The sequence below is a fragment of the Dryas octopetala genome, chromosome 3, assembly GCF_963921425.1.
Source record: "Dryas octopetala chromosome 3, drDryOcto1.1, whole genome shotgun sequence".
Classification (NCBI taxonomy): Eukaryota; Viridiplantae; Streptophyta; class Magnoliopsida; order Rosales; family Rosaceae; genus Dryas; species Dryas octopetala.
In genome coordinates, this window is record NC_141368.1 from 20,079,116 (window position 1) to 20,367,473 (window position 288,358).

Below are 288,358 nucleotides of genomic sequence, written 5' to 3' on the forward strand. Positions count from 1 at the left end.
CTAAAAAAAGTAACATTTCAAAATAAAAAATAAATGTTTTTTTTTTTTTAAGGTGCATCAGATTTGGGATTGCACTAACCCAACTCAGATCCGGCGCGACCCCAACCTCCCCCTTCTCTCTCTTCATCTTCCCCACCCAACCTGCTCCACCACCAGTGGCGGCTTATGAAAAGTGAGGCCTAAGGCAAAAGTACACAGAGACTTTCCAAATATATTATTCAAAAATATTTTTTTTAAAAAAATCATTGAAAAATCAATCTTCTTGCTTTTTAAGATGCAAAATTAGTGATTAAATTTTTATATTCAAGTTGTTTTACCAAAAAATTTTCAATAGATAACATTGCTAACTCATTTAATCTTTCTTGTGACATAGTTGACCGTAAATAAGTTTTTATTAGTTTTAATTTTGAAAAGTTTCGCTCTGTAGAAGCGACAGTTACAGGTATTGTCATAAAAAATCTTAGCTTAGTATAAAATTAAAATCATATCATTACACATTTACACACTAATTTTGAACAATTCGAATTCAAAAATTGAATAACAAATTGACAATTATCAAAAATTAAGAGAAACTTACCAGTTATGAGTTATCCTAATGAGTCTTTGACTATTGAGTTTGAAGATTGAGACTATTAGAGACTAGATAGACTGAAAGACAGAGAGTCAAGAATAGAGAAGAGATTCAAGAGAATAGAGAGAGAGAGAGAGAGAGAGAGAGAGAGAGACGAGAGACGAGAGTTTGAAAGTCCAATGGCTAGAAATAAGGAATAGACAACAAATGTAGAGTATGATCACTGATGGCTTAATTGTAGGCGTGCAGGTGCAGCAATTAGCATTAATTGTATGTGTGCAACGTTAATTGTAGGTTGTAGCTAGGTATGTAGGCTACTAGGCTTCCACAATAGCATTAGGCCTAAAATTATTATTTTTTTCATAGAGAAAAAGATGGAGGCTTTTAGGCTTCCATTACAAAAATTTTTATGTCATTATAAATTTGTTTTTTTCAATAGTAAAGTAGTAGACTGATGGATATGTGAGGCCTTTCCCAATTTGTGGCCCTAGGCCTGTGCCTTGGTCCCCTTAGGCCTTAGCCGGCACTGCCCACCACCTCCCCAACTCAGCAACATCGCACCCCCTCCAACCCAGCCCTGGCCCCGTCGCAACCCCCTTCACCCAGTCCCGTCCCAGTCGCAACCCCCCTCCTATTCGATATGATCGACTCTGTTTTTCTCTTTGCTTACTTGTCATCTTAGAGTCACCATCCGAGAGAGAGAGAGAGAGCAAAAAAAAAAAAAGACACATATAGATAGAGAGAGTTTAATTCTTTTTGTGTTTTTTTTTTTCAATTTTAATCTTTTTTTATTTAAATTTTAATATTTTCAGTTTTAATCTTTTGTAATTCTAAAAAAAATTAGTTTTAAATATTTTGATTTATTTTTAGTATTAATCTTTTTAGGTTTTTAGTAGTAGCCTTTTTGCTTTTTAGTTTTTTTTAGTTTTTATTTGTTTTTAAATATAAAATGACCAAATTATCTTTCATTTTAATGGAATACTTAACGGAGTTGACGGATTACCTCACACTAACAAAAATCTTAAATATGTGTCCTACACTAACACAAACTCAAACTGGTGTCTTAAATTAATATTGACCCCAAAGTAGATGTTATTTTTTAAAAAAATTCCCAAATGGAGCTGCCATCTTTAACTTTATGCTGAGGTTGAATTATAACATATAATGCATAACCATATTCATGCATTTTCTTAATTCAACCATTTGGTGGAGTTTTATTATATTTTGTTCTGAATTTGATGGAGATGAATGAGGAAAAGAGACGGGCTAGTTTTTTCTAGCTTTGGCAGATAGCTCCGCTACGAGAGGTGTTGGAGATAGAGCCTTATAGCCTAAAAGATAATTAAACAATTTTAAGATAATATAACCATTTAAGAGAATTCAACCATTTAAGAGAATGCTACTCCACTATTTTGAGGTATGCATGAACAACAAAAAAAGAAAGAATTAGAATTGGACAAACCAGGACATGCATTTCATATTTTGAGCTACGATGAGCTATATATGCAATTAAGATAAACCAGCCACCTGAACCATAAAGTCAAATAAACCATATTTTTTAGGCTACCATCAAATAAGCCTCCATCAAATTCAACCATATAAATTGAACATCATTACATTGAGACTACCATGAATTGGAGACTTTAATGTGTGTAATTAAATACATCAAACATGTTGGACAAACCCTTGTAGTCATAAAAATACACAATTATTTTTTTGCTAGTAATAAAATACAATTTAACATGTTTGTAAGGCCATCAAAATACACAAATCAGCAAGGATAAAATTCAAAGGCCTGCAAGATACACATCTACATCAAAGATACCTGCAAGATACACATCCACTCCAAAATACACAAAATGCACTTCATCTCCAAGTTCCAACCTTCATGAAGCCCTAATCCTTCTAGACTCTACCCTTGTGGCAGGAGATTTGAACCTCTTTCCAAGGCTCACTGTCATAGAGAAAGAAGCATGTGATGACTCAACACCTCTAGATCTTCCCATCCTTCTTCCCTTAAGTCTACCTCTCCCTCTCTCTCTCCCTCTCCCTCTTGTCATCTGTCAAAATAAACCAATTTTCACAAAACTGGTGTCATGTTCAACATCAACTACCATTCATTATTACTACATAATGAGTTAAGTAATTAGCATTGCATTCTGAGGTTGATGTTGGACCTGGGGCTGTGGAGCCTGGCCTTGGGCATGTTGAGGTTGGTCTTAGGCTTGAGGAGCTTGGTCTTGGGCCTGTTCAAGTGCCACACAAAAACACATCACAGTTTGGACCATTTTTTAAACAAACAAACAAAAATTTGATAGGGTGCGAAAGTACATGATTTGTAGAGCTACCAATGTCTCTTCCACAAGTTTTGGTGTTATGACCCTTCTGCCCATATTTACTGCACTTAATTGTTACCCACTGCCTAAGATCCACACATATAGTGGTCTCATGCATGGTTTGAACCTCTTAGAGTCTATCTCCTGCAATTTCAGGGCTGCACATGCTTGTATCAATTTTTCTCTTCTCCATTATCTTGAGTATTCTTAGACTAATAGGATGCTTCTAATTCCTACAAGTAGCCTAATAGGAGGCATCTATGTCTTCCACCATGGTTCACTAGTTGCCCTGTCTTCCATCTCTGCCTACAAGACATTCTTCAATGCAAGCCTGAGATACTTAAGTTTGAAGTTATTATGCAAATGTCTGACACACATCATGTGTTCAACTGTGGGTAAAAGGGTTTCTATGGCTGAAACCAAACCCTTTTGTTTATCACTCATAAAAACCTAGTGAGATCCATTTTCAATCTTCAAGTCTTCCATTATAAGCTCTAGAAACCACATTCATGGGCTCTTGTTTTCAATTTCCACAATAGCATATGCAACATGGAATAAACCATTGTTGGGATCTACACCAACTGCTGTCAATATCTGACCTGGATATGGGCCTACATGACATTCATCTTATCCATTGTTGTGAACCGTCATCCTTAACGTCAGTTACTGTCTAATTTCTTCAAGCAGCCTAATAGGAGGCATCTTTGTCTTTCACCATGGTTCACAAGTTGCCATGTCTTCCATCTCTGCCTACAAGAAATTCTTCAATGCAAGCCCGAAATACTTAAGTTTGAAGTTATTATGCAAATGTCTGACACACATCCTGTGTTCAACTGTGGGTAAAAGGGTAAAAGGGTTTTTATGGCTGGAACCAAACCCTTTTGTTTATCACTCATAAAAACCCAATGAGGTCCATTTTAAATCTTCAAGTCTTCTATTAGAAGCTTTAGAAACCACATTCATGAGCTATTGTTTTCAATATCTACAATAGCATATGCAACAGGGAATAAACCATTGTTGGGATCTACACCAACTACTGTCAATATCTGACCTAGATATGGGCCTTTGATGTGGCACTCATCAACCTGGTATGCCTGCATTTAAGAACTTATCCCTACGTGTATCCAAACAATTTGAAATACCCTTTTGCCACCCTCCTCCCTTGAACTTATTTTGACTGTGGACCCTTTATTGGTTCTCAACAACTCAACTGCATAGTCATTGAGCCTAGCATACTGCTCCACATAATAGCTTGCATTCACAACATGACCCTTCCTCTTAGCTCTGTACACCTTGTTCCTTGAGACATTTATATCATAATCCTTCCTAACTTGGCTTTGAAAGCTTGATAAAGACTAGTTTGAATCTAATCTTAGTCTCTCGATCAACATATCTATCAACAACCCAATTTGCATCTGCATGCCTCACCATTCCTACTTTGGTACATTGATGCTCCAACTGCAATTTCTTGATAACCTATGTATCAGAACCACCACATTTGAGATTGCACCGATCTAACCTGGAATGACAACCTTAGTGCTTATACATACAGCATTCAACCTTATATTATCATTCTTTACAAACTTTAACATCATATCATTCACAATCACCCATTTTTTAATGAATTCAATAGCATTACCCTTGTTAGGGAATTGCTGCCCTATTTCCATAACATGATTTTTTAAATCTATACGTCTCTCTATTGAATACCTTGAACTTTGGCAGCTTTCTTTTAATCCTCCTTTCACATTCATTGTCGGATGAAGACTCACTCAGACTCTCTAGGTAATCAGAGTCATTACAATCAACTGAAATTTCCCGTGCATCATTAGTAGCAGTCACATGATCAATTTCAGGTTCAACATTGGCAGAAAACATAGCATCATCATCACCAGAATACTCATATTCATTACCACAAACTCTTCATCATCAACCTACTCATCACCATGCTCATCAACATGCACATCACCCTGCTCATCACCATGCTCATTAGCCTCATCATCACCATGCTCGTCAGACTGCCCATCAGCCTGCTCATCACCACTGCACATCAATCTGCTCATCACTATGCTCATCATCCCCTTCATATGCATGGTCATCACCCTGTTCTAAACACCCTAACTTGGTTTGTTCATCATTTCCCTCATATTCACCACCATCACCCTTACCACCATTTGCATTGTCAACATCTTCATCATCTTTACCACCATCTTCTATAACCTGCATAGCTGCATGTTGATCAACCTTGTTCTCAGACACAAAGACCTGTGTTAATAAGTTGAGAGTGTCAACCTCATCTATCTGTAAACTATACTTTGGACCATGCAAAATAGGCCACACAGTAGATAACTGACTCTCATGCTCATTTCTTACTGGATTTGGATCTGTTAAGTACACAACTACAATCCTGTTGGCTGGTACACTAACAACCATTCTAAGTACCTCTCTGTTAGATCCAACATAAACTAGGCCTTCTGGCCCATTGAGGTTATGAACCTTATAGTATATACTACACTTCTCGGGCTCAATCTTTTTCATGTTTACTTGATATCCAAACTCATCACCAATTTTCATAAGGTCTAATAAATACAAAAGTTTTGCTGAAAGATAGTCTAGGAAACACACATCCCCCCCCCCCCTTTATAAACCCTATCAGTAATGTCACCCCCATTGTGAGTTTCCATTGTAAGCTCATCAGGATCACCTACAAATAATAACTAGCTGTTTAAGTAACACATTCTTCACCACAACATGTATTTGAAATCAATCACACAATTAAGTACCAACATAAGTAGCATAAGTATAAAGATATCAATTTCAATAACATAAAGATATTAGGAAATAAAATAAAGTACTATAAAACAACATAAGTACCAAATTTCAACAACATAAAGGTAAACTAAAAATACCCTTCAAAATGTTAAATTAAGTACCAAATTAATGACCATATGGCAATTTAAGACAAACAAAAATGTAAATCGATCAAAAGTTTATTCAGTACCAACCTTGAATGTTCAACTACCAATGCTCAAAATACATTAATTTGGAGTACAGCAGACCCATGTGTTCAAAAAATCAAAATAAATGTAACTCCAGCATATAATATATATTCTCATCAATTTAGTGGTAGACCATCGAGAGCAACCAAGAAACAAACAAACATTGAGGATCACATAATAGTAAAAAACCCTAAAGGTGGTAGGCCATGGAGAATAAAGAATGATCGATGTACCCCATAGAAAACACTACCATCATTTTCAGACAAAAGATTCTCAACAAGCAAGCAAACAAACAAAACATAAGCATAATGCCTTGAAACAACATAAAAAATGCCGAAATACACACTTACTGTATATGGGATTATCTTCATCCCATCGAAAATCAAAAACCATCCTTGCAAAATTCCAAAATTCCAAATTAACCCATTGTTTAACCTTCTCTGATTAGCTTGATCCAATTAATTTCAAGCATAGATCGAAATTTCTCACAAAAAAACCCTTACCCACTCCTAGCCTCTTTGTTTGAATATACTGAATATGTAACAATGTTGACATCGTTTGGACCTTTCAATATCCCAGTGAAATTATATTGTTGCTCTCAAAAAGCCCACGTGTGCGGCACATGACGAAAATAGACGAGCGTTAGCCCAAAAGTGACGAAATAGACTACATTGAGACACGTTAATTAAAAACTAGATTGGAGTGAGACAAAAGAATAAAACTTGCATGTGCCTGTGATGGGGGACGTGGCATCCCTCCCAAGAGAGAGACAGAGACAGAAATGAGAGAAGGAGAAATAGGAGAGAGGGAGAAATGGAAGAGAGATGACAGAGACAAAGATAAGAGGGAGAGATGCCATCTCTCCTATCCATGTGATAGACAAGTTCTTCTCGAGACAAAAATCAGATTGTGGATCAACATGAGAAAATGTTAAAAGTAAGAAAATTAATGGTGCATTTTACTCAAATAAATATATATGATGTTAAATTTTTAAATTTTTAGCCTTAGGTGGCAGGTGGAGAAAGAAAGTCTAGCAGATCCTAGGATTAGCAGAGGATCCATACAACCATTTTTCAAATTCCTAAAATACCCCATTTATCTAAAACCCTATTTCAGACAAATTGTTTTGGCCAAAGTACAATTTTTGTCCTTTTACTTTAACAAAGTTTTCACTTTGGTTCTCGTTCTTTCAATTTTGACAATTTTAGTCTCATACTTTTATTATATTTGCAATTATGTTCAAACTGTTAACTTAATTTATTTTTCAGACGAAAATATGACGTGACAACAGATACAAATAGATATTTGAGACATTTCATGATTAATACGGTCTAAATAAATAATTTAAAAGGTTAAATAAAATATAATTAAGGAATAAAGAAAAACAAAAACTTAAATAATTAAGAAAAAAAACATGTGTCCAAATGTGATTGGAAAAAGTCACTTGGTTAAATGAGTTTCACTTATAGGTTATTAAAATATTTAAAATATCTCTGTTACGTCATATTTTTACCAATAATTTAATTCTAATTAATAATTTAGATTCAATTACAAATATAGTAAAAATACGTTACTAAAATTTTCAAAATTGAAAGAAGCTAACAAAGTGGAAACTTCGTTAAATTACAAGACCAAAAATACACTTTGGCCAAATCTTTTCCAATACACTTTGGCCAAATCTTTTCCAACTCTATTTCAGACAAAATCTTTTTCAACCCTAAACCCTCCACGAAGTGTCGACGACAACCCACTGGAGTCGCCGTCGCTGTAGGACTGAGCTGTGTCCGCTGCCGGAGCGAGTCGTCACCGAAGTCAAACACCCGTCTCGGTTGACTGCCCCGCACCGATCAACCTTTGAACCTTGAAGGTATTTGAAAATCAAATCAATGGGTTCTAATTTTACGTTACAAATTTTATGTTGTTTTTAGTTATTTAATTGTTTTGGTGAAATATAATGAGATTGGAGTGGTTTGGGACTGGTATTGGAGGTTTTACATAGAAAATGGGGAATGTGAATCGGTTTTTCGTTAGGTACTGGTAATAAACATCGATTTAATTAGGGTCTAAAAGTTATGTTGTCATTTTTTCAGTGTGAAGATTGAGGAAGCTGATCTGTGGATGTAAATGACCATTTGAATATAATTTTGCTGAGTCTTTACCAGTGTATTTTGGAGTATGGCTTTGTCGGTATCCCGAAGGCTTTTACGTTCGTTTGGTTCTGTATTGTCATCGGGCCGCTGCAACTCTCCAAGTATTTTGTGTCCAGCATTTCCTACTTCTCATGGTAGGGATGTGTATGTTTTGGTTGTGAGCTGTTTGTTATTTACTTGCATGATTGGAACATTTTTGTGGCATTGCAAATACTATTTTCTCTACCTTTATTTTTCGTCCTTTTAACAGATTTGTGCGGCCGTGTCCAAGGGGGTATCGTATTTTCCGAAGAATCCTCAGCCGTTTCCAAGGTATTCCTGCATCTTATATATTTTTATTTCTCCATATCCAATTAAAAAAAGCAATATAATAGGATTCAATACAACATGTTGATATATGGAATGTGGTCATTTATTTGCATGCTTTTTTTTTGTATACCTGGCAACTTAGTAATGAACTCATATTATATTGTATCTCAATGTAGGGTGGATCATCTTTTCCTGCTTATCGAAGGCTTTCAACTTCCATACCATCTGATTTATTGTCTGCAAAGCCTGTGGTAGCATCAGAGCGTAGTATAGGTATGAGAACATTGCATGCATGGAGTTTCAGTTTAGGTTACTTAGGAAAAGCTTTATAGGTATTAAAAGTACCTGCATTAATTGTTTTACCGTGATTTTAAGCTGAAATTTTTAGCCTATCTTTGGGCAGAAATTTAAAAAGTGTTGTCCCCTGATCTTGAAAATGGATATAAAAGAGAATCGCTGCATGCTGATATGCTTGTAAGTTGTATTTTCTTTTTGTTGATGGCGCATTTTATACTTAAACATGAATTTAGTTAAGCCTACTTCAACATAACTTGATCCATTGTAATCCATACTTATCCCACAAAACTGTTCTATTTAATAGTTTATATTACAATGCATGCATTTCTTGGTTACAATCAGAATTGGATATCTTTATTATACCTATAATGTATACTGTGCTTATACATGCAATGTATTCTATGCAAATCCAGAACAAACCTTATTTGTTCCAATAGGTTGTCCCTCACATTTACTAGGTGGCTTAAGAGTGTATATATTATTCATGTATAATAATAATAATAATTCTCATTTGTTATATGTGGTTAGCAGGACACATTTTACGTTGTCATTTTCTTGCATTGCATGTAGAAAATTGTTCACTTGTGAAATTTATATGTTGCTTTACTGTGTTGTTATAAAAACAAGTTGTACACTGTTTATTAATGTTATCTATCCAAAAAGAAAGAAACTGGCCAAACTGTTTTATTGATGTTGTGCATCTGAATGTAGGACTTTATCAAGACCTTGTAATTCCAGTGACAAATTTTCATAATGAAGACAAAGGCTTCACTGTTTTGGCTGGTGATGTTTTTGATGTACCTATTAGAAAGGATATTGTTCATCGGGTTGTTCTATGGCAACTAGCAAAACGGCAACAGGTACTGATTTATCATTATAGTGAGTCATTAACACCTGAAGCATGTAATCATGGTAGTAATGATGGCCTGAGCCATATCAGATGCATTCTGTCCTTGAACATTTCAATAAGAAAGAAGCTTATGCTGATTGAGTGGTCTACAGGGAACACATTCAACAAAAACTATTAGTGAGGTTAGTGGGACTGGGAGAAAGCCATGGAATCAGAAGGGTACTGGTCGAGCAAGGCATGGAACATTGCGTGGTCCCCAGGTATTGAATTATCATGTTTATTGGTTTTCAACCCAACTCTTATCTTCAAGATGCTTTTGTATGGACCTTATTGAATTTAATGGATGTTAACAGTTCAGAGGAGGCTGCAGAATGCATGGTCCAAAGCCTCGGAGTCATGCCTTTAAGCTGAATAAGAAGGTTCGGCGTCTAGGGCTAAAGATTGCTCTGACAGCTCGAGCAGCTGAGGGAAAGGCAACTCTCTCTTTCCCTTCCTCTCTCCCAGAATTTCATTTTCTGGCTTTCACCATATTAAAATATGTTTGGAATCCTTGCTTTGTGTGCTTTGTTTTGATTTAGTTGTAAAGATGAGGGTTTTTTTTTTTTTAAGGGAGGTTGTGTTATCTTAAGTAATTACATAATTAGACTCTTATGTTTTATATGGAACCTAACTAGAGAAGATTGTACAAAATTACAGCTTCTGGTTTTTGAGGATTTGGAGGTCCCCACACATAAAACCAAAAATATTGTGAACTGCGTCGCACAAATGGAGAACACCAAGAAACTTCTGGTGGTGGATGGTGGTCCCATAAGTGAAAAGCTCAAGTTGGCTACACAAAATTTACATTATGTGAATGTGCTGCCCTCAATTGTAAGTTGCACTTTCTGCTCCTTAATAAGTGTTGTGTTATAGTTAGAAAATTATATGTAGGCTTAATCTGAGATGCCTTTTCAGCATTGACACATGGTTCCAAGTATCAATGGGGTATATTCTTCATTAGCAATGTCTTAGAATAGAGCTTTGTGAGAATTTTAAACTGTGCAAAATGTTTGATCCTCGTCATATACCTTTTTGTAACCTATTGTTTAATTCTGTTGATATTCATGAATCTGACATGACAAAAAATTGTAAATTGAGGTAACATTTATCTTTTGTACTTCTGCTTTAGCACTAGAACTCACTCTCAACAAAGTAATGATTTTAAGTTTTCTAGATAAATGAATCAGCTTCCATGGAAATTGGGTTTGAACTCAGTGCTTATGTGTATTTCACATGTTTTGCAGGGTTTGAACGTCTATAGCATCCTGCAGCATGATACACTGGTGATGTCCCGTGATGCTGTAAATAAAATTGTTGAGCGGATGCACACTCCGATTAACCGATGAAGTAGTATCTATATATCAGCTCCACTCCATTAGTGTTATGGTGACTCCCTCCTTTGGGAAATTGCCGACCTCAAACTCAACCCCTGAGATGCCATAGACTTTTTTAATTTTTAATTTTACTTTTCGAGCCCCCTAGGAGGAAAAGGAGGGATGGGTAGTAGCATGAGGCACAAAGTTTTCAAGTAGTATTTTTAGTGATGATATGTTTGGGTCTTTTGGTGAAGGTGGAGGAGGGGGCTCAATGAACCAAGGTGCTCCACATAAACCTCCTCCAATTGAGAATAGGTTGCCTTGTAGCGTTGAAGAGCTTTACAAAGGGACTTCTGTGAAGGTTCCAGAGAAATTTGCTGACATCAGCTGTTTTCAATTTGATTAGTAGTATCTCTTTTTTTTTTTTTTTTGTCCTACAAGATCATCCGTATCTTTTATGTCCAATCAGATTTTGGTTCACCGAATTTAATTTGGAAGTTGACTTGTGGGCATTTTCTGCCTTATCAAAGTGAGGAGGGACATGTTTTTTATGGTAATTTTTTTTTTTTTAAAAAAAATTGGTTTTTGTTGGTTTATCAACAGTCTACAGAAGAGGTAACATTTTGGTTTAATTTATAGGACTTACTGTTTATATTTGTATAGTCAATTTATTATTAAAGTAAGTTGTTTTTGTCTTTTTTCTCGCTGTATTCAAAATAACAGTGGAATGTGTTGTTTGTGAAAAGTGGATTTGGGCCTGTTTGGGAGTGCTTCTATAAGAAGCGCTTTTACTCAGTATCGCTTTCGTTCGTAGCGCTTTCGAATACATTAGAAAAACAGAGAAGACCGTAGCGCTTTCGAATACATTAGAAAAACAGAGAAGACGGTGAGGAAAAACAGAGAAGACGTTTAGGGTTTGGGGGTTTCGGTTTTAGAGACAAGATAATTGGAGAATTTTATTAAAAGAATAGGAATAATTTGCAAAAGAAAAGTTTCATTAAAGGCCCAAGTACTTCCTGGTTTTTCATTGTGCGGCGCTTCTAAGAGGAAGCACCTACTAGGTCTGATTATGAAAAAATCACTTCAAGTGCTTCTAGTTCTAGCCTACTTAAAGCACTTTTCCAAAAATAGCCAAACATCAATTTTAAAAAGCAAACGTGCTTCCACCAATTTGGAAGCACTTTTAGCACAACTAAAAGCACTCCCAAACAGGCATTTACACTCTTTAGAATTTAAATTACTCAATTATTTAGCTAAAAGAGTAAAAATTACACCTATAGTTTGTTGGCTTTCATGTATATCTGCAAACTGTAATAAATTTAAGAGCAAATTACACGTATGTACCTCAAATATACACCCTTATTCACTTGAGTACCCCAATAAAAAAAAGTTGCTCAGAGGTACCTTAATTATTGATTTTGCACACCCAGGTACCTCTGTCAACTATTCCGTCAGATCTGACGTTAACTGCCTATGTGGCACACTCACATACCTATAAAAAATGCCACGTGGACAAAAAAAAAATAAAAAATGAAATAATTATTTAAAAAACTAAAAAAAAATAAAAAATAAAAAACAAAAAAATAAAGAAAAAAATGGAGTTGCAGGCTTTGCAGCCTCCCACCTCTCCCTCCGAAACCCACCTACCCTTCCGACCCCAACCACCACGCCGCCGACCCACTCGGCCACCCACCTCCTCTCTTTCCCTGCCTCTCTCTCTCTCTCTCTCTCTCTCTCTCTCTCTCTCTCTCTCTCTCTCTCTCTCTCTCCCCCAGCCCAAGCCTAGCCCCGAGCCCTCCTCCCTCCGCCTCCCCCGCGTCGGCAACCCAACCCAATGACCCACCCACCTCCCTCCCCTCTCCGACCACCAGCTTTATCTCTCTCTCTCTATCTCTCTCTCTCTCTCTTTTTCTCTCTCTCAGATCTGAACGAGGGTAGAGCTCGGGGCGGGGCGGGTCGAGGCTGGGGTTTCGGGGAGACAGAGAGTAAGGCATAGAGAGAATAGAGGGGAGGGAGAGAGAGGGGAGAGAGAGAGAGAGAGAGAGCGAGGCAGAGAGAGAAAGTAAAGGGCGGGGAGAGAGAGAAAGTGAGGCAGAGAGAGGAGAGGGGGGAGAGAGAAGGGGTGGGTGGCCAATGTTAAATTCCTAGTTTATATGGGTTTTCTTGTAATTATAGGAATAGATGTATTTGCTATTTAGACCCTCACTTGTACAGGTATAAATACCTCTTTTATATGATTAATGAAATATGCTGAAATTATTAAACCCTAAACACATTGTTTGATATGGTATCAGAGCCACCCAAACTCCTATTCATCAGATTTAGGTTTTTGGTGGTGTGTTAGGGTTGATCTTGATCTGTTTTATTGTTCCTTGCGTGCCCAGTTAGTTGAATTGTTACTGAGTGCTGGGATTATTTTTTGGTCTTACGTGACTTTCTGCCCGCCGCTGCTGAGATGACGCAGAGGTTGATCAGCCCAGGTTGACGAAGCTGCTGCCGGCTGCTGCCCAGACGACGACGACGCCGCCGCTGCTGCCCGCCGTTGTTGTCGCCGGCCGTCGTTCTGCTTGCATCCAGAGGGTGACGACGTGTGCAGAGACGACGCCGACTTCCTGTGTGCAACGCCGCTGCCCAGACGCCGTTCCTCTTCCCTTGCATCCAGATCTTCCCTTGCTGCGCCGCGACGACGACGCACTGCCCAGACGACGACGACGCCGCCGCCATCCAGGAACGCCGTTCCTCTTCCCTTGCTGCGCCGCCGTTCTCTTTTGCTGCGCCGCCGTTTTTTCTGACGCCGATCCTTTGTGCTACTGCTGTGTGCGTTTTTTCTCTTGCTGCTGCGTGACACCTTGTTGCTTGACACCTTGTTGCTGCGTGTCAATCTTCCTACTTGCAGCACTAACTGGTCCTTCACATCACTTTGCTGCGTGACATGGTGTGGCTGCATGGTGTGGCTGCTGGGATGAATTGACACCTGCTTTGTGTGCTTTGTGCTGCTGCGTGACACCTGCTCTCTGACTTGTTCCGCTGCTACAAATCCGTTTCTTGGTCTAAGTTTTTTTGTTTTTGGGTATCATGGCCGACTCTTCCAAGACTGATGGCAAGAAGTCTGAATTGAGTACACCTCCTACACTTCCTCCGGTTACTTTTAATGACTCAGTAATCACACCAGAAAAGCTTGATGGCACAAATTATGGTGAGTGGGCTTTAAATGCACAGAATAAGATCCGAGGCCGGAAGCGCTGGGGTTTAGTTTCAGGTTCACATCCTATGCCTACGGATCGTGATTCACCTGAATTTGAGGCCTGGGAAGATGAAAATTGCATGGTTAAGTCTTGGCTCTTGGATGCAATGACCAAAGATGTGCGTTCATTGTTTATTCGTATGGCGACAGCCAAGGAGATATGGGACGCTCTCAAGAGGCAGTATTCTGTGAGTCAGGATGGTTCCAAGGCTTATTCACTCCATTGTCAGGTTATTTCCACTCGTCAAAATGGTCGAACTATTATTGAATATTATGGTATATTGCAGAAACTTTGGCAGGAGGTGGATGCAATTCAAGCTTGTCCTATGGAATGTTCGCGAGATATTGGGTTGTATAATGATATTGTTAGTGCTAATCGGCTATATGTTTTTCTGGCTGGACTTGATTCGCATTTGGATAGTGTTAGAGGAAGGATTCTTGCTACCTCTCCTCTGCCTGATCTTCGTACTGCTTATGCTATAGTGTGTGCTGAAGCTAATCGCCAGGATGTCATGCTTGGTGGTCCTACTAATACTAGTATGGCCATGGTGGCCAGACCCTCGAGTGGTAACCGGTTCGGTTCTAGAAAGAATGAGACTCGGAAATGTACTCATTGTCATGGTACCAATCATGTGGTGGAGAAGTGTTTTCAACTTCATGGGTATCCGGAATGGCATCCGAAAGGCATGAAGGCATCTCCAGGGGACTCTCCTTTTAAGGCTACCCAACCGGCTCCTAAGGGAAATTTGGTCAATACTTCTGTTTTTGCTGCTAAGTCAGGTATATCTTATTGTGCTTTGCGTACTCCTGCTAATTCTTGTACAAATACATGGATAATTGACACAGGTGCCACCGATCATATGACTTGTGATAGATATGCATTCCAATCCTTGTCATCTAGTAGTCCCAAACCATTCATCACTAATGCCAATGGTGTGTCTTCTCCAGTCCTTGGCATTGGCACTGTGTCTGTTTCGTCTCTTACCTTGTTTAATACCTTGTTTGTTCCGTCCTTAAACTGCAATTTATTGTCTGTTAGTCAACTAACTGCTTCTCGTGGTTGCGTTGTTGTTTTCTTTCCTACTCACTGTATTTTTCAGGATATTCATACCAAGGAGAGGATTGGCAGTGGTAGAAGAGATGGGGACTTGTACTATCTGGATGGTGATACTTTGGGTCTGGATGGTGTCAGTCAGGCTCATCATGTTAGTGGTACTCAGTTAGTTGCAAATAAGAAGAAGATCTGGCTCTGGCATCAGCGGTTGGGTCATCCTTCATTTAGTTATCTAAGGCGGTTATTTCCCTCATTGTTTCGTGGTTGTAATTTCCAGGATTTCCAATGTGAAACTTGTGTGTTGGCTAAGAGTCACCGAATAGTGTTTTCTTCTAATGATAATAAATGTGGAATTCCTTTTGGTTTGGTTCACTCTGATGTTTGGGGACCTGCCCCTCTTTCTACTTGTAATGGTGTTCGATGGTTTGTCACATTCATCGATGATTGCACGCGTATGACCTGGGTTTATTTTCTTCATAATAAAAGTGATGTATGTGGAGTATTCCAATTGTTTCATAAGATGGTGAGAACTCAGTTCAATCATTCGATTCGTATTCTCCGCTCTGATAATGGCGGCGAATATGTTAACAAAGGATTGACAGATTACTTTGGTTTACATGGCATTATCCATCAGACATCTTGTTCTTATTCTCCCCAACAGAATGGGGTGGCTGAACGGAAGAATAGACACTTATTAGAGGTTGCTCGATCATTGTTGATTGGCGGTCGGGTACCGACTTTCTTATGGGGTGATGCCCTTAGCTCAGCCGTGTACTTAATTAACCGCACTCCATCTAGTGTTCTCGATTTTCGGCGCCCATTGGATGTCCTTGCTGCTTCTTGTGAGCTTCCGTCTATTTTGCATTTGGAACCTCGAGTGTTTGGCTGCGTTGTGTATGTCCATTTACATGGGCATCAACGTACCAAATTGGAGCCCCGAGCTTTGAAATGTGTATTTGTTGGTTATGGTCGTGCTACTAAAGGATACAAGTGCTATCATCCTCCGTCTCGACGGTTCTATGTATCTATGGATGTTACATTTCATGAGGAACAATTTTTTTATGAGTCTTCTGCATCTTCCCTTCAGGGGGAGAACGTTGGTGAAGGGTCGAATGCCATAGATATGGAGTTTTTCAATGTTTTCAGGTTACAGGAAGAAAAGGACGAGCAAGGTAGTATCGAGCGCTCAGTGGGTACGGTGGGTGACATACCTCCTCTGGTAGATCAATCCTGCTTACCTACAGACTCGGTGGTGCAGTGTGACAGCAGTGATTGTTCTGACTCCTCAGTGGTTGGAGGTTTGTTTGATGATAGTACAACTCTCAGTCCTCATACTTCACCACTGATACAATCTTCTCCAGAGATGTCTCATGAGGTACATCCTATTTCCCCTTCTTTTTCTGATGATTTGAGTATCCAATCTGAGTCTGAGCCTGACACCTCTAGGTATAAGCTTCCACATAGGTCAACCCGAGGTATTCCACCTACATCTTATGAACCAGATCCTAACGCCAAAGCCAAATACTCTATAAATAGTCATATGTCTTCGCATAGGCTATCCGAGTCATATAAGTCATTTGTGCATCAATTATCTTCTGTATCTGTCCCAAGAAATTTGCAGGATGCTTTAGCAGATTCAAGATGGACTAAGGCAATGGCAGAAGAAATGGAGGCATTGATGAAAAATAGAACTTGGGAGTTGGTTCAGTTACCTAAAGGGAAGAAACCTGTGGGATGCAGATGGGTCTATGCGGTTAAACATAGAGCTGATGGTTCCATAGAGAGGTATAAAGCTCGTTTGGTTGCCAAGGGGTACACTCAGTCTTATGGAGTTGACTATCAGGAGACATTTGCTCCAGTAGCAAAGCTGAATACTGTGAGGGTGTTGCTGTCTCTAGCTGTTAATCTGGAGTGGCCTCTTCTTCAGTTTGATGTCAAGAATGCATTCTTGCATGGCGATCTTGAAGAAGAGGTCTATATGGATCCTCCTCCTGGAATTCCTGAACTAGAACAGTCTGGTATGGTGTGCAGACTAAGAAAGGCATTGTATGGCCTGAAGCAATCACCAAGAGCCTGGTTTGGACGGTTCTCCAAGTCTATGAAGGCTGCAGGCTATAAACAAAGTAATTCAGACCATACACTATTCATTAAACGAAGAGGTAACAAGCGTACTGTACTCATTATATATGTGGATGATATGGTTTTGACAGGAGATGATCAGGAGGAGATGGCCTCGCTACAAACGTACCTGGCTTCTGAGTTTGAGATGAAAGAATTAGGTAACCTGAAGTATTTCCTTGGGATTGAAGTAGCGAGATCTTCACATGGTATTTTTTTGTCCCAGAGAAAGTATGTTCTTGATCTCTTAACAGAAACATGTATGCTTGCTTGTAAGCCTGCTGCAACTCCTATTGAGCAGAACCATAAGTTGTTTGAAAGCTACAATTCTGCTCCGACTGACAGAGGAAGATATCAGAGACTTGTGGGGAGATTAATTTATCTAGCTCACACTCGACCGGACATTGCCTATGCTGTTAATGTGGTGAGTCAGTTCATGCATGACCCACGAAAATTACATATGGATGGAGTTGAGCGTATCTTGAGGTATCTGAAATCCGCACCAGGTAAAGTGTTGTTATTTAGTAAACATGACCATTTGGATGTTATTGGATTTACAGATGCTGATTGGGCAGGATCAGCAGATGATAGAAGGTCTACAGCTGGGTATTTCACCTTTGTTGGTGGTAATTTAGTTACTTGGCGAAGTAAGAAACAACAGGTGGTGTCTAGATCCAGTGCAGAAGCGGAGTATCGAGGTATGGCAAATGGTATTTGTGAGCTCCTATGGCTGAGGAGGTTGTTGATAGATTTGGGGTATAAACCCAAGGTCGCTATGAAGTTATTTTGTGATAATAAATCTGCGATTGAGATTGCTCATAATCCGGTTCAACACGATCGTACGAAGCATGTGGAAATTGATCGTCATTTCATTAAGGAGAAATTAGAGGCTAAGATTGTTGATTTCCCTTTTGTGAAATCTGAAGACCAGCTGGCAGATGTTCTTACCAAGGCTGTGTCGAGTAGGATATTTGATTGTTCACTTATCAAGTTGGGCATGTGTGATGTTTATGCACCAACTTGAGGGGGAGTGTTAAATTCCTAGTTTATATGGGTTTTCTTGTAATTATAGGAATAGATGTATTTGCTATTTAGACCCTCACTTGTACAGGTATAAATACCTCTTTTATATGATTAATGAAATATGCTGAAATTATTAAACCCTAAACACATTGTTTGATAGCCAAGTGGGTCGGCGGCGTGGTGGGTGGGTTGGCGGCAGGGTGGCTGGGGTCGGAGGGGTGGGTGCCTGGGTTGGGTGGGTCTCGGAGGGAGGGGTGGGAGGCGGAGGGAGGTTGCAAGCCTGCAACTCCATTTTTTTGTTTTTAATTTTTTTAAATAATTATTTCATTTTTTATTATTTTTTGTCCACGTGGCATTTTTTTAAAGGTATATAAGTGTGCCACGTAGGCAATTAACGGCAGGCCTGACAGAATAGTTGACGGAGGTACTTGGGTGTGCAAAATCAGTAGTTGAGGTACCTCTGAACAACTTTTTTTTATTGAGGTACTCAAGTGAACAAAGGTGTATAATTGAGGTACCTGTGTGTAATTTGCCCTAAATTTAATCAAGTGTAAGCATTCATTTATTTCCTAATTCCCTTTTATCCACCTTGCAAAGCATTTTCGTCTGTCTGAATGTTAATGTAAGCCCAGGCTTCCTACAACATAAAGTCAAAAATTGCTTGAAATGATTTATTAAAAAAGAAGAAAGAAAATAATGTTAATGTAAGCCCAAGCTAGCTTCCTACAACATAAAGTCAAAAATTGCTTGAAACGATTTATTTAAAAAGAAGAAAGAAAAGTTTCTATTTGAGCAAATGATTTAGGTTTACACCATTTTTCACTTGGTATCCCAATTTTAAAAAATTGCATAGACGTACTTCAACTACTATTTTTTGACATTTAGGTACCTCCGTCAACTTTTCCATCCGGAAAGCCGCTAAGTGTCAACGTGGCACTCTGACATGGCTTTAAAAAATGTCACGTGGACAAAAAAATCAAAAAAACTTTAACAAATGAAATAAGTATTAAAAAAACTAAAAAATTTAAAAACCTAATAATTAAATTATAAAAAAAAAACACTTTCTTGCCTCTCTCTCTCTCTCTCTCTATCTCTCTCTCTCTCCCCGAAACCCCAACCTAACCCTAGCCCCAAGCCATCCTCCCTCCGCCTCCCCCGCGTCGGCCACCCAACCCACCCACCTCTCTCCCCTTCTCCAGCCACCAGCTTCATCTCTTTCTTTCACTATTTCTCTCTCTATTTCTGTCACTCTCTCTCACTTTGTCTCTCTCCCTCTCTCTCTTTCAGATCTGAACAAGGAGGGTGGAGCTCGGGGCGGGGCGAGGAAGAGCTGGTTTTGGATTAAGTTGGGTTTGGGTTGCGTTTCAGTGGTGATGTAGGGTCGGGGCTAGGGTTGGGTAGGGGTTTCGGGGAGAAAGAGAGATAGTGAGGTAGAGAGAGGAGAAGGAGTGGGTGGCTAGGTGGGTTCGACGGCGGGGTGGGTGGTTGGGTCGGGGAGAGAGAGAGTGAGTGAGGCAGAAAGAGAAAGTGAGGGGCGGGGAAAGAGAGAGAGAGAGAGAGAGAGAGAGAGAGAGAGAGAGAGGGTGGGTGGCTAGGTGGGGTCGGCAGCGGGGTGGGTGACTGGGTTGGGGTGGGTCTCGGGTGGTATCTAGGTTCTTTTTGTTTTTTTATAATTTAATTAGTTGGGTTTTTAATTTTTTTTGTTTTGTTTTTATAATTATTTCATTTTTATAAGTTTATTGATTTTTTTATTATTTTTTTGGTCTATGTGGTTTTTTTTAAAGCCATGTCAAAGTGCCACGTCAATACTTAACAGCTTCCCGAACGGAAAAGTTGACGACGGTATCTAAGTGTCAAAAAATGGTAGTTGAGGTACGTTTATGCAACTTTTTTTAATTGGGGTACCCAAGTGAAAAACAGTGTAAACCTAAGGTACCTACGTATAATTTGCTATTTCTATTTCGTGTTAGTCTTTCTCGATTGCATTTAAATAAAATAAATAAAGGGTTAATTACAAATATATACCTCAACTATACATCACTTGTCAACTGGGTACCTAATGTTCAAAAACTTTCATTCGGGTACATCAACTTCAATATTTCGTCAACTTAGTACCTCCGTTACTTTGACCGTTAGAAGGACCGTTAACTGCCTAAGTGGCGCTGACGTGGCACAAGCAGACACACCACTAAACGTTGACTTGTCTTTTAAAAAAAGCCACGTGGACAAAAATTTATAAAAAAATCAATAAAACCCTTAAAATTATATAAAATTGAAAAAAAAAAAAAAAAAAAACGAAGCCAGGCCCAGCTTCCCCTGCTCGGCCTCACCTCCCCACCTAGCCCCCTTCCTCCCCTACCCTTCCCCCACCCAGGCCACCCCCTCCACATCCCCCGTCCTTCCCCCCACCACCCCACCCCACCCCACCCCGACCAAACCCGACCCACCTCCCTCCTCTCACTTTCTCTTTCTCTTTCTCTCTGCCTCCCCTCCCCTCTGCAACACCTCCTTCTTCCACCAATCCCTGCCCCTCCCTCTGCCACCCAGCCCCAGCCAGCTCCATCGCACCCCCCACCCCAGCCCGCCCCTATCCTGCCCAACCCAGCCTCTTCCTTTCCTCTCCTATCACTTTCTCTTCCCCGACTCTCTGCAACTCTCTCTTACAGATTATTCTCTCTCTCTCTCTCTCTCTTCGACGAGTTTGGCCTCCTCCTCTCTCTGCAACTCTCTCTAGAATTTTTTCAGCCTCCTCCCCTTCTAACATTCTAGACCAGCACAACTACCACAAAACAACACAAAGTTCACAAACAGAACAAAACGTCGTTGGCTTATCAGCTTTGATTCACGAGCTATGGTGGTCCGATGATCGATCCAAAGGCACCAACATGCTCAAAACAACGAAAGGATTCAATTGGGGGTGGTCTGACCTTGCATTGCTGCCGGGAACATAAAGTCAACGGTGGAGCCCAACGACCTTTCCCTTCGAATCGCCGTTGTCGCAGCTCAGATGACCAAATTGAAGGTGCTAAGGGACTCGCCGTGCCGAGGGGGTGAGAACCCAGTGGTGTTGCTGGGAGAGGGGGCGCCGAGGGGGGGGTGAGGGGTGTCAGGGAAGAGGAAGAGGAAGAGGCTGGCCGGGTTGGGCAGGATAGGGGCGGGCTGGGGTGAGGGTGTGCGATAGAGCTAGCTGGGGCTGGGTGGCAGAGGGAGGGGCGAGGATTGGTAGGGGAGGAAGAGGGAGGGAGGGAGGGGGCTGGGTAGGGAGGTGAAGTCGGGCAGGGGGGCTGGTTTTTTTTTTTTTTTTATATAATTTTAATGGGTTTTTTTATTTTTTTATTAATTTTTGTACATGTGGCTATTTTTAAATGCTAAGTCAATATTTAATGGTGGGGTCCACATATGCCACGTCAGCGCCAACTCAGCAGATAACGGTCAGACTAACGGAAGTACTTAGTTGACGAAATATTGAAGTTGATGTACCCAAATGAAAGTTTTTGAACATGAGGTACTCAATTGACAAGTGATGTATAGTTGAGGTATATATATGTAATTAACCCATAAATAAATTAAAAATTGAGGGGGTTGGTGCCTGTTCTTAGAGTATTGGGTGGAGTTTCTTATAAGCTTGTAAGATTGGAGCACAAACTTGAGTACTTTTCCGCTTAAGGGTCTGATTTGCTGCTTGGAAACTCAAATATTAGTCATGGATTGGGTTGCTTGTTAAAGTATAATTATCCCTAGATTATAAACAAATATAGTCCATAATGTTAAATTAAAAATCATGGTAATAAGGCACACTAATGACCCTTTGGATGGAGGAAAATCCTCATGTTCGGCTTCTATTTAAAAGAAGGGATTTGGATTTAGGCTAAATCCATGGTGGATTTTAGAGACCCAAATTCATGGATATATTTGAAATCACTCCTACACAACTAGGTATTTGAAATCTCACCACCACTCTCCTTCTCACCACCACCACTACCACCACCATCAGAGAAATTATTGTGTATGACATGGTATTATGGTCACATACAATAATTTTCCCGCTATCACCTCTGCCTCCGGCCACAGCCGACCACCACCCCCACCCCGCTTGATCTCCTCCATCCTCCATGATTTGTTTTCTGAAAAATAAAGACAATGAGTGGTTGTTGGGGGTTTGAACCCCCAACCGTAAACACACAAGTAAAATTCTCAACCAACTAAGCTAAACTTATATTTGTATTTAATTGTCTATTTTTATCTATTTATCCTAAATTTCTAAATATTTGAAAATAAAAATATGGAAAAAAATGAAATTCTTAATGAAATCCTCGCATTTAAATTTTTTATCCAAACAACAAAATTTCAAATTTATATATAGAAGGAAATCGAACTCTAGACCTACCCTAATTCTAACCCTTATTCTACCCACCCTCATCACTTGGGCTAATCCCTAGCCTATATATGAATCAAATTGTGTTAGATTGTCTAAAATTATTCAACCCAAAGATTAGTGCTTGAATTTGTAAATGAGATAATGATGATTTTTTTTTTAGAAAATTAGGATTAAATATCAAATTCCAATAATTTTTTGTTATATCATGAAAACCATATAATATTTCAATTGAATTACTAAATTTAAATATTGTTTTTTAGATAAAGTTACAAATATGTTAGCCATTTTGATTTGAGCCTTTTTTCATTTAACATTTTTGTCATTTGGTCCACATATGATGGGTGTTAGTTAAAATTTATAAGGTTTTGACAAAATTGCCCTTGAGACTTTTATGTTATCTTGAAAATTTGCTAATGTAGTCTCAACTTCACATTTAGTTGTGACTGTACAACACTCACAACTTTAAATTTAGTTGTGACTGAACGACAGTCACATTTAAGTTGTGAGACAGTCGCAGTTAAGTTGAGACTTAATTGATTTTTTTTAGAGAAATTATACTACAATATAGTATAAATAGAGGTCAAAACAATATTTTTACTCAAAATAATACATAGTATAGTGGTGTGAGTTCTTTTTTTCAATTTACCAAGACAATCACAGTTAAATTGTGACTGAATTGATTTTTTTTTTTAATACAATATAGTATAAATTAATGTAATATTTGTGATGTAATATTATTTTTATTTTTTTATTGTAGTGCCATATGATGTAATATTTGTAAATTCTAATACCTTTTACTTTATTATTTTGTTTGACTTTTCAACTAGTACCTAATATAAAATACTATTTAATCTTGGTACCTAAACTAAAAAGTTATTAAAATTTAGTAGTTAAAACCAATGGACCCTTTTTTTTTACATTTCTTATTCTTCTTTGTATGTAGAATAATTTCTTGGTTTGTATTACGTGCATTTTCCCTTGTGTGTCTTTGATATTCTCAATAAAATCTAACATTAATCAAAATTTACACAGAAGCCTCAAACCTTGAGAAGCAATTTAAAGCAAGACAGCGGCTATTTCGACCACCCTAATTTTAATTTAGTAAAAAACATATATACCCTATAGCAAATTGACCGTAAAGGACATCTTATATTTTTAGAACATATTTTCTCCCTACACCCCCTACCATCTTCAACCACCAGCTGACTCCACCATCTTCAACCTTCCACCACTACCATCTTCCACCTTCCACCCTAGATATAGATTGTTGCTTTAAACAACCCCACCAGCTGGCTCCACCCACGTATACCACCATCATCAAACAACACTCCACTTTCTTCTACCACCACCACCAACATCTTCAACCAAACCCTAGACATAGATTGTTTCCGTAAACAATCTCATTGTATGCAAATCACCTACTTTTGACAAATGGACACTCATAACGACAATTTGAAGTCATCAAATGAAGTAAGTTTGAGTTTGTTTTTTAGTTTTCATGAGTTTTTTCGCGGCTGAAGAACAATCAGTTCACGTTTTTATTCGGTAAACCAGTACCAAAATATATTACATATTTCGGTAGATGGTCACCGAATAAATGTATATATTTCGGTGGATATCCACCATTTATATGTAATTATAATTTTCTAACTAGTTGTTCGGTTGATGCCCGTCGAAAAATGGCAACCTAGTCGGTGGTTTGTCATTGAAGTTTATACAACCGTTCGGTAGATAGCCACCGAATGGCCAACGTATAGCTTTTTTTATTGTTCATTCGGTAGGTAATTGTAGAACTATGTTACTATATTCGGTACTTATCCACCGAATATATATATGATATATTCGGTGGTTTCCCGTCGAATACTGGGACACAAATAATTTTTTTAATTTCCTAAATGGCCAACGTCTAGGTTTTTTTAATTGTTTCATTAAGTAGTTAATTGTCGAATTATGTTAGTATATTCGGTACTTATCCACCGAATATATATGATATATTTGGTGGTTTCTCGTCAGATACTGGGACCCAAATAATTTTTTTTATTTTTATTTTTTTTGCCGAATAGGAGCAGCAAGTGGGTGCTTCCACTGAACTCAATATAGTTGAAGGAAAATGTAATTTTGACTATACCAATGAATTCACAATAGTGTAGGTAAACATTTTTTATATGGTCGGGAATTATGAGTTATGCATACCTAAATTTGAATTGTAAATAATATAATTGTCATGTGTAGGTGTTTCAAAGTAAGGATTCAATGGTTAATTGGATTCGTTCACAAGGAAAAATGAACAATATGGTAATTGTCATTAGAAGGTTTGATGCAGGCGGGGTTCGTGGTAAGAGAGCTTGGATCAAATTTGCTTGTGAGAGAAATGGTCAATATGAGCCAAATAGGTCAAGAAAGTCAACAAAGTCAAATTCAGGCGACCAAACATCCGATACTGCTAACCATAAGCAACCAGTTTCTGATGACTCTAAGGACAACCGTTCGAAGAAATGTGGATGTTCATTCTCATTGAAGGCGGTGAACACTGGATGTGGTGATCAATGGGAGTTGGAGGTTGCATGTGAAGTGCATAACCATGTACTTTCAGAGTATATTGAAGGGCATTCATTTGCAAGCAGATTAACTGAAGAAGAGAATTCGTTGTTAGTGACTTTGTCTAAGACTTTGGTGAAACCGAAAGATATATTGAAAACCAACAAAAGCAAGAATCCACAGAATACATCAATAATCAAAACAGTATACAATGTCAGGCAAAGACATAGGGTCATCGAGAGTGCCGATAGATCAAAGATGTAAGTATTGCTAACTAAGCTGAGAGAACATAATTATGTTGAGTGACATAGAAGTTCCCGTGATGTTGTGACTAACCTGTTTTGGACTCATCCTGAGAGTGTTGATATATTACGTGTATTTCCGCATGTATTGATAATAGATTGCACTTATAAGACTAATAGGTACCGTTGGCCACTTTTTGAGATTGTGGGTGTGACTTCCACTAGCATGACATTCTCTGTTGCATTCGCTTATATATGTTCTGAGAAGGAGGATAATTATACATGGGCTTTGGGTAGAGTACGGTCTTTATTGAATGATGACTGTCTTCCTAGCGTGATTGTCACGGATCGGGAGTCATATCTGCAATCCCTAAAGTGTTTCCTAGTGCCAGACATTTATTGTGTAGATGGTACATTATCAATAATGTGTTGAAAAATTGCAGAAAGTTGTTTGGTACGGTTGATCATTGGGAGAAGTAGTTTAATGGTGCTTGGTTGGATCGAAGAGCAATGATGAGTATGTGAGTCGTTTGCGTGACATATAAACCAACTTTTGTTCATACGTGGGAGCAATTAAGTACATTAAGGATAGTTGGTTGATACCTTATAAGGAGAAGTTTGTGACTGCATGGACAGATACTTGTATGCACCTTGGTAACACCACTTCGAACAGGTAGTCTATTTTGTTATCATTAACTTGTTATATGCTTAGACGCATATACAAACTTCTTGTTACGAATAGGGCTGAAAGTGCACATTCAAGGCTAAAGAAGGAATTTGGCACTAGTCAGCTTAGTTTTGAGTTATCATGGCAGCATATTCATACATTCATAGAGTTGCAGCATACACACATTAAGGCATTATTTGAGAAAAGCCGTTGTTTTATCTAACATAGTGTCAGGAAACATGAGGAGATGAAGGAATTGTTAGGCTATGTATCAAATACAGTATTGAATATAATTGGTTGTGAGATAAAGAGGTACCTCACTAACTAACCTTAATTCTACGCATTAAACACTTATTTAGTTCGTACCAATAATTTATTCATTTTTTTTATATTCTACAGGGCTAAATGGATTGGAGGTGTCTTACCATGTGATTGCACCATTCGTCGGACATACGAGTTGCCGTGTGCACATGAGATTTTGTCGTATAGACAACGTAATCGGCCTATTCCACTTGACTCCCTTCATCCCTATTGGAGAAAGTTGGATTACAATGGGAACCGGAGGTCACAAAACTCTCGGATCCTCCAGTTAATGCCACAGTAGATAGACTAATAAAATGGATGGAAGATCAAGATGCAGACACCCAAAAGAACATAAGTTTGAAGTTTGAAGAGCTCATGAATCCAGATTCCACTACTCTTAAGAGAACCACAAGTGAAGACCAAGACTAGGGGCCGCCCAAGTAAAGCTGAAACCTCTACCCGACGTTTGTCATCCGCATTTGAGTACGTACTTTCTAGTTGTGACAGTCATTCACCCTTACAGTCCATTGGAAACATTGGCTCTAGCTCGCCAAAAAAGAAACTAACAAAACAGGCCAACAAAGTGAAGAAGAGTTCGCCCATTCCATTTGCTCAGCCACATTAGTATATAGACCAATTTCAACCCATCATGAGACCGTATATTTCTGATGTAACTGATGTCTTACCAAATGGTAATTATGGATATAAAGTTGTAGCTGTAGCTGTAGCTATGGGCTTTGGGGCGGATGCTTGGCGAAAGGTACGCACAGACTTATCTAAGACACTACTACATACACCAACTTTGTTTGAGTCAGTTTTCTATGTGCGCGAGCGAGTTATTGAGTTTCAGAGAGCACTTGATTATTTTGATGACACCCCTGCACCCAAAGATCATTGGATGACCATGTCCGAGATGAGATATATTATCGCCACATGTTATGGTGTAACCGTGATCCATTTATGTAGATCGTTATGCCTTACGTGTCTCCCACTATATGCACACTCAAAAGCACATCAAGATGTTGAGTTCCGTGAGATTTGCATTGATTTTGTCAACCGTAATCATTTTGTACAGGTACGGCTATAGATTGTGTAATTGTAAATTTATAGTTGAAAAACTTTCATTACTAAGATGTTCACTTAATTAATATGTGTAGGTACACTTGTTCATGGGTCATCCTATGCCACCTATTGCAGATGATTGACATAAAAATGCCAACGCGTATGCCGCACGTGGTTGGTACATTGGATATCAAAATTGCATTGAGGAGTTTAAGCGAATTAAGGGTGACGTGCTTACGCAGAAAATTGTGTCTCTTGATAATGATTGAATTTCAACTTAATTAAACCAAATGATTTGTTTTTAACCTTTATGGCGTACGTACCATGCATGTGTTTATGAAGTTTTTGTCCCTTTCAATCTTAGGAAAAAAAAAAAAACATAAATTAAAGTGCTCCAATTTTTGTTGTGATTGTTTTTATGTAATTTGAAAGTCACTAAATTAAGGTGCTCCAATCTTAGCCAAAATAAAAAACATAAGGTCCTAAATTTGAACTTAATACAAATAACCCTCATAATTAGTCATTAGCCTTTGGCCCTTGTGCTTGATGCATGCTACCTAAAAATTACTGCTGCATTCATTAAATAACTGCACGAACAGAAACTAACAAAAGAACCTAGTCTAATGAACAATATGGACAAATCCATTAAAATTTGAATCAACACCTGCCATTTTCTTACATTTAAGCAAAATCAACTTGCATCAAAGATCCAATCTGGTCTAGACTTTTTGAGTGTTACCAATATACACAAAAAACTAAACTCTCATAACAAAACATGGAAGAAGAGATATTTGTCTCTACAGTTAACCAAAATGTCCATTTCATAATATTATACTTTGTCCATAATCTATGTCTGTCAACCAGTTATAATTCATATCCATAAAATGGCAGCCATATCAAAATAAATTAACATGGAAGCCAGTGATCACTGCCGAGAGCGGCGCTGGTATGCCAAAGTGTTGCTCAAGTGTGTGCCCTCCAAGATATGTTGTAGACTGTCAATCGCTTTGTAAAGGTGAGAGGGACGCCTTGTGGCCTCATCCTCGCCCAATGCCACAATAGGGCAAGTGATATGCAACATACAATCAACACAATCCTATAAGTCAAAAAATCATATATAAGCAACAAGTTATATACTATGCCAAAATATAAGCCAATTTGAGCCTAAATAAACCAATTTTGATAGCAATTTCAAAATTTAAGCCAATATATCTATACCTTGCCAAATCCTGGTGCCACGGTTCTATAGGGGTCAAATGCAGTCCTAAGTGCCAGATTTTGGATGTACGGATGAGATATATAATGGAACCGTACCACTGGAGGTAGTCGTCAATGGTGTCGGATGAAGCTTTCACTGTTACACTGCGACTATCTTGAGACAATAAGTGGTCCGACCACCTCTCCCACGTACTATCAAAGTACTCATAAAAGGGATTGTACTATTGCGCATAAGCAGCTCGTCCACCACGTTGAGGAGCACGTGGTGCAGGGGGTCGTTTGTACTTGTCCAAATTGCCTCAAGACTTTTCGGGATAATACAGCTCCACAATATCGAAACACTTGATCAATCATGTGTAGAATGTCACATCTAGTAATGGATGTTGTCGTCTACTGGATTTGTAGGGTTCCCATATAATCTAAAGAAAAAAATAGGGGAGTTAGTATCAAATAATTCATCCAAGAGCAACAAATGCTAAATTAAGTTTAATTTTTCATTATGACTATAATATATACCTCATCCGCCTTCAAATCGTCAAGTCGTTGTCTCAGTTTTTGCACATCTTCACAAGTTGTCCTACTATCCCTCCTCGGAGTCCATCGGAGCGCACGAGGGTTACTCTCTAAGTAATTTATGTCATAACCCAGACTAACAATATGGTGCATATGCTCGTACACTCATGCCTACAACAAGGTCATATATCCACACATTTGCTTAACCTTAGACCTAGAAGCAACACCTAACTACCGATACAGAAAAGATAAGGCCTCTACACCCCATGCATAATGGCTAGCGGTGTCAAGATTAGTAAGTAATCTTAGATACTGGACTTGTACCCTTATGCCAGTCTTATCGGCAAAAAGAGTACATCCCAATAAGAACAATAAATAGGCTCTAGCAGCACACCTCACTAGCTCATCATCATCTGTATCACACACATGGCTAAACCTTGACCGTAACCACTCGAGACGCACATACTCACCAGAATAGTCATCCAACTCCAATGTGGCATCTGCCTCACTCACCCCTAAGTATGTTCTCAATAACAACTTTGATGCAATATGATCATGAGGGGGTGTAGAAAGTGATAAACCCACAATTGAAATTCCCAAAATGTTTGACACATCATCTAGTGTGATGGTCATCTCACCGAATGACATATGCAAAGTATTAGTCTCAGGCTACCACCTCTCAACAAAGGCTGAGACCACTACCTTATCAACAGTACGGTAAGAGCATGACACCAGGGGTTTGAGCCCAGATCCTCTCACATACCCCTTCACATTGTTATTATCATTTCTACTCCACAAGTCTCATGTACGCAGCTTTGTTGTTTTGGACATGCATCTTAGGGGCTCACGTTCCTATTTGCAAAAATAAGTCACAAGTCAATTACAATATTCCAAACTATATAGTTTAAAAATTTTAAATTATATAAGTGATTATGTATAATCTCTAATACCTCATTTTTCCAAATGGAAGTAGTAATGTGACTTTTGAAGCTCCTAAGTAATGACATATCAGTAGGACCTTCAGGGAAAGGCCTATCTGAATCATTGTTGTTATCTTCTATTACATTTTCTTCCGACTGGACATCATCCCCCATCTCTGGGTAAATAGTTTTGGCTGCTTTCCTACGCCTCTCTGAAGCTGTAGGACGTGTTCGATCTTCATTTGCAGCACCACCTCTAAAAGATCTACCTCAAGAAGTTTCACCTCGAGAAGATTTACCTCTAGATGCCCCTTTTTTATCCATACCTACATTCAAAAATTGAAATCATGTTTAGAATACAGAACATATAAGTTATCATCAAATATAGAATAAGAGAAAAGTGCATGTAAAAATATCTTATATTCATGTCATTCGGCAGATGTCTACCGAAAATTTCAGATACATTCAGTAGATGTCCACCGAAATATGCAGATTCATTCGACAGACACCCACCGAACATATATCAAAGTTTCGACAGATGTCCGTCGAATGGAACCAACAACAGTTAAATCAATATCAAAATTTCGACAGATGTCCACCGAAATATTAAGATTCATTCGACAGACACCCACCGAACATATATCAAAGTTTCGACAGATGTCCACCGAAATATTAAGATTCATTCGACAGACACCCACCGAACATATATCAAATTTTCGATAGATGCACGTCGAATGAAACCAACAACAGTTAAATCAATATCTTCATTCGACAGAGACCCACCGAATAACATTTGATATTTCAGAGGATAACTACCGAAGGAATGTAAATAATTCGGAACTGAACTGTCGAATGAATTTGTAAACACATTTCCACCAAATTTTATTCGGAAGTATATTGTCGAATATTTGGAAATAATTCGGCAGGTAGATGTCGAACAAATTAAGAAATTTCGACATACCAGTACCGAATGAAATTCGAAATCTCATTCTAATTTGCAGACACCCACTTTCAAAATCTCATTATATTTCTCTAAAATATCAAATATATGTGTAATTGGTAGACCAAATATATATATATATATATTAATGCATTACACAATTATGACACCGAAAATTTGAGATCCATAAAAGCCTAAACATGGCTGACACCGAGAGTGAGTAAGGGAGAGTGAGAGGGAGAAAGCAACAACCTGAAATTGCAGAGAGAAAGAGCAAAGAAGGAATCGGCGGTGGAGAGGAGGACCGGCGATGTCGGAGGAAGTGGCGGAGGAGAGTGGAGGAAGAGGTGGCATTGTAGTGTTTCAGATGGGGTCTGCGGGTAGGCCGTGGGGTATGTGTGTGAGTGTGTTTGTTTGTTTGGGTGGGGTAGGTGGGTTTAGATAGTAAAAATGATGTTTTTTGTGAAATTAGAAGTATTTATGTCATATTAGGGTGGTTAACTCAGCTGAATTTAAAAAATTTAAATTTGTAGATGGTGAACTAAGTAAGGGTGGTCGGCATAGCTGCCCTCTTAAATCAATCCTTTATTGCTATTTCATTTTAGGTAATAAACGCAGAGACTTTTAAGCTGAATTAATTCATTGTGGTTTGGGCCTGAGCTCTACTTTTTTTTATTATTTATTTCCTTTCTTTAATATATTTAAAACTAATTTTTGTCACTACCTAATAGCATTTAAAAGAAACAGGCAAATAATTGAAGAAGTAATCATTGATTCATTTCAATTGTTGACGGTATTTTAAAAATGAAATTCTAAGTAGAATATTGAGCTAATTACAAAGTGCCCCTCCTAGGTTTGCTGCAATTTTCAATCCCCCCATAAGGTTTTAATTTTTTCAATGTAATACATATAGTTTTCAATTTAAGTCAATGTCACCCATTGTCAAACTTCCGTCAGAAAATCTGTTTTGTTAACCATTAAGCAGTGACATGGCATGCATGAGGCCTTTTTTTTATTTTTTTTATGTGGAAACCCAGTTGGCACTATGTAACCAATATATAATAACCATTTTTTGAGAAATGTTATCTTTTAAAAATGTAAAAAGGAAATAAAATAAAAAATGGCTAATTACAAAGTACTCCCAAGTTTGCTTCCATTTTCAATCCCCCCATATGGTTTCAATTTTTTTTAATGTAATACATATAGTTATCAATTTAAGTCAATGTCATGCACCCATTGCCAAACTTCATATAGGTTGATCGTTTGGTCAACTTTTAAGTAGTGACATGACATGCATGATGTCTTTTTTTCTTATGGGAAAACCCAGTTGACACTATGTGAACAATAACAACATATAAATAGAATCAAAAGGAGGGTTTGGGCGGGTGGATTTGCAGAAGAATGAGAGAACTAGAGAGAGAGAGAGAAAGAAGAAGGGTTTGGTGGGGTGGATCAGGATCAGGAGAAGAAGAATGGGAGAATTGGGAGAGAGAGAGAGTAAAAAGGCACGGAGTTTAATGGGGAGTGGATTTGCAGAAGTAGAGGGGGGAGAGAAATTCAATTCTCTGTGTTGAGTCCATATCAGCATAGAGGCGAGCCAAAAAAAAAGCCACACATATTAACGGTTGACTAACTAGTCAAACTTAACGGAAGGGTTGCATTGGTCACATTGACTTAAATTGAAAACTACATGTAGTACATTGAAAAAAATTGAAACCTTATAGGGGAATTGAAAGTGAAAACAAACTTGGGAGTGATACTTTGTAATTAGCCCTAAAAAAAACTAAGGAAACTAAAATACCCAAAAGTTTCCCACTCCAGACACCCACACCACCCCTGTGCCCATTCCCCTCCTCCCCCTTGCTCCTTATTCTTCTCCACCCACCCACACCCCCTCAAGAGCCTCTTCACTTCTCATCCACCCACCTTATATGAATGGAATCGTCCAACCCACCGAGAACGGCTCCACCAGGGCTCTTGAACTCAACCCACCACCACCCACTCCGAAACCTCCACCTCCAATGACACCGCCACAACTGCCGCACCAAAGTCCAACAAAGGGCTACATTGACTTAAATTGAAAACTACATGTAGTACATTAAAAAAATTGAAATCTTATGGTGAGGAATTGAAATAGAGGCAAACTTGGGAGGGATACTTTGTAATTAGCCCTAGAATATTTGTATTATGTTATATGAATAGACCATGCATATATGGGCAATGACAAATTAAGTAGATATTTTTTTATATTTCTTTTAAGTTTTACTTTTTTTGTTTGGAAATTTGAAATGACGGTGAACTGTATGTAAGTGTATTTTCCCTTTCATTATTCAATGATTCTACATACAAGTTTTTATTTTGCTTTGTTTTTTTTTTTCAACATTGGACGACTCTTACTTACATGGGCAATTTGTCTTTATCCAGTGGGCATCGGTCGGCTGGGACCCAAACCGCCGGTCTCACCTAGGGGCTCGATTTGAGGTGTCGCCAGCCTGTAACCGCCCATAATCCTTTCGATCGACTCGGTTTGAAATACAGTCGGGTTGCGGGTAGCAATGGTTGGTTTCAGGTTTTTCCGACAGTAACAGATCGCGACATCTGATGAGTTAAAGAAGCATAAGCAGTGACGCGAACGACGTTGTCCAACGAGTTTGGAGAAATTCCGATAATGAGTGATGTCAGATGTGTGAGAGAAATATGATATGAGATCTCATATCAAAGGGAAATCGTGAGAGAGATAAGAGATAGAGTGAGAGAGATGAGAGATCTGATAGATGAGATCGACAAAACAACTGATAATAAGAGGAGGGATATGACAGAGAGATCAAAGATGTTTTGAGTTTGATTAGATTAATATAAAAAAAGAATAAGATAAGGATAATAATAAAAGATAAAAAGAGATAAAGGATAAAAATAAAATATAGATATATATATATATATTGGCCCAGGCTATTCCGACAACCCTAAATTGCTGAGTTGACCACCTTATTTTTATTCGTCGGGTCATTCAACACTTGTCTGTTGAAATGTTTGTGATTATTCGGCACCTAACTGCCGAATATTGGCGGAGTTTTCAATAAGTAACCACTGAATGGAAAAGAAAAAGGCATCACTAGAACAAAAAGAGTTATTAATAGCATTTGATGATAGCGTTTTTTTTCTTTTGCTATAGAATGTAACATTTTAATAGTCCTCTCTCCTAGAAATGCTATGAAATGACGCGAGCATTAAAAATTAAAATTATGAGATGCACTGAATACAACCTCTCACAACCTCACGAGCAAAAAGAACCAGGTGCCTCTCTCGATCTCATTTTCTCCTCTCTCTCTCTCTCACACACAATACCTAGGAAGAGGCTGGACCTCTCTTCCTCTTCCTCTTCCTCTTCCTCTTCCTTGCGTTGCGAACAGAGGACACGGAGCACTTCTCATCCTCCTTGCCTCAGTAAGTTTCGCCACTCTATCATCTTCTTCCTCTTCCTATACTTTGTATGACTTATGGGTAAACTGATTTGGTTTTAGTGTTTGGGTATTTGAATTTAGGGTTAAATAAAGTGCTTTTGATCAATCAATTTCTTTGCCTTCAATTTAATTGGGTTAATTGATTTTAGGGTTAATGAGTGTTAAGTTGTCGATCAGATCCTAATTAGTTTTCTTGGTAAATATTTGAAAATTTCTCGGTTATAATGTTCATGGATCCTTTGAAAATCATTGTAAAAAAGATGGGAGTTAGACTGTTAGTTCCCTTTATTTGGTCCATCTATCGATTTTTCTAACATTAGAATCTCTCCCTAATCGGCTAATCCCCATATATGATATGATATGGTTTGGTTCGGTATTGGGTTTTCGTCGACAGCAGCTGCAATTTCTCAGCTAGTTTGAAAAGATCTTATTGTTGACTGTTACGTTCTTTCCTCTGAGGTAACCACACAAACCCAACAACTCATTCTCTCTGTTTTCTTTGTTTCTTTCCCTTTTCAATTTTTTTTTGTGGGTGAAGCAAAAGTTTGATGCTCTTGAAGGTAGAATTGTGAACCTCGAGCATTCTTATCTAAATCTGAATCATGCTCAAATATTATTTTTGGGTTTTTTCTATTGTTGTTTCCTTGGTTTTAATATTGGACTGTTTTTATAAAAAATAATATAAGTTTGCTGAGTAACTGTTCAAAAAGGAACTACCTTTCCCACTCCCAGACCCAGTTCCTATATAATCAAATACTCGGTTTCATCTTCAAGCAAATCTGCAAATGTTGTAGTTCCCATTTTGTACCCATCAGGTATTTCTTCTTTATACTATGCATTCTTGATTACTGGACTACATTTTGTTGGGTATCAAATACCATGAATGTTCTAAGTTTTATTCGATTCTAGTGCATCTTGGGTTTGTTACTTTACTTCTTTTAATTGTTTTTTCTTTGTAGAGATGGGTTTTGTTTTGTATTACTAGTGGGAATGACATTTTGCAGGCTTGGTTGCTGGTTTCTTAGTGTTATTCTGGACACAAACAGACCCATGCGGCTTTGGTATATGGGTACTATAATGTCAGTTGGGAAAGTTGAATTCTTGAATTTGTTTCTGTTTAATTATTTCCTAAAATTATCAACCACATGAAGAATGCTTGAACTCACTAGCTAGCAACTTATTGTTTGAACTTTGGGATGACAAGCAGGATTGAATTATTCGGACTCTTTTTGAATCATGTACCAAGTTGCTTGATTTAAGTAACTCAAACATGGTACTAGTATTTTGGTGCTTGGTAGAAGCTTGAATTATTCAATCTTTGCATTCGTGTGATCAATTATTTCCTTAATTTATAGGGAACATTCCCCTTTCTTAAACTAAATTAAATGTTTTAGTTTATGGACTGTGCTTGCCAGAGATAAAGCTGTAAAGGATTTAACACCTTTCCAGAGGTTTGTGGAAATCATGATATCTTGATATCATTTGTCAAATTCTATATGGGGGAGACTATTTTATTCCAAATAAAATTTTTTAGTTGGTCTTTTTGTTTAGCTGGTATATTTGTGAAGTTTGACCATGTTTCTTATAGGTGTCGATTATAATTATGTCTTTGAAAGTAGCTAGTCTTGGTCTCAACATGCATGGTTGCATTCAATTATTTCTTTGACTTAATTCCTTCTGTAATGGTTGCTGAAAATTGCCATAGGTTGTATGTTATTGCATTTTTACATGTACAAATAACTCAGGGCATTTCCTCAAATTTGATTTACAATGAAACAAACATAAGTAACCAAGTAGCTGAAGAACTTCTTGTTGTTAATCACAGAGAAACAAGTGAAGTAGGTGAGCCTTTGCTATAGTGGAAGAAGAAACTCAAGTCAGTTCAGAAATTCCAGTGAAGTCTTTTGAGGATGCTGAGACTACTAATGCCAACCCAATCAAGGTAACTGCAATCTATGTTATGTAAATTTAAGATTTTTTTTTCTTTGCTAATTTTGTCATTCCACTCTGCCATTACAGCAATTTAAGTCTCTCCAAACTTATAGTCCTGCATGGTTTCATGTGCAATCAAACTAGAAAAATGTTTTATGAAGGTTCTAGAGTTGTAATTGACTTTGTTCTGTTTGATCTATTTGCAGGGCTTGGCAAGAATTCCAATTATGGATTTTACTAACAAACCATTTATGCTCGAGTGTTTTTCTTTTGTTTTTTGGGTTTGGGAGCTGCCTCTCATGAAATTTAATACTACTTATTCTATGAAATCTTTTTGATAAACTTTAAAATTCTTGGCATATTTTCTTTTTTTGCAGTTCATGGAAGATGCGAGGATGGGATGAGGAGAACCAACATATGGATTAGTCATGCAACCTTATTATTAGAACCTAAGTATTTTACATTTATGTAGTTGTGACATTAGTGCAGTATTACTAATGAATATGTGAGTTTGTAATTTCGATTAATCTAATAAGATGTGAGTTCTAATTGCATGTTCATTTGCTTAGTGTTATATATATATATATATATACTTGTAATCAATATCCAATATCCAATTTATAATTTACTTTGAAAATGCTACCAAAATCACTCTCAGTTGAGACATGCTGTTGTCACTACACAAATGCTATAGAAAATACTTATAATAGCGTTTAGTCTTCAATAGCATTTTAAAAAAGCTATTGTATATATTTCTATAGCATTTCAAAACGCTATTATATAGATCTTTTATCGCGTTTTAAAAACGCTATAGAAAGAATTTTTTTTATAGTGTTCCAAAAACGCTATAATAAACCTTAGGTCTATTATAACGTCGGCTGTCATAGCGTTTTCAATAACGCTATAAAATGGCTTTTATAGCGTTTTTTGAGTGCTATAATAGCCCTTTTGTGTTCTAGTGCATTCAGTAGTATTTTGCCAAATATTGTCATTATATTCGGCCGTAAGCTGCCAAACTTCTTAGTATATTTCGGTGGCATGCTGCTAAATAAGTCTGGATGATTCCATACTTTTTTGCAAAAAAGGGTAAAATAGAAAAAAATTGTCCAAAATATATTAGGGTGGTCAACTCAGCAATGGAGAGTGGTCGGAATAGCCTTTACCATATATATTTTTTAAAACGGGCGGGTCAGTTTATACTGGCGGCCTAGAAGCCAAACTCATCATCGACCCATTTATTTTCAGTTAATTAGGCCCATTATGGCCAGCGTACTGTGTTGTGTGATGTGGACCCGACCCAACTCGACCCTAGTGAAACAGGTTGGGTGGGCTGATGCCGACCCCTAATCCACTTGGTCTCAACACTCAAGTATATGACTAGAAGATAAATTAAGCAAAGAAGAATGAAGAGTTTATATTTTGTGTTAATCTTTCTTAACTAGTGTAAAGAAAAAATTTAATTAAAAATTGAAGGCGTGTCTGTTCTTAGAGTACTGGGTGCAATGATCTTACAAGTTGGTAAGTGCGATTTCAAACTTGGTGAGTATGATATCATATTTGGTAACTTATATATAGTAAGTTCAATTTCTGCATTGATTGAAATTTCGTATTTGGTAAGTTTAATTTCTATTTGGTAAGTACGATTCCATATTTGATAAGCGTGATTTCATATTTGGAAATTGTAAGTTTGTATTTAAAATTTTATGTGGTTTTTTTTTTTCTGCAACTTTTTTTATCTTACTTTCTGTCATTTGCTTACAGGTAACATGAGACTTTTGTGGAGGAAGGACAATACTACAAGGTCATTTAATTTAATAAAAAAAATAGACAAAATAGACGGTAGGTGTTTACACGGAGTTTAAAAACAGGGTGCTGCTATTTGGACCAAACTTTTTTATCTGTAGCTCCAACATACTCTTTATACCTAATTTCAATTTAAAAATTTTTTAAACTTTAAAGTTTAAAAACTTCTTAGTACACCCAACATTTTTTTAAAACATACCCTTACTAAAACCCAACAAACAAACTTAACCTATATCTACTCTTTATACCTAACAACACACCTAACACCCTCACCTGGTAACACTCAACGACAATACCTCACCACTCACCACTCACCACCTATTGCCCTCTACATAAAAAAATTTATTTTTGGACTACAATAGTTTGAATTCTAGTTGTTTAATGTTGAATTTGAACACAAAGGAAAGAGTTTTGAATTTTATTTTATTTTTTATTTTGTTTGACACTGATTAACCGAACAAGTATAAGAATGTTTGGCGGCAAACAACTGAACGGGTAGAAAGATGTTCAGTGGCGCACAACCGAGCGGGTGGAAGGATGTTCGGTTGGCAACTATCGAACACCTTTTTTTGTTTTTTCTAATTTTAGAGGTTAACGATAATCTACGGCCGAACGAAGAACATTATGTTCGGTGCTTTATTGCTGAATGACTCATAACATGTTTGGCTTAAATTTGCCGAATATATTGTGATTTCAGTTTTTGAAAATAAGCACTTAGTCTATTAAAATTCAAAGGAATGATGAAAATATTTTATTTAAAGATTTTCAAACCACAATTTAACCATCTATTTGTCAATATTAAACTTGTTTGCATTAATATGAAGAGTGATATAATATGTTTAGGGTTTTGATAAAAAGTTGAGTGACGATGTGAATGGAAATTTACGTTGAGTATTGAGAAAGACGTTGAGTATTGAGAAATGTTGGATATAGCCGTATAGGTTCAAGTTAATTTAATTAAACTTTTAAGTCTTTAAAGGTTAATTTACATAAAATTAAAAATTTTATTTTTATTAAAGTGTCAGAGATAAAAATAAAAAAATTGAGTCCGAATTGTGGACCAAAACAAATGGGATGGTACGTTGAGTAATTTATGTGGGTACAGATAGATCCTCCCTAGACATTTCGGAACGACAATTACGACACAGCTCCTCTCCCGCCTCTTTTTCTCTGTTCAGTCACTCTGCCAGCCGCCGCTTGCCTACCACAACATTCTTTACAGCCGCTGCCGCACTCACTCCAGTCTCCGGCCTCTAAGACTGCTCACTCCCGTAACTCCGCCAGCCGCCGCCGAACTCGCTCGCCGCAATAAGGTACTAATTTTTATGTTTAATTTCTTTTTTATGTTGAAGTTTAATTTAAATCTGCAATATGTTGTGTTGTTTGTCTATTAAGCTTTGATTTTCAATAGGAAATTAGGCTATGGTATTAGTAAATAATAATGTTTATCTTTTTTTTTTGTTTTTTTTTTACTCCTTTCCTTTGTCTTATAGGCTAAATTCACATGCTTCATCTCGCCCCGTGAGGAAAAATTTCTGGACTCGCCACTGACTACGAACGCAGCATTTCAAGAAGCCCTAGTGATTGGCCATGGGCGTGCCTCAGGATTCCTTGGCTGACCCTCCTAACAACAATAAGCAACAGTACGCTCCTAGTGTTTGTTATTTACAGATTATCAGTACCAGTTTCAGGTCAGGGTGTAGGGTTTTAAGGTTTGATTTCAATTATTTCAATTTTCTATCTTTTATTACTCAAATTAGGGTTAATAATGGCAAGCAAATTCCTCACTCGGACATTGATATGGAGTTCCTCGCCGCTCCTATCAAATCTGCCAAGGACAAATTCCAACTTATCCCAGAGTTTCTAAAGGTCTGAATATTATAACATATTTATTTATTTTTTAAAATATTGTTATTGTGGTTCTTGTCATTGTTATTGTTGTTATTATTTTCATTGTTGTTTAAAAATAAATTATATATAGGTGAGAGGGCTGGTAAAGCAGCATTTGGACTCGTTTAATTACTTTGTGAACACCGGAATCAAGAAAATTGTTCGTGCCAATGATCGGATAGTGTCTGGCGTTGATCCAAGTATTTATCTCAGGTTGAGTATTTTATTAGTGAATTTGTTCTTGTTTTTGTTTTTGTTTTTTTTTGTTTTTTTTGGGTTCAATTTGCATGCTTTAGTAGAAATAAAGTTGCCCTGATTATGTTGAGCTTGCTAGTAAGTAATGTCCAATGTTATTGCTCAAATTTTAGTGATGAACTTTCATCAGGAAAATGCTTACAAATGAAACAATGAAAGTTTGATATTCATAATATCAAAACATCTATGGGGAAGTTTCTTGCAGCTTATTTTTCTTTAATTCTTTTATAAGAAGCATAAAGAATTGGACAAGCCGATCACTAGATCAAACCAACCAGCATCGAGAACATGTACTGTTAAAAAAAAAAATGGAATATGTCACAAAACAGGTCAGCTAATCACAGTGAGATATGATAAGACCACTGCCTTCCAATCCACATGAATAAGAAAAAAGTGTTTGTCCTAAATATAGATGAAATTGAAGTCCACTGATGCTCAAATCAAATTCGATCCCACAATCCCTCCACTTCATCCCTTTTAGAATTTTTTGAAACCTTTTGTTTCTTTCCATCCATAACACCTACACAATAGCCATCACACAGAAATTCCACAATGTTATTTGCTCTCTCTCTCTCTCCCCCCCCCCCCCCCCCGCCCTCTTCAATAAACAGAATGCTTTTCCAAAAACAAAGAAATGCACAATTCGTGAATCACCCTCAACACATCATTTGCTTCCAAAAAAGTTTATGCCAAAGTTTTTGGGTAATAGGGCAGTGAAGAACCAATTGGTCTATATTTTCAGCTTCCTTTTTCAATATACCAGTGAAGTGTAAACTAACATTAGCCTTCCTCGTTTGAATAAGATCACAAGTATTGGCCCTACCTTGAGCGATAATCCAACACAAAATTTGTACCTTACTTGGTACATGATTTGGCCCTTCTAAATCATTTGATGAGGATTGAAAATGAGGAGATGATTCTTCTAACAATGTACTAAAAAAATTTACATGTAAAGTTCCCGACGATTCAAGTTTCCAAGATCTTCTATTCATGCTGCTGATTTGTGAGGACACATTCTCAAGTAGAGAAGAAAGCTCCTCAGCCTCCAAACCACTCAAATTCATTTAAAGATTAAAATTCCAGCTTATTTGAAACGAGGAATCCCCAAACATATTGGCAATTGGAACATTATGAGTGTTGTAAAGTCTACAAAGTCATGGGAAAGTTGTGTGAAGAGGAGACTGCCCTATCCCCATGAAGCTGGATCTATATCCCATTCCCCACCATTAAATGGAGAAAGTACAGAAAGAATTAAAACCCCGAGAAATGTCTTTCCAGGTAGATTTGTGCTGCAAAATTGACATTTTGGCAACATAACGTGCCATATATTTGGCAAGTGAATATTAGCCTATAAATATGTTCTTCAAAGGGTTTGAACAGTTCAAGCAATTTAAATTATACCTGTCCTTTGTGCAGGTTTAAAGATATCTCTATTGGTGAGCCCTCGCTGACAATGGATGGTGTTACTGAAAAAATTGCTCCCCATACATGCCGCTTATCTGATATGACGTAAGATCTGTTTGATACATCTCTCATTTAATTTGTACTGTATTGCACTTTACTAATCACAATGGTGCAATTTGTGAGGATGTACTTTTTTCTTATTTGCAGAGACTTCGTATCCCTCTTTTTTTTACTTGCTTTTCAATGACATCAGATTAGTCAAGACTTGATTTTTGTGTCAAATTCTCAAATCATATCTCCAGCTTTCATAACAAAAGGGGACGTAGCTCACAGTTTCTAGACATATTGGTTTAGTGTTTTTATAGGAAATTCCTTGAGCAAATTTTTTGTTTTATTTTTTATTTTTTTTTTTATAGTTATGACAGTTTCTTAAGTAGGGAACAACATGATCCCTGCAGCTTTAAGTTGGTTTCTCAGTTGAACTTTGAAACTCATGGCTTTCTGAGGTGCTTCTCAATGACTATTTTATTATGTTTGGTTTTTTTGGCCATAAATGTTGGTGGGGCTGCTGTATAATATCGCTGAACTTTATATTTCAGACTTTAGATGTATTGTACATATGCTTTAGGATTGTTGCAGTGGACTCTTGTCCTCTGTTTGTTTTGTTCTAATGATAACATTCCTGTTTTTCTCTTTTAAAAAATTATGTTATTGCATTTGTTGGCTTGGATTCTCTAGGCCTCCATCATGGATCAAGTCTTCCTTTATTTGCCAGGGGTATCATTGTATGTAGACCTGTAAGTGCGCACTCCATGGTCTTGAACAATATTTTATCCTTTCAATATGCAATTTTAGATTCAGGGAGATATTCCTCATTGTCAGTATGGGTCTTTTCCTTGAAAATTCAGAGTGCTTGCGAGTTTATAGTATTTTCTTGCTACTGTGTGGTAAATATTTTCCTCTTATTATTGCAGTTCAGACAAATGCCATTGGAAACACGGATTTCATGTCTATTTGTCACTTCTGTGCTTTATATTCTGAATTGTATTGAATTTGATTTCTGTATATTTTAGGTATTCTGCTCCTATAAAAGTCGATGTTGAGTACATTCAAGGAAGTCATGATCAAAAGACCAGAGTGGAGAAGGTATTAGAAATTGTTGCCAGACAGATTTTGTTGAAAAATATGCATTTGGGTATAATATAATGTTTGTTTCGCAGAAAGGTGTCGTAATTGGAAGAATGCCTATTATGCTACGGAGTTGCTGCTGTACCTTATATGGAAAAACTGAATCTGAACTTGCAAAACTTGGTTTGTGCATAAATATCATCTTGTTTCTTGCCCCTTACTTCATGTTCATGCTTCTTTGTTCTCCTATAACATGAATATGTACATCTTTAGGTGAGTGCCCCCTTGATCCTGGAGGATATTTTATCATCAAAGGAAATGAGAAGGTACCATTCTGTCTGCCATAATCTTTTGCTATTTAACATATGGGTAAGAGTTTATGAAAAAGCTGAGATCCATATATTTTCTTCCTTTTCCATTGTTGAGGTATTTTGCTAGCATATATTTGGAGTCACCATACTATTTGCATTCATTTAGGCATTTGAGTTTTCTTTTGTACTGCATGAATTAGCTATTTGCACATGTCTTTAGCTATTGAAACTTGTGAAGTGTGCTAACTTGTTTAAGATTCTTTGGCACTCATATTTGGCTTTGTTTCCATTTATGCGCTTTCTTTTTTGATAAGAAACACAATAATTTTATTAATATAATATGAACATAGATACAAACACAGTGAACAAATTCTCCACTTTTTTTTTTTTTTTTTTTAGATGAGAAACACAATTTTCTTTTGATGAACAAACTTTCCACAGTGAACAAACTGTCTGCTGAAAATACATAAAAGCTCTCTAAAGAACCAGCTGCAAGAAACATCATACAATTTTTGGTGGTATCTCAAGTTAACGATTTAATTATTTTATTTTTTATAAATTCTGAAAGGAAATATAATTAATTCAGAAACAACTTACAATCTGTGGGCTAGAAGTCCACATCTATAACATCACATCAGAGTACATCACTAATAGCTATAAGTACAACATAATTCCCACAAGCACAAAGAAAACCACAGAAAAACTCTAGAGAGAACCAGTCTATATAAATGGCAGAAAAAGAAAGATCCTTGAGTTCCCCAGCCATCAAAGCCCAAAAGGAAACCCAAGATCGAATTCTCTCCCATAGTTCATCCACTCCCACCCCTTCGTACTCTTCAAAGATCCTTCTACTTTGCTCCCGTAGTATCTCAAATTAACATAACAAAATGTCTAAACTAAAAAAGATCTTATGAAACAGATGCCTGCCAATCTGGATGAATGAAAAGGTATATCCCGAAATTCAAAGGAAATCGAAGCCCAAAGTGATGCCTAAGAGTTAATTTGATCCTGGTAACACTCCCACTTCTTCCTCTCTATAACATTCAGAAGTCCTTTTATTTCGCTCCAACCACACAACCCATAATATAGCTATAACATTACAATTCCACAAGAATTTTATTTTCTTTCCCTCTCCAAAAGCAAAATGATTCTGGAGAAGTATAGAAATGCGTGATTCCAAAATCTCCCACAAGAAATTAGCTTCCATGAACAATTTGTCAAAGCTTTAATACAATAGTGCAATAGAGGAAAAGATGGTCAATACTTTCAGCCTCCTATTTGCAGTAATACACCGATGGGGAGATAACATATATCAGGCCTCCTCCTTTGAATAATGTCACAAGTATTTACTCTGCTATGAGCAATAATCCAAACTAATATTTATACCTTGGATGGTACTTTAGTCTTCCAAAACATGTAATAAGGATTAGAATTTGGGAGATAGAACTTATCAACCAACCTACAATATAAGATGTAACAAAAAGATCGTCGAAGACTTGAGTTTCCAACATCTTCTATCTGGTCTAACAACTAATTATGAAACAGTTTCAGTCAAAGAGAATAAATAAGAAAGCTTCTCTCTCACACACTTTGACTAAACAGGACCAAAAATTTTGTTTTATGTATTTTTTTCTTGATAGTTTTTTGTTATTGCTGATTTAGCATTTAATGACATTGCTATCCGTTCCAGGTGCTTTTGATCCAGGAGCAACTTTCGAAAAACAGGATTATCATTGATATGGACAAGAAGGGAAAGTGAGTGGTTCCTTTTCTGTTCAGTGTATTGTGTCAAGCTTTTGTAATTTTTTTAAATCTAAATTTTTTGAACTTGTAGTTATGCCCCCTTTCATTTTGTTTCAGCGTAAATGCATCTGTTACAAGCAGCTCAGAGACAATAAAAAGCAAAACTATTATTCAGATGGAAAATCAGAAGATCTATTTGATACTTAACCAATTTGTCAAAAAGGTTTTCATGTCACACATTTCATCTCTACATAATTTAAGATTTTGCTTCACTGTATTCATAACTGTCTTATCCGACTTCAATTCATTTTTCTTTTCATTATTTTCTATAGATTCCTATTATGGTCGTCATGAAGGCTATGGGCATGGAGAGTGATCAAGAAGTAGTACAGATGGTTGGAAGAGATCCTCGATATGGTGCCCTGCTAATGCCATCAATTGAGGTATTAATACGGTCAAGAGTTTAATGTAAATTTGTATAGAAATATTGAATGGACTCAGTAAATGAACTTCCGACCCAACCTGACCCAGTTTTTACTGCATTGGGTTGGCTCGGTTTTATAATGGGCTCAGTAGGTTTCTGATCTCTGGTAGTTGTGGGATTGGACCCCAATCCAATCCAACCACAGATGAGCCCCACCCCACCTTTTTTTGCAACTATTGTAGTCTAGACCTAAGCACACTGTTATGAGGCCGCATGCATTTTCTTTTTTACTTTGTTTTGTCTCCTAGCGTGGTTGCATTTTAGTTGCATTCATCCCAAAATTGGTGTCATCCTTTAAGTATGTGTTTCCTATTCTCATATGATACCAATGAGAAGAAAGTTGAAAAATCAAAAAGCATATGGTGAGGCCAAGGGGGTGATTTGGGAAGTGAAGGTGCTTCCCAAAGTTCCAGTTTTGGTTTGGATTGATCCTCATGAAAAGCTGAACACTTGTGAGATGTTGCAAAGAAGGTCATCATCTTTGTGTGTCTCTTCGCATTGGTGCATTATGTGTAAAGAAAAGGGGGAAACTGTGACCATGTGCGTCTTCATTGTTCAGTTGCTTCAATTTGTAGTGGAGGTTATTTTAGGAAGCTATGGTAAGTTGGGTAATCTCACAAGACTGTTTTGTTTTGTTAAGTGAAAGGCACAAGGGCTTCGGTGGTGGGAAGAAGGCAAAAATCCTTTGGGGCTGCAGTGTGATGACTGTTATTTAGGTTATTTGAATGGTATGAGGGAGCTGGGTTGGAGGAGTTCTGGGTAGGAGAAACTTAAATGATTCAGAAGTTGGGGGGGGGGGGCTGGGAAGCTGGCTGCCACGCTGGTTCTTTTGGAGGGGGTGTTTGGCTGCAACTATACCAGATTCATGACGTTGGTGGTTGGAATCCTTAGGAAGTTTTCACGCAAGTCCGGTTTTAGGTATTTGTGCGTTACTGAGGATGTTCCTTTTTTTCATCTAGCAGGTCTGATTTGGAAAGCCAAGGTCCATCCTAAAGTTAAGGTGTATGCTTGGGTTGCTGCTTATGCAGAACTTAACACCTGTTTTCTTGGTCTCAATTTGCTTTGTTGGGATGGTTCTTCGTTTGGCTCTCTTTTTCCTTATTAGATGTATATTCGGAGATTGGATTCCTTATCTACTGATGTGTATTTTTGGTTGGTTTTAATAAATTGTTCGTTTCTGCTTGAAAAAGAAAATGTACAATGCAGTGGACCAGAAGTCCACCCCTTCAAATGGACTAATCTACAAGACAGAAAGCCAAAGAAAATCACATTCAGCCTAATTAATCATCAATGTACAGCTGCCTTCAAGTCGAAAGAAATAGCATGAAAGGAAAGATCCATATATTTGGCCAGGACCGTTGTCCATAGTGAAGCCAAAAAGCTAACTTTCTCCCAAAGTTCTTTCAACTTAGCCCCCATAATCTTCAAAGATTTTCTGAAGATTAGATCTCCAAAGATTCTCTGAAGATTGTATTGGCTGCTTTTAATAAAAAGGTTCTTTTCTTTTTAAAGAATAATATTTTCTGAAGATTAGATCTCCAAAGATTCCCTGAAGATTAGATCTCCAAAGATTCTCTGAAGATTGTATTGGCTGCTTTTAATAAAAAGGTTCTTTTCTTTTTAAAGAATAATAAAAATCTGGGAAAATATTACTCTAGTTTAGATACTCGATATACATTGTAAATTTGAGATTGCATGAATAATTAGTCAAGAAGGAAAGGTGGAAGAGTTGGTAATGATTTTGGGATGTGAGGTGGGAGGATGGCCTTTGAATTATCTAGGGTTGCTGCTTGGGGGAAACCCAAGGGTAATCAGATTTTGGGACCTTGTTGTGGAAGGTGGAGAGGAGGTTAGAAGGATGGAATAAAGCTTTTTTATCTAGAGGGGGAAGGTTGCCTCTTATAAATCAGTTTTCAGAAGCATGTCAATCTACTATCTTTCACTTTTTCGAATACCTATTAATGTGACTACAAGGATTGAAAGTTTAATGAGATATTTTCTATTGGAAGGTGTGATAGAAAGGATCGTTGTCAAGTTGGAATTAGTGGTGCAAACAAAGGATTAGGGGGTATTTGGAGTTAGGACTTTGTTAAGTAGGAATGAGGTGTTACTTGGGAATTGGCTGTGGTGATTCTAACAAGAGAGAGTTGATCTTTGGTATACTGTCATTAAAAGTAAATACGGGCTGCATGAAATGGTTGGGATTCCAACAATGTGACAAGGTGTTCAAGTTGTTGCTATTGGAAAGGTATCTCTCAGGCCTTGACACTTTCGTTTCTTTCTGTCAGTTTGGGGTGGGAAATGGGGAGGTGGTGAGGTTTTGGGAAGAGTGCTGTGTGGGGGAGACAACTTTTTGTTTTCTTCTCCCTCATTTATACATATTGTCCCTTTATCATAATGCTTCCATTGCATCATTTTGGGTAAATCCTTCTTATCCTTTGTTTTGGAATTTTTTGTTTCGAAGGAATATAAATGAACAGGAGGCAACGGAGTTAACTGAATTATTGGCTTATTTGAAAAATATTGTGCTGGTTCCATCTAGATTGGATAGGAGATTATGGAAGTTGGAGTCGTTAGGAGTTTTTTCATGCAAATCTTATTCAAAGCAACTAAGGACAACTCTTTGCTTTCTCTTTTTGGTCCCTCTCTTGACATTTGGTAGACGAATGTGTCTCCTAAGGTACGAACTTTAGTGTTAATTATTGGTCATGGAGGATAATACTTTTGATATGGTAAAGTGGAGAAGGCCTTCTTGGTGTCTATCACCCCATTGGTGTGTGATGTGTAAAAATGCAGGTGAAAGTTTGAATCACTTGTTTCACTATCCTATTGCACTGTCATTGTGGCAGAAATTATTTAGGAAGTCAAATGTGGAATGGGAGATCCTAGGAACATGTAATGCCTTACTGTGTGAGAGGTATAAGTTATCTGGAAGCAGAAAAGGGGATTGGGTTTTGGGAGATCGCTGTGATGGCAATTTTTTTGGTTGGTTTTGAAAAGAAACATGAGGGTTTCTGAGGGAGTTAGGGGTGAGGAGGTAGATCAGCTGTTGAAATGGTTCTCTTTGTGCATCAGTATCCCCAGAATTTAGAGACAGTTCTTTTCTGGCCAATTTTTATTATTGGAGGGCAGTTGTGCTTTAGATTTTGATGTTACTGTTTTTGTTATTTGTTAAGGTCATGATTGTAGTCAGTTTTGTTTATTAGATCGCTGGACATCTTGTCCTCTGTGTTGTAGCTTTTTTTTTTTTTTTTCATTAATAAACATTTCTCTCATAAAAAAGAAAATATACATTGTAAATTTGTAACATAGTATTTGCTTCAGTGAATTGGTAATTTCTACGTGGTATACTCCCTTTGTTAATAACATTATTTTAATTATTCTACTTTTTAGTTGTTATTTCTACACTTTAGGCCAGCAAACACTTTTTTGTTTCCCTTGTCTTCTTCTGTATTAATCTATTCCTTTGTATATGGTACTCTAATTTCAGGATTGTGCAAAGGAACGTATATACACACAAGAGCAAGCCTTGGAATACCTTGAAACAAAGGTGTGATACCCTGATTTCCAGTGGTGGTGATTTTCATTTAATTATCTGCAAGCAGACTCTAGATGTTCAAGCATCAGAATTTAATTCATAGGGATGCGCATTGTTTTTATAGGGACAAAAAATGATCCTAAAATGGCAATCATCGCTTATTTAAATTAGTTGTTTGTTGCTTGTTGTTGCAGGTGAAGAGGTTCACTTTTGCTGGTGCTTCATCCGAGAAGGTAGGTCCTCTCTTTGTTTGCTTATATGTATGAATGTTCATTTGAATTTATCGTTTCTATGTAATATTTTTTCTTTAGACTTCTTAATTGTGACTTCAATTGTTTTTATTATTCCAATAGGATGGTAGAGTAATGACAGTTCTTCAAGATGTGTTTATTGCTAATGTTCGGGTAAGGAATTTGATTTTCCTTCCCCCTCCCCCCCCCCCCCCCCCCCCTCTCTCTCTCTCTCTCTCTCTCTTAAAATATCTTTTAATATGCTTCATCTGTTTGATCTTCACAATTCTTATTTTATTTTGGGTTCCTTTTGTTTCCTTAGGTGTGCCAGAACAATTTTCGTCCAAAATGCATATATGTTGCTGTAATGTTGAGACGCATAATGGATGCGATTTTAAACAAGGATGCAATGGATGACAAGGTAGTTAGCTCATTCCAAGTCCTCTTGTATTCCTTTTGTTAAGAAATGAGATATGATCATTGAAAACCTAGTACAGGTCATTATATATTAACAACATCTTAAAATGAAAGCAAAGAAATTTATCTTGTAACTTTAGTCATCTCGAACATTGTGAAGAAAGCAACAGGACATATGTTTTAGGTGAAAGCCAAACAAAAAAAGTTCTTCGGGAAGAAGCTTTCTCTCTAGGTGGTATGATCATTCCAAATCCATGTTAAAAAGTGTGTTAGTCACAATGTTTAAGTTTAATTAACTTGAGATCTCCATTGTAAACTCTTGCTAAAAGTTGGTTTCTTATAGAACTTGATAATGAGTGTCTATACTGATTGTTATTGTAAAGGGTGCTTGTGTATGTGGGTATGCGCATTTCTTGGAGAGGAGTATTGTGCCTGCTTGTTGTGTATGTGTTGATTTCAAATAAGAGATTTTCCATTCTGATTTTAGGATTACGTTGGAAACAAGCGGCTTGAGCTATCTGGTCAATTAATTTCTCTTTTGTTTGAGGTATGTGTGGTTCTATGCTCTCTATCCTGAACTTATTGGCTTTAAAAGTTTGTTATTTACTCTTTCACCCCCTGAAAGTAACTTCTAGTCTAACTTCACCTCCTAAGGTTTATTTTGTATCACATTACCCCTCTGAAACTAATTCCCGTGTTCCACTTTGCCCACTTCCGTCAATTCTAGCAAACCCATCGTTTGAAATGTTTAGCTGTCATGGGCAAAATTGTAATTCCAGTCACTCAGCACCCAGTTCTTTTATTTTTTTTTTTCAAAAAATTCCCTTCCCCTTCCCCCTTCGAGGCCCTCTTCCCGAGCCCCAGCACCCAGCCTCGCCACCCACCCAGCCCAGCCACCAAACCAGAGCCGGCGCTGCCCCCACCCAGTTTCATCTCACCCAGCGCTGCCCCCCACCCCACCCCACCCCACCCCAGCCCCGACCCGCCCCCTCCCCCTCAGCAAGCCCCGCCCCACCTCCCACCCACCCAACCCAGCCCCGACTTCCCTCCCACCCACCCAACCCCTCCCCACCTCCCTCCCCCAACCCCAGCCCCGCCCCACCCCTTCAGCCTGAATTCACCATTGACAGCCCACCCACCCAACTTCTCTCCGCCACCATAACAAGAACTGTTCATCCATGGCTTCACTCACTCCCTTGGAAACTCAAACCATGAAAAGGGTTGGTTTCTTCACTTGTTCTGCAATTGCTTGAAACAAAACCTAAGAGGCTGAATTGAAATGGGAATCTGAAGAAGCAATTTTTAGTTTTGACTTTGAACTTTGGAGACAATTAGATTATGGGTTACAATTTGACTTCTGAAGACCAGTGAGTTTGAACAAGATGTATATTCTCTCCACCATCGCCAACCCACCCACCCACCCCCGTCCCCTCCCTCTCATTACCATCTACACCGGCCGGCAGCTCTCTCTTCCCCCTCCCCTCTTCTTTTTTTTTTTTTTTTTCCCTCTTTATCTTTGTCTATCCCTCTATTTCTTCCCCCTTCTCTCTCTCTATTCCTCTCTCTCTCTAGATCTGCACCTGCCGACCCGACACCATCAAAGGCAACCCCTTCTTCCCCCTCCTCTCTCTCTCTCTCTCTCTCTCTCTCTCTCTCTCTCTCTCTTTGCCCTCTCTCTTCCTTCTCTGCAAATCCAATTCAAAAACAAAAAAAATCCAGCAAGCGAAAAAACAGGGGTTGCTGGAGAGAGGTTTGAGACTTTGCTAGAGAGGGTTGCAGTTATAAGTGATAGATGAAAAAAAAAGAGGGGAGGGGGAACAGAGGGTCGCCAGCCGGCGATGGTGGTGGGGCTGGCCAGTGCAGATGGTGGTGGGAGGGTGGGGAGAATGGTGGGTGGGTGGGTTGCTGGAGAGAGGTTTGAGACTGAGTTTTTTGTAATTTTTTATTGAATTTTGAATTTTATTTTAATATTTAAATATATCAAAAGCTTAAAATAATATTTAATTAATTTTGAAGCACATGTGGATGCCATATCAGCACTTCTAACGGTGGATATTGACGGACTTAATGGAATCGGGTTAAGAGAGACACGAGATATTTTTTTTTTTTGAGAAGAGACAAGAAATTTTATTAAAACTACAAAGATTAAAAAACAAAGAGCGGATAAGGAATCCACAAACTTAGAATGAGAGAAAAAATAATAAAAAAAAAACACATTACAAACTGATCACAGAGAGTAAAAAAACCCAAGACATCACACTACAACTTGTGTCACTGCACAACGGCTAACAAGTTCAGCATAATAAAAGATATAGAGTGTGCCCAAAAATCAGCCGTAACTGATGCCCATAAAGTAGCCCAGAATTTCGCTCGCTCCCAAAGAACCTCCACTTCAACCCCCTTATAATCATTGAAAATTATTCTGTTGCGCTCCATCCATAAAACCCAAAAAACTGCCAGCAACAAGCAGCTCCACAGGGTTTTAGCTTTTTTCCCCTTCCCTAAGGCTTGAAAGCGGATACTCAAAAGCTCAGAACATTTTTTTTGGTATTACCCATGAAGCACCAACCTCCTAAACAACTTCCACCACAATTGTAAAGAGTAAGAGCAATGGAGGAAAACATGATCCACACTCTCCTCCCCCGCTTTACATAGAATGCACCACTGAGGTGACATGAGACAAAACAAACATGAGATATAACATCAGGGGTAACATTAGACAAAACAAATATGAGGGGGTGATGTGAGAATTCGAAATACTTTCAGGGGGCAAACCAAATAATAAGCCAAGTTTATTTTTCCCCAGGGGATTCTCCCCTCATTTCTATTGGCTTTTTTATCTTTGGGGTTCTTCCATCATTCTTTATTTTTTAGGATCTGTTCAAGACAATGATTGATGAAGTTAGGAAGGCAGTGGACAATATATTAACAAAGCCTAGCAGGTCTAGCCGTTTTGACTTTGCACAGGTATCTGCTGAGAACTGTTACTATAATCCATAAATTTTCATTGTGTATTTTTTACAATATATATTACATCCATTGTTAATTAGGCATCATGATTTTTCATTATGAAGAAGTAGATGAAATTAAAATATGAAAGACTTGATCAATAAAAATGAGCAGTTTTAACTGAGCAGTTTTAACATTTAAAATTTAAACATCTCATTTTCACAAGATTGGAATGCTGCTGTGTATTAGTTTCTCTTGTATTGCATTAGGTGCTGATATTTTTGACATGATTCTGGTATAGTTGCTGTTTTTAGGGCTTCAGGTTTTTTAGCTCAGTGGATTTCTTATCCACTGTGCTGTACAATTTTGTTCATATTAATAAAAATTCGTTTCTTATAAAAAAAAGAAAAGAAAGGACTTCTCATTTTCTTATGTTTTTTTTTTTTAATGTTTTTATTACCACAGTGCATAATTAAAGATAATATTACACATGGCCTAGAGAGAACCCTGTCTACCGGAAACTTTGAAATCAAGCGGTTTAGGATGCGCAGACCAGGCATGACACAGGTTTGATTCCATCATCTCAATTGTTTTCATATGTGCTGTCTCCTATAAACCATACTCTCTCTCTCTCTCTCTCTCTGTATATATGTATATCTCTATCTCTCTTGTTGGATTTTCCTCGAATAGCCAACGAAAGGACATTGCCCACCCCCTGTCCCTGTTTTAGAATTGCTCACCCGCAAACCTGGCTTAATTGAGCCACTTTCAGCTGAAACTTCAGACCAAGAACCATGAGGCACTAGAAGCGGAGAGTGGACAGAAAAAATATCTACATGTTTCATGCCCAAATTTAAAGAATCTTGCTGCTCAGATAAAAGCTGACCCACATTGATTGTTGATTCTGCCACATTTAACCACCACTAGTAGAGCTTAAGGACTCCGTCAAATCGCACTCATTTTCAGTCCCTGAATTCACTTGGGCTAACTTCGGGGAGAGCTCACTGCCTACCTCTCCCTCTATATCATTATTTCCTTTATCTTCCGTTTTCTGCATTTTTGCCACCAGATGAACTGATTCTCTATGTTGTGATCGGATCTACCTAATCCCCTTTCAACTGCAGTTCCGCTTCTTTTATACTTTAATAATTCCTTCCCCAAGTTTTGTAGATCTGCCGCCACCATCCTGCTTCTCAGGCCCCTCCTTAGACGTCTTAATCTGTGCTTCTTAGGCTCTCTCAGCTTTTTATTTGTAAAGAATAAACTGATGGAAGATCCTCTTGTGGCAGGTGCTGGCTAGGCAACCCCCCTTAGACATCTCAATCTGTGCTTCTTAGGCTCTCTCACCTTTTTATTTGTAATGAATGGACTGATGGAAGATCCTCTTGTGGCAGGTGCTAGCTAGGTTATCTTTCATAGGGTCTCTGGGCCATATGACCAGAATCTCGCCACAATTTGAGAAGTCACGGAAAGTAAGTGGACCTAGAGCCTTGCAACCCAGCCAGGTAAGGCTGATGCCTCTACAGTGCTTTGAAATTGTTTGTTAGCTTTTACATGATTGATATGTAAATATATCTATCTATGTACTTAGATTATTGTGTTTGTGCTGTATCACTTTTGATGTAGTGGGGCATGCTTTGCCCTTGTGACACTCCAGAAGGTGAGGCTTGTGGACTGGTAAAAAATTTGGCCCTGATGACTCATGTGACAACTGATGAAGAGGAGGGCCCATTAATTTCTTTGGTAAGTCGTCATCACAAAATTTGATATATCCATGGAGCTGTAAATATCATACAATGAGGAAGTGATGGCACATTTAATAATTGCATTAGCCTGTGCTTTTGTATGTGTAAATGGTAATTCTTATGCTTACCAAAAAAAAATGTTAATATTTATATGGTTGAATGCTGCTTCATCGCGTAGGGGTATGTACGAATATCAATTTATTGATTTCAGTTAATTTTTTGAATATATGTGGTAAGAAACTCTTATATAAAACATCTTTTTATGGTGTTTCTATATCGAAAGACTTTGTATTTATGTCTTGATAATGAAGGATCTTAGTGTGGTTCCTGATTTATGGATACATATTGTACACCCAATGCTCGGATGTCATAAAGTTTAGTATAGAAAGTGATTGTAAGCTGTGTTCTGTCTAATTTAATGTGTGCACAGTGTGGTTGAGACATACATTAGATTGACTTTACTGTTTGGATGATTCGCAGGTACTAATTAGTGAAATTTTCATTCCTTATCAGTTAATATAAAAATGTTAATGGGTTCTGGGCATCCTTGTGGACTTAGGTTTCTTCTGAGTTTAGGGATTGGTCTTTTCTTGCAATTCTTCTGATTGGAAAGTTGTAACCATGTAGTTCTGTTTTGGTGGTTATTCTTTCTTAGCTGTAGTCTAAATAGTGGTTGTTAAGGGGGCACCTTGTCCCCTGTGTTGTAAATTTCAATTATAGAAATGTTAATTCTCTGTAATAGATAATATATCAATTTATGGTCATTATTGGTAGTGAACAATAAAATTATAGAAGTTTAATTTATTCATTAGATATTTAATTCTCGTCCTGATCAATTAGTATATTATTGTTATAATGTTGGTACTCTAATTCGTCGCAATTTCTCAGATACATATGGTATTGTTTGGATTATGGGGCTCTGCTTGTTGCACCTGTTTGTATGTTAAAAGAAAAACGACTAAAAATTAAAATTTTGGTCCTTTATAGTTTGGACTGTTTTACATTTAGGTTTCAATACTTCTAAAGTTTTCTATAAACGGTTGCAATTAAGGTCAAATCAAGATTTTCATCCATTAAATTGACAAAATGTGCACGTGTTGCTCGCATATATTTGCATACATGTGCAACTAAACCACACAGAATTACCGATAATATGTTCTTTTTTGGCTTTATTTTCAGAATGACCGGTAATAACTTTGCATGCAGTAACACATGCAGCATCTAAGTGGAAAACAGCCTAAAACTACAGCAACCAGAAATGTAATTTAGCCAAAAAAAAAAAAAAAAGCTTTTGAACAGAAAATAAAATGTCCGTATGTTTTGCTGACTTCCTGAAAATAACACGTGCCTCTTTTGTAGTGCCTTTTTTCAAATAAATTTGTCCGTATGTTTTGCTGACTTCCTGAAAATAAAATGTCCATGTTGTTTGTAGTGCCTTTTTTCAAATAAATTTGTGTTTCTTATAAAAAAAATAAGTACTCAGGGACAATATCTAACTGCTGCAGATGTTCACTATATGTTGGAAAGTTATTCAGAAGTAACTGAACATACATCATGCATCTTGAATGCATATGAGCGATTCTGTTGGCCATATTCATGCTTTTATTTTTTGTTGTTTTTTGGTGCCAAAGGCTTACATTTTGTATTATTTAATTTCTGTTGCAATAGTGTTACTGTTTGGGAGTTGAAGACTTGGAACTACTATCAGGAGAGGAGCTTCACACACCATATTCTTTTCTAGTTTTTTTCAACGGACATATTCTTGGAAAGCATAGGAAGCCACAGGTAATAATAGAGTTCCATACAAATATAATGCTTATTATCAAAAAAATACAAATATAAATGAATACACATATATAGTTCCATCACGGCTGTTCATTTTGTTTACCGGTCACAAAAAGGACCGGCTGTGATGGCAGTCCCAGAATAAAAGGTTGCGGAACATCCTGCAACTGAAAAAAGCCCAGTTATATCATATTATGTTTACTCATCTTTGGCGATACTTACTTATTTCATTTGAAAATCTCATTTCAATATTAGAATTTTGCCACTGCAATGAGAATTTTGCGTAGAGCTGGAAAAATTGGGGAGTTTGTCAGTGTCTTTGTCAATGAGAAGCAGGTAAATTCTTCTTTCACTGCCACGTTACTTTGTTTTTTCCCTATCATAATTCATTTTTTCTATGTGTATTTTGTGCTGTAAAATATTAATTGTCATTTCTTTCCCCTTAGATGACATGTTTCTAGGGCAATGGCCTTTAGTGAGCCTGTAGATGCATATATTACATTGAAACGTAGGAAGAGCTTGATTTTCTTGACATAGAGGGCTTTCCCACAAGGATGATGGATGGTGTAATTAAAGGGCAACACTAGGATATAATTCTGTAAGTTAGGTTTATCTGTTTCTCTTAAGAAAATTGTAATTTCAATAATGAGATTAAAGATTGTAATTTACTAATTAAATTCTGTGTAATACACCACAGCACACCACATTTAAAAAAAAAAAAATCTATAGTGTGAATTTTGTTTTTTTGTTGAAAGGAAACATAAAGTTTATTTCTTTGACAAATAAACAATTCAAAATGGTGAACAAGAAGTTCACATGAACAATACAACAAGATTACAGAACAAGTACAAGCAAAAAGCCTAGCTAACACAGATATTAACTCACAGTCATGGGGCCTACATGTGTGCCAAAGCCAAACCTTATCTCGATTTTGAGATAGAATTTGACAATATTTTGACATAGCACGCTAGAAGTCTGGTGCATTGGAGTTAAAATTAGGGAAATATATGTTAAATTTTAAGATAGCACAGAGCATCTCCGGTGCATTGAGATGCTGTAAGCTAGAGGAAGGGGTTTTTTATCCCGGGGTGGGGATTGACCTTAATTGAAGCAGTGCTGGTATACACTATTACTCGTCCCTCTTTAAAATCCTTGTGGAGTGGCTAATAAATTGGAGGACTTAGGTGTTTCAAAGTAAAGAGATTGGGGGGCTGGAAATCAATAATTTAGTGGTAAAACACAGATCTCTGTTTGGTAAATGGCTTTGGATATTTCCTTTGGGAAGAGGGTCTTTGTGGCATTATGTGATAAAAAGTAAGTATGGATTGTCCATTAACGGATAGGTTGCAAGAGTAGCTATTAGGGGTTCTAGTAGAAGCCCGCGGAAGGATATTTTTCAACACTTTGACCTGTTCATAAGGTTCTTTAATTTTTCTGTGGGGAATGGGGAGAAGGGGAAGTTTTGGATGATGCTTGTATTTTTTACTAATTTTTATTTTGATAAGAAACATTCTTTCATTAATTAAAAATGAAAGTTAAAATACAGGGACAAGGAGTCCACTGAGTACTAGTGTAAAACTAATACCAGCAAAACATCGCAAGAGTTCCACTGAGTGCTAGTGTAAAACTAATACCAGCAAAACATTGTAAGAGTTACAATATTAGAGTAAGTAAGCATAGGGTATAGTTTATGACCCAAAAAAAGAAAAGACATGTAGCCTACACCACAGCAGCGCTCCAATCATAAAAATTAGCCTGAAAGGAACAATCCCTAAGCTCAGCAGATATTGATGCTCAAAGAGATGTCCAAAGTCTAATTTTGAAATTTCCCTAATAGATCAGTAAATAAGCCTCAAAAGGGGTGGGGGGGGGAGGGGTGAAATCACAAATTTAATCCAATTCAAAATTTAACAAGTTGATTAAATATGCAATGGAGTGAATTATTACGAACTAATCAACTAAGCAAAACAAACACAATCAATAATAGTAGCATGAAAATTGTTGACGTGGAAAACCCTCCTCAGGAAAAACCCCAGGACCTAGTCTAGACGAATCAATCCACAATGAATTCAAAGGAATACATAAAAGACTTGATTCTACTCACGTTATTAGACTTTCTAAAAGCCAGCCGAACCTCCACGCCTCGTGCTACACCTCAATTTAGCAAACGATCCACATTCATCTACACAAACTCCATGTGTCCGTCAATCACTTGGAGGCATGAACCCACGCACAATCTCGGCTTCATTCTTGAGGCACGACCAAATGAACAACAATGATGAATGAATAATCTTGAATTTTTTAGTAGATTTGAGAAGGAACAATTTACTCAATCTATTGATGTTTATGCAAAATGAACTATCCCATAAATCTCACGTATGCATTCTAATCTCAAAGGTGTAATTTGTGTGAGCTAGCATAAAACCCTAAAAGAAAGGTATTTATAGAGTTATAAAGTCCTAATCCAACTCAAAAACGTATTTAGGAAAGTTTGAAAACGGTTGGAAACACTTGAAAAACCAATGTGCTGTGGGATCAATTGCCCTATGAGTGCGATCGACTGCCCTTACAAACATCTCGCTATGCGTTCGATCGCACCAAAGCTTGGTCGTGTGCGATTGATTGCCATCAGGGTGTAATCAATTTCCATCCGGGTGCAATCGATCGCTGAGACCTGGATTCGACTTAAATGACCTTCCAAACACCTATTTAGTCTCCAACCTTCTTCCCACACTCAAACAGCAAACCTTAAATGAAACCATTTTATCAAACATGAGAGAACATATGATGAAAAATATATGAATGATTATGGAAATGATTCTAACCACCTAAAACATGAAAGATCGGTCTTTAAGTCAACTTACCATTCCTAAGAGTGAAATGGACTTAGATTCCTGAATGAACCACGAACTAAAGACTTCCCCTTCAAACTCCAACCTCGAACACACCAAGAACCCTTGAACTTAGCTCAACAACATAACCTTGACTTAAGTTATTATAATGCTTACAAAGGATAGGTTTTGGACTTGGTAATAGCCAACACACAAAATATTGCACTTACAAATTCTCCCATAACTGATCCACCTCTTCACCCCGCTCCTTGAAAGATCCTCCTATTCATTCCATCACACTACCCAAAACAACTGCTAGCATAGCTACATATCCCCAACACCATGCCCCTCTTTCATCCTCCAAAGAACGTGTACCTCTAACACAATAAGTCCTCACGTGAAGCTGGAATGTCCCATTTCACTTTAGTCTCCCCGAACATTCTCTTTAAGTGCTATGGGACAGTGAAACAGCAGATGATTCGAACTTTTAGAATCCTTCTTACACATCACACACAAATGGGGAGACACACCAAGAAGGCTGTCTCCTTTGAACCATATCACAAGTGTTCATCCTCCCATGAGCTTGAATCCAAGCTAACACCCGTACTTTATGAGGTACTTTATCTTTCCAAATTGCATTAGATGGGCTGAAAAGAGATAAAATTTGTCCATCAATTGCTTTGAATAGTGTTGGCATAGGAATACTCCTGACGACTCCAACTTCCATATTCTTCTATCCGATGTAGATGGAACTAACAATACATTTTCTAAGACAGCCAGCAACTCTGTTAACTCCCCTATCTCCTGATCATTGTAACACACAAATTTGCAATGGAAATATTATGGAAAATCTGTTTCCCAGATTGTATTTTCTGTCCAGATTTCATAATGATGTCAAGATTGGTGGATTCATCCTTGTTCTTGGGATAAGGGTTTAGTAGAAATTTGAATGAGTTGGAAATTGGGGAGCTGTCAGCGTTTTTACTTAAGCTAGAAAATGTGTGTTTGTATCCAAAAAAGATTGATGTAAGAAAGTTGAGATTGGAATCCTCAGCGGAGTTCTCATGCAATTCTTATGGCAGATTTTGAGTGACAATGTAGGCACCATTTCATCCAATTTTACAATCAGATTTGGAAATTGAAATCCCCATTGAAGGTGAAGGTTCTGGCTTGGATTCTAGTACATGCAAGAGCTAACACCAGTGATTTAATTCAAAGGAGAAGCCATATGTGCCTTTCTCCAAACTGGTGTTTATTGTAAAAAAGAAAAAGAAAAAAAAAAAAAGAGGGGAAAGTGCTGATCATGTGTTTCTCTTTGGGTCCCATTGCTCTAAAGTTTTTCCAGAAATTATTTTTGGAGGTTGGGGCAAGTTGGTTAGCAGTCTTTTGGGTTATTGTTTGGAAAAAAATCAGTGAATCTTTGAGGATTATAGTGGGGGGTTGGAGTGGAGGAGCTTTTGGAGAAATTTTAGTGGGGGGTTGGAGTAATTTTTTTTTTTTGTATTTTGTTATTAGTTTTATAACTTCCAACAACTATCTGATATCTCCATGTTTTAAGGTAGTGGGCTGTTTTTCTTTTTTATTTTTTAAATTTTATTTTAATGGTTGTATTTTACAACTATGTCCTCATTTATTGGTTTTTTTTTTTTTTTTTTATGGTATTGTTTGTTGAATGAAGGGTAATTTAGGTAATCTCATTTTTGGTGAAGCCTGTAACACCAAACCCTTCTTCTGGCTTTATAATAGTAAAGATTAAATGTCATTTTATTTAATTTTCTGCAATTAGTCTACTTGGGAGGCAGTTATGTGTTAGGGTTTCATTGTTGCTGTTTTACTAGGGTCTTGAGCTTATTTGTTTTCCAGGGATGCTTTACTATACTGTAGTTTTCTGCTTTTTTTTTTTTTGGGTTTTTATAACTTCCTAGAGCTTGTTATCTTGGAACTTTTAAGAAGGTGGCATCTTGTCCACTGGATTGCACTATGTACTTGATTTTCATTTAATGAAAGCATGTTTCTCATAAACAAAAAATGTCATTTTATCATTGCTGTCTCTGTACCCTTCATGTTTCTGCTTTTTTTTTTTTTTTTTTTTTTTCCCATTTAATTTGTTTCCACAATCAAACACTTGACCTAGATTAGGATTTTATCAGGGTTGTGTTTACATTGCTTCTGATGGTGGTCGAGTTTGTCGTCCACTGGTTATTGTGGACAAGGGCATATCAAGGGTCAAAGAACATCATATGCAGGAGCTGAAGGTAAGTATACTTTTTGCTGCTTATCCTGAAGAAACGGTTATTTCTAAAGCTGATATTTTCTTTTTCTGCTTTTTAAGGATGGAGTTCGCACTTTTGATGATTTTTTAAGTGACGGGTTGATTGAGTATCTTGATGTAAATGAGGAGAACAATGCTCTGGTTTGCTCATACCTAATTACTTCTGAAGGTTTTTTATTTTTATTTTATTTTGAGATGTACTTAGACATTTACTTAAATTTCATAATTATCATTTTATAGATTTCACTATATGAAAACGAGGCAACAACAGAAACAACCCATATAGAAATAGAGCCTTTCACCATCTTAGGTGTTTGCGCTGGGCTAATTCCGTATCCTCATCACAACCAGTCACCAAGAAATACATACCAGGTTTTCTTCTCTTTCTCTGAAATAATTTATGTTTTTCAGTTTACTCAAATTTCTAATTGTCTGATTTCAAAAGACTCCTTTTGTCTTTATAATAGTGTGCAATGGGAAAGCAAGCAATGGGAAATATTGCATATAACCAGGCAAGTTGTTTATTTGTACATGGCCCTTTTTCCCCTTCTCTATTTAAGCTCTTTTAGAAAAACTATTTTCTGTTTCCATGGTGGTATAAAGCTTATTTTATGCATGTTTTTTCCCTATCTATTCAAAGTTACCATAATTTTGTAGATCAATGTATTTCCATGTAGACTGGTTTAGTGTGTGGACCGTAGGTTGTTTCTATGTTGTCCCTTGTAACATCTGTTCATAGAACTCTTTTTGTAAGTTATGTTTCCATCACATTATTTAAGCATGCATAATCTTGACTTCTTTTTTTTCATTTGTGTAGCTACATCGGATGGACACATTGCTTTACCTACTGGTGTATCCTCAACGCCCATTATTGACAACAAGGACAATTGAGCTGGTTGGTATGCTCTTTTAAAGGAGGCTGTTGCAACTATAGTCCGTGAATTAATGGATTTCTTTCAGGTGGGCTATGATAAACTTGGAGCCGGGCAGAATGCAACTGTTGCTGTGATGAGTTATAGTGGCTATGATATTGAGGATGCAATAGTCATGAACAAGTCATCTCTAGATCGTGGTTTTGGTCGTTGTATTCTTATGAAAAGGTGGCCAACTTCTTTGTCATTGGTGATTTTATTTCTTGTCTGATTGCCCTACATTATTGTTTGCTGTAGTATTTAGATATTTATGGTTGCTTACTGAAGATGTTTTCTATTAGGTTTTCTGCCACCAATCAAAAATATGACAATAACACACAAGACAGAATACTGAGGCCCAATAGAGATGGACCTGATTCTGTACAGATGCGGGTAATGCTGGACATCTTCCCTTCCTTTCCTTAAACCCTGTACCTCTACCTACAAGGGGCAGTGGTGCAATTAATACTTACCGTCTTACTGTAGTTCAATTGCACATTAGTCATCTTATCTCTTCAAAAAAAAAAAAAAAAAAAGTACATTCTGCACTTTGGTCTCTTTTCCAGTTCGATTTTCTTTAATCCTTTATTATTTTGTTGTTAAGTGTCCTCTGAATTGCTGTCTTACATGTTCTTATGTAGGTGCTGGATGATGATGGACTTGCTGCACCTGGGGAAAGTATTAGACAAAATGACATCTATATAAATAAACAGGTCCCTGTTGTCACAAGGGGGCCAATTAGATCTGGATTAAACGATAGGTTGGCTTTTTCCATTTTGCTGCATATTTGAATTAGGGATATGATTGCATTGTTTGCTTACACTCAATTCCATATGCAGTGAGTATATGTCTATTCCACAAAGATACAAAGGACCTGCAGGGGAGTCTTGTGTGGTAGATAAAGTGTCTCTTTGTTCTGATAAACATAATAATTTGTGTTTTAAATTCTTAATTCGCCATACTCGTAGACCGGAGGTAAGAGATATTTTTGTCATTTCACTTGTTCTTAACTTCTAGGATCCTCTGAAATATAATTTCATTCATGCAGGTTGGTGACAAGTTCAGTAGCAGACATGGGCAGAAAGGTGTTTGTGGTACCATTGTCCAACAGGAAGATTTCCCATTTTCTGAACGTGGCATTTGCCCTGATTTAATTATGAACCCTCATGGATTTCCAAGGTTATTTCTTTTTTGTTCTTATTTATTTTCTTTCAGAACTACTTATTGTAAATCTCATTGTTTTATCAATCTTGTGTGATTTGAGTGGAAGATTCTTTGAATATAGGATCACATATTAATAGATAAAATTATGATCTGCAAGTCAAGTTTCATTTTCAAGACAGAGTTGAGGTAATCATTTGAAACTGTTGTTAGGTATGAATCGTATGATATTTATTGGATCAATGCATGTAGGAGTTGTGTTTTTTTTTTTTTTTTTTTTTGTCTTGGATTGTAGTGCATGGAAGGGCTCACACTTGTGAGTTAATTCAAAGGAGCAGACCAAATGTGTATTTGTCTCCTCATTGGTGCATTCTCTGTAAATAGGAGGGAGAAAGTGTGAACCATGTTTTTATTCACTGTCCTGTAGCCTTGAACTTGGGGGGAATTTATTTAGGGAGGAGGATAAGTTGGATTAGTTTCGAGGACTGTTATTCTTTGCTTAGTGAACTACATGAAGTGCTGGGTGGAGGCAAGGTTGAAAATATCGGCCGTGCAGATATTATCGAGACTCCAAAATAAGGAAATATCGTTATCGTTATTGATATCAGCCATCGTCCACAAAAACAGCAGATATTGGCTTCAAAACATATAATTTTTAAATGAAACTTCAGGAAATGTTAAATCAATCATCATTGCATGAATTAAACATATAAGTCTCATAAATTAGGGTCTATATTATATGATATTTAGAGGATATAATACACATAAGTGACAAGTTTAGATAAAAAAAACTAGTAGATTTAGAGCCTAAACTCCTATATTATTTTAAACCCAATATTTGTGGTAAAAGTTTGAACCCAAACCCAATACTTGTTTTGCCCGTATAAATCAGTTTACCTAACACCCATATGAATCAGTATAATGAGATCCTAAGCCCAAACCCATATAAATCAGCCCAAACCAAACCTAGTATAACTTGTTTTTCCCATTCAAACAAACAGAGAAGCTAAATCTGTCGTTCTTGAGCACAGACCAGACGCGGGAGAGAGAGAGAGAGAGAGAGAGAGAGAGAGAGAGAGAGAGAGAGAGAGAGAGAGTGAGAGAGAGGAGACTCACCTTCACAAAGCAGACAGCTGTTGATTGATGTTCCTGCTCAAACAAAGTGTGGGTAACGAAACTCTCATAAAGCTGTATTGGTATTCAATCATTTTTTTAGTCATTTTGGGGTTGAATGGTAGATGGGATTCCTTTTGATATTCTAATGTTAATTCTTTGATTAAGGTTCTTAATTAGGACATGGGTATGGAAATTGAGGGTTAATTTGGCTTAAATTCTCATTCTTTCCCCCCTTTTTAATTCAATTTTTTCCTCTGAATTTTGGTGAATGTCGGTATAATATCAGGAATTTTGATATTTAGCGAAAATATTGCCGACATCAGGGAAATATCGGGGATGCAGGTGAAGATTTTGCTTCACCCCCCCTATCGGTGTCACCGACTCCAAAAATCGACATTTCGGGTTGTCGGCCGATATTTTGAACTCTGGGTGGGGAGGGTAGAAAGCCAAGGTCTTATGGGGATGCATGGTTTTAGAAGCGGTTTGTGTAATCTGGACGGAAAGAAACAAAAAGATTTTTGAATATTACAATGGGGTGCAATTGGTGGAACTTTGTTTAAAAGTCAAATTTTGGTCTCTTTGGCTTCACTGATGGCGGAATTAAGGGATTTTCCTTTTCATCTATTTAATTAGACTGGAAAGCATCTGTGTTTGGGGCTTTTTTTTGGTGGTCTTGTGCTTGATGGAGAATTTTACTGTGTTTCATTTTCTGCCTTGTTTAAGGTGGGCTTGTGGTCCACAACTTGTACTTTATTTTCTTTAATAATTTTTTTTTCCTTTCAGAAAAATGGATATCTGAGTTGTGTGTTTATATCCTCACTAGATATGATTTTCAATTTCATAACCAATTTTGTTTCTGAATGATAGTTAAAACCTCAGCATCATACTTTGTGTATTGTTTTCTAATAGTTTTGGTTGCTACCGTCTCTTTTGTTTGTAAGATTTGAATCTAAAATACATCTTAATTTGTTTATTTCTTGAACCAAGGTCGAGGGATAATAGCGGATTAGATTTTTCATTTCATGAAGGTTATTGTGTATTTTGTATGATCATAATAAGAGCGAGCCAAGAGACACCCTCCTAACTGCTACACCTAGAATGTTACTTCAAATGGCTATAGTGTAACTGATCTATGTTATGGTTTTTTTATTTTTTATTAAAGGAACAGTTTTTATTGATCATCTTTATTTTTTTGGCCCTTTTTTATTGATCATCTTAAACATGATAAAATAACTTTGGTCAAGGAATGCAAAACTGGGCTATTTTGTGTAAGTGTCTCAAATTTATATGGTCCCAAACGTAGGTGACTATTGGTGTAAATATTTTCCTAGTCACATCCTATGCGCTGGAGTTATTTGGAAAAATAAAATAGGGGGATCTTTGTTGACGACACAGTTAGACTGGAGTCCTAGTGCAGTGATAAAGGAGTAAGGATTGGTTTGGGAGTTCCTTGACGAGGTATTGCCTCCAGGGGTAGGATGTAGTCAGTAGTAGACAATGGTGTTCACACTTTCTTGATTAGATGGGTGTGGATAAAGAACGTGATGATGTTGTAAAATTCATTTCACCTTTTGGAATAATATACATGTGCTGGATGTTTGGGGATAATAGTTGAGATGAATGGATGGGCGATAATTTTAGCTACTGTATAAGAGGCTGAGTGGCCAGAGGTGGTTGACTACTCTTTTTTCATTAAGTTCCAAACCAACTAAGATATTGCCCACTAAATGTGCTGTGAAAGTGACTACTATAATGGGTGGGAAAATGTAAGCAAATAAAATGAGAGAACACAAGGATTTATGTGGTTTGGCAACATTGCCTATGTCCACGGGAGAACGGACCAAATCCACTAGTGTAGTGTTTCAACAACTCTCTCAACCTCACTTCTCATTACCCAAGTTCTCTCTTATTTTCTCAGGCACTCAATATTTTCTCTCAAGCAATGAAGCTTTCTATATTTCTTGGAATGTAATAAATTTGGATTGAGCATAGTTGCTCCTTTATATAGCTGAATATCTGAACTTATTGAAATCACTTGAGGTATTTCTTTGTACTGTCAAATGTTACATTCCTATCACTTATTTAGTGTTAGTGATCTTCCAGGTGTTCTAAAAAGTTCTGACTATATCAGTTGTTGAAATCATTGGAATCTTCCTATGTGTAAATTATTAATGTGTTCTCTTGTTTTTGTTCGGATTTCTGGTGTTGTCATCAGTCGAATGACTGTAGGCAAGATGATAGAGCTTCTTGGGGGTAAAGCAGGAGTTTCATGTGGAAGATTTCATTATGGCAGTGCCTTTGGTGAACCAAGTGGTCATGCAGACAAGGTTGAAGATATAAGGTTCTTAAAGCATCTATGGTTTGTCATTCTTTTCTAATTCTTTCCAGATTTCATTTCTCTAAAATCATTTCTTGCTTTTATGATAGTGAAACCCTCGTGAGGATGGGATTTAGCTACAACGGAAAAGACTTTATTTACTCAGGTTTTGTGAATTTCTTCCAAAATTCATATCATGGCACATGAAAATGCTCTAAAATGTCTCTTATTTACATCATTTTCGGAGTTAGCAGAAGTGTGTGGTATGATATTCTACTAGGAGGTGTATTTTCTTGCTGTTTCTTGGATTTTGCTTCTACTTTTTGAATAAAAATATCTGCTTTAAATTTATAGTACGCATCTTGCTTACCTTAACCTTGGCGATAGAGTTTGTGCATCTGTAGGTTGTATATCAGTACAGTTTTGTAAAACAGTACCCTAAAATGATCTGTTCACCCTTCTTTTTGTTATAAGAAACACAAAATTCAATATGAATGATCTGCTCCTTTCATTTTCTGCCATGGTAAATGTTGAAAATGTGCAGGTTTCCATTGTAGGAACAAACACTTTAATTATTAATATTGCATCAGTCCGAGCTGGGAATAAGTTGTGGTTATCCATACAATTCTCAAGTTCCATAGTCCTAAATTTTAGGGAGTCCTTTTTAATATTTAAGACATGAGGCTACAAGTTAATAACCAGTGATGTTCTTGCTGCTGAAGAAATTCTGGAAAAATACTGGATATAGATGTGGCACTATTTCTCTCTTACTGGCTCAAATTCCTTAGTTCTTGATTTTCAAAAGGGGCTACTATGTACTATGTAGTATAACTAAAATTTTACATATTTATTGGATATCTGAAACATTAGATCACTGGCAGTACATGTATGTTTCTGAAAGGAATAGAAGTATTTGATTTTATATACATCAAACAGCAGTCATATCTGGTGCTTTCATAATGTCATGAGTCAAGACTTTATGGTATCTTATATTTCTTTTCAAGGGGAGATCCTTAACAGGGTTCTCTCTGCTTACGAATATGCATGACATATGAAACAAACCATCCTGATGTATGTTTATCGTCCAGGTATCACAGGTTGTCCATTACAAGCGTATATTTTCATGGGACCAATTTACTACCAGAAGTTAAAACATATGGTGAGATTTCAATTCAGTCTCTACTATGTCATGCCATTTTCAACAATCAGCCAGGAAACTGCAAGTGCACATAAGTTGTGCGTAAGAACAGATAAAATGGCCTTGATGTTCATGCTTTTCAGATTGAACGCATTAAGCTTTGCGGACTGAACATTTTAAAGCTTACTTATAACCTAAACTGCATCTGCATAATATGTATTGTAGCATTCTCCAACTTAAGGAAATGGAAACCAGCATCTCTCTCTCTCTCTCTCTCTCTCTCTCTCTCAATCACACACAAACTAACAGTTTCAGGAATAGAGGCATGTATGTATGCATGTTCAATCTGGTTGTGTTTCTTCATCCCTTTCTTCATTGAGAATGAAATGATTTGAACTTTTTTTATTATAAAAGATTTTAGAGTTGGGTTTCTATTATGGAAATTTATTATTTATTGCTTACATACAGTAATTACCAAACCTTCCAAAGGATTGGTATTTTTGTTATATGATTTGGATTTGTTTATTATATTTATACCATACCATCCTCCCCATAGATTATTGTACAAACTAAAATGCCTTTGCTTTTAGATTCACACAAGAACAAGAAGAATTTACTTGAAATTATCATCTTTTCCTTTTTCACATGCATGTGTGGATTCCAATATTTTCTATTAGTTGAAAATGAAACATTAGAATGGGAGAAGTAGATCATTGTATTGATAACTAAAGGAGTACACCGATTTATTTAGGATCCCAGGCCTACAAATTGCTCAACTAATCAGTTGTAGAAGTTGGACCTTAATCTAAGCTACGAGCTTAATAAGCCATTAAGTTAAAAGCGTAATAATCAGTAGGGCTGGGAAAAAAACCGAAAAAGCGACCGAAAAAAACCGAAGTGGCAGAAAACCGAACCAACGCTTGTCAGTGGCGTTTTGGAAATCCCAAACTGCCGGTTACCAATACCGAACCGACACCTCCTTCTTTCTATTTTCTTCTTCTCTTCTCTCTTCCTTCCTTGTGAGGAAGATGAAGCCACTTGGGGTCTGGCTGCAGAGTCTTCTTCTCTTCTCCAGTGTGGTTGCAACACCGCCGTCCTCCCACCAGTCGTCAGCGCCGAGTTCCCACCTTTTCGCCGCAGCCAAGCCCACGCCCCCAGAGCTTCTTTGCCTCTGCTCAACGACGCCTCTGTCACCAGTCACCGACACCGACCTCACAAGCCCCGAGCTTCACCTACAGCTGCTTCTGCCGCAGCCCTCCTCGAGCTTACCTTCGCTGCCAAGACTCCCAGACACCAAAACCGATCGACAACTACCGAAACCGAAGCAGTCGATAACCAAACTTGGTGGCGGTTCCGAATCTGGCCATACCGCCGGTGGCAGTTCGGTAGTCGGTGGTGGGATATCGGTTTGGTCACTGAACGGATTCCACCCCTAATAATCGGTGTATATCAACGATGCTCCCCCTCAAACTTGAGAGTTGATATCTACCACTCCTAGCTTGATGCAGATATAATCAAAAGTTTGTTTACAAGCTTTCAGAAAAAAACTTCGAAAGCTCGAGCCCATTAAAGTAATTAGGGCCCTTTAATATTATACTAGTCATAAAGCAAATGAAGATGGAGTCCTGGTTGTTTGTTCTCACCCATTGGGGATTTAGGACTGAAGTACATCAAGCCAAGACTTGAGATGAGATCCGAGTGAGATAAAAATTGGGATGTGATGATAATCGCGATAAGATTGAAGCTAGAAGATGTAATGGAACCTTTGACACAATAGTGGGAGAAGTTGTCAATTTAATTTTTTTTTTTTTTTCGGTGCAGTGTTGAGAGAAAGATCCTACATTGAAAATGTGAGGCCTTGTATAGTGTCTTGTAAGGGTTTTGAGCTATTCCTTCCATTGCCAATTGGTTTTCGGATGGATGCCTAGATTTCTTTAGAGTATCAGAGCACGTTATCCACGTGTTTGTGCCAAACGGCCATACGTGGTCTCACGTCACCCAATATAAATTGTCACGTGTTAGGCTTGAGTGACGCCATAAGTGCGGAGGCGTGTTGAGAGAAAGATCTCACATTGAAAATGTGAGGCCTTGTATAGTGGTTTATAAGGGTTTTGGGCTACTCCTCTCATTGCCAATTGGTTTTGGGATGGATACGTAGATTCCTTCACTAAGCCTCTCCACCGATTTACAATTTGTTTTATGTTAGATGCTTTAACTTCTACTGTTCTACAAGGCTGAATACCTAATAATTATCCATTAATCTAAATGCCTAATAATCATCCTATATCATCCCATGTTAGTCTTCTTTGGTCACTTATTTTCTATTCTAACTAGTTTTCACTTGGTTATGGGTGCATCTACTTTGATCTTCTCCCTCACCACCTCCAACTCTGTCAAAAATTTGTAATCCTCCCAGCCTGCCTCCACCCATCCACCACTCCTTGAAACACTTCGAACCATCTCTTATTTTCTATTCTAACTAGTTTCTTCACATTATTTCGTATTGCATGCCATAATTTTATTTCAAGTATTACACACTTTGATTATTGCATAATGCAGTTATATCTGTACAGCTAGTTAAAATTGTCCCAGATCATATTGATGATATTATATAAAAACATTATGTTCAGGTCTTAGATAAAATGCATGCACGAGGTAGTGGTCCCCGAGTCAGTCTTACTCGGCAACCTACTGAAGGAAAAGCTCGAAATGGAGGTTGTAATTTTATCTTTGTTATATTGAGTTAATTACTCTTTAAGCAGTTTTGTTTGTCTAAATATTAGTTATCTCCCAGGACTACGAGTTGGAGAAATGGAGCGTGATTGTTTGATTGCTTATGGTGCTAGTATGTTGCTTTATGAGCGCCTAATGGTCTCTAGCGATCCTTTTGAAGTTCAGGTATTTGCTGACGCTTGTGCTTCTTTATTAAATCCACCTTCCTGATTCTAACATTGCATGCTTATAAGCCATTTTATGAAGTGATTCCTACTTTTGCATCTCATATGTTGAACTTGCCACTGCCTACTTGTGGACATTCAGAATTCTTTCTGTTCTCATCTGACTGGTTAATACTTTTTTTATTTGGCCTAAAATACTTGTTATTCATATCAAATATTTAAATACATATTGCTTTCCTTTTTGAAATCCTTCCCCAAACTAATCAATTCAATGTAACCATTTTGGTTTTGTCTCATGCTATAAATAATGTCCTCATCCCTCAGCATATGGTCAACTGTGTCGTACTTGAATTATGATGATGAGTTGATATAGAATGTTCCTTAAATCAACTTTAGAAATGAAAGTTGTGGTGAACTTGGTTCCTCTTAATGAAATTACTTAATGTTGGCCACATCCCTCTTAAGTGAATGCCTGTATTAAGCTCATATATCACATAGTATGGTGATGTAGGACAACACAGGGTGGATGTCCATGAATATGTTGGGCCTTAGATGATATAAACTGTGGTAATTAGAAGCGGTGTAGAGAAAGGAGAGATTTAGGGAGAAATAGAGACCAACAAGGAGGCAAAGATGGGAGAAAGTAGAGGAGAATAATGAGGTTGTACCATTTGAGGTGTTGTGTCCTAGATTGTATTCACTCTCTAGATTGCATTGTGTGAGTATCTCAAGGTCTTGGATGCTACTTCATTTCCTTATAACTGGGATTATGGTTTTCGGAGGAATCTGAATGACCTGGAGGGGGGAGTTTGCTTTGCTGTTAGGAAGGTTGGAAGGGGCTCACTTGTTTCCTTCAAGGGCAGATGTTATAAGATGGAAGCTGGAACGGTGTGGTAGCTAGGTTCTCTTACAAATCTTACAGTATCTTTTTATGCAACAGTATAGATTCCTCCTTTTTCCCATCTTCTGCCCAGATTTGGAAACTGAAGGCTCTCCCGAAATTTAAAGCTTTGGCTTGGTTGGTGGCTCTTGGGAGGGTCAATACTTGCATCAAATTCCAAAAGAAGCCATATGTCTGTTTTTTCCTCCACAATGGTGCATTCTTTGAAAAGTGGAGGGTGTGGATCATGTATTCTGCCTTGCCCTTATTCCCTAGAAGTGTGGTGGATGTTGTTTAAGGAAGTTAATGCGTTTTGGGTTATTCCAAAGGGGTGTTTTGAATTGTTTAGCATTCAGGTCTAGGCTTTGGTGAAGGAGAGGATAGCCAAAACCTTGTGGAGTTGTGCAATATTAGTGATTTTTGTCATTTGGATGGGAGAGTAGTTTTGCTCACCCCCTTTAACTAAGGTGTATGCTTACCTCCCATCTAAAATACTACCATGTGTTTAAAAAGCAACATGAGTTAACCCATAATTTTTTTTTTCTTTTTTTTTTCCCCAAAAACCTGGTTCTCCCTTTCTCTGTTTTTTTTTTTTTTTTTCTTATTCTCCTTTCTCTCCATCCCCCGTGCTTCTCTCTCTCTCTCTCTCTTTCTCCCATCCCAAGAAGAAAATGAACCAAAATATCTCCACCAGCAAAGAGAGAAAGTAGAGAAAGAAAAATCAATAGGAAAACAAAAAACCCAAATGGAAAAATCTAGCTGCAAGCTAGATATAGATAAGAAAAGACCCGGATCAGAAAATTGAGAGAAAGATTGTTTCTTGCCAGCAAGAAGACCACCACGTGTAAAAAAAGAACAAGGGATGCTACAAAATCCCAAGGCAACCTCAGCCTTAACCCCTTTTGGACCAAAAAAGTCTTCAACCCAGTAACAGATTTTAAATGGTGGAAGTCATTGTTTATAGTAAAAAAAACAAAACCAAAAAATCAGATAAATTATTATTGTTATGGAGAGAAAGGAGAAGAAGAAAAAAAAAAAAAAAAGAAAGAGAAATTGGGGAACGGATTTTGGGGAAAAAAAGAACAATAAATGATAAAATATTTATCAGTTAACTCATAGTTAGCTTTTTAAACACATGTCAGTATTTTAGATGGGAAGTGAGCATACACCTTAGTTAAAGGGGGTGAGTAAAACTGCTCTCTTTGGATGGAGCATAATAGGAGAAACTTAGAGAATCACCTAGGGGTTGGGTGGAAGAACTTTGTGATTGAGTTAAATTTTGGTCAGCTTGGGTTTCAGCACATTTTAGGGGATTTCCTACTCAACTATTTTGCTGGACTTGAAAGCAGTGGAGTTGGTGCTTATTGTTTGGGGTGGTTCTGCTTGTTGTATTTCAATTTGGTCTTTTGTTGTCTTGTTCTTTTGCTGTTTGATCAATGTGTTTGGTCCTATTGTTTCTTAATGTAATTTGGGTGGGGATTTCTCATCCATTTGTACTTATTTTTGAAAGTTAATAAAATTTTGTTCCTCCCCAACACCAAAGGGATCCTTGACATTATTATGGGTCTTTCATAGAACAAATTTATCTTATGTCAAACCATAACCTTGTTTCTCAAGGTGTGGAAGAAGTGGTGCCGCGAATACTGCATATAACTTCTAATATTAACTTTTGTCACAGGTTTGCGGAGTGTGTGGTTTGTTGGGCTATTACAACCATAAGCTGAAAACTGGAATATGTTCCTCATGTAAAAATGGGGATAATATTTCTACCATGAAGCTTCCCTATGCTTGCAAGCTCTTGATCCAGGTAAAGGCAATTTATTGGTTCTTTTTTTAATCAAAGCTGAGACATGCTATTTTTGAGAAATGTCTTTTAAATTCTGCACAGTTAAATATCCGAATAACTGATATTCTCAGGAAACGTGATTATGATGTATCATGTATTATTGGGGTTAGAGAGCTTTTTAAAAAGAAGGAACTTAGTGTATGGTAATTGTAATCTAAATATGTAATAAGACCCACAATAGGACAAGCGGATCGGGAGAAGCATCTAAATTTAACCATAATACTACATGGTTCCTCATTCTGATATCTTGTCCATGGTGGTCAGATGTTAGGGGAAAGTAGACATTAATTTTATTGGAAGTATTTTCTTCTTGTTTTTTTTTTTTTTTTGTGTGCCTATTATTAGCTTATTAATAGTTGCCCTACATTTCACAGCTTCATGCTTAATTAGTAATATTTCAACTGTTTAATGCGCTTTCAGGAACTCCAATCGATGAACATTGTTCCTCGCTTAAAACTAGCTGAGACATATTAAGTCTACAAACTGAGAGTGAAGGATTTGATATTTCGGTTTTGCGTACTGTATGCAGCATACTATTGATTCCATTCTAAAGTCAGCTAGCCCTCAGATATTGAAACACACATAAAGGGGTACAAATATTCAACAATCATGGCATCAGGAAGTTTGGGTCATACACTTTGTTCTCTTCTAAAGTTGGAATGGCAACTTGTCTTTCTATGTGTGTATATATGTATACTAGCCTCTGCGTGTCAATAGGCCTTTTTTAAAAATAAGAATAATAAGAAATTAACAAATTGGAGAGAGATGAAAAGATATAAAGGAGATGGGGTGAGAGAGTAGTGGGAAAAAAACAAAACTACAGTTAGTGGAGTGAATTAGTTTTTTTTATTTAAATAATTTGTTACTGTTTTAATCTATTTAATAAAGTTTATTTCTTTCAATCCTTTCTTTTTTAACTCAGAAGATAATGCGTCTCTTTTTTTGTCCATTCTTCACTTACCAACCAAATTGACAATTGCACTTCAGAATTAAAATTGAAACACATCCTGAAGTAATAAGCATTTCCACTCTTATTGTCTAGTTTTTAACCCACGATGGTAACTTAATGCCATTTTATACCATATTATGTATCTCGGAATTCACGATTCAACTTCAAAGTATTGATTTGTATTTCTTCTATTTGTTTGATTCCTACGATGACTTCATTGGGATTGCCTAGTATGGGTTTTCCTCCTGGTATATATCTATTTCTACTCTTTGCAAAGATTGTGATTATGATCTTTGCAAAGATTATGTGTTATGGGATGCTTGGTTTTATGTTTATTTTATTAGTTTTCACTCTTATGATAGTCATGGTTTTTCGGTCTTCTCCTAACCAATCTTATCTTCATCTTATTCCATTTTCCAAAAAAGGCTATAAGGCAAAGAGATTTTGGTACTTTCTCGCTTAAAAAGTTTATTGAGAAAAAGGTCAAAGTTGAGAGGTTTAATAATAGAGATAAATGTCATTTTGTTCCACATACTATTTCATTTGTATCAGTTTGCTCTTCAGGTTCTAATTTGGAAAATTAAGGTACTTGACTTTTCAATTTTGTCAATTGAGGTAATTTCGTCAAGTTGCTCGCTTTCCTTCCAAAGCTCTATTTACATAAAGTCAATTTTTCATCATGAAGGTCTTTATTGATGTGAAAATAGTGATCATGTGCTCATCACTTATAACAATTTACTGATTAAATTGGTGGAATTACCTCAATTGAAAAAATTAAAAAGTCAAATACATTAATTTTCCAAATTGAAAGTTTAGATGGTAATCTGATACAAGTGCAATAGTGTGGGAAACAAAATGATATTTATTTCTTAATAATATCATCTCCAAAAGACTAGTCATTGTCAAAATATCTTCTAGACTTGATGTTCTCCTTCTACTTAAGAAATTTAACGAAATATTCTTTGACATTCAATTGGGTCAGCAAATTTTTCCATAGGGAATTCTATGACTTGTCCTCTAGGATAGAAAGTGCCTATTGTTTTTAATTTATTTATACAAATTTATATACTATAGATGACACAAACTAGGTCGATCCACAAGGACCTATTCAATCTAGAGTTAAGCTTTAATTAATTTAAAGCCCACTTAGCTTAGAAGTTTGATGGTTGATAAAGATAAAATAAAAAGAAAAGAGAATGCAAGAAAATAAAGTAATATAAAACAAAATGCAAGAGACTTGGAAAAAATAAATATATCTAAAGAAATAGAAGAGGAAAAACTAGAAATGTAACACTTTTGAGAGTTGGAATTAAAACAATGGTATTAAAGTGCCACAAATTCTCTCCGCAGGACGTTCATTTTTTAATTAAAGAACGGACATGGATATTTCTATGACATTATGTCAATTTTTAGGCCATTTTTTATGGGGTTCAACATGTGAAAATATAGGGTTCTATATTTTAGGTTATAGAATTATTGTTTGAGGCTATATTTTAAGTTTTAACTCTCGAGTTTTGAGCAGTAACCTAAAACTTGGGAGTTAAAACCTAAATTATAACCGAGAAACGGAAACTCAAAATCATGAGAGTTAAAACCAAGAAATAGGTCTTGATTGATGATTTATACCCTAAATAATTATATATTGCCAAGTTTAAGATCAAATGGTGAAAAAAAAATATATAAAACATATGCGTCCGTCCTTTAGTTAAAAAATAGACGTCCTACAGAGAGAATTTCTGATTAAAGTACTAAGGCTTTGGATTCCACACCACCACTTGACAACCCTAAATAAAATCTAACAATTTCCCTAAATAGAGAACACCAAAAATCAATAATGTTCTCTTCTAAAGATATTTCCCTTTGAAGCACTAAAGATATTTTTGTTTATGGTAAAATTCTTGTTTTTCTTAAGAATGAACAAATTCTAAGCATCCTAAGTGAACCAAATCTACAGAACTACTAGGAATAAAAAATATTTGCTTTGAGAGTTACTAACCCAAGCATAAAATGAAGAGATGTGTACTCCTAACTATTAAAAATACATGACATTAGAGGTGAAAAGAAAATCTTTTTAAGAATAAACAAGAATTTCTAAATAAATTAAAGAACATGTAGGAAAATTGCTAAATAATAAATAAAGGGGTCATCTCATGGTGGTGTATCCCTTCTCTACCTTGGTGAGGAGGTTTGGAACCCGATAAAAAATGAGATTCATCCCGCAAAAATTAAAAGAAAATAAAAGGAGAGGAAAATAAAAACTTAGAATTAAAGAGACAAGAGAGAAATTTAAACTAACTTTATATTAAAAATAAAAGGGAATATTTACAAAAATAAAGCACTCTCAATTAGTCTCAAAATACTCTTGTATATTTATTTAAGAGATAATTAGACTTAGACCTTTTAGAAAAACAGTTTTTAGATGAAGACCGAGAGTGTTTTAAAATTTATAAGAAAATCCTTTCAATTCATAATAATTTATAAAAAAAATCATTTTAATTCATAATAAAGTCCTTTTAATTTATAAGAAAATTATTTTAATTCATAATAAAGTCCTTCCTCGATTTGAAGGGTATTTACCCCTCTAGAATGTAGAGTGGGCTTTATAGAAGCTGCATGTTAGGTTTTAACTCCAAAATTTTTCAAAATTTTGGAATTAAAACCTAACATAAAGTCGTCACAAAAGAAAAATAAAAGGACTTAATTAAAAATCCAAAATCACTATCGGTCTTAGTCTAAGAAAAACTCATAAAATAGATTGGACTCTAAATCTCCTTTTATTAATATATATATATATTATAAATTCTAAAGAATTTACTTAAAATTCAGAAAATAAAACTAAAGATCCTCAAATATGGGCTAAAGCCTAAAGGGTGCCTTTTATAGGCAAAAATTAGGGCTGTCCATCGGTCGGATCGAATCGGTAAATGCCCTTGCCGATTCGATTTCCGAAAATTTCGGTAATCCAGTTTTGATGCCGATTTCCGAATCGATTTTTTCGGATTTCGGCATTTTTCGGATCCTTCGGATTTCGGTATATTTCGGTATTTTCGATCCTTAGATATTTGCAGGCCTTCTCATTTCTCTCCCCTTATTATGCATTTTCCCAAATACCTACACACAGATTCACACCAAAACCCAGGATCGAAACAACACACAGAAACCATGGGGAGGGAGAACAGACAAAACATAAAGCATCAAACATTCACATCAGCTTCGATTCACAGACTCACAGAGTTTCTAGGGTTTGATTTGGGAGTTTTCAGCTCGATCAAAATTGGACCCATGCGTTTACACCAATTGACAGAGCTCGGAGTGAGGAGAAGAATGGGACCGGAATCGCCGCAATCAGCCGTCGGAGTCGCCGGAATCGAGCTGGGGAAGCCACAGACTTCCCGGCTTCAAAGCACCATGTACGGCGGTCGTTGGGGCTGTTGGTGATCACCGAAGGAAAAAGCATGCCCAGAGGAACCTTGTGGGACTATCCCGACAACGAGAAGTCGCCGGAGTGAAAAAATCCGGCTAAGGGGGGTTTCGGGTCTGGTGTGTTCGATTGGGTTTTTGGCTGGGATTTTGGATGATCAGAATCTAGAGGGAGAGAAGGGAGGAGAAGACGAGCAAGAAATGCCCGGCCACGTCGCCAGCCACCGTCGGACGGCGGCCGATCATAGAGAAAGGGAAATCAGGAAGGGAGGAGAGATGAGAGAGGAGAGAGGAGAGAGAAGAGAGAGTTGGGGGATGCGGCTGGTTTAGGAGGGAAGGAAAAAAATTCTAAGTTTAGGTTTTTATACTAAAACCCTACTGTATGAAAAGACCAAATTGCCCCTTATAACTTCGAGCGTCCCTAATTTCACCATCGTAAGTCTGATTCGGTTCCGTTGACGTCTACACGATCGTAGGCTCGAACTCTACCTATCTAGACTATAATTAAATTATAAATCCTAATAAAATTTATTGTTCCTCAATAATTCACTTAAATCAGTAAAATTCAAAATAAACCCTATTAAATACCATATACCCTAAACATAATCAATACCCTATCCTAGATCCTATACATATACCCTATACTAGTATCTCTATATATACCCTATACCATATCCTAGCTAGTAATGGTGTAGGAACAACCAATAATAATTTGATTAGTTTTGGGGTTTAGTCAGATTAAGGTTTGGCCAATTGGGGGTTTATAAATATACATATATATATATATATGAGAACATCTCTGATCGAAACCGTCTATGTTTTAGGAAATCATTCAAATATCATCTATGCAAAAAATCATTCAAATCGAAAATTGTTTAGCCATTTGATTAGTATTAACAATATTGAAATCTAATTGATGAATTGTGTTTGCATGTCTACATAGTTTAGATGAACAATAATGACTGATTTGACTAATTTTTTGCGATGATAATCTTTAAGGAGAGACCTAAAAAATGAATGGTTTCGATCATTAAAATACAATGGAGAATGGATTCCACAAAGAATCTCTTAAGTATTCTTAAGAAAAACTGAGAAAGTGAGGAAGAGAGAGTCACCGGGGGGGGGGGGGGAATAGGGGTGGGTGGGCGCAAAAAAAAAAAAAGAAAGGAAAGAAAAAAATGAAAAAAAAGAAAGGAAAGAAAAAAAATTGGAGTTTGGGCAATTGGGGTTTCGATTGCGGTTTTGTTTGGGGTTTCAATTGAGATTTTGTTTGGGGTTTTTTAGTTGTTTTAATTCATGTAATACATTTCTATATAAATAAATAATTAAAAATATCTTAAACCCTAATATAAACTATAGTATAAGACTATAATACCATAATACTAAACCCTAATATAAGACTATAATACTATATGTTATATGTTATATACTTATATATGTTACATATATAAATTATAGTATTATAAACTATGTAGTATATACTATCAATATATAAACTATAGTCCTATAGTATTATAAACTTTATAAACTATATACTATCAAATATATAAATTATAGTCTTATAGTATTATAAACTATATACTATATTATATACTATTAATTATATAAACTATAGTCTTATAGTATTATAAACTATATACTATCAAATTATAGTAACTACTAAGAACTAATTAGTTTATAACTTTATATATAACTATATATTATATACATAAACAATGTTAGGTATATAAACATTATAGAGTAATTAATAAATAATAATAGACTTAGTGTATAGAGTTTAGTGTTTAGAAATTAAAATTGTATGCTTAATTGGGTTTTAAGTTTTAAGTTTTAAGTTTTAACTTTTAATTATAGTGTATGGGATATTAATAGAGTTTAGTGTATTTAACTTTTAACTTTTAAGTTTATGATATAAGATAAAGTGTATAGACTATAGAGAATATATAATATATAAGGTAAAGTGTCTAAAACTATAAGTTATAACTAAAAGTCTAAAACTATATACTAATTAGTAATTTTATTATATAGGGTATAAGTATAACTAAAATTATATATTAAAACATTATTATATAAGTAGTTTATACTTTGTACTATATACTATATAGAGTTATAAATTATATAATATATAAAGTTAGTAAAGTTATAAACTATATATTTATATAAACTATATGACATTATAAACTATATACTATATAAACTATAAACTATATAAACTATATACTAAGCATATTAATGTAATAATAATACATATAAATATATATAATCATATACTAACCATATTAAATTATTAATGTAATAATATTACATATAAATATATATAACTAAATTTCGGTAATTGTTTCGGATTTTTCGGTATATATTTCGGTTTTTTCGGTAATAATCGATTCAGTTGCTTTCGGTCATAATTTTCGGTAATCGGTCGGTTTACCAATTTTTTTCGGTTTTTACCAAAACCAAACCAATTTTTTCGGTAATTTTTTGGTTTCGGATATTCGATTTTCGGTATGTTAAAATCGATTTACCAAACCAAAAAATTTTGATCGGTAGTCGGTCGGTTCGGTAAATACCAAACCAATGGGCAGCCCTAGCAAAAATACAAGAGGGTGGAGGAAATTGCTAGGAAAGTGCTTCTATATATATCTAGAGTGGTTGGACATGTGTCACGTTCAGAGAGGAGAGAGAAACCAGCAGAAAAGTGGCTGGAGATAGCTACTAAACTACTCATCTTCGACCATGTGGTTCCACCCACCAACCCACCCACCCAATTTAAAGTCCACCGACAGTTGTGACTTGTAATACACTTGGTTCAACTAATATTCAACTAGTGCTTTGAAATTAATTATTGCATGATATATATAATATATATATTTGTTTTGTGACATATTGCATGATATTTCACTCAATCAAGAAGGGGCCTCCCATAATCCTGATTACAAAAGCATTTCTATTGGTCTCACACAATGACTCACTGTCAATATAATTGAGCATTGCTGAAGCAGCAAGAGTGGCTAAAAGGTCATTACTTCATCTTTAGAGGATTGTGAAGATGAAGCATCTGATGAGTACTGTTTCAACTTTCAACTTTTTTTTTTTCTCCTTAAGACTTGTTGCTCAGACCAAAGGAAAATTCCTAATAGACTACTATATATATATATTTGAACTTTCTTTTTTCTCCTTAAGACTTGTTGTTACTGTGTGAAAACAATAATAGAGATGGCTGTTTAGGCATCTTTCCAAAAGAAAAAGCATAAATCCTTGGACATAGACAATTTGGACATGATATGGTTAGCCGTGTGGACCCACTGCATTACAAAAGCAATAGCTATAATCTTAAAACACTTCTGATTTCCTAGTTATTCTCCTACTTCATTGAAATCCTATCGACCCTTAGCAAAGAAGTGAAGAACCGAAGAGAAAAATGGCTCTGGTGGGAGAGGCTCTGCTCACTGCTTACAAATATAGTTGTCGGGATCTTCTACCCAGTTTTATAAAAGAAGAAACGTTTGTTTCAGTTAAAGATAAGTCAATTTTATCAATGAAAAGAGGCCATTTGCTTTACTATGCTTATCATCAGTGGATTATTCGGCACGTGTATTACTAGTTAGAACCCTAGCTAACAAAAAAGTGAACTTTGGCTTCCTTTTATAAATTCACATTACCTAACGTAATGCAATTCAGGATAGACAATTAAATTTTGGTTACTGCAGTTTATAGTTTTTTGTTATATTTAATTGGGTTTTTATCACAAATAGTCTCTCAACTTTCACAAAAATATCAATTTGATCCTTAAAGTGTATTTTTACTCAATAGCATCCCTCATCTTTACTATTGAACATCATTTTGGCTCCGGATACGAAAAAATTTTCCGAAAATTTCTACGGACTCATCTTGATTACTACTATTTTTATATAGGGTCAAATTATCAAATTGACGTTTAGTATTTTTTAGAAAATTCGGGAAACTAGTTTGAGAATTTCGAATTTTCTGGAAAATCAATTTGATAATTTGACCCATATAAAAATAATAGTAGTCAAGACGGGTCTGTAGGAATTTTCGAGGAATTTTTTCGTATCTCGAGCTATTTTTGACGAATTTTCAAAGTGTTTCTAGGGACCAAATTGATATTTGATGGTAAAGATGAGGGATAAAATTGATTGAAAATGCACTTTAGGGACCAATTTGATGTTTGAGTGAAAGTAGAAGGACTATTGGTGATAAAAAACCTATTTAATTTGCAAACAGATATTTATGTAATAATTAGTTATATAAGCATCATCTGTATGGTCTAAATATATTTCAGAAGATTTATATTGGAAGAGTACTTTGGAAATAACTATATTAGCTAGGCCTTCTATTTGATGAAAAAAAATGAATGAATTATGAATAATGCTTAGCATGAAAGCATCTAATATCATATATAGTGGATATACAGACAGGTGGCCATAGAAAAATGGACCAAACGTTTCATCACGGTTTGTACTGCTTTTTGTATCACCTGTAGACAATGTGGACATGATATGCTTAGCCGTGTGGACCCACTGCATTACAAAATGCATTACAAAAGCAATCGCTAAAGACACTGAGCTATAATCTCAGGACACTTCTATTTTACCAAGTTGTTCACTTACTTCATTGAAATCTTATCGATCCTTTGTCAAGAATTGAAGAGATAAATCGCCTGACAAATTAAGTACAAGAATATATGAAAAAAACCAAACATGAACAACTTCCAAAAGCCTTTTATCTTACTACCACTAAACGTCGACAAGAGGAAGCTTCCTAGCAGCACCCACACCATGTTTACGCTTAACCGAGTGGGACCTACTGCATTACCGAGGCAATTGCTATATATTCAATTGTAATCTTAAAAGACTTCTGTATTTCCAAGTTGATCAGCCATTTGCAAAATTAGTTTAGAATACTACTTCATTGAAAACCAAGTTGAGCTATTATATTGCTCGGTCAGTAATGGCCAGCTGCAAGAGGTCTTGGTTTAAGTGTTAGTCAAACAAGAAAAGACTGAAAGTAATTAAAAATTAGGCCAATAAGCTTCCTAGAACACGCACATAACCACATATAAAACATTTTTTAGTCATCTACAACTAACAGCCCAAGTCAGTGTACTTGATCGAGCTATATAATCCTAAAACACTTTCACAAACTCCCCCCTTCTGCTATTTGCAAAAGTTAGAGAATACTTCTTGGAAATCATTTGCAAATTAAGAAGACAAAAATGGCTGGAGCTTTTGTTGGAGAGGCTCTGCTCACTGCTTCCATCCAGGTGTTGTGTGACAGGATTGCTTCACGCGACTTCATCGACTTATTTCGGAGGAAGAAGCTCGACGATTCACTCCTGATGAAACTGAAGATGAAACTGTTGGTCCTTTCTGTTGTGCTCAATGATGCAGAGGAGAAGCAAATTGTGAAGCCTGCTGTGAGAGAGTGGCTTGATGAGCTCAAACATGCTGTCTTAGATGCAGAGGACTTGGTGGATGAGATCAACACTGAGGCTTTGAGATGCAAGGTGGAAGCTGAATATGATCAAACCCACAAATTCTCCAAGGTGTGGAACTTTCTCCCTACTTTTAATCCTTCTTGTCAAGGCATGAATACTAAGATATCAATGTTATTGGAAAGATTAGAAACCCTTGCATACCAAAAAACTGTCCTCGGTCTCACTGAAGTTGTTGGAGGGAATCAGGTTTCACAAAGAACTCCAACAACTTACTTGGTCGATGAATCTTCTGTATGTGGTAGGGATGGAGATAAAAAAGAGTTAGAAAGACTGTTGTTTTCTGACCATGCAAGCTGTGATGTATCTGTCATTGCCATAGTTGGTATGGGCGGGGTTGGTAAGACAACCCTTGCTCGACTTCTTTACAACGATGACAAGGTGAAAGAGTATTTTACTCTTAAATCTTGGGCTTGTGTTTCTGAAGATTATGATGCTATTAGGGTAACTAAAACCCTTCTTGAGTCGATCACTAGAAAGCCTTGTGATATTACAAACTGGGATTTTCTTCAAGGTGAACTAACAGAACAAGTTAGGGGAAAAAAAATTTTATTTGTATTGGATGACCTTTGGAATGAGAATTCTATTGACTGGAAGTGCCTCCAGGCACCTTTAGCTTTTGGGGCAAGGGGAAGCAAGGTCATTGTAACTACACGGAATGAAAAAGTTGCATCAATCATGAATAATGTTCATATACAGTACTTGGAACCGTTGTCACTTGAAGATTGCTGGTTGTTACTTGCGAAACAGGCATTTGCAAATGAAAACCCCAGTGCACATCCCCACTTGCAAGAAATTGGCAAACAAATTGCACGTAAGTGTAATGGTTTGCCTCTGGCTGCAGAAGCACTTGGGGGTTTGTTACGTTGCAACAAAGATTATGGGGAATGGAATAGCATATTGAAAAGCAATATTTGGCAGCTATCGTACGATGATAAACGCTATATTCTCCCCGCTCTAGGATTGAGCTACCATTATCTCCCGGCCCATTTAAAACGATGTTTTGTTTATTGTTCAATTTTTCCGAAGGACTATGAATTCAAGACGGAAGACGTAGTTTTACTTTGGATGGCAGAAGGTTTAATTCCACAAAATGAGAATGGCAATAGAATGGAAGAGGTGGCTAAGAGATACTTTGATCAGATAGTGTCACGATCACTATTTAAAAAGTCAAAAGAATCAAGTTTCACAATGCATGATCTCATTAATGACTTGGCTGTATTCATGGCTAGGGGATTCTGTTGCAGGTTAGAAGGTACGGAATCACATGAAGTTTCTAGAACAAGTCGTCATTTATCATATATTCAAAAACTACTCGATACAGCTCCAAAATTTGAGCCATTATACGGGATTAAGTTTTTGCGGACATTCCTACCCTTAGCTTTGGGAATATATCGGCCATATTATGTAAGCAAAAGAGTTTCACATGATTTCTTGCCAGCACAAAGATGTTTGCGGGTGCTGTCATTATCAAACTATACCAATATCACCGAGTTACCTAATTCTATTGGTAATCTCATTCATTTGCGCTATTTAAATCTTTCCTCTACTGCAATAAAAAAGTTACCTGATATAGTGTGTTCTCTATGCAATTTAGAGACATTACTATTGTCAAATTGTACCTCTCTCATTGAATTGCCTGCGGATATGAGGAAATTGATTAACTTGCGTCATCTTGATCTTCGTGGAACTAACATAAAAGAGATGCCATTGCAAATGGGTAGACTAAAAAGTTTGAGAACATTGACTGCATTTGTTGTTGGAAAGTCAAGTGGGTCAAGCCTTACAGAATTGAGGGAGTTACCGCATCTTGGAGGAAACCTTTCTATTCGAAACCTGCAAAATGTAGTTGATGCTATGGATGCCTTGCAGACCAATTTGAAGGAAAAGAAAGATCTCAAGGAGTTGGTGTTGGAATGGGGTGAGGACACCAATGATCCCCAAAATGAGAGAGATGTACTTGAGAGGCTCCAACCTCCCATAAATTTAGAGAAGTTGACCATCAGATTTTATGGTGGAACTTGCTTCCCAAATTGGTTGGGAGACTCTTCCTATTCTCAAATACAATTCATGTGTCTCAGTGATTGTAGTTACTGTTTGTCCTTGCCACCACTTGGGAAGCTACCCGCTCTTAAAGAGCTTTCTATAAAAAGGATGAAATTTCTTACGACTATCGGTGCTGAGTTCTATGGCAATGGGTCTTCTCTAATATTTCAGCCGTTTCAATCTCTGGAGAAGCTAGAGTTTGAGGAGATGCTTGAATGGGAGGAATGGCAGCCAAGTGGAGGTGAATATCCAGATTTTCCTCGTCTCCAGGAGCTAACATTAAGGAAGTGTCCGAAGCTGAGAGGAAACTTGCCTAATCATCTTCCTTGCTTGAAAAAACTTTTTGTGGAGGAGTGTGTGGTTCTATACGAAAGGGCCACTACAATCGTTAACATGGACTACTTACAACAATATTCTTTTCAACAATTGAGCTTGGTTGGATGCCCGCATCTGTTATCATTACTTGGTCAGAGAACAGAGTACATGTCATCTCTTGGGAACCTTAACATTCAAAATTTTGTTGATATAGAGTGCTTGCCCAAGCAACTGGTGCATAGCAGCAATTGTCTTCATCGTTTGTGGCTCTCTGATTGTCCATCCCTGTTGTCGTTCCCTAGAGATGGTCTACCTACTACGTTGACACAACTTAATATAACAAGTTGTAGGAGATTAGAATTCCTACCTCATGAGATGATGGCCAAATTGACATCGCTTCGGTTTTTGCGGATAAAGAATAGCTGTGATTCACTGAGGTCCTTCCCGTTGGGCATTTTTCCCAAACTTAGCAGTCTTGTAATAAGGGGCTGTGTGAATCTGGAATCCCTTTCCATTGAAGGAGTTGATGAAAATCTCAACGACTTGGATATCAGGGAGTGTCCAAATCTGGTCTCTTTTTCCCACGGAGGATTGCCTACTCCCAACCTGAAAGCATTTGTAGTCAGTGGATGCGAGAATTTGAAGTCATTGCCCGAACGAATTCACACCCTCACCGCCCTTCAAGATTTGTACATATGGAATCTTCCAAATGTTGTGTCAATTGCAGAAGGGGGTTTGCCTCCCAACCTACGAACATTTGGTATCTCTGGAACTGAGCATCTGTTGGAGACGTTGCTCAAGGAACAGCTGCTCCCTACCACTCTCAACAGTCTTCTGATCTATAAACAGAGTCTGAAATCTTTGAACGGAAAGGGACTTCAACACCTCACTTCTCTTCAAAGGCTAGAAATCTTTGACTGTCCGAATCTCGAACGCCTGCCAGAAGAGGGTTTGCCAGCGTCTCTTTCTTTTCTGAATATCCAGAAATGTTCTTCAATTCTGAAAAAAAGATACTGTGAAAATAAGACAGGAGAAGATTGGGCCAAGATAGCTCGCATTCCTTGCATAAAGATAGATGAGGAAGTGATCATATGAGCACTCACAAAACCAGAGTCAGGTATGTACCTACCACCCCACCACTTGTTTTTTATCTGTTAAATCAGAGCATCGGCTTATTGTTTTCTGAGCTTTTGGGCTTCACTTCTGTAGAGAGCTTTTGGACAATTGATGGCCTTTGAATGGTGCTCTGACATGAATATGGTCTTTGAAAGGAGAGAATTGACCCAAGATTGCTCACATCCCCTGCATTGGCATTGATGGACCTTTAATTTCATGGGCCAAGACAATATCTAATTTTCATTCAGGTACCTCTTCTATTGTTAATGCTGCTACTTAGTTACTTTGCTCCAGAAGTTTCAGTAGACAAATATATCTTTTGAATTCTTCCCTTACTCTATATTTATCACTCTCCAACAGTTGTGCTGTTTATACCTGTAACAATTTTGCTTGTAATTCCTCCTTCGTTACTTGATATGTGTGAAAATACTTGTAATGAGATATCCTATGCATGAAAAGGAAAACTTAATATTGTTATTTTCAATAATATAATTTTAAATAAGGTTAAACAAAACCAAGTTAAAAAACTGAACTGTGTGCTTGTGTTCTTGTGTTCTTGGCCACCCAAAATCACCAATATGCTTAGCAGAAGCTGGTGATCAGTGTTTTTGAATTTTTCTAACCTGTATATAACTATTTAATTTTTGAAAAAATTAATTAATTTATCATTAAACAGCTCTGTGGTTCCTTTTGTGATGCTTATTATTTGAAGCTATTGGCTAATATATTTGAAAGAATTTGGATTTCTTAATTTTAACTACTCTGATACTGATGTTTTTCTTTTTCTCTTTTTGCTTGGGTTGTACTTGGTCAGTCATGGTGCCAACTGATATGTGCAAAGAGAGATGAAGTTAGGAAGAAGGTACTTGGATTGGATTTGTCTGATTTGTGGCATCCATTTCTTTAATTTTTTTTTTGTTTTTGTTTTTTGTTTTTGGCTAGCATTCACATTTTTATAATTGGTTAATAGCATTCTTCTTTGAATGATGCAGAGACCACGAGAATTGAAGGCCATGGGAAGAATGGAAAGTGACTCCGAATGGAAGATATAATTCATACAGAATTTTGCAGAAGCAAAAGACAGTTTCTCTAGGAAAATGATTTTAAGAAAAATATCAAAAATCAGTTGCAACCCCCTCGGATCTGATCACTTACAACCCGCTCAGTTACAGCTCACAACCCTTCTTATTCCTTATGAAAAAAAGATTAATTTTGTTTACATATTATTACTTTTCTCTTTATAGTTTTTGTTTGTCACCTTATTTCTCACTGGCATTGAAGAGGATGCTGATCACAACATGCCTTCTCTTGCAGAGCTTTTCATTTGCAAGCTAGGATTCTTTACATGTCATTGCCAGAGGAGGGTTTACCACTGTACATAGCTTTTTGAAACAATTGTCGCAAGGAGGAGAAAGGGAAATTAAGGTAGAACTAAATTGACACATTCATACATATTGAAAATTTTGGATGTATTACAGCATTATAAATTTATAAGTACCAAATGTCCATTCATATTTAGGGAGTCTTCAATTCTTCGTCAACTATTTCGCAATTAGGCCAGCCTATATTTGTCTCCTATCTGTTTTAGACAGTTTGCTATATAGTTGAAAAGCATAGACTCGTTTTGGTTGAAATTGAACTTTTCAAATTGACTGATAGTGGATGCATGCCTCCTTATTATATTGTTTTTGATCAGAACGGAAAGTTTTTTGTTTATGCTGCAATTTGTGGTTTAGTTGCCTTTTAGTGATCAACTGATGCACTATTCAAGTATTCATCTAATTTTCTGCAGCATTCTATATTATCCATTCCTTTTTTGTTTGGATCATTGGACAGTGTTGTGTTTAAACAGAAAGAGAAAAAAAAAAATTTCACATCTTGAAGTTTAAACTTCAATAAGCGAAAACAAAACAGAGACACATATTGGGTTGCCCAAGTTATATGTTCAAATAAATCTATGTAATTAATTACTTTGATTTCCACGAAATATGCAACCAAGCTATTAAGCTATCCAAGCTATTCTGAGAGTTTTATTTCCATGAAAAAATGCGAAAAGGAAAGGGAAAAAAAAAAATGGAAGAAGGGATGAGTGTGTAGGTATGACATTGTTTTCCTCAAGTTGGTGCACATACACAACAGTTGATGAGTGTAATTAAAGTGAAATTTAGTTGAACATTGTAGATGAGCTTTAATCTGTTTTATTTTTTCATTTCTCTTTCATCATCAATATTTCTAAATAACTGAAAGAAGGGATTACTATTTCCTATATTGAGAGAGAGAGAGAGAGAGAGAGAGAGAGAGAGAGAGAGAGAGAGAGAGAGAGAGAGAGAGAGAGAGTATTGATAATATAAAGAACAGGCTCAGGTTGTCAAACTTGCATGCACAATGAAATGAATAGCTTCATATCAATTAATTGTTAAAGCTTTTATTTAAGTCCCTTTAATTGTTCCATTTGTCTTCTTGTACAACCTAGGACTTGTTAATGGGAATTAATTTGAAGAAGTTGCAACAATTTGGTTTCATTAATTAAATCTATTCAAATAAGTTTGCTTGTTTTCTAAGATCAATCTATCAATTCTAATTTCGTCAACTTTGATTTTAGGAGTATCTTGATATAGAAGGAAAGAACTCCAGTTTACATCCACACTGAGTATCTTTGGGAAGAAACAGACATTTTCACAATTTGGTGTGGCACACAAGTGTCAGAAAACACATGAAGGTTCTCTATGCATAATTTCTTAACAACTCTGAAATTTTTCCTTTAGCGAGAATTGCAGTTTCCATTTACTATTGTTATATAAGATTTGCTCATGACATTCTTTGAATTCTTGGTTGTGTTTTATGGGCAGATATCAATGTTGGGGACCTCTAAACGTGCTACTACTTGCAAATATTACACTTTGAGGCTAGAACAGTACATTATTTGAGGTGCTAGTTCTGAAATCGTGATATACAGTCTTTTAAAATTTTAAAAAGACTTTGAGTAATACTTTTGAGTACCTTATTTAATGAACTTTATGTCATGCATTAGGTCTAACAAGAAGGAAGCTCCAAATTTTCTTGCCATATGTCCATATGAGGTTTTTGCAAAGAAATGCAGGTTTCATGTCAGCAAAAACCAATTTAGATTGTATCAGCTTATTGGATATCTTTGTTCACTTGAGAACCAACTTAAATAGGAGCTTGAAAACTTCTTTGTATTGTTCTATGTACTTCCAAGTTGTTTATTAATGACAGTTTCTATGTTTTTTCTGGACATCATGTTCAAGGGCTTGTACTTTAGTCGTAATATAACAGGAACCATGTAAATGCATAGTGCATTCGTAATTCTACCTGTTAGAACTGATTCTAGACATCTGGTTACACCTTGCATCAAATAACAAAGTTAAGGTCTGAGTGAATTCTTTTCCATTTCAAGTGGACTTTTGTTATGGTCTTTCTTCGTTGATGTAAGCATGTTGCCAATATGTTGAACCATGTAGTCTTTTATTCTCTTCTGCCTTTTTTTTTTTTTTTTTTTTTTTGTACTTTTAATTATTTATCTTTAATTTTTCATTATGTGATTGACTAAGCGATTGACATCCAAGAGGACGTTGATCACAACTTATGCCTTTTCTAAAATCTCAAATTGTTAATTAGTAGTCTTTTTACAGGACATAATGTCTTCTCTCATAGATCTTTTAATTTGCAAACTTGTGCACAAAATGATGCAATCGTCCAAGCAAAATAAAGAAAATATGAACAATAAAGATATAATAAAATTCAATGTGAACTTCTCCGACTAGACTAACTTCAAGATTAAAAGCAACTATGAATATAATACACGGAGATTGAAAGAAATGGAAACGAAAATGCATTAATACGAGAAACAAGAACGTGGCATAAAAAATAAAGAACAAAAACAAATCAATACCACAAATCTGTCGTTTCAAAATTACTGATTAATTCCTTGTCTCATCTGTGCTTCTAAAGCTGCTGTACCATTGGCCATCATCAGATTACAAATATAGTTGTTGGGGTCTTCTAATCAGTTTTATAAAAGAAGAAACGTTTGTTTCAGTTAAAAGATTGGTCAGGTTTCCCAGTTCAGGGACAGAAAGAACAAGAGAAAAGAGGCCATTTGCTTTGCTATGCTTATCATCAGTGGATTATTCGGCACGTGTATTACTAGTTAGCACCCTAGCTAACAAAAGCAGAATGACAAACAAAAATAGCAGTAAACGCAAACTTGTTCCTGTAAGAGAGAATAAAAAAACATAAGAATAATGTCCATCAATGCTTTTTTTCCATTGCTGAAAACCAAAGCATGCCTCCTTGGCCCTGTTAATCTTGTTTAGAGAACTGCCACATGATTTCACTTTTTAGATGTACACGGCTACAAGAAATAACTTACAAATTAACAAAATGAAACCAATAACTATAAGGGCATCACGTTGCCCCACCGAGCTAAGAATTATATAGAGGAAATTGCTGGAATATTAAGTTCTAACCCTGCTCTGCTCACCTAATTTTCTCAAATTATAGCCTAATTTTCTCAAACTTTCCTACTTAGTGCATTTAATTTAACATTGGTTAGTTGCGGTGGCTTTATTTAACTCTGCAGTGTGGCCTTCATCAAGAACTGATCGGTGTTTTTTCTGCTATTGAACCAGCAATGCATCTCTCGCCCTCACCTTAGGCCTTGGGATACCTTGAACGACACCCCCAACCCCAAAAAAAAAAAAAAGAAAAAAAAAAAGAAAGAAACAGTGATACTTCACTTGAGTCAGTGTCACCTATATTAGGCGACTCCTTTCCTGGCAGTGTAGTTAGTTGAGAGTCTTCTGGCCCATGGGCTTTGATTAGGTGACCAAGAAATTGGGAAGCCAAGCACGGCGCACCATCTTAAATTCAAAAGGGCAACAGCAAGGTTTTCTTTAGAATCTTTAAAAAGCTGTACTATTTGTGATTCAGCTTCCATTTCTTCTGCAAAGATAAAGTCATTCTCAAATTCTGTCTTTTTGGGAAAGCTACCATCTTCATCACATATCATACGCATACTCAGAACCTGCAATGCTTCCATGGCTGTGTTGTGAAAACCATAGTTGGCATAAGCAGAGAAAACAAAATGGCAGGTAGCTGGATCAGGCTGAATTTTTGCTTGGTGCATCCACTCAACGACAAATTCAACTAAGTCAATCACTTCCTGGCATTTATTTCAGGGAAGAAAAGAATCGATATTACTAATCAATCAAGCAACAAATACGGATTTTGGGGTTGATCTCAATAAAATAATGTTATATCAAGAACCACACTTATTTTTTGATCTTACTGTTACTTCAAACCTCTATGGAAAAAGCGTAAGGGGTAGATATAAGATACCTTTTCACAGGCTTTTTGAAGAATGGTATTAAATAACAAAGCATCAAGTTTATTCCCTTCTGAGCTGGCTTGATCCAAGAGATTCAATGCTTCATCAATATCATCATCTTCCAACAGAATCTGAAACAAAAATAGGCTCACAACATAATCACCCACACACACTACATACGAAGTAGGAATGCCCTAAACAGGATAAAAATACCCTTATTAAAACTACGTCATTTTAAAGAATGTATCTCTATTTTATTTTTCATATTAAAATTACATCATTTTAAGGACTTTTTTCTTTAACACTATAGTCCTCTCCCTCATCATCAGTTTTAGATTACTTATTCATGTTATGGTCATCTTCATAATTGAAACTTACTTTCAATTTCTTATTTAAATGTGTGTGTGTAAAAGAAAAAAACTTACTTTCAAAGTTATACTTTTAGTTAAGAAAAATATGCATCTTTCATTACCCAGTTTTTTTTATTTTTTTAAATGACCTTTATATAAATATCTTAACCTTCTATTAATGGTGCTTATAAGGCAAGGAAGAATTTTCTCAGGGTGTGGTCACATATTGGCCCCAATTAGATCACAATGAGATATAAAAGAATTTCTATAGCTTATCGAATCAAATTAAAATGAAATGCATTCTCAGACAAAAAGTAGAAACAAACTGAAGTGCATTCATATATTGCAAACACTTACTTGGGAAAAAAAAAAAAAAAAAAAAAAAAGAAAGAAAGATGTAGAGAGGTGATTTTTATGTGAATCATGCAGAACTTAAATGCAACTACTTTGCACATCAGGAGCTGGACAAATTACACTTTTGATCACCTACATAACTGGCAGCAGTATCCTAAGAAGGATAAGAATTCAGACTGAGCAATTAAAATACAATAAAGCTACCTTTATGAGAGCAGTGTAAGTCACTGTTAATGGATAAAAGCCATCTCGCAACATCATGGAAACCAATGCACTAGCAGATCTGTAACATCTTAGAATGCTACAACAATCAATCATTATATGATAAGTCGCAGCATCTGCTGGGAAACCAAATGACTTCATATTTTTAAATATCTTAATTGCCATTCGACTCTGCATGTAAACAGAAACACACAAAGTAGATAAACACTAGTCAAATACTCCAGATGTCATTAAGTTGCAAATGAAAGAAAAAACAATGGTGTTGGAAGCACCTACTTCCTTAGCCTCAACAAGTGAATGCAACACTGTATTGTAGATAGGTGTTCCCAGATAAATGTTATTACGACCAAAAAGATTCTCCGCCACATGTAAATACTGGATCAGCTCTCTTATCATCCCCTCTGCTCCCAGGGCTTTCAACTGGAAAAAAGAAAAAAGGATGAATGCCATAGATAAGGCTGGTGGGACAGAGAAAAAAAGAAAAAAAAAAAAAAAAAAAAAAAAAGGAATGAATGCTAGAGTAGGATTTTATAAAAGGAAAAAAAAATGTAGTCTCTGTGGTGGAAATTGCAGAAAGAAGGCTGGTGCAAAGAAAATGAGTTTAACTGTTTTTCAATTAAACATTGCACAATGAACATTTTTTAGTACTACAATTTCTCTGCCTTCTGTGGGTGATGTCCTTTCTCTTTGTAAATCTTGTTCCACAAACTTTGATATGTGAGTTCAAGGAGAGAACTACAGATACCAGGCCTAAGCGGCATGGAGACAATAGGCCCAAAAAAAATAATGATGCATATGCTGCACTTTGTTAAATAATAGGGCACCTAGTGTTGTATGTACACTACTACAAGATTTGACTATAGCAAATAAATTTTATCACAAAATTCATAGTTCCTTTTCTCCTTAGCTGCAAGCGACTCACTAACAGCTTCAATAGATGAAAGATCAAGTATCAAGCTCCTTATACCTTCGTGATGCAATAGAGAAGCTGTAGTATCTTACCTATATTATTTGATAAAATTACATAATTATGTTGTTCAGTTATCAGATGCTGATGTTCTTAAGATTTCCAAGAATAAAACTATGTACCATGTTTAATTAAGATTCAAGCTTATTCATTGGTCTAATGCAGTGTTGAAATAAAACATCTAGAATGTACCAGACACTAAGGAGCCACTCAATGTCAAAAAATCGGTAACTCAAAAACAAACTCGATTTTGTTTTTCCAAAAAAAAAAACAGAAGAAAAGAAAAAGAGAATGCTAACACATTCTTATATCAAATAGTAGAGGCAGAACACAAATTCCATTTGCCCTCACCATGTACATACCCAAACCCTTGTCAATCAAGGGCGGCTATTCCACTTATCAATATTGGTGTATACAAGTTCACTTAGTAAATGCTTTGTTCTATCATCAGATTATTAGAATATAGAAGAAATGCAAACTCAAGTGGTTAAAGGTAAAACTTAAGTCTCTGCTTCAAAAATTAATTCCCTTTCATTCTCCATTAAAAGGAAGGAGATACATGAGGCTAGGAGTTACCAAGTTCTGCATTGATAAATAACTGTGCTGAATACCATATTTCGCCATATCCATTTCAATAGCATTAATCCGTTTAGCAGAATCCACCTGTGACAACATGTTGCCCTCTTCATATGGGGCATTTACGTTACCAAATAACGAAAACAGCAGCTCGTACGTCTTGATATTTGGCATCACTTTTATTTGTTTCATTTTAGCCAACATCCGCACCGCTCGTTCTGGTTGATCCTGCATAGTTCATGCAACAATATTTGAATTGATAGGAAAAAAAGTAATAATAAAAAATGAAAAAAGCTTGCAAGTGCCGGAGAATTTCAACTGAGCACAGAACAGATGAAAATTTTATAACGAGATCAAAATATAGAAAATAGAAAAACAAATCCTCATTGATACTTCTATCATGCTGCCCTCTCTGCTAGCATAAATACGTTTTGATATGCTCATGTCACGTAATCCTATTATTAGAGCCAAATAAACCCATTAACTATCACAGCAAGTATAAAAGATAACTTGCACAAAGTTCTTCCTACCATCTACAATATTCAAAAAGTTTAGGGACCAGGGTTTGAATGCTCAGTATCCTACATCATAGACTACCCATGTGTGATGGAATTCAGTTTTATAATTTTATAAGTCCTAATTAATGAGGCCACAGAAAAGAAAATAATTCTGATATGAGAATGCAGTTCTATAAAATATCAACTCACCAGTGTGTCACATGCTGCAAGAAAAGCATTAAAAGGATATGGAGATGAACATTGAGATATTTGATCCAGCAGAGCCTCAGCTAAATCCAATTCTAGAACATTGCTGCAACCTATAGAAAGGGATGCAAGAGTGGAATCATATGGCTTCAAATTTCTCTGCTGCATAATTTTTAACTGCAGAAGGATAACAAATTTTCCAAACATCTCCACATTAAAAAAAAAAAAAATGAACAAAATACATTTCCAGCAAATAAAAGATCAGTTCTGCAAAGATGATTGGCATATACAATAAACTAATATAACTTACAATTTCCATGCCACTACTGAAACCTCTCTGAGGAACAACTGCTCTGACAAAGCCATCATATGTATGGCTTGATGGTTGCAACCCAAAATTTTGCATCTAGACGAAAATGGGCCCCTTTAGTATGTCATAAGATGATATCTGAACCAAGTACATATCAAAAAAAAAAAAGGGAAGGATATAGAATCACATAATTATAATGGATAATAGAAATCTATGAAATCATGACCAAAAGAAACATAAATGGCATAAATGATTCCAAAAACTGAAATCGAACTTCTGAAGCCTATAATTACATAGTTCTCCAAACAAGAATCACATTTAACATAACCTTCATCACATTTAAGATTGGCTTATAAAGAGAGAAATTCCAGACATTATATCATTTTTGTATCATATGATATACACAGAACCAACACATGATTAAATAGACAGGTTATCATACCTGGAGGACTAACTGCTCTGCCAGGCCATCATTTCTTAATTTTGCACAAGCATGAATCACATCACTGAATGACCATCTCAAAACCTTCATGATGGGCTTGCTCATATGTGCATTAAACAAATTTATTTGAACTTTCTCAACTTCTCCATCTCCCAAGCCAAAAGTAGTGCATTGATCTGAACTAACAGCATGGCCATCCAAAATCTTAGAGCATATGGAAGGAGCAGAATGTTCATTCTCCTCTAAATCAAGTTTCTTCAAGCTTAATTCACAGTTTGAAGGTATTGGAATGTCCAATCTTGAAGAATACAACTTTCCTTCAGTATTTGCATTAACACAAGTGTTTCCCCTGATGGCTAAAGCCACCATATATTGCAATGTCTCATATGCAGATTTTAAATCTCCCAACCTAGTAAAGGACCAAATAAACTTTCGTAGAGGGATAATGCTCAGACTATAGTGTTTGACATAGTCCTTCCAAATTTCATGGGCTGCAGACAGGTTTTGCTGCCAAACTGCAAGCTAAAAGCAATGAAAATACCAAATAACTATCATTTGAAACAATTGAGTTTAGAATAACTAGGTTCCACTGTCAATATTTCACAAATGCATGGTGAACTACAAGGAAAACTAGTCATATCACCATATATGGTCAGGGAAAAATGATAAAGCCTGTGGCTAAATCATCCAGAAACATAACCTATGCAATCAAACAGTACAAACATCATCAATTCAATCACTTCCAACCCTGAAATTTGATGTGAAAAATACCCTTCTTATGTTAAATCTTGGCATTGCAAAAATTCAAGAGAGCATCACATCATCATCATCAAAAACAAAATTGTCAATAAAACAGGATAGTTCTCAGTATCTAGGGAAACTAGGGCATTATATTCACAATTACTGATCAATTAAAAAGTTATAAATAGGGCTTCCATTAGAAATTGAAACTGATATTTTTATCCCCTTACAAACACTTTGAAACATCGCAACACGGATCATTTGAAGCAACAGAGCAGGAGATTAATAGTAATCTGAACATGTTATTTTTCTTACAGAGATTATAGCAAAAGTGAAGCCCAAACATTTTTTCATTATAAAAGAAAAGAAAAAAATGCAACAGTGATAAGTCAAACGCTTTGTGTGCTTGAAAAGAGGTACACAAAGATATTTAAACAGCGCAATACAAAAATATTTGCTTTACACACCTTGAGCAGCTCTGAATATGTAATTTCATTCTTCCCCACCATTTGACGCTCCATCAAGTCCAAACACTTATTCGCATTTATTATACTTCGCATTTTGGCACAAGCCCTCAAGAAATTGTTGTAGATAGGTAGAACAGGATAGATGTCATGACTTTCTCCAAGGAAATTTATCAAGTTAAGGGACTGATCAAAGAATAGGAAGACATAAGAATATATTAAGTTAAGGGCCTGATCAAAGAACAGAAAGAAGAATATTTTAAGCTAATCCTAACAGCAGCTAACAAAATATTACAGTACAAATATGATTTCATCTTAAGGGTGGTTCTGAGAGTTCAATAACTACAGTTATAATACCACGGTAATCCTAACAAGATAATCATACTATTACAAACTGACTAAGCTAGCTAGATAATACTGTTTTAAGTATATAGTATGAATCGTACCTCCTCCAAGTATCCTCCTTTACATAGAGCTCGCATCATAAGCAAGGAGCATATGTTATTCAGGCTAATCTCTTTTTCATCCATTATTCTCCAAGTCTCCATGACAAACTGCATGAAAAAGAAACAACTACCATAAATGTTACAATCCATATAAGACACTTGGAATGTTGAAAACAGAGTACCTATAAGAGCAACTATTGCATCTCGAAAAATAGGAGGATGCCATCTTTACCTCCAGAATGGCCTAACTGAAGCAAATCAAGGGGCAGGATGGAACAATTACAAGCATTGCATTTTCACAAAGTTAACAATGTGATCCTACCTATGAATATAACAAGAATTATGTATACATAAGTTGGCAAGTTTTCCTATGATACACTTCAGATTATCTTAATCAGGCATAAATATCAACTACTCAAACGCATTAATTGTCATTTTCTAAGCTAAATAACACATATGTGAGATTTGACCCTATGTATGTCAAACATTTAGATTAAATGACATGTGATTAATAAACAAATAATAAATCAAGTCATCCTTCCTAGATAATGTAACCAATATTTAGTAGAATCAGACAATATAAACACACACGTGTGTCTCAACTAAATTTCATGTTCTTCAGCTTACCAATGGATCAGGTGACCTCGCACAGTAATTAAGAATATAAATGAAATCATCAGCTCTTAATGAGTGGTTCCCATGGCTAAGATTCAAAAGCAGATTGGAAGCTTTGCTTCTGTCACCCAAACGTAGTGCATCAACAATTTGCATCTGCATGGACCTTGTAGTTGATTCTGCTCCGTGCCACAAAACATCATGACCTGCATTTATAACCTTGCACTCAAATTCAGAAAATGGACTTCCATATTGATCATCCACATTGTTAAGCTCATTCGAAAGCAGCTAAATTCTTCTGCATAGGTATATTTCCATGAACACAGAACATGCAAACATGCACGTGCACACCTGACGACTAACCAAAGATTCATTCTTTCAGACACTTTAGAAACATAAAGCAGTCGGTATGCACATGTATCCTACTTCACGATAAACCAGGGTTAAAAAAAGGCGAAGAAAGATATGTGATGCCAACTTAAAAAAATTTCCGTTCTTTTTCCAAGAACTTTAAATAATTGCAATTGAAGCTTTGATTTGACTATGGAAATAATAAAAGTCACGTGCAGCCTAGTAACTTACATATCTATAACACAGTAGATGGGTTGTGAAATATTACCATTTGAGGTTGTAAGAGTTCGAGAATAGTCCAGTTTGTCAGAAACAATTCTTCGTCCCTATAACAAAAACACTAATGAGTAGAAATAATAAGAAAATAAGAGAAGAAAATTATAATTCTAATTCTAATTCCATTCTTTTGCTTAGTTACGAACTAAAATTCGAATTATAACTACCTTTTTTCGGAAAGGAACTTATAAATTAACTTGCTAGCAAAATTTCCACAACAACAAAACAGACAAGGAAAAAATAGCTATATATGTGTGTGTGAACTACATACATACATACATACATGGTATTGTGGTTTTGATTGGCAAAAGGAGTCTGCAATTGAACGCAATGGAAGCCTCGCTCTGTAAAACAAGTAGCAATGTGATGAAGGCCATGTTAGTGAGCCAAACATGAGGACGTTGTGTATATATATATATATATATACATATATTTGTTGGACTACAGTGGACTTACAGAGGTCTGTGCATGATTTTAGAACTCCCTCAAGTGCAAACCCTAGCGTTCATTGTCAGTGGCGAAGACACAGTGGGAATGACGTTACCGTCCGGCAATATCTGGAGGTGGGCAGTGACGGCGTGACGTGGTTCTTTGGGTGATGGGATGATGGGATGATTTTGGGGATTGTGGGGTCTGTGGGTGGTGGTGGGTTCAGATAATAGAGGAAGAACCTGCATCCTCTACCAATTTGGTTGCCACATCTACAAACCTTGCATTTTCCCTCAAATAATATTTATAAAAATTCATTTGGGGGTTTTGGCTTTGGAATTGAGGTGGGTCTGATTGCAACTTTGGAAGGGGGTATGTGTAATCTGGGTCTTTTAAAGATGAGAGTTGTTTGGGCTTAAATTTGTCACCAACCGGAGTAATTTTTTGTATTAAAGTGAATGTATCATTATTGATCGGGCTGCCTAAATGTTGGGTGACATTTGAGACAACTCACTTGGTTGGAGCATTTCATCAAACACGTGTAGTGCCTGTTATTTGGGTGGAGGTGGCTGAATGCTAGTTGATCAAACACACCCAAAATAATCAGTCCAAGCTGTGTGTATAGAGTTCACGCCAATTGGTTGTCAAGATTGAAGTGTCGACTGAGATTGGTCGGAGCAATTGGGTTGGTTCTAAGGATATTGGCTTAGGCTGACTTCGAGCTTTAAGCTAGTTGATCGCAGGTGGGAAGGTTGCAGGGTGTTTGGGTTTGACTAACCAAGTAAATGATGTTGGGTTTTGGTTTGTTTCAGTTAGGAAGTCAAATTGAACAGGTGGCTGGGTATTGGTCTGTAATAGAAAATATAAATAAAGAAGAAGAAAAGAGGGTGATGGCTGTTGTCGGCTATGGAGTAGAGATGGGTTTTGGTGGTGAAGAAAAGAAAACGAAGGGATTGAATGGTAAGGTGCCGACCTGGAAGAGAGAATGAGTTTTTTTGGAAAATATAAAATAGTTGGCTTGTAATGTTGAGAGGAAGAAAAGATGGGAAAAGTTAGGAAAAGTTTTGCTGGGTGCTTTTTCTAAGCATTGATAGCCAAACATATGGCTAATTGGTTGTTTTACATATACATATTTATATATTAGTTAACTTTAGGAGTTAACTGGAAGTGAACAAAATAAAAAGAAGAAAGACACGTTGATGTTGGCGAGGGGCTGCAATAGAGATTTATATATTGTGGCTCCTAGATATCAATTTGCTGTTCAGACTTTTTAATTTGGAATTGTAAGTACTTTGTCTTTTTTAATTTTGTAAATTGAGGTTATTCCGTCGATTTACACATATTTCATTTAAATTTCCATTAGCATAGCACCATATGTTAATCACGTAGGGTCCTTTTTAAGGGCAAAATTGTTTATTCCATTTAGATTTATGCACCATTTTTTCCTCCTTCATTTCTCGCTAAATTTAGGTTGATTATCCCTCAATAAATAGAGCTTTGGATGAAAAATGTGTAAATTGACGGAATAACTTCAATTGACAAAATTGAAAAAGTTAGTGTTACACCTCAAAGTGGAGTCTATCACTTTGAGCATGTGGCAAGCCACATTGGTTATCAACCTTGAGATAATATCATCTCAAAGCCAATAATCAATGTAAAGCAAATTAGCAAACAAATACCTTGTAATCAGAGTGAAAATTTTTCTTTTTATAATATAAGTAAGAGTAGATGCAGTCATGAAAGCTTTACCAAAATGGTGAGCTCCTTAGGTTTAGTCAAGGAATGAAATTTCGAAAATTTCGCCGAAATTTTCGTTTTTTTTGGATACCGAAATTTTATCACATATCCCTTATTTTTCGTAAAAATTTCGGCGAAATTTCGCTTAAATTTCGCCCGAAATTTCGATGATAGAGCCAGTATGTTTTTGTAAAATTTCTCCAAATTTCGTCGAAATTTGGGCGAAATTTGGCGAAATTTCGGTGTAACTTACCGAAGTCACAAAGCCCACCTATATCTTTCTCTTCCCCGACTCTCTGCAACTCTCTTTCTCCGGTGAGTTTGGCTGGCGATCTCCACTGCAAAGGGAGCGCCTTCCTCCCCTCTCCCTTCTCCTGGTCTTCATCAGCTTCAAAAGCCAGCCACGCCGGCGTTTTTGGGCAGATTGCAGTGGAGGATCGCGGTGGCGTTGAGTCGTTTGCGGCCATGCATGTCTCGGCGCCGAACCCTCTGGGTTCTCACCCCCTCGGCACAGCGAGTCCCTTGGCACCTTCAATTTGGTCATCCGATCTGCAACGACGGCGATTCGAAGGGAAAGGCTCCGCCATTCACTTTTTGTTCCCAGCGGAGATGCAAGGTCAGCAGAGATGCAACTATGCAAGTAAATAAAATAAAATAAAAAAATAGAGGAGAGTGCACTCAGTGCAGGATGTGTTTTGGGGAGTAGGGGAGTGCAAATAGGCTGCTGCTTTGCCAAATTTGATTTAAATATTTAAATATGTTTTTTTGTCAGACATTAGGGTATTAAAAATGTAATAAAACCTAATTAAAAGTTTTAAACAATATAAACTATAATATGATTTTTTTCTCTTTTTTTTTTTTTAAGAAAAACTATAATATGGGTTTAGTAATTTTATATAAGTTTATAAACTAAATATCACTATGGAGTATTTAAGTTTATAATTTTATATAAGTTTGTAAGTATATAAGTTTAATATAATTTAGGGTTTAGAGAGTGCTTTATTGTTGATGGTTTATGGTTTAGAAGGTAAGGTTGAGTAAATTTAATAATATATGGTATAGGGTATATAGAGAGTATAGCCTTATAGGGTATATAGAGGGTATAGCCTTACATGGTATAGGGTATATGGAGGGTTATAACCTTACATGATATATGGTATATAGAGGGTATATAGTTTAGGGTTTAGAGTATGAGGTGTTATTTATATAATTATTAATCAGTGACCCATTTTTCTAATAGTATTTGCATCCAGCGCGCATTATATTCACCTTTTATCACATAAAACCTACTATATAATTTGGTTTCTTCAATATTTTTTATCTATATAGTAAATAATATATTAAATAAACATATGGTCAAGTTTCATTCAAAATTTCCGTATTTTGATAGTAATTTCCGTCGTTTTTGTCTAATTTTATCGAAATCGAAATTTTAATCGAAATTTCCACGAAAATTTCCGTCGAAATTTCCATCGAAAATTTCCTCGAAATCGAAATTACACTCCTTGGGTTTAGTAGTTGAAATATAATTGATAAAAATGAAAAGCAGACCCTTGCTTTGAAATGTTCAAAGTTAGACAACTTTTATAAATGGAAATCCAAAGTAAGGTTATTAAAAAAAACCTATTAATGTACCAAAAACCAAATTATAAGATTCAAAACAAATGAAGTAAATAATGAGTCATTCTATTCTTTAGTGTAACACCCCAAATTTTAATAATTTTGGGTTAAGAATGTTACTAGGTTAACTACATTAGTTTAGAACTAATTGGTATCTTTTGGAACACAAAGAATGGATTTACTCCACATTATGGTTTTATAATAGCTTTCTTTATAATTTAATGTTTATGCATGAAAAATGATATTTTTAAGTTATAAGTATGCTTGCACTTATATAACTAAATATTTTCCTAAATTGCTATGCAAACCCCTATTTGTTGGATTACTCAGTTTGATCAGGATTAAGGAGATACTCAAGTGATATTTTCATATTACATGAGTACTCAAGTGTGTTTTGACAATGTGAAGTTGATTAGTTTAATAAACGTGCACACCTCTTTAGATTTTGGAACCAAACAAATTTGTTTAAGTTTCTTGAGTATCAATTTCGGATTACATGCATGGATATGCATGTGCCACCATGTGATCTATTCTCCTAGTTAATTTGGGATAGATTTACCGACTATGAATATCAAAGGGTTGAGGTTTGACTTTGAAACCCTAAAGTTGACCAACCTAGACCACAAAGGGCTAGAACTCTAGGTTACTTGAGTAAGAGATAAAATAGATAACCAAGCATGGATTAGTGATCATAACTAGGGCTGGAGGAGGAGTGTGATTGTGGATTAGATGAAATAAAAGAAGAAAAATGCAATGATGGCTTTTATTTTAAAAGGGCTAAGCAAGTAATGGTCATAGATATGGTAATGGGCTGTTAAGTCTAGTCCATTAGGCTAATCACTCATTTAAAAAGACCTCAAGGGATTGGCCAGTCAACCAAAGCCCTCTTGGGAAACTAAAAGCCTTGACAACCAGCCTTAAATTCATTTTCACGTAAAAACTAAGACTTGAAGATGTGACTCTTCAGTTTTCCCTCTAAACGGCTATAACATCTTTTATAAGAACCAAACCTATTTTAGACAACTCTCCTACAGTTAATTCTGAGTTTAAAAAGAGAAAGAGAGGGAGAGAGAGAGAGAGAGAGAGAGAGAGAGAGAGAGAGAGAGAGAGGAACTTGAAGTATTCAAAAGAAGAAGGGGAACAAAGGTGCAATCACTAGTTTCGAGGGCAAATCTTGGTAAGAAACCTCATACCCCATATTTTAAGTCTTTGAATGTTATTTTCTAGGTTTAGGATGATGAATGTTTGGCTAGGGTTAAGTGCATCTCAAAAAGACCATAGGGTTTTATGTTTTAAACTTTGTTTGGTCATCTTTCTTCCTACTGACATTGATGCCTTGTTTTCAAATTTTGTACCACTCTATAATGATCTATAATGATTTTGATAAAACTGTTTTAGTATGTAAAAATAAGGGATAAGTTTTCAAACAGGACACTTATTTTGGGGTCAATCTTAGTTTAGGACACCAGTTTGAGTTTGTCTTAGTGTAGGACACATATTTAGGGTTTGTGTTAGTTTAGGACAATCCGTCAACTCCGTTAACTTTTCCGTCAAAAAAGAGATAATTTGATTATTTTATATTTTTAAAACAAATAAAAATTAAAGAAAAAAGAAAAAAAAACTAAAAAAATCATTAAAAAGTTTAAAACTAAAAATTAATTTAAAATAGATTAAAACTAATAACAAAAAAAAAAAAAGCAAAAAAAAAAAAAAAAAAAAAGATGCAATAGATCTGGTTCACCCCCCTCCCCCCAGCCTCCGCCCCCGCCCCGGCCCCGTCACACCCTCCACCCCTAGCCCCCATCGCACCCCCTCCCCCCAGCCCCGGCCCCCGTCGCACCCCTCACCCAGCACCAGCCCCCCCCCCCTGCCCGCTTTCTTCTTCCCCACCCAAAACCACCCCTTCCTGTCTCTCCCCAACTCAACCCGGTTCGCCCCCTCCCCCCAGCCCCCGCCCCGTCACACTCCCCACCCCCAGCCCCATCACACTTCCTAGCCCCAGCCCCCATCGCACCCCCTCCCCCCATCCCCAGCCCTCGTTGCACCCCCCACCGAGCACCAGGCCCCCCCCCTCCCCGCCCGCCCGCCCGCCCGCCCGCCCGCTTGCTCGCTTTCTTCTTCCCCACCCAGAACCACCCCTGCCTCTCTCTCCCCAACCCAACCTAGCCCCTCCCCGACCACCCCCCTTCACCCCAACCCAGCCTGCCCCGCCCCTTCGCAAGCCCCCCCACCCAGCCCCGAGAGAGAGAGAGAGAGAGAGAGAGAGAGAGAGAGAGAGAGAGTTTAATTCTTTTGTTTTTTTTTCAATTTTAATCTTTTTAGTTTTTTAGTTGTAATTTTTTTGTTTTTTTTCAGTTTTTATTTGTTTTAAAAATATAAAATGACCAAATTATCCCTTTTTGGACGGAAAAGTTAACGGAGTTGACGGATTGTCCCAAACTAACACAAACCCTAAATATGTGTCCTACACTAAGACAAACCCAAACTGGTGTCCTAAACTAAGATTGACCCCAAATCCTAAACTAAGATTGACCCCAAAGTAGGTGTCCTGTTTGAAAATTTTTCCCTAAAAATAAATTCATGCAAATCTCATATGTTTTGAGTCACTTATGATTTTTTAAAGATGCACAAAGAATCTGCAACTTTATGCAGAATTTTCAATATAGGAACCTTAGGTTTTTGTGCACGAATTTTACTACACTTGGAATTTTGATTTGAAATTGTTACAGTAGGTTGTAGGGTTGTGTTCAAAACTATTCCAACTAGTCTTACTTGATTTGATTCAATATACACAAAGATAGCATTTTGACTGTATGAATAGTAAATATGCAGAAATCAGTTTTCTGGTGTGAGTTTTCTCTTCGAAAAGCCTACTTGCATAACTCCAAATGCTTTGAAATATTTTATGCATGAGTGTCAATGTATCTCTTAACTGCTTGTGAAAAATCTTGTTCAAATTATTTTGTTATAATTTTATAAGATTGGTAGAGCATATACTACTCATTTGATCTTTTTAAAACCCCAATTTTGCATAAAACTATCATTTTCAATTTTAATGCTTTTTTGCCTAAGTTTTCAGTTTGCACAAGTCACAAACCACCCCTAGGATTGTTCTAGGAGCATGAGGGAGTCCATTTACCTCTAGATCGAAATTTGGGTTGTCAAACCCCAAGTTTTTTAACAAAATCCAATCTGCAGCATACCCTTTTTCTGGTATGGCTTTTGTAATGCCTTTAAAACTTCCAAATATGTTTGAGTACATAATTTAGAACTTTTATAGGGTCATAGGATGATTGTTTATGGATTAGAGGTCTTGAATGTCACTTAACTTACCCAATACGATATTAAAACCCTAAATTGAGTTTGTGAGTGTAAAATTTGATTTCCATTGTACTTTGGATTTGGTTTTCAGTTTATTGGATTACAGCAGTGACAAGAGGCTTCATTTGAGGTAGGAGAGCTAGTCCTTTCAAATTCTTTGTTTCTTTATACTTGAATTCACAGTTAAATGTATGGTTGTATTTGATTTCTTGTGTATGGCTCGAATTGGATAGTAATTTGATGTGGTGATATGTTTCCTTAACTACCATAATTATTAAGGAATCAAATAACTAATTTAAAAGTGAACTGTGATCTATTACATGCTAGCCATATGATATTTTAACTTAGATGTTCACTATAAATAGGAAAGTCAACATGTATAGCATGTTAATGACTACAACTTGCTTTATTAGGTTTGGGAAGTAACTTGCTACCGAAAATGAATTAGAAGCCTATTTTTTTTTTTGTAAACATTTTTGCTTAAACAACATGCTTTAATGGTAGGAACTAAACTAAAAAGTAGATTTTAATAACTTTATTTTTACCTTGTTTTAAGACTTGAAATGTTCTTAGGGAGTAAGAACTAGTTTAATAAGTAAATGAGGATCAAAACAATAAAGAAAATGTATTATTAATAATCTCATTGTTTTGGATTCGAACCTAAGTTAAACACAAGTCTGATTTCTTACCTATTTGCTCATAATGCAATATACTTGTTTAAATTGAGAAGCATGTACTTATGACTTGTGTAATAAACTTAATTAAATACCTAGCTATATGGATTGTCATCACATGATTATATATATATATATATCTATCTATCTATCTATCTATCTATATTTGGTTCACTAAGGGTAGCCACCCCTTCTATGGGGGCTATCAAAGCATTTCATTAGTATTCATAGTTATTGAATCAAAAATGATTACACTAATGTGGTCTAAGTGTTTGGACTTCCTAATTAGAGATGAAGGGGTACAGTTCTTACTCTATCATTGGGTTCAATTCCCTAAAAGGTATGCATACAAGTTTTTATCTAGAGTTAGTTATAAGAGTTAAAAATATGCTAGATGAGAGGTAGGTAAACTTATCTACTTAGATGAAAAAACATCTCACTATGTAGACCTACTTATTAGTAGGGTATGAAGATAGAGATAATTAAATTTACAAATTAAAGGATAAGTGCACTGTTTACAACTTTGACAGGTATGCTTTGTCACGGAGAAAAAGATACGCATTGCATTGTTATTTAAATTGACATGCATTTGCATTTCATAAACTTAGACATAGCTGATTATGAAAAATGTTATTGTATGTTACATTTTCAAACTCAACCCGAGAGTTATGTGTACAATTAATGTTGCTTTGTAATACAATATGTGCTCATATGTGTATGAGTATGATCTCTTGAAATTGAGTATGTTTATACCTCAAAGTAATATGTTTTGGTACCCTTTTAATTACACATAGGCTGCCAAATGCTTGTCTGATTGATTGTTTGTTCTTGTGTCATTTTGGCAAAGACCAATGACATTGATAAAACCTACATTGCTATTGAATAACTACTGAGATGCTTGAGTTGTCTTGGACTAGTTGAGTATGTGATAAGTTGTTCACCCCTACACAGTTTGTTAAGTTGCAAGAAACCCTTAAGAAAGAAACATAGTTTTGTGGAGATAACTGACAGTGAAAGATGGAGATGTGATAGCAGGGAGACGTCCACAAGGATTAGTTTACCTTCACTACCCACATCAGAGTACTCAAGTGATGAAGAAGAGGATGTGTTACTAACCCAATCTTTTTATTTTATTGCTTTTAGTGTGAAATATGTGGATTTGAATGCTTAAGGATTAGAATGGCTCACATACTATTTTCTTTTCAACTGGATTATTAATTTGGTTTTGGTACATTAAGGATTTCTAATTTTAAAGTAAGTAATGGAATTATACTTATCAAAGCATCTTGACTTAATTATTTTCAAGAAATTAAAGGTATACTCTTTAAATTCTGAACTTATTTTTACTTACCAAATACCAAAAAGTTAGGGGTGGGAATGTGTTAGTTTTTACCTGACAACCGACCCATTTCTGGGGCCGATATGCAATTGACAGCCGACCCACAAAGGTCGGGTCGGTTGTTCACACCCGAATCAGTATAGGCGGGTCGGTTGGTAGTTGTGAAAAAAGCCAAAGTCGGTTACCCAACAACCGACTTAAGGTTCATTTTTTGGGCCTTTGGGCTGTGTGTGTGTGTGTTTGGGCTGTGTGTTTGGGAGTTGGTCGACCCAAATCAAGTGCACAAGTCTGAATCACTCTCTCAGTCTCTCTTCAGTCTTCGTGGCTTCTTCTCTCTCATCACTCTCTCAGCCTCAGACTCTCTCTTCTTCGATCTCACTACTCATAGCTCACCTGCTCATTCTCTCACTCTCATTGCTCAGCGCTCACTGATCACTCTCTCACTCTCTCTTCGTGACACCGTCTGTCTGCTCACTCTCTCAGACTCTCTATTCTTCGATCTCATTTCTCATAGCTCACTGCTCTAGTAAAGTCGCGCAATTTCCGGTAGCTTTCTGGCGATTCTTGCGGTAGTTGGTCGAATCAGGTATCCAACTCGATCCCCTTCCTCTGCTCTTGCTATTGATTGTGTTGATTTGGGTTGAAATTGATTGAAAATAAAAACCCTAAAATTCCTAAATCGAGTTTGCCACAAAGGAAAGAAAAAGGGGAAGTTAGTATTGTCAATTTGTCATGATTAAAAATTCTGATGGAAATTTCGTATCTCTGTATCTGTATCAGAGTATCTTTGTATCTGTGTTGTATTGTATCTCTGTAGCTTGTTTGTTGAAGCTGAGTATCTCACATTCTCACTATCTCTGTATCTGTGTATCTTTGTAGCTTGTTTCGTATCTCTATACTAGTGTACTGCATGTATACTACTATACTTAATACAAGCCTATTTAAATTTTAAAACTAGGTAGAAAATTAGAAAAATGCAACAAAAAATTAAACTTGCAGCAACTATGCACTCTGTGCTACACTGCTACACAGTGAATCATGAAGCAAATGAAAGCACTACCTTTCACGTTCGATGCTTTCAAGGTAAATGAGAAAGGACTGTTGAATTTCTGCAGCTATACGAACTGCATATATATGGAGAATGGTTTTACTTGTTTAATTTTCCTCACAAGGAATACCTCCTCAAGTATAAATGGGAACCATGAAATAATTATGTCAAAGATGCATGTATATACCTAGCTCCAAAAAATAAGATAATATGTTTGTTCGATCTCACTACCTCTTGTTTGCTTTATCATTTTTATTTTGGTTTGATGAATGATTTTAGTTTGGTTTTATGAATGATTTTAGCTTGCTTCCATATAGCATCGTCCATTAGCTTGCTTCCAGCTTTGTTGAAGCTGAGAGCTAGTTTGTTAGATCTATCTTTTTTATTTTGATTTGATGAATGATTTTAGTTTGCTGGACAAATCTTCCATCTCAATATCTGATTTTATTTTGGTTTGATGAATTATTATAGAATGACGAAAAGACGAGGTAAAGCTTCTACTTCAACCTCACAACCTTAAGCCTCTCAAGAACAACCTCAAGCTTCTCAAGGACAACCTCAAGTTAGTGTGACAGCTAGCAATGGACCTAAAACATCACAAACAACCTTTAAGCCGGGAAAGAAGAAGTCTGAAGTGTAGAAACATTTTCATTACAAGATGAATGATGATGGTTCCTACTTCTTGCCTGTTATGGCAGTGTGCAATTATTGCAAGCTGACAGAGTATCTTTGTGGGTCAAAGAGCTATGGAACCACCAACATGAGGCATCACGTGCTCAATGTTTGTTCAGAATCTCTGGTTAGGGTGGACAAGCGTGACCTTAAGCAACCATTGTTGGCAAATAACCTCAAAGGTGAGCTTGTTCCTTTACACTATGACAAAGATTTTGCTAGAAAAAAGTTGATAGAGATGATCATTATAGATGAGCTCCCATTCAATATGGTAGAGGCAGCCAGGTTTAGAGCTTTTTGTCAAGTTCTAAACCCTCAATTTCTTGTGCCTTGTCGCAAGACGGTTGCTATAGGTTTGATGAGTTGTTTTCTTGAAGAGAAAACAAAGCTTAAAAGTATTTGAGTATTGGTACAAGAGTGTCTCTCACTACTAGGGATGGCAACGGGGCGGGTTAAGGGCTGGTTTGCCAATACCATACCCGCCCCGCCGGGTAATCTGGTCCCCATCGGGGGTATTCAGGGCCCCTATTATTTTCTAAAAAATAATTTTTTTTATTAATAACATACCAAATTAATATAAATATATAATATAACAAATGAAATACATTAAAATTCATCATATTATATTACAATAACACTAAATCATAAAGAGAACACTATTAAATTTTAAAGAAATGCAATAAAAATTAAGAAAATAAATTAAAATATAATTATATAATATAATATTTTTATTAAACGGGTATACGGCGCGGGGCAGGGACGGGGATGGAATTACCATACCCGCTTAATCGAGGCGGGTCCCCACGGGGATTTTCGGGAGCGGGGAATTTTCTCATCCCTACTCACTACGAACACTTGGACCTCCATTCAAAATATTAATTACATGGTGCTCACCGCCCATTTTATTGATGATGATTGGATTCTGAACAAAATGATTCTCTCATTTTATCAAATTGTCAACCATAAGGGTGACATCATTGCCAAAGCTTTGGAGAAGTGTTTGTTGGGGGATTGGGGAATAGAGAAGGTTTTTACGATTGCGGTTGATAATGTCATGGCCAATGACAAGGCCATTGAAATTTTCAAGGGAAGGTTTGCTAGAAGTAAGGGGCTTGTGTATAATGGAGCTCATTTGCACATGAGATGTTGCTACCATGTGCTTAATTTGATTGTACAAGATGAGATGAATGCTTTAAATGACTCAATTTAACCCATTAGGTTGGCAGTTAAGTGGGTAAGATTATCACCTCAAAGGCTAGAAAAGTTTAGAGAATTTGTCCATGGTGAAGGCATATGAGGGTTGCCAATTGTATGCATGGATGTGTGTACTAGGTGGAACTCCACCTATCTTATGTTGGAGCAAGCTTTGAAGTTTTCTAAGGTGTTTGATAGGTTAAGCCTCTTGGACTCGGGGTTCCAAGACTACTTTGAGGATCATAACAACTCTAGGTGCCAGGATACAATGGATTGAGATAATTCAAAGGATTTTGTCTCCTATTTGAAGGTGTTTTATGAAGCCACCCTCAAACTAAGTGCTTCTAAAACACCCACCGCCCACTTGGTATTCAAACAATTGTTGGCTATCTAAGTGTTGGTGGAAAATGAGATGAAGAAATCATGTTATGAAACATTGCATAAGGTGGCAACAAGCATGAAGAAAAAATTTGATAAATATTGGGGGAAATGGGAGAATGTAAACCGTTTTCTTTATCTTGCGGTTATTCTTGATCCAAGATACAAGTTGCCTTATGTGGGTTTTCACCTTAGTGACATAGGGATGGATAAAGAGATGGTGCAAAGGCTACAAGGGAGGTAAAACAAATATTCATTGATATGTTTAAAGAGTATGAGGAGATGGTGCCTAGAAGACAAGCAAGAGATGATGGTGGTGACTCGAATGAGGAGGATAGTAGCGATGATGAAAATGAGGATGAGGATGAGGATGATATTAGATATCATCAATCTCTAAGGCAAAACCAAGTGGTTGCCTTAAGTGATGAGGTTGATAGGTCACTTGCTTGAACCTCATTTAGAGGTGAAGAAGAACAAGTTTAAGCTTTTGCTTTATTGGAAAGCAGAGTCAGCTAGATTTCCAATCTTGGCTAAGATTGCCAAGGACATCTTTGCAATATCGGTTTCTAGTGTGGCTTCCGAATGTGCATTTAGCTCGGGGTCAAGGGTTGTGGATCCTTTTAGGAGTTCTTTGACTCCTAGGATGGTGGAGGCATTGATATGCACAAACGATTGTCTCAAGACGGATGTGTTTAGCTACTACAAGAAGCCAACCTAAGATGAATTGGAGCTTTATTCAACCTTGGAGGAAGTTGAAAATGGTAAACCCTTTGATCTTTACTTAATTATGCTTGAATTTGATTAGTAACCTCACTTAATTGTTCACTTATTTACTAATTTGGTTGAGTAAGTTTATGTATTTTTTTGGTTGCTACTTGCTAATAATTTGGTTGTTGATAAATCTGGTTTTATAATGTCTATTTTACTATTTGATGAATCTGTTATATGGGTTGTTCTTGTATTGTATATGCTGCCTATTAAAAGATTGCAACTTTGCAAGCATGGTTAAGAGATTTTGGTTGTTGATAAATTGAATGGAAGATAATATGGTTGTTGATAAACTGCTGCATGCCTCCATTTTCTAATGATTAAGCTAGTTTAGTGTGATTTTACAAAGGTCCTAACATTGCAAAGTGTCCAATTCGATCCTCCAACGGCAGCACCAACTACAACAAGTACAAGCGGTGAAGTTACCCATTCTTCTGTCCAAAATTCCACCACCACCTAATCTGATCAAGCTTACCTTATGTCCTTCAAATTTCCAAACTGCAATTTTCTCAAACAATTGTTAATTTGTTAATTTTGTTATGTAACTTATGTAGTTAACTAGTTATGTTTTGGCGTTTGGAAGTTTGCATATGTAACTCACTCACTCTGAACTTGTGAAGTTTTTTAGGATTGACTGTTTGAACTTTGGTAATTGATTATTGATTAAATGATTAGGAATTTAGGAATGTGCTAATCAGCCAGCCAATGTGTGAAAAAAAAAAAAAAAAGTCGGGCAAAACCTTTACCAACCTGACCTCAACCGACTTTGGTGGACACCCGACTTGCAACCGACCCACCATATTGGGTGTTGATAAATTGAATGGAAGATAATATGGTTGTTGATAAACTGCTGCCTGCCTTTATTTTCTAATGATTAAGCTAGTTTGGTGTGATTTTACAGAGGTCCTAACATTGCAAAGTGTCCAATTCGATCCTCCAACGGCAGCACCAACTACAACATGTACAAGCGGTGAAGTCACCCATTCTTCCGTCCAAAATTCCACCACCACGTAATTTGATCAAGCTTACCTTATGTCCTTCCAATTTCCAAATTGCAATTTTCTCAAACAATTGTTAATTTGTTAATTTTGTTATGTACTTATGTAGTTAACTAGTTATGTTTTGGCATTTGGAAGTTTGCATATGTAACTCATTCACTTTGAACTTGTGAAGTTTTTGAGGATTGACTGTTTGAACTTTAGTAATTGATTATTGATTAAGTGATTAGGAATTTAGGAATGTGCCAATCAGTCAATGTGTGAAAAAAAAAAAAAAAAAAAAAGTCGGGCAAAACCTTTATCGACCTGACCTCAACCAACTTTGGTGGACACCCGACTTGCAACCGACCCACCATATTGGGTCGGATATTGGTTTTGAGATATAGCTCAAGTCAGTTGTCAGGTCGAGTCGGTTGTTTGGCCAATATGGGCCCGACCCTATTCGACCCATTCCCAGCCCTACAAAAAGCTCATCATTTTTGCATAGCTTCCTTTACTGAATTTATTTTGATTGTCCGGTATCAAAAATGAAAAAAAAATTCCCACTCTTTGAAACTGGTTGTTGTATTTTAAATGTCTTATACATTGATTATTGGTCTTGGCATATTCTCATTAAGGTTTTAATGAGTGTGTCGAGGTTAAAAACCAATATGGCACTACCATATGCTCAAAATGTCAGACCCCACTTTGGGGTGTGACACTTAGTAACTGTGTTATCAAATTTTGTCAACTAATAAGTAAAAGTAAAAGGGGTTTGTTACACACTCATTCATAGAGGGATCCTCCTCTTCACTGGTATCTACTGATGTTGGGGGTGTTGGGATGTCAATGTTTGGTGTCCTATTCCACCAGCTATCTTTCCCCTCAGAATTCGAAAACTCCACCATGCTAACCATTTGTCCTAAGGGTTTCATGCACTACCAAACTGTGTAGGGGTGAGCATGAGCAAAACAGCTAATCCTATGCTCAACCAGTCCACAACAATTGCATGCATTTCAAACTAATTTTTGAATAGCAAAATAGATTTCAACAAAACATATATTTTTGCTAAAGTGGCTCAATCACAATCAATCATTAACAACTAGCTAGGCAGTTCCACCATGTATCAGTTAAAGCCACATGACTAGAAACTAAGTATGTTCATAATCTAGTTTTAAAGAAGTCATAAATATAAACGCATGCGTGCCATTTATAGATAACAACTCAATAGTCTCGGATCAATATAACAATTTCTTCCACAGATTATTAGTTTTCACAATTAGTCTTGAATAAAATTATGAAATGCAGATGCATGTTAAAAATAAATAACCATGCAGTGCGTACCTTTTTTCCATGATAAAGAATAACATGTATGCATACTTTTAGGGAATTGAATCTAAGAATAAAGAAATATTTATCCTACCATCTCTAATTAGGAAGTCCAAATACTTAAAACACATTAGAGTATACATTCTTGATTCAATCACTATGAATGTCAATGTAATGCATAGGAAGACCCTACGAAAGGGAAACCTACCATTAATGAACCAATTATATAATATGCTTATGAAATTATGTCATGACATAAATTCCTTATATGCATGTTCAATTCATAGTACAAGTCATAAAGAAAAACATGTTTCATAATTCAACTAGTGCAAGCAGGAGAATCACATTATGAGCAATAAATTAAACTAGCAGACTTACATCAATCCTGCAAACTCAAATTGAGACAAAAAGGGATAACTGATAGTTTCCTTATTAGTGCAGTTCTTAGTTTTTAATCAACTCAGTTTATACCCCTAAAATCATGCAAGCTTATAACAAAGTAAAGAAACCAGTTCACATTATTCTTAGAGTAGTTACAATTATGCAAGTCCTATTAGTTTATTCTAGGTGTACTTTTATTCCAAATTGTGACCAAACCAGTGTATAGTCCATTTGTCTTTAGAGCAAGTTGAGATTATCAATATGCTTTCACATGTTGATTTATTTTATGAAGTATGCATACTGTCAAAGAAAGCAGTTTTGCAAGCATTATTCAATAAGCCTTTAATCTCATTTTATCTAATAAGTTATTTTCCCAACCTTGTGAAGCAAGTTGAAATCATCAACATGCTACACCATGTTGAATTTCTTAAACACAACGAGTAGCCAATTCATTTTAACCTATAACTAGCAGACATTCAAGTAACAAAGCAAATCTTTAATCTCAAGCTCAACTACTTGGGTTATTTACACATTGCAGATAAGAAGAATAATCAAAGCAGTTGATCACACTTCGATTCTCAGTCTTGACACAAGAAATCACACACACAAGCACATATAGCTATAGATATAGGTATAATCGAAACATAAGGTTTAAGTGGACTATCTCTCTCTACCTGATATGTAGTCCTTGTCCTTACTGCACTTACAAGCAAGTTGATGTCCTAGTTTAGGGTATAATTAAATCAAAACTAGCCTTTACAAAATGGTTATAGGGTTTCCTATAGTTAAGTGGCTTATGGGCTAAGTTAAGTAGCATCCAAGTTCCTAAATCCATTAATGACTATCAGTTGACTTCACACAAGTTTTAAATCATGTAACAAAAACTTTTCAAGTTTAAAACTCAAAACAAATGTCAAAAGAACAAAAGAGGTGTTCTGTAGAAATTGTTTTTAAGCTTTTAGTTTAAAAACAAGAGGTTTGATGATCCGAATTTTAATTTCCCTGCAAATAGGCTCCCCTTTGTTTCCAGAACATCCTTGAGGATCAAAAATATGACTTGCTCAGCCTAAGAGTATAGGTCAAAAAACTTTAAAACAAAATATTGCAGTTTTATGCTAAATTAATGTTTCAAAATGGCCAAAAGAGCAGTGTTTGTTCTACTATTTTTATAAAATTGTACAAAACTCATTTGAACAATATTTTCACAGAAAGATAGTTGACATGTTAACATACATGTATGAAAATTTTCAAAGCAATTGGAGTTGTGCAAGTAGGGTTTTTGAAGAGTTGAAACTCACACCAGAAAACTGAATTTGACAGAACACTGTTAATATGGTAAAAAATGCTATTTTTTTGTATACAGTTCCAAATTGAGTGAAACCAATTGGAAAAGTTTTGAAATCATGCCTATAAACTACTGTAACAATTTCAGATCTAAATTTCGAGCATAGAGAAATTCGTACACAAAACCTTAACACTTTTTCAATGAAAAATATGCAGAAACTGGCAGCATTTAAGTGTAACTTGCAAAATCTATTATAAATTCATAACAGGTTGGATTTAAATGTTTCTTGACTCAAAATAAAGATTAAGATGTCTAGTTTCAAATCCTAAAAAATCAAAATCAAAGCTTTTCTAAATCAATACAGAATTTGAAAACAAGCAGTCAAGGTCAAAAGAAATAAAATTGCCAAACAAGGATTAAAACATGTAAACCTTTGGATTTTCTAGGAGCCACTATCCCTAGCCACTTAACAAATACCTAAATCCCAGAAACTCAACCTTTCAAGAATTTAAGGAACAAAATTGAAGTTCTTACCAAAGTTTCCTTCGAAAGGTAGTGCAGGCTGCACTTTTCATCTTTCCTTTAGCAAGTTAGTTCATTATCTCTCTCTCTCTCTCTCTCTCTCTCTCTCTCTCTCTCTCTCTCTCGTTAGTTTCTGAATGAATGTGGGAAAAGTTTGTTTGAAAGGGTTTGATTTATAACGAGAAGGTTATACCCGTTTGGAGGGAAAACGAAGAGTTACCTCTTTAGTTTTTTGTTTTGGCGTGGGGAGGGGTTTATGAGGTGGCTGTCAAGCTTTGAGTCTTCCAAGAGGGCTTTTTATTGGCACCAATCCCTTAAGGCCTATTTAAATGGATAATTACCCTATTGGACTAGGCTTAACAGCCCATTATTCAATCCAAGGCTTTTCCTTACTTAATCCTTTTAATTAAAATCCATCACTTCATTTTCTTTTCCTTCAAAACCTGAAACCACACTCAATCATGATCATCATCCTATGCTAAAGTCACTTTTCTTATCTCTTCTCCAAGTAATCCTAGGGTTCTAGTCCTAGTCAACTTAGCCAAGTATCTCTAGGGTTCATAGGATCAAACATTTAGTCATTTGGTTTTCCTTTTCATGCATAAGTAACAAGCACATAGGCATACAAGTATAAGCATGCATGTGATCCGAGAACATGAAGTGTACAAACAAAATGTGTAACTAAATAAATTAAAATAGGTGCATAATCATAAGGTGAGAATATCATTCTATAGATTGGAACGTGTGGATTAAATCAACACTTTGAGTTTCAAGATATCAAAAATTTAATATATACTAAAGCTGAATCCAAAACTTACTGTTCCTAAGCATGTTCATGACTCTTGTGCCCCTGCTTTTTGTGGTTTCAGTCTTCTTTGCCCTTATGATTTCTATTTCTTTTCTTGGGATTTCTTATGTTTTTTGGCCCATTGTTTTGTGGGATGTAAACAGCCCAGGCAGGTGTTCTTCCCTCTTCGATAAAACATACAATTATTGACTAGATTGGTTTGAGGTTTTTGCTGCGGGTGATTTGGTTTACTAAGGATCGCTTTGGTCTGGTGAAGATCTAACTAAACTTGCCAAGGATTTTCACCTACTCCTCATTAGTGGGTTGTGTGTCAAAATGAAGTGTACGCACTTTGGAGATATTTTCATCTCATGTCTAAGTTTTTTTTTTTAAATTGATTGATTGATTTTTTCGTATCAGGCTCCTTTCACCATGGAGAGTTTACTGTTCGGTGTTGATCTGTCCTCTTCTACACCGTCGATTTGTTTTGCTGATTCAAAGATCACCTTTTTTTGTTTAGATAAGTCTCCCTCTCTCATTTCTGGTTTTTCTTTGGTTTTTTTTTCTACTGGGTTGGTGCGATTTTAGCTTATCTTTCTTCTAGGTAACTGTCAGCTTCTCATTTCTTATGCTTTCTTATGTTTTCATCTTTTCCGTTTTAGGTTTTTGCTGGATGATTGGTTGTTTTTTATCTTTGTTGTGTTTGTCCTGCTTTTAGTTGAAGCATGTTGCTTGTTTCTGGGTTTTTTATGGTTTTTCAGAGAGGCCAATTAAATTGTGCATGTTCATCGGTTTCATTTGTTTGTGTTTGTTAAGTTTGTCTTTTTTTTTTTTCATAATTTTTTGCTTAATGTGTCACAATTTCTTTATTATATGTGTTCATTTAATGTTTTTCCTTGGTCTGTTTTGCATTTTATAGAGCTTTATAAGATGAGATTGAATTTTGGTGGTTGTTCTGTGTTTTTTTTTTTGGTCCCCAAATGGGTTGTTGGTGGCTGTCTTAAGCATGTGTTCAGTCAGTTAAGCATGGTTTAACATGTGCATGATTTTGGGTTACTGTGGGTTAGAGTTTGTGGAAATGATCTGGGTTCAAGGTAGTTTGGTTTCCTTTGGAGAGTGTGTTCAGGTGCATGGGGTCCATTTTTTTTTTTTCTGTTGCTGGTTTTACTTGATTTTTGGTGAGGTCTTTTGTTTGTATTGTGTAATTTTATTGGTCTTTTTAGTTTTTTGTTAGGCTATGTTTTCCCTTTGGATTTTCTTTTGGTTATGCCATTGGAATAGACACATTTGTCATTTTTAATTAAAACACTATTGTGGTTTGTAGGTGATGCTATTTTTCTTTTGAAACAATTGTGCATGAATTGTATTAAGAGGTAAATTTTTTTCCAATCTTTTTCAGTATCTTATATTTTGTTCTTTTAAATTTGTAATATAATTTCAATATGCATTTGCTCTTTTTCACAAATAATGTATACAATTTTATTGTATAACTGACTACAATTTGATTGTCAGACCATCATTAGGTATCAGTTTATTAGTTGGTTGAGGTATTTTTCTATAAATTTTATCAGTTTATTCTGCTTAAAGAACTTTGGTAAATCCCTTGCTTAAGGATATTTTGTAAATTTCTTGCTTAAACAAGTTTTGTAAATTAGGTATTAGTTTATTATTTGGTTGGGGTACCTATCAGTTTTCATTTGTATTGTCTAACCACCCAAATAAACAGTTTTCCCTCTTTTAATGACAAAAAAATTTGTTTGGGTCATTTTTAAGTTATAATTGGCTTTTTATTTTTGTGTTCATGGGTCACTAATGATTCTAAGATTTCATGCAATTCTATAAGTTGTATGTGTTGCCTCTTTCTTTTCTGAATCTGTGCATGATGTCTTCATGCCTGTAAAGTTTTTCTATGATGTAAGCAATCATACTTTAATCCATTTTAACCTTTCTAAATAAAAAAAATTATGCTTTGAATGTGGTGTGAAATTCATGCAGCTATGAAAGGTCTAGGTGGGAATCAAACTTTCGATTAAACAAGTTTTTAATAAATTAATTACAAATAGAGAAAGGTTGAGAGTGAATGGATCAAATTTCCAATTGTCTTATGTCTATTTTCATCAAAAACTGGTTGTGTTAAATCAAAAGGCATTTAGTTAAAGAGCTAAACAAATGTTTCAAATCATCACAATTTCAAATATGTAACTACCTTACCTTTGTGTATGAATGTGAAAACATTTTATAATTTGACTATCAACTTTCTGCACAAATTATGTGCATTAAACATTTTAATTTTATGAAGAAAAAAAAAAAAGGCAAATGACATGCGCTTTTCATAACCGCATACACTTTTTTACAATTGATGATTTAGTGGACAACTTTAAATGTGCAATACTTATTTAGTAGGGTAGCAAGCCTATATCCAAGGGTACATTGACCCTGGCCAGTATTTTTAATTTTCAACTTTGAAGCTTTATCTTTTAATTAAGATACATACATGGCTTGGTCAGTTGGAACTGTTGACTGTGTAATCACTGAAGGGAATTGAAAAAATCATGGAGCTCATGATTGCAAAAATGACGTGAAGTTAAATTTTATCTTTTCGCGAGAAGTTGTTACGGTGCCCAGCTTTCCTTGATCATCCAAATATTTTTGTTTGTTCATATGTTTTTAATTAAATCAAGTCAATCATCTCATCTTCCTTTTGGTTTTAATAATCTTTATTTTTGCCTTTTGGTTAGTGTTGGGCCATTTACTGGTTGTTCATTGTTGAGATCTACCTTTTTTTCAGTATAATTTGTTGTGTTCCAGCATGAGTGCACACATGTCTGTTTTACTTTCTTAATTTTAGTTGGTCTTTCTTTGTTTTTTTGAAATTCAAAAGCAGAGTTGGACTTTATGTGCCAACAATTGTAGTTCGGTTTGGTCATGGATGATCAATATGCTTGATTAAATACTGCAGAGTTTTGGCTCAATGACGTCTGAGGCACTTTCCTGCCCATTACTGATGCATGTAGAAAATATTATGTTGAAAAGACCTATTAACATCTTCAATGATATTTTGCACAATTGATATATATATATATAATTTTTTTGTTTAATGACTATTAAATTTTTAAGTCGGATATGGTTGAGATATGTTGTCTGATTGTCTATGATTGATTGTTTATCAAAATAAATCCGGTTGGTTGTCATCCATTTATTGTTGAAGCATAGAGATTATAGTTGCTTAGAATTTTTCAAGAATTGCTGGCAAAGATTGGACAACTTTAGACGAAAAGAGATCTCCAAGGACAACCGAAAAAGGTTTACCCTCTATTCCTTATGTCACTCTTATACTTTAGGAGATCATAGTCATTTACAATACTGTTTAATTGCTTTGTGATCATTATTTTCTTAAAAATTGAATATCTGATTTTTTAATTTGATTAAGGTTGAAATCTTTGCCTTAGTTTGTGATGGTTATTTTCTTAAATGTTTATGCAATTGAATATTTGATCACAATATTGTATTGGTTTGTGTTAATGCTATAATGCTTTCAGTGAAATAACTAGCTGTTGTAGTTCGAACAAAAAAATGCATGTTTTGCAAGTACTGTTTTCCTCATTTTGGATCTGTTAGCTTCAAACGGGTGCAAAATGGTCTGCGTTCGACTATGAGAAATCTCTATTTACATGTTTAGGTGAGGTAGGAAAAGATTATAATTATCTAAAAATAAGCACCGCAACACACTACTTGATGAGCAATGCGTTGTTTTATATTAATTGTAAATTCTAGAGAATGTATCAAACAACTAAGTGAGCACGTCTAATTAAAGAACTCTTTTGCACAAATATATCATAAGTTATGAACAAGGTTTGGTCATTCATTTTTTCTTTGGTTTTTGCTATTTGGGGCTAGCTCATAGAAATGGTTGGTGTATTTAGATCTATTTTTTATATTCTGCTTTTGAGAATTCACCTTATCGTGTAAGCATTGCTCATAGTCACATGTCCCAATTTATTTTGATGCTTTAATAAATACTGCAGAGTTTTAACTTTACGATAGTTAGGGAATTTTCTTATCCATTGCTGATACATACATAAAATATTTTGTTAAAAACACCTAAATAATATATGAATTTATTTTTGTTTGATGAATGTTAAATTCTTACGTTGGATATTTTTCAGAAATTGGTGGTGGAGTTTGGACAAGTTAAGAGGAAAAGAGAGAATCTCCAAGAACAACTGAAAAAGGTTCACCCTATATTCCTTATGTCATTTTTACACTTGAGGAGATTATATTCATATAGATTTGATTTCAAAATTTCCAATACAACTCGATCTTTATTCTTTTCAGTGCCTTTTATCTTTTGTGCTAAAGCAGCTCCCTAAATTTATTAGACTTTAGAATTCCCCAAGTAAATGCTAATGAATCTGCACCATCCTTTTTTTTCCCTTTTATATAATTTCAATTTTGTGTCAGCGTTAACTCAAATGGATTATTGATTGACATCATTAACATATAAGTTCAGTTCATGAGTCACCGTAAGATACCTCTCCAAATATTTTGTTTAAACCACTTATTAGCATCTATAATAACATTTTAGAAAATTTATATATAATTATTTTTTTTGTTTAATGGCTGTTAATATATATATAGTGGATGGTTTATCAAAATAAATTTGTTTAGTTGTGATCCATTTATTGTTGAGGTTCACAAATTATAGTTACTTAGAATTTTTCAGGAATTGGCGACAGAGATTAGACAACTTGAGAGGAAAAAAGGAGATGTTTAAGAAGAACTAAAAAAGGTTCATCTTCCATTTCTTATGTCGCTCTTACACGTTAGGAGATTATAGTTAACGTACTAAGTAATTAATTCAAAATTTTTAATACAACTCGATCTTTATTCTTTTCGGCACCTTTTAATCTTTCATGCTAAAACAGCCACATAGCTTTATTAAACTTTAGACCTACCTAAGAAGATATTAGCATGGCCTACAACTCTACAGGATGATCCAACTGGTGCACAAAGTGAGGAAGGCAAGAATACCACTCCATCTGCTGCAAAACTAGTTGAAGACCCCATTGACAGTCTGGACGACGGCGTTTTCTGACCTCCATGTAACACCTGTCCCAAAATGTTTTGAACAATTAGCAACCAGGTTCTACAAGTCTTTTCGTTATGAACACAAACAAATCTATTACTAAGTCGTTTAATCCTTTTTATTGTTTAACCCTCTTTTGAATGCTGCTTGGTATATTAAAATATCAACAATATCTTAACATTCCAATCAACATAAAAATTGCCTCATCAGTTTGGCTTTTATAACTAAACCATGGCTAGAAATGTTCATGCATCTAAGATATGTACAAAAAACTACTATGTCAGTGGGTAAGTTATGTATGAACATATTGACAATGGGTAAGTCATGTATATGTACAAAAAACTATTATGTCTAAAATTTTTGCTTTTGTCTTCAAGTTCTGCTAACACTTGCACTTACATATCTTAATTGTTCACTCAATTTCAATAATTATTTATGTCTGCGGCATCGTGTGGGCAATTTACTAGTTAGAACTAAACTAGCTAGTTAATCAATTTAGTAGCCCCCTTAACCTAAAACCAATAAAATCTGGGGTGCTATAGTCGGAGTCCTTAATTTTCCAAATTAGAAGTCTTTGGAGCAAACTGATATAAGTATGCAATAGTCTGGGAAGCAAAATGACATTAATCTTTATACATATATAAATTAAGTCTAGCCATTTATTTTAAGTGGGCAGGCAAAAGCAATTGTAGGTAGGGCGATTTCTACACATGATGTCGGCCTAAATTGAGGTTTTCTCATCAATGGATCCTGCCAGGACTTGGTTTTTAGACAAGAAAAGTGGGTTGAAGTCCGATTGAAATATGAAGCTTAAGAGAAGGCCAATAAAAGCATTTTGATCGACTTCACCAATTTTAGTTCGATAGAATAAATTCCGATCAACTTGGTAAAATTTTCTTCCACTCAAATTTATTTCAATCAATGTCCTAGGTATCAAATAAATTATGATCGACAATTAAAAGAGACAAGCGGCCCAATAAAAATAAATTTCGATCGATTTTAAGTTGATCGACTTTGTCTTAGTCCGATCAATTTTTAGAAAAGTTGGCCGACATCACGGCCATGTTCCAATTGACTTTTTATAATTTCGATTGGATTGGTTAAAATCTCTTCCAATCAACTTTAGATCAAATAAATTTCGATCGACTTTTGAGATAGGGATGGAAAATTTCTTCCAAGAAATGGCTCATCGCCTAGGATTTTATCCTAACCCCAATAAATAGATGCATTCGAATTTCGAGAGAGAAGAAACACACATTCAGCATTAAACACACAAGCTCCCAAGTCTCAAGAATATATTACTCAAAGTTCTTTTGCTTTCATATTTTCTTTGGTGCTTCCGTTCGAAGTACTTTTAGGTTTTCAATAGTTCTTAGTTTTAAGTTTCATTAGGTTTGTAGCTTTGTCATCATCCTTTCAAATAGACCTGACAAACGAGTTGTGTTTTACGGTTCGGGTCAAAATCGATATGGCTCATTAGTGCTAACAGGTTCACCCGACACAACCCGACAACGTTTGGGTGGTAAAAACCCCAACTTTATATGAACGAAAATTATAGGGTATAACTGACTCGACCCGTTTCACCCGAAAAAAACCTAATATATTTTTTAAGCAAAACTATAATTATTTTAATAAGATTTCATTAAACAAAAGAAGAACAGAAAGACGATTGATGGAGAGGAGAGACCGAGAGACACGATGAAGAGGAGAGACCGAGAGTGGTGATGTAGAGGAGAGACATGATGGAGTAGAGAGAGACAATCGATGGAGAGGAGAGACCGAGAGAGACAATTCATGGAGATGGTAGCCCAAGAGAGAGCCAGAGAGGTGGAGGCGCATTTTTGGTTTTGAGAGTGAAATGAAGCTCAGTTTTTTATTAGGTTAGGGTGTGGGTGTGTGGAATGTGATTACATTCGGTACCACCTCCCCGTCACCCAGCAGCACCACCTCCCCGACACCACTCTCTCTTTTCCCTCAACACAGCACTGGTTCGCCGAAACCGTTAGTTTCGTTCTGCAAACAGTCACTGAACAACCGGAAAACGTTATGCGGATTACTGCCGAACAAAACTGACCGTTGCGGAAGACCAGTGTCGAATGACCTATGACGGGGAATGGGGTGTTGCGCTGAGAAAAGAGAGAGAGAGAGAGAGAGAGAGAGAGAGAGAGAGAGAGAGAGAGAGAGAGAGAGAGAGAGAGAGAGAGAGAGAGAGAGAGAGAGAGAGAGAGAGAGAGGAGGGTGGTGCTGCATGCGGGGAGGAGATAGAGAGAGAGAAGGGTGGCGCTGAATACGGGGAGGAGAGAGAGGGAGATGAGGGTGGTGTTGCGGGGAGAAGAGATAAAGAGTGAGGGTGGTGCTGCGCTGGGAGGAGAGAGAGAAGGAGGGAGGTGGTCGGGTGAAGGGGGAGAGGTTGAGTGGGTCGGGTGAAAGGAGGGGAGGGTGGGAGGTGGTCCGGTGAAGGGGTGTGGGTCACGTGAAGGGGTGTGTTTTTTTTTTTTGGTTTGTCAAAGTTGATAGGGTGTATAAGAATTGTCCTTTAATATCTTTTCCGTTTGTATCAATTAAGTAAATTCAAAATTTAAATTTTGGAAGTGTGAAAAAAAAAAAGTATGCAAATAAATAGAGCACTCAAAATCAATCACTCCAAACCTCCAAGCTATAGTGTCGTTTTGGCGCCAAGGATCCCCTTTTTATATAAAGCTTGGTCAAGGTAGTGGCGCGGGAGCACAGGCGCAAGCAGAGCAACAATCATGTCTCATCCCATCGACAACTTAGGGTTTCGTCCTCCTCAGTTCTCCGAGGTGCCTCTTTCAACCTCTCTTTTGCTAGTATTATTATATACTTCACCATTTGTTGGGTTGCTGAGAAAGGTGGAAGAAAATAATGGAGTAATCCTTCCCCTCTTCTTTATTGTTTTTTTATAAATTATTTTTGAAAAAGGTAGAGAGGAAAGGGGAAAATTTTGAAATCGATTAGTTGATTTAGGGTCGTTTAAGTGGAGCCTTTTAGGTCTTCCGTGAACTAAGTAATGGAAAATCTGACATTTATACTTTGATTCGTTTCTTTTTCTTGGTTTTCCCGTCAATCAAATGAATTGGGTACAATTTGATTTTTGATTTTAGAACAAATGAGATAAATTTTTGGCTTAATTGAGATGAAAAATGTTGTACAACGTCAAAACCCAATATGAGGATAACTTTTAATTACTATTTCTCTAATTATTTATTCTTTTTGATGAATGAGTGGTCTTACTGAGTTTTCCCATTTTTGTGATTTCTCTGCTGATTTATAATGTGAAAAGAGTTTTTTTTTTTTGGTATGTTGTTTAAGGTGTTGTGACTTGTGAGTAGGGATTTTGTGCTTAAAGTTTTTCTTTTTCTTTATTTCTTTTATGTGAATAAAGCTGTTTGTATAAAGTATATTACAATTAAAGAGAATTAGATTGATGGCCTGACTAGGTCATTGGAATTGGGAGTCATTCCATGCCACTAAGCTTCCACCTTGCTCTGTATTTTGAAGGGGTAGTTGTATTTGCATCAACCCTTGTACTCATCACACATCTCCAATTATATAATACTTAGTTTGCCTTATTTATCTAATTTAAATAAAAATAAAAAAGAAGTTTTCCTCTCTTCCCTCCGAAAAAGTCTTCCCTACAAATGTTGTATACAATTTGTCTCTCAAATCCAATCTCTCACATGGTAGTCACATGAACACTTCTATATGCATCCCTCACATGCTACTGAGGGGGTGTGATGAACAAAAACAGGATGCAAATAGAAGCACCAAATTTGAAGGCAGATAAAAGAGATAGAAGGATGAAAAAAATGCTTCCTAGTGAAGTTCCTTCTATGTGCATGATACTAAAATGAGAATGTCTAAATTGCATAATAGAAATGTCAAATGTTATTGTGTATAATGATAACATTAATCAATTGTGATGTTTAATTATCTGCTAATTGCAGGATTTAGCTTGGATGCCTGGTTGGCTTCAGCAGCATCAAATAGAACAATTTGATGAGTGTATAAACAAACTTAAGGTTACAAACTTAGAGGTAGCATCCAAGGTTGAAACTAGGCCTATCCCAACCACATTCTAACATTTTACTGTTTTTCCTAAAGCAAAGAGGCAGGTGGTTAAACTGTTTGCTAATGTGTCTTCTTTATTGCGTTGGGTAGGATTTGAAATTTCTTCAAGGAAACACTACTGAAGGAAAAGATGCTAATCTTTTGTCAAGTGAAGAAGGTAGATACAACAGATATAATTTATTCTTATCTGGGGAAGACAGTTCACCAGTTGGTTTTGCTTCGTCTCCTGGAAATGTAAGCTCTTAAGCATGCTAGCCAAAACATGATTTTAGTTTTTTTCCTATTCAAACGAATGAAACTTTTGATTTAAATTTTTCTTTTTATCTTATTGATCAATAGATGATATTACTTTATGATATTACTTATGTTTAATAGATGCTCAATAGAATAACTGTCGATGATATTTTTGATCAATAAGTTATTTGGGAAAAATATCATCTCTTGGTAGGTTTTTGTGCTAAATAGTCTTAAAGTAATATAGAAATTTTGGAACTATTTTATTTTTCTTATGTTGCTTACTGATTGTGAAATATATTAGAGTACTGCTAGGGATCCCAAATTTGTGTTCCAAAATTGGATCCCAAATTATGTGACGGTGTTTCACTGATTCATATTTGGGCCCACTTTGGGGCTCATTTATTTACAACAAATAAAATATCAACACGCATAATGACACATCATTTAGGATCCAAATGTGGTGCACAAATTTGGGATCCCTAACCATGTGCTACCAAATTACAAGTTGGTCTGTCTTTCTTTCAAGAAGTTAATGCTAATATTCTGATCTATTGACATATGCTTTGAAATCTGATGCGGACATCGTTGACAAGACATTTAAGGTTTACCAATGAAGAAGAGGAAAGAAAAGATCATCTAATTCAACTCTATCTTTGTGGTTGGATTAGTTTTCTGAACTGCTTGTTTCATGTGTTGTTTTTTTAGTTTTCTTATTTCAAGAAGGATTTGGTTTGATTTCCTATTTTATTTGGGATTGACTTTATTTTCCTATTTCTAGTTGGATTAGGATTTCTATCCTAGAATAGGTTTGCTTTCCTATTTTCAGTAGGGTTTGTAGTCTTTATAAGACCTCTTTGTACCTCTTGGAGGGCAGATTATTGAGTAATAAAGTTTTTCAGAATTAAATTTCCTGCGATGGGACTGTTTTTGGTGTGAAGCCAATCTTTGGTGTGAAACCAAGGCTGGGTGTGAAACCCCTGGAGTGATTCCAGTTATCTTTTGTTTCTGTTTGCTGTGTTTTGTTTCCTCTAGTTTATCTAAACCCTGCTGCCCAACCCCATTCTACATCAAAATCATTTTCTGGAAAATGTAATACAAAATTCATTGTTCTATTTCAATATACATAGAATTGAAAATAAAATCTCGCAATGAATAGGAAAGAATAAAATTTATTAAACCCAATAAAAACAAAATAGAAAGTAAATAAAATGGCCTAATTATTATTTTCTGTGCCTATGCCTAAAATAGGTACATAAGACACCACAATTCCTATCATATGCACTAATCTATAATCCTATCTCTATTATTGAATAGGTGGTTCATTTCCATCTTCATCTATCATCTAATGGATCTTCACAATGTAGCCCAACTCAACCTCTGGATGCTTCTCAAAATCATCTTGAATCCAATATAGTTGTGCCTGTGCAACTAATTGACATGTCAGTGGGTTCCAAAGTGAAGACTTGTTCTGAAATGGGCCTTAATGTTGGTGGGATAAATTTGCTACCTCTAAATTCCACTCAGAAACTGGTGGAGAATACTAGTCAACAATGTCTGTCCAATAAAAAGATATCAGTGAGGCCTTTTGGAGAAAGATATAACACCAGGTACCTCAAAGCTACTGATATCGCCGATGCAATTGAACTCTCCATTGCAGCATCTGAAGCATTGGTTATACATGAAGTAGTGAGGAGTGGGTTGGCTTCAGAAGCATTGCCAACAGAAGTGGTACTTGAAGCTGCCCTTCGGGTAAAGAAAGCACGGATGGAGTGGTTAGAAGGTGCTTTAAATAGCCCAGCTGAGGAAATTGACCAAAGTGATTCTCTTTCAGACTTGGATGATTTCACCATGGCTGATGTGTGTGAAGATGTAGGACTGACTCAGAGTATTCCTCCTCATGAGTGTGCTTGTGACTCAGATATTTCTCTAGTGAAAGAGACTCCTGTCTCTGAAAATCAGTACGAGTGTGTAAATCTATCTGATGCTGTAGAGTTCAGGGCTCAACAAAATGAATTTGACGATATGTCTGTGCAGAAACAGCTAGGAGAGAATTTGATAATGGATATCAGATCAAGAGAGGACTTGCCTCCAGAATCTGTCAATTGTGAGAGGGAAGAGTTTGATAAGCCTGTTCTGGGTTCAAATATTTGCAGTGTGGCCAGATATGATTCCTTAGCTCTGAAATATTCAGATGTTTTAACTAAGAAACAGGTAAAAGTCATATTCACCTTCTCTCCCATACTCACCTTACCTATTATAGCAAAAAGGGCATATAATGGAAATTTCTTTTGCCTCACAATTAGTTTGTGATATGATTCTTTAATATGGTAAAGATTAACTGCGGCCTACATGTAGGACTTCTTATACCTGTCCAGTTGGTACTTAATTCTGAATTAATTGTGCAAGTTTGACTTCCAGACAGTTGGCCCTAGTATGGTGGATATAACTTCATCTCAGCCTCGAAATAAATTAAAATTTCCTCCACCTGCTTGGAATTCAGGTAAAGATTAACTACAACATATCTTTTCCCATGCTCCTCCTTTCTCTTACTCTTAATTATGCATGCTTGTGTATTATTTATTTCTTATTTTTTTATTTGTTTGTATTCTTACTTAGTTTTTTTACGTCCTGTAGAAGGAGAAGATAGGGTAACTTACATAGCTTCAGACAGATTCAGGAGCCGATGGTTAGGTGGTTGGACAGGTCAAGTGTGTGCTCTATTCTGATTTATCTCACTTTGGTTTTAATTTTTCCATCTACCCTTAACCCAATATTAAGCTATTCTTCATAGAATTATGCTATGTCTTGGAAACATTCTTATGTAACCTATAAGATACAGAAAAACTTCAGAATACCTCAGAGAAAGCTTTAAATTTTGTCTCAGCCAGCATAATGGCATTTTTTAAAATTATAGGTCCATAAAATAAAGCCTAGAAAGCTAACCAGGATAATTTTCTAAGATCCTTTTTAAGTTGAAAGCCAGCTAAATTAATTTCATTGCTTTTGAGGCATCTAATTCTAAACGCTTGTGTAGTTGGAGAGGTCTGGTCTACCGCCTACTCTTGTTCAATGATTACATGAAATAGATAGTTAAATACCTTCTTATGAAATAGGTTTCCTTGACCTTATATCTACTTTTCCACTCTCCCCATCATCAATGTACATTCTGAATGTGCCATCTATTTTACATGCTTTTCTCTGGATCAAATATTTTTTAGCAGTTAAACCTCCTTTAGTTATGAGGCTTCCCTTCACCACTTTTTCTTCTTTTACATGTCCAACTTCTTTTAAATTTTTTTTTTTTTTTTTTTTTTTTTTTTTTTTTTTTTTTTAACATGAATAGCTTTTGTGTGCGTTGTGCCCTGCCTGATATTAACACTATTAAACTTACCACTATTAAACCACTACAGAAATCCCCTATAAGCATTCATCCAGGTTGCAACCTAACTATTTAATGTTATCTTCCTTGGTGAGGTTTTACATTATATCAGAGCATACTTACTATTTCAGTGCAACATTTATACGATCATTAACATCATTGTTATTGTAGTTTCCTTCTCTTGTTTTTGATGATCCTTTTTTTTTTTTTGTCTTTTCCTCTCCAAATTTCTATTTTGGAAGGAAGTATCTGCTTCTGTACAGTTGAAACAAAATACTAAATGTATCCTGAAGTGTTTTGCTGGTGAGACAAGCTTTCTCTCAGAATCTGCAGATATTGCTCCAGACATGAACTCTTTTGTGCAAGTGCATGAAACCGAGTCACATAGAGCATCTGAGTCAAGCATACCCTTTGGTATTTTACATGACGAAGCTAATAAGGGGATATTGGTTTCTCAAGAGTTGGTGATATCTTCTAGCGTATCTTTGGTTGATCCCCTTTGTTCCGTTGTCCCGTGCAGTATTTCTTCCGAAAATGCCGGTCTTACATCAGCTCAGAATCAGAAGGATAATAAAAGTGATACTGAAGAATGCTTTAGATCCACGCCAGAACTTGGGGTGGAGAGTTCACGCAAATCCGCAGATCGAATTATTGAATTTCATCATGAGGATGGGCAAGCTATGCCAGAAATTAATGATGAGCGTTATCCAGTCACAGTTCGAAGGCAGTTGATTTCACTAAAGACATATAGTACGCTTCCCCCAAACAATGTTTCCATTTTGGATGGGGCAAGCCTTTACCATAATCAGCCATTTGAACTAGAATGTGATCAGAGGCTGGTTCAGAATGCAGGCTACACCAGATCTTCTGAGAAAAGGTGTTTTAAAGAGTCCTTCCCTTTCAAGCCTGTATCCATGTCTTCTGCTGGAAGAGATAATGAGGTAAATGGTGAAACTACTACCTTAAATGGGAATCCAGTCGCAAAAATGGGAACTCAGAAGAGATATTATCATGAGACTGCAGGAGATGGGAATGAGTTAGAAGTTCAGGCATCGAAAAAGTGGAGGCAGCCTCTTAATTTAAATCATAGGGCATGCGGCCATATTCAGGCTTCTAAACCTATTTTGAACGATTCCACTTGGGATAAACATCCCAAACTGGCTTTGGTAACAGAAAATGTTGTGATAATTCAACAAAACAAGGACCTCCAAAGTATACAATCTGAATGCAAGGATTTCCATGACAGAGATGTTCCAGTGAAAAAGAGAGTTCGTTTCTCTGAAACAGAGATTCCAGTTCAGCAGAACAAGAACCTCCAAAAGCGAGATTCTTCAACCAAAAATTGTAAGCCATGGCTATTTATTCTCTATCATCCAATCTAAATTGCTAAACCTTATAAGTTGTTTTAATATATTATTTTGCTAAAACTTTAAATGTAGGCTCAACTGTTAGAGCAAGTAAAAAGCGGAAATATTCTAAGTTTCAAAGTCATGAGAAAAGTTGTCTTACAAATATTCACCTTAAGGCTGGGAAGAGATTGCTATTTCAAGGTATAGAGTTCCTGCTTACAGGATTTTCTAGTCAGAAGGAAAAGTCCATTGAAGGACAAATATGGAAACATGGTGGTATTGTTCTTTTTGACATTCCTTCTCCATATTCAAGGGCGAAGAGAAGCTTAAGATCTAATTGCTACCAGCTTCCTATTATTCTATGTTCGAAAAAGGTTGTTTTTATTTTATTTTATTATCCTATTATTCTATTATTCTGAAGTTTGACCAAAGTTATTGATATGTCTGAAAACAACCCTATTTGTTTTAGATCAATTGGGGTGACTGAAGAGTTACTTTGAACTTTTTGTTTTAATCTTGTCCAGTTTCTTTTCTGGTTTATATCTTCATGTTCTGCTTTAGTGTTTAAAATATATATATATATATATATATATATATATACATCTAAAATGGTATGGTTTTTCATGTTACTGTCACCATGTGTTATAATTTATAATACAAATACTTTTTTTTTGTCATCTTTGTTCTTCTTTAATCTTCCCATTTCATTGTTTTGCTCTTTTGGAACTTCTAGGTACATAGTATTGCTAATTATAATATGTCAGAATCCTTTATCTTTGTTTTATAGAGATTCTTAGGCAGTACTTAGATTCACTTCATACATTTTCTTACAAGTCTGAATTTCAGTATCCACTGCATCAAAATATGTAGGTGACAAACCGATGATCATGAATTGTTATTATAGGTCCCAAGTTTCTTATATTATCTCTTTTAGCGGATACAGATGAACAAAATTTCAAGTGGATATTCTCTCTGTCTCTGTCTCTGTCTCTGCCTCTCTCTCTCTCTCTCTCTCTCTCTCTCTTTGTCTCTGTCTCTCTCTGCGTGCTTGATATGTCAGTCGGTTTCTGACTTGCTTTTGGTTTGATTGGTGAGGTTATTGTCATAGTTATCTCTCAAATAACTCATTCATTGATCTATCTAGGGAGAAATTTCTAAGATATTGGGATAACGAGCCAGATAACATTAATTATCTGTCTTCCTACTCGTAAATTCTACCAATACCAAGAAATAGTCAGAAATGACCCAGTCTCTTGCTTAACCACTTTAAGTACTACCTTCAGATTAGGTGGTAGTCTGGTACCTTCGTCATGGAGCTTTTTTAGTGAACTGAAAAAAATTCTTACATTTAAATAATCTTGTGAGGTAGTCATTTTATGATATATGCTCTACTTCCAGAATTTTTGTCTAGGAGGCATTATATTAATTGCTTCTTGTAGTTTATTACATCATGTTTATATTAGCCACTTCTAGATGCCATATATGGTAATCTTTAGGCTTGCTGACTGCAACTTTAGGCTGTACAATCGTGACCAAGAAAAAGATATTTGATTCAAATAAATAAACGTACGGTATTCGAAATTGGTGTAGCTTATGCATGTCCGGTTTCTGATCCTGAAGATGTGGAAACCTTTTTTTTTTTTTTCCTTCATTTTTATTTAAGCTACGATCCGTTGAACATGGAAACTAATGAGATGATGACATTTTAGATTTGAAGATAATATATGAAGGGATTCCAATTTTATGTGGTTTCTGGGTGTGATTTTCATAAGGATGATAGGATAATACTTTGAATGAATAATTTCATGTTACATTATCTTATATGACATAAATTGTAACATTTAACTAATATATTATTGCAGCAATGCATTTTGTAGTGCTCTGGAACCATCTTACCTATTTTGCATCATAAGCTATAATAATGATAATAATAATGATTAAGTATGATCCCTCTAAAATGGGAATGCACAAAGGATATTGTTGCAAATTTTGAGTTTGCCAATTAGTGAAATTTAATGTTGTTTAATTCAATTTTTGCAAATATTTTATTGTTTTAGTAAATTTTATTTTGTGATAAGTGGTATGGCTTTCTCCAAAAGATTCAGTGGTTGTGGGTGAGTTATGGAAATAGTGTCCAGGAAACACTGCACTGTACCACCCTGTTTATGTATTGTTTTGTGATAACCGCAACAAGGTTTTATGTTGGGATGCAGTTTTCTACTCTAACATGTCATTTCTTGTTCATTGCAGCTACAAACCACCAAGTTTTTGTATGGGTGTGCAGTGAATGCTTTAACGTTAAAAGTTGATTGGCTTTATAATTCAATTTCAGCGGGTTATATTGTACAACCTGAGAAGTAAGTGGTGAATTTTGCTTGGACTTTTACCTTCTGTTCAGTGGTTGGGATGGGTTACAGTTTAGATCCTTGAAGGATTGGTGGATATATCCTTTGTGTGCATTTTCACACTACTATGGTTCATGATTTCTAACCAGTGTATTTGTCATGTTAAAGACGCACACAATCCTCCAAACCTCCCGGAACCTGAGCTCTAGCCCATACTTATTTTCTAATTCCTCTGAAGTTTTTACAACAAATTTGGTTTTATTGTGGTTAATAATAAGTTTATCACAACTGATTGTACCCATGCGATACTGATTTTTGTTCTACTTATTCTTAGTATAATGCATTATACATGCACATGCAATAAGATTTGCTAGGAGCCTTGTTCTTTTATGATATAACAATATATTCCATAGGCACTCTTTTGTCAGGGGATTAACCTTTTTTGCTCATTTTTTATGTACCTGAATGTGTTTCTCTTCTATGGTTCATGATTCTAAATCAATATCTTTGTTAGATACTTGATTCTATCAAATCGAGTAAATGCAGAGCATATTAGCATTGGGAAGCCATTTCGTCACAACCGTAATTATGTCTTTGAGAGAGTGGGAATCATGCTTCATGGGAAGCACAATTTCTGCAGCAAATTGGCAAAAATAGTTAAGGTACAGATCACCGCCTGCTGTTATAACCTTATTTTGTCCTGAAAACTTGAATATCTCATCTTGGTTAGTTTAGTTTCATTAATAAGTTCTCTCTCGCCAGTTGTCATCTGCTCCTGCTAGTTCATTTATGCTTACAGCGAATTATTTTGGTCACTCATTAATACGGGTTTGTAAGTGATCATATGATAAAAAAATTTAACCCCCCCTCTCTCTCTCTCTCTCTCAAACACACACACTTTAATGTAGAATGAATGCCATATCTCCTGCTGTCAAAATAATGTTGTCATTCTTGGCAGAAACTAAATTCGTTATCATACCATGAATTTTGGTCATGGCACCCACCTCACTCCATAGTCTCACTAAATCATTAATAATTTTTTATGAGTCTCCAATTGGACCATAATCACTGGTTGTATGTTTTTATTTTTCTTTTCCTCGGAAACAATTCACATGTAGACTTTTGTGATCTTATCTCTTGCCACTTGACCTCTTACGAAGAATGATTTACTGTAGCCCAATTTATTCTGTTTTTGTTTCTGGGTTGTGCAGCATGGAGGTGGGAAGGTCTTCAAAACCCTCCAGTGGTTAGTCCACAGTTTGGACAAAGAGAAGATTTCTTTGGGAGCTATTGTTGCTGAGGATGTAAGTAGGACATCACGTCACTTGAGGCACTGTGCTTCTGAGCAAAAGATACCAATGATGGTCAGTAATTCTTAATTTCTTTAGAATTAAATTGCATTACTGGTTAGGACTTGTATATCAAGCTCAAGAGTGATCAACATCTTAAAAGAGAAGATGAGACAAGTCTCTTGCTTTCACAAGAACATGCTCAGATGTTCTCCATCCTATAATTTTGAACTTCAACCCTTTCTGAAATGAGTTGATCACTTGTTGCAGCCAGCAAGCTGGATCATAAAAAGCTTGCATTTAGGAAAGCTCCTTCCAGTTTCAGATAGAGGTGGTTCCTCTTTTCCAGCATTTAAGATTCCAGCGGTCCCAGTTTCCACAGAAATGAATGAAGATGCATAAAATCAACTGCTTCTGCAACAGCATAGCTGGTAAATCTGTTGTATGCAATGGTTATATATTGGTTACTTATGGTGAGTTAAATCTGCTTTTGGCCAATTCGATTTAATTTAGGATACTACAGCTAAAAATGAATATAAATTGGGTAATTTTATTTGCACCCAAAATTTTACTCATCACATCAAGAAGATTCTATTTTTTTTTTTTTTTGTTAAGGAGAAACCAAATGTTGTCTAATGTATTACATGCAGTATCAATACTTAAAGATAACATACATGAGCCACAACATAAAGCTATCAATTAATGCATCAATGATAACAAAAGTTGAATATATAAATTTCCAAAAGACTCATCAATCCAATACAACAGCAACAAACAAGTAGATATTAATTCATTAGTGACATTTAGGCGAGGCAAAAGCACAAAGTTCTCAAAAGATTTTTCATATTTACATGTTCAAAATAATGTCATCAAAATCTTAAAGAGTGTAAAAAAACAAAGGGAAAAAAATAAATTAAACATATAACCTTGCTAGTAATATTAGTAAAATAATCATAAGGATGTATATATTTAAGGAAAGAAGAATTCATGTATGTGCAATACCATTATTCATATGTTCAACCACTAGCAAGTTTATATACAAAAATATTGTGTTTAAATACTGAAGAACATAAATAAACCACTTCAAAATAGAAACCTAATGAACACCTTTAATTAATTAATTCCTAAACCATAGCCATGGCATTTCAGCGAAGAATTTTTGTATGTGGCTCACATGGGACTTTCCTCTCACAACACACGATATAAAAGTGAGTCTTGCATACATATTGCAAGAAACAAGTTATATGCAACAATCACATACAATAACTTTTTTATTTTAGAGACTACCACAGTCATACCGAGTGTGACCATGTGAGTCATTAAATAGGATCACCATGAACACAATGCATATGAATTTCACAAACCCTGATGAAGTCTCAAGCACTTTTCCAATTAGGTATGTCTGAAAACACAGCCAAAAAGCTCTCATCTTTCGCTCTTTCAAGTACTCATCAATTGCTCCCTCTGCCATATTCATTTTGATTATTCTTCTTCCACTCGAATCAATGAGAGTGAGCTTTTGGGCTAAGCATCTGGCAAGCACCACTGCGTCTTCCAGAGCGGCCGAGCCACCTTGAGCAAGGAATGGTGCCATTGCATGCATGGCATCTCCGGCCAGTGTCACTGTCCCTACACGACAACGATGTCGTAGTATGTCCCAAGGTGAATGATACCTTAAGTACTCTGTGAGATGTAAAGAATCTAGATTGCAATTCTTTATCATCTCTGTGGTGCTTGTAGGGAAGCCCGTCACTGATTCCGCTACTAAGTTCCCAATTAACTTTTGACTCTTGGAGACCACTGAATCTAATAGGCAGAAGGAAGGATAGAGAAGATAAATTTAAAAAAAAAAAAAAAAAGCACAATTTTACTATGAATAAATTCACATATATAATATATACTAGATTCATCTACACACACGATGCGTGGGAGATAAGCTGGAAGTTATATGTAAGGAAGTTTATTATAGCATAAAGAATGTGAGTTTTATGGGATGAAACTGGATAAGTTAGGAGTGGGATATGGGTGTAAATGAGCCGAGTCAAGTTGAATACCAAGATGCTCAAACTCGGCTCGTATAATATTGATCGAATGAAGCTTGAAGAGCTATGTTAGCTTGTCTCGTTTGTGCTTTTTTTTCAAGCTCAAACTCGGCTCGGCTCGACTCGACTCGTTTGTGGAACGAGCTTGTCGAGTTTATGCTTAACTAAGCTCAACTTGTTTTTAATTGAGCTTGAGCTTATATATGTTTGACTTAGCTTGGCTTGTTTTTTAAACAATCTCGAGCTTATATAAAGAAGTTTCAACTCGATAAGAGATGTGGTCAAAATGTAATATGTAGGTTAAATTAAACTCGTTTAATTTTGTTCAATAAATTATGTGATTAATAAATGTGATAAGTTTTTATTATACAATCTTTTTGGTCCAAATATTCTTGTTTGTATATAAATTAACTAGACTTGAACAACCATGTTAGATAGTAGTGGCCCTATATGCATTGTGTTGACAGAATGAGACACTGAAATTACCTCGAGAAGTAAATTTTCGAGTCATGAACCAATAAACCCGATTGTTGGTCATCGGCAGTCGTCCCACTTGAACATCATCCTTTGCTATTAAACTGAACACACTGCCGAATTCGTGACCATTTGGATAGTTTGTGAACCCTCTTACAACACTTATGCTGAAAATATTTGTAGCCTTCACCCCCATGATATTTGATATGACAGAGTTCACTCCATCGCATCCAATCACAACCTGTAGCCACATTCATTTTGCAACAATTGCCAAAAAATTGTAGTTCATAATGGTTAGTTTGAGGATAATTTTCTTGCACTGTTAAATGCAATTCATGATTAAAAAAAAAAAAACAAATTCATTCTACATTGTTGACACGAATTGAGTGACAATGAAAAAGGTTGTTTTAAAAAATAAAAAAGCTTGCGAATTTGTATGAGACTTCATTCTAATATTTAGTATGCACACTTTTGGAAAGTCTCATGTTTAGAATATGAAATGGATGAGCTCCTATAGGTTTTGCATCCTCATTCCATGTAGAAAGGCATTAATTATGATCTTTTATGATCGAATTATCCCAGTTATAAATTTAAAAGACCAGCTCTAAATTGCAGAGGCCGCCTTTGGTATAGAGTCGAAATGTGAAAGGAATGCAGCATGTGAGTGAGTGTTCAAAACTCACTAACATCCCTATTGGAGAAAAATTCTTAAATTGCAAGCATGAATAGTATTTAAATGTGATGTAATTTTTTTAAATTTAATGAATTAGAGTACTATTTGAAAATAAAATTATATATATATATATATAATGATTCTTGTTATTACACAAACCACAAGCTGGTATGAGAGCTGTACTAAAAAAAAGTTGGTATGAGAGAAAAAGTTATTTCCTCATATGATTTTCAACAGCTAGTACATGTCCAAACAATGTACTCAAAATCATTCATTTAATTTTCATCTCCTGGAATGTGCATATGAATGAAATTTCCAAAGAACTCATACCGCGAAACAAAGGTTATCTACAATTGAAGATGGTAAGCAAAATTGCTTTAAGTGTTTTCAAGAAAATAAAAGGTGCTACTCAGTACGAATTAATAATTCACTATTATTAAAATCATTCTTTTTATCCCCCATCAAAATAAGCTTAATTAATTGGTTTTCTTGCCTTACAAAAAAATAAAAATAAAAATCAACTTAAGAAATTGGGAAATCACAACAATAGGGTACTGTACCTTGGGGTTCAAAACGCTTCCATCTTGAAGTTGAAGGAGTGGGGAAGAAGTTATGGGATCCAACTTAATAGAGAGTACTTCGCACCCAAGACGTATAGTGTTTTGTGGTAAATTATCAGCCAATGCATCAACGAGATCTGTCCTTTTCAGACATCTTAATTCTTCTTTCCTGTAAAAGAGCTTACTGTTTGAGATGTCACGATTTCACAAAATTGTCATCATCTAGCTGCAATATGTCAATCTTTGTGTTCATAATTGCACTATATAAGTTTTTTAGGTTTGAGCTTTGTTCCAACATCTAGGGTTGAGTATTCATAATTGTTCAGACTCTTAACAATTATCATATCATGTTTATTTGACCTTAGTTGGCTAAAAAAAGTTCGAACAAAAATATCAAGAACACTTATACCGGCACATAGTTTACATTTTTTTTTTTTTTCACATTTTAATCGTTCAGCTTTTTCTTGCATTGGAATAAAACAAATAAATTTAAACAAATTAATCATATAATTTTTACTTGGTATCAAAGAAAATAATTCACATGTAAGATCTAATAATCACACATACTCTAATTTCAATTAATATAATTAAGTTGTCTACGTATATTCAAGTCATGTCATATGTGAAGAGACATGTTGAGAGTTTTACACATATAATGTAATAAATTTCTCCATCTATATTGCCAAATGAAATTGGATGCTTTAACTAACCAACTTAACAAATTGTACGTACATGAGATCAAGTTTATAGGAAAAGTGGAAAATCCCCCTAACAGAGTTTGCTTTTTGAATTTAGTGCAATGCTATTTGTACTGACTTTCTTTTTCCAAACTCATGTGCCTCTTGATATGCAGACCACACCATTGTATTTAGAAAATAACATATTATAGAGCCAATATATAACTGCCATGTAAGTTAAAGAAAAAAACTAAGAAAAATTTGGCTAAACAAGACTGTCTTTTTATATTTTGTTTATTTTGAATGTTTAGCTTCATTATTTCCCCTCAAACGTAAACTCATATATAGATCTAGCAAAATTCTACACAACGTGTTAACATGACATGATTTTACACAAAAAATTAAATGTTTGGGTTGAAACTTATCATATCGTGTTGAAATTGTGTAGGACGGTTAGCCACGCGTGAAGTTAACGGGTCATTTTTGTGTCAAACCAAAAAACCTGTGTTAGACCCAGGCATGTTTGTAATTTAGTAGTTTTTTGATTTATTCATTTGTTTTTTAGTTAAAAAATTATAGTTTATTAATTTTTTCAATGCCTGAAATGGTTGTTTATATATTAAATGAGTATGATGGGTTGAAACAAGTTAAACAATATTCAATTATGTCAATATATAGTAGCGTTAACTAGTTAAATGAGTCGTGTTGTATTCACCCGTTAATTTAACGAGTTGTATTTGAATTGAGTAATTTGTCACATGCAACCCGTCACATGCAACCGCACAAAAAGGTGATCCGTTTCCAGGGCCATATATATTTTCAAAAACTTTAAACATAAAGATAGAAGTCCAAAAACGATGGCTTAAGAACTCACCCAACAGGAATTTCTTCCTGTTTGCCATTATTAAGCGAATCAAATTGTCCCCTGAAAATAAAGAAAAAAAACTGTTAAATCATATAGAAGATAGTAAAACATGCATCTTGTGTACGTTATTATTAAAGTATAATTTGAGAGAGTTAGAGAGAGAGTTAAAAAAGATAAATTTTGAAACTGAGAGTTAAAAAAGTAATTTTGGTATTAAAAGAGATTATTTTACAAAATTTCTCAAAGTTAGTTTTACATACGAAAGTATAGGAATAGCAGTTTGTCTAAGGCGTGAGGCAACACCAAGCTGACCAAGTGCATGCCAGCCATTTGGATGCACAATGATAGCTGCTCCTGTGGCTCGCAATTTCTTTGATTTTTCCAGGACCACGCTTCTAAGCCCCTTCCTGCATATATTGTCAAAGTCAAACAATTTCAAGCATCGATCACCTCCCTAAAAATATCTATCACAACATGAATAGTCTTAACAAGAAAAGTTAATTAATTAATTAACAAAAGGTTATGTCTGTAATATTGGAGATGTACCCAATTTGACTTTTCTTTTCTCAAATAAAATATCTACGAAAAACAACCAAGATCAATAAAACAAAATCCAGAAAAACGGATGGGAATGAGAAAGATCAAGAAGGAAAGAAGATAACAGATAAAAATACAACTAGAAAGTTTTGAAGATTTTTTTTTTTTTTCAAAAAAAAGGTAGGAAAAATACAGTTAGAAATTACTTGAATTTTTTTAGTTTTCAATTTATATTTTTATATTATTAATCTAGATATTTTCTCCCTTTTATTTCAACTCTTATGAATTTGTTTCTCTCTTTCCTCAACATACTTGATTTCAATTGAAATTTCAAGAAACGAAAAACAAAAAGTACCAAACAGGCTATAAAATTTTGAGTAATTTTTTTCAAAATATAAAAGAGATATATTTCCTAAATGTAGGAAAACGTTGAAGATTTTTTTTTTTAAAGTAGAAAATATAACTATAAACTATTTGATTTTTTTTACTTTTTTACTTTATACATAAGTTATTCTCTATATCTTCTCTTTCCACTCATCTCTATGTCCTCTCTTTTGACTTTTTTTCTTCCTCCTTCTTCATTCTTTATTTTCAGTTAAAAAATTACAAGAAATGAAATATAGAAAGGTTTTTTTTTATTTTTTTATTTTTTTATTTTTTTATTTTTTTTTTAGCCTAAAACTAAAAATGTCCTGATAATCAGACTCACACACTATATGCGATGATAGTAAATTTTTTTTTCTGCAAAAAAAAAAAAATTAAAGAAATTCTTTTCCCCATAAAAACTAATTGGTAATCTCAAATTATTTCTAGTGATAAAAATTAAAAAAATAATAATATAAAGTCAATGCCTAATAAATTGCAAACTTAGGAAAACCACTACAAATATTCGAAAATAGCATATCTAGACAGTTTTTATGAACAAAGCATACAAAGAGAGAAGGAGGAGTAAGAGTAAAAACCTGTGAAGAGCAAGAGCAGTGGAAAGGCCGCATATCCCACCACCCACAATTACAATGCTATCTCTTATATCCTCTATCTCCATATCTTACTTTTATCTTCAGTTTTCTCTTCCTTCCTGGACCTCTAAGTTTTAGTGCTAGGAGTGATGGTGTAGCTCCTTCTATCTAGTCTCTGTCTGCATCGAAAATAGCTCCCTTATCACCTTTCATTCTTTTTTTTCCTTTCTTATGTCGTCACCTTTTTGCTGTAGCAACGCTGGCCATATATGGGCCTTTCTTTTGTTTGTTTGCTTTGCCTTGTTGGCCTTTAATGAATCACCTTTGACCAAAAAAAAAAAAAAAATCTTCAGTTTTCTCTTATGTTTCTTCTTCTTTAATATTGAACTAAAAATTGTTTGTTTTGTAAATTAATATTTCAAATTAAATACAAATTTCTTTCAGATTTTTGGTTAGAAACCGTTTTGCAATATTTATTAGTTGGCACCTTTTGCATCTTTCTTAATTGGGAAAAAAACAATTTTGGCCCCTGTGTTTTATCCTGAAAACCTATTTGGTTCATGTGGTTTCAAAATTTCACATTTGGTCCTTACGTTTATATATATATATAGCAAATTATAATTTAGTACCTCAACTTTATATGTTGTTTGAATTTAGTACCCCAACTTTAAAACCTTGTAAAAAAGTACCTCAACTTTCATTTTATATCAATTTAGTACCCCAACTTTCATTGGCTTACTTTATATATTTGTGTTAAACTGTACCAAAAAACTACTTTTTCGGTGTATTCATAGGAAACCAAGAACCAATTCCAAGCAGCATTCTTTGCATGTGTTTCAACAAATTCGGCTTAGCTAATAATGGGCCACAAAAGCTGCATGTTGAGTCTTATGAGTACAACTGTTATTTGATTGCTTAGGAATTAAATAAGATGAGATAATCCCTCAAGGGAGGATCATCTTGAGTTCGGGTGTAAGCATAAACGGGTTTGGGTGAAGTCCACCAGGTTTATATGTTTTTTTTATTTAAAATCATGATAAAAGCAAACAAATCTAGACAAAAAAAAAAAAAAAAAAAAATTTCACCTTTTGAACCTTTAGTAGCCTTTTACCAGCAGATTTAAAGAAAACCAAGTAATCTACCGTTCATATCTTAACAGGGACGGACCCAGGAATTGAAAATGGGGTAGGCTAAACTTAAAAGCTATGTGCGATAAAAAAAAAAAAAAAAAAACTTGAAGGCTATCGAAATTTTGGTAGTATCTCTTTTGTTTTTTTAATACTTCCCAAATTTAAATAACCTATTAAAACACATATTTGATCTAAAAAAAGTGTATTTAAAGAAAATTCGATGGTACGAGTGAATTCCATTAATAAAGAATAAAACATACACCTAGTCAGGGGAGACGTAATAAGCTTTACCCCTCAAAATGCAGTCATACAAAAAGGAAGTAAGGAAAACAATATACCTTATCTTTATTTACGGAATACTCAAGCCATTCAAAATTTTTGAACCAATTATATTGAAATCGACGATATTGCTCTTTATAGAGAGAGCATGGATACTCATCTAATTTAGGTTGACAAGGTCCATAAAGCAAGTATGCTCTACGAATATCATCACAAGAATTGATAGGATATGTTGATATTGCTCTACGTTTTCCCGGATCACGTTCAATATTTGTGGTATTAATTTGTTGGGGCTCAACTCTTTGTGACTCAACTCTTTGAAATTTAGAATGTGATTTCTCATCAAAAATTGGAGCATCACTTAAAAGTGGAGAATTATGCTCACTTGATGTTGATGGTTGATGTTTTTTCTTGAAAAATGAAAGAATAGTTTTTCTTGACTTAAAATTTTGATATTGATTCGACATTGTAAACTATAAATCATTTGTAAAACATTATAAATGTATAAACTAATGTCTAATTAAACCTCTATGTCTCTATATTTAAAATTTACAAATAAAAAAAAAAATCATCATCTTCACAAAATAACAAAATATCAACAACTAGCAGCCTCTAAATTAAATCAAATGAACTCTTAACAATTTTGATGTTTGCTACTACTTCACGCCTTCACTTCACTGCTTGTCTTTGAGTTGTTGATAGTTAATTAATAACATAGGAGGGTAATGGGGTCATAGACTATAGGTAATAGGGTTTTTATATATTTTTTTATTTTTTTGCAAAAAAATGGGGTGGGCTGTACATACATTAGGTCCGTCTTTGTATCTTAGTACGCCGGATATGGAGGTAGATTAGACATAATTCACTTATGTAACAGGTTTATATGTTTTGATTAAAAAACTGTGGTAGAAGCAAGCAAACCCAGAAAACAACTAAATTTGAAAGAAAAAAAAAATCACCTTTCAAACCTTTTAACAACCTTTACCATCAAATTCAATGGAAACCAGGTAATCTGTCATTTATATCATAGTTAGTTCTATGGAGGTAGATTAGACATGATTACCTGTGTGACAAGTTTATATGTTTTGACTTCAAAACCATGGTAAAAGCAAGCAAACACATAAAATACCTAAATTTGGAAACAAAATGAATTCACCTCTCAAACGTTTTATAGCCTTCACCATCAAATTCTTAGAAAACTAAAACAACCAATAGTCCATTGTTGTTCATCCTCTATATAGACCTACATAACGTACGTGTTTAAAAATATGCATAGAAAACCAATTGTAATCACATCCAAAACCCGAAAGATTGACAAATCAACAAGTATGAAGGACAAAACCTAGGTACAGGTACGAAAGAGGTGTTCAACAATCAACAAGCTAGCTTGAAAGACACCAACTTTGTTACAAGTAGAGTCGTTGTATGCTGCTAAAGTAGAAGATTTGGAAACCCACAGAGTTTTGGATGTGATATGACAAAATGTAGTTTGGATGTGTTAACTTGTTTTTCGGCCAAGGTTAGGTTTTAACACCAAGATTTTGAAAAATCTTGGAGTTAAAACCTAACATAAAGTCGTCACAGAAGAAAAATAAAAGGACTTAATTAAAAACCCAAAATCACTATCGGTCTTAGTCTAAGAAAAACTCATAAAATGGATTGGACTCTAAATTTCATTTTATTTAATATATATATTATAAATTCTAAAGAATTCACCTAAAATTCAGAAAATAAAACTAAAGATCCTCAAATATGGGCTAAAGCCTAAAGGGTGCCTTTTATAGGCAAAAATACAAGAGGGTGGAGGAAATTGCTAGGGAAGTGCTTCTAAAAATATCTAGAGTGGTTGGACATGTGTCACGTTGAGAGAGGAGAGAGAAACTAGCAGAAAAGTGGCTGGAGATAGCTACTAAACTACTTAGGGGTGGGCATTTACTACCGAAATATCGAAACCGAACCCGTATCATACCGTACCGTGTCAATTTTATACCGAAAAATAATATCGATTACATATCGTACCGATACCGTACCATACCGATTCTAAATCGGTATGGTATAGGTATGAAACTTTTAATACCGTAATATACCGTACCGAATTATATTTAATTTAATTATTTAATATTTTTTTAATTAGGTGTTGCCATATTGGTGGCTATTTGGGCAAAGGGAAAGGGAAAATAGTGTAGACTGTTTGGTGATGTTGCAGCCTGCAAGTACTAACTAAGTAGTGTTTATTGTTTGTAATAACTACTATTGTGTATTTGTATTGGTTGTTTGTAATAAGCCATAAGGCTTAAGTACTAACTACCATTGCGTATTTGTGTTGACTGCTTGTAATACCTAATAAGCCATAAGGCTTAAGTACTACTATTATTTTTTACTGTTTGTACTTTGTAATAAGCCATAAGGCTTAACTATTTTGGCTTTGAGGACTGTCAGGTTGGGTTTTGTTTTATCTTTTGGTTGGGAAAAAATATTTCTTGTTTGTAAGTTGTAACTAAATAACTCAGTGAACACTGCATTCTATTCTATGCTGTTATTGTTTGTGATTTCTAATTCTATACAGCCAAATATTTACAATGTAATATTAGAGTTAGACAATTACTAGCAAAGGATTGACAATTAATATGTAAGAATAAAAGTGCAAGGGATTTAGAATATGTCTTTTTAGTTGTTAAATGTTGTTTTTGAACAAAAAAAAAAAAAGTTTAAAATGTTGGCACATACCGAAACCATACCGAATTCATAGAACACTGGTATGGTATGGTACCAGTTTTAAAAATGTCAATACCGTATCGATACCGAACCAAATAAAAATTTCGGTATGGCATCGGTATGGGGCTCATACCGTCCCATACCGTACCGTGCTCACCCCTAAAACTACTCATCTTCGACCATGTGGTTCCCACCCACCAACCCACCCGCCCAATTTAAAGTCCACCGACAGTTGTGACTTGTAATACACTTGGTTCAACTAACATTCAACTAGTGCTTTGAAATTAATTATTGCATGATATATATAATATATATATATATATATTTGTTTTGTGACATATTGCATGATATTTCACTCAATCAAGAAGGGGCCTCCCATAATCCTGATTACAAAAGCATTTCTATTGGTCTCACACAATGACTCACTGTCAATATAATTGAGCATTGCTGAAGCAGCAAGAGTGGCTAAGAGGTCATTATTTCATCTTTAGAGGATTGTGAAGATGAAGCATCTGATGAGTACTGTTTGAACTTTCAACGTTTTTTTTTTTCTCCTTAAGACTTGTTGCTCAGACCAAAAGAAAATTCCTAATAGACTACTACATATATATTTGAACTTTCTTTTTTCTCCTTAAGACTTGTTGTTACTGTGTGAAAACAATAATAGAGATGGCTGTTTAGGCATCTTTCCAAAAGAAAAAGCATAAATCCTTGGACATAGACAATTTGGACATGATATGGTTAGCCGTGTGGACCCACTGCATTACAAAAGCAATAGCTATAATCTTAAAACACTTCTGATTTCCTAGTTATTCTCCTACTTCATTGAAATCCTATCGACCCTTAGCAAAGAAGTGAAGAACCGAAGAGAAAAATGGCTCTGGTGGGAGAGGCTCTGCTCACTGCTTCCATCCAGGTGTTGTGTGACAGGATTGCTTCACGCGACTTCATCGACTTATTTCGGAGGAAGAAGCTCGACGATTCACTCCTGAAGAACCTGAAGATGACACTGTTGGTCCTTTCTGTTGTGCTCAATGATGCAGAGGAGAAGCAAATTGTGAAGCCTGCTGTGAGAGAGTGGCTTGATGAGCTCAAACATGCTGTCTTAGATGCAGAGGACTTGGTGGATGAGATCAACACTGAAGCTTTGAGATGCAAGGTGGAAGCTGAATATGATCAAACCCAGAAATTCACCAAGGTGTGGAACTTCCTCTCTACTTTTAATCCTTCTTGTCAAGGCATGAATACTAAGATATCAGGGTTATTGGAAAGATTAGAAATCCTTGCATACCAAAAAACTGTCCTCGGTCTCACAGAAGTTGTTGGAGGGAATCAGGTTTCACAAAGAACTCCGGCCAACAACTTACTTGGTCGATGAATCTTCTGTATGTGGTAGGGATGGAGATAAAAAAGAGTTAGAAAGACTGTTGTTTTCTGACCATGCAAGCTGTGATGTATCTGTCATTGCCATAGTTGGTATGGGCGGGGTTGGTAAGACAACCCTTGCTCGACTTCTTTACAACGATGACAAGGTGAAAGAGTATTTTACTCTTAAATCTTGGGCTTGTGTTTCTGAAGATTATGATGCTATAAGGGTAACTAAAACCCTTCTTGAGTCGATCACTAGAAAGCCTTGTGATATTACAAACTGGGATTTTCTTCAAGGTGAACTAACAGAACAAGTTAGGGGAAAAAAAATTTTATTTGTATTGGATGACCTTTGGAATGAGAATTCTATTGACTGGAAGTGCCTCCAGGCACCTTTTGCTTTTGGGGCAAGGGGAAGCAAGGTCATTGTAACTACACGGAATGAAAAAGTTGCATCAATCATGAATAATGTTCATATACAGTACTTGGAACCGTTGTCACTTGAAGATTGCTGGTTGTTACTTGCGAAACAGGCATTTGCAAATGAAAACCCCAGTGCACATCCCCACTTGCAAGAAATTGGCAAACAAATTGCACGTAAGTGTAATGGTTTGCCTCTGGCTGCAGAAGCACTTGGGGGTTTGTTACGTTGCAACAAAGATTATGGGGAATGGAATGGCATATTGAATAGCAATATTTGGCAGCTATCATACGATGATAAAAGTTATATTCTCCCCGCTCTAGGATTGAGCTACCATTATCTCCCGGCCCATTTAAAACAATGTTTTGTTTATTGTTCAATTTTTCCGAAGGACTATGAATTCAAGAAGGAAGACGTAGTTTTACTTTGGATGGCAGAAGGTTTGATTCCAAAAATTGATAATGGCACTAGAATGGAAGAGGTGGCTAAGAGATACTTTGATCAGATACTATCACGATCACTATTTAAAAAGTCAAAAAATTCAAGTTTCACAATGCATGATCTCATTAATGACTTGGTTGTATTCATGGCTAAGGGATTTTGTTTTAGAATAGAAGGGAAGGAATCACATGAAGTTCCTAGAACAAGTCGTCATTTATCATATGTTCAAGAACAATTTGATACCGAGTCAAAATTTGAGCCATTATATGGGGTTAAGTGTTTGCGGACCTTCCTACCCTTAGTTTTGGAAACATCTTGGCAACAATATTATGTAAGCAAAAGAGTTTCACATGATTTCTTGCCAGCACAAAGATGTTTGCGGGTGCTGTCATTGTCAAAATATATCAATATCACCGAGTTACCTAATTCTATTGGTAATCTCATCCATTTGCGCTATTTAAATCTTTCCTCTACTGCAATAAAAAAGTTACCTGATATAGTGTGTTCTCTATGCAATTTAGAGACATTACTATTGTCAAATTGTACCTCTCTCATTGAATTGCCTGTAGATATGAGGAAATTGATTAACTTGTGTCATCTTGATATTCGTGAAACAAAAATAGACCAGATGCCATTACAAATGGGTAGACTAAAAAGTTTGAGAACATTGACTGCATTTGTTGTTGGCAATTCAACTGGGTCAAGCCTTACAGAATTGAGGGAGTTACCGCATCTTGGAGGAAACCTTTCTATTCGAAAGCTGCAAAATGTAGTTGATGCTATGGATGCCTTGCAGGCCAATTTGAAGGAAAAGAAAGATCTGAAGGAGTTGGTGTTGGAATGGGGTGAGGACACCAATGATCCCCAAAATGAGAGAGATGTACTTGAGAGGCTCCAGCCTCCCATAAATTTAGAGAAGTTGACCATCAGATTTTATGGTGGAACTTGCTTCCCAAATTGGTTGGGAGACTCTTCCTATTCTCAAATACAATTCATGTGTCTCAGTGAATGTAGTTATTGTTTGTCCTTGCCACCACTTGGGAAGCTACCCGCTCTCAAAGAGCTTTCTATAAAAACGATGAAATTTCTTACGACTATCGGTGCTGAGTTCTATGGCAATGGGTCTTCTCTAATATTTCAGCCGTTTCAGTCTCTGGAGAAGCTAGAGTTTGAGGAGATGCTTGAATGGGAGGAATGGCAGCCAAGTGGAGGTGAATATCCAGATTTTCCTCGTCTCCAGGAGCTAATTTTAAACAAGTGTCCGAAGCTGAGAGGAAACTTGCCTAATCATCTTCCTTGCTTGAAAAAACTTTCAGTGGAGGAGTGTGTGGCTCTATACGAAAGGGCCACTACAACCCTTAACATGGACTACTTACAACAATATTCTTTTGAAGAATTGAGGTTGGTTGAATGCCCGCATCTGTTATCATTACTAGGTCAGAGAACAGAGTACATGTCATCTCTTGGGAACCTCAACATTCGAAATTTTGTTGATATAGAGTGCTTGCCCAAGCAACTGGTGCATAGCAGCAATTGTGTTGTACGCTTGACTCTCATTAATTGTCCATCCCTGTTGTCGTTCCCCAGAGATGGTACATCTACATATAGAAAGTTGTAGGAGATTAGAATTCCTACCTCATGAGATGATGGCCAAATTGACATCGCTTCTGATGTTGTCGATACACGACAGCTGTGATTCACTGAGGTCCTTCCCGTTGGGCATTTTTCCCAAACTTAGCCATCTTTCGATCACAGGTTGTGTGAATCTGGAATCCCTTTCCATTGAAGGAGTTGATGAAAATCTCAACTACTTGGGTATCTCGGAGTGTCCAAATCTGGTCTCTTTTCCCCACGGAGGATTGCCCACTCCCAACCTCATCTTCTTTTCAGTCGATGAATGCGAGAATTTGAAGTCATTGCCCGAACGAATTCACACCCTCACCGCCCTTCAATATTTGTCCATATGGAATCTTCCAAATGTTGTGTCAATTGCAGAAGGGGGTTTGCCTCCCAACCTACGTGAATTTCATATCAGGGGTTGTGACAATCTGTTGGAGACGTTGCTCAAGGAACAGCTGCTCCCTACCACTCTCAACACTCTTCGCATCTCTGACCTAAGCCTGAAATCTTTGAACCGAAAGGGACTTCAACACCTCACTTCTCTTCAAAGCCTAGAAATCCATGACTGTCCGAGTCTCGAATCCCTGCCAGGAGAGGGTTTGCCGGCGTCTCTTTCTTTTCTCGGAATCTCCAGATGTTCTTCAACTCTGAAAAAAAGATACTGTGAAAATAAGACAGGAGAAGATTGGGGCAAGATAGCTCGCATTCCTTGCATAAAGATAGATGAGGAAGTGATCATATGAGCACTCACAAAACCAGAGTCAGGTATGTACCTCCTACCACCCCACCGCTTGTTTTTTATCTGTTAAATCAGAGCATCGGCTTATTGTTTTCTGAGCTTTTGGGCTTCACTTCTGTAGAGAGCTTTTGGACAATTGATGGCCTTTGAATGGTGCTCTGACATGAATATGGTCTTTCAAAGGAGAGAATTGACCCAAGATTGCTCACATCCCCTGCATTGGCATTGATGGACCTTTAATTTCATGGGCCATGACAAATAGACCATCCTTGCCCTTACAATATCTAATTTTCATTCAGGTACCTCTTCTATTGTTAATGCTGCTACTTAGTTACTTTGCTCCAGAAGTTTCAGTAGACAAATATACCTTTTGAATTCTTCCCTTACTCTATATTTATCACTCTCCAACAGTAGTGCTGTTTATACCTGTAACAATTTTTGCTTGTAATTCCTCCTTCGTTACTTGATGTATATGTGTGTGTGAAAATACTTGTAATGAGATATCCTATGCATGGAAAAGGAAAACTTAATATTGTTATTTTCAATATAATTTTAAATAAGGTTAAACAAAACCAAGTTGAAAAACTGAACTGTGTGCTTGTGTTCTTGGCCACCCACAATCACCAAAATGCTTAACAGAAGCTGGTGATCAGTGTTTTTGAATTTTTCTAACCTGTATATAACTAATTAATTTTTGAAAAAATTAATTAATTTATCATTAAACAGCTCTGTGGTTCCTTTTGTGATGCTTATTATTTGAAGCTATTGGCTACTATATTTGAAAGAAATTGGATTTCTTAATTTTAACTACTCTGATTTTAAGAAAAATATTAAACATCAGTTGCAACCCCCTCGGATCTGATCAGTTACAACCCGCTCAGTTACAGCTCACAACCCTTCTTATTCCTTACGAAAAAAAGATTAATTTTGTTTACATATTATTACATTTCTCACTGGCATTGAAGAGGATGCTGATCACAACATGCCTTCTCTTGCAGAGCTTTTCATTTTGCAAGCTAGGATTCTTTACATGTCGTTGCCAGAGGAGGGTTTACCACTGTACATAGCTTTTTGAAACAATGGTCGCAAGCTAGGATTCTTTACATGACGTTGCTCAAGGAACAGCTGCTCCCTACCACTCTCAACACTCTCGAGATCAATAAACAGAGTCTGAAATCTTTGAACAGAAAGGGACTTCAACACCTCACTTCTCTTCAAAGCCTACAATTTGATCGTTGTCAGAGTCTCGAACACCTGCCAGAGGGTTTGCCGACATCTCTTTCTTTTCTGAGCATCAAGCGTTGTCCTTCCCTGAAGAAAAGATACTGTGAAAATAAGACAGGAGAAGATTGGGCCAAGATAGCTGGCATTCCTTGCATAGAGATGGATGAGGAAGTGATCATATGAGCTCTCACAAAAAGTTCTGGTTTTCATTTCACTCTCAACTCTAAAACCAAAGTCAGGTATGTACCTACCACCCCACCGCTTATCCATGTTTTAATATTGTTTTCTGAGCTTTTGGTGTTCACTTCTGCAGAGAGCTAGAGAAGCTAAAGTTTGAGGAGATGCTTGAATGGGAGGAATGGCAACCAAGTGGAGGTGAATATCCAGATTTTCCTTGTCTCCGAATGGAAAGTGACTCCGAATGGAAGATATAATTCATACAGAATTTTGCAGAAGCAAAAGACAGTTTTCTCTAGGAAAATGATTTTAAGAAAAATACCAAAAATCAGTTGCAACCCCCTCGGATCTGATCAGTTACAACCCGCTCAGTTACAGCTCACAACCCTTCTTATTCCTTACGAAAAAAAGATTAATTTTGTTTACATATTATTACTTTTCTCTTTATAGTTTTTGTTTGTCACCTTATTTCTCACTGGCATTGAAGAGGATACTGATCACAACATGCCTTCTCTTGCAGAGCTTTTCATTTGCAAGCTAGGATTCTTTACATGTCATTGCCAGAGGAGGGTTTACCACTGTACATAGCTTTTTGAAACAATTGTCGCAAGGAGGAGAAAGGGAAATTAAGGTAGAACTAAATTGACACATTCATACATATTGACAATTTTGGATGTATTACAGCATTATAAGTACCAAATGTCCATTCATATTTAGGGAGTCTTCAATTCTTCGTCAACTATTTCGCAATTAGGCCAGCCTATATTTGTCTCCTATCTGTTTTAGACAGTTTGCTATATAGTTGAAAAGCATAGACTCGTTTTGGTTGAAATTGAACTTTTCAAATTGACTGATAGTGGATGCATGCCTCCTTATTAGTTGCCTTTTAGTGTTCAACTGATGCACTATTCAAGTATTCATCTAATTTTCTGCAGCATTCTATATTATCCATTCCTTTTTTTTTTTTTGGATCATTGGACAGTGTTCTGTTTAAACAGAAAGAGAAAAAATAAAATAAAAATTTACATCTTGAAGTTTAAACTTCAATAACCGAAAACAAAACAGAGACACATATTGGGTTGCCCAAGTTATATGTTCAAATAAATCTATGTAATGAATTACTTTGATTTCCACGAAATATGCGACCAAGCTATGAAGCTATTGAGAGAGACAGAGAGAGAGAGTATTGATAATATAAAGAACAGGCTCAGGTTGTCAAACTTGCATGCAGTCATGCACAATGAAATGAATAAGCTCGTATATTTTATGGTTCCAATTTCAGTATAAACTCAAGGAATTCTAGATGTGTGCTCAAACACCTGTGCAGAAAATTTGATGCTTCATTTTATATAAGCTTTAACACTTGATAAATGACTACGCATCCTTTGTTACCATTACCTTGACTTTTATCTCTTTTATGGACTTTCATATCAATTAATTGTTAAAGCTTTTATATAAGTCCCTTTAATTGTTCCATTTCTGTCTTCTTGTACAACCTAGGACTTGTTAATGGGAATCAATTTGAAGAAGTTGCAACAATTTGGTTTCATTATTAAATCTATTCAAATAAGTTTGCTTGTTTTCTAAAATCAATCTATCAATTCTAATTTCGTCAACTTTGATTTTAGGAGTATCTTGATATAGAAGGAAAGAACTCCAGTTTACATTCACACTGAGTATCTTTGGGAAGAAACAGGCATTTTCACAATTTGATGTGGCACACAAGTGTCAGAAAACACTTGAAGGTTCTCTATGCATAATTTCTTAACGACTCTGAAATTTTTCCTTTAGCGAGAATTGCAGTTTCCAGTTACTATTGTTATATAAGATTTTGCTCATGAAATTCTTTGAATTCTTTGTTGTGTTTCATAGGCAGATCGATATCAATGTTGGGGACCTCTAAATGTGCTACTACTTGCAAATATTACACTTTGAGGCTAGAACAGTACATTATTTGAGGTGCTAGTTCTGAAATCGTGATATACAGTCTTTTAAAATTTTAAAAAGACTTTGAGTAATACTTTTGAGTACCTTATTTAATGAACTTTATGTCATGCATTAGGTCTAACAAGAAGGAAGCTCCAAATTTTCTTGCCACATGTCCATATGAGGTTTTTGCAAAGAAATGCAGGTTTCTCGTCAGCAAAAACCAATTTAGATTGTATCAGCTTATTGGATATCTTTGTTCACTTGAGAACCAACTTAAATAGGAGCTTGAAGACTTCTTTGTATTGTTCTATGTACTTCCAAGTTGTTTATTAATGACAGTTTCTATGTTTTTCTGGACATCATGTTCAAGGGCTTGTACTTTAGTCGTAATATAACAGGAACCATGTAAATGCATAGTGCATTCGTAATTCTACCTGTTAGAACTGATTCTAGACATCTGGTTACACCTTGCATCAAATAACAAAGTTAAGGTCTGCGTGGATTCTTTTCCATTACAAATGGACTTTTGTTATGGTGTTTCTTCGTTGATGTAAGCATGTTGCCAATATGTTGAACCATGTAGTCTTTTATTCTCTTCTGCCTTTTTTTTTTTTTTTTTTGTACTTTTAATTATTTATCTTTAATTTTTCATTTCGTGATTGACTATGTGAGAGGACGTTGATCACAACTTATGCCTTTTCTAAAATCTCAAATTGTTAATTAGTAGTCTTTTTACAGGACAACATGTCTTCTCTCGGAGATCTTTTCATTTGCAAATTTGTGCACAAAGTGATATAATTGTCCATGCAAAATAAAGAAAATATGAACGATAAAGATACAATGAAATTCAATGTGAACTTCATTGACTAAACTAACTTGAAAGAAATGGAAACGAGAATTATATTAATACGTGAATAAGAATAATCAACGTGGCATAAAAAATAAAGAACAAAACCAAATCAATACCACAAATCTGTCGTTTCAAAATTACTGATTAATTCCTTGTCTCATCTGTGCTTCTAAAGCTGCTGTACCATTGGCCATCAGATTACAAATATAGTTGTCGGGGTCTTCTAACCAGTTTTATAAAAGAAGAAACGTTTGTTCAAGTTAAAGATAGGTCAGGTTTCCCAGTTCAGGGACAAAAAGAACAAGAGTAAAGAGGCCATTTACTTTGCTATGCTTATCATCAGTGGATTATTCAGCACGTGTTAGAAACCTAGCTAACAAAAGCAGAATGACAAGCAAAAATAGCAGTAAACGCAATCTTGTTCCTCTAAGAGAGAATAAAAAAACATAAGAGTAATGTCCATCAATGCTTTTTTCCATTGCTGAAAACCAAAGTATGCCTCCTTGGCCCTGCTACTCTTGTGTAGAGAACTGCCACATGATTTCACTTTTTAGATATACAAGGCTACAAGAAATAACTTACAAATTAACAAAATGAAACCAATAACTATAAGGGCATCGCGTTGCCCCACCGAGCTAAGAATTATATAGAGGAAATTGCCGGAATATTAAGTTCTAACCCTGCTCTGCTCACCTAATTTTCTCAAATTATAGCCTAATTTTCAAACCTTCCTACTTAGTGCACTTAATTTAACATTGGTTAGTTGCAGTGGCTTTATTTAACTCTGCAGTGTGGCCTTCATCAAGAACTGATCCGTGTCTTTTCTGCTATTGAACCAGCAATGCATCTCTTGCCCTCACCTTAGGCCTTGGGATACCTTGAACGACACCCCCCAACCCCGAAATAAAAAAAAAAAAAAAAGAAAAAAAAAAAGAAAAAGAAAGAAACAATGATACTTCACTCGAGTCAGTGTCACCTATATTAGGCGACTCCTTTCCTGGCAGTGTAGTTAGTTGAGAGTCTTCTGGCCCATGAGCTTTGATTAGGTGACCAAGAAATTGGGAAGCCAAGCATGGCGCACCATCTTAAATTCAAAAGGGCAACAGCAAGGTTTTCTTTAGAATCTTTAAAAAGCTGTACTATTTGTGATTCAGCTTCCATTTCTTCTGCAAAGATAAAGTCATTCTCAAATTCTGTCTTTTTGGGAAAGCTACCATCTTCATCACAGATCATACGCATACTCAGAACCTGCAATGCTTCCATGGCTGTGTTGTGAAAACCATAGTTGGCATATGCAGAGAAAACAAAATGGCAGGTAGCTGGATCAGGCTGAATTTTTGCTTGGTGCATCCACTCAACGACAAATTCAACTACGTCAATCACTTCCTGGCATTTATTTCAGGGAAGAAAAGAATCGATATTACTAATCAATCAAGCAACAAATACGGATTTTGTGGTTGATCTCAAAAAAATAATGTTATATCAAGAACCACACTTATTTTTGATCTTACTGTTACTTCAAACCTCTATGGAAAAAGCGTAAGGGGTAGATATAAGATACCTTTTCACAGGCTTTTTGAAGAATGGTATTAAATAACAAAGCATCAAGTTTATTCCCTTCTGAGCTGGCTTGATCCAAGAGATTCAATGCTTCATCAATATCATCATCTTCCAACAGAATCTGAAACAAAAATAGGCTCACAACATAATCACCCACACACACTACATACAAAGTAGGAATGCCCTAAACAGGATAAAAATACCCTTATTAAAACTACGTCATTTTAAAGAATATATCTCTATTTTATTTTTCATATTAAAATTAAATCATTTTAAGGACTTTTTTCTTTAACACTATAGTCCTCTCCCTCATCATCAGTTTTAGATTACTTATTCATGTTATGGTCATCTTCATAATTGAAACTTACTTTCAATTTCTTATTTAAATGTGTGTGTGTCTGTGTGTGTAAAAGAAAAAAACTTACTTTCAGATGCATCTTTCATTACCCAGTTTTTTTTTATTTTTTTAAATGACCTTTATATAAATATCTTAACCTTCTATTAATGGTACTTATAAGGCAAGGAAGAATTTTCTCAGGGTGTGGTCACATATTGGCCCCAATTAGATCACAATGAGATATAAAAGAATTTCTATAGCTTATCGAATCAAATTAAAATGAAATGCATTCTCAGACAAAAAGTAGAAACAAACTGAAGTGCATTCATATATTGCAAACACTTGGAAAAAAAAGAAAAAGAAAGAAAGATGTAGAGAGGTGATTTTTATGTGAATCATGCAGAACTTAAATGCAACTACTTTGCACATCAGGAGCTGGACAAATTACACTTTTGATCACCTACATAACTGGCAGCAGTATCCTAAGAAGGATAAGAATTCAGACTGAGCAATTAAAATACAATAAAGCTACCTTTATGAGAGCAGTGTAAGTCACTGTTAATGGATAAAAGCCATCTCGCAACATCATGGAAACCAATGCACTAGCAGATCTGTAACATCTTAGAATGCTACAACAATCAATCATTATATGATAAGTCGCAGCATCTGCTGGGAAATCAAATGACTTCATATTTTTAAATATCTTAATTGCCAATCGACTCTGCATGTAAACAGAAACACACAAAGTAGATAAACACTAGTCAAATACTCCAGACGTCATTAAGTTGCAAATGAAAGAAAAAACAATGGTGTTGGAAGCACCTACTTCCTCAGCCTCAACAAGTGAATGCAACACTGTATTGTAGATAGGTGTTCCCAGATAAATGTTATTACGACCAAAAAGATTCTCCGCCACATGTAAATACTGGATCAGCTCTCTTATCATCCCCTCTGCTCCCAGGGCTTTCAACTGGAAAAAAGAAAAAAGGATGAATGCCAAAGATAAGGCTGGTGGGACAGAGAAAAAAAGAAAAGGAATGAATGCTAGAGTAGGATTTTATAAAAGGAAAAAAAAAAAATGTAGTCTCTGTGGTGGAAATTGCAGAAAGAAGGCTGGTGCAAAGAAAATGAGTTTAACTGTTTTTCAATTAAACATTGCACAATGAACATTTTTGAGTACTACAATTTCTCTGCCTTTTGTGGGTGATGTCCTTTCTCTTTGTAAATCTTGTTCCACAAACTTTGATATGTGAGTTCAAGGAGAGAACTACAGATACCAGGCCTAAGCGGCATGGAGATAATAGGCCCAAAAAAAATAATGATGCATATGCCGCACTTTGTTAAATAATAGGGCACCTAGTGTTGTATGTACACTACTACAAGATTTGACTATAGCAAATAAATTTTATCACAAAATTCATAGTTCCTTTTCTCCTTAGCTGAAAGCGACTCACTAACAGCTTCAATAAATGAAAGATCAAGTATCAAGCTCCTTATACCTTCGTGATGCAATAGAGAAGCTGTAGTATCTTACCTATATTATTTGATAAAATTACATAATTATGTTGTTCAGTTATCAGATGCTGATGTTCTTAAGATTTCCAAGAATAAAACTATGCACCATGTTCAATTAAGATTCAAGCTTATTCATTGGTCTAATGCAGTGTTGAAATAAAACATCTAGAATGTACCAGACACTAAGGAACCACTCAATGTCAAAAAATTGGTAACTCAAAAACAAACTCGATTTTGTTTTTCCAAAAAAAAAAAAAAAAACAGAAGAAAAGAAAAAGAGGATGCTAACACATTCTTATATCATATAGTAGAGGCAGAACACAAATTCCATTTGCCCTCACCATGTACATACCCAAACCCTTGTCAATCAAGGGCGGCTATTCCACTTATCAATATTGGTGTATACAAGTTCACTTAGTAAATGCTTTGTGCTATCATCAGATTATTAGAATATAGAAGAAATGCAAACTCAAGTGGTTAAAGGTAAAACTTAAGTCTCTGCTTCAAAAATTAATTCCCTTTCATTCTCCATTAAAAGGAAGGAGATACATGAGGCTAGGAGTTACCAAGTTATGCATTGATAAATAACTGTGCTGAATACCATATTTCGCCATATCCATTTCTATAGCATTAATCCGTTTAGCAGAATCCACCTGTGACAACATGTTGCCCTCTTCATATGGGGCATTTACGTTACCAAATAACGAAAACAGCAGCTCGTACGTCTTGATATTTGGCATCACTTTTATTTGTTTCATTTTAGCCAACATCCGCACCGCTCGTTCTGGTTGATCCTGCATAGTTCATGCAACAATATTTGAATTGATAGGAAAAAAAGTAATAATAAAAAATGAAAAAAGCTTGCAAGTGCCGTAGAATTTCAACTGAGCACAGAACAGATGAAAATTTTATAAGGAGATCAAAATATAGAAAACAGAAAAACATATCCTCATTGATACTTCTATCATGCTGCCCTCTCTGCTAGCATAAATACTTTTTGATATGCTCATGTCATGTAATCCTATTATTAGAGCCAAATAAACCCATTAACTATCACAGCAAGTATAAAAGATAACTTGCACAAAGTTCTTCCTATCATCTACAATATTCAAAAAGTTTAGGGACCAGGGTTTGAATGCTCAGTATCCTACATCATAGACTACCCATGTGTGATGGAATTCAGTTTTATAATTTTATAAGTCCTAATTAATGAGGCCACAGAAAAGAAAATAATTCTGATATGAGAATGCAGTTCTATAAAATATCAACTCACCAGTGTGTCACATGCTGCAAGAAAAGCATTAAAAGGATATGGAGATGAACATTGAGATATTTGATCCAGCAGAGCCTCAGCTAAATCCAATTCTAGAACATTGCTGCAACCTATAGAAAGGGATGCAAGAGTGGAATCATATGGCTTCAAATTTCTCTGCTGCATAATTTTTAACTGCAGAAGGATAACAAATTTTCCAAACATCTCCACATTAAAAAAAAAAAAAAAAGAACAAAATACATTTCCAGCAAATAAAAGATCAGTTCTGCAAAGATGATTGGCATATACAATAAACTAATATAACTTACAATTTCCATGCCACTACTGAAACCTCTCTGAGGAACAACTGCTCTGACAAAGCCATCATATGTATGGCTTGATGGTTGCAACCCAAAATTTTGCATCTAGACAAAAATGGGCCCCTTTAGTATGTCATAAGATGATATCTGAACCAAGTACATATCAAAAAAAAAAAAAAGGGAAGGATATAGAATCACATAATTATAATGGATAATAGAAATTTATGAAATCATGACCAAAAGAAACATAAATGGCATAAATGATTCCAAAAACTGTAATCGAACTTCGGAAGCCTATAATTACATAGTTCTCCAAACAAGAATCACATTTAGCATAACCTTCATCACATTTAAGATTGGCTTATAAAGAGAGAAATTCCAGACATTATATCATTTTTGTATCATATGATATACACAGAACCAACACAAGATTAAATAGACAGGTTATCATACCTGGAGGACTAACTGCTCTGCCAGGCCATCATTTCTTAATTTTGCACAAGCGTGAATCACATCACTGAATGACCATCTCAAAACCTTCATGATGGGCTTGCTCATATGTGCATTAAACAAATTTATTTGAACATTCTCAACTTCTCCAACTCCCAAGCCAAAAGTAGTGCATTGATCTGCACTAACAGCATGGCCATCCAAAATCTTAGAGCATATGGAAGGAGCAGAATGTTCATTCTCCTCTAAATCAAGTTTCTTCAAGCTTAATTCACAGTTTGAAGGTATTGGAATGTCCAATCTTGAAGAATATAACTTTCCTTCAGTATTTGCATTAACACAAGTGTTTCCCCTGATGGCTAAAGCCACCATATATTGCAATGTCTCATATGCAGATTTTAAATCTCCCAACCTAGTAAAGGACCAAATAAACTTTCGTAGAGGGATAATGCTCAGACTGTAGTGTTTGACATAGTCCTTCCAAATTTCATGGGCTGCAGACAGGTTTTGCTGCCAAACTGCAAGCTAAAAGCAATGAAAATACCAAATAACTATCATTTGAAACAATTGAGTTTAGAATAACTAGGTTCCACTGTCAATATTTCACAAATGCATGGTGAACTACAAGGAAAACTAGTCATATCACCATATATGGTCAGGGAAAAATGATAAAGCCTGTGGCTAAATCATCCAGAAACATAACCTATGCAATCAAACAGTACAAACATCATCAATTCAATCACTTCCAACCCTGAAATTTGATGTGAAAAATAAGCTTCTAATGTTAAATCTTGGCATTGCAAAAATTCAAGAGAGCATCACATCAGCATCATCAAAAACAAAATTGTCAATAAAACAGGATAGTTCTCAGTATCTAGGGAAACTGGGACATTATATTCACAATTACTGATCAATTAAAAAGTTATAAATAGGGCTTCCATTAAAAATTGAAACTGATATTTTTATCCCCTTACAAACACTTTGAAACATCGCAACACGGATCATTTGAAGCAACAGAGCAGGAGATTAATAGTAATCTGAACATGTTATTTTTCTTACAAAGATTATAGCAAAAGTGAAGCCCAAACATTTTTTCATTATAAAAGAAAAGAAAAAAATGCAACAGTGATAAGTCAAACGCTTTGTGTGCTTGAAAAGAGGTACACAATGATATTTAAACAGCACAATACAAAAATATTTGCTTTACACACCTTGAGCAGCTCTGAATATGTAATTTCATTCTTCCCCACCATTTGACGCTCCATCAAGTCCAAACACTTATTCGCATTTATTATACTTCGCATTTTGGCACAAGCCCTCAAGAAATTGTTGTAGATAGGTAGAACAGGATAGATGTCATGACTTTCTCCAAGGAAATTTATCAAGTTAAGGGACTGATCAAAGAACAGGAAGACATAAGAATATATTAAGTTAAGGGCCTGATCAAAGAACAGAAAGACAGAAGAATATTTTAAGCTAATCCTAACAACAGCTAACAAAATATTACAGTACAAATATGATTTCATCTTAAGGGTGGTTCTGAGAGTTCAATAACTACAGTTATAATACCACGGTAATCCTAACAAGATAATCATACTATTACTAACTGACTAAGCTAGCTAGATAATACTGTTTTAAGTATATAGTATGAATCCTACCTCCTCCAAGTATCCTCCTTTACATAGAGCTCGCATCATAAGCAAGGAGCATATGTTATTCAGGCTAATCTCTTGTTCATCCATTATTCTCCAAGTCTCCATGACAAACTGCATGAAAAAGAAACAACTACCATAAATGTTACAATCCATATAAGACACTTGGAATGTTGAAAACAGAGTACCTATAAGAGCAACTATTGCATCTCGAAAAATAGGAGGATGCCATCTTTACCTCCAGAATGGCCTAACTGAAGCAAATCAAGGGGCAGGATGGAACAATTACAAGCATTGCATTTTCACAAAGTTAACAATGTGATCCTACCTATGAATATAACAAGAATTATGTACACATAAGTTGGCAAGTTTTCCTATGATACACTTCAGATTATCTTAATCAGGCATAAATATCAACTACTCAAATGCATTAATTGTCATTTTCTAAGCTAAATAACACATATGTGAGATTTGACCCTATGTATGTCAAACATTTAGATTAAATGACATGTGATTAATAAACAAATAATAACTCAAGTCATCCTTCCTAGATAATGTAACCAATATTTAGTAGAATCAGACAATATAAACACACACATGTGTGTCTCAATTAAATTTCATGTTCTTCAGCTTACCAATGGATCAGGTGACCTCGCACAGTAATTAAGAATATAAATGAAATCATCAGCTCTTAATGAGTGGTTCCCATGGCTAAGATTCAAAAGCAGATTGGAAGCTTTGCTTCTGTCACCCAAGCGTAGTGCATCAACAATTTGCATCTGCATGGACCTTGTAGTTGATTCTGCTCCGTGCCACAAAACATCATGACCTGCATTTATAACCTTGCACTCAAATTCAGAAAATGGACTTCCATATTGATCATCCACATTGCTAAGCTCATTCGAAAGCAGCTAAATTCTTCTGCATAGGTATATTTGCATGAACACAGAACACGCAAACATGCACGTGCACACTTGACGACTAACCAAAGATTCATTCTTTCAGACACTTTAGAAACATAAAGCAGTCGGTATGCACATGTATCCTACTTCACGATAAACCAGGGTTAAAAAAAGGCGAAGAAAGATATGTGATGCCAACTTAAAAAAATTTCCGTTCTTTTTCCAAGAACTTTAAATAATTGCAATTGAAGCTTTGATTTGACTATGGAAATAATAAAAGTCACGTGCAGCCTAGTAACTTACATATCTATAACACAGTAGATGGGTTGTGAAATATTACCATTTGAGGTTGTAAGAGATCGAGAATAGTCCAGTTTGTCAGAAACAATTCTTCGTCCCTATAACAACAACACTAATGAGTAGAAATAATAAGAAAATAAGAGAAGAAAATTATAATTATAATTCTAATTCCATTCTTTTGCTTAGTTACAAACTAAAATTCGAATTATAACTACCTTTTTTCGGAAAGGAACTTATAAATTAACTTGCTAGCAAAATTTCCACAACAACAAAACAGACAAGAAAAAAATAGCTTTATATGTGTGTGTGAACTACATACATACATACATGGTATTGTGGTTTTGATTGGCAAAAGGAGTCTGCAATTGAACGCAATGGAAGCCTCGCTCTGTAAAACAAGTAGCAATGTGATGAAGGCCATGTTAGTGAGCCAAACATGAGGACGTTGTGTATATATATATATACATATATATGTTGGACTACAGTGGACTTACAGAGGTCTGTGCATGATTTTAGAACTCCCTCAAGTGCAAACCCTAGCGTTCATTGTCAGTGGCGAAGACACAGTGGGAATGACGTTACCGTCCGACGGAGGGGAGCTCCGGCAATATCTGGCGGTGGGCAGTGACGGCGTGACGTGGTTCTTTGGGTGATGGGATGATGGGATGGTTTTGGGGATTGTGGGGTCTGTGGGTGGTGGTGGGTTCAGATAATAGAGGAAGAACCTGCATCCTCTACCAATTTGGTTGCCACATCTACAAACCTTGCATTTTCCCTCAAATAATATTTATAAAAATTCATTTGGGGGTTTTGGCTTTGGAATTGAGGTGGGTCTGATTGCAACTTTGGAAGGGGGTATGTGTAATCTGGGTCTTTTAAAGATGAGAGTTGTTTGGGCTTAAATTTGTCACCAACCGGAGTAATTTTTTGTATTAAAGTGAATGTATCATTATTGATCGGGCTGCCTAAATGTTGGGTGACATTTGAGACAACTCACTTGGTTGGAGCATTTCATCAAACACGTGTAGTGCCTGTTATTTGGGTGGAGATGGCTGAATGCTAGTTGATCAAACACACCCAAAATAATCAGTCCAAGCCGTGTGTATAGAGTTCACGCCAATTGGATGTCAAGATTGAAGTGTCGACTGAGATTGGTCGGAGCAATTGGGTTGGTTCTAAGGATATTGGCTTAGGCTGACTTCGAGCTTTAAGCTAGTTGATCGCAGGTGGGAAGGTTGCTGGGTGTTTGGGTTTGACAAACCAAGTAAATGATGTTGGGTTTTGGTTTGTTTCAGTTAGGAAGTCAAATTGAACAGGTGGCTGGGTATTGGTCTGTAATAGAAAATATAAATAAAGAAGAAGAAAAGAGGGTGATGGCTGTTGTCGGCTATGGAGTAGAGATGGGTTTTGGTGGTGAAGAAAAGAAAACGAAGGGATTGAATGGTAAGGTGCCGACCTGGAAGAGAGAATGAGTTTTTTTGGAAAATATAAAATAGTTGGTTTGTAATGTTGAGAGGAAGAAAAGATGGGAAAAGTTAGGAAAAGTTTTGCTGGGTGCTTTTTCTAAGCATTGATAGCCAAACATATGGCTAATTGGTTGTTTTACATATACTTTAGGAGTTAACCGGAAGTGAACAAAATAAAAAGAAGAAAGACACGTTGATGTTGGCGAGGGGCTGCAATAGAGATTTATATATTGTGGCTCATAGATATCAATTTGCTGTTCAGACTTTTTAATTTGGAATTGTAAGTACTTTGTCTTTTTTAATTTTGTAAATTGAGGTTATTCCATCAATTTACACATATTTCATTTAAATTTCCATTAGCATAGCACCATATGTTAATCACGTAGGGTCCTTTTTAAGGGCAAAATTGTTTATTCTATTTAGATTTATGCACCATTTTTTCCTCCTTCATTTCTCGCTAAATTTAGGTTGATTATCCCTCAATAAATAGAGCTTTGGATGAAAAATGTGTAAATTGACGGAATAACTTCAATTGACAAAATTGAAAAAGTTAGTGTTACACCTCAAAGTGGAGTCTATCACTTTGAGCATGTGGCAAGCCACATTGGTTATCAACCTTGAGATAATATCATCTCAAAGCCAATAATCAATGTAAAGCAAATTAGCAAACAAATACCTTGTAATCAGAGTGAAAATTTTTCTTTTTATAATATAAGTAAGAGTAGATGCAGTCATGAAAGCTTTACCAAAATGGTGAGCTCCTTAGGTTTAGTAGTTGAAATATAATTGATAAAAATGAAAAGCAGACCCTTGCTTTGAAATGTTCAAAGTTAGACAACTTTTATAAATGGAAATCCAAAGTAAGGTTATTAAAAAAAACCTATTAATGTACCAAAAACCAAATTATAAGATTCAAAACAAATGAAGTAAATAATGAGTCATTCTATTCCTTAGTGTAACACCCCAAATTTTAATAATTTTGGGTTAAGAATGTTACTAGGTTAACTACATTAGTTTAGAACTAATTGGTATCTTTTGGAACACAAAGAATGGATTTACTCCACATTATGGTTTTATAATAGCTTTCTTTATAATTTAATATTTATGCATGAAAAATGATATTTTTAAGTTATAAGTATGCTTGCACTTATATAACTAAATATTTTCCTAAATTGCTATGCAAACCCCTATTTGTTGGATTACTTAGTTTGATCAGGATTAAGGAGATACTCAAGTGATATTTTCATATTACATGAGTACTCAAGTGTGTTTTGACAATGTGAAGTTGATTAGTTTAATAAACGTGCACACCTCTTTAGATTTTGGAACCAAACAAATTTGTTTAAGTTTCTTGAGTATCAATTTCGGATTACATGCATGGATATGCATGTGCCACCATGTGATCTATTCTCCTAGTTAATTTGGGATAGATTTACCGACTAGGAATATCAAAGGGTTGAGGTTTGACTTTGAAACCCTAAAGTTGACCAACCTAGACCACAAAGGGCTAGAACTTTAGGTTACTTGAGTAAGAGATAAAATAGATAACCAAGCATGGATTAGTGATCATAACTAGGGCTGGAGGAGGAGTGTGATTGTGGATTAGATGAAATAAAAGAAGAAAAATGCAATGATGGCTTTTATTTTAAAAGGGCTAAGCAAGTAATGGCCATAGATATGGTAATGGGCTGTTAAGTCTAGTCCATTAGGCTAATCACTCATTTAAAAAGACCTCAAGGGATTGGCCAGCCAACCAAAGCCCTCTTGGGAAACTAAAAGCCTTGACAACCAGCCTTAAATTCATTTTCACGTAAAAACTAAGACTTGAAGATGTGACTCTTCAGTTTTCCCTCCAAACGGCTATAACATCTTTTATAAGAACCAAACCTATTTTAGACAACTCTCCTACAGTTAATTCTGAGTTTAAAAAGAGAAAGAGAGGGAGAGAGAGAGAGAGAGAGAGAGAGAGAGAGAGAGAGAGAGAGAGAGAGAGAGAGAGAGGAACTTGAAGTATTCAAAAGAAGAAGGGGAACAAAGGTGCAATCACTAGTTTCGAGGGCAAATCTTGGTAAGAAACCTCATACCCCATATTTTAAGTCTTTGAATGTTATTTTCTAGGTTTAGGATGATGAATGTTTGGCTAGGGTTAAGTGCATCTCAAAAAGACCATAGGGTTTTATGTTTTAAACTTTGTTTGGTCATCTTTCTTCCTACTGACATTGATGCCTTGTTTTCAAATTTTGTACCACTCTATAATGATCTATAATGATTTTGATAAAACTGTTTTAGTATGTAAAAATAAGGGATAAATTTTCAAACAGGACACCTATTTTGGGGTCAATCTTAGTTTAGGACACCAGTTTGAGTTTGTCTTAGTGTAGGACACATATTTAGGGTTTGTGTTAGTTTAGGACAATCCGTCAACTCCGTTAACTTTTCCGTCAAAAAAGAGATAATTTGATTATTTTATATTTTTAAAACAAATAAAAATTAAAGAAAAAAGAAAAAAAACTAAAAAAATCATTAAAAAGTTTAAAACTAAAAATTAATTTAAAATAGATTAAAACTAATAACAAAAAAAAAAAAAAAGATGCAATAGATCTGGTTCACCCCCCTCCCCCCAGCCTCCGCCCCCGCCCCGGCCCCGTCACACCCTCCACCCCTAGCCCCCATCGCACCCCCTCCCCCCAGCCCCGGCCCCCGTCGCACCCCTCACCCAGCACCAGCCCCCCCTCCCCCCCGCCCGCTTTCTTCTTCCCCACCCAAAACCACCCCTTCCTGTCTCTCCCCAACTCAACCCGGTTCGCCCCCTCCCCCCAGCCCCCGCTCCGTCACACTCCCCACCCCCAGCCCCATCACACTTCCTAGCCCCAGCCCCCGTCGCACCCCCTCCCCCCAGCCCCAGCCCTCGTCGCACCCCCCACCGAGCACCAGGCCCCCCCCCCCGCCCGCCCGCCCGCCCGCTCGCCCGCTCGCTTTCTTCTTCCCCACCCAGAACCACCCCTGCCTCTCTCTCCCCAACCCAACCTAGCCCCTCCCCGACCACCCCCCTTCACCCCAACCCAGCCTGCCCCGCCCCTTCGCAAGCCCCCCACCCAGCCCCGAGAGAGAGAGAGAGAGAGAGAGAGAGAGAGAGAGAGAGAGTTTAATTCTTTTGTTTTTTTTTTCAATTTTAATCTTTTTAGTTTTTTAGTTGTAATTTTTTTGTTTTTTTTTCAGTTTTTATTTGTTTTAAAAATATAAAATGACCAAATTATCCCTTTTTGGACGGAAAAGTTAACGGAGTTGACGGATTGTCCCAAACTAACACAAACCCTAAATATGTGTCCTACACTAAGACAAACCCAAACTGGTGTCCTAAACTAAGATTGACCCCAAAGTAGGTGTCCTGTTTGAAAATTTTTCCCTAAAAATAAATTCATGCAAATCTCATATGTTTTGAGTCACTTATGATTTTTTAAAGATGCACAAAGAATCTGCAACTTTATGCAGAATTTTCAATATAGGAACCTTAGGTTTTTGTGCACGAATTTTACTACACTTGGAATTTTGATTTGAAATTGTTACAGTAGGTTGTAGGGTTGTGTTCAAAACTATTCCAACTAGTCTTACTTGATTTGATTCAATATACACAAAGATAGCATTTTGACTGTATGAATAGTAAATATGCAAAAATCAGTTTTCTGGTGTGAGTTTTGTCTCTTCGAAAAGCCTACTTGCATAACTCCAAATGCTTTGAAATATTTTATGCATGAGTGTCAATGTATCTCTTAACTGCTTGTGAAAAATCTTGTTCAAATTATTTTGTTATAATTTTATAAGATTGGTAGAGCATATACTGCTCATTTGATCTTTTTAAAACCTCAATTTTGCATAAAACTATCATTTTCAATTTTAATGCTTTTTTGCCTAAGTTTTCAGTTTGCACAAGTCACAAACCACCCCTAGGATTGTTCTAGGAGCATGAGGGAGTCCATTTACCTCTAGATCGAAATTTGGGTTGTCAAACCCCATGTTTTTTAACAAAATCCAATCTGCAGCATACCCTTTTTCTGGTATGGCTTTTGTAATGCCTTTAAAACTTCCAAATATGTTTGAGTACATAATTTAGAACTTTTATAGGGTCATAGGATGATTGTTTATGGATTAGAGGTCTTGAATGTCACTTAACTTACCCAATACGATATTAAAACCCTAAATTGAGTTTGTGAGTGTAAAATTTGATTTCCATTGTACTTTGGATTTGGTTTTCAGTTTGTTGGATTACAGCAGTGACAAGAGGCTTCATTTGAGGTAGGAGAGCTAGTCCTTTCAAATTCTTTGTTTCTTTATACTTGAATTCACTGTTAAATGTATGGTTGTATTTGATTTCTTGTGTATGGCTCGAATTGGATAGTAATTTGATGTGGTGATATGTTTCCTTAACTACCATAATTATTAAGGAATCAAATAACTAATTTAAAAGTGAACTGTGATCTATTACATGCTAGCCATATGATATTTTAACTTAGATGTTCACTATAAATAGGAAAGTCAGCATGTATAGCATGTTAATGACTACAACTTGCTTTATTAGGTTTGGGAAGTAACTTGCTACCGAAAATGAATTAGAAGCCTATTTTTTTTTTTTGTAAACATTTTTGCTTAAACAACATGCTTTAATGGTAGGAACTAAACTAAAAAGTAGATTTTAATAACTTTATTTTTACCTTGTTTTAAGACTTGAAATGTTCTTAGGGAGTAAGAACTAGTTTAATAAGTAAATGAGGATCAAAACAATAAAGAAAATGTATTATTAATAATCTCATTGTTTTGGATTCGAACCTAAGTTAAACACAAGTCTGATTTCTTACCTATTTGCTCATAATGCAATATACTTGTTTAAATTGAGAAGCATGTACTTATGACTTGTGTAATAAACTTAATTAAATACCTAGCTATATGGATTGTCATCACATGATTATATATATATATATATCTATCTATCTATCTATATTTGGTTCACTAAGGGTAGCCACCCCTTCTATGGGGGCTATCAAAGCATTTCATTAGTATTCATAGTTATTGAATCAAAAATGATTACACTAATGTGGTCTAAGTGTTTGGACTTCCTAATTAGAGATGAAGGGGTACAGTTCTTACTCTATCATTGGGTTCAATTCCCTAAAAGGTATGCATACAAGTTTTTATCTAGAGTTAGTTATAAGAGTTAAAAATATGCTAGATGAGAGGTAGGTAAACTTATCTACTTAGATGAAAAAACATCTCACTATCTAGACCTACTTATTAGTAGGGTATGAAGATAGAGATAATTAAATTTACAAATTAGAGGATAAGTGCACTGTTTACAACTTTGACAGGTATGCTTTGTCACGAAGAAAAAGATACGCATTGCATTGTTATTTAAATTGACATGCATTTGCATTTCATAAACTTAGACATAGCTGATTATGAAAAATGTTATTGTATGTTACATTTTCAAACTCAACCCGAGAGTTATGTGTACAATTAATGTTGCTTTGTAATACAATATGTGCTCATATGTGTATGAGTATGATCTCTTGAAATTGAGTATGTTTATACCTCAAAGTAATATGTTTTGGTACCCTTTTAATTACACATAGGCTGCCAAATGCTTGTCTGATTGATTGTTTGTTCTTGTGTCATTTTGGCAAAGACCAATGACATTGATAAAACCTACATTGCTATTGAATAACTACTGAGATGCTTGAGTTGTCTTGGACTAGTTGAGTATGTGATAAGTTGTTCACCCCTACACAGTTTGTTAAGTTGCAAGAAACCCTTAAGAAAGAAACATAGTTTTGTGGAGATAACTGACAGTGAAAGATGGAGATGTGATAGCAGGGAGACGTCCACAAGGATTAGTTTACCTTCACTACCCACATCAGAGTACTCAAGTGATGAAGAAGAGGATGTGTTACTAACCCAATCTTTTTATTTTATTGCTTTTAGTGTGAAATATGTGGATTTGAATGCTTAAGGATTAGAATGGCTCACATACTATTTTCTTTTCAACTGGATTATTAATTTGGTTTTGGTACATTAAGGATTTCTAATTTTAAAGTAAGTACTGGAATTATACTTATCAAAGCATCTTGACTTAATTATTTTCAAGAAATTAAAGGTATACTCTTTAAATTCTGAACTTATTTTTACTTACCAAATACCAAAAAGTTAGGGGTGGGAATGTGTTAGTTTTTACCTGACAACCGACCCATTTCTGGGGCCGATATGCAATTGACAGCCGACCCACAAAGGTCGGGTCGGTTGTTCACACCCGAATTAGTATAGGCGGGTCGGTTGGTAGTTGTGAAAAAAGCCAAAGTCGGTTACCCAACAACCGACTTAAGGTTCATTTTTTGGGCCTTTGGGCTGTGTGTGTGTGTGTGTTTGGGCTGTGTGTTTGGGAGTTGGTCGACCCAAATCAAGTGCACAAGTCTGAATCACTATCTCAGTCTCTCTTCAGTCTTCGTGGCTTCTTCTCTCTCATCACTCTCTCAGCCTCAGACTCTCTCTTCTTCGATCTCACTACTCATAGCTCACCTGCTCATTCTCTCACTCTCATTGCTCAGAGCTCACTGATCACTCTCTCACTCTCTCTTCGTGACACCGTCTGTCTGCTCACTCTCTCAGACTCTCTATTCTTCGATCTCATTTCTCATAGCTCACTGCTCTAGTAAAGTCGCGCAATCTCCGGTAGCTTTCTGGCGATTCTTGCGGTAGTTGGTCGAATCAGGTATCCAACTCGATCCCCTCCCTCTGCTCTTGCTATTGATTGTGTTGATTTGGGTTGAAATTGATTGAAAATAAAAACCCTAAAATTCCTAAATCGAGTTTGCCACAAAGGAAAGAAAAAGGGGAAGTTAGTATTGTCAATTTGTCATGATTAAAAATTCTGATGGAAATTTCGTATCTCTGTATCTGTATCAGAGTATCTTTGTATTTGTGTTGTATTGTATCTCTGTAGCTTGTTTGTTGAAGCCGAGTATCTCACATTCTCACTATCTCTGTATCTGTGTATCTTTGTAGCTTGTTTCGTATCTCTATACTAGTGTACTGCATGTATACTACTATACTTAATACAAGCCTATTTAAATTTTAAAACTAGGTAGAAAATTAGAAAAATGCAACAAAAAATTAAACTTGCAGCAACTATGCACTCTGTGCTACACTGCTACACAGTGAATCATGAAGCAAATGAAAGCACTACCTTTCACGTTCGATGCTTTCAAGGTAAATGAGAAAGGACTGTTGAATTTCTGCAGCTATACGAACTGCATATATATGGAGAATGGTTTTACTTGTTTAATTTTCCTCACAAGGAATACCTCCTCAAGTATAAATGGGAACCATGAAATAATTATGTCAAAGATGCATGTATATACCTAGCTCCAAAAAATAAGATAATATGTTTGTTCGATCTCACTACCTCTTGTTTGCTTTATCGATCATTTTTATTTTGGTTTGATGAATGATTTTAGTTTGGTTTTATGAATGATTTTAGCTTGCTTCCATATAGCATCGTCCATTAGCTTGCTTCCAGCTTTGTTGAAGCTGAGAGCTAGTTTGTTAGATCTATCTTTTTTATTTTGATTTGATGAATGATTTTAGTTTGCTGGACAAATCTTCCATCTCAATATCTGATTTTATTTTGGTTTGATGAATTATTATAGAATGACGAAAAGACGAGGTAAAGCTTCTACTTCAACCTCACAACCTTAAGCCTCTCAAGAACAACCTCAAGCTTCTCAAGGACAACCTCAAGTTAGTGTGACAGCTAGCAATGGACCTAAAACAACACAAACAACCTTTAAGCCGGGAAAGAAGAAGTCTGAAGTGTAGAAACATTTTCATTACAAGATGAATGATGATGGTTCCTACTTCTTGCCTGTTATGGCAGTGTGCAATTATTGCAAGCTGAAAGAGTATCTTTGTGGGTCAAAGAGCTATGGAACCACCAACATGAGGCATCACGTGCTCAATCACTACTACAATAATGCTAATAGACGACACTACCTAGACAACGGTTGTTTTAAAACAGTTGTGTAGTTTTAACAGATAACGGTTTTTTAAAAAATGTTGTATTTATGCATAAAATCCAATGGTTTTCAGAGGGGTAAATTTTTTGGTTTTGCCTACACAATGGTTTTAAGTTACGACCATTGTGTAAGCGAAAGAAAATGAAAAAACCGGTCTACAGTAATTTCATTAAAAAAATTTATTGTGCATTGAACTTGTTGCCGTCCTTCGATATTTTCACTTTCCCTCTCAATGTTCATTCTTCCCACCCTTAGGTCATAAACCCAGCAATGTTTATTATCAAAACCAAAAGAGATATGAGAGATAAGTCATCATCTGCTCCAAATGCACCCACCTGACCTCCAACGACCTCACAAGCCCGACCCTCTGAGAGATAAGCCACCCATCGATCTGCTCTTTCTTCTCATTTCCTTATTATTGAAGCTCGACCCTCACCCTCAGTTCTCACTCTCTTTCTCGCCGCCCTCTCTCTCGTCGCATCCTTTCCTTCTCACCACCGAGACACCGTCGCGTCCTCTATTCCCTCACTTTGCAACACCGTTCACTACTGCGCGCATCTCACCTTCTCTCTATCACTTTCGCGCTCAGCCCTCCGTCTAATCGAGTTTCTGTCGCTCTCGATCTACTCTCTCTCTTTCTCCCTCGATTTGCTCTCTTTCTCCCTCGATCTGCTCTCTCTCTTCCTTTCAAACCCTCTCGATATGCTCACGATTCTCAAACCCTCTCGATCTGCTCGCGATTTGGGGTTTTCGTTGAGAGGGTTTGGGGTTTTCTATGACATTCTTACTGTTTCAAGGTTAGGTTCTTTTTCTTTTTTTGAGTTTCTGGATCTTTTATTCTTTAGATGTTTTTTATTTTCGTTTTCTAGGGCTTTTGATTTTCATTTTATTCTTAAGATTACCTAGCTTTCTTTCTAAGCGGTGAATATCATGGCACTAAGTGATTTTACCTCCTTCCCTCTCTTCCTCTTCCTCTTCCTCTCGCTCTTCCCTTATCTTTCCAGATCTCTATAGATGTGGTTGGATTAGTTGATGAATGGGCAGCTCGTTTTTTTGAAGAGCTTGATTATGTTAATGAGGGTGAAAATGGAATACTCTTTGCTGAAATGATGAGGAAGGACCTTCCACAGGTGAGTCTGATGAGTTCTAGCATCGCTTTTGTTATATCTGGAGAAGTTCTTGTTGATTTTTGCCTACCAAGTTTGGTTTTAAATCATTGTTTTTAAATTATAATCACCAGGAGGTTAGATGGTCGAAGGTTCAACCCAGACTATGCAATAGCTAGAGAAGTTGCAGTTACACACACTCACACAACATAAAATCTTTATTCTAATTTCAAACCAAACTCTAGGTGTATATTTCACATACCATCTTGACTAACAAAGTAGTACACTTTCTCCCTATATGGATGGAATTGTTGTCTCAGTATATTTTTTGCAGCCTCTATTTTGAAATGTTAACATGATTATGAAGCTTGTTGGATTTTTAAGTAGCTCCATTCAAGCGCTGGTCTTTTTAGTATTAATTGATAGTCTAGATGGCAAGCAGCTCAAAGTCTCCAATGTCAGGCATCATATTGAATGCAGGGTATGGCATTGGGCGTTGCCTTCAAAGGCATTTGTGCTTGGTCTGATGAGGTGTTGAGGCAGGGTTGGGCTCGCTTGTGGGTTAACCTAGGAATGGATGCTGGAAAGATGCTGATCTTTTTGTTACTCTGTTGGTGTTTTACTTAATTTTTCTTTTAACCTTTCCCTATTCCAGGAAGCAACAATGTTGGAGACTGGAATCCTTTAAAATTTGACAAAATGTCTGATATTGTTTGTGGATGCGATTTGACTGAAATAATTGTGCCTCAGCACCTCGCTTATACAGCATCTATTCTCTTCAAGGCCCCCATATTTCAAACATAACATTGAAAAATTATCACTAATCGGACTGGTGATAGGCTCTTTTTCTTTTTGTTAAATTTTTCTGATTCAATCATACAATTGCCCAAACAGAACTGTTCTCCCTCTAGTTGTAATTTGTTTAATATGTAGTAGTATATGCATGAGAACATGTGTGATAGTCAGTATGGATTCATGTTATTCAGGTAGTTGTACCAAAAACCTACCCGAAATATACTTCAAGAAAGGTTCTTATTACATCATGGATAGATGGAGAAAAGCTGTCACAAAGTACTGAAAGTGATGTTGGAGAACTGGTTAATGTTGGAGTCATATGCTACCTGAAGCAGGTAAAATACTACATTAATAAAATTTATAGTCTTGTAATTTCTAGAGGCATATAAAAAATAGACTTTTCTTCACAGAAGGTTTTCTCTTTTGGTGATTTTTTTCTTCTTCTATGTAAAATATGATCATGAAATAGTTGCTTCCTTTTTTTCTTATTGCAATTTTAGCAATATTTTGCCTACTGTTTTTTTCTCTGTACCTGCAATTAACTACTGTAATTGGTTATATGATTGATTGATGTTTTCTCTCTGGCTTGCTAGGACTAGAACTCATGATTCTTTAATTTGCACCTAACCAATTCCACGACCCTAAATGATTGTCTATATCAAATGGAAAAATGTCCTCTGCCAATAAGTTTTTGATATGTTTTAATGTTCTCATAATTGGCTTCTATGGAAAATAGTGAAAGATGAGTAGTCTTAACTAGAGAATAACCATTCTTGGCAAAAAAAAGAAGGAACAAACAAGAGAATGACAATTTTATTCTTCATTGGTTTTACTTAATCATGTTCTATGCTGTGGATGATGTGGATATGATTTGGGGTTTTGGAATACAGTTTTTGGAATAAAATAACAGAACAACTTTAAAGTGAAAAGTACAGCATCAGTATTCAGTATTCACCAAAAAAAGGTACAGCATCAGTGAATGGGCAGTGCACTAAATGTACAATAATCAACTATCAACCAGCAAACTGTTCAAAGCTACTACAACAAACACAATACAAAATTGTTCATCTATGTTGTTTTTATCTTTATATTTCTTTATGCATCTTATGTTTATACTTGTGCCATGTTGAAATGCTGAGAACAACAAGTCTATTAATTAATTGTCTCTTGCATACATATTCATGATTTTACTATGATAGTTAATTTATTATAATTCCCTGAAAACCTTAAAGTTGTGGACCTGTGGTTTGTTATTGCTTATCTTCTTTGAAGCCATTTCTCCATTACTAACAACATTTGATTCACAAATTTGAAACTTAAGATCTGTTTGATGTATCATTGATTTGCTTCCACTGCAGGTTCCTAAAGATTCCTGCTATATGGGCTCTAACAACTCTGCCTTCCTACAGCAGGGTTCAACTCTGCCTTCCTCACCAATTGATTGGTGACTTGCACTTTCATGAAATTGATTAATTGGCCAGCAAATTAATTTCCTGAATTTTTGTAACTTCTAAACAGATATTGGGGTTCACTATTTTTGTGTAGTCGTCATAAGTGGAATTAAGCTCTTTCATCTAATTAAGTTTGCATGCTAGAATTATTTCAATCTTACCAAATCAAAATAGACCTTTGAACAATTTCCTGCTGTCTACTAAACTTTGCCCAGGTTTGAATGTTGAATGTTGGTATACTGCATGTGTTACAGTGTGCATGTTTCATGGTGTCATGATAACATGATGGTTTGGCTGCAACCTCATTACACTTGGGACATGTTTCATTTTGTTTAAAATGTGGTTTGGATCAATTGTGTAAAAACCCTTGTTAATTATGATGATGATGGATTAATTTTATGGTTATGACAGGTTGATTGTTTTTTAAGTCAATTAGATCATTAATTTGATGGTTGATGATTAACTTGATGGTTATGGCAGGTTAATTGTTTTTTAAGTCACTTAGATCATTATTTTGATTGTTTGTTCTTGCTTTGTATGTTTGTTCTTTGGTTCAAGGGTTTCCCCTGCTCCTTTTTTTTATTGATTCATTCAATTACTAAAAAAAAAGGTTAATTAAACAAAAATGTTGAATTTCTTATTGGTGTATTCCCTTATGTTAATCCCTTTGTTACTCCATGGTTAATTTCAGTGGGAAAGGAGAAAGGACAACACCTACTCACAGGACCAGATTGATGAAGTACGTGCTGAATGGGCAGGCTTTCTGGTGCGCTATATGTAGATCCAATACGTACTCCTCACTTCCCTAAATCTGCTGGCTGGGTTTAACAAGCATTTTTTGGTAAATATTTTGTATAGCTAACTGGCTAGGCTGTGTAGACATGCAATATTATGATGGGAGCAGTTCATTGACTAGCTAATCTTGCAAAGTCAGATATTTTGGTATTTATATGGCTGACTTTGCACGATTACTTAGGTTAGACCATGTCATCCCTAGCTTTATAGTTTTTGTAATCAACAAGTACTTTTTGTAGTTATCAAGTTACTTATAATTTTTTGGGCTGTACATTAATTGGCAAGGAATGTGTGAATGGGTTTGTTATCATGATCGACTTTGTAAACTCCAATTCCAATTTAATGAATTCATGGATCTTTTTGAGTTACCAATTAATATTTGTGGATTACTTTGGATGCAACAAGCAGAGATTTAGTGGGATTTAATTCCAATTGGATATGCAAGCAGGGAATTAATGTGGATTCAATTGGATGTAAGCAAGGATATTAAAATGTGAATCAAACAAACAACAGTTTTAAATTTAAAAAAATTATGTTAATTAATAATAGACAACGGTTTTAGTTAAATAACCATTGTATAAAACACCTACTAACAACAGTTAAAACGATTAACCAAAAAATTGATGTGTATCATCTATCTATACAACATTTTTGAAAAAAAATTACTTGTCAAACACCTAACTTAACATCACATATAGTTAAAAAAAGTTGTGGAAAACAAGATTACCCAACGGTTTTAAGATATAAAATGATATGTATAAGTAATTAAAATAACATGTTTTAGTAAAAACTGTTGTTGAGTTTCTTATGTACAAACATCATGCTGGTTTTATACTTAATTATGCAGCGGTGTTTCTTAAAACGGATGTTTAATAAGACTTCAGACAACATTTATATCATATAAGTATTGTCTAATTATTACTAATACAATTGTTTTGTATCTGTAAACGTTGTGTATTGGGTTTCAACACAACTGTTTAAGATGAATATTGGGTATTTTGGTGGATACTAGACAACAGTTTTAAATTATAAATGTTGTATTAATCCATTTAGACAACGGGTTTTTACCGTTGTCTAAATATACTATAGTCGTCACTCGCCTAGACGACGGAATTTTGGGTAAATAGACAACGGTTTTTCACCGTTGTCTATTTATATTATTGTAGTAGTGAATGTTTGTTCAGAATCTCTGGTTAGGGTGGACAAGCGTGACCTTAAGCAACCATTGTTGGCAAATAACCTCAAAGGTGGGCTTGTTCCTTTACACTATGACAAAGATTTTGCTAGAAAAAAGTTGATAGAGATGATCATTATAGATGAGCTCCCATTCAATATGGTAGAGGCAGCCAGGTTTAGAGCTTTTTGTCAAGTTCTAAACCCTCAATTTCTTGTGCCTTGTCGCAAGACGGTTGCTATAGGTTTGATGAGTTGTTTTCTTGAAGAGAAAACAAAGCTTAAAAGTATTTGAGTATTGGTACAAGAGTGTCTCTCACTACTAGGGATGGCAACGGGGCGGGTTAAGGGCTGGTTTGCCAATACCATACCCGCCCCGCCGGGTAATCTGGTCCCCATCGAGGGTATTCAGGGCCCCTATTATTTTTAAAAAAATAATTTTTTTTATTAATAACATACCAAATTAATATAAATATATAATATAACAAATGAAATACATTAAAATTCATCATATTATATTACAATAACACTAAATCATAAAGAGAACACTATTAAATTTTAAAGAAATGCAATAAAAATTAAGAAAATAAATTATAATATAATTATATAATATAATATTTTTATTAAACGGGTATACGGCGCGGGGCAGGGACGGGGATGGTATTACCATACCCGCTTAATCGAGGCGGGTCCCCACGGGGATTTTCGGGAGCGGGGAATTTTCTCATCCCTACTCACTACGAACACTTTGACCTCCATTTAAAATATTAATTACATGGTGCTCACCGCCCATTTTATTGATGATGATTGGATTCTGAACAAAATTATTCTCTCATTTTATCAAATTGCCAACCATAAGGGTGACATCATTGCCAAAGCTTTGGAGAAGTGTTTGTTGGGGGATTGGGGAATAGAGAAGGTTTTTACGATTGCGGTTGATAATGTCATGGCCAATATGACAAGGCCATTGAAATTTTCAAGGGAAGGTTTGCTAGAAGTAAGGGGCTTGTGTATAATGGAGCTCATTTGCACATGAGATGTTGCTACCATGTGCTTAATTTGATTATACAAGATGAGATGAATGCTTTAAATGACTCAATTTAACCCATTAGGTTGGCAGTTAAGTGGGTAAGATTATCACCTCAAAGGCTAGAAAAGTTTAGAGAATTTGTCCATGGTGAAGGCATATGAGGGTTGCCAATTGTATGCATGGATGTGTGTACTAGGTGGAACTCCACCTATCTTATGTTGGAGCAAGCTTTGAAGTTTTCTAAGGTGTTTGATAGGTTAAGCCTCTTGGACTCGGGGTTCCAAGACTACTTTGAGGATCATAACAACTCTAGGTGCCAGGATACAATGGATTGAGATAATTCAAAGGATTTTGTCTCCTATTTGAAGGTGTTTTATGAAGCCACCCTCAAACTAAGTGCTTCTAAAACACCCACCGCCTACTTGGTATTCAAACAATTGTTGGCTATCTAAGTGTTGATGGAAAATGAGATGAAGAAATCATGTTATGAAAAATTGCATAAGGTGGCAACAAGCATGAAGAAAAAATTTGATAAATATTGGGGGAAATGGGAGAATGTAAACCGTTTTCTTTATCTTGCGGTTATTCTTGATCCAAGATACAAGTTGCCTTATGTGGGTTTTCACCTTAGTGACATAGGGATGGATAAAGAGATGGTGCAAAGGCTACAAGGGAGGTAAAACAAATATTCATTGATATGTTTAAAGAGTATGAGGAGATGGTGCCTAGAAGACAAGCAAGAGATGATGGTGGTGACTCGAATGAGGAGGATAGTAGCGATGATGAAAATGAGGATGAGGATGAGGATGATATTAGATATCATCAATCTCTAAGGCAAAACCAAGTGGTTGCCTTAAGTGATGAGGTTGATAGGTACTTGCTTGAACCTCATTTAGAGGTGAAGAAGAACAAGTTTAAGCTTTTGCTTTATTGGAAAGCAGAGTCAGCTAGATTTCCAATCTTGGCTAAGATTGCCAAGGACATCTTTGCAATGCCGGTTTCTAGTGTGGCTTCCGAATGTGCATTTAGCTCGGGGTCAAGGGTTGTGGATCCTTTTAGGAGTTCTTTGACTCTTAGGATGGTGGAGGCATTGATATGCACAAACGATTGTCTCAAGACGGATGTGTTTAGCTACTACAAGAAGCCAACCTAAGATGAATTGGAGCTTTATTCAACCTTGGAGGAAGTTGAAAATGGTAAACCCTTTGATCTTTACTTAATTATGCTTGAATTTGATTAGTAACCTCACTTAATTGTTCACTTATTTACTAATTTGGTTGAGTAAGTTTATGTATTTTTTTGGTTGCTACTTGCTAATAATTTGGTTGTTGATAAATCTGGTTTTATAATGTCTATTTTACTATTTGATGAATCTGTTATATGGGTTGTTCTTGTATTGTATATGCTGCCTATTAAAAGATTGCAACTTTGCAAGCATGGTTAAGAGATTTTGGTTGTTGATAAATTGAATGGAAGATAATATGGTTGTTGATAAACTGCTGCATGCCTCCATTTTCTAATGATTAAGCTAGTTTGGTGTGATTTTACAAAGGTCCTAACATTGCAAAGTGTCCAATTCGATCCTCCAACCGCAGCACCAACTACAACAAGTACAAGCGGTGAAGTTACCCATTCTTCTGTCCAAAATTCCACCACCACCTAATCTAATCAAGCTTACCTTATGTCCTTCAAATTTCCAAATTGCAATTTTCTCAAACAATTGTTAATTTGTTAATTTTGTTATGTAACTTATGTAGTTAACTAGTTATGTTTTGGCGTTTGGAAGTTTGCATATGTAACTCACTCACTCTGAACTTGTGAAGTTTTTTAGGATTGACTGTTTGAACTTTGGTAATTGATTATTGATTAAATGATAAGGAATTTAGGAATGTGCTAATCAGCCAGCCAATGTGTGAAAAAAAAAAAAAAAGTCGGGCAAAACCTTTACCAACCTGACCTCAACCGACTTTGGTGGACACCCGACTTGCAACCGACCCACCATATTGGGTGTTGATAAATTGAATGGAAGATAATATGGTTGTTGATAAACTGCTGCCTGCCTTTATTTTCTAATGATTAAGCTAGTTTGGTGTGATTTTACAGAGGTCCTAACATTGCAAAGTGTCCAATTCGATCCTCCAACGGCAGCACCAACTACAACATGTACAAGCGGTGAAGTCACCCATTCTTCCGTCCAAAATTCCACCACCACGTAATTTGATCAAGCTTACCTTATGTCCTTCCAATTTCCAAATTGCAATTTTCTCAAACAATTGTTAATTTGTTAATTTTGTTATGTACTTATGTAGTTAACTAGTTATGTTTTGGCATTTGGAAGTTTGCATATGTAACTCATTCACTTTGAACTTGTGAAGTTTTTGAGGATTGACTGTTTGAACTTTAGTAATTGATTATTGATTAAGTGATTAGGAATTTAGGAATGTGCCAATCAGTCAATGTGTGAAAAAAAAAAAAAAAAAAAAGTCGGGCAAAACCTTTATCGACCTGACCTCAACCAACTTTGGTGGACACCCGACTTGCAACCGACCCACCATATTGGGTCAGATGTTGGTTTTGAGATATAGCTCAAGTCGGTTGTCAGGTCGAGTCGGTTGTTTGGCCAATATGGGCCCGACCCTATCCGACCCATTCCCAGCCCTACAAAAAGCTCATCATTTTTGCATAGCTTCCTTTACTGAATTTATTTTGATTGTCCGGTATCAAAAATGAAAAAAAAATTCTCACTCTTTGAAACTGGTTGTTGTATTTTAAATGTCTTATACATTGATTATTGGTCTTGGCATATTCTCATTAAGGTTTTAATGAGAGTGTGTCGAGGTTAAAAACCAATATGGCACTACCAAATGCTCAAAATGTCAGACCCCACTTTGGGGTGTGACACTTAGTAACTGTGTTATCAAATTTTGTCAACTAATAAGTAAAAGTAAAAGGGGTTTGTTACACACTCATTCATAGAGGGATCCTCCTCTTCACTAGTATCTACTGATGTTGGGGGTGTTGGGATGTCAATGTTTGGTGTCCTATTCCACCAGCTATCTTTCCCCTCAGAATTCGAAAACTCCACCATGCTAACCATTTGTCCTAAGGGTTTCATGCACTACCAAACTGTGTAGGGGTGAGCATGAGCAAAACAGCTAATCCTATGCTCAACCAGTCCACAACAATTGCATGCATTTCAAACTAATTTTTGAATAGAAAAATAGATTTCAACAAAACATATATTTTTGCTAAAGTGGCTCAATCACAATCAATCATTAACAACTAGCTAGGCAGTTCCACCATGTATCAGTTAAAGCCACATGACTAGAAACTAAGTATGTTCATAATCTAGTTTTAAAGAAGTCATAAATATAAACGCATGCGTGCCATTTATAGATAACAACTCAATAGTCTCGGATCAATATAACAATTTCTTCCACAGATTATTAGTTTTCACAATTAGTCTTGAATAAAATTATGAAATGCAGATGCATGTTAAAAATAAATAACCATGCAGTGCGTACCTTTTTTCCATGATAAAGAATAACATGTATGCATACTTTTAGGGAATTGAATCCAAGAATAAAGAAATATTTATCCTACCATTTCTAATTAGGAAGTCCAAATACTTAAAACACATTAGAGTATACATTCTTGATTCAATCACTATGAATGTCAATGTAATGCATAGGAAGACCCTACGAAAGGGAAACCTACCATTAATGAACCAATTATATAATATGCTTATGAAATTATGTCATGACATAAATTCCTTATATGCATGTTCAATTCATAGTACAAGTCATAAAGAAAAACATGTTTCATAATTCAACTAGTGCAAGCAGGAGAATCACATTATGAGCAATAAATTAAACTAGCAGACTTACATCAATCCTGCAAACTCAAATTGAGACAAAAAGGGATAACTGATAATTTCCTTATTAGTGCAGTTCTTAGTTTTTAATCAACTCAGTTTATACCCCTAAAATCATGCAAGCTTATAACAAAGTAAAGAAACCAGTTCACATTATTCTTAGAGTAGTTACAATTATGCAAGTCCTATTAGTTTATTCTAGGTGTACTTTTATTCCAAATTGTGACCAAACCAGTGTATAGTCCATTTGTCTTTAGAGCAAGTTGAGATTATCAATATGCTTTCACATGTTGATTTATTTTATGAAGTATGCATACTGTCAAAGAAAGCAGTTTTGCAAGCATTATTCAATAAGCCTTTAATCTCATTTTATCTAATAAGTTATTTTCCCAACCTTGTGAAGCAAGTTGAAATCATCAACATGCTATACCATGTTGAATTTCTTAAACACAACGAGTAGCCAATTCATTTTAACCTATAACTAGCAGACATTCAAGTAACAAAGCAAATCTTTAATCTCAAGCTCAACTACTTGGGTTATTTACACATTGCAGATAAGAAGAATAATCAAAGCAGTTGATCACACTTCGATTCTCAGTCTTGACACAAGAAATCACACACAAGCACATATAGCTATAGATATAGGTATAATCGAAACATAAGGTTTAAGTGGACTATCTCTCTCTACCTGATATGTAGTCCTTGTCCTTACTGCACTTACAAGCAAGTTGATGTCCTAGTTTAGGGTATAATTAAATCAAAACTAGCCTTTACAAAATGGTTATAGGGTTTCCTATAGTTAAGTGGCTTATGGGCTAAGTTAAGTAGCATCCAAGTTCCTAAATCCATTAATGACTATCAGTTGACTTCACACAAGTTTTAAATCATGTAACAAAAACTTTTCAAGTTTAAAACTCAAAACAAATGTCAAAAGAACAAAAGAGGTGTTCTGTAGAAATTGTTTTTAAGCTTTTAGTTTAAAAACAAGAGGTTTGATGATCCGAATTTTAATTTCCCTGCAAATAGGCTCCCCTTTGTTTCCAGAACATCCTTGAGGATCAAAAATATGACTTGCTCAGCCTAAGAGTATAGGTCAAAAAACTTTAAAACAAAATATTGCAGTTTTATGCTAAATTAATGTTTCAAAATGGCCAAAAGAGCAGTGTTTGTTCTACTATTTTTATAAAATTGTACAAAACTCATTTGAACAATATTTTCACAGAAAGATAGTTGACATGTTAACATACATGTATGAAAATCTTCAAAGCAATTGGAGTTGTGCAAGTAGGGTTTTTGAAGAGTTGAAACTCACACCAGAAAACTGAATTTGACAGAACACTGTTAATATGGTAAAAAATGCTATTTTTTTGTATACAGTTCCAAATTGAGTGAAACCAATTGGAAAAGTTTTGAAATCATGCATATAAACTACTGTAACAATTTCAGATCTAAATTTCGAGCATAGAGAAATTCGTACACAAAACCTTAATACTTTTTCAATGAAAAATATGCAGAAACTGGCAGCATTTAAGTGTAACTTGCAAAATCCATTATAAATTCATAACAGGTTGGATTTAAATGTTTCTTGACTCAAAATAAAGATTAAGATGTCTAGTTTCAAATCCTAAAAAATCAAAATCAAAGCTTTTCTAAATCAATACAGAATTTGAAAACAAGCAGTCAAGGTCAAAAGAAATAAAATTGCCAAACAAGGATTAAAACATGTAAACCTTTGGATTTTCTAGGAGGCACTATCGCTAGCCACTTAACAAATACCTAAATCCCAGAAACTCAACCTTTCAAGAATTTAAGGAACAAAATTGAAGTTCTTACCAAAGTTTCCTTCGAAAGGTAGTGCAGGCTGCACTTTTCATCTTTCCTTTAGCAAGTTAGTTCATTCTCTCTCTCTCTCTCTCTCTCTCTCTCTCTCTCTCTCTCTCTCTCTCTCGTTAGTTTCTGAATGAATGTGAGAAAAGTTTATTTGAAAGGGTTTGATTTATAACGAGAAGGTTATACCCGTTTGGAGGGAAAACGAAGAGTTACCTCTTTAGTTTTTTGTTTTGGCGTGGGGAGGGGTTTATGAGGTGGCTATCAAGCTTTGAGTCTTCCAAGAGGGCTTCTTATTGGCACCAATCCCCTAAGGCCTATTTAAATGGATAATTACCCTATTGGACTAGGCTTAACATCCCATTATTCAATCCAAGGCTTTTTCCTTACTTAATCCTTTTAATTAAAACCCATCACTTCATTTTCTTTTCCTTCAAAACCTGAAACCACACTCAATCATGATCATCATCCTATGCTAAAGTCACTTTTCTTATCTCTTCTCCAAGTAATCCTAGGGTTCTAGTCCTAGTCAACTTAGCCAAGTATCTCTAGGGTTCATAGGATCAAACATTTAGTCATTTGGTGTTCCTTTTCATGCATAAGTAACAAGCACATAGGCATACAAGTATAAGCATGCATGTGATTCGAGAACATGAAGTGTACAAACAAAATGTGTAACTAAATAAATTAAAATAGGTGCATAATCATAAGGTGAGAATATCATTCTATAGATTGGAACGTGTGGATTAAATCAACACTTTGAGTTTCAAGATATCAAAAATTTAATATATACTAAAGCTGAATCCAAAACTTACTGTTCCTAAGCATGTTCATGACTCTTGTGCCCCTGCTTTTTGTGGTTTCAGTCTTCTTTGCCCTTATGATTTCTATTTCTTTTCTTGGGATTTCTTATGTTTTTTGGCCCATTGTTTTGTGGGATGTAAACAGCCCAGGCAGGTGTTCTTCCCTCTTCGATAAAACATACAATTACTGACTAGATTGGTTTGAGGTTTTTGCTGCGGGTGATTTGGTTTACTAAGGATCGCTTTAGTCTGGTGAAGATCTAACTAAACTTGCCAAGGATTTTCACCTACTCCTCATTAGTGGGTTGTGTGTCAAAATGAAGTCTACGCACTTTGGAGATATTTCATCTCATGTCTAAGTTTTTTTTTTAAATTGATTGATTGATTTTTTCGTATCAGGCTCCTTTCACCATGGAGAGTTTACTGTTCGGTGTTGATCTGTCCTCTTCTACACCGTCGATTTGTTTTGCTGATTCAAAGATCACCTTTTTTTGTTTAGATAAGTCTCCCTCTCTCATTTCTGGTTTTTCTTTGGTTTTTTTTCTACTGGGTTGGTGCGATTTTAGCTTATCTTTCTTCTAGGTAACTGTCAGCTTCTCATTTCTTATGCTTTCTTATGTTTTCATCTTTTCCGTTTTAGGTTTTTGCTGGATGATTGGTTGTTTTTTATCTTTGTTGTGTTTGTCCTGCTTTTAGTTGAAGCCTGTTGCTTGTTTCTGGGTTTTTTATGGTTTTTCAGAGAGGCCAATTAAACTGTGCATGTTCATCGGTTTCATTTGTTTGTGTTTGTTAAGTTTGTCTTTTTTTTTTTTCATAATTTTTTGCTTAATGTGTCATAATTTCTTTATTATATGTGTTCATTTAATGTTTTTCCTTGGTCTGTTTTGCATTTTATAGAGCTTTATAAGATGAGATTGAATTTTGGTGGTTGTTCTGTGTTTTTTTTTTTTGGTCCCCAAATGGGTTGTTGGTGGCTGTCTTAAGCATGTGTTCAATCAGTTAAGCATGGTTTAACATGTGCATGATTTTGGGTTACTGTGGGTTAGAGTTTGTGGAAATGATCTGGGTTCAAGGTAGTTTGGTTTCCTTTGGAGAGTGTGTTCAGGTGCATGGGGTTCATTTTTTTTTTTTCTGCTGCTGGTTTTACTTGATTTTTGGTGAGGTCTTTTGTTTGTATTGTGTAATTTTATTGGTCTTTTTAGTTTTTTGTTAGGCTATGTTTTCCCTTTGGATTTTCTTTTGGTTATGCCATTGGAATAGACACATTTGTCATTTTTAATTAAAACACTATTGTGGTTTGTAGGTGATGCTATTTTTCTTTTGAAACAATTGTGCATGAATTGTATTAAGAGGTAAATTTTTTTCCAATCTTTTTCAGTATCTTATATTTTGTTCTTTTAAATTTGTAATATAATTTCAATATGCATTTACTCTTTTTCACAAATAATGTATACAATTTTATTGTATAACTGACTACAATTTTATTGTCAGACCATCATTAGGTATCAGTTTATTAGTTGGTTGAGGTATTTTTCTATAAATTTTATCAGTTTATTCTGCTTAAAGAACTTTGGTAAATCCCTTGCTTAAGGATATTTTGTAAATTTCTTGCTTAAACAAGTTTTGTAAATTAGGTATTAGTTTATTATTTGGTTGGGGTACCTATCAGTTTTCATTTGTATTGTCTAACCACCCAAATAAACAGTTTTCCCTCTTTTAATGACAAAAAAATTTGTTTGGGTCATTTTTAAGTTATAATTGGCTTTTTATTTTTGTGTTCATGGGTCACTAATGATTCTAAGATTTCATGCAATTCTATAAGTTGTATGTGTTGCCTCTTTCTTTTCTGAATCTGTGCATGATGTCTTCATGCCTGTAAAGTTTTTCTATGATGTAAGCAATCATACTTTAATCCATTTTAACCTTTCTAAATAAAAAAAATTATGCTTTGAATGTGGTGTGAAATTCATGCAGCTATGAAAGGTCTAGGTGGGAATCAAACTTTCGATTAAACAAGTTTTTAATAAATTAATTACAAATAGAGAAAGGTTGAGAGTGAATGGATCAAATTTCCAATTGTCTTATGTCTATTTTCATCAAAAACTGGTTGTGTTAAATCAAAAGGCATTTAGTTAAAGAGCTAAACAAATGTTTCAAATCATCACAATTTCAAATATGTAACTACCTTACCTTTGTGTATGAATGTGAAAACATTTTATAATTTGACTATCAACTTTCTGCACAAATTATGTGCATTAAACATTTTAATTTTATGAAGAAAAAAAAAAAAGGCAAATGACATGCGCTTTTCATAACCTCATACACTTTTTTACAATTGATGATTTAGTGGACAACTTTAAATGTGCAATACTTATTTAGTAGGGTAGCAAGCCTATATCCAAGGGTACATTGACCCTGGCCAGTATTTTTAATTTTCAACTTTGAAGCCTTATCTTTTAATTAAGATACATACATGGCTTGGTCAGTTGGAACTGTTGACTGTGTAATCACTGAAGGGAATTGAAAAAATCATGGAGCTCATGATTGCAAAAATGATGTGAAGTTAAATTTTATCTTTTCGTGAGAAGTTGTTACGGTGCCCAGCTTTCCTTGATCATCCAAATATTTTTGTTTGTTCATATGTTTTTAATTAAATCAAGTCAATCATCTCATCTCCCTTTTAGTTTTAATAATCTTTATTTTTGCCTTTTGGTTAGTGTTGGGCCATTTACTGGTTGTTCATTGTTGAGATCTACCCTTTTTTCAGTATAATTTGTTGTGTTCCAGCATGAGTGCACACATGTCTGTTTTACTTTCTCAATTTTAGTTGGTCTTTCTTTGTTTTTTTGAAATTCAAAAGCAGAGTTGGACTTTATGTGCCAACAATTGTAGTTCGGTTTGGTCATGGATGATCAATATGCTTGATTAAATACTGCAGAGTTTTGGCTCAATGACGTCTGAGGCACTTTCCTGCCCATTATTGATGCATGTAGAAAATATTATGTTGAAAAGACCTATTAACATCTTCAATGATATTTTGCACAATTGATATATATATATATAATTTTTTTGTTTAATGACTGTTAAATTTTTAAGTCGGATATGGTTGAGATATGTTGTCTGATTGTCTATGATTGATTGTTTATCAAAATAAATCCGGTTGGTTGTCATCCATTTATTGTTGAAGCACAGAGATTATAGTTGCTTAGAATTTTTCAAGAATTGCTGGCAAAGATTGGACAACTTTAGACGAAAAGAGATCTCCAAGGACAACCGAAAAAGGTTTACCCTCTATTCCTTATGTCACTCTTATACTTTAGGAGATCATAGTCATTTACAATACTGTTTAATTGCTTTGTGATCATTATTTTCTTAAAAATTGAATATCTGATTTTTTAATTTGATTAAGGTTGAAATCTTTGCCTTAGTTTGTGATGGTTATTTTCTTAAATGTTTATGCAATTGAATATTTGATCACAATATTGTATTGGTTTGTGTTAATGCTATAATGCTTTCAGTGAAATAACTAGCTGTTGTAGTTCGAACAAAAAAATGCATGTTTTGCAAGTACTGTTTTCCTCATTTTGGATCTGTTAGCTTCAAACGGGTGCAAAATGGTCTGCGTTCGACTATGAGAAATCTCTATTTACATGTTTAGGTGAGGTAGGAAAAGATTATAATTATCTAAAAATAAGCACCGCAACACACTACTTGATGAGCAATGCGTTGTTTTATATTAATTGTAAATTCTAGAGAATGTATCAAACAACTAAGTGAGCACGTCTAATTAAAGAACTCTTTTGCACAAATATATCATAAGTTATGAACAAGGTTTGGTCATTCATTTTTTCTTTGGTTTTTGCTATTTGGGGCTAGCTCATAGAAATGGTTGGTGTATTTAGATCTATTTTTTATATTCTGCTTTTGAGAATTCACCTTATCGTGTAAGCATTGCTCATAGTCACATGTCCCAATTTATTTTGATGCTTTAATAAATACTGCAGAGTTTTAACTTTACGATAGTTAGGGAATTTTCCTATCCATTGCTGATACATACATAAAATATTTTGTTAAAAACACCTAAATAATATATGAATTTATTTTTGTTTGATGAATGTTAAATTCTTACGTTGGATATTTTTCAGAAATTGGTGGTGGAGTTTGGACAAGTTGAGAGGAAAAGAGAGAATCTCCAAGAACAACTGAAAAAGGTTCACCCTATATTCCTTATGTCATTTTTACACTTGAGGAGATTATAGTCGTATAGATTTGATTTCAAAATTTCCAATACAACTCGATCTTTATTCTTTTCAGTGCCTTTTATCTTTTGTGCTAAAGCAGCTCCCTAAATTTATTAGACTTTAGAATTCCCCAAGTAAATGCTAATGAATCTGCACCATCTTTTTTTTTCCCTTTTATATAATTTCAATTTTGTGTCAGCGTTAACTCAAAGGGATTATTGATTGACATCATTAACATATAAGTTCAGTTCATGAGTCACAGTAAGATACCTCTCCAAATATTTTGTTTAAACCACTTATTAGCATCTATAATAACATTTTAGAAAATTTATATATAATTATTTTTTTTGTTTAATGGCTGTTAATATATATATAGTGGATGGTTTATCAAAATAAATTTGTTTAGTTGTGATCCATTTATTGTTGAGGTTCACAAATTATAGTTACTTAGATTTTTTCAGGAATTGGCGACAGAGATTAGACAACTTGAGAGGAAAAAAGGAGATGTTTAAGAAGAACTAAAAAAGGTTCATCTTCCATTTCTTATGTCGCTCTTACACGTTAGGAGATTATAGTTAACGTACTAAGTAATTAATTCAAAATTTTTAATACAACTCGATCTTTATTCTTTTCGGCACCTTTTAATCTTTCATGCTAAAGCAGCCACATAGCTTTATTAAACTTTAGACCTACCTAAGAAGATATTAGCATGGCCTACAACTCTACAGGATGATCCAACTGGTGCACAAAGTGAGGAAGGCAAGAATACCACTCCATCTGCTGCAAAACTAGTTGAAGACCCCATTGACAGTCTGGACGACGGCGTTTACTGACCTCCATGTAACACCTGTCCCAAAATGTTTTGAACAATTAGCAACCAGGTTCTACAAGTCTTTTCGTTATGAACACAAACAAATCTATTACTAAGTCGTTTAATCCTTTTTATTGTTTAACCCTCTTTTGAATGCTGCTTGGTATATTAAAATATCAACAATATCTTAACATTCCAATCAACATAAAAATTGCCTCATCAGTTTGGCTTTTAGAACTAAACCATGGCTAGAAATGTTCATGCATCTAAGATATGTACAAAAAACTACTATGTCAGTGGGTAAGTTATGTATGAACATATTGACAATGGGTAAGTCATGTATATGTACAAAAAACTATTATGTCTAAAATTTTTGCTTTTGTCTTCAAGTTCTGCTAACACTTGCACTTACATATCTTAATTGTTCACTCAATTTCAATAATTATTTATGCCTGCGGCATCGTGTGGGCAATTTACTAGTTAGAACTAAACTAGCTAGTTAATCAATTTAGTAGCCCCCTTAACCTAAAACCAATAAAATCTGGGGTGCTATAGTCAGAGTCCTTAATTTTCCAAATTAGAAGTCTTTGGAGCAAACTGATATAAGTATGCAATAGTCTGGGAAGCAAAATGACATTAATCTTTATACATATATAAATTAAGTCTAGCCATTTATTTTAAGTGGGCAGGCAAAAGCAATTGTAGGTAGGGCGATTTCTACACATGATGTCGGCCTAAATTGAGGTTTTCTCATCAATGGGTCCTGCCAGGACTTGGTTTTTAGACAAGAAAAGTGGGTTGAAGTCCGATCGAAATATGAAGCTTAAGAGAAGGCCAAGTAAAATAAAATTGTCGGCCGAGTACATAGAGTGAACGGCCCAATAAAAGCATTTTGATCGACTTCACCAATTTTAGTTCGATAGAATAAATTCCGATCAACTTGGTAAAATTTTCTTCCACTCAAATTTATTTCAATCAATGTCCTGGGTATCAAATAAATTATGATCGACAATTAAAAGAGACAAGCGGCCCAATAAAAATAAATTTCGATCAATTTTAAGTTGATCGACTTTGTCTTAGTCCGATCAATTTTTAGAAAAGTTGGCCGACATCACGGCCATGTTCCAATTGACTTTTTGTAATTTCGATTGGATTGGTTAAAATCTCTTCCAATCAACTTTAGATCAAATAAATTTCGATCGACTTTTGAGATAGGGATGGAAAATTTCTTCCAAGAAATGGCTCATCGCCTAGGATTTTATCCTAACCCCAATAAATAGATGCATTCGAATTTCGAGAGAGAAGAAACACACATTCAGCATTAAACACACAAGCTCCCAAGTCTCAAGAATATATTACTCAAAGTTCTTTTGCTTTCATATTTTCTTTGGTGCTTCCGTTCGAAGTACTTTTAGGTTTTCAATAGTTCTTAGTTTTAAGTTTCATTAGGTTTGTAGCTTTGTCATCATCCTTTCAAATAGACCTGACAAACGAGTTGTGTTTTACGGTTCGGGTCAAAATCGATATGGCTCATTAGTGCTAACAGGTTCACCTGACACAACCCGACAACGTTTGGGTGGTAAAAACCCCAACTTTATATGAACGAAAATTATAGGGTATAACGTACTGACTCGACCCGTTTCACCCGAAAAAAACCTAATATATTTTTTAAGCAAAACTATAATTATTTTAATAAGATTTCATTAAACAAAAGAAGAACAGAAAGACGATTGATGGAGAGGAGAGACCGAGAGACACGATGAAGAGGAGAGACCGAGAGTGGTGCTGTAGAGGAGAGACATGATGGAGTAGAGAGAGACAATCGATGGAGAGGAGAGACCGAGAGAGACGATTGATGGAGGTGGTAGCCCAAGAGAGAGCCAGAGAGGTGGAGGCGCATTTTTGGTTTTGAGAGTGAAATGAAGCTCAGTTTTTTATTAGGTTAGGGTGTGGGTGTGTGGAATGTGATTACATTCGGTACCACCTCCCCGTCACCCAGCAGCACCACCTCCCCGGCACCACTCTCTCTTTTCCCTCAACACAGCACTGGTTCGCCGAAACCGTTAGTTTCGTTCTGCAAACAGTCACTGAACAACCGGAAAATGTTATGCGGATTACTGCCGAACAAAATTGACCGTTGCGGAAGACCTATGACGGGGAATGGGGTGTTGCACTGAGAAAAGAGAGAGAGAGAGAGGAGGGTGGTGCTGCATGCGGGGAGGAGATAGAGAGAGAGAAGGGTGGCGCTGAATACGGGGAGGAGAGAGAGGGAGATGAGGGTGGTGTTGCGGGGAGAAGAGATAAAGAGTGAGGGTGGTGCTGCGCTGGGAGGAGAGAGAGAAGGAGGGAGGTGGTCGGGTGAAGGGGGATGGTCGGGTGAAGGGGGAGAGGTTGAGTGGGTCGGGTGAAAGGAGGGGAGGGTGGGAGGTGGTCCGGTGAAGGGGTGTGGGTCATGTGAAGGGGTGTGTTTTTTTTTTTTTTGGTTTGTCAAAGTTGATGGGGTGTATAAGAATTGTCCTTTAATATCTTTTCCGTTTGTATCAATTAAGTAAATTCAAAATTTAAATTTTGGAAGTGTGAAAAAAAAAAAGTATGCAAATAAATAGAGCACTCAAAATCAATCACTCCAAACCTCCAAGCTATAGTGTCGTTTTGGCGCCAAGGATCCCCTTTTTATATAAAGCTTGGTCAAGGTAGTGGCGCGGGAGCACAGGCGCAAGCAGAGCAACAATCATGTCTCATCCCATCGACAACTTAGGGTTTCGTCCTCCTCAGTTCTCCGAGGTGCCTCTTTCAACCTCTCTTTTGCTAGTATTATTATATACTTCACCATTTGTTGGGTTGCTGAGAAAGGTGGAAGAAAATAATGGAGTAATCCTTCCCCTCTTCTTTATTGTTTTTTTATAAATTATTTTTGAAAAAGGTAGAGAGGAAAGGGGAAAATTTTGAAATCGATTAGTTGATTTAGGGTCGTTTAAGTGGAGCCTTTTAGGTCTTCCGTGAACTAAGTAATGGAAAATCTGACATTTATACTTTGATTCGTTTCTTTTCCTTGGTTTTCCCGTCAATCAAATGAATTGGGTACAATTTGATTTTTGATTTTAGAACAAATGAGATAAATTTTTGGCTTAATTGAGATGAAAAATGTTGTACAACGTCAAAACCCAATATGAGGATAACTTTTAATTACTATTTCTCTAATTATTTATTCTTTTTGATGAATGAGTGGTCTTACTGAGTTTTCCCATTTTTGTGATTTCTCTGCTGATTTATAATGTGAAAAGAGTTTTTTTTTTTTTTGGTATGTTGTTTAAGGTGTTGTGACTTGTGAGTAGGGATTTTGTGCTTAAAGTTTTTCTTTTTCTTTATTTCTTTTATGTGAATAAAGCTGTTTGTATAAAGTATATTACAATTAAAGAGAATTAGATTGATGGCCTGACTAGGTCATTGGAATTGGGAGTCATTCCATGCCACTAAGCTTCCACCTTGCTCTGTATTTTGAAGGGGTAGTTGTATTTGCATCAACCCTTCTACTCATCACACATCTCCAATTATAAAATACTTAGTTTGCCTTATTTATCTAATTTAAATAAAAATAAAAAAGAAGTTTTCCTCTCTTCCCTCCGAAAAAGTCTTCCCTACAAATGTTGTATACAATTTGTCTCTCAAATCCAATCTCTCACATGGTAGTCACATGAACACTTCTATATGCATCCCTCACATGCTACTGAGGGGGTGTGATGAACAAAAACAGGATGCAAATAGAAGCACCAAATTTGAAGGCAGATAAAAGAGATAGAAGGATGAAAAAAATGCTTTCTAGTGAAGTTCCTTCTATGTGCATGATACTAAAATGAGAATGTCTAAATTGCATAATAGAAATGTCAAATGTTATTGTGTATAATGATAACATTAATCAATTGTGATGTTTAATTATCTGCTAATTGCAGGATTTAGCTTGGATGCCTGGTTGGCTTCAGCAGCATCAAATAGAACAATTTGATGAGTGTATAAACAAACTTAAGGTTACAAACTTAGAGGTAGCATCCAAGGTTGAAACTAGGCCTATCCCAACCACATTCTAACATTTTACTGTTTTTCCTAAAGCAAAGAGGCAGGTGGTTAAACTGTTTGCTAATGTGTCTTCTTTATTGCGTTGGGTAGGATTTGAAATTTCTTCAAGGAAACACTACTGAAGGAAAAGATGCTAATCTTTTGTCAAGTGAAGAAGGTAGATACAACAGATATAATTTATTCTTATCTGGGGAAGACAGTTCACCAGTTGGTTTTGCTTCGTCTCCTGGAAATGTAAGCTCTTAAGCATGCTAGCCAAAACATGATTTTAGTTTTTTTCCTATTCAAACGAATGAAACTTTTGATTTAAATTTTTCTTTTTATCTTATTGATCAATAGATGATATTACTTTATGATATTACTTATGTTTAATAGATGATCAATAGAATAACTGTCGATGATATTTTTGATCAATAAGTTATTTGGGAAAAATATCATCTCTTGGTAGGTTTTTGTGCTAAATAGTCTTAAAGTAATATAGAAATTTTGGAACTATTTTATTTTTCTTATGTTGCTTACTGATTGTGAAATATATTAGAGTACTGCTAGGGATCCCAAATTTGTGTTCCAAAATTGGATCCCAAATTATGTGACGGTGTTTCACTGATTCATATTTGGGCCCACTTTGGGGCTCATTTATTTACAACAAATAAAATATCAACACGCATAATGACACATCATTTAGGATCCAAATGTGGTGCACAAATTTGGGATCCCTAACCATGTGCTACCAAATTACAAGTTGGTCTGTCTTTCTTTCAAGAAGTTAATGCTAATATTCTGATCTATTGACATATGCTTTGAAATCTGATGCGGACATCGTTGACAAGACATTTAAGGTTTACCAATGAAGAAGAGGAAAGAAAAGATCATCTAATTCAACTCTATCTTTGTGGTTGGATTAGTTTTCTGAACTGCTTGTTTCATGTGTTGTTTTTTTAGTTTTCTTATTTCAAGAAGGATTTGGTTTGATTTCCTATTTTATTTGGGATTGACTTTATTTTCCTATTTCTAGTTGGATTAGGATTTCTATCCTAGAATAGGTTTGCTTTCCTATTTTCAGTAGGGTTTGTAGTCTTTATAAGACCTCTTTGTACCTCTTGGAGGGCAGATTATTGAGTAATAAAGTTTTTCAGAATTAGATTTCCTGCGATGGGACTGTTTTTGGTGTGAAGCCAATCTTTGGTGTGAAACCAAGGCTGGGTGTGAAACCCCTGGAGTGATTCCAGTTATCTTTTGTTTCTGTTTGCTGTGTTTTGTTTCCTCTAGTTTATCTAAACCCTGCTGCCCAACCCCATTCTACATCAAAATCATGTTCTGGAAAATGTAATACAAAATTCATTGTTCTATTTCAATATACATAGAATTGAAAATAAAATCTCGCAATGAATAGGAAAGAATAAAATTTATTAAACCCAATAAAAACAAAATAGAAAGTAAATAAAATGGCCTAATTATTATTTTCTGTGCCTATGCCTAAAATAGGTACATAAGACACCACAATTCCTATCATATGCACTAATCTATAATCCTATCTCTATTATTGAATAGGTGGTTCATTTCCATCTTCATCTATCATCTAATGGATCTTCACAATGTAGCCCAACTCAACCTCTGGATGCTTCTCAAAATCATCTTGAATCCAATATAGTTGTGCCTGTGCAACTAATTGACATGTCAGTGGGTTCCAAAGTGAAGACTTGTTCTGAAATGGGCCTTAATGTTGGTGGGATAAATTTGCTACCTCTAAATTCCACTCAGAAACTGGTGGAGAATACTAGTCAACAATGTCTGTCCAATAAAAAGATATCAGTGAGGCCTTTTGGAGAAAGATATAACACCAGGTACCTCAAAGCTACTGATATCGCCGATGCAATTGAACTCTCCATTGCAGCATCTGAAGCATTGGTTATACATGAAGTAGTGAGGAGTGGGTTGGCTTCAGAAGCATTGCCAACAGAAGTGGTACTTGAAGCTGCCCTTCGGGTAAAGAAAGCACGGATGGAGTGGTTAGAAGGTGCTTTAAATAGCCCAGCTGAGGAAATTGACCAAAGTGATTCTCTTTCAGACTTGGATGATTTCACCATGGCTGATGTGTGTGAAGATGTAGGACTGACTCAGAGTATTCCTCCTCATGAGTGTGCTTGTGACTCAGATATTTCTCAAGTGAAAGAGACTCCTGTCTCTGAAAATCAGTACGAGTGTGTAAATCTATCTGATGCTGTAGAGTTCAGGGCTCAACAAAATGAATTTGACGATATGTCTGTGCAGAAACAGCTAGGAGAGAATTTGATAATGGATATCAGATCAAGAGAGGACTTGCCTCCAGAATCTGTCAATTGTGAGAGGGAAGAGTTTGATAAGCCTGTTCTGGGTTCAAATATTTGCAGTGTGGCCAGATATGATTCCTTAGCTCTGAAATATTCAGATGTTTTAACTAAGAAACAGGTAAAAGTCATATTCACCTTCTCTCCCATACTCACCTTACCTATTATAGCAAAAAGGGCATATAATGGAAATTTCTTTTACCTCACAATTAGTTTGTGATATGATTCTTTAATATGGTAAAGATTAACTGCGGCCTACATGTAGGACTTCTTATACCTGTCCAGTTGGTACTTAATTCTGAATTAATTGTGCAAGTTTGACTTCCAGACAGTTGGCCCTAGTATGGTGGATATAACTTCATCTCAGCCTCGAAATAAATTAAAATTTCCTCCACCTGCTTGGAATTCAGGTAAAGATTAACTACAACATATCTTTTCCCATGCTCCTCCTTTCTCTTACTCTTAATTATGCATGCTTGTGTATTATTTATTTCTTATTTTTTTATTTGTTTGTATTCTTACTTAGTTTTTTTACGTCCTGTAGAAGGAGAAGATAGGGTAACTTACATAGCTTCAGACAGATTCAGGAGCCGATGGTTAGGTGGTTGGACAGGTCAAGTGTGTGCTCTATTCTGATTTATCTCACTTTGGTTTTAATTTTTCCATCTACCCTTAACCCAATATTAAGCTATTCTTCATAGAATTATGCTATGTCTTGGAAACATTCTTATGTAACCTATAAGATACAGAAAAACTTCAGAATACCTCAGAGAAAGCTTTAAATTTTGTCTCAGCCAGCATAATGGCATTTTTTAAAATTATAGGTCCATAAAATAAAGCCTAGAAAGCTAACCAGGATAATTTTCTAAGATCCTTTTTAAGTTGAAAGCCAGCTAAATTAATTTCATTGCTTTTGAGGCATCTAATTCTAAACGCTTGTGTAGTTGGAGAGGTCTGGTCTACCGCCTACTCTTGTTCAATGATTACATGAAATAGATAGTTAAATACCTTCTTATGAAATAGGTTTCCTTGACCTTATATCTACTTTTCCACTCTCCCCATCATCAATGTACATTCTGAATGTGCCATCTATTTTACATGCTTTTCTCCGGATCAAATATTTTTTAGCAGTTAAACCTCCTTTAGTTATGAGGCTTCCCTTCACCACTTTTTCTTCTTTTACATGTCCAACTTCTTTTAAATTTTTTTTTTTTTTTTTTTTTTAACATGAATAGCTTTTGTGTGCGTTGTGCCCTGCCTGATATTAACACTATTAAACTTACCACTATTAAACCACTACAGAAATCCCCTATAAGCATTCATCCAGGTTGCAACCTAACTATTTAATGTTATCTTCCTTGGTGAGGTTTTACATTATATCAGAGCATACTTACTATTTCAGTGCAACATTTATACGATCATTAACATCATTGTTATTGTAGTTTCCTTCTCTTGTTTTTGATGATCCTTTTTTTTTTTTGTCTTTTCCTCTCCAAATTTCTATTTTGGAAGGAAGTATCTGCTTCTGTACAGTTGAAACAAAATACTAAATGTATCCTGAAGTGTTTTGCTGGTGAGACAAGCTTTCTCTCAGAATCTGCAGATATTGCTCCAGACATGAACTCTTTTGTGCAAGTGCATGAAACCGAGTCACATAGAGCATCTGAGTCAAGCATACCCTTTGGTATTTTACATGACGAAGCTAATAAGGGGATATTGGTTTCTCAAGAGTTGGTGATATCTTCTAGCGTATCTTTGGTTGATCCCCTTTGTTCCGTTGTCCCGTGCAGTATTTCTTCCGAAAATGCCGGTCTTACATCAGCTCAGAATCAGAAGGATAATAAAAGTGATACTGAAGAATGCTTTAGATCCACGCCAGAACTTGGGGTGGAGAGTTCACGCAAATCCGCAGATCGAATTATTGAATTTCATCATGAGGATGGGCAAGCTATGCCAGAAATTAATGATGAGCGTTATCCAGTCACAGTTCGAAGGCAGTTGGTTTCACTAAAGACATATAGTACGCTTCCCCCAAACAATGTTTCCATTTTGGATGGGGCAAGCCTTTACCATAATCAGCCATTTGAACTAGAATGTGATCAGAGGCTGGTTCAGAATGCGGGCTACACCAGATCTTCTGAGAAAAGGTGTTTTAAAGAGTCCTTCCCTTTCAAGCCTGTATCCATGTCTTCTGCTGGAAGAGATAATGAGGTAAATGGTGAAACTACTACCTTAAATGGGAATCCAGTCGCAAAAATGGGAACTCAGAAGAGATATTATCATGAGACTGCAGGAGATGGGAATGAGTTAGAAGTTCAGGCATCGAAAAAGTGGAGGCAGCCTCTTAATTTAAATCATAGGGCATGCCGCCATATTCAGGCTTCTAAACCTATTTTGAACGATTCCACTTGGGATAAACATCCCAAACTGGCTTTGGTAACAGAAAATGTTGTGATAATTCAACAAAACAAGGACCTCCAAAGTATACAATCTGAATGCAAGGATTTCCATGACAGAGATGTTCCAGTGAAAAAGAGAGTTCGTTTCTCTGAAACAGAGATTCCAGTTCAGCAGAACAAGAACCTCCAAAAGCGAGATTCTTCAACCAAAAATTGTAAGCCATGGCTATTTATTCTCTATCATCCAATCTAAATTGCTAAACCTTATAAGTTGTTTTAATATATTATTTTGCTAAAACTTTAAATGTAGGCTCAACTGTTAGAGCAAGTAAAAAGCGGAAATATTCTAAGTTTCAAAGTCATGAGAAAAGTTGTCTTACAAATATTCACCTTAAGGCTGGGAAGAGATTGCTATTTCAAGGTATAGAGTTCCTGCTTACAGGATTTTCTAGTCAGAAGGAAAAGTCCATTGAAGGACAAATATGGAAACATGGTGGTATTGTTCTTTTTGACATTCCTTCTCCATATTCAAGGGCGAAGAGAAGCTTAAGATCTAATTGCTACCAGCTTCCTATTATTCTATGTTCGAAAAAGGTTGTTTTTATTTTATTTTATTATCCTATTATTCTATTATTCTGAAGTTTGACCAAAGTTATTGATATGTCTGAAAACAACCCTATTTGTTTTAGATCAATTGGGGTGACTGAAGAGTTACTTTGAACTTTTTGTTTTAATGTTGTCCAGTTTCTTTTCTGGTTTATATCTTCATGTTCTGCTTTAGTGTTTAAAATATATATATATATATATATATATATATATATACATCTAAAATGGTATGGTTTTTCATGTTACTGTCACCATGTGTTATAATTTATAATACAAATACTTTTTTTTTGTCATCTTTGTTCTTCTTTAATCTTCCCATTTCATTGTTTTGCTCTTTTGGAACTTCTAGGTACATAGTATTGCTAATTATAATATGTCAGAATCCTTTATCTTTGTTTTATAGAGATTCTTAGGCAGTACTTAGATTCACTTCATACATTTTCTTACAAGTCTGAATTTCAGTATCCACTGCATCAAAATATGTAGGTGACAAACCGATGATCATGAATTGTTATTATAGGTCCCAAGTTTCTTATATTATCTCTTTTAGCGGATACAGATGAACAAAATTTCAAGTGGATATTCTCTCTCTCTCTCTCTCTCTCTCTCTCTCTCTCTCTCTCTCTCTCTCTCTCTTTGTCTCTGTCTCTCTCTGCGTGCTTGATATGTCAGTCGGTTTCTGACTTGCTTTTGGTTTGATTGGTGAGGTTATTGTCATAGTTATCTCTCAAATAACTCATTCATTGATCTATCTAGGGAGAAATTTCTAAGATATTGGGATAACGAGCCAGATAACATTAATTATCTGTCTTCCTACTCGTAAATTCTACCAATACCAAGAAATAGTCAGAAATGACCCAGTCTCTTGCTTAACCACTTTAAGTACTACCTTCAGATTAGGTGGTAGTCTGGTACCTTCGTCATGGAGCTTTTTTAGTGAACTGAAAAAAATTCTTACATTTAAATAATCTTGTGAGGTAGTCATTTTATGATATATGCTCTACTTCCAGAATTTTTGTCTAGGAGGCATTATATTAATTGCTTCTTGTAGTTTATTACATCATGTTTATATTAGCCACTTCTAGATGCCATATATGGTAATCTTTAGGCTTGCTGACTGCAACTTTAGGCTGTACAATCATGACCAAGAAAAAGATATTTGATTCAAATAAATAAACGTACGGTATTCGAAATTGGTGTAGCTTATGCATGTCCGGTTTCTGATCCTGAAGATGTGGAAACCTTTTTTTTTTTTTTTCCTTCATTTTTATTTAAGCTACGATCCGTTGAACATGGAAACTAATGAGATGATGACATTTTAGATTTGAAGATAATATATGAAGGGATTCCAATTTTATGTGGTTTCTGGGTGTGATTTTCATAAGGATGATAGGATAATACTTTGAATGAATAATTTCATGTTACATTATCTTATATGACATAAATTGTAACATTTAACTAATATATTATTGCAGCAATGCATTTTGTAGTGCTCTGGAACCATCTTACCTATTTTGCATCATAAGCTATAATAATGATAATAATAATGATTAAGTATGATCCCTCTAAAATGGGAATGCACAAAGGATATTGTTGCAAATTTTGAGTTTGCCAATTAGTGAAATTTAATGTTGTTTAATTCAATTTTTGCAAATATTTTATTGTTTTAGTAAATTTTATTTTGTGATAAGTGGTATGGCTTTCTCCAAAAGATTCAGTGGTTGTGGGTGAGTTATGGAAATAGTGTCCAGGAAACACTGCACTGTACCACCCTGTTTATGTATTGTTTTGTGATAACCGCAACAAGGTTTTATGTTGGGATGCAGTTTTCTACTCTAACATGTCATTTCTTGTTCATTGCAGCTACAAACCACCAAGTTTTTGTATGGGTGTGCAGTGAATGCTTTAATGTTAAAAGTTGATTGGCTTTATAATTCAATTTCAGCGGGTTATATTGTACAACCTGAGAAGTAAGTGGTGAATTTTGCTTGGACTTTTACCTTCTGTTCAGTGGTTGGGATGGGTTACAGTTTAGATCCTTGAAGGATTGGTGGATATATCCTTTGTGTGCATTTTCACACTACTATGGTTCATGATTTCTAACCAGTGTATTTGTCATGTTAAAGACGCACACAATCCTCCAAACCTCCCGGAACCTGAGCTCTAGCCCATACTTATTTTCTAATTCCTCTGAAGTTTTTACAACAAATTTGGTTTTATTGTGGTTAATAATAAGTTTATCACAACTGATTGTACCCATGCGATACTGATTTTTGTTCTACTTATTCTTAGTATAATGCATTATACATGCACATGCAATAAGATTTGCTAGGAGCCTTGTTCTTTTATGATATAACAATATATTCCATAGGCACTCTTTTGTCAGGGGATTAACCTTTTTTGCTCATTTTTTATGTACCTGAATGTGTTTCTCTTCTATGGTTCATGATTCTAAATCAATATCTTTGTTAGATACTTGATTCTATCAAATCGAGTAAATGCAGAGCATATTAGCATTGGGAAGCCATTTCGTCACAACCGTAATTATGTCTTTGAGAGAGTGGGAATCATGCTTCATGGGAAGCACAATTTCTGCAGCAAATTGGCAAAAATAGTTAAGGTACAGATCACCGCCTGCTGTTATAACCTTATTTTGTCCTGAAAACTTGAATATCTCATCTTGGTTAGTTTAGTTTCATTAATAAGTTCTCTCTCGCCAGTTGTCATCTGCTCCTGCTAGTTCATTTATGCTTACAGCGAATTATTTTGGTCACTCATTAATACGGGTTTGTAAGTGATCATATGACAAAAAAATTTAACGCCCCCCCCCCCTCTCTCTCTCTCTCTCAAACACACACTTTAATGTAGAATGAATGCCATATCTCCTGCTGTCAAAATAATGTTGTCATTCTTGGCAGAAACTAAATTCGTTATCATACCATGAATTTTGGTCATGGCACCCACCTCACTCCATAGTCTCACTAAATCATTAATAATTTTTTATGAGTCTCCAATTGGACCATAATCACTGGTTGTATGTTGTTATTTTTCTTTTCCTCGGAAACAATTCACATGTAGACTTTTGTGATCTTATCTCTTGCCACTTGACCTCTTACGAAGAATGATTTACTGTAGCCCAATTTATTCTGTTTTTGTTTCTGGGTTGTGCAGCATGGAGGTGGGAAGGTCTTCAAAACCCTCCAGTGGTTAGTCCACAGTTTGGACAAAGAGAAGATTTCTTTGGGAGCTATTGTTGCTGAGGATGTAAGTAGGACATCACGTCACTTGAGGCACTGTGCTTCTGAGCAAAAGATACCAATGATGGTCAGTAATTCTTAATTTCTTTAGAATTAAATTGCATTACTGGTTAGGACTTGTATATCAAGCTCAAGAGTGATCAACATCTTAAAAGAGAAGATGAGACAAGTCTCTTGCTTTCACAAGAACATGCTCAGATGTTCTCCATCCTATAATTTTGAACTTCAACCCTTTCTGAAATGAGTTGATCACTTGTTGCAGCCAGCAAGCTGGATCATAAAAAGCTTGCATTTAGGAAAGCTCCTTCCAGTTTCAGATAGAGGTGGTTCCTCTTTTCCAGCATTTAAGATTCCAGCGGTCCCAGTTTCCACAGAAATGAATGAAGATGCATAAAATCAACTGCTTCTGCAACAGCATAGCTGGTAAATCTGTTGTATGCAATGGTTATATATTGGTTACTTATGGTGAGTTAAATCTGCTTTTGGCCAATTCGATTTAATTTAGGATACTACAGCTAAAAATGAATATAAATTGGGTAATTTTATTTGCACCCAAAATTTTACTCATCACATCAAGAAGATTCTATTTTTTTTTTTTTTTTTGTTAAGGAGAAACCAAATGTTGTCTAATGTATTACATGCAGTATCAATACTTAAAGATAACATACATGAGCCACAACATAAAGCTATCAATTAATGCATCAATGATAACAAAAGTTGAATATATAAATTTCCAAAAGACTCATCAATCCAATACAACAGCAACAAACAAGTAGATATTAATTCATTAGTGACATTTAGGGGAGGCAAAAGCACAAAGTTCTCAAAAGATTTTTCATATTTACATGTTCAAAATAATGTCATCAAAATCTTAAAGAGTGTAAAAAAACAAAGGGAAAAAAATAAATTAAACATATAACCTTGCTAGTAATATTAGTAAAATAATCATAAGGATGTATATATTTAAGGAAAGAAGAATTCATGTATGTGCAATACCATTATTCATATGTTCAACCACTAGCAAGTTTATATACAAAAATATTGTGTTTAAATACTGAAGAACATAAATAAACCACTTCAAAATAGAAACCTTATGAACACCTTTAATTAATTAATTCCTAAACCATAGCCATGGCATTTCAGCGAAGAATTTTTGTATGTGGCTCACATGGGACTTTCCTCTCACAACACACGATATAAAAGTGAGTCTTGCATACATATTGCAAGAAACAAGTTATATGCAACAATCACATACAATAACTTTTTTATTTTAGAGACTACCACAGTCATACCGAGTGTGACCATGTGAGTCATTAAATAGGATCACCATGAACACAATGCATATGAATTTCACAAACCCTGATGAAGTCTCAAGCACTTTTCCAATTAGGTATGTCTGAAAACACAGCCAAAAAGCTCTCATCTTTCGCTCTTTCAAGTACTCATCAATTGCTCCCTCTGCCATATTCATTTTGATTATTCCTCTTCCACTCGAATCAATGAGAGTGAGCTTTTGGGCTAAGCATCTGGCAAGCACCACTGCGTCTTCCAGAGCGGCCGAGCCACCTTGAGCAAGGAATGGTGCCATTGCATGCATGGCATCTCCGGCCAGTGTCACTGTCCCTACACGACAACGATGTCGTAGTATGTCCCAAGGTGAATGATACCTCAAGTACTCTGTGAGATGTAAAGAATCTAGATTGCAATTCTTTATCATCTCTGTGGTGCTTGTAGGGAAGCCCGTCACTGATTCCGCTGCTAAGTTCCCAATTAACTTTTGACTCTTGGAGACCACTGAATCTAATAGGCAGAAGGAAGGATAGAGAAGATAAATTAAAAAAAAAAAAAAAGCACAATTTTACTATGAATAAATTCACATATATAATATATACTAGATTCATCTACACACACGATGCGTGGGAGATAAGCTGGAAGTTATATGTAAGGAAGTTTATTATAGCATAAAGAATGTGAGTTTTATCGGATGAAACTGGATAAGTTAGGAGTGGGATATGGGTGTAAATGAGCCGAGTCAAGTTGAATACCAAGATGCTCAAACTCGGCTCGTATAATATTGATCGAATGAAGCTTGAAGAGCTATGTTAGCTTGTCTCGTTTGTGCTTTTTTTTCAAGCTCAAACTCGACTCGACTCGTTTGTGGAACGAGCTTGTCGAGTTTATGCTTAACTAAGCTCAACTTGTTTTTAATTGAGCTTGAGCTTATATATGTTTGACTTAGCTTGGCTTGTTTTTTAAACAATCTCGAGCTTATATAAAGAAGTTTCAACTCGATAAGAGATGTGGTCAAAATGTAATATGTAGGTTAAATTAAACTCGTTTAATTTTGTTCAATAAATTATGTGATTAATAAATGTGATAAGTTTTTATTATACAATCTTTTTGGTCCAAATATTCTTGTTTGTATATAAATTAACTAGACTTGAACAACCATGTTAGATAGTAGTGGCCCTATATGCATTGTGTTGACAGAATGAGACACTGAAATTACCTCGAGAAGTAAATTTTCGAGTCATGAACCAATAAACCCGATTGTTGGTCATCGGCAGTCGTCCCACTTGAACATCATCCTTTGCTATTAAACTGAACACACTGCCGAATTCGTGACCATTTGGATAGTTTGTGAACCCTCTTACAACACTTATGCTGAAAATATTTGTAGCCTTCACCCCCATGATATTTGATATGACAGAGTTCACTCCATCGCATCCAATCACAACCTGTAGCCACATTCATTTTGCAACAATTGCCAAAAAATTGTAGTTCATAATGGTTAGTTTGAGGATAATTTTCTTGCACTGTTAAATGCAATTCATGATTAAAAAAAAAAAAAACAAATTCATTCTACATTGTTGACACGAATTGAGTGACAATGAAAAAGGTTGTTTTAAAAAATAAAAAAGCTTGCGAATTTGTATGAGACTTCATTCTAATATTTAGTATGCACACTTTTGGAAAGTCTCATGTTTAGAATATGAAATGGATGAGCTCCTATAGGTTTTGCATCCTCATTCCATGTAGAAAGGCATTAATTATGATCTTTTATGATCGAATTATCCCAGTTATAAATTTAAAAGACCAGCTCTAAATTGCAGAGGCCGCCTTTGGTATAGAGTCGAAATGTGAAAGGAATGCAGCATGTGAGTGAGTGTTCAAAACTCACTAACATCCCTATTGGAGAAAAATTCTTAAATTGCAAGCATGAATAGTATTTAAATGTGATGTAATTTTTTTAAATTTAATGAATTAGAGTGCTATTTGAAAATAAAATTATATATATATATATATATATATATATAATGATTCTTGTTATTACACAAACCACAAGCTGGTATGAGAGCTGTACTAAAAAAAAGTTGGTATGAGAGAAAAAGTTATTTCCTCATGATTTTCAACAGCTAGTACATGTCCAAACAATGTACTCAAAATCATTCATTTAATTTTCATCTCCTGGAATGTGCATATGAATGAAATTTCCAAAGAACTCATACCGCGAAACAAAGGTTATCTACAATTGAAGATGGTAAGCAAAATTGCTTTAAGTGTTTTCAAGAAAATAAAAGGTGCTACTCAGTACGAATTAATAATTCACTATTATTAAAATCATTCTTTTTATCCCCCATCAAAATAAGCTTAATTAATTGGTTTTCTTGCCTTACAAAAAAAAAAAAAAAATCAACTTAAGAAATTGGGAAATCACAACAATAGGGTACTGTACCTTGGGGTTCAAAACGCTTCCATCTTGAAGTTGAAGGAGTGGGGAAGAAGTTATGGGATCCAACTTAATAGAGAGTACTTCGCACCCAAGACGTATAGTGTTTTGTGGTAAATTATCAGCCAATGCATCAACGAGATCTGTCCTTTTCAGACATCTTAATTCTTCTTTCCTGTAAAAGAGCTTACTGTTTGAGATGTCACGATTTCACAAAATTGTCATCATCTAGCTGCAATATGTCAATCTTTGTGTTCATAATTGCACTATATAAGTTTTTTAGGTTTGAGCTTTGTTCCAACATATAGGGTTGAGTATTCATAATTGTTCAGACTCTTAACAATTATCATATCATGTTTATTTGACCTTAGTTGGCTAAAAAAAGTTCGAACAAAAATATCAAGAAGACTTATACTGGCACATAGTTTACTTTTTTTTTTTTTTTCACATTTTAATCGTTCAACTTTTTCTTGCATTGGAATAAAACAAATAAATTTAAACAAATTAATCATATAATTTTTACTTGGTATCAAAGAAAATAATTCACATGTAAGATCTAATAATCACACATACTCTAATGTCAATTAATATAATTAAGTTGTCTAGGTATATTCAAGTCATGTCATATGTGAAGAGACATGTTGAGAGTTTTACACATATAATGTAATAAATTTCTCCATCTATATTGCCAAATGAAATTGGATGCTTTAACTAACCAACTTAACAAATTGTACGTACATGAGATCAAGTTTATAGGAAAAGTGGAAAATCCCCCTAACAGAGTTTGCTTTTTGAATTTAGTGCAATGATATTTGTACTGACTTTCTTTTTCCAAACTCATGTGCGTCTTGATATGCAGACCACACCATTGTATTTAGAAAATAACATATTATAGAGCCAATATATAACTGCCATGTAAGTTGAAGAAAACAACTAAGAAAAATTTGGCTAAACAACAGTGTCTTTTTATATTTTGTTTATTTTGAATGTTTAGCTTCATTATTTCCCCTCAAACGTAAACTCATATATAGATCTAGCAAAATTCTACACAACGTGTTAACATGACATGATTTTACACAAAAAATTAAATGTTTGGGTTGAAACTTATCATATCGTGTTGAAATTGTGTAGGACGGTTAGCCACGCGTGAAGTTAACGGGTCATTTTTGTGTCAAACCAAAAAACCTGTGTTAGACCCAGGCATGTTTGTAATTTAGTAGTTTTTTGATTTATTCATTTGTTTTTTAGTTAAAAAATTATAGTTTATTAATTTTTTCAATGCCTGAAATGGTTGTTTATATATTAAATGAGTATGATGGGTTGAAACAAGTTAAACAATATTCAATTATGTCAATATATAGTAGCGTTAACTAGTTAAATGAGTCGTGTTGTATTCACCCATTAATTTAACGAGTTGTATTTGAATTGAGTAATTTGTCACATGCAACCCGTCACATGCAACCGCACAAAAAGGTGATCCGTTTCCAGGGCCATATATATTTTCAAAAACTTTAAACATAAAGATAGAAGTCCAAAAACGATGGCTTAAGAACTCACCCAACAGGAATTTCTTCCTGTTTGCCATTATTAAGCGAATCAAATTGTCCCCTGAAAATAAAGAAAAAAAACTGTTAAATCATATAGAAGATAGTAAAACATGCGTCTTGTGTACGTTATTATTAAAGTATAATTTGAGAGAGTTAAAAAAGATAAAATTTGAAACTGAGAGTTAAAAAAGTAATTTTGGTATTAAAAGAGATTATTTTACAAAATTTCTCAAAGTTAGTTTTACATACGAAAGTATAGGAATAGCAGTTTGTCTAAGGCGTGAGGCAACACCAAGCTGACCAAGTGCATGCCAGCCATTTGGATGCACAATGATAGCTGCTCCTGTGGCTCGCAATTTCTTTGACTTTTCCAGGACCACGCTTCTAAGCCCCTTCCTGCATATATTGTCAAAGTCAAATAATTTCAAGCATCGATCACCTCCCTAAAAATATCTATCACAACATGAATAGTCTTAACAAGAAAAGTTAATTAATTAATTAACAAAAGGTTATGTCTGTAATATTGGAGATGTACCCAATTTGAATTTTCTTTTCTCAAATAAAATATCTACGAAAAACAACCAAGATCAATAAAACAAAATCCAGAAAAACGGATGGGAAATGAGAAAGATCAAGAAGGACAGAAGATAACAGATAAAAATACAACTAGAAAGTTTTGAAGATTTTTTTTTTTTTTTTTTTTTTTCAAAAGAAAGGTAGGAAAAATACAGTTACAAATTATTTGAATTTTTTTAGTTTTCAATTTATATTTTTATATTATTAATCTAGATATTTTCTCCCTTTTATTTCAACTCTTATGAATTTGTTTCTCTCTTTCCTCAACATACTTGATTTCAATTGAAATTTCAAGAAACGAAAAACAAAAAGTACCAAACAGGCTATAAAATTTTGAGTAATTTTTTTCTTAATTTTTTTGAAAATATAAAAGAGATATATTTCCTAAATGTAGGAAAACGTTGAAGATTTTTTTTTTTCAGTAGAAAAATACAACTATAAACTATTTGATTTTTTTTACTTTTTTACTTTATACATAAGTTATTCTCTATATCTTCTCTTTCTACTCATCTCTTCATTCTTTATTTTCAGTTAAAAAATTACAAGAAATGAAATATAGAAAGGTTTTTTTAATTTTTTTTTAAGCCTAGAACTAAAAATGTCCTGATAATCAGACTCACACACTATATGCGATGATAGTAAATTTTTTTTTTTCTGCAAAAAAAAAAATTAAAGAAATTCTTTTCCCCATAAAAACTAATTGGTAATCTCAAATTATTTCTAGTGATAAAAATTAAAAAAATAATAATAATATAAAGTCAATGCCTAATAAATTGCAAACTTAGGAAAACCACTACAAATATTCGAAAATAGCATATCTAGACAGTTTTATGAACAAAGCACACAAAGAGAGGAGGAGGAGTAAGAGTAAAAACCTGTGAAGAGCAAGAGCAGTGGAAAGGCCGCATATCCCACCACCCACAATTACAATGCTATCTCTTATATCCTCTATCTCCATATCTTACTTTTATCTTCAGTTTTCTCTTCCTTCCTGGACCTCTAAGTTTTAGTGCTAGGAGTGATGGGGTAGCTCCTTCTATCTAGTCTCTGTCTGCATCGAAAATAGCTCCCTTATCACCTTTCATTCTTTTTTTTCGTTTCTTATGTCGTCACCTATTTTGCTGTACCGACGCTGGCCATATATGGGCCTTTCTTCTGTTTGTTTGCTTTGCCTTGTTGGGCTTTAATCAATCACCTTTGACCAAAAAAAAAAAAAATCTTCAGTTTTCTCTTATGTTTCTTCTTCGTTAATATTGAACTAAAAATTGTTTGTTTTGTAAATTAATATTTCAAATTAAATACAAATTTCTTTCAGATTTTAGGTTAGAAACCGTTTTGCAATATTTATTAGTTGGCACCTTTTGCATCTTTCTTAATTGGGAAAAAAAACAATTTTGGCCCCTGTGTTTTATCCTAAAAACCTATTTGGTTCATGTGGTTTCAAAATTTCACATTTGGTCCTTACGTTTATATATATATATAATTATATATTGTTTGAAATTTTAGGACATTTTATAATCAACTTTATATTTTTTCTCAAAATAAAACTAAAGGAAATTATAGATTTGGTTCACTTATTTTATGCCTAGTTCAATTTTTGTCCACGATCTTTTTTAATTCTGTTTTGGTTCACTAATTGTTTTATTTATTCAATAAAGGTCCAGATTTGTGACTTTAAATCTTTTGGGTTATGTTTTCTTCAATTATAATTGAAGTATAAGTTATATTTCATCATTTCTTAGTCATAAAAACAAATTTGGAGTATTAGAATCTAAGAGAATTGAGATTGGGTGAAGTTTGAAAAATTAACAGTTTCGGGTACCTTACTTTGGGGTCAATTATCTTGAGTTTTAGAACTCCAATTTCAATGATCTTTATATGGTTGTAAAGAAGAAATGCATAGCTTTAAAACAAGTATATGTTTGCTGAATTTGGATGAGATTTGATAGGATAAAAGGTAGGCGAAATTTGAGAAAACAAATATGGACTTTTATTGAACAAGTGGAATAATTAGTAGACCAAAACAAAACTTAAAAAAGATTGTGGACCAAAATTGAACTAGGTATAAAATAACTGGACTAAATCTGTAATTTCCTCTTAAAACTAATAACTTATTTAGATTCACAAGTTTTACTAAAAAAATGACAAAAAATCTTATATGCAACCTTCAATTTGATTTTTAAACAAAAATTGAAATTTTGAGTTTGAGTTTGTTAAAATTGTCCTCATATGGGACTAAAAACGTTTTTTCCCTTCTTAATTGTATTAACTCTGATTTAATTGAATTGAAAGTAAGTAATTCTACGGCTCTTTTAACTGAACAGGCCAATAATTAAACTGAAAGTTTAAGTCAAAATATATGTAATTACCAAGAAAAGTTCATTTCTCTTACTTATGATTAATGAATGTGAAAAGGCGTTGTATGCAATAAGTGTAATTTAATTATCCCGAAATTGACGGAATTTTCACGATGACCACGATACTGTTAAAATAAATCACGATAAAAAATTAATTTCCTCAGTTTTAAAATGGGCATTCTCAAGTTATTTCTATTAATTACAAACAATTTAAAACAAAATTATAATCAATGCCTAATAATAATTTAAAACTAAGGAAAACTAAAAGAGAAAGAAATTGGTGTGAGAGTGAACCTGTGAAGAGCAAGAGCAGTGGCAAGGCCACATGTCCCACCACCCACGATTACAATATTGCCCCTTGCATCATCACCTCTGATCTCGATATATTACTTTTTGTTTTCTCTTTTAATTTCTTCTTCATTGGCTTACTTTATATATTTGTGTCGAACTGTACCAAAAAACTACTTTTTCGGTGTATTCATAGGAAACCAAGAACCAATTCCAAGCAGCATTCTTTGCATGTGTTTCAACAAATTCGGCTTAGCTAATAATGGGCCACAAAAGCTGCATGTTGAGTCTTATGAGTACAACTGTTATTTGATTGCTTAGGAATTAAATAAGATGAGATAATCCCTCAAGGGAGGATCATCTTGAGTTCGGGTGTAAGCATAAACGGGTTTGGGTGAAGTCCACCAGGTTTATATGTTATTTTTATTTAAAATCATGATAAAAGCAAACAAATCTAGACAAAAAAAAAAAAAATTTCACCTTTTGAACCTTTAGTAGCCTTTTACCAGCAGATTTAAAGAAAACCAAGTAATCTACCGTTCATATCTTAACAGGGACGGACCCAGGAATTGAAAATGGGGTAGGCTAAACTTAAAAGCTATGTGCGATAAAAAAAAAAAAAAAAAAAAAAAACTTGAAGGCTATCGAAATTTTGGTAGTATCTCTTTTGTTTTTTTAATACTTCCCAAATTTAAATAACCTATTAAAACACATATTTGATCTAAAAAAAGTGTATTTAAAGAAAATTCGATGGTACGAGTGAATTCCATTAATAAAGAATAAAACATACACCTAGTCAGGGGAGACGTAATAAGCTTTACCCCTCAAAATGCAGTCATACAAAAAGGAAGTAAGGAAAACAATATACCTTATCTTTATTTACGGAATACTCAAGCCATTCAAAATTTTTGAACCAATTATATTGAAATCGACGATATTGCTCTTTATAGAGAGAGCATGGATACTTATCTAATTTAGGTTGACAAGGTACATAAAGCAAGTATGCTCTACGAATATCATCACAAGAATTGATAGGATATGTTGATATTGCTCTACGTTTTCCCGGATCACGTTCAATATTTGTGGTATTAATTTGTTGGGGCTCAACTCTTTGTGACTCAACTCTTTGAAATTTAGAATGTGATTTCTCATCAAAAATTGGAGCATCACTTAAAAGTGGAGAATTATGCTCACTTGATGTTGATGGTTGATGTTTTTTCTTGAAAAATGAAAGAATAGTTTTTCTTGACTTAAAATTTTGATATTGATTCGACATTGTAAACTATAAATCATTTGTAAAACATTATAAATGTGTAAACTAATGTCTAATTAAACCTCTATGTCTCTATATTTAAAATTTACAAATAAAAAAAAAATCATCATCTTCACAAAATAACAAAATATCAACAACTAGCAGCCTCTAAATTAAATCAAATGAACTCTTAACAATTTTGATGTTTGCTACTACTTCACGCCTTCACTTCACTGCTTGTCTTTGAGTTGTTGATAGTTAATTAATAACATAGGAGGGTAATGGGGTCATAGACTATAGGTAATAGGGTTTTTATATATTTTTTTATTTTTTTGCAAAAAAATGGGGTGGGCTGTACATACATTAGGTCCGTCTTTGTATCTTAGTACGCCGGATATGGAGGTAGATTAGACATAATTCACTTATGTAACAGGTTTATATGTTTTGATTAAAAAACTGTGGTAGAAGCAAGCAAACCCAGAAAACAACTAAATTTGAAAGAAAAAAAAAAATCACCTTTCAAACCTTTTAACAACCTTTACCATCAAATTCAAAGGAAACCAGGTAATCTGTCATTCATATCATAGTTAGTTCTATGGAGGTAGATTAGACATGATTACCTGTGTGACAAATTTATATGTTTTGACTTCAAAACCATGGTAAAAGCAAGCAAACACATAAAATACCTAAATTTGGAAACAAAATGAATTCACCTCTCAAACGTTTTATAGCCTTCACCATCAAATTCTTAGAAAACTAAAACAACCAATAGTCCATTGTTGTTCATCCTCTATATAGACCTACATAACGTACATGTTTAAAAATATGCATAGAAAACCAATTGTAATCACATCCAAAACCCGAAAGATTGACAAATCAACAAGTATGAAGGACAAAACCTAGGTACAGGTACTAAAGAGGTGTTCAACAATCAACAAGCTAGCTTGAAAGACACCAACTTTGTTACAAGTAGAGTCGTTGTATGCTGCTAAAGTAGAAGATTTGGAAACCCACAGAGTTTTGGATGTGATATGACAAAATGTAGTTTGGATGTGTTAACTTGTTTTTCGGCCAAGGTTGACTGGAAGCAACACTTTGGTCCGTTTGTGTATGAGTGCGGGGCGTGCCACTATTGAGCCTCAAACTAGGCCTCAATAGAATTGGGATAGTGATATTGGGGTTTGCACTTAAATCTAAAGTCGAATCTAAACGATTGCGAGATCAAGTTAAGAACCAATCTTGGCCTAGGTTCTTTTCAAGCTTTGGGGACAAGGACTCTAACCAGAATCGGAGTCCGAGTCACGTCTCAGCCTCCTTAGAACTGGTGAATGCAATGATGAAATTGGCCAAAAAAATGAAAGAAACTATGCACATTGAAGTTATAATGAAGCTCAATGCTATCGTTGCAAACCAAATCAACCTCAATGTTAAAAAGAACAATGAACAAAATAAACATCTATGTATTGAGCAAAATCGAAAGCAACAAACTTGGACAAAAACTGAAAAAAGAACAACTCAATTGCATGAAACAAAAAGTGCATAAAATAAATCGATACCACAATCCTTGTGAGAGTGATGGTAGAGCTACACACCTAATGATCTTGAACTAAAGCTATGAGAAACCTAAAAGCACCTTGAACGGTAGCAACTAAGAAAAAATTGAAAGCAAAAGAACGTTGAGAGATTCTTGAGACTTGAGAGCTTGGGTGTGTTGAATGCTGAATGTGTGTCATTCTTCTCTCTCGAATGCACATATTTATAGGGGTGTTAGGATAAAATCCAAAGTAATGGGCCATTTCTTGGCCCAAAATTTCCTTTCCTATCCTTGTTCGAGTAGGATTCAATCATATAGGATTTATTTTTACTGTCCAAGCTTTTTGTCATTGATGAGAATTGGAGTTTTTTCTATAGTAAGAATCCTTGCTTCACTAGGTCACTTGTCCACAAAGACTTTCCGAATCATTTCCAAAGTTGGACTCAAAAAGGACATAAGATCAAATCTCATCATTAATGAAGATAGAAATCCTTTCCAAAGTTGGACTCATTCCTTGACGACTTAGTTCCTACGTAATCTTGAACTCGTTTCTTGGAGTTTGATCTGTCACACCCCAAAGTGGGGCCTGTCACTTTGAGCATGTGGCAACGCCACATTTGTCGCCAACCTTGGGATAAAGTCATCCCAAAGCTTAATCAATGTAAGGCTTAATCAACACATATAGTCATTTAAAAAACAGAGTTAAATTTTTTGCTTTTAACAAAAACAAATACAACTAGCAGGAGCTTGTTTAATAGTGAGCTTGTAAGTTGAAAAATGAATGCATGAAATAGAAATAAAAACCCTTGCTTTAAAATTCAATGAATGAAGCAACACTACAAAAGGGAATTCATTAAACCTTTCTAATTGAAAACCATTTATAAATTCAACCAATATAATGAGTAATGAGTCATTCTATTCCTTAGAACACCAACCAACAGATTTTTCAACCAAAGGATAAAATAAAGGTAAAATAAGAAAAGGGATTGTTACACACTCATCTATGCTAGGATCCTCTTCAGTTGAGTAATGGGATGTTGGTGGTGTTGGAACTTCTACACTTGGAGACATATATCTACAATTGCTCATTCCTCCCTCAAAACTTGTAAAATCCACCAAGCTAACCATCTTAAATCCTAGTGTTTTATGCACTTAGTAAACTGTGTAGGGGTAAGCATCACTAAAATAACTGATAATTTATTCAACTAGTCCAAATCATTTCCAAACATTTCAAAGTAGTTTAATTTAATTATGAAAATAAGCCTTTAATAAACATTTTTGCCAAACTGGCCAGATTTGTAAGCATAACATTCATAAGGCATCCAAACAATATTAACATGTTCAAATCATAGTATAACATATGGAACTTATAACAAGAATGCCTATTAACATTGTTTAAGGTTCTTAGAACAAGACATTGATAGAAATCAAACAAAGAGATCATTTCTTGGTCTCGGGTTACCTTAATAGTTTGCAGATTTCAACAAATATCATAACCAACCATGAATCTTTCATGAAATGTAAATGCATGTTTAAAAGTAAAGTACAATGCAATGCGTACCTTTTCTCCATAACAAAGCAAACTTGTCAAGATTCAAAAACAGTGGACTTGTCCCTAATTTGTAATTTTCATTACCCTTATCCCCATATCCTACTAATAATTAAGTAGGTCTAGATAGTGAGATGTCCTTCATTGAAAGTAGATATATAATCCTATCTATTTCCCTCTAGCTTTTTTTTAAAATACATAACCAACTCTAGATAAAACCTGTATGCATACTTTCAGGAGATTGAACCCAAGGATAAAATTTCATTTTACCCTTTCATCTCTAATTAGGAAGTCCAAACACTTAAAACACATTAAGGTACACATTTTCAATTCACTAACTATGAATGTTCAATGTAATACAATGACAGATTCCATAAAGGTAATCCTACCCTTAATGCATGAACCATTTATCAATTATGCATATGTGATCAAGTGATGACAATTTCATATATGCATGATTAGTTCCTTAATAAATATACAATCATGCTTTATAATTCGGGGATTAAAACTAGCAAATTATACTAACCATAATGCAAAAGTGGCATGCTTGTATCATTTTCATTCCATGGCAAAGTAAGATAGTTATCTACTACCTTTTCAATTTCAATTTCCTTAGTAATTTCTAGCCTAACTTATTTTCATTCCTAAACACATGCAAATTCTAAGGCCAGCAGTGAAACTAAGTTACAAATTATTCTAATTTGTTTTAATAACAACTTTAATTATGCAAGGTTTCAATTATTCATCTAGAGGCATGTAACTTAGTTGTTAGTCTCGGGTTGATGCATAAGGAAGGTTGCAAGTTACACTTAATTCAACCTAAGGATACCCTAGCCGTGAGCAACATTAATTCAAGTTATATTTCCTTTTTAAAGCAAGTTGAAGTCATCAACATACTTACACATGTTGATTTAGTTTAAAAATACAAAACAAGCTATTCAACAAGGCAAACTGCACAAACCTAATCAGTTTAATTTGATTATCAATTTCAGCTTTTTTTCCCAACATAGTAAAGCAAGTTGAAGTCATCAATATGCCATGTCATGTTGGTTCTCTTACTCAAAGTAAATAGCTTATAACAAAGTGAATAGAGGCTATAGGATAAAGGCATATCAGATTGTTAGCATAGCAACTTAGTGATTAACTCCAAACTCATTTTAAGCATTTTAAACACATTACAATGCCAAGCATTCAGCACCAAGAGCACAATCACAAGCACATATACATATATACTTATAGGTATAAAGAAGATGTAAGGTTTAAGTGGACTAGCTCACCCTACCTCAAGTGTAGTCTTTGTCCTTGTTGCTGTCCCAACAAATTGTTTCCCTAATAACATAACAAAATCATAAATGACATCCTCTAAATAAAATTTGGGTTTTCTAGGGTTTAGTGGCTTATTGGACAAGTAAGTTGCATCAGAGACCCCTATTTCACAAACAATCACCATTTGACTTCAAACAAGTTTCAAACCATAGCAAAATACCTTTTGCAAAGCCAAAAGTTCAAAAGGAAATCAGAATAATAATAAGGGTATGCTGCAAGTTGGGTTTTGGTTCGAAACTAAGGGGTTTGACTACCCAAAACTTGATCCAAGGGTAATTGGACTCCCTCCTATTTCTAGAACATTCTCAGGAGTGATTTGTGATTTGCTCAAACTGAAAGTGTGGGTCAAAAAGCTAGAAATCAAAAGAGGTCAGTTTCATGCCTCATTGTTTTCTTGAAAACGCCAAAAATGCAGTGCTTTCTCTGTGAATTTTATAAAATTGTGCAAAAATCATTTGAACAAGATTTTTCACAGGAAGTTAGAAGACACATTGATATTCATGCAAAAATCATTTGTAGTCTTGACTTTGAAATGGAAAAGACTTTCACTTTGGAATGTTGCTTTTGGATTGTTTATGTTTAAGGATGGCAACAATGTGAGGTCAGGTTTGTCATTACCATTCTTTCACCGTCGGGTATGTAGGGTTCAAGCTAGGTACCTTTCTTTCTTTAAAAATATTTTTTCCTTACATGAAAAATAAAAAATTAACATAAATACACAATATAGTATATATAAGATACACTTGAAAAAAATTCTTGCATTCACATCCCTTGAGAGAAGACATAGTCATTGATTTTTATAAACTCTATTTTGCAAACCAAGCAAAGCCTTAAAGCATGTAATGTAAAAACCTTATCATGTCATTTATATCTAATATGTTGACATGACTAAGTTATTTGCACAAATATTTGTAACATGTAAAAGAAAAAAAAAACAAAAAAACAAAATCAATCTTCTTTTTTTTTTTTTTTTTTTTTTATCTTTTCTCTTTCCATATGTTTTTTTCCCTCTATTTTTACACAATGTACAACTTCCATCTTTCTGTTTTTGGTTAAGAATGTACAGCTTCAACTTGTTTGTGGAAGGAAATGAATTTTGATTTCATTTCCCATGAACCATAACTTCCTCTCACATCAACTTTTCATTTTTGGATTCAATTTTCGGTGAACATATATAGCATATATCCACTTTCTCCTTCTAATCTCAGCTGGCTATTAATCAAATTATTATGATGAAGAGGATGATACAATGAAGGGTGTGGACATATATAACATATTAATCAAATTATTAGAGGAAATTACAGATTTGGTCAACTTATTTTATACCTAGTTCAATTTTAGTCTACGATCTTTTTTAAGTTCTGTTTTGGTCCACTAATTGTTTCACTTGTTCAATAAAAGTCCAAATTTGTGACTTTAAATCCTTTGGGTTGTGTTTTCTTCAATTATAATTGAAGTATAAGTTATATTTTATCATTCTTAATCATAGAAACAAATTTGGAGTATTAGAATCTAAGAGAATTGAGATTGGGTGAAGTTTGAAAAATTGGCAGTTTTGGGTACCCTACTTTGGGGTCAATTATCTTGAGTTTTAGAACTCCAATTTGAATGATCTTTATATGGTTGTAAAAAAGAAATGAATAGCTTTAAAACAAATATATGCTTACTGAATTTGGGTGAGATTTGATAGGGTAAAAGGCATACCAAATTTGAGAAAACAAATCTGGACTTTTATTGAACAAATGGAACAATTAGTAGACCAAAACAGAACTTAAAAAAGATTGTGAACCAAAATTGAACTACGTATAAAATAATTGGACTAAATCTGTAATTTCCTCCAAATTATTATGATGGGCATATTATTTTGCAGAAAGGTCTGGTTTTAACAATACTGACCATTGGTTCTTTATGATCATGTCATTCATGAGTGGTTTATTTTGCATAGGGTAAAAAATGGGAGTAAATTGGGATCCCTTGCAAGTGTGTTGACCCCAACTGTCCCTGGAGGATTCATGCTTCTTCTGTACACTTGATAAGCTAGAGTGCAATCTAAAAAAAAGTTCTTTTTTTCACTTCTTATTATAGTTAATTATTTCGCTTAATCCATAGGCTTAATTAATATATAACATTCTAGATTGTTTGTAACATGATAGACAATTCTTATTAGATTTAATCCTAGTTGAGCATATTTAATCCAACAGTAGTTGAGCATAAAATTTCCCATTCTATGGTGAACGTGAACGGTGAACATATCTCTTTATATGTATACTTACAAATGAAAATATAAATTGCAAAAACGACCACTCTTAAGGCTTGTTTGGTTCAAGTTTTGGAGACATGAGAATGAGAAATCAATTACATTCTCACATTTGATAAGCAGGTCAGTCCAACAATAACTCAATTCCATTCCCTTCAAATCCTTATGATATTATCATATCCAATTACATAACTCAAAAATAAAAATAATGCAAAGAATATTTATAAGGCAGGGCAGTCCAACAGAGAAAAATAGAATTATACAAAGGCAAGTTGTGCAAGTATATATATAATCATCTAATTTTTTCAAGGACACAATGGATGATCAAAATTAAAGCCATATAATATTCATACATTACAAAACAAAATGCAATTCACATTTGGTAGAAATTATTTTTAATTAACTCGACTCAACAAGCATGTATAAGAAACAGAGAAAGTTAACAATTTAATTAGCTCTTAATTTTAAGGGAGTACTGGGGGTGACATTAATGGCTGCTCCAATGCCTCATTGAAAACTGCATCCGGTGCTGGTAGTGTCGATGCAAGTGGAAGCGCTTCCTGTGTATTTTGGGGCACTTCAGGAATTGGAGGTGGCAGAAAGATTTCTGGTGACCGTGGAATGGGAAGAGATGGTGGCTGATCAATCACACCACCACCACCACCACCACCACCAATGTCTAGTGCAGTTGGGGTTGATATAAAAGGTGGTGTAAATGAAAATGGATCTTGGGTTGGTAATAGTGGAATCTGTGGAGGTTGATCTTCAGTTGGTGCAGTTGGGACTTGGGGTTGGTGTAAATGAAAATAGATCTTGGGGTGGCAGTAGTGGAATCTGTGGAGGCTGATCATCACCAGATGGTGGTGATTTGAATATTGGAACAAGTGGTGGTGATGGGGTGGACTGATCATCAACTGGTGGTGGTAATAAGTCTGGTGTGGGTGGAGGAAGATTGAAATCTGGTTGCTGTGGTGTGGTAGGTACTAATGGTGGAATGATAATAGGAATTAACCCATTTCCTATTTGGAATGATAATAGGTATTATTGAAATCTGATTAACTATAATCAGGGTGTTAAATTTCGAAGTTTTTGGCAAAATTTCGCCGAAAATTTCGATTTTTAGGGGTGTCGAAATCGAAACCTATATTTGCTAAAATTTCGGGATGATTTCGTCGAAATTTCGCCGAAATTTCGACCGTGCCCATAACCCATTCCCATAAGTCGGTTGCCCACTTGCCCCTACACTGAATTTGAGATCTGGTTTTGGAGCTGGGTTTTTGCAGAAAAATGGAGAGGTGGCAGGGGGGAGATCGAGGGAGAAAGAGGGGTGGTGGCAGGCGGCGGCAGGGGGAGATCGAGGGAGAGAGGCGACGCGGGCGAGGGCAGGGGGCGAGGGCAGGGGGCGACGGCGGGGGGAGATGCAGAGAGAGAGAGAGAGAGAGAGAGAGAGAAGAAATGAAGAAAACAGAGGGGGTTGCTGGAGCAGTGGAGCCTCGGGGGAAAAGAAAGGAAAGGGAAAGGAAAGAAAGAAAAAGAAGAAAAAAAAAAAGAAAAAAAAAATAATTAAAAGGTTTAGGGTTATTTGAGGTTTGGGGCCTTTGGGTTAATTGTGAAGAAAAAAAATAGTTTGGAGTTTCATTTGCCGTTTTGGAGTTTCGTTTAGTTATTTTTAAACTCTAAACTAGTAAACTATAATATATTTTTATATAAAAAATAATTTAAAGTACCCTAAAGGGCTTAAAGCCTAGTATCATATACCATATCTTAAACGATATAGAATATAGATTATAAAATATATAGGATTTAGTGTATATATTATAGAGTATAGACAATATACTAATTTCATTTTATACTAATTTAATTTAACAGTATTTGTCTTCAGCGTGCATTATATTTATCTTATATCACATGAAACTTACTATATAATTTGGTTTCTTCAATATTTTTTATCAATTTAGTAGATAATATGATAAATAAACATATGGTAAAGTTTCATTCAAAATTTTCGTATTTTGATATCAATTTCCATCATTTTTGTCGAAATTTAAAAATTTTCGAAATTTCCGTCGAAATTTTCATCGAAATTTTCATCGAAATTTTCTCGAAACCCAAAATTTTATTCCTTGACTATAATATAATTTATCGTACATCTTGAGTGAAATGGTGATATTGAACTATGATTAAAGGTGACAAATTTATTCTTCAGTATGTCTTCTACTAGTAAAGTGGTGCTTCACAATCAAACCAAATATGGGATGTGAGCATATATCTAATTACATATTTTCTCACTAATTTCATATATAATTTGAGATTAGTTTATGTAAATCATGTTTGTATTTGGGTTTGTATGAGGTCAACTGGACAAATATGCACAATCAACTGGCAGAACTGTGGCAATGCTTAATGCACAATGTGCTACACTTACTATGAGATAAGGGCCACCTAATTTTTTCCGACTTTCAACAATATGGATTGATATGGACTCTGTCTCTCACACTCAGGGGCTGCCTGGTTTGAAGTGCCAGTGTTGACAACAACATTAATATATAAATTGAAAATATGTTTTTGTATGTTATTCAATGGACACCTGTTTCCTTAATTCCATCAGTTTCAGTGTGCTTCCTTAATATATTTGCTGTCACATAAAAGAAGGCTACCAAAAGGAGCAAACTCAGAGGTCCGTTTACGACATGTTTATCGTGAAGCAAATTCGGTTGCAGATTGATTCGCATATTGAAGGTGCTCTCTTTTTGTTAACTTCGGTTCTGGTTTGGGAGGAAGAGGACTACTGCTCACAGTTTCTGGTTTGGGAGAGAAGCAAAGAGAATACACTTGAAACTCAATTCGATTCAACTTTTTCTCAAATGGGATGTTCACATTGTCATTAATGTAAACATCCCCCAAGCCAATACCATGAACTTTACTGGAGAGAATACATGAAGCATGAACTTATGAAAACTTAAGAAAACTCTATGAAAGTCTGTATAAATCTAAACCGAGTACATGTAGTCCCACAACTGCTTAGTAGAGTAGAGCATTCTTGCTAGTTTACCCACAACTGCATCCATTTTTTGATCTCTCAGAAATTTCATAAAACGGACTTTCTAGAGAACCCCAATAACCAATCTTCACATGAATTGCTAAGGATCCAATAAGTCCAACATTGATTCCTTCAGACGTGTCAATGGGGCAAATGCGTCCATAGTGACTAGGATGGATATCTCGTATCCGAAAACTAGCAGTTCGCCCTGTCAATCCTCCGGGGCCCAGATAACTCGACTTTCTCCCATGAACTATTCGTGTCAATGGATTAGTTCGATTACCTTCACTGAAAATGTGGGTTGCTTTGAACTCCAGCTTGCTGACCCAAAAAGAAGCAATTCTTCCATTTTGTTGATCAAATGGTCCAAGAAATAAGAGCAGGACTTGTGAAATGGAACAGAGCTAATTTAGGATCTGTTTCAATCCAGATTTTATGTCAACCACTTGGCCAAGCAGAGCTAACTACAGACATAAAGGCAATAGCTTCAGCTACATGGCAGCTGAAATGCCCATAAATAGTCACAAATCTAGCTAGATTTCAGGTTCTCCAGATTAGCACACTGAACACATACAAGTACTTGGTACTACTGGACACATACAAGTACCACTTAATTCTATGCAATGACTAATAGCACACTGAATTCAAATACAAAGAAAAATTGAATTTAATCAATTTTGTATTACCAAAGCAAGAAAAGTAACATTATTTAGACCATGTAGTATAATTTTGATATAATTGTAAGAGAGTATTGACAATAACAAAATGACCAGTCTCCAAAACCACAAACTGTCATGGTCTAACATTAAAAAATGTACTATTTTAAAACATCAACTCCCTAAATAATGTTAAACTATTGATACATTAAAAAAAAAAAAACATAAAAGAAAATTATTGAATGCAACCACTCAATGCCAATGAATAATCTATAACTATCTAAAATGTTTATTTTTCAAAATTGGAAGTAGATGGTGTTGAGATTTTTTTTTTTTTTTGGCCAAGGATGGTGTTAGAGTTTAGTTAATCAACATTGCCATTTATATTGTTGATGTTTCTATTAGACACAGATAGATCAGATAGGTAGTGGCACAAATAGAAGTAAATTAAACAATTGGTTATGTTATGTGTTCCTGTTTATTTGCATTGCTCTAGTAATAAGCTATTAGTTTCAAGTTTATTTGCATTGTCCTAAAGCCAAAAGCATTGTCCTAAAGCCAAAAGCCTCGTATGGGTGGTGCCCTGCAGCACTAAATCAAAGTAATACAGGAAAAGCAGAGAAAACTCCAAAAAACCCTAGCCGTTGGATGAGATGAGATCCAATGGCTAAACCTGAGCGAGAAAACTTATAAAGACACCATAGCCGTTGTACATTTGTTTCAAGTTTTCAATTGCTCTGCTCTACAAGAAACCAGCGCATTGCTTGCTTGCTTACTTAAGCCCTAATTAACCTTCATCTTCTGCGATTCAAAGAAACCCTAACTTGGTTCAATGGCGTCTGATTGCTGTGTGCCGGTGGGCTTCCGGTTCCACCCAACCGACGAAGAGTTGGTGGACTATTTTCTCCGCAACAAGGTGACGGCGGCACCGCCGGACATTGTTCGTGAATTCGACCTATTCGGCGACGCAGAACCCTGGGAGGTTTGGGAGTTATTCGAAGGACCCAAATTGAAAGACCAAGATCTCTACTTTTTCACCAACCTCAAGAAGAACAAGAAGAAGAAGGGTTCGAGGCGGGTCGATCGGAAAGTCGGGTTGGCCCGGTTGGGTACCTGGAGCGAGGGAGAACCCTCCAAACTGGTTTACAAGGAAGACACCGGAGAGCCCATCAGACGAAAGAGGAAATTACGGTACGAGAACAAAGGGTCGGACCACCACGGCCGGTGGTTCTTGGACGAGTATAGTCTTCTTGATGATTCAGATTGTGTGATTTGTCGTCTCAGAATCAACGACAAGTCGTTCTCATCATCATCTGGAAATAAGAAGAGGAAGTACACGTCATCATCGTGCCAAGAACCAAGGGATGATCAGAAAGGGAAGAAGGTCAGAAAAGTGGAAGAAGTTGAAGGGGCAGAGACAAGTAGTGTGGTGGTGAATATTGTGCCCAACAACAACAACAACCACAACAAGTTTGATGATGATGATGATGATGAAGAATTGAAGGGAATTGTGGGTAATTGTGATTCTGGTGATCCTCTGCTGAACATGGACATTGAACAAGAATTAAGGGCAATGCTGGACTGTGAGGAGGATGAGGTGAACAACATGGACTACTACCTTAATGGCACTACTACAACACCACCTGCACTGCCTGATCATCATCATCAATATCCTCATGACATTGCTCAACTAGTCCAACCCTTACAGACTGATTCTGGGCTTGCTGTTGATGAACTGGTGATGATGAATATGACCAACAGCAACAACATATTTGATGATGAAAGTGGTCAACATTTAATGGGTTATAATGTTAATCATGATGGGCTCTTCGACATTGAACAAGAATTGATGGCAATGCTGCCTCATGATGATGATGATCACTATCTTGCTGAGACCCACTTCTTACAGCTACCCTTAATGCCAACTCTTGATGATCATTTTGGGAATCTTGATGCTGATGCTGATGGAGGAGTAGCAGCAACATTGCAAGTGGAAGCTGCAGCTAATATTTTCGACGGTATAGGCAACCAGCAATTGTTAGACACATCCTATGGGTCTATGTCATTTTTCAATGACCTGCCATACACTTTGCTTAATTAATTATTGTCTTATAACATTTTTGAGTTCTTTTTTTAATGGATCATAACTTTTTCGATCTCACATCTTTTTTATACAATATATAATTTGTTGGTGAAAAATCACCACCATCTTTTTATATACTAGGGAAAAATCTAGTATCGATCCCATTTAAATTCGAGTTTCCGCCAGTGAGTTATGAATTTGACTAATTTAAACATATTTATCTTATAATCTTAGAAAAAAAAAAAAAAAGAAACATATTTGTCTTATAGAGTTGGTAAAGAAAAAAAATTTATGTTATATATATTTTCCAGATAATGTTGCCAAAAACAATTTACAGTTGTGATCAACGGATAAAGAGTAAAAATTTAAAGAAATTATACTACTGTAGAAGGTTACTAGTTTGTCTTTCTTTCTTTTTTTGTCTTAAGGTTAGATTTCAGAAGTGGATGCAAAATTACAAAATGATCTTGAAACCCCACAATGGTAATAAGACTTGCATTTCTTTCTCTTTTTTTCTCTTTGTTTTTTGGGGGGTCATTGTAATCCCATTCTATTGTAACAGACCAACCCATGCCAACACAACTAACATCAATAAACAGCAGGCTCAAACAAAATAACAAAGAAAAAAAAAAAGTTAGTACAGGCAAAACATGTATAGGGGGAACTGGGGAAGTATACAAATTAAAATACTCCGAGAAAAGGAAATAAAGTACAACAACAACACATCCACTGAGTTAAAGTACCTGTTAAATCTTGAAGATGAAAGCTCAATTCTCTCAAGGGTAACAACATCAGCAAGAAAAGATGGTGTGTCATTGTTTGAAAAAATTATTGTATGTGACTGTCACGTGCTATCTATGTAGATGTTGCGAGAGTGATATGTAATAGTTACGTACAAAAATTGCTCCACTGCTTCGCAGAAACTAGCAAGGTAGCCACATGCTTTATATATATATATATATATATAAGGATTTTCTTTAGAGAGAATGTCCGCATTTTTAAATTTTGCGGATGTGTACGTCAACTATCCGGTCGACAGGTGCTGTAGCAAGTTCACGGCGACCAGATAGTCCACACATCTAAACTTGCTCCAGCACCTGTCGACTGGATAGTCCACATGGCGACTGGATAGTCTACACATCTGCAAAATTTAAAAAATGCAGAGATTTTTCTAGAGACGATGTCCGCATTTTTCAAAATTTAAAAATGCGGACATCCTCTCTAGAGAAAATCCTTTTATATATATATATATATATATATATATAAAAGGTTTAATTGGTTAATTTTGCACATATTAGAATCTTCATGGTGTATAGGAGCATCATAGAACCATAGAGCTAGGTAGATTTCTTCTCGAAATATGATCAGTGACTCGATGCATGGGAAGCGCCGCGACAGGGTGTTGTGAAGATAAATGTCGATGGAGCAACAGGGAAGGGTGACAGAAGGCGTGGGCAGCTGGGAGTAATTATGCGTGATAGCTCCGGAGAGATGCTTTTGGCAGCGCCAAAACAGAACTCATGGCCGCTAGGTGGGTCTGCAGCTGGCTATGGACATGGTTTCTGCAATGTGATCCCTCGTCGAGCTCGATACATTGGGGGCAGTAAGCAGCATTAACGATCCAGCACTATGCATGGCCGCTGATGGTGCGCTCGTGCACTAGCTAGGCATGCAATCTCTTTTTCTGGTTTTCACTGTTGGCTAGACATTGCTTCTGGGCCACTTTGGCTGACAAAATTTTTGTATGACGACTTATCACATGAATAAAAGCCGGAATGGTTTCATTATCTAAAATGAAGAACATTTCACACTAAGTTTTTTTTCAAATTTAAAAAAAAAAAAAAAAAAAAAAAAGAGATCATAAACCAATATGAAACTTTTTAAAGAACAAGTGGACTAATTAATGGTTCAATTTCCTCTTAATGTGTTGAGCGTATGTGTCACTTGTAAAATCATTTTTTCTTATCAATCTTCTATTATATTAAATATTCTCATGAACATTATAGAGATATCATTAAACTCAGACTTCACAACATCATTTAGATACTTGATCTTATGGTTATGGGTGAATAAAAGTATTTTTCTTTTGTATTTAAGTCATTAATATTGCTTTTGATTTTATTTTTTTTTTGTTAAGGGTGGGTTTATTTAAATCCAAAAACTCGAACCGCACCACCATATACCACCGACTGACCCCTACTGAACCCGAAACTTCGGTAATTGATAGCCATCGGTTGGGTGCCAGTTCATTTATGTGCCATCCAACCCTATGTGGTTCGGTCGTCAATTGTTGCGAATCGGTTCGGTTACCAAACCAATTTCACCCCTACTGATCATAACCATTGGTTAGAAAATAATCAAGTATAAAGTTAAATCTAGCTAACAAGAAAATCAATATTTAAGATCTCATAATTACACAAAGAGTTAGACAATATATTGGTTTAGTCTTTAGTGCAACAAATGTGTAAAATCTAATATATATTGAGCCTGTATATATATACAGATGCTTATAATAAATAAATATTAATTGTAGATATCTAGATGAATACACAAAATTCTTATGAATATATTTTGGGGGTTTATAGTCACTTAAAAAATGTATCATACTAATTCATACTAATTATATAATGATTTAATATATATATATATATATATAATATACACAACTAGACAATTTTATATTAGGTACTTTTTTTTAATAATGAAAAAGAAAAAAAGTAACTTTAATTTAGACACTATTAAGAATTATTTGTAAAGTATGTTGAGATATTGGTGAAAACTATGTTTCAACCTCGTCAAAGATAAAATTATATCTACATCCTGAATATATCTAGAACCAATATTATTAAACGACATCCGTAGCGCGCTTTTGTCTCTCGTCTACCAAAAGAAAATCATTTAGTAAAAAGAAAATCAAGATATATAGTTTACCAAAAGAAAATAGAGAAATTAAATTAGGATAAAATTCGACCCGACCCGGCCATGTGAACAAATTACACATGGGTAAAACGCGGTAATACCCCTGCATACCACATGAATTACTAATTTGTAATGTAGAGTACTACCCGTAATTGACCTTTTATTTTTCAACAGTATAGGCTTGTTAGACTTAGAGAGTTCCTTCTGGTCCATGTCCTTTTTCAATGACCTCATCGATCGGCCATTAACCCATTCATCAAACACTTACGTTAATTGATTAAGTATTGTATATTCTTTGAGTTCTTTTTTTAGTTTCTGCATCATATATGGACGTTCATGATCTCTCCCACTGTACAATCGCTTTTGATTTATACTTTCTATATATGGATCATAATTTTTTGAATAAATTAGCATACCGACTTAACCTTTAGTACATCTTTTTTTTTTTTTTTGGTCAAGTGGTGATACCTATTGTTAAAATTAATATAATAATAAGTTAACCTTTGTAACTTAGGTTACTTAGGTTATTTAGTTTAATTAATTTTAATTCTTTTCTCTTTTTGGTTAGTTTTAGTCATTGGTAAAGGACTAAATATTTGTCATATATATTTTTCGGATAATCTTGCCAAAAACAATTTACAGTTGTGATCAAGAGTGAAAATTTGAAGAAATAATACTGTGGAAGGTTACTAGTTTGTCTTTTTATTGGTCTGAAGGTTAGATTTCAGAAGTGAATGGAAAATTACAAAACGATCATGAAACCCCCACAATGCTACTCTTTTTCTTTTTTTCTCTTTCTTCTTTTGTGGGGTCATTGTAATCCCATTCTTTTGAACCAGACCAACCCAACACAACTATCAATAAACAAGCCCAAGCAAGATAACAAAAGAAAAAAAAGTTAGTAAAGGGGAAACATGTATAGGGAACTGGGGAAATATACAAATTACTCCCAAAAAAGGATATTAAGTACAGCAACAACACACCCTATAAGTATAAAGTAACTGTTAAATCTTGAAGCAAGTTAAAGTCATTAATTTTCGATTTCTTTCCCAGTGAAGCAAGTTGAAGTCATCAACATGTCATGTCATATTAGTTCTTTTACTCAAAGTAAACAGCTTATAACAAAGTGAATAGAGGCTATAGGATAAAGGCAGATCAGATTGCACTACAAGAAAAACGTCAATAGATATCAGTCCACGACTGATATCTAATGGGGTTTCCGTCTGATATATCAAGTGGTGATATCTAATGTCCTTCTTTACATATAATGAATAACAGTTTTATTGGTATTTCTAATATCTACAATATAACCATTGTTTATATATCTGTAGTAAATTAACACCCTTCCCTATGACCTTTTTCTTTGATGTATTTTAGGATTAGACAATTAGAAAACACACACAATAACAGCAACAATAAAGCAGTAAAGAACACCAAGATTTGTTCTTGAGGTTTGAAGAACTTTGCCTACGTCCCGGCCTGTGTGACCCTTAGAGAATCACAGTTTTACTATGTATAGCATAAGATTACAAGAACTTATTGAAACCTAGACTACCCAACTCGCAGCCGCTCTCTTCACTCTTGCACAAATAGCCCTTTTGTGTTTTTTCCTCTTGAAAAACCCTCCATTGAAGTCACTCACCCTTGAGTCTCTAACCCGAGTCTCCCTTTGAGTTTCTTCCCTTGAAGTCTCTAGCTATTTTGTTCTATGAGACTTGTAATAGCCTATTTATAGAGCAGAGGCTTACCACTTACAATATGGATTCCTAAACCTAATTAATAGAATTAGGTAATTCACCTATTAGTTAATTCTATTCACTACAACAAAGTTGTTGATCATTAGCGAGGAAAATTTCCTCGCTAAATGTAAGCTTATCCTCACTAAAAACTTTTAGTGAGGATTTTTCATTCGTCATTGACTTGTTGCCGAATTGCTGTCAAGGAAAGTCTACGACGACGAAATCTGGATTCCTCGCTGTACTATTCTAGCGACACTAAAATAATTTCCTCGCTGCATCATTTTTGTGAGAATATAATTCCTCGCAAAAAAGGAGTTAATTTGATGTAAAAGACATTAAAAAACGTTTGCAAATAATTTTAGTGTCGACATTTTTTTCCTCGCTAAAGTTTAATAATTAATTAATATATTATTTTTAAAATAAAAAAATTTATTTCTTTTCAACGACACAATGCGATTTCCTCGGTGTAAGTGATTTATAATACGGAATTGTATCCTCCCTATAGGTTATTTAGGGAGAGGAAATAAATCTCCCCACTGTATGAGGCATCCAATGACTTAGGGCCAGTTTAGTATTACTGTGTGAAAAAATAGCTGTGAGGTAAAACAGCTGTGAAGTAAAGTCAGCTGTAAAGTAAAGCAGCTGAGTGTTTGGTAAAGTATGTTTTCAAAAGTGTTGTGAGTGCAAAAAACAGTATCAAAGTGTTTGGTAAATGTTAATGTAAAAGTGCTGTGACTGTATAATTACTAAAATAGACATGATGCTAAAAGTGTCTTTCACTTATTTGTTTGGTAAAAATAAAATGTGTTTTACTTGTTTTTTAAATTTTTGGCTACAAATTTTTATTAGCATTAATTTTTCTAAGAACAACATTATTAAATAACTATGTCTATTATTTTTTTAGGTATATTATAATTTTAATCGTGCAAATAAAATATCATAATTAATTATCATAATATAAAATATAACTAACAATGTACATATTTTTTAATTTAAATAAACAAATTAAAAATATAGAAATCAATGAGGATATTATGAGTAAAATAAAATATTCATTGTTGCTGTGAGTCACTGCAGCTTTCAAAAGCACTTAGAAACCTGCTTTCTGTTTTTGCTGTGGGGAGTTGAGAATTGTAAGGAAAAACAGTTTTTTATTTTTTTACCAAACACCAAAACTGTTGTAGGTGATTGAGAATTGTTATCCACAGCAGATTTTGGGTTCTCCACCGCAATCCCAAACGGGGCCTAGATGATTTTTTATTTATATAATTAAAATTATAATATACCTAAAAAAATAATATGCATACTTATTTAATAATGTTGTTCTTAGAAAAATTAATGCTAATAAAAATTTGTAGTCAAAAATTTCAAAAACAAGTAAAAAAAACATTTTATTTTTACCAAACAAATAAGTGAAATGCACTTTCAGCATAATGTCCATTTTAGTAATTATACACAGTCACAACATTTTTATATTAACATTTACCAAACACTTTGATATTATTTTTTGCACTCACAGCACTTTTGAAAACATAGTTTACCAAACACTCAACTGTTTTACTTTACAGCTGACTTTATTTCACAGTTGTTTTACTTCACAGCTGTTTTTTCTCACAGCAATACCAAACTGACCCTTATTGTAAGTGACATATAGTGAGGAAATCTCATATTTTCCTCGCAATTTGTTTCCTTTGGCAAGAAATACTTTCCTCGCTATGGGTCCTCTACAGCGAGGAATATATTTTTTAATACCAAAAGTTTGATATTTTATAGATCATTTTGTAGTTTTTTTTTTATATTTATTGATAACCAAATAAAACAAAAATTCAAAAAAGATATAACATATATGAATTCTAGTTCAAACTGGTTTCACAATGCCATTAAACATTCAATAAGTCTCCTCAAAGTCATAATTAAGTACAAAAACAAAAGAAATTAAGTACTCCTCAAATTGTCGCTCCTCTCCTCAAACTTTTTGACCTTCTCCTCCAAGACTTTGATTATTTCACTTTGGGTGAGACTCTGAGAGTCAAGTTGTTGTTGCTGAGTCTCAACAATTTGTTGTTTAGGACACTACATACGAGCAAAAGACATCAGACATAGATTTATACTTAATTAGCTAGTCCAATGTCTAAGACAAGACACTATAGAACATTGTAGAAGAGCTTTGGTCATAATATAAATAAAAAGAGTTGTTCACTTATATTGCAGACACTAAAGTATAGACTTTGAGTAATATGTTATACGTACACGGCATTTTTCTTCCATTAAGGACATTGAAAATCACCACTAGAGCATATCACTTTGATTAAATCTAAAATTTCATTTTTATGCATCCATATAAATTTGAAGTTAACTAAAGAAAGAGTGAAAAAACATATTGATCCATACCACTAAGGTACACATTTCTACATGAACTTGCAAAAGGAAGGAAAATGGCAAAAAGATATCAAAACAAATATCAACCAAGCAATATGAAGGTAAGCAAGGTCTTAGTGAAATTCTTAAGCATCTACTATCTAAAACATGAACTGTCCTATGAGGGTACACTTAAACGATGGCATTAGCTGCACCTGGAATCCTTCAACACGCTCATCCCCAAATGGTCCAGTGATGACAAATCCAAGACAAACATACAACAACCAATAAATTAAAATTAGAGACTAAGAAAGGGTGGACAGTTGGGTAAAATATGAAACATAATTAAAATAGCAGCTGGGCATAGAGTGTTTTTTATGAAGATGCAGTTTAATATATAGTTGGCAAATGGAAAATCATAATTAATTTACGTACCATAGCTCCAAATCACTAGGTTTTGGTAAGAAAATCCTTATCAATATGTCTACTAATCAATCCATCAATTCCAAGCTGTGATTAATAACACAAGGAGTTAAAGAACAAGGGTTTTGGTTCAAGGCTTTAGGTTTTAAAATACGTACGTACTGGCACTTTCAGCACATCAAGGGTAACTTGTAAAATACACCAAAAATTCATACAAGCTCGGATTGGTTTGGTTCTTGGCTCAAAATGACCATTGAGATGTCTAGTTTCAACCCCTAGAGTTTCAAGTCAAGACTCGTCCCAATCAATACAGAATTCTGAAAATATATTGGAAGGTCAGTGGCTTTAGAACTCAAAAACTTGGTTTTTCAGAAGGAATTGGTTCTCAGGTGATCTTTACTACATCAAACAAGTACAAATGCATAAACATAGTTCCAGAGATCATAAAAAGACTCAAGAGTACATAATGTAAGGTCTCTTACCCTCTTTCCAAGCTCGGTTCCCACAAACAGCCATTCCATTTTTTGTTTATTCTAATAAACAGATAATAGCATAGTTTCACATTATTGAGCACTAATTTATGTCTCACAGATTCAAGCATCTCATAACAGCCAAGAGAGTCATTGCCATTTCACAAACAACACAAGTAATACTAAGCTAGATAAACAATAAATTTCAGCATTTTTCCATTTAGGCATTTAATTTCACAGCAAGTTAAATACCTTCCTATAGCATTGAGTGCAGCAACAACACAAGAGTTTGAGTTTGTTTCTCTTCCATGCCAAAGTTAAGTGTAAGTCCATTTAATTGAGAAAAGTGATGTCTCTATCTTAAATATGGTCCTTTCTTCCCATCAATTAAGTTGATAGCCAAACACCAGTTACTTAGTTCCTTTAGCTTCTTCAAAACTCACTAAGTTGTAAATTGATTGAGTTTTACAACTCCACTAGCTAGCAGTATACATTTTTGAACCTGTTTTTCTTTGTCTTAGGTAACCTGCAAAGCCTTTGTTTTTCTCTAAGAGCAATATATAATATCATCTAATCAACCAGTCAGAAGTTATGACTTCCCAATCCTTTTTAAAATTAAGATAGTATCCTTGCTGAATTCTTATAAAAAAAAAAAACCAGTTTCTTTAAGTTCTAACTGTACGTAAATCATTAAACATCCAATATAACTTCAAATTACATGATTTTTTTTCTTAAAACGACCATGAGTAAGTCTAGTTTATAACCCCAAAATTTCAGATTGAGAGTCCAAGCATAGTAGTACAAACAATGTGGAACCAAACAATGAGAACTAATAGAATTTGAAAATTTTGAAAAATTTGAAAAGAACAATAGTGAAAGAGAGAACTACCTTCTAATGAAGATCGGTATTGCGGATTTTGCACAAGTTTTTGCATTGTGGATTGTGGCCTGTGGCTGTGAGTGGTGGCGTCACAATGTGGAACCAAACCTGGAAAAACACAAACAAATTCTAACAATAATAATTAACAAAACAGAAATTAAAAAACCCAAAAAATGCAACAAAAAATAAAAACAGAAACTACCCAAAAAATAAAAAACCCAATCAGAATGGCGGTGATGGTGGCTAGGGTTGGGTTTCGGTGGTGCTCGGGGTTGGGTTTCAATGGTGGCAGAGAGAACGAGGAGGGGATGGGTTTCTGAAAGTTGGTATTAGGTGATTTAATTACCTAATCAATTTGATTATTTGATTATTTGATTAAAACCATAGTCAGTAATCAGATCCCAATTTTTGTTTACGTGATGACTTAGAGACTAATCAAACATACTTAAATCTGAAGCTACAGATTGACACTTAAAAAAAAAAATTAAAATTTTTGTAGCCAATATAAATCAAACACACCCAAGGATTAAGTGACAACCTATACACTTAGAGGACTCATCACAGTAGGCAGCCTAGTGTTATCCACAACTATATTGATGTGTGATTAACTAAATAGTTCAATATGACATATAACAACATTAAGCATAAATGTTCAAGGTAGATTTGTGTTTAAATGTTAAGTATGTCAGTAAACATCATGACACAGAATAGAGAAGGAAACACACAAGATGTTCACCTAAAAAACCACAAAGGGTAAAAACTGAGGGTCTTTTTTAGCTGACCGGAAAATCTACTATATAGGAGGTTCAATACAAAGACAGCATACAACACACAAGCTCAATCACTAAGTCCTAAACTAAGTGGCAGCTTCTTACCCCTTTGTGCAACTTCCATAAGCTAGGCAATCAGTCAATCATGAAGTAGGCAGCTCAATCTCCAAGCTCATCAACCCATGACACCGATTCACACCAAGCATAGCGGATTCTTCAATGTATGAACATGAAATGTAGATTTAGATTCTATAATAATCAACCTCTTCAAGCTAAATACATAAAAAGGCTAATGGAGAATCCTTATCTAAAATCTATATGAGTGTATGATGAAGATAAAGAACACTTAAGACCCACTCAGATTTTAGAACCCAAAACCTAGATTTAGAAAACAATTTTCAAAAGAAAAATGATTTTTCCTCATTGGTATATCAAAAACACACTCTCTCTAGAAATGTCCAAGGCATAAAATCATAAATGAAAGAGGTGAAGAAAGTGTGTGTCGTACTCAATGTATTGATCAAAACCAATCTCACCAACTCTTGGACACGTGGAGGATTCCACTTGGTTTGAGCTAAAAACAAAATGACAGCAAATAGAATATCCAAGAATAGAATCCTAGGTTGGTTGTTGATAAGAATGATGATGTGGAGAATAGATAACATTGGGCAACAAGAATTTCAACTATGAGAGTGTCTCCAGCTGTGTGCGTGAGTGTGTGAAGAGGATGATGAATAGTGCATGTGAGATGTATTAAAAACATGTGAATGAGAACATGTACATGTCACATGACTTATTAAAAAGAAGCTGGGCTTGCAGATATGTCATTGTATGACTGGTCCAACTTTAGCACAATTTAACACATGTAATGGGCTGAAAAAGAAATGGGCTTTAAAAGCCAATTCACGAAATGGGCTTTGAAGTATTAACAATCATTTAAGTGATAAAAATGCATGTGCAGTGCATGTGTGAAGAAAACTGTCCTTATGATCAGTGAGTGGCTAGTCAAACAGACACAAAACTGATTTCGTGAAATGCATGAAATGTATTATACCTTAGAGCCTTTTGCATTGCAACTGCAATCTTGATTTCTTCATCCCAAGTGTTCTTAACCTTAATTCTAGTCTAGAACTTGTGAGTGAATAATTAAAAATAAATACATTGATTTTGGCAAAGAAAAACCAATTCAAAATCCTAAAAACTAACAATCTCTCTCTTTGGCTTTCTGTAACGCCCCGATCCTCAGGCCCAAAAATACACTGAAACTTTGTCCTTTAAACCTCTTTTCAAAGAATGAGCCATGCACTTAATATAATAAATAAATACGTTAAATAAATCAGAGTGTGAGCCCAAAAACATGTATGTAAAAATCACTGTATAAAATCAGTTGAATCAAATTTAAAATAGGTCCCACTGCCTCCTCATCCTGCTTAACCTGCAAAACACCAATAACCACACTGCACCATATTCATGGTACACCGGGTCATTCAAACAAACAACCCGATAAGCTCACTAGAGCTCGTATGAGTGAAATAACGAAATAATTAACCTCAATAATATCATCAATTTCCATACTCAAAATAATCCACAAGAGTATCCATAATTACTCAATCACATCACAAATTCATCAACAAATATCCAAGCATCAAGATAAATGTAATTCCTCAAATTCACATCATAATCCCACCAAAAATAATAATAATCATTCTGCCATTCAAATGCCTAAACATCAACTTTTAACCTCAATCTCGAATCGTTCACTTCCTAACTTATAACCTCAATGCATAATTCATTCATCAATGTCCATCCTCAAGATTCAAGCCTACACTTTAACAAGTCCTAGCCAAACCAAATCCTAGCAAACAAATGCACACAAGCACACAAAGCAACGAAATAGACTATCTAATTTCACTCACGTCGCTCTTTGAAATCCCCCAGCTTTAAAAACTTTTCACAAATCCATTTTTAAATCATCTCAAAACTATAAATCAAACTCTGAAAAACAAATAATACTCTGAAGCTGTAAAACTATTAAAATATCTTAAACAATACGCAATGCCTTTCTGAAACTGTCATTTAAAACATTTACTGGTGTAATATCATTTCTTAAAATACTCCACAACTGAAATCTCACGCTACACTAGTACCCGGGGAACTGCTGGTCATACACTGCCGACTAGGCAAGTGCAGAGCAAATGCTGGTCGTACACCGCCTACTAGGCAAGTGCAGAGCAAATGTCATGCTGGTCATACACCGCCAACTAGGCAAGTGCAGAGCGAGTGCTGGTCGTACACCGCCGAGTCATCTCTAGGCGAGTGCAGAGCAATATATACCTGCTGAAGGGGGTACTAATATGGCGGTTTGAAACCGCTTCTGTATATCTCAATTAACCACATCCCAAACCACTCCTCCAGATAAAAACTGAAATTTAATTCTTTCTATAAATCCGCTTAAATAAAATCATTCTCAAATTGTGAAAACTGCTCGATCAAAATCATTTTCTAAAGGACATAAATTCATTAATAAAACTTCTCCAAAATAATACCAAAAACCATTTCCAGAAAACCAAAGATCAACTCATAGTCTAAAACCGAAACCTTCTCCAAAACTGATTCCTACTCACGCCTCCTCACTTGTTTGCCACTCATACTCACAGTCTACTGTATAATAGTTGCTTAGTCCTCGTTCATAAATCCTCGACAATAAACATTTCTTCTCTAATCCAACAATTATTCTCGGGCTAACTCTATAATTCCTAATTAATTTCCTAGCCTCAAATCTTCATCTATTCATTCTCATGATCCAAATCCTACACTCAGCCTTCTCTAACACATAACAACAAACACACAAACTTGCAATTCATTAACGATACTCTACATTACAAACCGATAAGTTTCACTCACAGTTTGACCGCGTGAAAAAACTGAAGTGCCCTTCACGGCGCCATTACTCGGATGTCAAATCCGGCAGCATAACGGCATTAGGGATAAGATTTCCCGAGCCCGTGTACCCACGGGCTTCGGTTGACTGGCCAGAAGCCAAAAACAAACAATTCCAGCCATTAGCACGGCCAAACGTGGCGGGACCCGCGGTGGTCCGTGGTGGTCAACCTGCACAAATTTCAAAACTGAAAATTAACGTAAACAAATTACACCGGCACGAAAGGGACGTCATGAGGATCAACTTTTATACCTGGGTCGACGGCCAAAAGTCGCTGGAATCACTTGAAACTGGCCGGAGAAGCCGCTGGCCAAAATTCTTCGATCCGCCGCCATGGGGGGTCGTCGGAGCCAGGGAAGGCTGGTGCTGAACTCGCCGGGACTTGGGGAAGAAAACCCAAGTGGTCCGGTGTCCCGTCGTCACCGGAAAAAGGAGATCGCCGGCGAGAGCCTCTCTCGGTCTTCGCGTCGATCCGTCGCGATGGTGGCTCAGGTGGGTGATCGGCGGCCAGGGGGAGGAAGAGGGAGAGACGGCGAGGCTGGTGGGCCGAAAACCCAGCCCAGCCGCCGCCGGACGCGCCGCCACGCGCCGATGACAGGGGCGGCGAGAGTGAGGGGCGAGAGAGACGCGGGAGAGAGAGAGAGAGAGAGAGAGAGAGAGAGAGAGAGAGAGAGAGAGAGAGAGAGAGAGAGAGAGAGAGAGAAGAGAGAGAGAGAAATGAGTCTGACTTTTTGGGTTTTTAAAACCCCTTTTCGTAAAAATTACAAGTGTGCCACTCACTTCACATGTCCGTATCTTTCAAACCGCAACTCCGATTAACGCGTGCCGCGTGTCTACGAACTCGTGGACTCGAGACCTTTCCAACGTGCCCAAAGTCAAAGACAAAAGTCTATTAGTTTTAAAAGTCAACTTTTGGGTCAAGCCCAATTTAAAAACAAAAATTAAAAATTAAACCAAAACCTTTTAAATTTATTTATAAATTCCCAAAATCCTTAAAATAAATTCAAAAAATATTTAAAATAACTCCTTGAAAAATACGGGGTCTTACACTTTCCTTGACAAAATAACCCAATTTGCTTACAATTCTCATCTTAAACAATGTGCTTCAATGAGATCATATAACCTGCAAGAAATAATACTAACATAAAAGAATAGCAATGCATTGAAATACGATCAAGATGTGAGCTTCTACATATAAATACACTTGAAGAGTAATTCTAATAATTTTTTTCGTTAAAACCTTATCGTTTCAATAATTGTGGAAACCACAAAGTTATTTCAACAATCGGAGCCGTTCATTTTTTATGTTCATACTCAAAGATTATCCTTGCAAAAAATTGGCCAAATCGGAATTCATTTGCATGTTCAACTATCATTAGAAAAATAATGATCGTTCATAAATTCGATCGTCGTTAACTCATTTCAACATCTCTAATTGAGCTAAATTTTTGCGGGGATAATATTTGAGTGGGGAAGTAGAAAATGAACTGTTCGGATCGTTGGAAACACGATTGAGATGTGAGCTTCTACATATAAATACACTTGAATAATATAATTCTATTAACTTTTTCGAAAAAATTGTGAAGACTATAACATCATTTCAACGATCGGAGTCATTCATTTTCTATATTCATACTCAAAGATCATTCCTGCAAAAAAATAGGCCAAATCAGAATTCATTTACCCATTCGATTATCACTAGAAAAATCACGATCGTTCATAAGTTTGACCACCGTTACCTAACTTCAACATCTTCGATTAAGCTATTTTGCAAGGATAATCTTTAAGTGAGGAACTAAAAAATGAAGGATTCAGATTGTTGGAAAAAATTTCGCATCATATGCTTATACATAAATATATTTGCACATAAAAAAGGCACTAGGACTTTGGGAGACGAAATTACATTGTCGCTCAAACATATCTTAGGCGACAAACAGTAATTCCTCGCTAAAAAATTTTATTAGCGACGAATTAAAATAGCTTTCTTGCTAAAATATTGGTGGGTGTGGGAAAAATTCCCTCCAATCCTTTTAGTGAGGAAATATCTACTTTCCTCGCACAATGAATTATTTAGCGAGGACATATGTCGTCGCCAAATCCACCCTTTCCTCGTTAATATTTAGAAAAGTTTGGAGAATAAACTAATCATACTTAGAGCGACAAACGGAAATATTCCTCGCAAAAAATGTTTTATAGGGAGGAAAAATAATTCCTCGTAAACAATGCTTTATAGTGAGGAAAAATAATTCCTCGCTGAAAAATATAATTAGCGACGAATTAAAATAAATTTACCGCTAAAATATTGCCGGGTGCTAGAAAAATTATCTCCAATCCTTTAGAAGGCAATGTCTATTTCCTTGCGCAATAAGTCATTTAGCGAGGATACATGTCGTCGCCGAATCAACTTTTTCCTTGCAAATTTTAAGACAAGTTTGGAGACCAAACTCATCATACTTATTCCTCGCAAAAAATGCTTTACAGCGAGGAAAAAGAATTCCTCACTAAAAGTGTCGTTGCTAAAAAGCAAATTTGTTGTAGTATAATGGACCAAGCTAGGTACACGTCTCTCAATTTTTATTAAGTTGAACAATCTTTGTGAATTCATGTTGATTAAAGATCCTAAAAATTAGTGTGTATGTGATTAATTCTTACAGATCTATTATTCAGCTGAATCTACTATTCATGTGCCTTGGTGAGCTGTATATGCTAGCTCTCTTTTAACTTCTGTGAATGGAGAGAGAGAGAGAGAGAGAGAGAGAGAGAGAGAGAGAGAGAGAGAGAGAGAGAGAGAGAGAGAGAGAGAGAGTTAGTTATAGGGGAGGCCAACAAGGTGGGAGAGGTCGCCAGCCATGGGGGAGAGATCGGCTATGTTGGGGCAAAACAAAATTGTAGTAGGAAAATTAGGAGATTTGTATGAGGGGAAATGCATCAAATGACTTTTCATTCATGAAGAAGAGCAATACAAAAGGATGGAGTTTTTCTTCCTGCTGCAGAGCTGCTGCCCCTCAAGAGTTCTGAGGCTTTTCTTAATTCAAGAATACTACAGACAACCTCCTATTTTATACTAGGAAAGGAGACTTCTAGAGAAAATTTTCTGGATATGTTCCCAGACATTGGAATTCTAAAAAGCCTCTCTGACATATAGCTGTTCTGGTATACAAAACAATTAATGCTACTTCTTAAAATATTACAAATTAACTTCTAACACCCCCTCTTAAGTTGTAATTTTCAATTGGTTCTTGAACTTCTCAAACTTCTCCATGGTGACTGCTTTAGTTAGAAAATCAGCTGGCTGGTCATTGGTGTTGACGAACTCCATGCAAATTTCTCCTTTGCTCACCAAATCTCTAATGAAATGATAACGAAGCTCTATATGCTTTGAGCGAGAATGAAAAACTTGATTTTTTGTCAATGCAATTGCAGACATGTTATCACAGTAGATTGTTGTAGGCTCTTTTTGCTCCAGCTGCAAATCCTTGAGAATTCTTCTTAGCCAAACAGCTTCACATGCACTCTCAATTGCTGCAATGTATTCTGCTTCTGCAGAGGATAAGGCCACTGATTTTTTATTCTTAGAGCTCCATGAAATTACATTTGAACCAAGACAAAATACATAACATGATGTACTCTTTTTATCATCAAGAGCACCTGCCCAGTCACTATCAGTGTAGCCAATTAGCCTGCAATTCTTCTCTTTCGCATATTTGATCCCTTGCTTCTTGGTTCCTTGAAGATATCGTAGAATTCTTTTTGCTGCTGTATAATGTGAATTCCTTGGCTCATTCATAAATCTGGAAACTAGACTCACCAAATGCATTATATCTGGCCTTGTGTTGGTGAGATAAATCAAGAAGCCAACCAAGCTTCTGTAGGTTTTGACATCCACTCTTTTTCCACCATCATTCTGCTGCAATTTTTCTTTCAAGGCCATAGGTGTAGAGACTAGTTTGCAATTTGCCATGTGAAACTTCTTAAGCAAATCTTCAATGTACTTCTCTTGAGAGAGGAAAATTTGTCCTCTGTCTTGTTTCACTTGGATTCCAAGGAAATATCTCATAAGACCCAAGTCAGTCATCTCAAATTCCTTCATCATCTTCTTCTTGAAGTCTTCTAGCATTCTCATATTTGAGCCAAAATATATCAAGTCATCAACATATAAGCATACAACAAGCAAATATGTACCTTCTTTCTTCACATAGAGTGATGGTTCACTTGGACTTCTCTTGAATCCATTTTGATGGAAATAACCATCAATTTTGTTGTTCCATGCTCGAGGAGCTTGCTTTAATCCATACAGTGCCTTTCAAAGTCTATACACCTTTTCTTCTTTTCCTTTCACTTCAAATCCTTGAGGCTGCTCAACATAGACCTCTTCTTCCAATTCACCATTCAAAAAGGCAGATTTTACATCAAGCTGGTACACACTAAGTTCATATTGGGCTGCCAAAGCAAGAACAGTTCTTATGGTTTCCATTCGAGCTACCGGTGCAAAAGTTTCAGTGAAATCTATACCAGGCTATTGGGAGTAGCCCTTTGCAACCAATCTGGCTTTGTGCTTTTGAATTGAGCCATCTTCATTGTATTTAGTCTTGTAGACCCATTTCAAGCCAATTACTTCCTTTCCTTTAGGCAAATCCATAAGCTCCCAGGTTTTGTTCTTTCTTATCATTGCAATTTCTTCATTCATAGCTTTAATCCACACCTCATCATTTGTTGCTTCATCAAAAGTCTGAGGTTCACATGAAAAGAGAGTAAAATCACATGATTCATAAACTTCACTTAAAGGTCGTACCTTCCTTGGTGGAGATTCTGCATCAGAATGAGTCATGGCTCAAATTTGCAGCAGGTGATCTTGTAGGACTTGCTAATAAATCTTGTTGGGAGTTGCTCTGTTGATCTGCTCCTTCTTGAGATGATGATGGACTAGCAAATTCATAAGAGTTATCTGCTTGAGAAGAGTCATCACGCCATTTCCAAGCAGCCATTTCATCAAAGATGACATCTCTAGAGACCACAAGCTGGTTTTTCTTCGGATTGAGCAACCGGTATCCCTTGGATTCTTCACTGTAACCAATAAACACATACTTCTCACCTTTTTCATCAAACTTTTCTCTGCTTTTGGATGTAATTAAGCCATAAGCAATGCACCCAAACACTCTAAAATGATCAACCAGTGGCTTCCTTTTGTGCCATGCCTCAAATGGACTTTTGTTGCGTACCGCCTTTGTAGGAGAGCGATTAAGAATGTAAATAGTTGTATGAATAGCTTCAGCCCATAGATTATTAGGGAGCCCTTTTCCTTTTAGCATACTTCTAGCCATTTCAACAATGGTGCGATTTTTTCTTTCCGCCACACCATTTTTCTATGGACTTCTACTAACAGTGAGTTGCCGCTGGATCCCATTCTCTTTACAATAATTCATCAATGAAGTGTATATAAATTCACCTCCACGATCTATCCTTAAGGTCTTCATTTTGCAGCCACTTTGTCTTTCTGCTAGAGCCTTGAATTGAAGAAAGGTTGAGAATGCTTCTGATTTTTCACTTAAGAAGTATAACCACATCATCCTTGTGTAATCATCAACAAAAAGAATAAAGTATCTCTTATTGTTGAGAGATAGAGTCCTTGTAGGACCACATATATCAGCATGCACCAATTCTAAAGGGGCTTTAGCTCTCCATGAGGTTTTTGGAAATGGTAGCCTGTGCATTTTTCCATAGATGCAGCCTTCACAAATTCTCCCATCTTCTGCTATTTCGGGGAGTCCAATAACCATGTTCTTTTGCTTCAATAAGTGCACCCCCTTATAATTTAAGTGCCCATATCTCAAGTGCCACAAGTAAGACATATCTGAGCTCTCACTTCTTAAAGCAAAGTTTTCTTCAAGTGGCATGACAAGAGGAAACACCTTATTTATGGACATTTCAACTTTAGCCACAGTCATGTTATTTTTCTTATCAACAATTTCACACTTTGCATCATAAAAATGTACTGAATAGCCTTTCTTTATTAGCTGGCCAACACTCAAAAAATTTTCGGTTAAGTTTAGCACATATAGAACATCAGAAATTAATCTTTTGTTACCTCCCTTAGTGTGGACAGCAATCACACCCTTGCCTTGAGCACTTTGTAACTTGCCATCTCCAAGTTTTACTTGAGAAGAGAAGCTTCGATCAAGTTGCACAAAAAAGTCTTGATTCCCGGTCATATGGTTGCTGCAGCCGCTGTCCAAGTACCAAATATTCTGGGAATTACATTCAGCACTCAAACAAGTATAAAATAAGTGTTCTTCATCAGTTTCCTTTGTAAACTTGGCTTCAGTCTGCTCCTTTTTGTTCTAGAACCAGCATTCCTTTTGAGAATGGTTTGGAACTCAGCATTTGGTGCATCTAAATTTGCAGTCTTTTGATTCATGGTTAAAGTTTTTGCAAATAAAACATTGAGAGTTCATATTACCATCACGTGGCTGTGAGCTTCCCCTTTTTTCTTTCCAAGTGTTGTGGCTGAAATTTTTATCTCTTCTTCCTCTTCCAAACTGATGATTGTTCTCGGAGAATGAGCTTTGATTCCTCTCTTGATCTGATCTGCTATACTTCTTCTCTAAAATTCTGAGTTTTGACTGAAAGGCTTGCTCCATGGACTGATTCGAGGACCTATTAATTCTCTGTTCATGAGCTTGGAGTGAACTTGTTAGCTCGTACATGGACATGTTTGACAAATCTTTGGATTCTTCTATAGCAGCAACAACATGGTCAAATTTAGGAGGAAGACTCCTCAAAACTTTCTCAACCACCTTCTTGTCTTCAATGGTGTCTCCACAACCTTTGATTTGATTCACTATCTCAGCAACTCTTGAAGAAAAATCTTTAACACTTTCACTTTCTTTCATTGCCAAGTTATCAAAATCTCTCCACAAGGACTGCAACTTCAAGGTTATAGCTTTTTCTGAACCTTGAAATTCCTTCTTTAAAATATCCCATGCAATCTTAGACTTTTTAACACCATAAATTCTTAGAAAAATTGATTTGCTTACCCCCTGCTGTATGTAACGAAGTGCAATAGCATCTTTCTTTTTGTTCTCTTTAAATTGCTTCTCTTGTGCTTGTGTCCAGCCACCAGATTCAGGAGGGTCTTGATAGCTGCTCTCAACGATGTCCCAAAGATCTTGTGAGATGAAGAAGGTCTCCATTTGGCTGCTCCAGTATTCATAATGTTCTCCTTCAAAAATAGCAACTTGGCTGGGAGAGTATGCAAACAAAGTAGGGACTGAAGTAGATCCCATTAGAACAAGGAATAAGAAATTGAGGAATGTGCAGGGAGATCTATAAGCAAGCTCTGATACCAAATTTGTTGGGGCAAAACAAAATCGTAGTCGGAAAATTAGGAGATTTGTATGAGGGGAAATGCATCAAATTACTTTTCATTCATGAAGAAGAGCAATACAAAAGGATGGAGTTTTTCTTCTTGCTGCAGAACTGCTGCTCCTGCAGAGTTCTGAGGCTTTTCTTAGTTCAAGAATACTACAGACAACCTCCTATTTTATACTAGCAAAGGAGACTTCTAAAGAAAATTTTCTGGACATGTTCCCAGACATTGGAATTCTAAAAAGCCTCTCTGACATATAGCTGTTCTAGTATACAAAACAATTAATGCTACTTCTTAAAATATTACAAATTAACTTCTAACACATTTCACCTTTAAGTCTCCAATCAATGTCAGGTGTGTGAATTTAATCCAATATTGTGGAGTACGTAGCTACCATTTTCCCTTCAAAAGACTCATATATTTTGAAAATATATTTTGCTGCATATTTTAAAACCAATTTATATCCGCTTTATCATATCATTCACTATTTCTTATCAATATTAGCATTATGGATAATTATTTCCGAGTCTTTTGTAAAACCTATCACATGCGTCTGCAGAAACTTCCTTGGAAACCAAATGAGTGCGACATAAAGGAAATCTTAATCTAATTTTAGTATTTCTTTCGATATATAATCACAAAGCTTAAACAAACCAAATTTGAAAAATTGAACTATGTGCTTGTGTTCTCTTCAGTTCTTGGCCTCCCAAAATCCACCGAAGTGCTTAACTTAAACTGGTGATCTGTGTTTTGAATTTTTTCGAACCTGCATATAACAAGTTAATTTGTGAAAAAGTAATTTATGTATCATTAAAGAGCTTTGTGGTTGCTGCTTTCATGATCATCTAATCTAATACTTTGCTAATTTTGCTAGCTCTCAACTTTTTAGTTGCTAATATTTTCTGTCAGATTATGAAAAGGGGTCATGAAGTGTTGTAACCATACCCAAGGGCTCAAGAAGAGAGCCACAATCATCCAAAGAAGCTTAAGCTTGTAAGTCCTTTTGGAGTTCTTATTATAATTTGAGGTTATTGGCTAAAATATTTGAAAGAAATTAGGTTTTGATTTCCTCATTTGGGTTTAATTTTAGCTTCATTGATATTGATTATTTTTTTTTTTTCTTCTTTAATCAGTTCTGGTGGGTGCCTTACAGATATGTGCCAAGAGAGATGTGAAGTTAGGAAGAAGAAAGGTACTAATTAAGAAGGTACTTGGATTGGACTTTGTCTAATTTGCAGCATCCTTTTCTTTAAATTATTTTGGCTTGTAGCATTCACATTTTCTTGCAGAGACTAGGAGGATTGAAGGCCATGGGGAGCATGGAAAGCAACCCAGAATGATTCGAATTTGAGTTTGCTGAAGCAGGACAGTTTTATTGGAGTTAAATAAGGCATTTGCCTGATGAATTAGTTTCTGTTTTAGTTTGTTAATTAAAGTGTTGTTGCATTGGTGGCATTGCCTCATAGGGTGGTGCTTGAGTGGTTGTAAGAGCTCATAGGCTCGTGAGTGGCAACGGCTATATTGGTTGTTACGTTGTCGTTTCACTACTACAAAATAGCAATCAGACGATGGATTTTCACCGTTGTGTGAGTTTCTAATTTATCGTCGTCTAATCGATCGATGTCTATTCATACCCCAATGATTTGGAGGATACCGTTGTTGAGTGCCAATTTAAACATCGGTTTATATTTAATAACCGATGTGTATATATATGTTAAACAACGGTTACCTTATGTAAATCATGAGTTTTACAACTATTTTAGATACAAACACGAGGTGAAATACCCATGAAGACAACGATTTATTGATAATAACCGTTGTGTAGGCTATTGAAAATAGGTATACTGCCATGTCTATAGGTCTTTCATACTACGGTGTTTACATGAAACCGTTGTATGAATGCATTAAAAACATCAGGTTTTAACCATATAACCATTGTATATACTTATTTGGTACATCGGTTTTGAGTTAGAAACTGTTGTATGAAGGCATTTAGCACAATGGCTTTTTAAGGTTTGTATTGTATGCTTATGGATTAGACAATGGTTTTTGATATTGAACAATTGTAAGTTAAGGGTATAGACCACGCTTTTGATCGAAAAACTGTTGTATAATGTGCCTGTTTACATCTGTTTTAAGAAGCTCCCAATTGTCTTTGACCACAATGCAATTATAAACAAAGATGCACAATCTGATGAGATAGATTGTTTTGGTACAACCATTGTTCCAAATTGATTCCTTTCATAATTAACATTCCTAATAAATTATACATTTACAAAATACCATTTACAATAATAAAGAATTGGAATTTATAAAGTACCAAATAATATAAAATATTTCAAGGTAGTAATTGTATATATGCCTTAACCCAATTCCATTTACAAAACCAACCATGCCATACACAAAAACCCTCCATATATGCCTTTCCAAAATATCAAGCATCAATCTAATCTACCAAATTGCTGCCATATATCAAAAGTATTCTCCAGCAAAGCTAGCCTATCAATCATTAATATCCCCAAGCTAATCTAACAAAGTAATCAATCATATATATACTCCAAGCTAGTCTAACTAAACACATGGCCTACAAAATCAAGTAAAAAAGGTGTCATATATGCAATAATCCAACATTAGTCTACATATACTGCCCCACAAAGTTTGCCCATTTAGCCCGGACTTCATTGATATCTAGCTTCTTGGGTATAAGTGTTGTCCTTCCTCCGCTCCCACTGAAACAAGGCAAAAATGGAGTACTAATTAAAAATAAAATTCAACCCAAAATGCAGACAGTTCAGTAGAAAGAAAAAAAAACAAAGAATATGCCCAATTAGGTGTATTGTGATTTCAAGATAGCACATATAAAACATAAGTGCACAACTTCATTAACTAAAAATCAAGCTCACAAATACCTTAATATTATCCCGATAATTTCCAGTTAGAGCAAAGTCACAAGGAATATAAGGGCAAGTGAAAAACATAGGCATGCAAGAGAGGAATATTGTTGTCAGGTTTCAGATTTTCAGGGCAAACTTAGAAATTACACCAAAAATGTTTTGACTTTGCTCATTGCAGTCCTTCTATTACCTGCACATAAGCAGCTTGAAACAAACTAAATCAAACCAGCTTATTGCAGCCTACACTTAAGGAAGGAAATATGATATATGATAAAATTAAAACTTCTACTCATTAATTGCTTCGCATGGAATGAACAACTTGTACCTGCATTGCAAGATATTGAGGACAATATCATTAGGATCAACTGCACATGACCATTCTGCACAACCCATGTCCTCTCTTCTTCCTCATTTCATAAACAAAAGCATCAATTTCCATTTCCCATGTTGTTCAAAGGCACATAATAATCCTCCTACAATTGAGTAGGAAAATAAAGCAAATGAATTCTTTCACTTAACTAAAAAAATCAATAAAGCAATAAGAAACCATATCATTTCCAAAAAAGCAATAAAATAATGGAACTCACTGCCACAGCATGTTTTACCAAATTGCAAAATATTATAAGTTGAAGAGATCATTCTCTAAAGCACACAGTAGTGAATGACTTATTAAAAAAAATGAGTCATTATATCCAAATAAGTGGTGTCATCTATTACACTTTTTGTAGTAGTGAATGTATAACAAACTTACGATTGTATTTTATTCTCTTTATCACATATTTCAGTTAAAGAAATCATATAATAATAAATATAAAAAAAGACAGAACAAGCTAAAGGAATTTGAATGTGCACCAAACTAAAGAAATTGTCAAATAAAATAAACAAGCTAACCTCATCTTCGCTAAATTTATTAGCACTACACATCCTCTTAAAGAGTTCACAATCAGCTGTATATTTGATCAAAATAGCTAAATGAATGAAATTCATCAAACATTATTATACCATAAATCAGTTCTAGACAACATCTAGAGTGATTCACAAAAAAAAAAAAAAAAAAAAAACCTACCAGCAGAATCAAGAAGCAGAGCCCTGATGTAGGACTATAATCAACATTAAAACCAAATTCAAGATCATTAGAACTTACTTAGTTTTTTAATTGATCGAGGTAGTTCTTCATTAATTAATTGCCACAAAACCAACTGCAAACCAACAACACTAAAAAGAATAAGAAATTCCAACATGATATACAAAGTCATGGCATAACACAATTATATATGTACAGCCTGATAAACATGAATAATTTGCAGAAAAGAGTGGAGAAAACTGAGTCTAAGGGTGTGACAAGCAGAAAGAATAGAGATATAAAAAATGATAAAACATAATGCACCATGAAACACTTTGCAGCTGTGTCAAACGTTGATTCACATCTAACTTTTTGTAGAACAATAATGTTAGTGAAATTCCATTTTTTGTACAAGCTTTTCAAACTATGAGTGAGTTGGAAAATAGCTTGTACCTTTCATGGAAGATGCTTTTGTAACAGACTTCGACTCCTCATTTGCATCCTATATATAAAAAAGGTCCACAGTAAGAGTCCAATTTACTATCCTTGAGCATACAAACACACATTCTCATAGTGTTATTTTACAATTAATTTTCAATTGTCAAAATAAATCCAAGCCCAGCATCATTTACTTAGTATTAACCATAAAGCCAATTATGTTCATAGCCAGCATCAATCACAACCACTTACAAACAGAGTCTTTAAGCCAAATCGAAATTCATCATGGACTATTATGAAAACTCAAATTCACAGAGAGAGAGAGAGAGAGAGAGAGAGAGAGAGAGAGAGAAGAAAGGGAAAATAGTTGGAGGGAAAAAAGAAAGGGAAAGTGAGATATTTTGTTTGGTATGAGAAAATAAGATATTTTGTTTGGTATGAGAAAGTGAAATATTTTTCAAAGTGTGGAATCAATGGAAGCCCAGCTGGTTTCATCAAGACCACGCCTTTCTGAAAGCTATAAACTCAAGAATTGAAATAACAACAAGGGATGCCACGGGTGAAATAACACATTCACTTATTCTTTTCTAAAAATGTTACAAAATAAACTTATTGGTGAAACATTTATGCCTTCTTCACTGCATTAAGCCGGCAGACTTATATCTTCCTTTATTTTCTAAAAAGAAAAAAGAAAAAAGATCCCATCATCCATGGTTCTTTGACCCAATGAATTATATATTTCACCCTCCTCACAACACATCTTCAAAATAGAGCACATTATTGAATTTCTTTTAATCCAAGTTAGCATAATTTAAAAACCATTTACCTCTTCTAATCGACAAATAAACTAATCTTTATGAGGATTTCAAATATTTGGCATCCAGTAATAATAAATAAATCAAAACATAACTATAAAGCATAAGAAAATGTTAGCAGAGAATCTCATAAGACTGGTGATGTAGATAATATGGAGACAACAAGTTGCAGCTATCTCAAAGTCTAAAGCATTACACTTCCCTACTTACAAAACTTCTCATAGCTAGACTGATATTTACCTATCATTTTCAGTCATGATAATTGTCACCCAACCAACATAAGAGAAGCAAAATATAAATAAAACACAAAAAAGATAGAAATGAAAGCACTTCTTTAGCTTGTATGTATGTAAACAATATATATATATATATATTGACAAGTACAATTTTCCTTCTATTTTTAGGCCATTCATTACAATTCATTTTTCCCACAACAATGAATTCATATGCAAAATTTTAATTCTACAAAATGCCATAATTTAATGGGAAACCAACATGATTTATACTGAAATGCCCAGTACCCCCATACTCACCACTAATGTTCACTTATACAGTAGAAGGAAAAAAATAGAACCGGATTCAGAAATAAAAAAATTACATCAATCTACAAGAACACATTGACCAGGAATATCATAAACAATTAAAAAAAATAAAAAACAGAGAAGAAGTGCAGCTAACCTTTGAAGAAGTTGGACTGTGCAGCGAATACTACAGGAATGGAACGAGAATTTCGAGTCCTGAGCCTCTTAATTTTTGAGAGGTGAGAGCAAACACTGCTTCTTCAACTCTGAAATGGATTCATAGGAACATAACTGGGAGTGGGTGAAAGCTAGAGTTTGATTCTTGTAACATTTTGGAGCAAAGTATGAGGTTATGCCGCATAGGCTATGCTGCAACATACTTGAACAACAACTAGCCATTACTATCGCTATTGGTTAACCTTGAAATAGTAAGAATGTCATAGAAAACCCCAAACCCTCTCAAAGAAAACCCCAAATCGCGAGCAGATCAAGAGGGTTTGAGAATCGCGAGCATATCGAGAGGGTTTGAGAGGAAGAGAGAGAGCAGATCGAGGGAGAGAGAGAGTAGATCGAGAGCAACAGAAACTCGATTAGACAGAGGGCTGAGCGTGAAAGTGATAGAGAGAAGGTGAGGTGCGTGCAGGAGTGAACGGTGCTGCAACGTGAGGGAATAGAGGACGCGACGGTGAGTCGGTGGCGAGAAAGAGAGGATGCGAAGGTGAGTCGGTGGCGAGAAGGAGAGGATGCGACGAGAGAGAGGGCGGCGAGAAAGAGAGTGACAGATAGACCTCTGAGGAAATAAAGAGAGAGACTGAGAAGTGAGAACAAGAGACAGATAGACGGTGGAATTAGTGAGACTCTGAGAGGGATCTGGCTGGGAGCTTAGGATCCAGGGACTTTTGTCTAAGTTAGAGGGCTGAGAAGATGGAGATCGAACAATTTGGGTTAAAGAGCAATGAAGAAGGAGATGGAGAAGTCATAGGGGCTTTGACCAAAACGGGAGTTAAGGTGTGATAACTTTTTTCATTAATTCTAGTGTGTTTTACCAAAATACAAACACCCGCAAAATTGCCAAATTTTTTTTAACTTAACCAACACAACGGTTTTGGCTAAAACTATTGTGTTTAATAAATCAGAAAAACCATAAGAACAAAAACCATGACATATTATCACTTTATATAATGGTTTACAAAAAAACGTTGTGTGGTAAATTAAGATAACGGACAAAACAAGAACCGTTGTCTATTGACCGATGTCTATTTATGATTTTGTAGTAGTGTTTTGTGTAATAGAAATTGAAATGGAATATAGCTTGCTGGTGTGTGTGCATCTTGCACATGAGGCATTTTCGTGCATCATCTTCTTCCTTTCTTGTTCCTCTGAAATTCTCTCTGTAACCTCTGTACACTTTCGCATAAATTCCTGGTCATATTCCAGGTACAATAACCAGCAAATTCAACATGGTATCAGAGCCCAGGTTGGTTCTGTGATTGGGCGTTGTACTGTGTGTGAGTTAGAATAAAACAGAGGCACTAACCATCTAGATCTAGGCATGGCTGGGTCTGGGAGTGGTGAGCTACGAGCTCCCATTTTTGATGGTATTGAGTACGAATTTTGGAAGGTGCGCATGGTGACTATCTTCACGTCACATGGCATCTAGAAGTTAGTTGAAAAGGGGATTACAATGCCAGAAGCAAAGAAGAAAAAGGAGAAGGCTAAGAAGGAAGGAGAATCCAGCATCGATGAGGAGGATGAACTGGAAGCTTACATGGAGGAGCAGAATATGAAAAATGCAAAAGCATTGGGCATCATTCAAGGGGCTGTATCCAAAGAGATTTTCTCTCGGATTATCAACCAAGACACTGCCAAAGGAGCTTGGGATCTTCTACAAGAAGAGTATCATGGTGATGAACAATCCAGGTCAGTTAAATTGCAAAGTCTGAGGAAAGAATTTGAATATATGAGGATGAGGGAGAGTGAAGCCTTGTCTGAGTACGCTACTCGTTTCTTTGATTTAACTAACAAAATGGAAAAATATGGTGAATGTTTGTCTCAACAAAGAATGGTACAGAAGGTCTTGATCAGTGTAACTAAGATCTATGACCCTATGTGTGTGGTGCTCGAAAGAACAAGTGATTTAAACACTATGTCTGTAAATGAAGTCTTTGCTTCCCTCAAAAGCTATGAATTGAGGTTGAGCAGGCATGAAGAAGATGATGAGAAGGTAGAAAGAGCTTTTGCTAGTATGAGTATTGGCCCTAAAGGACAGAACAACCAAGCAAAGTCTCACAACTATGATGGGGGAAAACGAAATTTCAAGAGTTGGAAAGGAAAATTCAAGAAATGGGATAACAAATCTCAGACTAATTTGAGACAAGGAGGTGAAGCTGGGAAGAGAAAGTGCAAAGTGTGTGATAAAGCTCACTATGGAGAGTGCTGGTTCAAGGGAAAAGTAAAATGTTACAACTGTGATAGGTTTGGGCATGTAATGAAAGACTGCCATCAACCACACAAGAAGGGACAGGTTGCTAATTATGCAAACCAAGTCCATGAGTCTGCCACCATGTTCTATGCTTGTCACAAAGCTTCTGTGGAGAAAGAACAAGGAACTTGGTATTTAGATAGTGGCTGCAGCAATCATATGACAAGCCATGAGTCACTTCTAATTAACATTGACAGAAGTATGAAATGCAAAATAAAAATGGGGACTGGAGACATTGTGGAATCAACTGGGAAGGGAGTCTTGCCTGTGCAAACCAAAGGAGGAACAAGGTACATCACAGAAGTTATGATTGTGCCAGGACTAGATGAAAATCTTCTCAGTGTTGGACAAATGGTGGAGCATGGTTATTGGTTGGTATTTGGTGAGTATATATGGTGACCATTTATGAAGATAAAAGAATGAAAGCTCCTGTGGCAGCAGTTCAAATGAAAGGGAACAGGTGTTTCCCACTTATACTCGAAGACATGAGTCCAATGATGGCAAAGAAGGCCACAGTGACTGGTTCAAACTGGAAATGGCATAAAAGGTTTGGCCACTTGAATTTTGAGAGTATGCTGCAACTGCAGGACAAAGAAATGGTGATTGGCTTGCCAAAGCTCACAAAAGGAGAGCATGTTTGTGAAGGATGTGCTTTGAGCAAAAGTCACAGGGAAGCATTTGACAAAGGGAAGACTATTAGAGCTATTGAGCTGCTGGAATTGGTTCACACAGATGTCTGTGGACCAATGTCAGAAACCTTGGGAGGAAACAAGTATTTTCTCACATTTATTGATGACAAGTCAAGAATGTGCTGGGTATATTTTTTGAGACAAAAATCAGATGTGTTCTCTGTATTCAGAAAGTTTAAAGCAATGGTAGAACTTCAGTGTGGTTACAAAATGAAGAAATTAAGAAGTGATAGAGGGGGAGAGTATACCTCAATGGAGTTTGAGAAGTTTTGTGAAGATTTGGGAATAGAAAAGCAACTCACTGTTGCTTATTCTCCTCAGCAGAATGGAGTGGCTGAAAGGAAGAATAGGACAATTATGGAGATGGCAAGAGCAATGCTACAAGAGAAGAAGCTACCTAATCATTTTTGGGGGGAAGCAGTTAACACTGCAGTGTACCTTCTGAATAGATGCCTCACTCGAGCATTGAATTGTCAAACTCCATTTGAAGCCTTCAGTGGAAGGAAGCCAGGAGTGAAGCATTTGAGAATTTTTGGTTCAATGTGTTATACACATGTTCCTACTTAATTGAGACACAAGCTGAATGATACAAGCCAGAAAGGAGTTTTTGTTGGATATGGAACTAGAGAGAAAGGTTATAGAGTGTTTGATCTCAAAAGCAATAAGGTGATAGTCTCTAGAAGTGTAATTTTTGAAGAAACAGCAATGTGGAACTGGGAATCAAAGTCCACTGAATATATATCAGTCCCTTGGAGTGATGAAGAGAATTTTCATGCTACTGAAACTGAAACTGAGCATGAAGTCTTGTGTCAAACTCCACAGAGTCCCTTCAATCCAATTGCATCACCTAATGCTAATCCAAGTTCCAGTATTTCTTCCTCAGCACCTGCTGCAGAAACTGAAATTGAACTAGAAAACACATATGACTCTACTCCAAAGAAGTGGAGAAGTCTTGATGAAGTATTTGCTTACTGCAAAATGAGCATTGTGGAACCAGAAACTTATTTGGAAGCAGCAAAAGACAAGGCATGGCAGAAAGCTATGGAGAATGAAATTGAGATGATAGAGAAAAATCAAACTTGGCAGCTGGTTGATAGGCCAGGGAACAAACCAATTGTTGGTGTAAAATGAATTTTCAAAGCTAAACTCAACCTTGATGGATCAATACAGAAGCACAAGGCTAGGTTAGTAGCCAAAGGTTATACACAAAAACCAGGGATTGATTTCAATGAGACATTTGCCCCTGTGGCAAGACTTGACACAATCAGAACCTTGATTGCCTTATCAGCTCAAAAGGGTTGGAAGCTCTATCAGTTAGATGTCAAATCTGCTTTTCTAAATGAAGAGCTAGAAGAGGAAGTTTATGTAGATCAACCTGATGGCTTCACTGTTAAAGGCCAGGAAGACAAAGATATAGGCTGCACAAGGCTCTCTATGGTCTAAAGCAAGCACCAAGGGCTTGGTACAGCAACATAGACACATATTTGATGCAGTGTGGATTCGAGAAGAGCCCAAGTGAAGCTACTCTCTATGTTAAGAACAAAGAGAATCAGGGAACACTCATTGTCTCACTCTATGTGGATGACATAGTCTACACTGGCAGTAGCATGAACATGCTTGAAGACTTCAAGGCAAAAATGATGAATAGATATGAGATGACTGATTTGGGACTGCTACATCATTTTCTAGGAATTGGTGTAATCCAATTAGAAGGGAGCATTTTCATTCACCAAAAGAAGTATGCTCAAAGTCTGTTAGAAAAGTTTGGTTTAAGAGACTGCAAGGCTGTCTCTACACCTCTAGCAACGACTGATAAACTCAAGAAAAATGATGGAAGTACACCAGCAAATGAAGAACAATACAGAAGAATGGTGGGAAGTCTACTCTATTTGACAGCTACAAGACCAGACATCATGTTTGCTTCAAGTCTCTTAGCTCGATTCATGCACTGTCCCTCAATGAAGCACATTGGTACTGCTAAGAGGGTGCTAAGATACATACAGGGAACTTTGGATTTTGGCATCCAGTACAAGAAAGACACTGCTGCAATCCTAATAGGGTATTGTGACAGTGATTGGGGAGGAGATGAGGATGAGATGAAGTCTACCTCAGGATATGCATTTTCATTTGGAAGTGGAGCTTTCTCTTGGGCATCTGTGAAGCAACATAGTGTTGCACTATCAACAGCAGAGGCTGAGTATGTCAGTGTTGCAGAAGCAACAACACAAGCTATGTGGTTGAGATTTGTGTTACATGATTTTGGTGAAGAACAAATGGAAGCAACTCCACTTATGTGTGATAATACATCTGCTATAGCTATGACTAAGAATCCTGTTTTTCATCAGAGGTCCAAACACATTAAGAGGAAGCATCATTTCATTAGAGATGCCATTAATGAAGGAGAGATTGAGCTACTGTATTGCAAGAGTGAGGAACAATTGGCTGACATTTTTACCAAGGCTCTTGCCAGAGAAAGATTTTGTGAGCTGAGGAACCATCTTGGAGTGTTATCAGTCAAATCCTTAGAAGGGAGTATTGGAGTTAAATAAGGCATTTGCCTGATGAATTAGTTTCTGTTTTAGTTTGTTAATTAAAGTGTTGTTGCATTGGTGGCATTGCCTCATAGGGTGGTGCTTGAGTGGTTGTAAGAGCTCATAGGCTCGCGAGTGGCAACGGCTATATTAGTTGTTACGTTGTCGTTTTGTGTAACAGAAATTGAAATGGAATATAGCTTGCTGGTGTGTGTGCATCTTGCACATGAGGCATTTTCGTGCATCATCGTCTTCCTTTCTTATTCCTCTGAAATTCTCTCTGTAACCTCTGTACACTTTCGCATAAATTCCTGGTCATTCCAGGTACAATAACCAGCAAATTTCTCTGTGATCTCTATGGAAGAAGATAATGAACTGATTCGAATTTCTTTTAACAAATGATTTTAATAAGTTCAGTTACAACCCCCTTTTGTCCTGCTCCCATTACAGTAAGTAGCCAAAATATTCAGTCACACCTTCTAATAATTAGCTTTTGAACATAAGTGAGCTGCTTCCTACCACTCTCAACTCTCTTGAAATCTCTACGCAGAAATTGATATCTCTAATGGAAAGGGACTTCAACATCTCACTTATATATGTTCAAAAGCTAAATATTAGAAGGTGTGACAGTTACGACTTCCTACCAGGAGAGGGACTTCAATCCACTCATTTCTCTTCAAAGGCTAGATGTTGATGAGTGTCTGAATCTGAAATTCCTGCCAGGAGAGGGACTTCAATCCACTCATTTCTCTTCAAAGGCAAGATGTTGATGAGTGTCTGAATCTGGAATTCCTGCCAGGAGAGGGTTCGCCAACATCTCTTTCTTTTCTGAGAATCTACAAATGTTCTTCCTTGAAGAAAATATACTTTGAAAATAAAACAGGAGAAGATTGGGACAAGATAGCTGGCATTCCTTGCATAAAGATAGATAAGCAAGTGATTATATGAGCTCTCACAAAAAGTTCTGGTTTTCATTTCACTCTCAACTCCCTAAGCAGGATTAGGTACCCATATGAGCATGTTTTTTATTTTTATATTTTTTATCTGTTAAATGAGAGCTATATGGGAAATAGGTAGTGTAGTCCAATATGGTGGATTTAATGTAGCTACTTTTTTCCGGAAAAATACTTGTATATTTTGAAAATATATTTCGGTGCTTTTCCAAAAATTTACAAGTATGTAGCTCTTCTCTTCAAAAGCTAGAAATTTATGTGATGCATATAACTAGTTTCACATTCCCTCCTCATATAACTAGTTTCACGTTCCCTCCTCATATTTAATGGGAAATGTAAGCCACCCTATAACCGCCACCTATCTATTTTAGGCAGTTGATTTCATATTCGAAAAGCATAGACTCATTTAGCTGAAAATTGAAATTTAAACTTCAAAAATTGATTTCAAATCTTCTTGAAGTTTAGACTTCAAATATTGAAAACAAAACAAACACATCATGGATTGGCCAAGTTGTTCAAATAAGTCTATGTCATTAACTACAACTGAACCACTACTCATTTATTTGATGATTCCAGTTTCAGCCTAATCTCAAGGAATCGAACTAGATGTGCGCCTATATATGCAGAAAATTTGATATATGCTTCATTTTAAGTTTTAACACACTTGGTAACTGATAATTGAATACATATTCTTTGGTACCATCACCTTGACTTTATGTAATTTGCATATCAATTCGCTAGGTCCCTTTTAATTGTCCAATTTCTGTGTTCATGTACAATCTTGGACTTGATACTGGGAATTAAGTTTAAGAAGCTGCAACAATTTCTTTTCATTAAAGCTTTTGAAGTCACTTTTCTTTTTCTCTAAGGTCAATCTATCAATTCTAATTTCTTCATCTTTGCATTTAGGATATCTTGTTGAGCTGAGATACATTTAATAGCTTTGAGAAGAAACAGGCTTTTCACAATTTGAGAATAGAAGTGTAAGAAAACACATGAAGGTCTCTATGTATAATTTCTGAAGGACTCTGAAATTTTGGATTTAGAAAAATTACAGTTGCAATTTATTATATTTCTATAAGATTTTGGCCATTCTTTGACTCCTTTCTATAAGTTGGAAGCTGGAATGGTGTGGTAGGTTCTCTTACAAATCTTACAGTATCTTTTTACGCAACAGTACGTATAGATTCCTCCTTTTTCCTATCTTCTGCCCAGATTTGGAAACTGAAGGCTCCCCTGAAATTTAAAGCTTTGGCTTGGTTGGTGGCTCTTGGGAGGGTCAATACTCGCATCAAATTCCAAAAGAAGCCATATGTCTGTTTTTTCCTCCACAATGGTGCATTCTTTGAAAAGTGGGGGAGGAGGGTGTGGATCATGTATTTCTGCCTTGCCCTTATTCCCTAGAAGTGTGGTGGATGTTGTTTAAGGAAGTTAATGCGTGTTGGGTTATTCCAAAGGGGTGTTTTGAATTGTTGAGCATTCAGGTCTAGGCTTTGATGAAGGAGAGGATAGCCAAAACTTTGTGGAGTTGTGCAATGTTAGTGATTTTTTGCGTCATTTGGATGGAGCATAATAGGAGAAACTTCGAGAATCAGCTAGGGGTTGGGTGGAAGAACTTTGGGATTGAGTTAAATTTTGGTCAGCTTGGGTTTCAGCAGATTTTAGGGGATTTCCTACTCAACTATTTTGCTGGACTTGAAAGCAGTGGAGTTGGTACGTGCTTATTGTTTGGGGTGGTTCTGCTTGTTGTATTTCAATGTGGTCTTTTGTTGTCTTGTTCTTTTGCTGTTTGATCAATGTGTTTGTTCCTATTGTTTCTTAATGTAATTTGGGTGGGGATTTCTCATCCATTTGTACTTATTTTTGAAAGTTAATAAAATTTTGTTCCTCCCCAACACCCAAAAAAAAGGGACCCTTGACATTATTATGGGTCTTTCATAGAACAAATTTATCTTATGTCAAACCATAACCTTGTTTCTCAAGGTGTGGAAGAAGTGGTGCCGCGAATACTGCATATAGCTTCTAATATTAACTTTTGTCACAGGTTTGCGGAGTGTGTGGTTTGTTGGGCTATTACAACCAAAAGCTGAAAACTGGAATATGTTCCTCATGTAAAAATGGGGATAATATTTCTACCATGAAGCTTCCATATGCTTGCAATTCAAGCTCTTGATCCAGGTAAAGGCAATTTATTGGTTCTTTTTTTAATCAAAGCTGAGACATGCTATTTTTGAGATCGAAATGTCTTTTAAATTCTGCACATAGTTAAATATCCGAATAACTGATATTCTCAGGAAACGTGATTATGATGTATCATGTATTATTGGGGTTAGAGAGCTTTTTAAAAAGAAGGAACTTAGTGTATGGTAATTGTGATCTAAATATGTAATAAGACCCACAATAGGACAAGCGGATCGGGAGAAGCATCTAAATTAACCATAATACTACATGGTTCCTTATTCTGATATCTTGTCCATGGTGGTCAGATGTTAGGGGAAAGTAGACATTAATTTTATTGGAAGTATTTTCTTTTTTTTTTTTTTTTTTGTGTGCCTATTATTAGATTATTAATAGTTGCCCTACATTTCACAGCTTCATGCTCAATTAGTAATATTTCAACTGTTTAATGCGCTTTCAGGAATTCCAATCGATGAACATTGTTCCTGGCTTAAAACTAGTTGAGACATATTAAGTCTACAAACTGAGAGTGAAGGATTAGATATTTCGGTTTTGCGTACTGTATGCAGCATACTATTGATTCCATTGTAAAGTCAGCTAGCCCTCAGATATCGAAACACACAGAAAGGGGTACAAATATTCAACAATCATGGCAACAGGAAGTTTGGGTCATACACTTTGTTCTCTTCTAAAGTTGGAATGGCAACTTGTCTTTCTATGTGTGTATATATGTATACTAGCCTCTGGGTGTCAATAGGCCTTTTTTAAAAATAAGAATAATAAGAAATTAACAAATTGGAGAGCGATGAAAAGATATAAAGGACATGGGGTGAGAGAGTAGTGGGAAAAAAACAAAACTACAGTTAGTGGAGTGAATTAGTTTTTTTTTATTTAAATAATTTGTTACTGTTTTAATCTATTTAATAAAGTTTATTTCTTTCAATCCTTTCTTTTTTAACTCAAAAGATAATGCGTCTCTTTTTTTGTCCATTCTTCACTTACCAACCAAATTGACAATTGCACTTCAGAATTAAAATTGAAACACATCCTGAAGTAATAAGCATTTCCACTCGTATTGTCTAGTTTTTAACCCACGATGGTAACTTAATGCCATTTTATACCATATTATGTATCTCAGAATTCACGATTCAACTTCAAAGTATTGATTTGTATTTCTTCTATTTGTTTGATTCCTACGATGACTTCATTGGGATTGCCTAGTATGGGTTTTCCTCCTGGTATATATCTATTTCTACTCTTTGCAAAGATTGTGATTATGATCTTTGCAAAGATTATGTGTTATGGGATGCTTGGTTTTATGTTTATTTTATTAGTTTTCAATCTTATGATAGTCATGGTTTTTCGGTCTTCTCCTAACCAATCTTATCTTCATCTTGTTCCATTTTCCAAAAAACGCTATAAGGCAAAGAGATTTGGTACTTTCTCGCTTAAAAAGTTTATTGAGAAAAAGGTCAAAGTTGAGAGGTTTAATAATAGAGATAAATGTCATTTTGTTCCACAGACTATTTCACTTGTATCAGTTTGCTCTTCAGGTTCTAATTTGGAAAATTAACTTTCCAAATTGGAAGTTTAGATGGTAAACTGATACAAGTGCAATAGTCTGGGAAACAAAATGATATTTATTTCTTAATAATATCATCTCCAAAAGACTAGTCATTGTCAAAATATCTTCTAGACTTGATGTTCTCCTTCTACTTAAGAAATTTAACGAAATATTCTTTGACATTCAATTGGGTCAGCAAATTTTTCCATAGGGAATTCTATGACTTGTCCTCTAGGATAGAAAGTGCCTATTGTTGTTAATTTATTTATACAAATTTATATACTATAGATGACACAAACTAGGTCGATCCACAAGGACCTATTCAATCTAGAGTTAAGCTTTAATTAATTTAAAGCCCACTTAGCTTAGAAGTTTGATGGTTGATAAAGATAAAATAAAAAGAAAAGAGAATGCAAGAAAATAAAGTAATATAAAACAAAATGCAAGAGACTTGGAAAAAATAAATATATCTAAAGAAATAGAAGAGGAAAAACTAGAAATGTAACACTTTTGAGAGTTGGAATTAAAACAATGGTATTAAAGTGCCACAAATTCTCTCTGCAGGACGTTCGTTTTTTAATTAAAGAATGGACATGGATATTTCTATGACATTATGTCAATTTTTAGGCCATTTTTTATGGGGTTCAACATGTGAAAATATAGGGTTCTATATTTTAGGTTATAGAATTATTGTTTGAGGCTATATTTTAAGTTTTAACTCTCGAGTTTTGAGCAGTAACCTAAAACTTGGGAGTTAAAACCTAAATTATAACCGAGAAACGGGAACTCAAAATCATGAAAGTTAAAACCAAGAAATAGGTCTTGATTGATGATTTATACCCTAAATAATTATATCCTGCTAAGTTTAAGATCAAATGGTGAAAAAAAAAATAATATATAAAACATATGCGTCCGTCCTTTAGTTAAAAAACAGACATCCTACAGAGAGAATTTCTGATTAAGTTACTAAGGCTTGGATTCCACACCACCACTTGACAACCCTAAATAAAATCTAACAATTTCCCTAAATAGAGAACACCAAAAATCAATAATGTTCTCTTCTAAAGATATTTCCTTTTGAAGCACTAAAGATATTTTTGTTTATGGTAAAATTCTTGTTTTTCTTAAGAATAAACAAATTCTAAGCATCCTAAGTGAACCAAATCTACAGAACTACTAGGAATAAAAAATATTTGCTTTGAGAGTTACTAACCCAAGCATAAAATGTAGAGATGTGTGCTCCTAACTATTAAAAATACATGACATTAGAGGTGAAAAGAAAATCTTTTTAAGAATAAACAAGAATTTCTAAATAAATTAGAGAACATGTAGGAAAATTGCTAAATAATAAATAAAGGAGTCATCTCATGGTGGTGTATCCCTTCTCTACCTTGGTGAGGAGGTTTGGAACCCGATAAAAAATGAGATTCATCCAGCAAAAATTAAAAGAAAATAAAAGGAGAGGAAAATAAAAACTTAGAATTAAAGAGGCAAGAGAGAAATTTAAACCAAGTTCGCCGAAAATTTCGATTTTTAAGGGTTCCGAAATTTTAACACTAATTCGACCAAATTTCGAAAAATTTCGCCGAAATTTCGCTAAATACCCAGCTGAAGCCAGTGAGGGATTGAGGAAGGAAGAGGAGACCAGAGGCGAGCTGGCCTCGTCGCCGACCGTCGTCGAAGGCAGTAGATCGAAGAGAGAGAAGAGATCGGCGTGGGTCTGGTGGCTGGGCAGTGGGAAAGAAGGAGAAAAGAGGAAGAGAAGGAGGGAGGAGAAAGAGAGAGAAGAGAGAAGGCGTGGGTCTGGTGGCTGACTGGCTGGGCATGCAGTGGGAAAGAAGAAAGATAATGGGTTTGGTGGCTGGGTAGTGGCAAAGAAGAAAGAGAAGGAAAAGTCACGGGAAGAAAGAAGAAAAGAAGGAAAGGAAGGAAAGAAAAGAAAAGAAAGAAAAGAAAAAGAAAAGAAAAGAAAAGAAAAGAAAGAAAAAGGAAAAGAAAAGAAAAAGAAAAGAAAAGAAAAAAAGAAAAGAGAAAGAAAAAAAAAAAAGTTTAGAATTGGTTGAGGACTTGAGGTTTGGGGTCTTTGTGTAATTAGAAAGAAAAAAAAAATTTGGGATTTCATTTAATTGTTTTTAAATTTTAAATCTTATTACATTTTTATATAAAAATAATTAAAAATATCTTAAAGAGCCTAAACTTTAATATCTTATACCATATCCTAAAGAATATAGAATACACATTATAAAATATATAAAATTTAGTGTATATATTATAGAGTATATAAGATTTAGTATATAGAGTATATATGATTTAGTGTATAAATTATAGAGTATACAGAATATAATAATTTTATTTATTAATTATATTAATTATATTTAATAGTATTTGCCTTCAGCGCGCATTATATTCATTACATATCACATGAAACCTACCATATAATTTGGTTTTTTCAATGTTTTTTATCAATGTAGTAGATAATATGTTAAATAAACATATGGTAAAGTTTCATTCAAAATTTCCATATTTTGATAACAATTTCCGTCGTTTCCGTCGAATTTTTGTCGAAATTTAAAAATCTTCGAAATTTCCGTCGAAATTTCCATCGAAATTTCCTCAAAACCCGAAATTTTATTCCTTGATTTAAACTAACTTTATATTAAAAATAAAAGGGAATATTTACAAAAATAAAGCACTCTCAATTAGTCTCAAAATACTCTTGTATATTTATTTAAGAGATAATTAGACTTAGACCATTTAGAAAAACAGTTTTTAGATGAAGACCGAGAGTGTTTTAAAATTTATAAGAAAATCCTTTAAATTCATAATAATTTATAAAAAAATCATTTTAATTCATAATAAAGTACTTTTAATTTATAAGAAAATTATTTTAATTCATAATAAAGTCCTTCCTCAATTTGAAGGGTATTTCCCCTTCTAGAATGTAGAGTGGGCTTTGTAGAAGCTGCATGTTAGGTTTTAACTCCAAGATTTTGTTTTAAAATTTATAAGAAAATCCTTTAAATTCATAATAATTTATAAAAAAATATTTTTAATTCATAATAAAGTACTTTTAATTTATAAGAAAATTATTTTAATTCATAATAAAGTTCTTCCTCAATTTGAAGGGTATTTCCCCTTCTAGAATGTAGAGTGGGATTTGTAGAAACTGCATGTTAGGTTTTAACACCAAGATTTTGAAAAATCTTGGAGTTAAAACCTAACATAAAGTCGTCACAGAATAAAAATAAAAGGACTTAATTAAAAACCCAAAATCACTATCGGTCTTAGTCTAAGAAAAACTCATAAAATGGATTGGACTCTAAATTTCATTTTATTTAATATATATATTATAAATTCTAAAGAATTCACCTAAAATTCAGAAAATAAAACTAAAGATCCTCAAATATGGGCTAAAGCCTAAAGGGTGCCTTTTATAGGCAAAAATACAAGAGGGTGGAGGAAATTGCTAGGGAAGTGCTTCTAAAAATATCTAGAGTGGTTGGACATGTGTCACGTTGAGAGAGGAGAGAGAAACTAGCAGAAAAGTGGCTGGAGATAGCTACTAAACTACTTAGGGGTGGGCATTTACTATCGAAATACCGAAACCGAACCCGTATCATACCGTACCGTGTCAATTTTATACCGAAAAATAATATCGATTACATATCGTACCGATACCGTACCATACCGATTCTAAATCAGTATGGTATAGGTGAAACTTTTAATACCGTAATATACCGTACCGAATTATATTTAATTTAATTATTTAATATTTTTTTAATTAGGTGTTGCCATATTGGTGGCTATTTGGGCAAAGGGAAAGGGAAAATAGTGTAGACTGTTTGGTGATGTTGCAACCTGCAAGTACTAACTAAGTAGTGTTTATTGTTTGTAATAACTACTATTGTGTATTTGTATTGGTTGTTTGTAATAAGCCATAAGGCTTAAGTACTAACTATCATTGCGTATTTGTGTTGACTGCTTGTAATACCTAATAAGCCATAAGGCTTAAGTACTACTATTATTTTTTACTGTTTGTACTTTGTAATAAGCCATAAGGCTTAACTATTTTGGCTTTGAGGACTGTCAGGTTGGGTTTTGTTTTATCTTTTGGTTGGGAAAAAATATTTCTTGTTTGTAAGTTGTAACTAAATAACTCAGTGAACACTGCATTCTATTCTATGCTGTTATTGTTTGTGATTTCTAATTCTATACAGCCAAATATTTACAATGTAATATTAGAGTTAGACAATTACTAGCAAAGGATTGACAATTAATATGTAAGAATAAAAGTGCAAGGGATTTAGAATATGTCTTTTTAGTTGTTAAATGTTGTTTTTGAACAAAAAAAAAAAGTTTAAAATGTTGGCACATACCGAAACCATACCGAATTCATAGAACACTGGTATGGTATGGTACCAGTTTTAAAAATGTCAATACCGTATCGATACCGAACCAAATAAAAATTTCGGTATGGTATCGGTATGGGGCTCATACCGTCCCATACCGTACCGTGCCCACCCCTAAAACTACTCATCTTCGACCATGTGGTTCCCACCCACCAACCCACCCGCCCAATTTAAAGTCCACCGACAGTTGTGACTTGTAATACACTTGGTTCAACTAACATTCAACTAGTGCTTTGAAATTAATTATTGCATGATATATATAATATATATATATATATATTTGTTTTGTGACATATTGCATGATATTTCACTCAATCAAGAAGGGGCCTCCCATAATCCTGATTACAAAAGCATTTCTATTGGTCTCACACAATGACTCACTGTCAATATAATTGAGCATTGCTGAAGCAGCAAGAGTGGCTAAGAGGTCATTATTTCATCTTTAGAGGATTGTGAAGATGAAGCATCTGATGAGTACTGTTTGAACTTTCAACGTTTTTTTTTTTCTCCTTAAGACTTGTTGCTCAGACCAAAAGAAAATTCCTAATAGACTACTACATATATATTTGAACTTTCTTTTTTCTCCTTAAGACTTGTTGTTACTGTGTGAAAACAATAATAGAGATGGCTGTTTAGGCATCTTTCCAAAAGAAAAAGCATAAATCCTTGGACATAGACAATTTGGACATGATATGGTTAGCCGTGTGGACCCACTGCATTACAAAAGCAATAGCTATAATCTTAAAACACTTCTGATTTCCTAGTTATTCTCCTACTTCATTGAAATCCTATCGACCCTTAGCAAAGAAGTGAAGAACCGAAGAGAAAAATGGCTCTGGTGGGAGAGGCTCTGCTCACTGCTTCCATCCAGGTGTTGTGTGACAGGATTGCTTCACGCGACTTCATCGACTTATTTCGGAGGAAGAAGCTCGACGATTCACTCCTGAAGAACCTGAAGATGACACTGTTGGTCCTTTCTGTTGTGCTCAATGATGCAGAGGAGAAGCAAATTGTGAAGCCTGCTGTGAGAGAGTGGCTTGATGAGCTCAAACATGCTGTCTTAGATGCAGAGGACTTGGTGGATGAGATCAACACTGAAGCTTTGAGATGCAAGGTGGAAGCTGAATATGATCAAACCCAGAAATTCACCAAGGTGTGGAACTTCCTCTCTACTTTTAATCCTTCTTGTCAAGGCATGAATACTAAGATATCAGGGTTATTGGAAAGATTAGAAATCCTTGCATACCAAAAAACTGTCCTCGGTCTCACAGAAGTTGTTGGAGGGAATCAGGTTTCACAAAGAACTCCAACAACTTACTTGGTCGATGAATCTTCTGTATGTGGTAGGGATGGAGATAAAAAAGAGTTAGAAAGACTGTTGTTTTCTGACCATGCAAGCTGTGATGTATCTGTCATTGCCATAGTTGGTATGGGCGGGGTTGGTAAGACAACCCTTGCTCGACTTCTTTACAACGATGACAAGGTGAAAGAGTATTTTACTCTTAAATCTTGGGCTTGTGTTTCTGAAGATTATGATGCTATAAGGGTAACTAAAACCCTTCTTGAGTCGATCACTAGAAAGCCTTGTGATATTACAAACTGGGATTTTCTTCAAGGTGAACTAACAGAACAAGTTAGGGGAAAAAAATTTTTATTTGTATTGGATGACCTTTGGAATGAGAATTCTATTGACTGGAAGTGCCTCCAGGCACCTTTTGCTTTTGGGGCAAGGGGAAGCAAGGTCATTGTAACTACACGGAATGAAAAAGTTGCATCAATCATGAATAATGTTCATATACAGTACTTGGAACCGTTGTCACTTGAAGATTGCTGGTTGTTACTTGCGAAACAGGCATTTGCAAATGAAAACCCCAGTGCACATCCCCACTTGCAAGAAATTGGCAAACAAATTGCACGTAAGTGTAATGGTTTGCCTCTGGCTGCAGAAGCACTTGGGGGTTTGTTACGTTGCAACAAAGATTATGGGGAATGGAATGGCATATTGAATAGCAATATTTGGCAGCTATCATACGATGATAAAAGTTATATTCTCCCCGCTCTAGGATTGAGCTACCATTATCTCCCGGCCCATTTAAAACAATGTTTTGTTTATTGTTCAATTTTTCCGAAGGACTATGAATTCAAGAAGGAAGACGTAGTTTTACTTTGGATGGCAGAAGGTTTGATTCCAAAAATTGATAATGGCACTAGAATGGAAGAGGTGGCTAAGAGATACTTTGATCAGATACTGTCACGATCACTATTTAAAAAGTCAAAAAATTCAAGTTTCACAATGCATGATCTCATTAATGACTTGGTTGTATTCATGGCTAAGGGATTTTGTTTTAGAATAGAAGGGAAGGAATCACATGAAGTTCCTAGAACAAGTCGTCATTTATCATATGTTCAAGAACAATTTGATACCGAGTCAAAATTTGAGCCATTATATGGGGTTAAGTGTTTGCGGACCTTCCTACCCTTAGTTTTGGAAACATCTTGGCAACAATATTATGTAAGCAAAAGAGTTTCACATGATTTCTTGCCAGCACAAAGATGTTTGCGGGTGCTGTCATTGTCAAAATATATCAATATCACCGAGTTACCTAATTCTATTGGTAATCTCATCCATTTGCGCTATTTAAATCTTTCCTCTACTGCAATAAAAAAGTTACCTGATATAGTGTGTTCTCTATGCAATTTAGAGACATTACTATTGTCAAATTGTACCTCTCTCATTGAATTGCCTGTAGATATGAGGAAATTGATTAACTTGTGTCATCTTGATATTCGTGAAACAAAAATAGACCAGATGCCATTACAAATGGGTAGACTAAAAAGTTTGAGAACATTGACTGCATTTGTTGTTGGCAATTCAACTGGGTCAAGCCTTACAGAATTGAGGGAGTTACCGCATCTTGGAGGAAACCTTTCTATTCGAAAGCTGCAAAATGTAGTTGATGCTATGGATGCCTTGCAGGCCAATTTGAAGGAAAAGAAAGATCTGAAGGAGTTGGTGTTGGAATGGGGTGAGGACACCAATGATCCCCAAAATGAGAGAGATGTACTTGAGAGGCTCCAGCCTCCCATAAATTTAGAGAAGTTGACCATTAGATTTTATGGTGGAACTTGCTTCCCAAATTGGTTGGGAGACTCTTCCTATTCTCAAATACAATTCATGTGTCTCAGTGAATGTAGTTATTGTTTGTCCTTGCCACCACTTGGGAAGCTACCCGCTCTCAAAGAGCTTTCTATAAAAAGGATGAAATTTCTTACGACTATCGGTGCTGAGTTCTATGGCAATGGGTCTTCTCTAATATTTCAGCCGTTTCAATCTCTGGAGAAGCTAGAATTTGAGGAGATGCTTGAATGGGAGGAATGGCAGCCAAGTGGAGGTCAATATCCAGATTTTCCTCGTCTCCAGGGGCTAAAATTAAAAAAGTGTCCGAAGCTGAGAGGAAACTTGCCTAATCATCTTCCTTGCTTGAAAAAACTTTCAGTGGAGAGGTGTGTGGTTCTATACGAAAGGGCCACTACAACCCTTAACATTGACTACTTACAACAATATTCTTTTGAAGAATTGAGGTTGATTGGATGCCCGCATCTGCTATCATTACTAGGTCAGAGAACAGAGTACATGTCATCTCTTGGGAACCTCAACATTCAAAATTTTGTTGATATATAGTGCTTGCCCAAGCAAATGGTGCATAGCAGCAATTGTCTTCTAGATTTGAGGCTCTATGATTGTCCATCCCTGTTGTCGTTCCCTAGAGATGGTCTACCTACTACGTTGAAAACACTTAATATAACAAATTGTAGGAGATTAGAATTCCTACCTCATGAGATGATGGCCAAATTGACATCGCTTCGGTATTTGTGGATATACGACAGCTGTGATTCACTGAGGTCCTTCCCGTTGGGCATTTTTCCCAAACTTAGCGATCTTTTTATAAGGGGCTGTGTGAATCTGGAATCCCTTTCCATTGAAGGAGTTGATGAAAATCTCAACACCTTGGATATCTCGGACTGTCCAAATCTGGTCTCTTTTCCCCACGGAGGTTTGCCCACTCCCAACCTGAATATATTTTTTGTCTGGCGATGCGAGAATTTGAAGTCATTGCCCGAACGAATTCACACCCTCACCTCCCTTCAATATTTGTACATATGGAATCTTCCAAATGTTGTGTCAATTGAAAAAGGGGGTTTGCCTCCCAACCTACGTAGATTTTCAGTCCAATATTGTGACAGACTGAGGCCTTCAGCGGAGTGGGGTTTGCAAGGACTTGTCTCCCTTCAAAGACTCCAGATTCAAGGAACTGAGCATCTGTTGGAGACGTTGCTCAAGGAACAGCTGCTCCCTACAACTCTCAACACTCTCTGGATCTCTGACCTAAGCCTGAAATCTTTGAACGGAAAGGGACTTCAACACCTCACTTCTCTTCAAAGCCTACAAATCTATGACTGTCCGAATCTCGAGCGCCTGCCAGGAGAAGCACTTCAACACCTCACTTCTCTTCAATGGCTAGATATCTATGACTGTCCGAGTCTTGAATCCCTTCCAGGAGAGGGTTTGCCGGCGTCTCTTTCTTTTCTGAGTATCTACAGATGTTCTTCAATTCTGAAAAAAAGATACTGTGAAAATAAGACAGGAGAAGATTGGGCCAAGATAGCTCGCATTCCTTGCATAAAGATAGATGAGGAAGTGATCATATGAGCACTCACAAAACCAGAGTCAGGTATGTACCTACCACCCCACCGCTTGTTTTTTATCTGTTAAATCAGAGTATCGGCTTATTGTTTTCTGAGCTTTTGGGCTTCACTTCTGTAGAAAGATTTTGGACAATGGATGGCCTTTGAATGGTGCTCTGACATGAATATGGTCTTTGAAAGGAGAGAATTGACCCAAGATTGCTCACATCCCCTGCATTGGCATTGATGGACCTTTAATTTCATGGGCCAAGACAAATAGACCATTCTTGCCCTTACAATATCAAATTTTCTATTGTTAATGCTGCTACTTAGTTACTTTGCTCCAGAAGTTTCAGTAGACAAATATATCTTTTGAATTCTTCCCTTACTCTATATTTATCACTCTCCAACAGTTGTGCTGTTTATACCTGTAACAATTTTGCTTGTAATTCCTCCTTCGTTACTTGATATGTGTGAAAATACTTGTAATGAGATATCCTATGCATGAAAAGGAAAACTTAATATTGTAATTTTCAATAATATAATTTAAAATAAGGTTAAACAAAACCAAGTTTAAAAACTGAACTGTGTGCTTGTGTTCTTGGCCACCCAAAATCACCAATATGCTTAGCAGAAGCTGGTGATCAGTGTTTTTGAATTTTTCTAACCTGTATATAACTAGTTAATTTTTGAAAAAATTAATTAATTTATCATTAAACAGCTCTGTGGTTCCTTTTGTGATGCTTATTATCTGAAGCTATTGGCTAATATATTTGAAAGAATTTGGATTTCTTAATTTTAACTACTCTGATACTGATGTTTTTCTTTTTCTCTTTTTGCTTGGGTTGTACTTGGTCAGTCATGGTGCCAACTGATATGTGCAAAGAGAGATGAAGTTAGGAAGAAGGTCCTTGGATTGGATTTGTCTGATTTGTGGCATCCATTTCTTTAATTTTTTTTTTTTTGTTTTGTTTTTTGTTTTTGGCTAGCATTCACATTTTTATATTTGGTTAATAGCATTCTTCTTTGAATGATGCAGAGACCACGAGAATTGAAGGCCATGGGAAGAATGGAAAGTGACTCCGAATGGAAGATATAATTCATACAGAATTTTGCAGAAGCAAAAGACAGAATTAAGAAAAATATCAAAAATCAGTTGCAACCCCCTCGGATCTGATCAGTTACAACCCGCTCAGTTACAGCTCACAACCCTTCTTATTCCTTACGAAAAAAAGATTAATTTTGTTTACATATTATTACTTTTCTCTTTATAGTTTTTGTTTGTCACCTTATTTCTCACTGGCATTGAAGAGGATGCTGATCACAACATGCCTTCTCTTGCAGAGCTTTACATGTCATTGCCAGAGGAGGGTTTACCACTGTACATAGCTTTTTCAAACAATTGTCGCAAGGAGGAGAAAGGGAAATTAAGGTAGAACTAAATTGACACATTCATACATATTGAAAATTTTGGATGTATTACAGCATTATAAATTTATAAGTACCAAATGTCCTTTCATATTTAGGGAGTCTTCAATTCTTCGTCAACTATTTCGCAATTAGGCCAGCCTGTATTTGTCTCCTATCTGTTTTAGACAGTTTGCTATATAGTTGAAAAGCATAGACTCGTTTTGGTTGAAATTGAACTTTTCAAATTGACTGATAGTGGATGCTCCTTGTTTTTTTTTTTTTTTTTTTTTTTATCAGAACGGAAAGTTTTTTGTTTATGCTGCAATTTGTGGTTTAGTTGCCTTTTAGTGTTCAACTGATGCACTATTCAAGTATTCATCTAATTTTCTGCAGCATTCTATATTATCCATTCCTTTTTTTGTTTGGATCATTGGACAGTGTTCTGTTTAAACAGAAAGAGAAAAAAAAATATATATATTTTACATCTTGAAGTTTAAACTTCAATAACCGAAAACAAAACAGAGACACATATTGGGTTGCCCAAGTTATATGTTCAAATAAATCTATGCAATGAATTACTTAGATTTCCACGAAATATGCAACCAAGCTATGAAGCTATCCAAGCTATTCAGAGAGTTTTATTTCCATGAAAAAATGCGAAAATGAAAGGGAAAAAAAAATGGAAGAAGGGATGAGTGTGTAGGTATGACATTGTTATCTTCAAGTTGGTGCACAAACACAACAGTTGATGAGTGTAATTAAAGTGAAATTTAGTTGAACATTGTAGATGAGCTTTAATCTGTATTTATTTTTTCATTTCTCTTTCATCATCAATATTTCTAAATAACTGAAAGAAGGGATTACTATTTCCTATATTGAGAGAGAGAGAGAGAGAGAGTATTGATAATATAAAGAACAGGCTCAGGTTGTCAAACTTGCATGCAGTCATGCACAATGAAATGAATAAGCTCGTATATTTTATGGTTCCAATTTCAGTCTAAACTCAAGGAATTCTAGATGTGTGCTCAAACACCTGTGCAGAAAATTTGATGCTTCATTTTATATAAGCTTTAACACTTGATAAATGACTACGCATCCTTTGTTACCATTACCTTGACTTTTATCTCTTTTATGGACTTTCATATCAATTAATTGTTAAAGCTTTTATATAAGTCCCTTTAATTGTTCCATTTCTGTCTTCTTGTACAACCTAGGACTTGTTAATGGGAATTAATTTGAAGAAGTTGCAACAATTTGGTTTCATTAATTAAATCTATTCAAATAAGTTTGCTTGTTTCGATCTAAGATCAATCTATCAATTCTAATTTCGTCAACTTTGATTTTAGGAGTATCTTGATATAGAAGGAAAGAACTCCAGTTTACATTCACATTGATCTTTGGGAAGAAACAGGCATTTTCACAATTTGATGTGGCACACAAGTGTCAGAAAACACTTGAAGGTTCTCTATGCATAATTTCTTAACGACTCTGAAATTTTTCTTTTAGCGAGAATTGCAGTTGCCAGTTACTATTGTTATATAAGATTTTGCTCCTGAAATTCTCTGAATTCTTTGTTGTGTTTCATAGGCAGATATCAATGTTGGGGACCTCTAAACGTGCTACTACTTGCAAATATTACACTTTGAGGCTAGAACAGTACATTATTTGAGGTGCTAGTTCTGAAATAGTGATATACAATCTTTTCAAATTTTAAAAAGACTTTGAGTAATACTTTTGAGTACCTTATTTAATGAACTTTATGCCATGCATTAGGTCTAACAAGAAGGAAGCTCCAAATTTTCTTGCCATATGTCCATATGAGGTTTTTGCAAAGAAATGCAGGTTTCATGTCAGCAAAAACCAATTTAGATTGTATCAGCTTATTGGATATCATTGTTCACTTGAGAACCAACTTCAATAGGAGCTTGAAGACTTCTTTGTATTGTTCTATGTACTTCCAAGTTGTTTATTAATGACAGTTTCTATGTTTTTCTGGACATCATGTTCAAGGGCTTGTACTTTAGTCGTAATATAACAGGAACCATGTACATGCATAGTGCATTCGTAATTCTACCTGTTAGAACTGATTCTCGACATCTGGTTACACCTTACATCAAATAACAAAGTTAAGGTCTGCGTGGATTCTTTTCCATTTCAAATGGACTTTTGTTATGGTCTTTCTTCGTTGATGTAAGCATGTTGCCAATATGTTGAACTATGTAGTCTTTTATTCTCTTCTGCCATTTTTTTTTTTTTGTACTTTTAATTATTTATCTCTAATTTTTCATTTTGTGATTGACTATGCGAGAGGACATTGATCACAACTTATGCCTTTTCTAAAATCTCAAATTGTTAATTAGTAGTCTTTTTACAAGACAACATGTCTTCTCTCGGAGATCTCATTTGCAAACTTATGATCAAACTTGTGCACAAAGTGATATAATTGTCCATGCAAAATAAAGAAAATATGAACGATAAAGATATAATGAAATTCAATGTGAACTTCATCGACTAAACTAACTTGAAAGAAATGGAAACGAGAATTATATTAATACGTGAATTCTTATAATCAACGTGGCATAAAAAATAAAGAACAAAACCAAATCAATACCACAAATCTGTCGTTTCAAAATTACTGATTAATTCCTTGTCTCATCTGTGCTTCTAAAGCTGATGTACCATTGGCCATCATCAGATTACAAATACAGTTGTCGGGGTCTTCTAACCAGTTTTATAAAAGAAGAAACGTTTGTTTCAGTTAAAACAAAATGAACAAGAGAAAAGAGGCCATTGTCGTTGTCGGGTCGGCCATAAACATCCCCGTAGTTGTCGAGCTCCGGAAATTGCGAACCAACCTGAAAAATAATGTAATGTTGACAAAAACTCAAACAAAGGAATATATATTAAATTAAAGGCTTAATTATCGATTTACCACCCAAAATTGTAACTCATTCCCACTTTACCACCTGAAAGTTTTTTTGTCCCAGATTACCACCTATAACTTACATCTGTGTCCCATTTTACCTTGTTCCGTCAACAATTCCGTTAATACTGACGTGGCGCGTTGGATGTGCGCCACGTGTCACAATTTTTTTGTATTTTTTGATTTTTTTGATTTTTCTATTTTTATAAACTTTGAAAATTAATTAAAAATAGCTCCGAACTTAGAAAAATACACGGAAAATTCCTACCGACTTGTCTTAACTAGTACTAATTTACTATGGGGTCAAAATGCCAATTTTCTCTCTAAAAATTTCCAAAAAATTTGGAAAGTCCAATTTATTTCTAGAAAATTAAAATACTCTAGACTCTTTGAAAATTCATAGAATAATCTCCCGAACTCCAAAAAATATGAGGTCTGCACCGTTAGTCTTCTAAAAACTAACAATACCTTTCTCGTGAACACTTGCTACCCAAAAGACCTCTCGGTCTTAGAGAAAAATAAAATTCCCTATAAAATAAATTCTAGAAAAATTCTAAAATTTCTGTAAAGTCTCGAAATAATTCTCTAAAACAAGCTTTTGGTAATTTTTCAAAATATTTTTGAGAATTTGTCCAAGAGTTTACGAAAATTCTAGAATTTTTTCTAGAATTTATTTAATAGAGGAAAATTTATTTTAATTTTTTAGAAATAAATTTGGACTTTCTAATTTTTTTGAAAATTTTTAGAGGGCAAATTGATAATTTAACCTTATAGTAAATTAGTACTAGTCAAGACGAGTCCGTAGGAATTTTTCGTGTATTTTTCTGAGTTCGGAGCTATTTTTAATTAATTTTCAAAGTTTATAAAAAAATAAAATAAAATAATGCAAAAAAATAGATGTGACACGTGGCGCACATCTAGCGCGCCACGTCAGCATTAACGGCCAGATCGTCAGCATTAACGGAATTGTTGACGGAACAAGATAAAATGGGACACGAATGTAAGTTACAGGTGGTAATCTGGGACAAAAAAACTTTCAGGTGGTACAGTGGGAATGAGTTACAGTTTTGGGTGGTAAATCGATAATTAAGCCTAAATTAAATAATTGCGCACCTGACGATACGACTCCACCCGGTATGAGAAGGGCATGGAACCACCATGATAATCAATCCTTGCGGGCGCTTTCCGGTTCTTAAGATTGGCATTCGACTTCTTCTGTTAAATATTAAGCAAATTGTAAATGCATTAGTGCATACACAATAAAGGAATAACATAAGAAAAAAGATTTTTGAAGTCTTAAAATGATATAACATACCAAAAATTTCGGACTCTGAAAATGAGTGCCCAACCACTGCCACTAATCAAGCCGAGATGCCATCTCCAGAGGAGGGTTGGCCAATGCCTCAGCTGCCAATCCAAACATGTTATATTCCCTGTGCAGCTCGTGCTTCCATTGTGTGTAAATTTTTCTCAAGAACTTCTCCATATACCTAGCTAGATCCGGATCCTCCATCCGAATGTCATAGTTTACCTGAAAAAAATGCAATTATCAAATTGTTAGGAATGATCAAATTAATCATTTTGTATTAATCGAAATATACTCACAGATTGAGCTAATTTTTTGCAGGGATGATCCTTGAGTGGGGAATTAAAAAATGAATGGTTCGGATCTTTGGAAATACAATCGTATCGTATGCTATTACATATATAAAATTGTAAACAAAAAAGTATTGGAACTTTGAGCGAGGAACTTAAAATTTCGTCGCCCAAAGTGATCTTGGGCGAGGAAACGTTAAATTCGTCGCCCAAAGTGACTTTGGGCGACGAAATGTTAAGTTCCTCGCCCAAATCATTATTACAAAACGATCATTCCTACATTCGAGCTCTGATACTAAACTTCTACATCTCCAATTGACCTAATTTTCTGCACCAATAATCTTTGAGTGAAAAACTAATAAATGAACGGTTCGGATCATTGAAAACACGATCGACATATGAGGTTGTACATATAAATGAACGGTTTTTACACTTGAAGAATAAAATTCTATTAACTCTTTCGTTAAAACCTTGTAGCTTCAATAATTGTGAATACCACAACGTGATTATCACGATCAGAGCCATTCATCATATACGTTCATACTCAAAGAAACAGCCATGAAGGCATGTGGCGAAGACGCAGACAAGGGATAAAGACCATTCTTACAGGGGCCCTGAAATAAAGGAAGACCAGAAGACAAGTCAGAAACAATAAACTTGTTAGGATAAAAAGAAATAGACACAGAGTTATCCTGTGTAAAGCGAGCAACAGATAACAAGTTCTTGCGAAGATGAGGCACATGAAAAACATTAGATAACCGAAAATTAGATGATCCAAGAGTAAGAGGAAGAGAACCAGTATGGGAAATAGATAAGGCATCACCATTACCAAGAAGAACAACATTATTACCATTATAAGGAGATGCATCCTGTAAGGCACCAGCATTGCCCGTCATGTGATGAGTCGCTCCAGTGTCAGGAAGCCAGGTGGGATCAACATACGAAGTAACTTGACCAGGATGAGGAGGGGCAGCTTGTGTCTGGAAACCAGCAAAATGAGAGTTGGCCGGAATAGGACGATGAGGACACATCGTAGCATGATGACCGGGACTGTTACAAACAGTACACCAAAAATATGGAGGGGCACCTAGCACGCCAGCAGTGAGAGAAGGCGAAGAGGATGGCTGTTGCCACGGTGCGCCACCCCACGCGGGCTACAGAGGCTGCGGATGCGGCTGCCACGAGTGATGTTGCTGCCACGGCTGATGCGACTGCCAGCCGCCATGACCACGACCCCCACGCCCACGGCCACCACGACCACGACCACCACGGCCGTTGTAGCCACGGCCACGATGGTTAGAAAAATATTGGCGTGGTGGCTACGAAGGGTTGAAATCACGAGGAGGCGGCGCAGGCTGCTGAGTGGCCATGAAAGCTTGAGAAGAGGCCTGGGAAGAGCGGGAAGCATGAGCCTCAAAGGAAAATAAACGAGCGCGCAGGTCGGGAAACTCGGGCAGCAAAGGAAAATTCAAGACAGCAGTGACAAACATCGAAAAATCAGCACCCAACCCACGAAGAACAGCGGTGACAAGATCCGTATTAGAAACGGGCTCATTAATAGCAGCGAGAGCATCACACAGCGATTTGGCATGCTGAAGATATTCAGAAATTGTTTTGGACCCTTTGTCCATGGAAAGAAGTTGAAAACGAAGATTAGTGGAATTGGCCACCGAGATTTGAGAGAAGTGTTGACGAAGACACTCCCAAATAGCCTGAGCCGAAGTTTTGCCAACAACAAGAGAAAGCACAGCCTCAGAAAGAGTGGAGGTAAGATAGCTGCAGACGAGTTTATCTTTTTGGTACCAAGAGAGATAGGCCGGGTTGGGACGAACAGGAGCAAGGCCAATATCATCAGCAGGAAGTTCAGCAGGAGGCGCAGAAGAAGAGCCATCAACATATTTGAAGAAGTCATGACCAATTAAGAAGGGCCGCATCTGACTTGCCCAAAGTAAATAATTAGATTCAGAGAGCTTGAGGAAAGTGGCAACATTAGGACCAGACGGGGAGAAGGAAGAGACAGAAGAGCTAGCAGCATTGGGGTCAGCCATGGGAGCGAAGAGAGAAAAGAAAAAGAAGAGAGAGAGGATCGGCTAGGGTGAGGGCAAGAAAGAAACCACTTAGTTCGATAGAACCTCTGATACCATGTAGGAATTGATAATTTGATAATTCTATTAAACGTGTTAACACATATTTATACAAGCCTAAAACTTAAGATGCAAGCAACAGACTGCTTGATGTACAAGAATTCAATAATCACAAGGAATAGCCAATCCTTACACTAGAAGGGGACAAGACCTTATCTAGGTAGGAGACTATTATTAACAGAAATAACTTACAAATTAACAAAATGAAACCAATAACTATAAGGGCATCGCGTTGCCCCATCGAGCTAAGAATTATATAGAGGAAATTGCCGGAATATTAAGTTCTAAACCTGCTCTGCTCACCTAATTTTCTCAAATTATAGCCTAATTTTCTCAAACCTTCCTACTTAGTGCATTTAATTTAACATTGGTTAGTTGCGGTGGCTTTATTTAACTCTGCAGTGTGGCCTTCATCAAGAACTGATCGGTGTCTTTTCTGCTATTGAACCAGCAATGCATCTCTCGCCCTCTCACCTTCCCAAGGCCTAAGGCCTTGGGATACCTTGAATGACACCCCCAACCCCAGAAAAAAAGAAAAAAAGAAGAAAGAAACAATGATACTTCACTTGAGTCAGTGTCACCTATATTAGGCGACTCCTTTCCTGGCAGCGTAGTTAGTTGAGAGTCTTCTGGCCCATGGGTTTTGATTAGGTGACCAAGAAATTGGGAAGCCAAGCACGGCGCACCATCTTAAATTCAAAAGGGCAACATCAAGGTTTTCTTTAGAATCTTTAAAAAGCTGTACTATTTGTGATTCGGCTTCCATTTCTTCTGCAAAGATAAAGTCATTCTCAAATTCTGTCTTTTTGGGAAAGCTACCATCTTCATCACATATCATACGCACACTCAGAACCTGCAATGCTTCCATGGCTGTGTTGTGAAAACCATAGTTGGCATATGCAGAGAAAACAAAATGGCAGGTAGCTGGATCAGGCTGAATTTTTGCTTGGTGCATCCACTCAACGACAAATTCAACTACGTCAATCACTTCCTGGCATTTATTTCAAGGAAGAAAAGAATCGATATTACTAATCAATCAAGCAACAAATACGGATTTTGTGGTTGATCTCAATAAAATAATGTTATATCAAGAACCACACTTATTTTTTGATCTTACTGTTACTTCAAACCTCTATGGAAAAAGCGTAAGGGGCAGATATAAGATACCTTTTCAGAGGCTTTTTGAAGAATGGTATTAAATAACAAAGTATCAAGTTTATTCCCATCTGAGCTGGCTGGATCCAAGAGATTCAATGGTTATTGAGAGAAATCTCATATTGAAGATGTGAGGGCCTTGCTAGTGTCTTATAAGAGTTTGGGCTACTCCTCTCATTGCCAATTGGTTTTGGGATAGATGCCTAGATTTCTTTATAGTATCAGAGCAGGTTATCCACGTGATGCGCCTAACGGCCACACGTGCTCCCATGTCACCCAATATAAATTGTCCACGTGCGGGGGCGTGTTGAGAGAAATCTTACATTGAAGATGTGAGGGCCTTGCTAGTAGCTTATAAGGGTTTGGGCTACTCCTCCCATTGCCAATTGGTTTTGGGATGAATTCATTTCTTCAATGCTTCATCAATATCATCATCTTCCAACAGAATCTGAAACAAAAATAGGCTCACAGCATACTCACCCACACACACTACATACAAAGTAGGAATGCCCTAAACAAGATAAAAATTCGGGGAAAGCAGACAGTGATGAAGAAGGGAATGGGAAATCCTTGAATGGGTCCCAGAGATCGAGAGAGAAGGGGTCGAAGATGCTGCTGCGTCGAAAGTTGGGAATGATCGACATTATGAAAGCTTTGGGATTGTTTGGATGGTGAGAAAGTAAGTTTGAGTACGTAGTTGTTACAGAGTCTCTGCTTCGCTTCACAAGTTGGGAAAGGGTTGGTTCGTATTTATAAGGAACCCAGGAATTTTCTAGTATTGACTAAATGATAAATAGAATTTTCTAGAAAGTACTGGGCCTTGAATAGGTTGCGTTATTTCTCGTGAACTTTCTCGAACTAATGCGATGAATACTAAATAATTTTAAAAATTCAGTTTTTAGCTATATATAATCTTTTATCTTTCTTATATAAAAAATGCTTATTTCTTTCATCCAAGTGTTGTGTGACAGGATTGCTTCACCCAACTTCATCGACTTGTTTCGGAGGAAGAAGCTCGATGATTCACTCTCGCAAAAAGTTATGATTTTCATTTCACTCTCAACTCTAAAACCAAAGTCAGGTATGTAGCTACCACTGCTTGTTTTTTATCTATTAAATTAGGACATAGACTTATCTATATTTTAATTTTGTTTTCTGAGCTTTTGGGCTTCACTTCTGCAGAGAGCTAACTATGGAAACATAGATTACAAATTGATTATACGAGCACTTTGCAAAAAGTTCCGGTTTCATTTCCCCCTCAAGTCTCCAATCAATGTCAGGTGTGTGAATTTAATTTAATCCAATATTGTGGAGCAAGTAGCTACCTTTTCCCTTCAAAATACTCATATATTTTGAAAATATATTTTGCTGCATATTTTAAAACCAATTTATATCCCCTGTATATTGTTTGAAGACAGAATTTACGCTTATATCCTATCATTCACTATTTCTTATCAATATTAGCATTATTGATAATTATTTCCGAGTCTTTTGTAAAACCTGTCACATGCATCTGCAGAAACTTCTTTGGAAACCAAATGAGTGTGACATAAAGGAAATCTTAATCTAATTTTAATATTTCTTTCGATATATAATCACAAAGCTTAAACAAGCCAAAGTTCAAAAATTGAACTATGTGCTTGTGTTCTCTTCAGTTCTTGGCCTCCCAAAATCTACCGAAGTGCTTATCTTAAACTGGTGATCCGTATTTTGAATTTTTTTCGAACCTGCATATAACAAGTTAATTTGTGAAAAAGTAATTTATGTATCATTAAAGAGCTTTGTTGTTGCTGCTTTCATGATCATCTAATACTTTGCTAATTTTGCTAGCTCTCAACTTTTTAGTTGCTAATATTTTCTGTCAGATTATGAAAAGGGGTCATGAAGTGTTGTAACCATACCCAAAGGCTCAAGAAGAGAGCCACAATCATCCAAAGAAGCTTAAGCTTGTAAGTCCTTTTGGAGTTCTTATTATAATTTGAGGATATTGGCTAAAATATTTGAATGAAATTGGGTTTTGATTTCCTCATTGGAGTTTAATTTTAGCTTCACTGATATTGATTATTTTCTTTTTTTTCTTCTTTAATCAGTTCTGGTGGTGCCTTACAGATATGTGCCAAGAGAGATGTGAAGTTAGGAAGAAGAAAGGTACTAATTACGAAGGTACTTGGATTGGACTTTATCTGATTTGCAGCATCCTTGTCTTTAAATTATTTTGGCTACAAGCATTCACATTTTCTTTCAGAGACCAGGAGGATTGAAGGCCATGGGGAGCATGGAAAGCAACACAGAATGATTCGAATTTGAGTTTGCTGAAGCAGGACAGTTTTCTCTGTGATCTCTATGGAAGAAGATAATGAACTGATTCGAATTTCTTTTAACAAATGATTTTAAGCAAAATATTGAAGTTTAGTTACAACCCCCTTTTGTCCTGCTCCCATTACAGTAAGTAGCCACAATATTCAGTCACACCTTCTAATAATTAGCTTTTGAACATAAGTGAGCTGCTTCCTACAACTCTCAACTCTCTTGAAATCTCTACGCAGAAATTGATATCTCTAATGGAAAGGGACTTCAACATCTCACTTATATATGTTCAAAAGCTAAATATTAGAAGGTGTGACAGTTGCGACTTCCTGCCAGAAGAGGGACTTCAATCCACTCATTTCTCTTCAAAGACTAGATGTTGATGAGTGTCTGAATCTGGAATTATGATGAAACGTGATTATGATGTATCATGTATTGTTAGGGTTAGATAGCTCTTTAAAAAGAAGGAACTTAGTGTATGGTAATTGTAATGTAAATATGTAATAAGACCCACTATAGGATAAGCAGATCGGGAGAAGCATTGAAATTTAACCATAATACTACATGGTTCCTCATTCTGATATCTTGTCCATGGTGGTCAGATGTTAGAGGAAAGTAGACATTAATTTTATTGGAAGTATTTTCTTCTGGTTTTTTTTTTTTTTTGTGTGCCTATTATTAGCTTATTAATAGTTGCCCTGCATTTCACAGCTTCATGCTCAATTAGTAATATTTCAACTTTTTAATGCACTTTCAGGAACTCCAATCGATGAACATTGTTCCTCGCTTAAAACTAGCTGAGACATATTAAGTCTACAAACTGAGAGTGAAGGATTTGATATTTCGGTTTTGCGTACTTTATGCAGCATACTATTGATTCCATTCTAAAGTCAGCTAGCCCTCAGATATTGAAACACACATAAAGAGTTACATGGATGGTCATGGTCAGAAGGATGGTTCAAATATTCAACAATCATGGCAGCAGGAAGTTTGGGTCATACACTTGTTCTCTTCCAAAGTTGGAATGGCAACTTGTCTTTCTATGTGTGTATATATGTATACTAGCCAAATAAGAAATTAACAAATTGGAGAGAGAAAAGGACATGGGGTGAGAGAGTAGTGGGAAAAAACAAAACTACAGTTGGTGGAGTGAATTAGTTTTTTTTTTTTATTTAAATAATTTGTTACTGTTTTAATCTATTTAACAAAGTTTATTTCTTTGGCCAAATAAAAAAAATAAAGTTTATTTTTTTCAATCATTCCTTTTTTTAGAAAATTAGGATTAAATACTAAATTTCAATAATATTTTGATATAGCATGAAGATCATATAATATTTTAATTAAGGCTTAATTATTGATTTACCACCCAAAATTGTAACTCATTTCCACTTTGCCACCTGAAAAATTTTTTGTCCCAGATTACCACCTGTAACTTATATCTGTGTCCCATTTTACCTTGTTCCGTCAACAATTCCGTTAAAAATGATGACCTTGCAGTTAATGCTGACGTGGCGCGCTGGATGTGCGCCACGTGTCACATCTTTGCTTTTATTTTAGGATTTTTTTATTTTTCTATTTTTATAAACTTTAAAAATTAATTAAAATAGCTCTGAACTCAGAAAAATCCACGGAAAATTCTTACGGACTCATCTTAACTAGCACTAATTTACTATAAGGTTAAATTACTAATTTGCCCTCTAAAAATTTTCAAAAAAAATTAGAAAGTCCAAATTTATTTCTAAAAAATTAAAATAAATTTCCCTCTATTAAATAAATTCTAGAATTTTCGTAAACTCTTGGACAAATTCTCAAAAATATTTTAGAAATTACCAAAAGCCTGTTTTAGAGAATTATTTCGAGACTTTACAGAAATTTTAGAATTTTTCTAGAATTTATTTTATAGGTAAATTTATTTTCCTCTAAGACCGAGAGGTCTTTTGGATAGCATGTTTTCACGAGAAAGGTATTGTTAATTTTTAGAAGACTAACGGTGCAGACCTCATATTTTTTGGAGTTTGGGAGCATCCAGCGCACCACGTCAGCATTAACGGCCAGGTCATCATTTTTAACGGAATTGTTGACGAAACAAGGTAAAATGGGACATTGATGTAAGTTACAGGTGGGTAATCTGGGACAAAAAAACTTTCAGGTGGCCAAGTGAGAATGAGTTACAGTTTTTGGTGGTAAATCGATAATTAAGCCTTTAATTAAACTACTAAATTTAAAAGTAGTTTTTTAGATTAGGTCACAAATATGTTAGCTCTTTTGATTTGAGCCTTTTTCATTTGACATTTTTGTCATTTGGCCCACATATGATGGGTGTTAGTTAAAATTTATAAGGTTTTGACAAAATTGCTCTTGATGCTTTTATATTATCTTAAAAATTTGATAATGTAGTCTCAACTTCACATATAGTTGTGACTGTACGACACTTATAACTTCAAATTTAGTTGTGACTGAATGACAGTCACATCAAAGATGTGAGACAGTCACAGTTAAGTTGTGACTTAATTTTGTAGAGAAATTATACTACGATATAGTAGAACTAGAGGTCAAAACAATACTTTTACTCAAAATAATACATAGTATAGTAGTGCGAGTTATTTCTTTCAATTTACCAAGATAGTCACAGTTAAGTTGTGACTGAATTGATTTTTTTTTTTAATACAATATAGTATAAATTAATGTAATATTTGTGATGTAATATTTTTTTATTTTTTTTATTGTAGTGGCATGTGATGTAATATTTGTAAATTTTAATACCTTTTGCTTTATTATTTTGTTTGACTTTTCAACTAGTACCTAATCAAATACTATTTAATTTTGATACATAAACTAAAAAGTTATTGAAATTTAGTAGTTAAAATCAATGGACCTTTCTTTTTTTACTCAAAGGATAATTAATGCCTCTCTTTTTTGTCCATTGTTCACTTACCAACCAAATTGACAATTGCACTTCAGAATTAAAATTGAAACTCATCCTGAAGCAATAAGCATCTCAACTCGTTGTCTAGTTTTCAACCCACGATAGTATTTTCATGCCATTTTATACCATAGTATGTAACTCGAAAATCACGATTCAACTTCAAAGTATTGATTTGTATATCTTCAATCTATTGCGGTTTAAATTTTAAAATTTTGGGCAAAAGTCTAAGAAAGACTCATAAAATGGACTGAACTCTAAGTCTCCCTGAAAACAATGGTATTAAAGTACTACGACTTTAGATTCCACATCACCACTTGACAACCCTAAATAAAATCTAACAATTTCCCTAAATAGAGAATACCAAAAATCAATTTAATGCTCTCTTCTAAAGATCTTTCTCTTTGAAGCACTAAAGATATATATATATTTTTTTTTGGTAAAATTATTGTTTTGCTTAAGAATGAACAAATTTTAACCATTCCAAGTGAACCAAATCTAAGGAACTACGAGGAATCAAAGATATTTGCTTTGAGAGTTACTAAGCCAAGCATAAAATGTAGAGATATATGCTTCTAATTAACTACAAAGATCGAATACATGGCATTAGAAGTGAAAAGAGAATCTCTTTTAGAATAAACAAGAATTTCTAAATAAATTAAAAAACGTGTAGGGAAATTGCTAAATAATAAATAAAGGGGTTATCTCATGGTGGTGTATCCTCTTCTACCTTGGTGAGGAGGTTTGGAACCCAATAAAAATGAGATTCATCCCCCAAAAATTAAAAGAAAATAAAAGAAGAGGACAATAAAAACTTAGAATTAAAGAGACAAGAGAGAAATTTAAACTAACTTTATATTAAAAATAAAAGAGAATATTTACAAAAATAAAACACTCTCAAATTAAATACTCTTGTATATTTATTTAATATATATATTATATATTCTAAAGAATTCACCTAAAATTTAGAAAATAAAACTAAAGATCCTCAAATATATATATGGGCTAAAGGCTGCTGCCTTTTATAGGCAAAAATACAAGAGGGAGGAGGAGATTGCTTCAAAAAATACTTAGTGTGGCTGGACATGTGTCACATTGACAGAGGAGAGAGAAACCAGCACTAAAGTGGCTGGAGATATCAGATAGCTACTAAACTACTCATTTTCGACCATGTAACTTGTGATACACTAGTTGAATATTAATATTCAACTAAATATTCAACTAGTGCTTTGAAATTAATTTTTTCATGATATATATATATATATATTTGTTTTGTGACGTATTGCATGATATTGCACTCAATCAAGAAGGGGCCTCCCATCGGTCGGTTCGGTTTGATAATGGGACCTACCAAAATTTTTGGTATTTTCGATTCAATAATTTTTTGTAAATTTTGATTTTTGGTTTGATCTCAGTAATTTTGGTATCTAATATTTTCGGTTTAGCTTCGGTTTAATTATAATAATACTAATTATATACCAATATAAATTACAATTTAATTATATATGATGCATAACATATAATATTTGATAGATATATATTTGCACAAGTAGCTTTTGTATTTTAGTATAGTACTATTATTAATTGAGACGGTGAGTGGCGCGGTGACGATGAGGCAGTGGTTGGCTGGAGAGGGAGGAAGGGAGAGGAAGGGCAGTGGTTGGCTGGGGAAGATAAAGAAAGAAGAAAACTATAGTAAAAAAAAAAAAAAAAAAGGGATTTTATATGAAGAGTATTATGGATATTTCAAATGCAAAAGTGTCATAAAAGTTATATTTTTGGCTGAAGGGTCAAAATAGTTTATAGGGTATTAAAATGATATATGGAATAAAATTTCTCAAAATTATTCGAGTCACGTGTCTCCTATTTTGCCAAAACCTATCTTTCAAGGATAGATTTGCTTAAAATCAGATCTTATATTTATATATATATAGCAGTCTATTAGGAATTTTCTTTAGGTCCATTGATTTTAACTACTAAATTTCAATAACTTTTTAGTTTAGGTACCAAAATTAAATAGCATTTTAGATTAGGTACTAGTTGAAAAATCAAAACAAAATAATAAAGTAAAAGGTATTAGAATTTATAAATATTACATCACATGCCACTACAATAAAAAAATAAAAATAAAATTACATCACAAATATTACATTAATTTATACTATATTGTATTAAAAAAAAAAATCAATCCAGTCACAACTTAACTATGACTGTCTTGGTAAATTAAAAGAGATAACTCACACCACTATACTATGTATTATTTTGAGTAAAAGTATTGTTTTGACCTCTATTTATACTATGTTGTAATATAATTTCTCTGGAAAAAATTCAATTAAGTCACAACTTAACTGTGACTGTCTCACAACTTAGATGTGACTGTCGTTCAGTCACAACTAAATTTGAAGTTGTGAGTGTCGTACAGTCACAACTAAATGTGAAGTTGAGACTACGTACATTAGTAAATTTTCAAGATAATATAAAACCCTCAAGGGCAATTTTGTCAAAACCTTATAAATTTTAACTAACACCCATCATATGTGGGCCAAATGACAAAAATGTCAAATGGAAAAGGCTCAAATCAAAGGGGCCAACATATTTGTGACCAAATCTAAAAAATTACATTTAAATTTGGTAGTTCAATTAAAATATTATATAGTCTTCATGCTATACCAAAAAATTATTGAAATTTAATATTTAATCCTAATTTTCTAATTTTCTTTTAGTCTGAGCAACAAGTCTTAAGGAGACAAAAATAAAGATTCAAACAGTACTCATCAAATAATATTCAAAGTAGCTATATATCTCTCACAAATTTTTATTTTTATTTTATCAAATCAAGAATTTTCTTTTGGTGTGAGCAGAATACTCATCAAATAAAATATTTTAAAGTTAAAAATTAAAATGAAAATTTTGATTCAAAATTCAAGTACCAATAATGTGATGAATCCTAAATAATTTAATAAATTCAATTTTCAACTATATATAATCTTTTATCTTTTTTATATAAAAAATGCTTATTTCTTTCATAAAATCGTATTACCTAACTCCATAATGTAATTTAAGATAGACAACTAAATTATGGTTACTACAGTTTTTTTTTTTTTTTTTGTTATATTTAATTTGCAAACATATATTTGTCATATGTTATAATTAGTGATATAAGTATCAACTGTATGGTCATAATGGTCTATATTGGAAGAGTACTTTGGAAATAACTATATTAGGATTTCTATTTGATGAAAAAGATGAATGAATTATGAA

The 288,358-nt window shown here is 35.4% G+C and overlaps 10 protein-coding genes, 2 long non-coding RNA genes and 3 pseudogenes across 27 annotated transcripts; 10 read left to right on the forward strand and 5 right to left on the reverse strand.

Annotated features, from left to right (window-relative positions):
- Positions 1-7,546: 7,546 nt before the first annotated feature.
- Positions 7,547-11,379, forward strand: LOC147291678 (uncharacterized). Its single transcript, XM_086237230.1, has 9 exons — positions 7,547-7,773; positions 7,997-8,190; positions 8,307-8,368; positions 8,542-8,638; positions 9,374-9,522; positions 9,665-9,772; positions 9,866-9,985; positions 10,209-10,382; positions 10,796-11,379. The coding sequence occupies exons 2-9, from the start codon at positions 8,082-8,084 to the stop codon at positions 10,895-10,897; spliced, it is 921 nt and encodes a 306-aa protein (XP_086093356.1). The 5' UTR covers positions 7,547-7,773; positions 7,997-8,081; the 3' UTR covers positions 10,898-11,379.
- A 13,597-nt stretch (positions 11,380-24,976) lies between these two features.
- LOC147291679 (uncharacterized) lies at positions 24,977-25,486 on the forward strand. The gene has a single exon (XM_086236004.1). It carries the CDS (start codon positions 24,977-24,979, stop codon positions 25,484-25,486), a length of 510 nt encoding a protein of 169 aa, XP_086092130.1.
- Positions 25,487-39,396: 13,910 nt separating this feature from the next.
- NRPC2 (nuclear RNA polymerase C2) lies at positions 39,397-74,433 on the forward strand. Of its 3 annotated transcripts, none has more exons than XM_086236180.1 (39): positions 39,398-39,596; positions 39,777-39,926; positions 40,044-40,152; positions 40,265-40,386; positions 41,845-41,937; positions 42,906-42,978; positions 43,053-43,143; positions 43,234-43,286; positions 44,962-45,026; positions 45,132-45,237; positions 45,347-45,457; positions 48,989-49,048; positions 49,231-49,269; positions 49,390-49,440; positions 49,589-49,687; positions 50,171-50,230; positions 52,558-52,650; positions 53,098-53,199; positions 54,027-54,137; positions 54,259-54,375; positions 56,046-56,162; positions 56,418-56,498; positions 61,144-61,248; positions 61,326-61,406; positions 61,506-61,637; positions 61,733-61,777; positions 62,083-62,160; positions 62,226-62,365; positions 62,479-62,569; positions 62,818-62,936; positions 63,016-63,070; positions 63,225-63,355; positions 66,669-66,794; positions 66,881-66,936; positions 67,859-67,929; positions 70,539-70,623; positions 70,703-70,806; positions 73,364-73,492; positions 73,952-74,433. In XM_086236180.1, the coding sequence occupies exons 2-39, from the start codon at positions 39,874-39,876 to the stop codon at positions 74,003-74,005; spliced, it is 3,408 nt and encodes a 1,135-aa protein (XP_086092306.1). In that variant the 5' UTR covers positions 39,398-39,596; positions 39,777-39,873; the 3' UTR covers positions 74,006-74,433. The 3 variants fall into 3 exon arrangements, 2 of the variants coding, with proteins under 2 accessions (XP_086092306.1, XP_086092305.1); XM_086236179.1 differs by having other exon boundaries at positions 39,399-39,596; positions 63,016-63,151; XR_015121123.1 differs by lacking the exons at positions 70,539-70,623; positions 70,703-70,806; positions 73,364-73,492; positions 73,952-74,433 and having other exon boundaries at positions 39,397-39,596; positions 63,016-63,151; positions 66,669-66,780.
- An 8,443-nt stretch (positions 74,434-82,876) lies between these two features.
- LOC147291681 (putative disease resistance RPP13-like protein 1 pseudogene) lies at positions 82,877-90,145 on the forward strand (annotated as a pseudogene). 2 transcript variants are annotated; one of them, XR_015121463.1, is made up of 8 exons: positions 82,879-86,890; positions 86,983-87,137; positions 87,704-87,751; positions 87,882-88,054; positions 88,204-88,314; positions 89,492-89,608; positions 89,739-89,817; positions 89,921-90,145. The product of XR_015121463.1 is annotated as a putative disease resistance RPP13-like protein 1 pseudogene, transcript variant X1 (transcript). The 2 variants fall into 2 exon arrangements; XR_015121464.1 differs by lacking the exon at positions 86,983-87,137 and having other exon boundaries at positions 82,877-86,890.
- A 963-nt stretch (positions 90,146-91,108) lies between these two features.
- On the reverse strand, positions 91,109-100,489 carry LOC147291682 (pentatricopeptide repeat-containing protein At1g76280-like). 2 transcript variants are annotated; one of them, XM_086237870.1, is made up of 15 exons: positions 99,514-100,489; positions 99,341-99,401; positions 99,050-99,107; positions 98,443-98,636; positions 97,816-97,923; positions 97,373-97,555; positions 96,165-96,686; positions 95,723-95,818; positions 95,416-95,589; positions 94,709-94,936; positions 93,442-93,585; positions 93,148-93,336; positions 92,251-92,370; positions 91,937-92,074; positions 91,690-91,854 (listed from the first exon to the last, which is right to left on the reverse strand). In XM_086237870.1, exons 1-15 carry the CDS (start codon positions 99,525-99,527, stop codon positions 91,828-91,830), a joined length of 2,256 nt encoding a protein of 751 aa, XP_086093996.1. In that variant the 5' UTR covers positions 99,528-100,489; the 3' UTR covers positions 91,690-91,827. The 2 variants fall into 2 exon arrangements, with proteins under 2 accessions (XP_086093995.1, XP_086093996.1); XM_086237869.1 differs by having other exon boundaries at positions 91,109-92,074.
- Positions 100,490-125,267: 24,778 nt separating this feature from the next.
- Positions 125,268-135,898, forward strand: LOC147291683 (uncharacterized). Of its 5 annotated transcripts, none has more exons than XM_086234833.1 (12): positions 125,268-125,405; positions 126,570-126,671; positions 126,784-126,927; positions 128,245-129,141; positions 129,337-129,430; positions 129,565-129,638; positions 130,552-131,653; positions 131,749-132,032; positions 133,909-134,015; positions 134,518-134,665; positions 135,215-135,367; positions 135,563-135,898. In XM_086234833.1, the coding sequence occupies exons 1-12, from the start codon at positions 125,355-125,357 to the stop codon at positions 135,692-135,694; spliced, it is 3,288 nt and encodes a 1,095-aa protein (XP_086090959.1). In that variant the 5' UTR covers positions 125,268-125,354; the 3' UTR covers positions 135,695-135,898. The 5 variants fall into 5 exon arrangements, 4 of the variants coding, with proteins under 4 accessions (XP_086090959.1, XP_086090960.1, XP_086090961.1 ...); XM_086234834.1 differs by having other exon boundaries at positions 129,349-129,430; XM_086234835.1 differs by having other exon boundaries at positions 126,570-126,659.
- A 384-nt stretch (positions 135,899-136,282) lies between these two features.
- LOC147291684 (monooxygenase 1-like) lies at positions 136,283-142,258 on the reverse strand. Its single transcript, XM_086234837.1, has 6 exons — positions 142,083-142,258; positions 140,844-140,990; positions 140,593-140,643; positions 139,042-139,210; positions 137,821-138,049; positions 136,283-137,098 (listed from the first exon to the last, which is right to left on the reverse strand). The coding sequence occupies exons 1-6, from the start codon at positions 142,163-142,165 to the stop codon at positions 136,569-136,571; spliced, it is 1,209 nt and encodes a 402-aa protein (XP_086090963.1). The 5' UTR covers positions 142,166-142,258; the 3' UTR covers positions 136,283-136,568.
- A 4,736-nt stretch (positions 142,259-146,994) lies between these two features.
- Positions 146,995-151,876, forward strand: LOC147291685 (putative disease resistance RPP13-like protein 1 pseudogene; annotated as a pseudogene). The gene is made up of 3 exons (XR_015121465.1): positions 146,995-150,818; positions 150,914-151,091; positions 151,791-151,876. The product of XR_015121465.1 is annotated as a putative disease resistance RPP13-like protein 1 pseudogene (transcript).
- A 525-nt stretch (positions 151,877-152,401) lies between these two features.
- On the forward strand, positions 152,402-154,479 carry LOC147291686 (uncharacterized). The gene is made up of 5 exons (XR_015121466.1): positions 152,402-152,564; positions 152,714-152,824; positions 153,822-153,938; positions 154,066-154,152; positions 154,256-154,479. It is a non-coding gene; the product is annotated as an uncharacterized LOC147291686 (long non-coding RNA).
- A 562-nt stretch (positions 154,480-155,041) lies between these two features.
- Positions 155,042-164,754, reverse strand: LOC147291687 (pentatricopeptide repeat-containing protein At1g76280-like). Its single transcript, XM_086238045.1, has 14 exons — positions 163,755-164,754; positions 163,588-163,648; positions 163,301-163,358; positions 162,694-162,887; positions 162,065-162,172; positions 161,618-161,800; positions 160,410-160,931; positions 159,966-160,061; positions 159,658-159,831; positions 158,951-159,178; positions 157,696-157,839; positions 157,402-157,590; positions 156,534-156,653; positions 155,042-156,358 (listed from the first exon to the last, which is right to left on the reverse strand). The coding sequence occupies exons 1-14, from the start codon at positions 163,766-163,768 to the stop codon at positions 155,954-155,956; spliced, it is 2,496 nt and encodes an 831-aa protein (XP_086094171.1). The 5' UTR covers positions 163,769-164,754; the 3' UTR covers positions 155,042-155,953.
- An 8,103-nt stretch (positions 164,755-172,857) lies between these two features.
- LOC147291688 (uncharacterized) lies at positions 172,858-177,217 on the forward strand. 2 transcript variants are annotated; one of them, XM_086237476.1, is made up of 3 exons: positions 172,858-173,916; positions 174,879-175,022; positions 176,046-177,217. In XM_086237476.1, the coding sequence occupies exons 1-3, from the start codon at positions 173,893-173,895 to the stop codon at positions 176,133-176,135; spliced, it is 258 nt and encodes an 85-aa protein (XP_086093602.1). In that variant the 5' UTR covers positions 172,858-173,892; the 3' UTR covers positions 176,136-177,217. The 2 variants fall into 2 exon arrangements, 1 of the variants encoding a protein (XP_086093602.1); XR_015121271.1 differs by lacking the exons at positions 174,879-175,022; positions 176,046-177,217 and adding an exon at positions 174,373-174,653.
- Positions 177,218-193,338: 16,121 nt separating this feature from the next.
- Positions 193,339-203,953, forward strand: LOC147291689 (uncharacterized). Of its 4 annotated transcripts, none has more exons than XM_086234907.1 (12): positions 193,339-193,476; positions 194,643-194,744; positions 194,857-195,000; positions 196,318-197,214; positions 197,410-197,503; positions 197,638-197,711; positions 198,606-199,707; positions 199,803-200,086; positions 201,962-202,068; positions 202,571-202,718; positions 203,270-203,422; positions 203,618-203,953. In XM_086234907.1, exons 1-12 carry the CDS (start codon positions 193,426-193,428, stop codon positions 203,747-203,749), a joined length of 3,288 nt encoding a protein of 1,095 aa, XP_086091033.1. In that variant the 5' UTR covers positions 193,339-193,425; the 3' UTR covers positions 203,750-203,953. The 4 variants fall into 4 exon arrangements, with proteins under 4 accessions (XP_086091033.1, XP_086091034.1, XP_086091035.1 ...); XM_086234908.1 differs by having other exon boundaries at positions 197,422-197,503; XM_086234909.1 differs by having other exon boundaries at positions 194,643-194,732.
- A 333-nt stretch (positions 203,954-204,286) lies between these two features.
- Positions 204,287-210,251, reverse strand: LOC147291690 (monooxygenase 1-like). Its single transcript, XM_086234911.1, has 6 exons — positions 210,084-210,251; positions 208,882-209,028; positions 208,643-208,693; positions 207,092-207,260; positions 205,865-206,093; positions 204,287-205,155 (listed from the first exon to the last, which is right to left on the reverse strand). The coding sequence occupies exons 1-6, from the start codon at positions 210,164-210,166 to the stop codon at positions 204,626-204,628; spliced, it is 1,209 nt and encodes a 402-aa protein (XP_086091037.1). The 5' UTR covers positions 210,167-210,251; the 3' UTR covers positions 204,287-204,625.
- A 37,538-nt stretch (positions 210,252-247,789) lies between these two features.
- On the reverse strand, positions 247,790-249,268 carry LOC147291691 (uncharacterized). Its single transcript, XR_015121457.1, has 4 exons — positions 249,202-249,268; positions 248,636-248,783; positions 248,326-248,500; positions 247,790-248,145 (listed from the first exon to the last, which is right to left on the reverse strand). It is a non-coding gene; the product is annotated as an uncharacterized LOC147291691 (long non-coding RNA).
- A 17,364-nt stretch (positions 249,269-266,632) lies between these two features.
- Positions 266,633-271,491, forward strand: LOC147291692 (putative disease resistance RPP13-like protein 1 pseudogene; annotated as a pseudogene). The gene is made up of 2 exons (XR_015121429.1): positions 266,633-270,686; positions 270,779-271,491. The product of XR_015121429.1 is annotated as a putative disease resistance RPP13-like protein 1 pseudogene (transcript).
- The last annotated feature ends 16,867 nt before the right edge of the window (positions 271,492-288,358 follow it).

Bases quoted from the DNA above. Each gene is read 5' to 3' on its own strand.
- LOC147291678 (XM_086237230.1), top strand. From the start codon at position 8,082: ATGGCTTTGTCGGTATCCCGAAGGCTTTTACGTTCGTTTGGTTCTGTA. The intron at 9,523-9,664 runs GTACTGATTTAT...AGTGGTCTACAG, and splicing joins AACTAGCAAAACGGCAACAG to GGAACACATTCAACAAAAAC. The intron at 9,773-9,865 runs GTATTGAATTAT...GGATGTTAACAG, and splicing joins GAACATTGCGTGGTCCCCAG to TTCAGAGGAGGCTGCAGAAT.
- LOC147291679 (XM_086236004.1), top strand. From the start codon at position 24,977: ATGGTAATTGTCATTAGAAGGTTTGATGCAGGCGGGGTTCGTGGTAAG.
- NRPC2 (XM_086236179.1), top strand. From the start codon at position 39,874: ATGGGCGTGCCTCAGGATTCCTTGGCTGACCCTCCTAACAACAATAAG. The intron at 41,938-42,905 runs GTAAGATCTGTT...TGTATATTTTAG, and splicing joins TGCCGCTTATCTGATATGAC to GTATTCTGCTCCTATAAAAG. The intron at 62,937-63,015 runs GTTGGCTTTTTC...TTCCATATGCAG, and splicing joins AGATCTGGATTAAACGATAG to TGAGTATATGTCTATTCCAC.
- LOC147291682 (XM_086237869.1), bottom strand. The intron at 99,108-99,340 runs GTATGTATGTAT...TTTTTGTTATAG, and splicing joins AATCAAAACCACAATACCAT to GGACGAAGAATTGTTTCTGA. The intron at 94,937-95,415 runs GTGAGTTGATAT...TGAACTATGCAG, and splicing joins TTGCAGCATGTGACACACTG to GATCAACCAGAACGAGCGGT.
- LOC147291683 (XM_086234833.1), top strand. From the start codon at position 125,355: ATGTCTCATCCCATCGACAACTTAGGGTTTCGTCCTCCTCAGTTCTCC. The intron at 126,928-128,244 runs GTAAGCTCTTAA...ATTATTGAATAG, and splicing joins TTGCTTCGTCTCCTGGAAAT to GTGGTTCATTTCCATCTTCA. The intron at 129,431-129,564 runs GTAAAGATTAAC...TACGTCCTGTAG, and splicing joins TCCACCTGCTTGGAATTCAG to AAGGAGAAGATAGGGTAACT.
- LOC147291684 (XM_086234837.1), bottom strand. From the start codon at position 142,165: ATGGAGATAGAGGATATAAGAGATAGCATTGTAATTGTGGGTGGTGGG. The intron at 140,991-142,082 runs GTTTTTACTCTT...CAATATATGCAG, and splicing joins ACTGCTCTTGCTCTTCACAG to GAAGGGGCTTAGAAGCGTGG. The intron at 137,099-137,820 runs GTAATTTCAGTG...TCTGCCTATTAG, and splicing joins TCGAAAATTTACTTCTCGAG to ATTCAGTGGTCTCCAAGAGT.
- LOC147291687 (XM_086238045.1), bottom strand. The intron at 162,173-162,693 runs GTAAGCTGAAGA...TTTTTCATGCAG, and splicing joins CGAGGTCACCTGATCCATTG to TTTGTCATGGAGACTTGGAG. The intron at 159,179-159,657 runs GTGAGTTGATAT...TGAACTATGCAG, and splicing joins TTGCAGCATGTGACACACTG to GATCAACCAGAACGAGCGGT.
- LOC147291688 (XM_086237476.1), top strand. From the start codon at position 173,893: ATGATGAGGAAGGACCTTCCACAG. The intron at 173,917-174,878 runs GTGAGTCTGATG...CATGTTATTCAG, and splicing joins TGAGGAAGGACCTTCCACAG to GTAGTTGTACCAAAAACCTA. The intron at 175,023-176,045 runs GTAAAATACTAC...CTTCCACTGCAG, and splicing joins TCATATGCTACCTGAAGCAG to GTTCCTAAAGATTCCTGCTA.
- LOC147291689 (XM_086234907.1), top strand. From the start codon at position 193,426: ATGTCTCATCCCATCGACAACTTAGGGTTTCGTCCTCCTCAGTTCTCC. The intron at 195,001-196,317 runs GTAAGCTCTTAA...ATTATTGAATAG, and splicing joins TTGCTTCGTCTCCTGGAAAT to GTGGTTCATTTCCATCTTCA. The intron at 202,719-203,269 runs GTACAGATCACC...TGGGTTGTGCAG, and splicing joins AATTGGCAAAAATAGTTAAG to CATGGAGGTGGGAAGGTCTT.
- LOC147291690 (XM_086234911.1), bottom strand. From the start codon at position 210,166: ATGGAGATAGAGGATATAAGAGATAGCATTGTAATTGTGGGTGGTGGG. The intron at 207,261-208,642 runs GTGAGTTCTTAA...GCTCTTTTACAG, and splicing joins CAGGAAGAAATTCCTGTTGG to GAAAGAAGAATTAAGATGTC. The intron at 206,094-207,091 runs GTACAGTACCCT...ATGTGGCTACAG, and splicing joins GAAGCGTTTTGAACCCCAAG to GTTGTGATTGGATGCGATGG.